Source organism: Opisthocomus hoazin, chromosome 4 (assembly GCF_030867145.1).
Source record: "Opisthocomus hoazin isolate bOpiHoa1 chromosome 4, bOpiHoa1.hap1, whole genome shotgun sequence".
In the NCBI taxonomy this organism is placed as follows: domain Eukaryota; kingdom Metazoa; phylum Chordata; class Aves; order Opisthocomiformes; family Opisthocomidae; genus Opisthocomus; species Opisthocomus hoazin.
In genome coordinates, this window is record NC_134417.1 from 14,287,496 (window position 1) to 14,554,779 (window position 267,284).

Sequence of the window (267,284 nt, forward strand, 5' to 3'; positions counted from 1 at the left end):
TGCATACATTTATTTTGTGTGTAATAGAGAACTTTATTTCATAATCTGCTAAAGACTGAAAAACAGATTTTTGGCACAAGGGGATTTCCTGGTACAATTACACAAAATGTAATTAATGGGAGATTGTGAAGCATGGATTGGGCATCTAAGAGTCAAGCTCCCCTCCGATATCACAGGCATGCTTTTGGCAAAACCTTGAGAGGTTGTTGGAGGCGGGGAAAGAAGAGTCACCACAGACACAGCGTATCAGCTATCGCAATGTCCAGTATAACGACAACTCAGCTGTTGATAAACAGAGAAACAGTGATGGGCTACAAACCCACAAATCCTGATCTCTAGTTGCCTCCACTGAAAAATGGTCCACCGATGGAAATTAGGTTTTTGTCCATTTTTACAGCACAAACCAAAGCAAAATCCAGAGACAGTACAACATGCAGCATGCTGCACAAGATAGCTTTCAGCAACCGTCCTCGCCACGTCACAATATAAAAACACACTAATTTTGTAGTCACTAGAGGGAGCCATCTGGCATTTTACTTGTGCTGCTCCTCAAGTGTTTGAAACTCAGATTTAGTGGCTCTGCTAAAGGGAAAGACTCTGTCAGATCTAAACATACTAATCAGTAAGCATTGCAAAGAAGAGTTTGGTTACCTACTTATCTCTCTGGGCCAAGCTTAGAGTAAATTCTATAGGTAGGTGAAAGACTTTTGTGACCTATTTTTCTCTCAAATTCTGTTTTCTAGCATTGATCATGACTGGTTACGTCTAATATGGGACACTATACTGGGCCCTTCAGAAGCCTGAAGCACACAGTCTGATCTTTGTGTGTACGTATCCCTTACAGGCTGTACAAGGCTCTGGAACAGACAAGATCACAACTGATTTGCTTAACCTAAAATTTTATGGCGTCTCCTTGTGCAGAGCTGATGGCTATGTCCGGAGACTGAAGAAAGAAGTAAGGTCACTTGTTTTCCACAGTTCAATCAGTTTAAGGTCTGAAAATGAGCCTCGAAGGAGCTTTATGCTACAGGTCTTTTACCTCAGCATACAAATCATAAACTAATTCTTAAAAATTTAAGAGACGACCCCCAAAAAGAAATTGTCCCTTTCCTTTACTATGGCTTCTCACCCAGTCTGGATAGAGCACAGGTTTTCGACAAAGCACAAAGGCCTGTTTTCAGTTTGCACCATTACTGGAACCTTGGGATACAAATGCAGCCAACCTTGAATAACCTTGCTCTGTCTACATGGGACAGAAAGAGATGAAGCAGTAATGGCAGTAACACCTGCCAGTCACAAGCTGGGACGCAGCACTGGTCTTAGACAGACAAGGGCAGGGAGGCCTCCTCCCTGAAGCCACGAGAAACACGTACACTAACCAGTTTACCCAAAAGGGAGAGCAGAGGAGTTGTGTGCGTTGCTACAGAGCGGCTCTAAGTATATCCAATCCCTTGTACAAAAGCTTATTTAAATAGAACAGGCAGGAGACATATGAAAGCAGGCAATTAATAAATGGGACCGTACCTCCCAAACACGACAGACGTTTTGAAGCCCAGGATGCTTCTTTTTGCAGTCTTCACCAAATTTTTGGTACTTCACCTGTAGTCATATCAGGCCCTACACTTACCTGAAAGTACCAAATATACTCAGCTAGGAGCAGAAACCCCAGAGACTGCAACGAAAGATGCCCACTCTAATTCTTCTTTGTTTGTATGCTGCCGCGTCAGGTACAATTTGTACCTTAGAAACTCAAATGGACAGCAGTTTATTAGCTGTACAGTCCCTGCGGACTGCTTTCTTTTTACTAGTATTGCCTTTGACTGTATAGATTAAAGCCTTTGTGCAAACCACATCGATTTTAGTAGAGTTCTTCATCGATTTTTACGTTCACAAGAAGCCCAATCTGACAAGATATGGAAGACAAGGTGCTGGATATTAGCTTAAACAGTTTAACCATTTTGTCTTTCAGAATTGTCCGTGTAGAAAGAACCCTTACATTAACACCAGCAGTGGTTGCACTGGCACCAATTCAAGCAGGAACGTTGCTGCTGCACAGGGTAGTAAGTAACCTGGCTAATAGAAAGACCACCTTGAAACCAGCCTGCAGGGGTATATTGGTAACAGGGATTATTTTGTCAGTCATTGAAAATGAAGGCCTTTAATGCTCCAATTTATGCTCTACTGATCACACTGTAATACAATGACTCATATGCTGTGAACACAAAACTTACTTGCAGCTCTTGGTGCCAAAGAGAGGCATGTAAATCAACCCACCATGAGCCTGCACAAGAGTCTGAGGGAGAAACTGAAGCTCTCGCTGCCTTAATTTGTAACAGCCTCCCTTCCATCAAGGCATATCCAAGCTTCCACTCATATTCTTAGCGGCTGTATTTCTTTATGGAAACAATTCCATGAAAGTACATAATTAACAGTGAACAAGTATTTAGAAAAGCTAACATAGACCTTAAACTTCCATGAAAGTGTATATAATCATAAAGAACTGGCACGTCAAAAAAATCACAGGAGAACCTACGGTCCCAAGAGAACCTAATCACAACGAACTGGCACGTACGCAAGCCAAAAAAGCCTCACAGTGAAGTTTTAAAGACTTAATTCAGTTACTTGTGTTAAGCACCAGCTTCAGCAGAGCCATGTCCGACTTCAATTAGGGAAGGCAAATATCAAACCATGCTCAAGCAATTTCCTCTATGTGCGCTCTTGAGATACTACGACTTCTCATGATATATGCTTTTAAGTCCCATTTTGATTGAAATCTCTCTCAAAATAGAAAAAACTCACTTTAAACCAAAAACTTTCCATACACATTGCACACATGCAGCGAACGACAGTGATGTGTGTGGCCGGTTTCGAGGGAAATACTTACTATCGCCTCCATTTCATCTGAGAATAACTGTCTTGCAGCACTTACAATAAAAAATAATTTTAAATCTCATTTCTATAAGGAAGCGCACCTTGAAAACTACTTGTTACACACACACTTTGATTTCCACTTCGAGATCAGTAAATACTTGAATTTCTGTAATCCAGAAAGTACCACAATGAAAAGCATTAACCAAACATCCTTCAGCATCCAGCTAAGAACTGAACAAGACTGAAAATCCAGTCAAAGGGAAGGAATATTCACTCTCTCCATCTTAAAAGACACTAGAATAAAGGATGTGGACCACAGTCTAAATACAACTGCTTTCTCTCACTGATTCAGTTAAAAAAAAAAAAAAAACCAACCCATTTTAAAGTTGTAGCTTTATTTGAAAGTGATTTAAGAGTTATGGTAACACAAATTTTTATACAAAACTGATACAACGAAAAACAAACTTCAGAGGTTTCCTAGAGCAGATTACAGGCTGTAAACTCATAATCAAATATACTATATAGAAAAAGGTAACTTTGTTCAAAGTCCTGTCTGCAGACCAGCACCAAGTGATCCTGAAAATTTAGTTTTACTCTATGTGCAAAAAAACCCCCAAAGCCCACCCAAAACCTCGTTTCCTAAGTAAGCGAAGTTCCATTGCAGTTGTCCTACCTCACTGTATTTCCAATTTACAGCAACAGCTGTGACAAACTGTACACAAGAAACACATCAAGATTTCCAGCAGTATCTTCAGTGAGTAAAGATCAACTTTAACATACCTGATATTTTAAAGGTTTTTTAAGGAGTCGTGGACAACAAGGTACTTAAACAAAACTTTACAAACTGCCATTTCCAAAGAACTCAGAAGTCTATTAAAAAAAACCACCAACAACACCAAAGCCCTGTAATAACTCCTTTTAAACTATTTCATTTCAGCATGTCAGTTTCACAGATCTTGGGATCACTTATTATTTTTATTCCAATGTCTGCAGTACATCAATATCCCATCATACAAACTAGCAGTATTAGTAAGATCGGGGGGGGGGGGGGGGGGGGGGAGTTCATAGAGTCTTGCAATTCTTTTACCATTCTTACCACATGGTCAGTAGAAAGTAAGGCTCCTCCCAAAACTAATCTTCTTTTATTTTTGTCTGAGATCAGTTTTCTCAAATAGAAAAATGTATTTTGAGAACAATTTCTCTATATACACACAGGTCTTCAAACATCCCATTTTGGGGGGCAAGCGTACAACTTGGCCTCACACCACCCTTCTAGGCATGGGAAAGATACTGTTCCTGAAATATTATGGCTGTAGAGAGCTACCAGACAGGAGCAAAATACTACTCCAACTGTGAAAATAACTGCTGCTGTAATTCCTACACTTGATGTTCTCCGTATCGCACAAAGCAAAATGGTTGTGAATCATGCAATGTCACGCAATCGTATTACACTTTGTAGAGAACTGCAAGGGTCTGTTTTCTGCTCTCTGCCAGGCTTGCTTCTCACTTCACAATTCCTGGGCTCATCAATCTCACTTGTTTTATTGTGGCTGTTCACCTATGCGTGCCAGGAACAGCATCAGTGCAAAAGGACGTTAATCCAGTAACTCCAGAAAATCTGCAACTTTAAGTCTTCCCTAAAATTGGAAAATGTCTCTAGAAATTCCACTTCTTTTTTTCAGGCTCTCTGCCTTTTTCTTTTATCTCTGAAGCACACACCAACCCTCCTCTATCGCCGCTCTCCACCTTGAGATACCACTGTAAACAAATCCCAGTGATAGAATAATCAAGTTTTTGCCAGTGAAAAAAAGCACCATACCATTAAACTTTTGTTCCTTTTAATAGAGTTACAGCAGCATGTAGAGACCAAAGCCTCACGCATGCTGCTGCTTCAAACCTTGCTCCCAGGTCCGCTGCATTAATGTACTCTCCAATGCCTTGGATCTTGGTATTAAAACCAAAGAGATATTGAACATCCTATGTGATCACAGGAACACGGAGAGTAGTTTCTGTGAATTTCTAGCTATATAAATTTGTGTGCAACAGACCTACTTTGTGCCTCCTGATAGTTACAGTGCAGATTTACTTCTCCTGCAAGGCTGATGAGTCATTCACTGTTCACTGGCATTGCACGGATTTGCCATAGCCCCCTCTTCCAGCATCATAGTCTTGCCGATATTCATCTCGGACCTTATGAAGGAGGAAAAAAGGGAACTCCAGTAAAGCCAACTTCTCAAAAACTATTACACCATTAGAATACAGTCAAACTGAGTTCACAAGTTGTAAGTGGCCACAAGGAGCTGACTGACAAAACAGAAGACAAAGTGCATCATGCAGGAGCCCAGAATACAGCATAAATTAACTTCCTTTTTAACAGTGTCCAGGGGGGCTCTTTAATCAAGACAGCCAAAGCAAAGATGGCTACCCTCATGCTTCAGCGTCTGCTACCTGCTCAACTTTAGGTAAGCTAACTGCTGTCCTTTGTGCTCTTAAGAGCCTTACATTTTCTGGGCTTATTTATAAGCACCATCTCCCTAAGTAGCCAAGAAGTTTCTGAAAGTACTTTCAGTGCAATATATGAAAAAGTTATTTATTCTTAATGAATAACATCACCTTTGACAAGACGTCTTACGGACTAACATATAGCACTATCTTAAACAACAATCTATAAGCTGCTATTTCTGAAGTTGTTCTGAGTGTGTTCATTTAAAGAGCAATAATTTGGTAAAGTCACCAGTCACTTAAAAACTAGACTGTACAACAACCTACCTGAACCCCTGATCTTCCACAACCATACTGTCTACCCTCCTTAACTCCTGTATCCCAGTCTGTCCTTATGATTCTATCATCAAGTCTGGTTCCACTGATGTATCACATTGCATTTTCAGCATCTCCTCTTGCATAATGCCTTAGGAATAGGTTAATGAAAAAACCTAGGCTTCTATTTTCAGTATGTGGAAAGTGCAACACCAAATGGGCTACAAACCCAAGTATTTGCTTGAATCAGGTTCCTGCCTGGTTACTTCTAAAAGCAACCACTTATATGGCGCTATGTGGGCTGAGAAAACTGCTAGCGAAATAGTGTGCAGAACTCAAGCACGTTAATGCTCACCCTTAAAAGCACAAAGCTCTATCGCTGAAGAAAGAATGGGAAGCCCCATGCATGCTGCAAACTTTCACCATTTTGGTGAGTTCGCTGCAACCAGTAACAGAATGATCTTCAGAGACCTGCACATAATGAAGTCAACATATGATAGGAACGGAAAACACCAACAGAAACTCTACATGTACGCTTGTATGAAAAGAAACCCCTCAGCGTGCGCACTGAGAATACGCTTTCACTGCAGAAGCCAACAAAAAGTATCTGGCTTAAAGTATCAGAGCAAAAGCAACCTAACAGCCCCCACTCGACGCCCAGTGCACGTCTGTCCTCTCCCGCCCCGCACTCCCCCAGACACTGCAGCAACCCAATAACCTTGTCCCCGGACAACCTCCCCGCGACCCGGAGCCTGTACTTCAGCTCCTCCTCGCCCCGCCCGCCCCGCCCGGCGCCGCGGCGGCCTGCGGGGCAGCGGGGCCCGGCCCGCAGAAGGATACTCCACAAAGCAGAAGCCGCAGGCGGTTCTCTTCACTTTGTCCAGCCCCACGATGACCTTCTTGATGTCGCCGCTCTTGCCGAAGAGCTCGTGGATCTGCTCCTCCGTGGTGCAGAAGGAGAGGTTCCCCACGTACAGCGTGCAGCTCTTCCTCAGCAGCCGCTCCTGGTCGGACCGCGTCCCTTGAGCCGCAACGACAGCGTTACCCCGCGGCGGGCCCGCAACCAGACCGGGCGCAGGCGGACCGCGCGGCCACGGCCCCCGGCAGCGGCGACGCCCCACTCCCCCGGAGCGTTGGTCCCAGTACTGGCTGAGGGCAGCGTAGGAGTCGCTGCGCAGGACGCCCAGCGTCCCGCCGGAGCTCATGGCGGCACGCCCACCCCTCGGCCGCCCCTCAGCCACCGGCCGCGCCTCCCGCCTCAGCCACCGCCCGCCTCAGCGGCGCCCGCCCCTCGGCGCACGCGCCCTACGGCCGCCGGGCGGGCAGCCAATGGTGAGGCGCGCCGCGGCCCTCGCGAGAGCGGGCGGGGCGGGGTGCGGCCGCGGCGCAGGATGGTGCTGCGGCGGGTGCTGCTGGCGCTGCTGAGCGACCCGCGCCTGACCCAGCGGCTCTCCGAGTCGCGGCCAATCCGCGCCGCTGCTCGCCTCACCGCCGCCGCCATCACCCGCGGGCAGCTCGGGGCCCGCCGGGCGGCGCGGGGACTGGGCCCCCGCCTGCTCCGCCTGCGCGACGCCTTCCTCGGGGAGCTCAAGGACGGCGCCCGGGAGCGGGGCTGGCCATGGCCCCCCGGGCGCGGGCCGGGCCGGGGCGGCCGCCCCGGAGCAGCGCCCTGACCGCCGGGCCGAATGGGGAGCAGCTGCCGAGCCGCAGCCGGCGACGGACCCCGCCGAGGACGAGGAGGAGGAGGAAACCGGGACCGCTGCCCGGCGCCGAGCCAGGATGAGAGCGCTGGAGCCGGCGGGTGAGCGGGCCCCGGTGAGGGCCGGAGCCCCTCGGCCTCTCCCGAGGCGGGCGCGGTGCGCTGGCGGGCAGCGCCGGCCACCGAGGGCCCCAGCGCTCCCCCGGGCCGCGAGCGGCGGGCTCGGCGCCGCTTTCCCGCGGCGTGCGGCCGGGAGCGGGCCCGGGGGCCGAGCACGGACACGCGAAGCGGTGCCGCTGTGGGCGGCGTGACGGGCCGCCGCGTCGGCAGCGGGCCGGGTCGCGTTACCCACCGCCCAGAACAGACTGTCGGGATCGTCGCTTCACGTGCTGGGGGAGAAGCTTGGAATAAAAACAAACTTGTCACTGGAGTTCCTGTGGCAATTTTTGTCTACACAGCAGTAATACTCCACATTTATATTGCAACTGCGGTACAAAGAGAGCTCTAAATGTCGATGGTGATGGGTAGGATAACCGCCGATTTTACAGGTAGGCAAAAGAGATTCGGTAGCTATCCTGAAAGCACACCTGAAGTCTATGGTAGCAAGAAGGGTTTAGGGTAAAACAAAGATCAATAGAGCCATCCTAACTATAAATGTGGGAAAAGATGTCTCTACCATACGTAACGCACAGGGCTGGTTTACTCGAGTTGCTGTGTCTGACAACATTTGGGACTGAAGTACTTAACCTTCCTTCACGGCACGTTGCACTGCTCAGCTGACTAGATGCTTAGTTAACCAGGGAGGATGATTTCCACTTTTTGCATCACCCCAGGTGAAAAGAACCTCGCAAACTGTCTGAGATAGAGTTTCCAACATTGCTGGTAAAATTAAACCTCCCGCCAACAAAGACTTCGGTGTGCATGGGTGGAAAAAATGGATCTGTGGTGTAAATGATAAAGGTCTAGCTGGTGGCACAAAAGCAGTGTATTTTCAGTTTCAGTTAGTATTTGTAGTCCAGGTTCTCTTCCTGACTCTACCACAGGTTACCTGTGCAGCGGTAGAGAAGCCATCGTGCTATGGGAGTGGTGCTCCATCGCATCCCTGAAGAGTTTCAAGATCTCCCCCGCTGAGATTGCCAGAGATCACAAGTTTTATGAAAATAACTTTCAAAATTTAAAAGAAGCTGTTTAAGAAAGCTGAAAACAGCAAGCAGGACATGGAACACCAGCTGTGGCACGCAGTTGTCCCAGTGTAAGAGAGCAAAAAGGAAATTTAACTTGGAAAATACATTTGATGTCATGATGCTTTCATAACTACTTCCACTACTTGGTGAGTCATCAGTACAAACATGCACCCCCTCTTCCCCAACCTCCCCCCAAAACACGCACCTTTAATTCACAGGCCTGTTAATAATGAGGGATGAAGGATGTGGGATGAACATGGAGGGGAGACAACACAAAATGCTTTACAAGTGAGCAAGAGCTATGTTCCTTAAAAGTCTAGATTGTATGTTTAGTGTGGGAGATAGAGGCAAATCCTTCACACAGGGATTTTTCCTACCTTCCCTTTAGAGCCTGGGATCAACCTATACTGCCTTGAAAAACTGGCTCATAAGACCTTATGTAAAGCTGTGTGGATGAAGAAGTGCGAAAAGCATTACTGCCTTTGCGAGCAGAAAGAATTCAAGTGTTGGATTCATTTCAGAGAGGCTTGATGTACAACGCATGTGCTAAGTATTTCCCTCTGTGTGGGGATGGTTTGGATCCAAAAGTTCACACAGGCAAACCCCAAAACTGTTAGCGGTGCTATACTATTCAGCATACACATCATTCTCAGCTGAAGCTTGGGGTTATCTGTATCCCCATTTAAAATGAGACTGCTCTCCAGTAGAGAGCCAGGATGTGATCTGTCATTCTCACCAAGCTGGTTTAATGGGGAGCGGTTACTGGAAGAGGAGGGGGGTGCAGGGGATGCGGCTGCCCCCTCGGATCCTCACATGCTCCCCTGCAGCAGAACTGGTCGATCTCTAACCCAGTGGTAAGCCAGTTCAGAGATCCATGGATCAAATCCCACCGAGCTCCCTGTTTTCTGCCTGCGCAGCTCCTCGAATCAGCTCACTGCAGGGCCTGCCGGTGCTAGAGCTGTGACGGAGCGATGAAAGCTGTGAGACGTGCAGCAGCAGTGCGCGCGGGAAGCACTGCCCCGTTTGCAGTAGCTAAACAACAGACAGGCTGAACGACATTAAAAGGCAGCGTTCCTAAACTGCTGGATGTAACCCATGGGTAGCGCGTCCACAGGAATGAATCTGTGGCAAGAAATGCTGGACAGGCAAAGCTTGGATTTTTAGGATTTAGCACAAGTCCTTACGCTGAGGCATCTTCCATGTTCTGAATCTGATTCTGTAAGATCAGTGCTGGGGATTTTTCAAGACGGAACCACCCAAGACACCATTACAGTGCTGGTGCCTGTATTGCGACTGCAGTTGGGTCCAGTGACTGAGAGGAGGCTCCGAATTTTTTAAGAGCATAAAAATAAAACCTTACTGAGTCAGACCAGCTTTTGCCGAGCCCTGTAATCTCTCTCCAGCAGCTGAGTTAATGCCCATTATCTGTACCACACAATCCACAAATGCTCTGTCAGAGATTATAAGAACTTTCAAAACTAAATCTCACATGGAAAGAGCTAAGCTTGAATCACAGTTTTGGTGGGCTCTGACTTCATCCCCTCTCATCAGGAAGATCACACAAGTGCATACAAAACACTGTAGGGGCTGAATAACACAAATTTTAAGTGGGTTCTAGCCAGAACTGGCTATACTGGTGAGTGTAAGAGCGTGAAGAAAGGGAATAAAGAGACTTGGGGGAGCTCCCCGTGCCACTGCTTGTGCTGAAGGTGGGTCTGTGAAGAGGAAGGTCTTGCAGTACGTTTGGGCAGCGCCCGAGTGCAGTGAAAAACTAAAACATGGTTCTCCTAAAACCTAGAGGCTCTGCTGATCTCTGTCTAGCTGAAGGATGTAGAGTCCTAACTGACTTCTCCAACTTCCACTGAATAGGAAGGGTATTTGTGGTGGGTCTTCCATTGACAAGTGTGGAAATATCAAAGTCTCGTTCTTGAACGAGACAGCACATTTTGTAATTGTGGCTCTGACCGTACCAGGGATTATAATGAAAACGTGACGGTCGTTGCAGGTAGAATTGTTTGCTCGCTGCTCTACTGTTTGGCAGAGGGTTTCTTCTTCCGACCCAGCCATGTCAATGACTTCTATATGTGTGTCTCTCTTCTGGATATTAAGCAGAGACCTCGGAGGCATGTAGGTGTGAGCAAAGAGCAGAGTATAGTGCCTTGGGTGGCTGGAGGGCTCCGGAGAACGCATGAGTTGCTCCAAGCGAAGCAAACATGGTATCAGTCCTCCCTGGTGTAAGCACCCAAACAGCAGAGCCCCAAGAACATTGAAAAGAATAATGATGGGTTTCCACTTCACAGCTCTGCTCTGTGATGTGCTGAACAGGACTAACGGCACAATGAGAGGAATGAGAAAGCGAGGTTCTTGGTGAGTGAACAGGGAGAGGAATGACAAGGGAACAAAATAAAACAGCAGTAATGTCGGACTGCCCTCAGAACGCACCGATAGCCCAGATGACCCATGGCAATATGATTTGACCCAAAATAATTGATAGATATATTTCTTCAACATTTTAAAACCAGCACCGATGGCCAGAATATGTAAGATCCCAAAGAGCATTATTCCGTTGACTGTAAAATGTGTAACTCGTGGGTGACTTCCATGCAGTGCAAGATTATGAGGATTCAGATTATAGCTGAGAAAGTTGAAAGGGGTTACTATCATCTTCTCATTCAAGTGAGCTATGACATCAAGTACGCTGCTCTTTTTAATGCTGTAGAGGTGGTCTAAGCCCGTGGAGGTAAAATAGAAGGTGTCGGCTGTTATGAAAACAACGGCAGTAAAACACGCGCATAGGACAAGCTTCAAAAAGTGGTTTATAACAGTTTTAATGCCCTTTTGAGAGTCAACAATTAAGCCTGCCCAGTAAAGCAGGGGCATCAGAGCAAATGCCAAAAACGTTGGCCTGTTAAAAAACCCGGCAGTCGTTACAATACCTATGAGAGGGCCGCTTGTAGGCTCTGCTAAGCTGCCACCAGACTTTCTTGAGGAAACCAAGACCATCAGGAGAGCAAAGAGGAGTCCTTCGAGTGTGTTGGTAAACGTTCGTGTATAAAATACCAGAGTGACGTACGATCCGGCAAGAAGTACCAGCGCTTTCCAGGGATCCGCTTCCCAGCAAGGAGCTAATCGATAAACGCTATAGTCAAGTATGAAAGAAAGCATCGTAAAGAGAAGGCGGGGCGACACAAGAAGGGTGTAGCTGTTGATGCAACTTGAACACACGTCCAGCTGCCGCAAAGACTTCATCACCCAGTAGGTAACACCAGATGTCATTAACGGGAAAACAACTGATCTGCAAGGAGAGCTGGGAAGGAACTCCCAAGGGTAATAGACCTGCAGGTTTAAAATATCGCCTATAAAGGAAGAAAAAAAGAAAAAATACATGCACACATAATATATTTTATTGGGCAATTCAGCACTGGGGGTACAGCGTAGTGTCAGAGGCGTCACGGTGCAGAGCAGTCCCTAAACTTCCGAGCCTGCTGCCGACGTTGCCGTTTCTCGCAGCGCACCGCTAGCCTTCACCGCGCCTGAGGAAACAGCGCGGGAGCGCGGCCTGTCGCGGCGGTGCGGCCGCGGGCACCGCTCGCTGCGGGCACCGCTGGCTGCGGGCAGCAGAGCCGGGATCTGCTCTGGGGCAAGGCGGGAGCGCGCAGCAGCTCCGCTCCGACTCCCGTGCCCGCGCCTCCCAGGGACGGCGCACCGCAGGGGCGTGCGGGACCCGCTGCGCGGCGACGCGCACCCCCGCGCTCCCGCCGCCGCCCGCTGAGGGGTCGCGGCCCCGGGCCCGGCGCCCCGCCCGGCAGCGCCCGCCGCCTTACCTGCCATCACCTCGGGCGACTGGAAGAACTCGTCGGGGTGCAGGTAGCCGGCCTGCGGCAGCAGGCACCAGCCGGCCCGCAGCACGGCCAGCAGCGCCCACAGCCCCCGGGCCCGCGGCCCCCCGGCTCGCAGCCCCCCGGCCCGCATGGCGGCCCCGGCGCCGAGCCGCCTCCCGGCCCCGCCCCGCCAGGGGGCGCGCGCCCGCCGGCCGAGGCGCCGCAGCGGGATCCCGGCGCGCATGCGCCGCGCCCCGCGGCACTGCGGGCCCCGGGCAGCGGCCGGCGGCGGGAGCGAGGGCACCCGTCCATCCAAAACTGCTCACGGCAAGAGCCGCACCAGGCACTTCACAGCAAGTCTGCAGCTGAGACAGAGCAGGGAAGGTGTCATTGCTGCCTGTCCTTTTTGTACTGAGCAAGTTCAAGCATTTTTCTTTTAAAACTGCTTTTCTGCAGTGTGGTATTCGCAAGGACAGTTCACTGTAGGAAGAAAGTGTGAACATTACCGCGCCCTTGCTGCCTACAAACAGAACCACTCCACAGAAGGAGAGAGGTGATGAACCCAAATATTCGTACGAGCGATGCAAGCGAACAGGGAGGACGTAGGCTCTTTCGGGGACCCTCTAAGGGACGGAGCCACACCTGGTACCGCCGGGGTAACACCAACAGCCTCACAAACCCAAAGGACGTGGAGACCTAGCTGTACGCTTATTTAAAGAAACCACTTCTGCTGCAAACGCGGCAGAAACGCACACACCAAACACACGTGGCATGTATCTAACACAGCAGCTACGTACTTCACAGGTGCTAAAATCCAGCACCGTGTGTTCAGAGGTGCACAGGCAGGTAGCCACAGCCAAGAGGCTTCAGCTGACCAGCCAGAGGTATCACGGATCCCCGGCCGACAGGAGCAGAGCTCAGACCCGAGGACTTCAGTCCTGCATAGCTGGGGGTGTGGGTGCTGCTGCATTGTGGCACTGCTTGCTACTGCTCTCGAATCTAAAATGACATAGCAGGAGGCTGTATTTTATCTCTTTCCCTCCTAAGCCCAGGTAACCTTGGAGCAAATTACATAGGTGAGAAAAGCTGGGAAGCGGGATAAGAGAAGTGAGGAATGAGTGTTAATTTCCCAGGAGAGTGACAAACTGTGTAGTTTAGCTATCAGGCCAAAGTCTGGATAAATTATAATTACTTCTCATGTTTATTTGTTAGTTTTCATTTATTTACATTGCTATTATCTAGCCTTACCCTTTTTTTTAATTATGTTGAATGTCTTTTCATCCCAGGATCATGAGGTGGTGGGTGTAGTCAGGACGCTGCCTGCCAGCAGCACAGCAACATTTGTTGTTATTGCAGCTATAGACAAAAATAAAAACCGAATGCTACAAGCCAGCAGATACAGAAGTGAACAACTTGTTTCACTAACAGCAAATACAAGTTTCATGCACAGGCACTCAGATAACCCCATGTAGAAGGTGGACGTCCACAAGTCTCTTGATGGAGATTGCATCAAATGAAAGATCACAGGGCAGATGACATCTCTGTCAAGCAGTGAGAGCACTGGTTGTGGAAAGTCAACAAGCTCAGCAGACGCACACCTTTGGCTTGGCTGTTTCCCCTGCCAACAAGCAGTCCCTCCACATCTCTCTGGCCACCTTTTTCATCCAGTGACTTTGCAGATTACCCCTACTTTCTTCTACCGGAAGGTGGAGGACCTTGCCTGTGGCAGAAGCTGTATTCTGGACTGCAGGTCGTCTCTCTGTCCACAGCCCGTCCCTCCTCTGTGCACTTACCTCTTCTGACAGCAGAGCTTAGGAGAAACTGTTGCCCCCAGCAAGGGTAGGGTGGGATAAGCAGGGATGTAGGAGTCTGAACGTTACCAGCCAGGAGGCCAGAGAGAATTCACTAGACAAGATTTTTGATACTGCCTTCCGAGATGGAGAAATTCTTCAACAGGTCAGAAAGCCAGTATCCATCTAAGAGCACCTGGGAATCCTCCAGCCCAGGGTGGTTCCACCTCAACAGCAATGGCAAAGATGCTCCAGTTTTGGACTGGACTTGTAAACCACGCTGACACTGTATTGCTGGCTTCTGCCCTGAATTCCACGCCCTCCACATGGACAGGGGCAGCTCCCAGCTCCAGCCCGCTCCCCCGAGGAGCAGGTGCTCTTAGCACTGGCCCTGTGAAGAGGCAGGAAGAGGCATCCCAATGTTAGCACAACATGTTATCACAACAGCAGCTCATCTGGAGAAAAGGTGGTAGGGCAGAGGTGGCCTGGACATTGCCACTTGGACCATGCTAGTCCAAGCCTTGTATCTGACATAAAATAAGAAGGGGAATGACAGCAGTCGTGAGCAGGTACTGTCTTATCGTACTGCCTGCCCCAGAGCACTGTGGTGTTTGCATCCCTTCAAGGGACTCAATGTAGTCACTGCCCAGCCATTCTGTGTATGTCCTCCTCTCTTCTACTGGCACGATCCCAACAGCAGAATCCTTAAAGATCAAGTTTTGTCCTTGAAAAGCTGAAGAATCAAACATTTTGAATCCATTTCCATTGCTGCTATTTCCAAAATAGACCTGAAAACAATTCAAAATTTTCAGTATTCTGCAAGATTAAATGCCACATTCCTCTTGTACAACATGAAAGACAACAGGAAGAGTTTTGTAGATTAGAAGTTCATACCCAATTGCAGAATCTCTCTTACATTTTTGCTTTTACACGCTCCAGTAGATTCGATACAGAATTCTGCCACTGGCAATTGTAAGAACAGCATTTGTGATTTTGGTTTTTTAGTTACTATCTGGAAAGAACTGTATTTTTAAAAAAAATCTTCTCTCTAAACATTGCTTGTGTAATACAGGGTTTGGCTGCACAGGAGTTACAGCAATGACTACAGCCCAGCATGGAGTATTGCTTTTAAACTAGTTAACCTCAGTATTGACAGGAACCTAGCTGTGGCAGCCACACATCATCTGCCTAAATGGTTTACCACATACGTGGCTGCAGTATAAATACACCCAGCAACGTTCTGTTGCATTCCTAGGAAAATTCCAGGATGGAAAGCGTTAGCATGTACTCTATTTCTTGTACACGTCAAAGTCGTGCAGTTTGGGAAAACACCTTAAGCTCCAGGAAAATTGTTACTGAAACCAGTGGCTAGGCAAAAAGTTGCAATCCCTCGTGCACCCGGGTGGTGTTACGAGGAGAATTACACGGGCTGTGTTTTACCTTCTCCATCCCACTCCCACCACAGGGCTCTGCACAGTGCACATGCCGCCAGTCCCAGGATGCAGGGGACATAATGTGGCAGTATGGTCCTGTTGTCTTTATCCTTGGTCTGTGTCAGACCAGACGTAACTCCCCCATAGCATAAATGGATCATTAATACCTGGGCCGTATCCAGTAGTCCATACAGAGCAAAAACGCTGGTGTCTGGTTGAACCATAATGGCCTGAGCTGGCACCCGAGCCAGGTGACACTCAGCAAACTGGGTGACTTCAGCACGGGCACCATTTGGACACAGTAACTGGAAATCACTGGACTTCAAGTTTTGGGCCCAGCTCTCAGTATTCTTACCTGAAAAAAGAAACTGTGTGTTGTCACTCATTGAATGCTTTAGAGAAAAAAAGTTCTATAAAAATTACTGAATCATAATAAAAAACCGTAAAACTAAGTACCGTCCGTGTTCTCAAACACTGTCGAGTGCTTCACAAAGGCCACATCCCCAGCGTCCTGTGCCAGGCACCTTTAGGAAACGAGAAATGAAAAACCAATTCAAAGCATCTTTATGTGAACCACATCATCTCCTCATAGCTGATCGGTTTAGAATTCCATTTTTCTTACATACATTCCTGCAAACGAACGCACTGGACCCGAAAGTAATCAGCAAAAACAGAGAAATGAAGCATCTTGAAAGGAGAGAAAACCAACACCTTTGCAAAGTATTAAAACATATTCTGAAGTAAGAATTTTAAGAGAGGAATACAGCAGAAAATTCTTATAAAAACAGTGTGAGAAACAACAGAAAAGGCCAATATTAGATGAGCAGAGAAGCAGAAGCTATGTGATACTCATGGCAGTATTCCCCATCTGCTAACAGCTCCTTTCACTCCTTTTTAAATCATGTACAAAATAAAGGTCATTAAGACTTTTTTGAATAAAATAATTTGAGTGGATAACCCAAGAGTTTATCAGATTGTGCATACGCACATGTGTGCACACTCACGCATATACTTTTTTTTCTCTTTTCTTTCCGAGTTAGAGTGACCTCGGTGCTCGCCCAGACACTGCTTTTACAGCCCTGGACACTGGAGATACCTGGTTAATCTGACTGCGGTTTTCAGTGGTGCTGTTCCAAAACTAAGTTCAGTTTCCGCCGATCTTCTAAAGCAGAAGCAGCCCAACATGACAAGGACACCCTAACATCTCTCCTGCGAGTGCGGTATCACTCACAGAGCGTGTCAGGGCGAAGGTGAGGACCCACACACCTTTGCCAGCATTTGCTGTTTCCCATGCTACGCTGTGGTGTTGTCTACCACATGACACAACAGGCACCACAGGCTGGCAGGGGGTTTCTGCTAGGCCTGAAATACGAAGTCAGCGGATAGAAGAAATGCACAGCACTCGCTTCAGACAGCAAGTAACACATCAGCAAAATCAACCTCAAATCAGTGAGCTGGCTGAGCCAGGAAAGAGATCTAATTCCCAGGTATTTTGGGGAGTGTGTGCTGGCAGAGGATCTGTGGGAAACAGAGTTCACTGGTGGCACCTTGCAGTTTATTCTACAAGTGTTTCCAGGAAGCATTTCCTAAACCAAGATCATTAAATCCACAAATCAAGAAGATGTAAAGCTGTAACTGAGCACAGTTTATGCAGTACAAAATGCAAGGGAAAATTATTATTGCTAACAGTTACCAAAAATACATCTATTTCACATGTACCTGGTTTAACACGCGCAGTTATAATCAAAGTTCTTATCACCACGTGGTGACACTGTCGTGCAGAGAACAGAGGACTTGTCAGGTGCTGTTCTGTGCATTCCCCATCAGAAAAGGCTGTTCCCAACAGATTTTGCAGTGCTCTGCACAGTTTAATTTGCCCCAGGCAGTGGGATACACACAAACTGAATGACCTCTCATACCTCTAGCCAGGCTAGTCTGAAGATATCCAGAGCTGAAGGAATGTGGAAATCTGAGGCTGAATTTTAAGCTCATGTCAGTCACCTTCCATAACTCGTTCTTCCTTCAGAGAGGATCACCCAAGCATCACAGCCAGACCCATCCCTACCTTGCAGAAGACTGCGACCCTCCATTTTTCACCCAAATTCTAACATTTTAAATACCTAAAACTTTCCACATCACTTGATGAACTAAACATCTTTATTAGTTTAAAAAAAAAAAAAAAAAGCAGCGATCTCCAGATAAAGTTTGGGCTGCATGGGCATTGTTATTAAACACACCACCTTAGAATAAGAGCAAGGCTCATACAGCCTGTAACAGCATTTGTTGCTCATTGATTTGGTGACTGGCAGCTAGCTCTGTTCATCTGTGAAGTACAGCAGAGGATCTGGAGTTAGCCTGCAAGGCATGCACCACAGCAGAGCAGCTGGACACAACTAAATAGATTTGCAAAAAGTAGTTATCTAAGCCTAGCACTTCCATATTTACCAGGCAGCTGCTGTTGAAGTCTCCTCCCCTGAAGGAAAAAAGACAGCTCACTGCCAGCTCTCTCTGTTACACACACCATTACCTTCAGAGGTGAAGGTCAGGAAAAGGAAGGGCTACTTCCATACCTAAGAGTTTCACAGTCTCTGGGTATGGCCTCATACGCAGATGTTCGCTGTTACATGAAATATTTATTCTATTTTATATTATTTTCCCCCTGTACCTTTAACACATTTTGTTTTAAAGAGGATTTGATATTTGAACATCGGCCATGGCTGTTTGTGCTGTTCAGAAACCCACCTTGGTGCACAGCCACCAATGAGCAAGGACAGTGAAGACCCACTCCCGGCTCCCCGTCACTAGCCTGCTGCTCTCAGCACGGCCTTACCGCAGCCAGACTCTGGCTACTATTTGCCTGCTTCCCTGCTAAAGCTCTTTATGGATGACCCGACCATTCAGCACGGCAGACTGCCCGTCACACTAGATGAACGCAGGACTGCAGACCGATGACAATCCACTTGGTCCTCACTAGGCGGGTGCCTATCGCTCTGTGTGCAGACTTCAGATTTGGCTCTTGGTCGTGCAGCTGGCTGCGGGCCAGGAAACTGGCAAAACACTGTGACATGATCTAACGTAACGCCTTACGGCACACCTGCGTTGCTGACGACATCTGGGGACACACGTCCCGCTTCCTTCACGGCACATGCCATCTCACTGTGGCAACAATAACCACGTTTTGCTGATTGGGATGGAAAGCGGTTCCTCCTTGCATTTTGACAAGCTGACAAACTAAACAACAACCAGATGTATTAATTACCTGAAGGCTCCACTGTAGCTGTAGTAACGTTCTTGGCTACTTGCACTGCATTTATTGTTTCCACTCTCATCTCCAATACACAGCTGACAGAGGTTTGATGGGTAATTGTCCTGCTTAGCTGCAGGCACGCAGCTGGCAGAGAAGAACTCACTCACAGCTGGGGAAAGAAAAACAAACCGATATGAGCGAAAAGTGTGAGCTCTTCACAAGAAAGGTAGTTCCACTGTCAAGGTGTTATAACCAGTGCATGTCTTAGCAGAACACAGGAATCATGAGTTACAGCTGCCTTACTGGAATTCACAAACTACAACTTTTAAAATATTTTCAAAGCACTACTTAGCTGATTATGTAATGAAACCAAATTGCTGCCTGGGAGATAGGAAACAGGCATGCAGATTTCAAATCTGTGGAGTCCTGTGGTCACAGATCCTTTGCTTGTCATGCTACATTGCTCCATTACTAAATACAGTTTGAAAAGAAATGCAATCAGATTCAGGACAGAGATACATAATTTACTGCAATGATATCCCAGGGCTGGAAGTACCTCCTAGGGGGGAGATGTCTGTACAGACAAGGGGAGTTTCTGTGACTATTATTCATATCTGACCCGGGTCAATATCCTCAAGCAAAACCTGAGACAGCCAGGTATGAAAGCAGGATTTTCAAGACCATATAATAATCTTAAAGTTGATTAAATACAAAAAGCAACAGACTCTTCAAATGCATTTCTGAAAACTGGAATAAACTTTGGCAGTTCCATACACTGGAGGCCACGGCTGCCACTAAGATGGATCTGGACAGGCCGGAGAAACAGGCTGACAGGAACCTCAAGGTTGAACAAAGGCGAATGCAGAATCCTGCTTTCAGGATGGAGTAAGATCACGAAAGCTAGGGACTGACAAGCTGAGAACTAGCTCTGTAAAAAAAAGGACCTGAGGATGCTGGTGGACAACAAGTTGATCAGGAGTCAGTAGTGTGCTTTTGTGCCAGCGAAGGCTAATGGCATCCTGGGCTGTGTTAGTGGAGCAGTCAGGGGCAGTGATGATCCTCCTCTGACATCTGTGCCAGGTTTTGAGCTCCCAGTGTTAGAAAGACATTGACATTCTAGAGCAGATACGGTGGAAGGAGAGTAGGATGCTCAGGGGGCTGCAGCACAGGACTCAGCACTTACCAGGCTGAGAGCTGTGTTTGGTCAGCCTGGAAATAAGACAACTAACAGTGCACTGCTGTCTTCATTTACACAGTGGGTTTTTCAAGAAGACACAGCCAGATCCTTCTCAGAGATGCAGAGCAAAAGGATGAGAAGCAACAGACCAAAGTTACAGGAACGAAACTTCTGATTAAATACAGGAAAAAAATTCTTTATACCAAGGATGGTCAAACACTGGGACAGGGGTCCAGAGAGGTTGTGTGTCATCTCCATCCTAGGAGTTACTCAGCCTGCCTGGACATGGCCCTGGGCAATCGGATCTAACTGGACCTGTGCTGAGCAGTTGGTTGGACTAGATGACCTCCAAAGATCCCTTCCAACCTACATTAGCCAATCATTTTGTGATAAAGGAAAGGAATACTTTTGTGTTAGATGTAACATTCTCAGCATGACACTCCCATTAATCTATTCTGCTGGCAAACTTAAAATTTCAAATTGTTACCTTAAAAACGCAACACCCCTTCACAAACAGGTAAGCTTAATATAGAGCTATGAAATATCAAAACTACGTCCCTAACGAAAGTTTATAATTAGACTGTTACTGGATTTTTGATATGTAGTACTGTTGTCTTACCTTGAGGAATATTACAGTCTCTGGTCTTAATAATGCCCCTCTTAATCAGCACACCAATGGGGATATTCCACCCAGCGTTCCTCCCCAGTCCTGTGTGGCAGGACTTCTTCCCTTTCAGGTCACTGATGGTGAATGCATTGGAGACATTTCGTTTCACTAATGCCACAGCATAGTATGCATTGCTGTTGTCGTCAGCTTGCAGAAACAAACAAAACACATCACAGCTTCCCTTAAGCATTCCCATTGCTTAATGATCATCTACAGATTGACTACACTTAGCTGGTGCCAGCTTCAGTTGCACCAACAAACAGCTAGTCAGGAACTACGAACGTACATGTAACTGCTCTTCACTTTACTACTTCCTAATGTTACGTTCGCTTCCAGGCTGCACACTGGTGCTGCTGTGCACCTGAGCTGACTAATCTGGAGACAAACATGAAAGTGCTCTTGTAAACACCAGCTCTTATAAAGACAGCCCCCTGAAAAATAACATTTATGTCAATAGTGACTTAGCAAACTGCCTAAGAAGTTATTTTTATGTGAAAACCTCAATCCTGTATTAAGATTTCCATGAGTTTTGCAGCATATTGAAATTCTGCCTTAGTGACACAGCGTCCACAAGCTCTCTTTTCATCGGGGACTCTGAAGCAGCCACACTGACAGGAAGAATTTATTTCTACTAGAATACACTGTGTAATTTCTGTATTTTCACTTCTGTTAAAAATATTTTGATTTTGTGAATACCAATTTTTTCCATTGTAAATATTTTTTTTTCAGAATTGAAGCAATAAAGAGGTACAAGACTCAGAACTGCCAAAGACTCAACCTACTCCTGCAGCAGGACAGATAGAAGTTGCCACAAACTCACTGTAGGAACCCATCCCGTACTTGTTTCCTCCTCTATCCATGGTGCGAGGATAGTAATTCTCATTTCCTTTGAAAACAGCTTTCCCAGCAGGGCTAGGCAATAGAGGCTGTGCTTTTAGAGCTGTTTTCAAACAACCTGGAAAAATTAGGTCTATATTTACGTTTCCTGACCTTCTTACCAGAGTAACTTTCTCCAGCAGCTGGTACAAGGCCATATGTCTTCCCAGCTGTGTAAATATCAGCTCCACCCAGAACTACAGCATCGCTTTCCTTTTTCTGAAAAATAACATAAATTTCAGTATTTCCGTGAAAAAACAGCAGATACCTTCCTTTCCACAATGATGGCACCTCTAGCATCACACCTCTTGCATCTCAAAGGGCAAGTCCAACAGCAAAAGAGCAACAAGCTGCTAAAGTAAACCCCCTAAACCCACATAAAGCATCATCAGTGAAATGGGGACAGGAGATGTCACACATACAGGCTTCAGCTAGATGGGCAACAATGTCCTCATCACAACCGAAGATCATCAGGGTTCAGGCCCGTTCAGGCCCATCCATACCATGTGAGCTACAGATCACCTCCTTGAAATCCAGTATTCCTACTGGTCGCCTAAGTGTGCCTCTCTGATCCTACCTACCCAGCAGAGAGCAGCTTGTGTTAATTTAGTTTATTGCAGGAGGATTGTAGCAGCCTACCTGGATCAGCTCCATGCACTGTTCCTTCGTCTTGGCTGAAATACACTGAATTGCTGGTTTCAGATTCCTTTTCTTAAAGGCAACAGCCATTTCACCACACTTCCAAACCTCCTCAGTGGAAACAACACACCAGTTCAGGCTTTCTGGCAACGCTGCACCAAATTGGAAAGCAAATAGCACCATTCACTTTCTTTGTAACAGACAAGGAGGGGTATGCACTGCCCACTGTCACATATGTACCATACATGTTCTTAAAAATGTTTACTTCTGTGTCTCTCTCCATCTCAGACTTATACCTGATGAGGAACCACAGAGCTCTCCAGATTAGTGGCGTGTCCACAGTGCAAACCTCTCCATAGCAAAGGAACAAGAGCTCCTACGATCGCTGACCATAAAGTGCAGCCATAACGCCTCAGGTGAGCGCAGGAAAAACCCACCCTGAGCACAGGCTTCCTCACACCTGACAGCCACCGAGAAACACCCGCAAGACTGGGAGGCGGGGGGCTTTGCCACAGCGCAGAGCACGCCTGGGAGGCTCGGTTGTCATGATTATTAAGGTTCTTAAGGAAGGGATTCTTACAACCTGTGTTTCTGACTTTGCCAGAATACACATCAAGTAACTTCTACATTCTTCCGTTAGTGTAAAAGACTGTAACACTTCAGTAAAGAGCAGCTGAGGGTTTCTTCAGCTTCTGGAAGAAATTCTCTGCTAGGAACCCATTCATCCACTCTGTCGAGACTACCTGAGGATTTACACAGCAACACATCACTCGTTAGCAGGTAAAAAATGGAGTACCAGGTAGCACTAGCAGCTTAACCAGATTAATGTCCCTCATACACCAGAAACGGTAGAAAATGCCTGCATCTTATAACACAATGCGGTCCAGTTTGCACAGGAAAGTATTCTGCAATGTGATGCTGTTTCCAGGTCAAAAAGTGACCTTTCTCCATGCTCAAAGATTAAACTGGCATCTTGCCATAGCCCTCCAAGAGTCAGAAGAAAATAACGCAGAATAAAGAGGGCCTCTGTTACCGGCTATCTTTGTTCTTGGTCATGAACAGGAATCTAAAGACAACTTACTGTTGGGGTCGCAGCTGAGAGCTTGCATGGCATGAAGGTACTCATCACCCAGCCATGCCTGGTAACTCTGAGCTGTGATTGCAACGAGCTCTGTGGTGGAGTCTCTGAACAGAAGATTCTGGGCACCATAGGCCGTGGAGTCAAACATCTGAAACTTGGTGTCTGCCCCATTAAATCTTTGCTGTAAAGTACCAGAAAGTAAAAAAAGCAGCTGTCACACATCCGTCTGCCTGGGATCTGTGACATCCCACATCCCTGCAAACCCCTGAGAGCTGAAGGTGCCCAGATAGCCCGTCTTCAATTCAGCTCGACGGGTGGGGGAACCCCTCTAAAATGCAATGCACTGATAAAAAAATGGTGTCCTACTTGTCCCTGGTTCAGGAGCCGGAAGACAACCGTCCCATCTGTGTCAGGCCGCACAACCACGGCACGAGCTGGGACTCGGGCCAGGTGGCAGGTTCTCCACTCTGTCACATCAGCTGTGTTGCCGTTGCGGCACAGAAGCTGGAAGTCTTGGGAGCGAAGCCGCTGGGCCCATGAAGAAAGACTTCTTCCTGAAATCAGACAGAACGTGCTTGTGGAACAGACATAGAATCATAGAATGGCCTGGGTTGGAAGGGACTTTTAAAGGCCATCAGACCTCAGGTGGGGCTGATGCTTCTCGCTCCATGTCTGCTCCAAGCATCACGTGCATGTGTGGAGCAGAACACGCATCTCCTGAGCGTCTTGGAACTATTCCTGATGGCACAGTGTATTCGTGCATCTACGTGGTCCTTTAGTCGTGTATCTCTGATAAGGCAATGAACAGCTTAACACCTGTGAGACTGCACTGGACTGTACTGGGGTCTGCAGCAGTACCAAGAGCACCCCTACGTCTAGGATCACATGCAACATTTTTTGGTTTTTGCCCTATAAATGACGGTCAGACAGGCTCATGACATTAAAGTAATGTTATGCTCAAGGCAGACTCCACAAAGTGCCAGACAGGGCAGGCCACGGCTGGTTAACTTACTGTTAGTTTCTGCTGAAATCCCTGGGTTGGCAGGAGCAATGTGACAGCCCAGGTCTGTATAAAACTAAGAGTTTAGAGCTATTTAAGCTCTCTCTCCAGAAGAAGCTTAAGATTCCACCTCTAACCCTTACTGAAACTATCAAGCATTTAAAAAAAAAAAAAAAAAAAGGATCACATGGTGATCTCTCCTCTGTCTCCTGGTGCACACAGCTCTGGGTACATCTGTTTTTACTAGTAGAGCATTTTTTTCCGATTCCTCAATTCAAAATAAATCAAACATTTGACATTATACTGTCATTACAGACACCGTACTTTAGGCCTTGCAGCCACTACTCCACAAGCTTCTGGATTACTCACCATCTGTATTTTCAGGCACCGTACTGTGCTTCACAAAAGCGACTTCTCCAGCACCTTCAGCCAAACACCTAATAAACACAAACCCAACCACAAAGACGCATCAACAAAGCGCAGCTCCCATGCTCCGGACACCACCGGCTGACAGCCAGAGGGCTGCAGGCTACGTGTCGTCAGCTGCCGACATGGACCTATTTCCTTGTGCCGGGAGTTTGCTCAAGGCAGAGACTAGTGGCTGTTAAAGCATGAAGTAAACGATCACCGTCATTTGGGGAACATGGACAACATGTTCAGTGCTGCCTGGGACAAACACCATGAGCTTCCTTGTCCAGGGGAGTTCTCTGTCTAAGGCAGTCACAATCCTTTGGGGAATACGCAGAGAGGAGCAAGTGTTTCACACGAGCAAATTCCGCCCTTGCTCGGTCAATGCTGTTACTCAGGGACTGGGAGCTGCAACACAGCAGCAGTCAGGAAGAAGGAAAATAAGGGAAAGATCGGTGTGCAAAAATGGAGGGCAGAGCAACCTGGTAATTCAGTGCAGCTGAGATGGGATGACTGAAATAGCCGAGTAGGGTGGCAGTTCGGCTCTCAGACTCCAAGGGTCACCAGGTTTTACTGGGAAAGATACAGCCTGCTGAAACAAACACTCAGACTTGTGTCAATGGCAAATGGGACTTCCCTGACCAGTATGAGTGCTAAATATCCATTTGGTTTTAATACTCAGGTATTAATACCTGAAATAGTGGGTTTTGAATTACTTTTGTTCAGTCTCTAGCTTTAAAGCATGGTTGTACTACCACCACAGCAGATTTTCTAACAACATCAACTGGAATGTTCTCTGGCTTCAATCTCCTGTCAGTGAGGCCTAGACACGATGGCTATGGACGGAGCACAATGATAGAAAAAATTGACAGAGCCATGATTTTTACCTGAAAGCCCCACTGTAGTCATAGTATTGCTCTTGAGAATTTCGTTCGCATTTGTTCTGCCCAGCGGAATCTCCTTTGCAGAGCTGACAGAGGGATTTGGGATAGTTTACGCCATTTGCTCCAGGAACACAGCTTGCATTGAAATAGTCACTTACAGCTAAATGTGAAATTAGAACGAGAAATTTTGAGCAATGAATAAACAAGACCCTACAGTCTCATTTTAACACATCTACACAGTGCATCTCTAAAAGCATTTAGAAGGGGTAAGTCCTTTTGTTCTTAAAAGATGGTTTCCAGGTTATAAAAAAATAAACCTGCAGTCTTCATCAGACCTAGGTCTATTCCACTTTAGAAGCAGCATCATAGCCAAGGAACAGACCAGCAGCTAGAACCACATATTTTCGTCCAGGCAGAGGGTCCCAAGACCATACGGAAAGGCACTGCTGGAGAACAGATCTTTGCCCTGTTGCTCTCACCTTTCGGAAGGTCGCACCCCATCGCTGCCAGGCGCCCGCTGTCCATCAGATAACCCACGGGCACATCCCAGCCTGCCGTTCTGTTGATGCCTGTGTGACATGAACTGACACCCTTCAAACTGTTGATGGTGATGTTGGAGCTCTTCCTTACCACGGCCACGGCATAATAGGAAGTTCCAATCTCTGCAGTGCAGGAAGAGAGAGAAGCATGCAAAGCAGCCTCGTAGCAGCAACATTACAGTGAGATACACTGATTTGTGGCCTCTTGTGGCTCCCCTACCCATAGGCAAGTCATGCTGTCCACACCGCTGATGGGAGCCTGCTGACCATGAGTGAATGTCCTCCATCATCTTTCCAGTGTGAAATGTCTTAGCTAAAGGCCACAGTCAATCTGCGCTAACTTTGAAAGTCGCTCTGCTTTGAAGGGGAGGTGGGATGAACGACATCCAGAGGTTCCTTCCAAGAAGAAGTTTTCTATGATTCTAAATAAATTTGGATTGAATTGAAACTAATATAATTAATAGTAAAAAAAAATTATTCCACAGTTGTCTACTAATTTGATCTTGATTTTGACACAGTGTAGCAAGTTGATGTCACTGGAGCATCACAGCTGATTTCATTCTCTTTGTTATACAGTTTGATATAACTCAGCATTAAGCATTTAGGGTCTGAAGTGACCATAAGGTCATTCAATCTGACTTTATTTAGATCAAACATCATTACATTTCATTCACTTTTCTCCAATTTGAGCTCACAGCCTGACTAATGGAGATTGCCAGGCTCTGGATCATGAGGCCCATTTGGCTTTGAGCACTGAAGCAGAGTTTCCTCACCCGGGTGATGATGTGGTTAACAGCCAGGGCCGGGGGCTGCTGCAGGTGATCCAAGTCCCTGTGGACTGAGCCCAGCCAGCACTCCGCGGATCACACTAAGACGCAGCTGCAAACGAAATCCATCTCCGCCTCGCAACAGAGTGGTGGGACACCACTGCCTGCAGACTGCTTCCAGAGCTGTTCCTGCCCTTGGGTCTCGGGAGGTCATGGGGGGCATCCTCCAGCTCTGAACTATACAAGCACGTTGATACTGAGCCCTTAGTCAGGATGACAAGTCACCACTGAACTATTGTCTCTGTCTTGAAAGGAACTCAGAGCTTAAGGACACCCAGATAAGAGGCAGAATCTATCACTTCCTCTATTCCAGCTGGTAATCATATACACTATTAAAAATAAAATGTAATGATTCTAGTTTATGGGATTCAGAGGTAAACCTAATAACAACTTATGCTTTGCAATGCATTAATTTATCTACAAAGCATGCAACAGAGAACACAGTAAGCAGCAAGATAGTAAAAAAAAACAAAACCCAACCCCCAACCCTATTACGGGAACGGCTATTTTGACCTCACTGTTTCAGGACAGTCTCTGCCACAGCCCTGCGTCTCCTGTTTCCCCGACACATTCTGTTGCGGGCAGGAGCATCGAAGAGGGAACCTGACCACTACCTACTGTTTAGAGTCTTCAAGATGAGGACCCAGAAATAAAATGGAAACAGTAAAAATGCATAAGAAAAAGCTCATATTAAGTAATCTGAAAGTTATTTAGTCAGAACATACCTTGATCATATACTTCCCCAACCACAGGTTTCAGACCATGCTCCTTTCCAGCCTGGTAAATCAAGCGGCCACTCAGTGTCACTGCATCTGCCAAGCCATCCTGTGCAGACACCAGGGCAGAATACGTGCTGAAGCTTCATTATCAGTATTTCTCAAGAGCCAGAGGCAGAGTACCCATGAATGTAAGAGAAGAGGCCCCTTAATCTGCATTTGTGCATTCTCTTTTCTCCAAAAAGTTCTTTTAAGGGCAATCAAATTTCTGAAGAACAATCAGCATGACAGATTTTAGACCTTCAAAACCACTCTCCTTCAGAAATAATGCAGAAACCAGCCCTGGACCATGATGGCTTCCCTAGTCTTCACAGTCCAAAGGAATCTTAGAAATCGATCCTGCAGCTTTGTGATGAACCTTAAGCCCAACAATTTGGAGTTAGTGCCCCAAAGCCTGAAGATTTAAATGAAGTAAATATACTTTTGAGGTCAAAAAGCAACCTTGAAGCATGCTGGCTTGTGCCTCAGTAGACAAACAGCCACATGTTTGGGGAGAGGGGGAGGATGGCACTGCATTACAGAGGAGGAGGAAAGCATCTACAAAGACTGTCCAACGTGGGGGAATACGAATCCGGGGCATCCACTGCTGGGAAGGTGTCCAACACCACTGTATCTTTTCAGCTGACTGTAACGCCAAGCTGGCTGGAATCCTGCTGCAGGCGCAGGGCTGCTCTGGGCAGCACGGGACGGGGCCTCCCACAGCAGCGAGGGCTAGAGAGCCGCGGCATGCACCTCTGCGCAGCCGAGCCTGGCATGCTCTGTGCCCTGGACCTAGGGGAAGCCAGGAGAGGGCATCTCGCACAGAGACAAGATACTGCCCAGAAAATAATCAGCAGCTTGACGTTTTGTGTTTATAAGCTGATTCCAAGCTCCTTACCAGTTTGGTTAACCTCTAGTTCGGCACTGCAGGGGGTAATTTAGTTTACCCATCCCTCGGCAGTTTGCTGAGCACTGGTTAGGGTAGAGCTAGGACTTTGCTGCCTAGTATACCACAGCAACTTCCCAAAGGCTAAGCCACATAAAAAGCTTGAAAATTTTTTAAGGGATAATGTGAGAGCACAGATAATACATGGATGTGGACACTTAAATCAGATTTGAAGTTGCCATGTAATTTGAAATATTTTACTTATTTGGATCAAAGGAGAAAGAAGATTATACTCATTAATTAGCCAAAACAATAGATGTCCTGAGAGTTGCTTCTCATGAATGAGAGCTGAACAAAGCTCCAAGGGTTCCTGGAGAGGAGTTGAGGTTGGGAGATATCTGCACCTTACAGAACAGACACAATCTTTCTGGAATAACCAGATCCAATATCGAACCGGCGAGAGTCAGAGCACAGCACAACAGTTTAGGAATCAAATATGGCTGGTTGCTTAGAAGGGACACCCGGCAGTGAGAGGAAGAAGAGGAGGTGGGAGTTAGAAGGACCATACCCTCATGGAGAATAAAATGAGGCTCTGGAATTGGTGGTGGGCAGGAAATGGAGCAGATGAAATGTGAAGGGCTGGCCACAGAAGACAAGGACTGTATTACATGGACACATTTCCATGTGAGAGAGCACTTTTCTGATTGGAAAGCTGAGCCTTTGAGCTCTGTTTAGCAGAAGAGCCTCCTATCAATAGCTTGTGCATAAATAACAGTGTATAAATAACAGAACAAGACAGGAAAGAAATGCCTATTGTTGTATTTAACTTGGTTTACAGGCTACAGACCTCTCCTGTAAATGCCTACAATCACTGCTGAGGTGGCGTATCATCAGTACCGTGGGCATTTTATTTTTTTTGTAGTAAGCATTTCCCAATACATTTATCAAAAGCACGGGATTATTCCAGATATCAGTTTTTGATAAGTATATGTGCAATGGTAATACCCTGTTAATTATTTTCAGAGAGACTTCATTTCTGTCTGTCACAACATTTGAGAATTACCTACAGAACTGTTTAAAGACCTGCTGAAGAATAGCTCTGGTCACATTAAATATTGTCAGGTTCCCTAGTTTAATATTTAGACATTTCTCAATTTTTAAGCACCTTCAAAGAAAAGGGGTTTTTACTTTATCCATGTGCTAACACATTCACAGGACAAAGTCCAAATTATTTAGAGTTATAAATCAGCATATCTCTGCCTCTTCAGCCATTACGTCCTGCTCCCTTCTGGGCCTCAAAGAGCAGAGTTCAGTGTGGATGCAGATGGAGGGGTTCCACGCAGTCCTTCACAGAGTAGGCCAGCTTAACCATTTAGCAGATTACTAGCACAAGAAAACAGAGGTCTCAAGGACAAAGCCTTGTCTGAAGCCTTAGAGTGAAGACTGATTTTGTCAGAAAACTACTTACTCCTGCTACTCACCTGCAGGTCTCTGAGCTCAGCTCACCAAGTTTTAGAGGAATCCAAGGTTTTAGATGGCTGCCTGCTGCTGCAATGGCTTACAAATGCAGTTCTGCGTGCACTGTATTTCAGAAGCAGACACTCCTCAGCCCTTTTAATAACCTGCTTCACAGAGTCTAACAGGTCCCTCTGTGGAGTGCAGCAATCAGCCAAGTGGTTGTAGAAAGATCTGACATTAGAAAGTATTTTTGGTCTAATCCCGAGGTAGGATCCACATAGGTACTGATATCTGCTCTTAACATTCTTCAATACAGTCTTAATTCCCTCACTCAAGAACAGTATTTATCAAGAGGCAATGTGGTAGTTTTAGTTGTCAGACAACCCTTCTGCTTCTGTTGACAAAAAATTAAAAGATACCAGTCTCTGAAATTTGTTCCTTTCTTTTCTGGCCGCCACACAAACACCTGCCTCATCTCCCTTCAAACTACTCTGCTGGGCCTCGTTTCCTGGCTCCAAACCTCTCATCCTTGACAGGCTGCATCTCCTCCACAAAACCTGGACTTTTGGGCATGTCTACACAGGATACATAAATAATATTATTTATTAACACAGCCAGCCAGCCTCCCTCCCCCCACCCTCTGCCAGTGAAGCTGACCATGGTTACCTGCCTCCAGATTTCCTCCAGTATCCACTTGTTGCCTCCCACTCCCTCCTAAGGAGGGAATTATTTTCCATGCACCACTTTGCAAAGCCGCATGTTTACAGTCTTTAAAACCTTCCCCAGAGCCATGTTCCTTCTGGAAACTGAGCACTCTCTGGGCAGCTGAATTAATGCAGCTGGGTTTGCATGCCCTTTGCTCACCCTGCTTGCTGCTTGGTCTCTCTCGTACTCTGGTATTGGGAGATCTGATTTGGCTTTACACTCATCTCATCTGTGTATACAGCAATTTCCATGACAGGACCCTGAAATGGGAGTTTGATCCAGTTTATCAAAACACAATCTACTTACAGGCTCAGCAGCACAGCTTTAACTGCTGTCTGCATCTTACAGCTCCATCCTTTCTTAAATATCTGCCAAATAAATCTGACACAATTCCCAAATCAAAGATTAGCGCTTGGGAGGAAACATTTAAGGCCTTTGCTGTGTTCCTAATGACTGGCCATATGTGGCTAGCCAAATGCATGACACAGGGTCATTCTGACATTCAGGTTCATGTGTATACCTTTGCATCTTTTCTAAAGAATATCTGCTTTGATTTTTCAGACATGAATGCCAGGAAGCATATGGTCGGTTGCCTGCATCATCAGACACCACAGAGCTGTGTACATCACCACTGTACAATTATTAGGCCCCTGGGGAAATTAAATCAATGACACTGCTGTCACTCACCTTGATCATCTGAGTACAGTTCGCAGCTGACCCCCCCTCTGCACACTCCAGAGAGGGAAGGATGCCAGCTCCACCAAAGGCCTGACTCATGTCATTGCACTTGGAATGCTCTTGCTCAGAGACTGTGCACCACCGGATACGTTCCAGACCGAGAGCTGCAAACACAACACCAACAGCAAACATTATAAAACACACCAGTGCCTTTGTAACAGAGCTTACCATTTAACGCCCCTGAAGAGCCAACCTTTCACACCGCTCCTCCTCCCAAAACCGAAAGAAATCAGGGCTCTTTCAACAGCGAGTCTTCAGAGACGGTTCCCAGTTTCACGCAGATTAACACGAATATGGAAGTTCTTTTGCACTGGAAAGAGCATAGGCTCAGACTCAGGTACTGCAACCCCACGGCATTTGTTTCTGACATAAGAAATACAGGTACCATGGAATAGGCCAGGGCGTCCAGACTGTTATTAAAACCTTCCAGAATACATCATCTTTTCTTAAGTCAAAAGTGTTTAAAATGATTATTTTAAATGATATGCTACAAAATCAGAGAGACTGTCCAAAGACAACTCTGTCTCGAGCACTGCTAGTCAGTACCTGGAGTCCTGCCCCAGCCCTTTTTGGTCTGAATAAAAAAGCACTCTTAGATGCTCAACAGCCTTGCCACTAAGCTTATTACGAAAACCAGAAAAGTAAACTTGTCCCTTCAAAACGCTCTTTCATAAGAGGCCATTTCCACAGTCACAAAAATGGAGGGCGGTTCCATGAACGAAAAGACTCAAGTTTAGTGGTGGAGATTCCATGAGTCAGTGAAGAAAGGTGTCTTTCAGCAGGCTCCAACGTCACCCTTTAAGCCTCACCGCTACAAACACTTTGTTGCTTTGTAAGGATATGTCATCATGTGCAAACAGGGCAGCTGTACATAAAATGCACATGCGAGTATGATGTATGCTGATAAACAGGCACAGACCATTTTTGTAAGCAGGGGGCACCACATTCCATTGCTTTACTGCAATTTTGATCTTTAAGTTGGAGTCTACTGTAAGTTATTTGTCATGTGGTTTTCTGAAAACTCTAACTGGCCCTCTGCTTCCCCACCACTGTCATGCAGTTGAGATACGTCTAACTTTGCAATTTAAAATCACTCCGCCAGTGCTCAACAGCAGCCATACACACACTGCACAGACCACTGATGCCATAAAGCTTGTTTTGCACCCAGTAATGAAACAGAGGGTTTGGCTGGCTGTTCCACAGCAGCTCAGAGCCAACTCTGCTGCTGTCAACAACCACCAAGTCAGGCTTGGAAAGCTCAGAGGAAGTTTTCACAGCAGCATGTGCCAGGAGAGGCAGAAACAACCGCCCACCTCCGAGCTGCAGGAATCCTGAGAACCAAGATGAGTAGGAGAAAGGCACAACAGGGTCGCGGTAAAAGGGCACCTCATGGAAACATCTACCTCATCTACCTGGGTGAAATTTTCACCAGTCATTTCTTGGAGCAGGAGGAAGCACCTAGGTTTTCACTCATAAAGCTGTTTGGGTTTTTATTCTCCTGAACACAAGCAAATGGAGATTAAATTGGGGTCTCAGCACCCCAGTATCTATGGCTAAGTGCCATTCTTTAGCCTCAGCATTCTGGGTTTAGATATGAACACACAGGGGATAATGCATGAATTGTTGAAGAGATCATTAGCCATATACACCTGAAACACCAAAGAAAGCTCATTTGGCTCTGTATCTCAGCCAAAACAGTGCAACTGCATGAATCTCTTGCTTTTTTCCTCACTCCTCTAAAAGAAGTAATTTGTCCCCTTCAAAACCACTGAACTTTGTAGTTACAGGAAAGCCAGATCCTGGGCTATTTCCTGCTACTTTCTTCACAAGTTGACCCACGTGAAGTGGGCTTGAGAACAGACAAGGTTTGCAGTTAGCCTTTCTTCCCACTGCCAAACAGGAACATCTTCAAACAGTACGTCAGTCTCTGAACCCAAGTTTATTCACAATTTTGGCCCTTCTGTATATCTGTAGATAGACATAAAGCATGAAATGGCAGGAGGCTCAAGGTCCTAAACACACATATAACTTTTGGCAAACACCCAATTAACTCCTTTGCTGAAAGTAACAGTACTACATTGTGTAACATCTCACCAAATGGCTATTAATACACTATCAAGTGGTTTCAACAGAAATAATGTAAACCACCCCCCCCCCCCCAAAAAAAAAAAAACCAAACCCAAATCAACCCAAAACTACCATCATTTCTTTTTTAAGCACTGCAGAGTGCTTCAGAAACAGCACCTACACCTCTGGAGAAATTAAAAGCATTCACCATTAGAACCTGGAAGTGACAGGAGAAAGCCAACAGGTTGCACAGAAAACAGTAAGTGGAATAAGGCAATTATTTCTATTTTTACAAAATAGGTATCATAGAACTGTTCACACTTGTGAGGACAGACACCACGGAACCAAAAGTAGATTCAGTGCTGAGGAAATACATTTGACACCAGTAAGTGAAGACACATACATGGTAATCAATACAGCTTTTTCTACTCCTTTTCTATTTTTTCTAATCTTTCTTTCTATTCCTTTTCCTGCCCACATGAGACTGGTTCTGAAATGGTTCTAGTTCCCCTCTGCTCTCTCACAACCCCAAAGACACCGTGCCACAGAAAAAGTTTCTGGAAAGCACTTACCAGCACGAAAGAAGAGAAGACAGAAGACACTTCTGGAGCTCTTCATGGTGAAAAGTTTGGGATTTGTGTTTTTTCCAGCCTTCAGAACCCCCAGGGATCAAGGCTTCTGTGAGCGTGCTCCCCAGCCTGCTCCTTGGTGAAAATCAGCAGCATTCAGTTGCATGTGCACTTTGTTCAACAATTTCTCTTGCTTACCTTGGCACAGGTCACCTCACAATGACTACAGGGGAAAGAGCCTCCCTCTCTTCGCACCGCCTCTACACTTGCAAAAGAACTCGGGCTAGGAAATTGCAAAATATCTGTGGCACCACGGAGGCCGTCCCGGCTTTAGCACCACCCACGGACCCAGACAAACGGCTCCGCACCCACTCACAGCCGCACGGCAGGGCCAGGTGAAGAAATGCTCATCTGAAGCGCGAGTTCTGCGTGCTCCCGTGTGCTGGGGCTCAGGAAGCAACAGCAGCTTCAGGCTGAGCACTTGATTTGACAGAGCTGATGGTCGTTTCTGCCACATCCTCAGCATTGTCATGAATCCTGTAAAGCCCTGACCAGAAACCCAGGCTTTTGCAACGGTGAAGCCTGTACACTCTGCAGGTGGCACAGTGTGTGCTAAGTGCACATCTGGAATTTAACAGCAAGTGCTATGACATAGCTGTCGTAGTTTGATTTTTTTAAGGTTTTAGAGCAGGCCCAGGAAGGCTTCTCTCTCCCAGAAACAGTAAAAACCCTGCTGACAATAGCTCTGTTACAAGCTGTTGGGACGTTTAGAGTAGTTTCCACAGAGCACCTTATTTGTATCCTGCCCTTCTCTTCATTTCGCATTAGTCAATGAACTGCAGCTGTCTGTAACACTTCCTTCAGATCAAAGCCATTTAATGCTGCTTTGCTCTGCTGTCTGCCTTCTCAGCTCAGCATCCAGCTACTAGAACAGGAACAGCTGTGTACCTAGCACTATAGAATGGTTTGGGTTGGACGGGACCTTACCGATCATCTCATTCCAACGCCCCCCGCGCCATGGGCAGGGACACCTTCCACCAGCCCAGGTTGCTCAAAGCCCCAACCAACCTGGCCTTAAACACCACGAATCCCCAGACCTCCTTCTTAAACCAAACCTTATGGCTGAACTCACTCTTGGCTGCCCAGACCATCTGGAATTAGTTGCCCTTTTGTTGGCTAAATGCTAAAGAATAACCTGTCACCACTGGAGTCCTTCCACATTTCTGGAAGGATCCACTATTCGGACCCCTCCTGTGCCCTTCCCCCTGGACAGATCAACCTCTCAAGCCTTCTGATGCTTGCAGCAAGGCTTACACACACGTACAGACGACAAGACTGAGGCACAGTCCTAGCACCAGTTGCTTAAGACTGAAAGGGCAAGACAAGTAAGAAATGAACTGGTACCAGGCCTCTCCCGTGGTTCTTCAGATCCTCTGTGGGAAAGGTTCAGAAGGCAGACGAGCAGTCTTTTCATACAGGAGGCCTGTTCTGAATGCAACCCCCTCTAAACCATCACACAAGCACAGTCTGTGGTAATTTACCTCATTTTCCTATTTTATTCATAACACTATGAATATCTATGCTCTAAGGAGATGTTAAAGTTCTTAAACTAATTTTCAGCACAATTTAGCAAAAATGCCTGCAAAGAAAATAATCAATATAACTTAAAACAATAATAGAGAGCAGCAAATACTTCATCGAGCATGCTTCTGTACAGCAGTTACAAACAGCTGGGTTAGCAGGCAGGGAACACAACCCGTGGTACCTTCACTGGGCCAGCAAAAGTAGGGTGACAATGCACCAGCATGACACCATTTGGATTTCCTAATTACTCTGGTTGTCAAACTGGAAGCCTTAAGAGAAGTGCATTTACTATAAAATGTATCTGTAAAATACAGAAAGTAAAGTGTACCCAAGAATCAAAGACACATCAGCACCTGATACTGGAAAAAAACACTAATTAATGCAAAACCCAAAAAATTACAAGATAAAACAAGGCATCTAAGAGGGCCGTCCAAATCAGCTTTTCTGCCAGGGCTCAAGGGTAACATCTGAAACCAACAAAACCAAAAATGCGAAGAAGATACCCCAGAGTCCTTTGGGTTTTCTTGATCCAAGATTTGTCTTCACTCTAGCATGACAACCGTGCAAGGTAAGCGCTGTGGCCTTCAGTCTAAATGTGGTATTTGGTGACACCTGGCTAGTACATGACAAATGCCTGGGAGAAAAGTTCTGTGAAAGCTATTCAGACACTCCAATATATGAGAGAGTAATTCCTCATGTATTCACTCAGCTGAACAGGATTCTTTGTGATGAGTTAAAAAAAGAGGTCGGGGAAAAAAGTGTACACAATATAGAGATCTCAGATGTTATTATGGTTAGCAGATTTGATAGCTGAGATTTACATCCTTCTACTTTTTTTAAGGTTGGTCTGTTTCACGATGTCTCACTATACACCTTGGATAATCGGGCACTTTCAAAGAGGGACACTACAGTAGACTTTCAGCTCCTTTAAAAATTTATGACATTATTTATCAAAAGTTGCATCAATCTTCTACACCTTGCACTTCCACAGACAGGGGTCCCAGAAAGCACACCTACTTCACAAATCTAGACAAACAAAAATTATTTTGGGCCATACACCAGCAGCTTACACTTACTGTCAGTCTTATAAGCATTCCATGTAACACCAGCACTATTTGTGTCCCGAGTTTAAACCTGCTTTTAATGTAACAACTTCACTAGCCCCAGTCTGGTCACCGGTGTTCCTCTAACACATTATTTTCATTTACAGTCCAAGTCAATTATTTCAAAATGCTAAAACACTTGTATTTCTTTTGATTAAAAACACACTTGACAAATATATCGTACAATAAAGTTTATTAGCTGTTCTCCTCTTTCTAACAAATGGAATGGATAGTGTTGATAATTCTTTACAAACCAAAGCTAATTTGGTTGTGTGACTGCCCCGTGACTGCTGTAAACACATCCCTCTTAGAAACACCCAGTTTCAAACCAGCAATAGCAGGTACCAAATCATACGGGAATTAAGAGAAATTAATTACTAAAGTAGTTCCATGTTTTGGTACAATGTATTTATAACATTCAGCACAGAAGTTTGTGCATTGCAAATGGAAGATCTTGTGCCTATGCAATGCGAGATGAAGACGTACAGAAAAATAAAACGTATTATTGACTCTGTATTCTCCCTTTGGTTAAGACATATGTATTACAAGGCGGGGACACACACACCCACAAACACCTGAAATTCCGTAGAAAAGAGGAGAACTTGCATGGTTGTTTTTTTTGGTAACTAATATGCCCTGGGCTTTATGCCCAGCCACCATAGCCCATTCGATTTCTCATGATTAAGGAAGGTAAATTCTAATATGTACTTTATTCAAAACAAAAAGCTAGGAGTAGGTGGTAAAAGAAAAATATATATTTTTTATATATATATTTATACGTGTGCGCAACTATGTAAAGAAAATAATTCCCATAGTTACAGAGTTTAGTTAAAGAAAGTTTAATATATATATATTTATTATAACAAAATAGGCAGTTATTGTGGGTAAAATATTCATTAAAATCTGACCCCTAAGAACACACACATTTTTAGGTAATGAATCATTCTCTCATTGCCCTAACGACCATCTCTGCAGCTGTCTTCTGTATTACTGCCAATGGAAATTTGGCATTCCTCTGAAAAATACAAGGTTTCCTAGCACCTAAACATATTTTAGGCTCAAAAAGCATGATGACCATTATCTATGAACAATTTCTGTAAGACACTATAAATAGTGTTTCACGAGGAAGATTAAAAACATTACACGTCTTTGTCCCTAGCAATTTTATTGGCAAAAAAATGAAAAAATAGATTATAAGAATATCCATATGAAATTATGAAAATGAATATCCCTTGAGGAGTAGTAATAGGAGTTAATGAAAATGTTAACTCAAAATTTGAAAGTTTCTCTCTAACTGCCTCGAAAGAAAAAATAAAAGTGAGAATAGAATTTAACTCAGAAAATAAAACCTGAAATTGATTGCCCTGACCAAACCATGCTAACGAAGTTAAGCGTGCAAAGTTACTTATGATTTACAACTTCCTTGAACACAACTTTTCTTTCAATTGTTATGAAATTTTAAAAGAATGTCTATAAAGCTTTTTTTGAAAAGTCTTTGAAAGTTACTTTCCCTTAAACATTAAGGAATTTTACCAAGCAATTCCCTCCCACCCCCACCCCAAACTAATAGCTGGCCAGGCCATTCCACTGTCATGTTTGAAAAATGGCAAACCAACAACACACAGTAATACAAATTATTTAAACTAAGAGAGACACCAAATGTAAAGCATCATGGGAACTGCAGAATGTGATGGTTAGGGTATGAACCACACTGGAAAGAACCAGAGGCAGGCTCCACTGGAAGGGCTTAAGAGCCGTCCGTCAGATGTAGTAGGTGATGTCAGTTACAAAATGCAAAATAAAAATCTGTTTTCATAATTTTTCCTTTGCTGGAACCCAGATGTAAGGCCCAGACTGTTCCTCTATGATCTGTTTCACTTGGTTGTAGATTTCTTCCAGTGTGTCTCCTTGGACAATAGCTGCAAAACATAATGTGGCAATCAGCAACCATCCTTCCCAGCTCCACACAGAAACCAAGATGTTCCAAGCCAAGCTGCGCTCTTCTCTCAGAGTGGCAAGAGGATTTTAGATTGCTGAAGGAACAGATACCCGCTGAGATTTCTGGTTTCTGTGCTGGAGCAAAGCACCCTGGTGATGGTACTCCAGGACACACAAAGCACCATCTCTTCCCTTCAGAGGCCTGGGGTTAGGAAGTGGTTTTCACTTCATCACAAGTATACACATACGACTAAGGAGGCTTTTTTGCTTTTCCTAACCACATGTTATGAGTTTGCCTGACTCAGTTTTCATCCTCCAGTATTGCTTCTGGTCCAGCTGTCGTGTGTGTTTCCAACACAACAAGGCAAGACAGCGCACAGGGCTCTGTCCTCATGCAGTCAGTCTGAGCCAAGCTTGGTGTAATGCCGCCTGGTGAACTCCTCGGCTGGATCCTGACACTTCACGACAAGGCTGGTGACCTTGGGATTTCTACCCACTAGCACAAGCTTTGCTTGTGGCCAAAAAGAGGAGGAACTTATGGAGTTTGTTGCCTAGCCAATAGATTCAAGTTTTCTAGACAACAGCCTTCCTTATATAGTTAAAAGTGCAATTTATATTCAGATGGTGTAAGTTAGATATAGAATCATAGAATCATAGACAGTTTTGGGTCGGAAGGGACCCCTAGAAGTCATCTAGTCCAACCCTCCCGCAGCGAGCAGGGACACCACTAACTAGATCAGGTTGCTCAGAGCCCTGTCCAACCTGGTCTTGAATGTTTCCAGGGATGGGGCCTCCACTACCTCTCTGGGCAACCCGTTCCAGTGTTTCACCGCCCTCATTGTAAAGAATTTCTTCCTTATATCCAGCCTAAACCTACCCTGTTTTAGTTTAAAACCATTACCCCTCATCCTGTCACTGCTGTCTCTGCTAAAAAGATTGTCCCATCTTTCCTATAGGCTCCCTTTAAGTACTGAAAGGCTGCAATCAGGTCTCCCCGCAGCCTTCTCTTCTCCAGGCTGAACAAGCCCAACTCTCTCAGCCTGTCCTCATAGGAGAGGTGCTCCAGCCCTCGGATCATTTTTGTAGCCCTCCTTTGGACCCGCTCCAACAGTTCCACGTCCTTCTTGTGCTGAGGGCTCCAGAGCTGAACGCAGTACTCCAGGTGAGGTCTCACCAGAGCAGAGCAGAGGGGCAGAATCACCTCTCTCGACCTGCTGGCCACGCTTCTCTTGATGCAGCCCAGGACACGGCTGGCCCTCTGGGCTGCCAGCGCACATTGCTGGCTCATGTCCAGCCTTTCGTCTATCAGTACCCCCAAGTCCCTCTCAGCAGGGCTGCTCTCAATTCTTTCATCCCCCAGCCTGTATTGATCACAGAATCACAGAATCACAGAATGGTAGGGGTTGGAAGGGACATCTGTGGGTCATCTAGTCCAACCTCCCTGCCGAAGCAGGGTCACCTACAGCAGGCTGCACAGGACCTTGTCCAGGCGGGTCTTGAATATCTCCAGAGAAGGAGACTCCACAACCTCCCTGGGCAGCCTGTTCCAGTGCTCCATCACCCTCAGAGGGAATTACCCCGACCCAGGTGCAGGACCTTGCACTTGGCCTTGTTGAACCTCATGGGGTTCACACAGGCCCACCTCTCCAGCTTGTCCAGGTCCCTCTGGATGGCATCCCGTCCTTCTGGTGTCTCAACCGTACCACTCAGCTTGGTGTCATCTGCAAACTTGCTGAGGGTACACTCGATGTTGCTGTCCATGTCATTGACAAATATATTGAACCGCACCGGTCCCAGTACGGACCCCTGAGGGACTCCACTCGTCACTGGTCTCCATCCGGACATTGAGCCGTTGACCACTATCCTTTGGCTGTGACCATCCAACCAATTCCTTATCCACCGAACAGTCCACCCATCAAATCCATGGCTCTCCAATATGTATATATAGATATATATAGATATATGTAGTTTCTCCAAGGCTAGAAAATAATTAGGAATGAGCCAATATGGACGTGTTCTGACATATCAATGTAAAGTGTGGTCTGCTGAAAATGAGGATGAAGTTTGAGCTGTTCTTACCACACTTCAGTCTAAAAAAGCAATCACTGTGAGATAGCAACTTCTTTTTAATTAGGATCTCCATCTCAGTGTTGATAATCCAAGAAACAAAATTTAGCATGAAAGATAATTTTGGAGGCAGCCCAGACTCACCCTTTCATGCATTAATATAGTACTGCTGCTTCCAAGCTTTGTTTTCATGCAAATTACGTTCTTTCTATTCCTCCTCATCATTCCCATCTCTTAAAAACTCTCTCCCTATCTGCCGCCCATTGTCATCGTGCCTGTGGGAGGAGGCTGTTCAATTCTTGTACGTCAAGTATGTTCACAGCACAACAGCGCATTAGAAAGATTTAGAAGTGTCCGTGCAATGCAAATAGCCATAAGCTTCAGCATCTTACTTCTCTCCAGCAATGTTTAACCACACCTCAATACCCTCAGAACAGAAGATGGATGTGCTCTTCATGTGCTTCAGTGCAAAGTTTAAGTCTGTTCAAACTTGACCTGCTGATGAAGTTGATTTCCATTAGCCCACACGATGTGGTATTTTTCAACAGATTAGGGAATGCTCACACATTCTGCTTTACCACCTGACTCACATGGGCAGTAGCCTCCAAACTGGAAGTAGTAAGTGGGATTTGTAATGTCTTTTAAGTATCTCAAACAGAAAAGGATTTCTGGCCTGAACGGCATTATCAAGGACAGAAGTCTGACCATTGCTATCTTCCTTTGTCCATAAGCCTTATACTTCTGAGAAGAGACATGGCCCTGAGCAATACAGCTCTAAAAAGGGCCCATAGGTTTTTGAAACATCTTGAACAACGTCCCTTCATTTCCTGAAAAAGTGTCCTATATAATGCCCTGAGACAGCCTGGGAGAATACCAGCTACTAACTAAATATTTAATTAGTATCTATTAAAATAAACTCATTCATTTCCTGAGCAACAAACCTGACACATCTGCAAGCCATCTGGTAAGGGACTCTATAATAGGAAGAACTTGCAGCACATGTTGGGAATCCCATCACTTTCTGGGTGCAGACAGATAGAGACCTACGGGAAGAGTGGGAGAGCTAGATGCAGCTTTGGGATAAACTGAGAGCTGCGAGGCAGCAGAGAGGAAGGGAGGCAGGCAAAAAGGGATGGACTCGAGTTGTTCGTTGCGCAGGTAGCGGGATGACTGGGCCAGGGAGTCTACTGGACCCTCTGTCTTCCTCCCATATAAAGCCACCACCTCTTCCTGTGTCTCTGCCTGGGTGGAGCAGACTGTCGCATTCACAGCTCTGCCCACCTAAGACGTGGAAGAAGGAACTGGGCAAAGAAGTCATGTCACAGAAAGGAGGTGAATGGGGCAGCAAACACTGAAACACTGCAAAAGAGAACATAACAGGAAGGAAAGGAGGCAGTGCCCATCTAGGACAGGAACAGGGCAGGCTCGTTTCTGTACTCCTGAAAAGCCTGACTTGATCAATTTCCTCCTACTGCAAGCCACAATACAAACAATTAGCACAGTTTGAGTGCTTGCTGCCCATCCCTTACTGTTACAGTTAGGTCCATGGCATACACAAATTTGATTTGCCAAGTAACATAATGCTGGAGTGCCCAATTTCCAGAGCTTTAATTAATTACCATCAGATTTTATTTCCTGATATTTAAAAAATGGAAATTAGTCATTTTTTACAGGGAGCTTTGCTGGGCAATCTCAGCTCTGCAAATAAAAAGCTTTAAGCGTACAATATATCAACAAAGCAACCCCTGCATTACAACACCTAGGAAAATGGCAGAAAGTCTCACACTTTTTAAAACCTAAATCAAGCTCCCAGTAAATTTCTGTATATATTGAATTACTGATCCAATTGAAATCAGTGTAGAGGTACTAAGATGGCTCTATGCCTCAAAACAATCACAGATCAGCCGGAAAACAAAGTTCAGCCTTATCTCCTCAGTGAGGCAACTACTATTTTACAGCAAGCAATAAAATTTCAACTCCAGCAAGGGAACAGTCCTAAGCAAAAACACACCTGTGAAGTGTTCGGTAAATTCTTGCTCCAGTTTCATGGCTCTCTCAAATGTCTTCCTGGCTTGCTCTTCCGTTAAGCGTTTATTCATTTCCCTGAAATTGAAAACATTATACATTAAAAAACTACTATCAAATATCTTGGAAGTCTTCTGAAATAAGGTTTTAAACTGTTGCCTGAGTATTAACCCTCAGGAGAGACAGTCTCCTAAACAACACACCTAAGCAAAGACTGCAGCAGGAACGAGCTGTTCTGACACCATGTCGTGTGGAATTTAGCACAATGAAATTTGTTCTCAAACACTTCAATTTGGACTAGAAACCCCATCCAAAAGTTCCCAGAAACTAAACTCAGGAAATTAAAACACAAATATTACAATTGTCTTCACATAACTTGCAGGTGGCTTTTCAAATACAATGACAGTCTCAATTTAGCCTGAGGTACTTTACTTTTACTCACATGATATTTTCCACTGTTTTGGGTTTAATAAAAATGGAGATTGGGTAAAGCTGGGCAATCTGCAACCTTTTGATCGCATTACCAGAAACATCAAGAATGCAATGTTTACCCTAAAAAGTGAGAGAGAAGGGAAAATGGCACTAAGCAAAGTTTAAGTCACAAGTATGCACAGCTAACAATTTAGAAGAGAAAACATGTCTCCAGCGAAGCCAACAAAACTACAGCATTTGCATCAACAATGTTATGATTTCACCACTTTGGCAGAAGGTCCCACAACATTCCTCTGTTGGGATCACACATCATTTGAGATGTTCCTGACTGTTCCTTCTTCCTTTCTCCACCAAAGTCTGCAGCCCAATCAACAATGCAGAATCCTCCAGTGGAACAGCTGTACTTCAACCACACCACCAAAATTATTTATTTATTACTATTTTTTAAAATAATAATAACCATGCCACAGAGCAGTTTAGAGAAGAGCCAGATGACTTAACTGGCATACTGAGGGAGTAACCACCCCTGATGGCAGTGAAACATGCCACCATCAGAATCATTAGATGGACCTGAATGCAAGCACTCTCCTCCCCCAGGTACCACACAGTAGAATACCAAGTTCGAGATAGTGAATGCAATTTATTTGGGCTGATTATTTCTTATCTCTTGAGAAAGAAATATAACTTAACCTTTCCTCGGGCAGTTGGAAGACAAATGTGGTAGGGCTGCTTTTCTCCCCATCTCTATTCGCCTACTACAAGCAATTTTCCAGCTCTTTGGGATACCTCCTCTTAAAGGCTCTTCCTCAGCTTCTCTCATCTCCGACACGCTCATTTCCACCTCACACATTTTTATTTCTTTCCTTTCTAGGTAGCATATGAGTAATTTGGCATACTACCATTTTAGAAAGGGATCTCAGAAGAGGAACAGAAAACCACTGTCAGGTGACTAAAATAAGAAAAGCTTTTTCTTTAGCAGGAGACCAATATGAGTGGCAGAATTCTGTGAGCCAGGATACAAACCCACAAGCACCATAAAATCGAAGGTTACTCTTATCATACAACACACTTCCTGAACTCCTCGGACATCAGTCCTGGAGGGCACGCTGAAGAGCAAGGAAGGGAGTGCAGTCTGAAATGATTGACACGTTTCTGCTTCCTGGCAGGAGAGATCACTAGGATTATTTACATTTGATCTCTTGCATACCAGAACCACAGAATTTTATTTCAGGAATTCTTAAGGAAGATAGAAGTGTGCTTCCCACATGAACAATACATATCTGCTTGCTTTCAACAGATGATAGCTGTCTCCCAGATCCAGTTCATAGATCTGGACACTGACTGGTATCATTTAAGAAAGGTGTTTGTACGTTCTAGCAGAGTATTGTACCACATATGCTGACCTGTCCATATCTTTCAAACAGTTTCTCTTTAAATGCAGCACATGCTCTGGGAATTGAGAATTAAGAGCATCACCTGGTCGATTTTCCTTTTTGGGATAAGACACATAGTATCTGCTGTGTCTGGCGCAGCAGCCTATGTCAGGCGACGAAGGATTTTGGGCAGAGGGTGGAGGACTAGACTGCCAGCACAGCAGCTGTACTGGACCTTAAGGAATGTAACTGTGACAGTTATTCCAAATCAATAATGAACGTGCATTAACAGTGGCCTCAGACGCAGAGATCTGCAAGCTGCTAGCGATTCCAAAGAGGATATGAAAATTCCTTTCAAGTGAAGATTTGGAAGACAAGGGAAAGCAACACAAGTACTTCGTAATATAATTAACATGTTTCATCCAGGGAAGCTATTTTGCTCTTTGCACAGTGCATTTAAACAATACTTTATGTATTTTTTAGTTCCTTACTTGCACTGCATCTGACTGACAAACACAGCACAGCACTCATTGCCTTTTACAGTAACTGATCAATGACATCAAAAAGCATCTTTAGCTGCATCCATTATAGGTAACAAAATGAGAGAGACGGGGATCAGCTGGAAGCATGGGCAAATGAACACAAGTTAAAGCTGTTGCAAGAACACTGCTTCTGGTAATTTTGGGACAGCAGCAATTCACACTTCTGTTGTGTCTGCCCCATAATTCATCACAGAAAACCTGAAAATCATCCTTTGTATCCCAGTAATAAGAGACTCCACTGTTTAGTGAGTCAGAGAGGACTACAAGGAAGGAGTAGCCCCAGATTGACCAGTCTGCAGCCCTGTCACAATTTTGAAGTCAAGTTCTGAAGGACAGACCATTGTTTTTCACAGAAATAATGCTGACTGGAACTGAGAAATTGCTGCACCTATCCAAAGTTCCGCAGTGCCTGTGCAAGAGATTTAATATCATGGAGACATCTGGTAGTACTTTGTTCTTCATGTCTGTTTATAGAAGATTCACAATTGTTTTGTACCACACTAATCCCACTAGATGGGCAAAAGAACACAGCCAATTTCAGGTCCAGGATGGAACTGAAGAATTATACCTGTGCTACCAGGTGAAGCAACTGCTAACAGGTTTATAATGTTTACATAAATAGTTTCATCATTTAACCACATATGATAGTTCCACAACTTTGTTCAGCCTCGCCTACAAAGTATTGTTCATTTACTTTAATAACTTTGTAATTTATTTTCTTTTCTTTACTTTTCTCACTATATACCATGGGGCCAGGTTCTATTCCATAGGGCGAGAGAGACAGCACAAGAAAACTTCATGACATGAACCACAGAATCTCACCCTGTTCACCCTGTTTTTGATTCCAGTAAATTACACTTGCCAGAAATAACAATACTCAGCCATTTTGCCAGAATGGTCTACACTGTTCTCAAAAGGACTAACTACACTCCCATGTCACACGGGGTAACCACACTTACCCTCTGCATGTCCAGACTGAAAGTGCTCACGCTTGTGAGTTCCCACCTAGAAAATAGCTGTTTCTTCTCTCATACAGGTTAGATAACATTGTCTACTGTAAATGCACTGTATTTGTAAGCAGTAGAACAACATCATCAACCTAATGTGGAACATTTGCAAAGAATTTTCACCAAAAAAATTTACTTTAAAACAAGCAACTCTAAGAAATATGCTTCCTTCTTCCCACTCATTTTCCAGAAAGCTCAAGTAAACTTCACTTTGAATTTAAAAATATTTAGATTTTACAAGAAATAGTTAATTAAAATCTGTTCAAGACAAAAACAGCAAAGTCAGTCTTCAAAATGTAATGGTAGTTATGTAAAATGTCTTTTGAAAACTGAGTATTACATCCACTCTTTTTCTTTTGTCAGCTAAATCCATGAAGGGCACAAAGAATTAACAATTTTACAAATTTTCTTCTGCACAGGTCTACATTAAATGGATCATCGTATTAATTGACTCCACCACCACTATTCTTTATATTCATTAGTTAATGATCTATGTATGTGAGCTAGGCTAATTAGCCTGGAATTCCCATTATTTCTTCTTTATTTTCTAAGATGGCACAAATTATGGTTGCTTTTTTCCCGTAATTTAATCACGATGCTTTCATTACTCCAAACCTTCATTATATCCCTAAATGCATTTGTGACATTGCACTTTGTTTCTAGTTTAGTACAAATCCTTTTAGTGGCTTCTTGCCATTCTTCTCTTTTCCCCTGTCAACACAGTCAGATAATAACCTCAGTAAATGAAATAACTGGGACTGATTTACCTTTTCTGCTACTTCTCGCACTGATTGGACACTTGTTCCATAAAGATGATTATTGTACTGGCCAGCTTCAATGAATTTGTGATCCTGAATATCCTTCTCCATTTGCTCTCGAGAAGTGACAAAATGGTAATCACGTCCATCCACCTCATAATCTCGTTTTGGTCTAGTAGTATCTTTAAATACAAACCAGCAATTTTTAAAGCAAAACAAAAAACAGTGACTTTTTCCCTACAATATGTAAAAATTGTCACAAGCAAAGAGATGACTGACAACTAAAATAGCTCTATAGAGTTTAGACAATATATTAACTTTTTTTAACTCAACATACAGAAGATGTCTATTAAGAAAATTAACAGAAAAAATAATTCAGAATTGCTTTAGTGTTTGCTGAGACTTACGCGGAACACACGAGCCAAATTTGTCTGGAAATTCTGAGATCAGATCATCATTTATTCTGTCTTTCATGGGTCCCAAAACAATCACAGGTCGAGTATAATTGACTATTAACATAAAGGAATAACATCAGTTACATTTCAGTATGATTGCTTTATTTTACAGTTCAGCAAAATAAGCTTTATCACATGGTAAAGGTTTTAATACCTTAAAGAATACGTACTCCTAAAGAGAAAAAAAACATGTTGAAAAATGTGTATCAATATCGCAGTCACAGTAAGATGTTACATCTCCACTCTCAAAACACTATCCTGGAGGATCAAAGATGTCTCAAAACTATAAAGTCTTTGGAAAAAAAAAAAACTTTTCACAAAGTAACATCCTTAATTCTAATGAAAACTGCAAAAAGAGCAAGTTTGAAAATCTTTTCACTTCAGAGAGGTACCTAAGCAGTAGCAGAGTGCGTGAAGTCCTAGTTCTCTGTTGGAAGCTGCTGCTGCTTTTCCTTGAAGACCACAATTTAGAGACTCAACTATATAGCTTCTGTAAATGTTAACACCCTTATAAAATGAGGGGCAGCATCTTTTAAAAGCAGCCTAACTTTTTATAAAGTTATAAAGGGCTTTTTTTTTTAAATTAAGCTCAAGCAGAAAATATCTGATTATACTGCAAGAACCATGAAGACAGTAACATCCAAGTATCTTGGTATTAGCATATTATTTCAGCTGTATGAATTTTAGTTTTAGGTTCAATCTCTCATTACTGCACAAATAAGTCCAAATTAAATAAAGTCTGACCTATAAAATATATTTTAATTTGACTCTCAGAACTATTTCCTTTCAGGTGTATCAATATATTTGTAAAATGAATGTCTGGGATCCAGTAACTGTCAATCTATTAATTTAACAATAAACACCTTTGCTTAAAGATTAAGGGTAGCCCACTAGTGTCTTAAATCCAAGCATCTTTAAATCTGTTTTGGTCATTACAGTTCTTTATTCCTTTGAGCTTCTTAAAAAAAATACTGCATGAATTAGTGGACAAATGCAGATAACATGTTGGGAACGGATCATCTCATCTCAGCAAAGGAACGAGGTGCTGGTTCTTTTATGGCCTTCCCTGTACACTATGTTAGACTCACAAAGGGAATTACAGTCATGTATTTAAATGCCAGAGCACTTGGCTCTCTAAAATCTTTAGTTCTACAACATAGTAGTTATCAAACCACTGGCTTGTGCAAAGTGTTATTCACATCTCTTCTCTTCAGTCTTGACACTAATTCACTCGGTATTGCTATCGTTCTCACTAAACCATTAAGCTATCAGAATCTGGGAATCTAATGCCAGCGAAAAAGATGTTTCTTATTTTGTGCGACCCTCTGGTGTGCGTACGTACACAGACCCAGCAGCTGCTCACTCGAGGGTAACAAACCTCCACTTCCCTAGCTTAAGCGTAGCTTAGCACATCGCCTCGGGCCTACCGCTTCCTCATTTCTCGTGTGGTCTCAGCTCATGCATTTCTCAGCCATGATTTTATTTGAAGCTTACCAAAATTACAAATGATATAAATAATGTAGTTTGTGCTAGCCTTGTATAATAATTTTTACTACTTTTGGAAGCTTACTGATGAAACAGACACCATATGTGACGATTAACGAGTTGGAGTGGAAAATCTATACAGGTACGCGTGCTGCACAATGCAGTGAAAGCAACTGGGCCATGCCACTCGCTGCATGGAACCAAAAACAGAATCTTGACACTCAAAATTCATGTAAATACATGATGTATACTTACTTCGACTGCCACCTTATTTGATAGGCAACAGATATCAAGGATTCCCAAAGGTCATCCCTTTTACAGGTTAATTTAGAAATGTATGAGTTATGTATCAGATAATGTAAATCAACCGTTAGCACCTGTGGTGGTGAAGGGAACACTGAAACTCCGTATCGATTATACACAATGAAGCAAGGTCAAGACCAAGGTGAAAAGGAAATGATAGCATCTCACTGGAAATCAGTGAAAACTATTTTAAGTGCAAGTGTGAGAAAATATTTTGTCCTTTCAATTTCCATTTCATTCAAATTTTCTTTTTCTGGAAAAAAAAAATCATTTGCAAATTGCTAACCAAATTAGCTATATAAGAATCCCATACAGAAATGGGAGACTGATATGTTTTAGAGATGTTTCTATTAAAGCTTACTAAAACAGACAAGTGATCTATCGACACACTTTTTGCTGTGACAGAAAAAAGGAACCGCAGCAGTGAGAATACTAAAGCAATACAAAACAGAAGAAAACTATAATTTCTAAGGTTCACATTGACAAAACTGTTAAACATACATTCCTTATGCAATGTAAACCGCACATACTAAGTTATTTTAAGTAGCACATCTTTGGATTGTGCACTAAATAATTTAGCGACTGCATTTAATAATTCATGCCTTTATACTTTATTCATTTGAATAATAGTAAAAAGTTCAAAACAGTGAAGAAGTTTAGCACGGTGGTCACTATCTGAGTGCACATGAAGCATTCTGATAATTCAGATTATATTTATTTTATACTGAGTGAGATCTACAAACCTTCTTGTTGATTGACTGGTTCATATGACAAGACATATTCTTCCTGGCCACCTGAAATGTAAATGCAAAGACATATCTATGTATTTATTCCTAAACCAACATATTTAAATCGAGTCATTCAATGAACTGTAACAATACAGACATTCCTCAGTAATATGCATTACAATGATACTGATGAAGGACATTTTTCAAGAGCGATGAATTATAAAAATCACAAAGATAAGCCAAACATAAAATTTTAAAGCATAAGACACACACAGTATAAATAAATTCCTGGTTTATGTTAGTATGTCAAACTGACATCAAGCACAGAAAGAATTTTAAAGCATTACTGAGATGCTCTTACCCGTTTCCCCGAATGAAATGCATGCATGCTATCATTCACTGCTAGAGGCAATGCCACCTTCATCATGAACATTCTCTGTACTTTGAAGCCAGCATTTACAATAACATTTTTCTATATTTATCCAGGGCTGACAATCACATATGACGAAATGTACATATCTTCCATTAACTTTATCATGAAGTGGCATTTATATAAACACCTTCAACCACTCTAATTCTACAAAAAGTTACTATGATTGTGTATATTAAATAACTATTATTGTATTAATGAATTTTTAAAGACAAACTTGAAAACAAAGAATGGTTTGTATTGTTCTTAGCTCCAGAAAGCACATCAGCAGTGAATGAAACTAAAACAACTGATTTTTGACTTTTGACAGCTGCAGGCTTTCTAGAAGTTAGTGAAAGCATCTGAAATATACCTCAGTTGCCATCTCTCTAAAAGATTTTTTCTGGTGTAACAAGATATCTCCGAGTAAGATTTCTTGCAACGGAATCTCTAAAAATTAACTCCATGACTGCCAAGAATTCATAATTCTGAAGATGCAAGCTCAAATTATATGACATTACTATGAACTTTGAATAAAATATAGTCCTTCAATAACTCACTTGTGTAATTTTGGAACAGTCTTTGTAGTTCATAAGCCATACTTATAGCAGGCAAAGGAACATACCAATGCTATACCACAGTCGTACAGAAACAGATGGCAGATAAAGACTTTTATAAATTCATATATTACTTCTATATATCTATTATTTCATAGCAAATACCATTGATCTTTTAAATATAAAATTTACAATTTCCTTAAGAGAAGTATTTCTCCTATTTGCAATAAATTTGCATTCGAACTGTCCTACAGCAATACATGAATGAACATTTTAATTTTTTAAGTTATTGCAAGTGAGGAATACATTAAGACAGATATGAAAACATGCAATCTGTATACTTTAATATCTCAAAAAGTTGCTCATGCAAATGGAATTCAGGACAGTATATACTTTCAGAATCCCTTTTAGGCTAGGGAGAGGAATAGTGAATCACCAGCTATTGACTCATCTGTGAAAGATCCAGCTCACATCTAATTAGAAACTTCTTTGGAAAAGTCACATTGCTATAAGGTCAAAAATTAGTTAAGCAAACTACTAAGGAGATAACAACAAGCAAAAAGCATCCCGACTAAGGGCAAAAAGTATATATTGTCACTGCTTTTCAATACTTTGTAAAAATGAATATTAATATAATGAACCTTTTGAACAACCGTACTCATCTGTAATCAAGATAACTTTCATATTAGACAGCAATAAGAAGAAATTAAAAAAATCATTTTAATAAAAAGTGCTTGGAATTACACATTCAGATAAGCAAATCCATGACATTCATAATAAAATCAGGGCTTCTCAAGTAACAACAGAGTAAAATACTAACTAGTAGTACCAATAATGAGCTTTAAACACACATAAAGCAAGCTCTTGGAAAAAACGGGAAGGGGCAGGAGGGAGGACAGCAGCAAATTTATGGCAAAAATAGTCATGATTGGATAGTTTTAGTGGCGTGTCATTAAAAATGTTACAAGTTGTAAATTTGTCATATAGGCAAAGGCAACTTCCATACATGCTCAATTTTGCGATATTCTCAGGGAACACAAAAGCCCCCCCGATTAGTTTCTTTTCAATTACAGTCCATGACACTGTTAGATTGTAAGTGCTGCAGATTTTATATATGCATATAAATTCTCTCCTTGAGTGTAATCATCTGAAAGAAAAAATCTGGATCATCATCTCCCAGATCTACACCTGCCAAAGAAATATATCTGTTAATGAACCACCTTCCTTATTACCCTAAGATAAGTAATACCTGTTTCTGCAGTGCCCGTTACACAGCTAGCAGGCAACCAGGAGCTGATCAGTGAATCACTCAGTGTCACACTGGGTGACTTCTACTGTTCCTTCTTTTCGTATTCCTCTTCAAACCCTCAACTTTTTCATCTTCCTGCTCTGCTCTATCCTGGCTTCCAGGTCTGGACTGTACAACCTTACTGTGGAGCTGCTCACTGGAAATCACCAGTGGGACTGAGGATCTGCCTCTGCCTTAAGACATTTTAAAGCATTGTAGAGCAGCATCATGCAGCATTACCCACTGTGAACATATAGGACTGCTGTAGCTTGGGTAATAGTAAACACTACTGTAGCTTGGGCAAGTAAAAAAGATAACTCAGTCTAGTATTAAAAAGATACTATGTCTTCAGAGAGAGAGAGAACATGTATGTGTGCCTAGCATGCTACTTTATCATAACTGTCTCCAGCACTTAACGTGTGTCGTATGCTTTGAACATATTTCATACTAAGCACCCACACTTGACAAAAATAGATAAATGAAAGCTGAAAGCAAGGGTAAATACATGCTTCCTTATCTTTTCTTTCATTAGAGTTGTATACATATTAAATCTGCGTATCAGTTGTAAAAAATTGTAGATAGTTATCGTGCTATTTAACAGATGACACAGTTTAGTTAACAGATGACACAGTTTAGTTATGCTTCAAGTATTAAGCTCAACTACATATAATTGTATTTGTCAGCATCAAATTTACATTTAGGTTTTAATAGATCTACCTAGTTTGCATAATTTATAAAAAAAAATAGGATTCAAATTCAGCTGAACTCAGAAAACCACAGATCACAACAAAAATATCAACAAAGGAGGTCTGCAATGATTCTCTCTAGTCACTTTTTTAAAAACGAACACAGACACAGCAGAACTTGCAGCACCCCACCAAACATATGAATATGGATTTCACCCGAAGGTGATGGGGAAATTCTATTTAACATGTAAATACCCAGAAAAGACAGACAAACAAAACCAAAGAAAGAGCTACTAAACAAAGGTTCTAAATAATGAAAGAACTTAAACACACTTACGGTAACTACTTTCGCTATCGCTGGCATTAGAGGTTACATGCTCTGAAATTGCAACACAATGGAAAAAAAAATAAGGAACACACACTAATGGCATGAGTCCAAACGAAAGCAAACTGACACAAAATAATCCAGATGAAAGACAATATTGATATCAAAATGCTGAAATCAATACATACTGCATATAAAAGTTTTAAGGTACTTCTCATAGCTCTCAGGATCAAGCTTAATTTCATACGAAAGGAATGGATGTTAATAAAAAGAAAAACAGTAAATAGCACATCAAAATAAGATTACGAAAAGTACACTAATTCATAGTTCACATGTAACCCTGCAATTTTAGGTTTTCACTTCAAGATGAGTTTTGTGCAAAAACTATGGGATTATGCATTTCAACTTTTATGCAGGCAATTTATTGATTACATGAAGAGTCTTGCAGCAGAAAATACTGGACCGTATTGCAGGAAATATAGTGTAGCATGTCCAATAATAGACACTTTCCTATGGTATACTAAATAGTCTACTTGAAGAGCAATGTAGAATTAAGATTCCCCCCACCCCCCCAGTAATGCTTTAGTTTCCCTAAGCTCCCGACTTTTATTCTGGACTATGTATACTATAAATTTCGTGCCTTTTGCATAGTAAGCAAACTACTTCAGTAGCTACAAGGTGCTTATGTTTACTTTTTTAAGCTATGTAACTGTGTTAAATGTGTTTATGAGTGGTGCAATCGACATGCCTGAGGGACGGGATGTCATCCGGAGGGACCTGGACAAGCTTGAGAAGTGGACCTGCGTGAACCTCATGAGGTTCAACTAGGCCAAGTGCAGGGTCCTGCACCCAGGTCGGGACAACCTCCACTATCAAAACAGGGGATGAGGGGATTGAGAGCAGCACTGCCGAGAAGGACTTGTGGGTACTGGTGGGTGAAAAGCTGGACATGGGCCACCAAAGTGTGCTCGCAGCCCAGAAGGCCAACCGTATCGTGGGCTGCATTCCCCAGCAGTGTGGCCAGCAGGTCGAGGGAGGTGATTCTGCCCCTCTGCTCTGGGGACACCCCACCCAGAGTCTTGTGTCCAGCTCTGGAGCTCTCAGCACAGGACAGACATGGACCTGTTGGAGCGGGGCCAGAGGAGGCCACAGAAATGATCAGAGGGCTGGAACACCTCTCCCATCCCATGGGGACAGGCTGAGAGAGTTGGGCTTGTTCAGCCTGGAGAAGAGAAGGCTGAGGGGAGACGTTATAGCAGCCTTCCAGTACTTAAAGGTGGCTTGTAGGAAAGATGGGGAAAACCTTTTTAGCAAGGCCTGTTGTGACAGCACAAGGAGTCATGGTTTTAAATTAAGGGAAGGCAGGTTTAGACCGGACATAAGAAAGAAATTTTTTACAATGAGGGTGGTAAAACACTGGAACGGGTTGCCCAGAGAGGCAGTGAAGGCCGCATCCCTGGAAACATTCAAGGCCAGGTTGGATCTAGTTGAAGATGTCCCTGCTCACTGCAGGGGGTTTGGGCTAGAGCACCTCTAAGGGTCCCTTCCAACCCAAAGCATCTATGATTCTATGACAAAAATTAATGTAATTGAAGAACTTCAGGTATCAATCTATTCTGTTTCCTGAAAATTCTATAAATCTGGTGAACAAATATGAACTTTGATATTGTTGAACTCTATTGTAAAGAATCAATTTTTATACCACCCAATGAGCGTGTCTATTTGTAATGAAAAACACTAACATTCAGAGGTTAAGATTGCACAAAAAAGCTTCTGTTTGACCTACATAAATTAAGTACAATTAAATTTGAAATTATGTAACTAACTGTGTACATATGATAATACATATTGTTGTCACTAGGAGCCTTTATAATACATTAAATTCCGTGTGGTTCCTCCCCTACAAGATTGACGGGAAGGAAGCAAGGGGACTCTAGAGGTACGAATACAGTTATGAAGCAAGCATGCTTCTAGTGATTAATAAACATTAAAAGAAGTTACAGTCATCATACATAAACTAATTAATCTTTTAAAATGTTTTTGGATAAAGTGAACCAACGACTTTAAACCACAAAGCTCTGGCTGACTGAACTCCCTCACTTCACTTCTGTGCAGGAAACACAAACACGTATTTCCAAATGCTTGCAAGTACCAGCAATTTGTATCTACTTCCATTTCATTTTCTTGTCTTGGAAAACGAATATCCACATTGGCAGGGAAAAGGCAAATAGTGATGTTTAAAAGCCTCCTGGCAGAACATGAAAGGGAGACACTGTCAACTGGGAATACAAGTGTCGTGATAGTCTGATAATGGGCACAACTGGTGAAGATGGAAGGCCAGAAGTGCCAGCAAGAACAGCAGTCTTGCAGAGCCCACGTAACAGAGCTTGCACTAAGTGTGGTAAGGCAGTTTCAAACAGTCTGACTGTGCTGAAATACAGGCTAGAAGTCATTTGTTTTCACAACAATCACCTAGTGAGATTTCTGGACCTTATTAGACGGTTTAAAGTAGGTAAAATCATAAGGCCGTAAAGGCTGCTTATGATCTTCTGCTCTAAACCATGAGACCATAAATGTTGCAGAGGTCTTCTGTTCTAGACCAGGAATTTCCTTGAGACTAGCCATTTCAGAAATGGAAAATTAATGTTATAGCTACTAGTATTTTTATTTCACAACTGAGGCCAAGTATAGAAGTACACTGCTTCTTACATGTTCAGGAACACTGCATAACGGTCATGCACTGGGAAGAAATGTTATCTTCAATGACCTTTAGTCACTTCTCTAGTGACCAATTTTACTATTCCATAAACGCATAACCATGTATGTGTTTAATATCTGTGATGAAAGCGAGGTCTTGACCTTTTTTTTATTTGTCATTTTAGTACAGTGGTGTTGTCTGTGTACACAAACAGATCTGTTAGAGTACTCAGCAACTTTTGAATCTTATGGTGTTCAAGTAGTCAAATGTTTCAGCAGGAAATAGAACTGAAGTGTATTTGACACATTATATGTGTTATTATATGTGCTGTTATATGCGCTTATGTGTCTCCTCTATTACCTACCCCTCTACCTAGTCTAAAAGCATCATAAAAGTTCAGACAAGCCAGACAGAAAAACTCTCATGGCATTTGTTAAGAAAAGGGTTTTTTTGTTTATGTTAAGTAGCTGTGAACATCAGTCACCTAGAGAGAGGACTTCAAGCTGTAACTAGTTAAAGTGTTGCGGCAGTGGTTGTACTATTACTGGAAAAAGCTATAGGTTATTTTTAAATAAATAAAACCACAAAGACAAGTTAAAATTGACATGAAAAAAATAATCACCAAATTTAAAAACACAGTACCATTAAGGACAAACAAGTAAGCGCTGGTAAGCTTTTGAACAACAAAAAACTCTAATGTGACAGTCACATGAAATTAAAGTAACACATTCCTGAAAGCAAAAACCCCCAGAATATTACAAACTAGAAAAAGCTTATGAAACATCTTTAGAGTCAACCTCCTTATGGCAGTAGAGCACCAGTCTCAAAGAGATCTGTTAAAAAAAACACCTAGTAATTTTTCAGATGGAGGTTAAAGTAACTTGGGAGTATTTTGATCACTTACTCAGGCCTTTTGATCCCATGTCGTCAGGGACCTCCTGCAGAGTAGTCCCCAGAGGGCAAGCAATAAAAAGACAATCACAAAGAAAATAATTGTCAGTAATATATAAAATTGGCGCTACGACAGGAGACAGTTCCCAGAACATCACAGGGGATGGTAAATCTGTAGGATTTGACCTGACAGGCACATAAAGTGTAATCAGTGATGCAAACAGCAGAGAACGCAGTTTGGAGCGGACCTGGTTTGAATTACCAAACTTATGCACCTGCTTTTTGAGAAGACTTTTTTTTTTTAGCACTGGCAACAACAATGAAAATCAAAGTAACCTCTTTTCATCACAAAAACGAAATTAGAATGGAATTACTTTGAAGTAATCAGTCTAAGGGGACTGATTCGAGAAGCTGGTAAGCTCCGCTACACTTTCTCTGTTTCTGTGCGCTCTCCTCCAAGTCAGAAATGAGGAACCATCACTGACAGCGCTGGAAGGCTGCTATCTCCTCCAGCTACATACACAGCTTCTCAAGAGTATTACCCAGTTTATTCCAAACTGGGATACTCTTGGGTTAAACATTACTTTACTAACAAACAAACAGTCTTATTGATTTTGCAGATTGGTTTGTCATTGGCACCTCAAGCTCATTAGCCATTAGCCTGTTGCAGCTCATGAAACTGTCTCCATGGTAACACCCTACTGCAGTCTAGCAGGCCCTTCTACGTGTGCTTCGCTCTCCATCGAATGCCACATACTTACGGTCAATATCACTGGTTTCCTGCTCACTCTGGTCCTTGTTCTTGTAGAAGGGAAATTTTCGGGAAAAGAGGTTCTTTTTACGCTTGTCATTGAATGACTGCTGAAGAAGAGAAGGAGGGGCAAAACAAAGGATGTCTAATGTCTGTGTGAACAAAGGCCCAGACCAGCAGCTTTGTGGAAGCTGACTCCTACAACCACATTATGCAGTGCATATTTCAGTTTAACATTATCGTCTCAGCTCATTAAATATAGAGATCGGGATCACGGCTTTGCTCACATCCTCCATATTTCACATGCTTACTACTCAGAGAACTGGCAGGCTGGCTCATCTGCTATGGCCTGACCTCTGTTTCACAAATTTAGGCCTGCTGGGAGTATAAGAAGATGGGAAAAACTGGGCTGTTATAAGAAAGGCAAACCACAATGAACTCAAAAGTCCATTAAATCACTGAGACTATCTAATATAGGGGTTACAGTATTTTAAAAAACCACTGAGGCTTTACATGTGCTTTTCCAAACAGCTGACATCACAGCAGCACACCAGAAGTATCTGCCAGTGCTACCCATTTGCAAAGGCAAAGTGGTAAATACTTCAGTGACAGCTGCTAAATAACATATCATAGGGCAAAGAAAAATGGAAGTTAAAAGCTGGCATTGTACTCATGCTCTTACGATAAAAGTAACCATGAAATAGGAAAAAAGGAAAAAAGAAATGTCTCTAGCTAAAATATTCAAATAATAAAACAAAAACCCAAACAAACTGTATTTGTTTCCGTCTTTCATAATTGCAATTGACTGCAAGTTCCTTGAACTAAATTACTTTGCTCTAAGAAGTGTGCATCCCAATACCAAGATTAATTTTCAAAAGACACAAACTCATTTCATGTGTTTACTGTGGCAAATGTGATGGAGAGCATCAATGTATTTTCATTCATATATAGGTATGTCTACAGGTGTAATTAACACAGAATTTAGTAGTATCTGCCACATCTTCTGCTGAAGACATTATGCAACTACAGCACCTTTAATTTACTGTTCTAAATCAATAAAGAAACTCAATGTATAAATAGATCAGTAACATTTTTATTGCAATTATGCCCAGAACTAGAACTACTACAGCTAATTTGAAGCTAGCTGAAATTTATTTTCATCTTTAGGCATAAGTGAACCATTTGCCCAGTTTTCTCAAGCCATGAAATCTGCCATGCTTTTGTCATTCGGTTTGCAGAAACTCTGTTACAGGAAGGATGGCAAAAGTAAGAAAACGCCCAACTTGGTTTTGATACCCTGTGCTGCAGGGGGACTGTTTATTTCTACACCAAGCAGTGCCCAGGTGCAGCCACAGAACTATTTTTTAAAAGCTACTTTAAAAAAAAAAAATCAATTCATACTTTAAAGATTCTATTAACAGCTATTTCTAAAATTTGGAGCATGTTAACTTTCAAGTATGTCTGTCTTCAGCCAGTGTGAGCTCATCTTCCTTTACTACATGCAATACAGTTGCAAAAAGACATATTACCTTTCCCAGCAGCATTAAGTATGGAATGAAATATAGTAACAACTGGGGACCAAATAGGACAAAGTTTTTTCAACCAGAGCGCCACCTTCTTTGATACAATTACAAAACCAGCATTTGGCCTTCCTAAAGAGCATGCTTACAGTGCAACACACAAGCTGCATCCTGCTACAGTATTAATGACCCTTCTGGCCATCTGTTTTAATACAGACTTGCTTGGCATTAACAGACACTGAAACTTCCAGTGCCATTTTCATTACCATTGTCTAGAAAAACAAGTTTACTTAAAATTACCAGGTGTTAAAGAGGCACATGGTACCACAGGAGCACAATCAGTGACACTGAGGTCTGCAAATAGCAATACTGTGTTAAGTCGGAAATCCATAAGACCTTTAATTGGCTGGCATCTGTGTTCGACTAAATCTGTCATTCCACTGTAAGAATTGGTAAATTATCAACCTGACACATGGACACAAGAACTGGTTTCGAGCCAATCATATGTTTGCAGGAACCACAGTCAGCGTGGGCAAGGCTTTAGGTTATGGTCCTCCTGACCTTCTTTATCTAAAGTCATTGCAATTGATTTTTCATATCCAGAAAGATTAATGTAATCTACAGAACAAGGGCAACAAAGAAATATGCCTGGAGGAATAGATCTTTGCTGAGTATAATGAAAAATACTGTAACATGAATTTCAAAAGCGGAAGTCTCACATCTATATAATTGTTCCATTTGGACAAGTCCCTCAGTCTGGGCAAAAGAATAGGGGAAATAAAGGTAACAAAGCTAAAATAGTGCAGTTTAACTGAGGTGGTGAGACTCTGCAATTTGTATAGTTAAAATAAAAGGAGTGGCTGATTTAAAACATAGTTGGGTTCTTCGTTTTAGTTTTGAAAATATTTCATAACAATAATAATTTTAACTTTCTGTACAGTAAATTTACTGAACCAATATTAAATTTTATATACTGCATGTATAATGGTCAGAGTCAGTTCCATTGCCAAAAAAGAGAAAATAAAATATTATACTGATTTTGCATAAAAGATTAGCCAAAAGATTATTTTTAAAAGATACCATGATTATAAAAAAGCTAGAGAGAATTGCTTATTAGTTGAAAATGCATAGTAATTGCATTAAATTTTTCATAAGCCCACTGCAAATCATAAACAGGCACCAGCAAGAATATATTAAAACAGAAGCAGCACAGAAAGTGAGATAAATGTGTATATGAAAGGAACAAAAAAGAAAAAAAATTAACCATTTCTGCTCCAGATTTCTTAGCTTTCCTTAAAATGAAAGGAAAATGGATTTTATTGTTTGCCATCACTAGGGTTATTCTTTTAAGATTTTTATGTAGAAATTTTGAAGAATTGTTCAGAGTTGGTATTGCATCCTGTCCATGGAGTATTATCACATACAGACAGAGGAAGGCGCACAGTCTGTGAGGACACATATGATGTAGCCAACTTACTGGGAAAAATATCCCCATGACAAATACAGTAAGAATACTTTAAGGAGAAACCATAATGTTAAAACATTTACAGCTGAAGCAAAAGATTGTGAACAATGCAAGTGTGTTTGCAAAATGAAATGTTACTAAAGAAAAAGAACTGCAGTTCTCTATCAATGGCAAGCGTAGCTGCTTTTCCACTCAGTATTCCGTGCGTAGCTTTGGTACTATGCTAGCGCACAGTGACTGTACGCTAGCTCTGCTATTGTCAAAATGCTACTTCAAATACATTGTTAATTAAGTTAACTGTTTGCAGTTTATTGGTAGACAAACTATAAAACCATGTGATTATCTTTCAAAGAACATGGTAACAACTGAAAAATTACTTAAGGTAATTAAAATAATCTAAAATATTTGAGCCATTTTCTCCATGTGACTTCTAAAAAGTGAACTCAAATTATAAAAATGATCCGGTTAAAAATTACCACATCAGTTGATAATATTTTATTCCAATACCAAAATATGAATGTACCAAGACAGAAAAAAAATGCAAATAATTCAGTGAATCCTCAAGGCAGTATCGTAACTGTTCATCAGAAAATAACTAGACATCTTGATTTCCTCTTAAACAAATACTTATAGAAACAATCATGACATTTTCTTCATTAATAAACTAAACTGAAATCTTTGCTATGTAGAAGAGGGATGTACATATGGATTTGACAGTCTTTGAAGTCCTACACTATCAGGATAAAGCACTGAAGCTTTAATACTTTATATACGTGATTTTGGAAGTTGGGAAAACACTGTAATCGAATAAAAGACCAAAAGGAATCTGGGATCTACAATAATGACTGACTCTAATGTTACAGCACTACTGCTATTTTTAAAAAAATCACTATTGAAGAAATAGCTTCCTCAGGATCTTAAAGCATGTTTCAAATTTTAAAAAATCATAATATATTATTACTTTAGAGGGCTTTTACATCTACAGAGCATTTACCTAAGTCTTGAAATTATTAGTTACATATTCTTGGTAGAAATTGTAAGGTTGCAAAATTGTTTCTCAAATTTCAAACCAACCAAAACATTGCAAAAAAGCCTTACCCTCAAAAAAAAAAATTGTCTGCTTTACCATTATGAAATTGCTATAATCTCGGCTACAAACACACCCATTACTACTTAAGTAGCTACCCTGCTTTCTCACCACTCATTCTCATCACATGTACCAGGACCGGGATTGCATAACATGCAGTGAACAGCACCAAGCGATTGACTAAAATTAAAACCAGGATTTCTCTTGGATTGGGTTATTTTTCATCTGCACTGGTTATTTTACATTCTTTGAGCACAGCCACATCAGCATTTGCACCAACAGAGCGTGGCAGTGAGAAAAAACAGCTGTGAGATAGAGATTGATTCTGGTCAGCAATGGCATTAGCCTTGAGTTTTTGTTGGCCTGTGCTCTTGCATGAAATTCTTTAAAGCTTCTGCATCCATAACTGTAACAAAGAAGTTACTTTATGCTATCTGCGTACCTATGTACATCATAAAACCTCCTTTTATCATACAGATCCTGTTGAGCTCTACTTCCTTGTTTTGTATATGCATTATAAAACTTTAAGGAAAGCAACATATTACCATTTTTTAAAAATTGATAGTAAGCCCCTACCAAAAAAAAGGGAGTCCGGGAGTACAATCCATACTAAAGGACGAAACTGCTTTATAAACAACACTCACAGAGCTGTTAAAAATGGCACTATTCAATACTTGATTAGTACCTACAATTCCTATTATATTACAGTATTAATGTTAATATATATTTCTAAGCTAATTGTTCAAACCATTTGAGGTGTTTTGGCAACAGTTTACTACTAAAGTTAGCTTTGGTGCTCAGAATTATTTCTATTTGATAAAATTTAACATTTTCACTAAAAACTGAAATTGAGTCTGCACAGATAAACCACTGAAAAATGTTACCACTCACAATGCCAGGTGTAATTAGTACTTCATTAACTCACCCCTTTATCTCCTCTTGTTTTGGAATTGAATTTCACTGTCTTTAAACGGGCTCGTTCTTTTTTCTCCACTCTACCACAAAAACATACACAAAATAGTTAAATCAGCAAAGTTCCAGAACTTCCAGTTCCTACTTGTTACAATGTAAGCATATAGGTATACCTTTTGTAGTACAGATTTTTGCTGGCAATGACAACTTCAGGAAACGGCAGCCTGCTAGTGGCAGACTGTATTGGGAAAGTAAGGTATTACTTCTCATGTGATGAGGTGTGAGGGTATCTGCGTATTTTGTCATTATATAGGTTCAATAAATCGGGGAGGTGGGGGGGGGAAGCATGTCACAGCAAGTCAGCAGCCTCAATTACCAGTCAACAGCAGATATCAAGACTCAGAGCACTCTTATCTTTTATTTGGGTCTCTGAAAGGCCAGCAAATACCTTGTCTCTGTTCAATCTGGCCACCAAAGACAGACTTTCCAGTTAGGTACAAAGAATTCATGATAGTGTCCTGATTCAAACAAAACTTACTTTGCACCTTCTCATATGCAAATAGTATAATATTATTAAACCGATAACTTGCTTACAGTGAGAACAGAGAAACAGATTTGGACCACCTTTATCAACTTCAGCATGCAACCCCTAAGGCTGAATAGGATTTTAACAACTCCTCATTGAGTTAAGAAAAATCCCACTACAGATTATTTAAAAAAAAAAAAAAAACCACCAAAAAAAGTGCGTGGCTGATGTGGTACAGAATTAACAACAAAGAGCAAAACATATGCAATATATGTATTAATCATATCAGATGTTCAATAGCAGCCACCTCGAAGTCAATAAAATATCATGACATACCTGCGCTTGCTTGGGATAACTCCAATTTCATCACTTTCTCCATCTGGAGTTACCTGCCGTGCTTGCCACCATTCATCATCAGAAGCATTAATGACATGGAGAATGTCGCCAAATTTGAAGTTCAGTCCTTGACTTGGAAGGCCGCTATCTTTAGTCTTGTCATAATCAAAAAGAGCTCTGTATTGAAAAGAAAAAAATTCAACATAGAAAAAGCAAGACAAACACCATGGGAGTATGAACAGCACAAAGTATGAAGATCTCTCTGTTGTTCACAAATGACTGGATCATTCTGACGTTGCTTAAAACAAGAACAGTGAATGCGTTCTCTCTCTCATGTATATACACACACACTGAGAATATACAGCAATAGTATTCACACACACACACTTAGAAGTCCTAATGAATGAGAACAAACTTTGTCCAGAGCAGAACTCTAGTAATTCGCAACAGATCCACAAAAGATGCCTCCTGCAATGCAGCAAGTACTTTGCACAAAGCAAGTTACATGTCAGCCTAGGGATAAAATGGCAAGTATTTGCAGGTTTATATCAAGTTACAAATTGGAATTATTTTATTAAATAAAAATTACTGCCTTTAAAGTAAAAGTCGCGTCCCTGCCCATGGCAGGGGGTTTGGAACCATCTTTAAGATCCCTTCCAACCCAAACCATTCTGTGATTCTATGATACCCTGCTCACAGGGTGGCAGGAAAAAAAAAGGAGCTTGGAAATATGATCTGAACACAACTTTGCTACTGCAGCACCCGAAGGCAAAGAAGTCTACATGCATTATTTTGGAAAATGCCCAATCATTTCCAGAGAATCTCATCGTTTTTTGTGAGGTAAGCCTGTTTTCAAGTAACAGGCACTAGCAATACCTAACACCAGCCGTGTGGCCACAGCGTTATTACCATTCCCTTTGCCAGCAAGGCTGGTTTATGCAAGTCCACTGCTGTCCGTACCCACATTCATGCCTGCTTTGTACTGATTCCTTTCCCCTTCTTACTTACGAAAGCACAGCTGTCTGGAAAGGTTCATGGTGCACCACACTATGGAACTGATCTGGGTTAAAACTAATTTCTTTTCTCCCTGTTGGGTCATTTTATTTCTGGATTGATTCCCTGAGGGACTGAAAAGACTTGCAGTATGTTTCTCCCAGCACAATCGAGGGTTTAGTGAAGATGTGAAAAGGAACGATGACAGGAGCCTCTTATCAAACTGTAAGAGATACTCCTAAGATTACGCCTTATTTCACGTTTGAAAAGGGTGTATGAACCTCACCTCTGTAAAGTGACAAGTGCCTGAGTGACACGGGCCAAAAAATCCTCAGCTTTACTCCATCTGCAAGATCGTAAGTTTGTCAGTGATGCACTTTCTAAACGATACCCTGTCTCGATTCAGAGACTCGATACCAAATCCATCTCAGCCTTAGGAAAGTAGCAATGACAGATTACAATATGACGATTTAAAATAGTGTCCTTCTCCTTCTCCAAATTCAGTTAGCTTCTGCTTCCCAAACACTAGTCTGGTGTACCTTTTTCTGCTTGATTTTTGACATCTCAGAGTTTTTTAAGCCGTCTAAGACCTGTAAGTCATAACTGTTTGCTCCAAAATGTATTTTAGCTTTGTGAATTTTGCCTTTCAAAGCGCAGAGTGTATTTCTTTGGGTTTGAACTGTATTTGCTCATAACCAATGTCAAATTACTTACAGGGAAAAAAGTCAACATTTTCTCTCACATCAATTCACCTTTAACACGAGGTCTACTGCAAAATCAGAGTTGCTAGAGACACCATGCCTTTTTGGGGCCATAAAAAGTATCAAAAACTATTCATAACAAGATAAAGGTTTTAATAAATATTTTCTAAAAAGTCTAGAACAAGACAGACATTTTTAAATGGCTTCAAAATATTTACTCTCATGATACACAAAGCCCTATATTTAAATGTGCAATATTTTTAATTTGTAAGATCTATAATAAACTTCAGGCTTTCAATTTGGAAAGGAGGAATACTTTGGAGGTATTTCATGTATTCACTTGGAGGTTGAAATACCACCTTCCTTCAATAGCGCAACCTCCACTACAATATCTTTCAGTTTACTTCCATAACATCGCTTTGAGTGTAAAACTTCTAGTTTTATCTCTATTCAGAGCAAATACAATGTTTGTTCAATTTTGCTTCTGCAAACAAGATAATCAATATTTATGATAGCTGAAATATCCAGATTATTTAAAAAAAAAAAACAGAATTCTTATTTTCTTTGAAATTGTCCAAATACTGCAAGTAGGAAAATTATACACCTAGCAGTTGTTCTTCCAGATTTATCCTGCACATGTTGGTTCAAGAAGCACTGTGGACAAATATTCTGTATCTCAAAATATATTGCACAAAATCCATTATGTACTTGTAAAGCAGACTCAAGTAGCTTACGTTTTCACTGAATTAATTAAATGCATCACGAAATTTATTTCCTGAGAATTATTGTTAGCATTCAAGTAACGATTTCCACTAGCGCTACTTTTTTAAAACTTCATCTACAGTTTTAGTTTGAATATAAACTTATATGAGCAGTGAGCTGGGCCTAACAGCATTAATACGTATTGACTGCATGAGAAAAAAAACAACAGTGAAATGTAAGCACAAACAGATAAAACCAGATATTATCAACATGTACTCTTCAAGCTAGATAAATGGTTACACTGAATAGTTTTTGCACAATGAAAGGCAGTTTCATCAAATAGTTTTCCTTTGGTGAAGTCACTTCCAGAAAAATAATTTCATTAGGGAAAAAAATAAAAGCTGGTGAAAACAGTTTTACAATAAGATGAATTCGGGTGTCACATAGTAGGGACAAAACTACGCAGCTGAAATTTATAAGAACACCAGGAACTCGTAATGATTGAATAAATGAGCCAAAAAGCAAACAGAATTAACAAAAATCTCTTTTGATTCCAACAGATTAACATGGCTTTTCCTGTATGCCTGGCAAGTCATCAAATGAGAATTCATTTCACAGCCAAGATGACATATTTATCTACAGATTGGTATACAAAAAAACCCTCTTTTATTAACTGCCTGTATGGAGACTTTTAATACACAGATTAACAATGCCATGTATTCATTTATTTAGTGTAAGTTATAAACACTAACTTACTTTAAAAGAAACTCGATATTCCTGATTAACTACTGCTTTGAATGTAGTCCCATGATATTTAAAGTTCCATTTAAATTTAAATGACATAAAAATTATTTTACAGAGAAAGTATCAAGTCCTCCCTTTTATTTCACCTTGTAGCATTCAGCAACTGAACAGCACTAAAAAAGTTCACTTGGTTCCTTCACTCACTGGTCTACAGAAACTGAAGTTAACATGCACGTTTCATCAGTGTTTATGCTTCAAAGCCAAAAATGTAATGGCTGTGTGAGCAGCGCCAAATTTTCCAGAATGTGTTTTTATCTGGCCACACTCATGACTTTCAATATCGCAGGCTGTTGATCAAGTTTTACTGAAGCATTTCTTCCGTTGGGGTATTCTTGCTGAACAAAGTCATCAGGAATTCCTGCAGCAAAAGCAACTCCATGCCTTATTTCATGAATCACGAACTAATCTTGCCCCTTCAGAATGAATGAAGGCCAGCTTGCAAAGGAGGTTCTCTTTTTCTCCTTGAGTTTTTGGGAAAGCTGTTTGAAACCAGTTGTTCAAATTATCAGAATTACACAGGGATGCCCAGGTAAGCTCCTCCTGCAGGCCAGTAAACTTTTCAGGCTTGGTGCTAATGCCAGATTCTATTTTTCAATGCATTTAGTTAAAATTTCCCAATGATTTCAAAACTGTAAAGTTTCTTCCACTTGAAGATGTAACCATTTTCTGCTCTAATCCAAACAGAAATCAGCACCATTGCTTGAATTTGTAATGTATCATGCTGGTCAGAAAAATGCAGAGAGGTAACTGTAATTTTTGGTTTTGAATTCTACACACATTGCACAGACTGAGATTTGGCATACACGATGAGATAAAATATGGAACAAATTTACTCCCTGTCAACATATTATCATAGAAACTTCATACCATAGAATCTCACTTTTTCAGATGTGTTTTTGAATCTGCAGATGAAGGAGGAGAGCATATAGATGCAGTTCAGATGCAATACCAGAAACATTGTATGAGAGAATCTCTCTCCTCTGAGAATAAAGATCGAAGGGAATATAAAGCAAAAATAAGAGAAGGCCACTGAATCAGTACATCTTCATTAGTTGGGGGGGGACACACACACGACACAGAGAGAGAACTAGATGTGCGAACGAAGAGTTAGCTGCTGCTGAATTGCTGTATTTCGATTGCCCTCCAAGGACTGTTTGTTATATTGCTATTCATCATATATTGATACATACACAATTAAGAAGAAAAAGCTGCCATTTTACTTCAAATTGTATTTTCAGGCAAACAGAACTGTCTTTTCCTTAATATTACGTAACACCCCCAAAATGCTGTTTACAGGCAGACTATTCACAAAGATACCAAGTTTCAGTTACGTGGACACAATGATGTATCTGATTTTATTTGCTATTATGTTACCATAATTTTGAGAAATCACCAGAGATTATTTTTAGCGTATTTTTATTTTATAGGTTTTCTACAATTGTGGCTGAATGCTTATAAACATTTTACTGTTGGATTTATCATTTGATTCAGCATTAGGTTATATAACCGGAATCCTGTAAGGCATATCCAAAACCAAGTATTACAGAAAAAAGATAGCTTCAGTTACTAAAATTGGCTTTGAATTGGCAGAATTAAAAGTACAGAAAGATCATACCAGAGTCACTTATAATAAGGAATAAGCTGGATAACTAAGATGGTCTGTCAGTACCTAGCAATATGTGAAAAGATTCATAAAACTTACTTCAGTGAGGTCAAAATTACATCAGAAAAGAGACAGAACAGATGTGAACCCATCCTGCGTATACCAAGTTGCCTACCAGTCTTTGGCATCTTTTGGTGTGATGACAAGAGCAGATCTCAAAAGCCCTAGCAGCACCCTCTGTGAAGAGATGTGGGTGGAAAAGTGCTTCTTCGGAGGAATTTTTGCATTTTAAATTTTTGTTACAAAGCTGATTCCAAGACAGGTTTTTGAGACTTGCAAAGGCAATCACCAGTCTCCACGAGGCTTCTGCCAACAATGTGGAGAAGGCTGCATTTTCTGCAGCAGCTGGCAAAGTCAAAAGCTCAACCTCCACCATTTACAGATAATGTCCATTGGTGGAATAAAAGCTACATAAACACAAAATGCTTGTCAGTGGCTTAAAATACCAGACTAATGTGTGAACATGAGCATAAGCAGTTTAGAACCTAATCATGCTATAGCTAACCGAGCAAAATAAAAGCATTTAGAATTGTTTAGACTTGGTTATATCACAGAATCGCAGAATGGTAGGGGTTGGAAGGGACCTCTGTGGATCATCTAGTCCAACCCTCCTGCTGAAGCAGGGTCACCTACAGCAGGCTGCACAGGACCTTGTCCAGGCAGGTCTTGAATATCTCCAGAGAAGGAGACTCCACAACCTCCCTGGTCAGCCTGTTCCAGGGCTCCGTCACCCTCAGAGGGAAGAAGTTCTTCCTCATGTTCAGACGGAACTTCCTGTGCTTCAGTTTGTGCCCATTGCCCCTTGTCCTGTCGCTGGGCACCACTGAAATGAGCTTGGCCCCATCCTCCTGACACCCACCCTTGAGATATTTGTAAGTATGTATAAGGTCCCCTCTCAGCCTTCTCTTCTTCAGGCTGAACAAGCTCTCATATGATGAGGGCTAAAGCGATAGATCTTGGGATTGCAGAAAGGGAGAGGATTCTTACCACAATATTGATAGCTACACCTGTGGAAATTCTAAGACATGGATAACTGATATCAAGCACTTATTCTTAGTATTTACCGTATTAATCCTTAGAGATTTTAATTTTGACCCCCAATTAAGACAGACAATGTACAAAAAAAAAAAATAAGATCAGCTCTGCAAAACCAGAATCCAGATAAAGCAACTAAAATAACAGGTCAAAACTTAAGGTCTACATGTTATAGCCAATCTAAACAGAAGCCTTGTATGAGTACTTTATTACTGCATTTGTTTCAAAGCCTTCAGAAATAGGTTGCAAAGGACTGAAACTTTTCCGAGCATAGATGCAATTACTCAGATAAGTGCCTTGTGTAAGACTTGCTTCTTTTCCCACAGCTCAACAGATACAGCACCGTGAATGAAACACGATCGGCAGGTAAGCCAGTGAGGTCCTACAACATTTTAGACCAAGTTTAAACCAAGCACCAGCACTACTGAAGTCTTACCTGCTCTACTAAAATGTTCTGGCCCCTGCCAAGAGGCTACTGCTGGCCCTTATTCAATCCAGAGATTAGCTGATTTGGGGAACTCAAAAATCAATTGATTTTTAAAAATGCCATCCTTTTACCCACATCCTATACTTGAAATGTTATGCTTTATCAGTATATGATAACTGATATATGAGTTAGCAGGCATATTAATGAGCTGCACCTTGCCACAATTTCCCGGTGAAACCACCAATTTTCGAAGCTGCTTCACGCACTTCTACATTTCTACTTCCTTTTAGCCTCCTTTATGTTTAATCCTATATGAATAAACTAATGAAGAGTATTCCGTTCATTTGATTTGATGCATTTGCTCTCTTGGTTACCATGGAAAATATTCAATAACAAAATGCTATTGGATATAGAAATAAGATTTCTTAATTGAAGCTGAGAATACAACTAAAGTAAGTTGAAGGAAATAAGATGGAGATCTGTCAAAGCTTAAGTAAAGGGAGACTATAAATTTGAACTCAAGACCTGAACAAGGGAGAATATGAAGACTACTGTCACAAAACCCACAAAACCGAATTAAGCAAGTTGTTAAGATTTCACATACACTGACTTAAAGAATAAATATATGTTTTTGCTGAAGGACTGTCATTTCCCTGAGAGGCAGGACAAAAAGCAAGTAATAGCACTACTCTTCAAAGTTCATACAGGGTTCTCAGGGTTAGTATGTCTTTTTCAGCTGTATTACATTAATTGACCTAAATTAAGCTTTATTTTTAATATATTTGGCATATAAATATCAATTTCTAAGATCAATTAGTAAATAATTGCATAAAAATGCAAATACAGAAATACAAAGTCTACAGAAAAGCAGAAAAACACACTAGCAATACCGTGAAAAAGAAGGTTACCTGACATATAGGGATCTCTTCTGGCTGGTTCGCAAAGATCCTGATCCTGAACTAATGCTACTGTTCATCATCTGTTCCCGCAAATCATGTATTTTAGCTTCAAAACGACTGTATTCTGAAACAAAGGGAGGCACTGCAATTAATTTCATCTGAACTTCACCAATTAGATCACTCACAAGAATGCTGAAAATCTCAGAATAAGCATTTGTTACAGTTTTTTTAGTGCAAGGAAAAAATCTCTTAAACCCCAACATTTTTTTAAGCACTATCTTTTGTACTTAAAAGCTATGCGAAGTTTTACACTTATCAATATTAACCAATATAATATTTGAAATAATTGTGATTAGGCAAAGCAAATAAACAGAAGCAAATATCCATTACACTTTAAAATTTCATTATTTTAATCTATAATTTTTAATCTATAATATGGTTCACAGTAACTATTTTTCTTAATTAAAACAAGCATTTTTACTGTTTATGGTAATAAAAAGACTGATACAAGTAAGTTTCAATCCATGACAAAAAGAAAACTTCTGAACATACATCTGAAATACATATGTTTATAATCAAGAACTATATATTTCACATTTTAAATGTTAAGAAATAGGAATGAAAAGTGTCTGAAAAAGCAATATTGAAGAGATACTTTAAAATTACTGGACTTGAATTAGATAAAGAATCTAGCTCTGCACAGTGAGATATATGCAAAACATTTTCTGAATAAGACAATGTTCCCATGGGAGGTCAGGAAAGCAAAAAAAAAAATCCAGAATTCTGGCATGAATCTCAATCCACTTGTGAACCGCATTAGAGATTTAAACTCCCTCTACAGAATTATGTACAATGTTAATCCTGGAAAAACGGATTGTGTTCTTAAGCAGCACTGTGTACTAATAAAACTAAGCTAAAAGCATTTGATTTTAGCTACAAAGGCAGACAGTAAAATAGTAATAGCTTCTTCAGGACAAACATTTCCTGAAGCGAGGTACTTACATGCTGTCAACACAAAATATGAACTCAAATGAAGTAAGTTTTTCCTCCAGTTGAATAGTTTGGACTTCAGGATCAACAGATCCACTTGTAAAACCTTTCTAGTTAAAGGAAATGTTCTGCAGCCACCACTGCCAGAGACCACGTGATGCCAGATTACAACAAGTCAACCCTGGGAGAGCCAGGGTGTGCGCAGCAAGCAGCTGCTGAACTGGGTAACGTGCTGCTCTTCCTAGCTGCACCCTCATCCCCTGACAGCAAACTCACGCAGGAAATGCAAGATTGATACAGGGGACTCCAAAATGCAAAAACTTTCAGGAAATCTTTAAACTAAGGTTCCTTCAACAGTCATCAAAATACCACAAATGATCTATCATATCACATTCTGTAGCACTTTCTCCCCATACACTCCACAGACAGCAAGCACCAAGGCTTACAGAGTAACCAGAGCAGAAGAAAAAAATATACAGAAGAATGTTCTGTGAACCAGCTTCTGGTATATCACTTCATTCATCAAGGTAACTATGAATCTGATGCTCTAGCAATAGCAACTATAATTAACCCTATCCAGATTATGACAATACAAACAGTCTCTTAAATAACCCTGACTTTTGTCCTCTAAAACCAAAAGCTAGTAGTTTTTAAGATAGTATCTTGTTTTTTAAAACAGCACCAAGTGCCTTTTTACAAATAAAGTCCAGATCAGATAATTTACCATCACTAAATCAGACTCATGAGGTTGTTTGACAAGATAAAAAACCCATTATTTCCACCACTACCAATGCTATCACTAATAGCAAAAGAATTTAAGATGACAGGATGGTAACCTAAGAGGAACGTGAGCAAATGACAATTTTTAGAAAGCAATAGTCCTTAGGGGAAGGACGCAGAGAGAGAAAAGCCTACTCCTCCTGTGCTACTGCTGCACTGCATGGCCTTGGGTAAGTCACCTCACTTTACTTATTTATACCTGAGAAATGATCTTTTAAGCCTCTCACCTGCTTCTTGGGTGTTTTGGAAGATGAAAGCTCTAAAATTCAAACATGCTACAAGAATGGTAGTTGAGATTTCTGACATAAGAGATTTTTTTATGCCCCTGCGTGAAAGGATAGTAAACATGGAAAAGACCAGATAACCCAAGCATTTTCTGGTGCTACAGTCTGTGCAGTACTGAAAATTATCTGCAGTTCTTTGCAATAGCTACTGGAAAAGACAACAAATTTCTGTTAAGAAAGTATCATGTGTCATCTGTTGGAAGAATTAGATTTCCTCCTATGTAGCATGTAGCATATAAGAGAGTTAACAGCAGAGGTTATTTCTTACTATCACTTAACTCTACTTTATTCTATACATCATCTTCGTGTTGCTGGTCTTGCAGTTTTCTGGAGTAATTTAATTTTTCTCATCAGAACTCCTGGGAAGTAAGTGCTGAATGAGTGACGGGGACATCTGTAAGAGTAAGAAGGAGAATAATTTCTACATAGAGGCTCCTGCCATACCAACAAAAAAAAAAGAAACTAATGGGCTGAGGCTGAGAAGGCTCCATGTTCAAAAAGAACGGGTGCCAAGAGATGTCATATTTAGGAAAAGTTTAAACAGTCTGCGCAGATGGAATCTGGTGAGCTCCTTGCACATAGAGCAAGCTAAAAATTTGAGCTTTACTCCTCTGACAGAAGGTTTTGGGAGGAACAAGGTGGATAGAAATCTCCAAATCATTGGGTTAAGAGCTGAAAAGTAGACAGGATTTTTAAAAAAAGAAAGCTTGGTATTAGATACAGTGGTACTGAAACTAATGCTGGAGACAGAAAATAAGACAACAGCAGGACTCTTGACAGCATCAGCACCCATCCCCTGTTGACTACTTAGGCTTGGTTCAACTTCAGCATTATAAAGAAAAGCGTGAGCTCTGCTAATCTGTCTAGGAGTGGTTATATTTCTGTCTCGATGATTATGTAGAGCTGGGTATCAACTGTCTTTAGCACCTTCAATCTCTTATTAAACTGAAGAGCACTGATGCCGTGTGGTAGTTTATGAGTGTAGAAGACTAGTTGCAGGACAGTGGTCAGAAGACTGTCCACAGTCGCTCCATCTCACGTGCTCTACAAGAGAGGAACACCAATAGCCAACAGCTGGTAGCAAGACTGGAGACTCATATCTGAGATGGGTGTGTATCAAATGCGATCCATATGAAATGCAACTTTATTTCATTACAGAAGCATCAGAAAACTACGTACACACCTCTATGTTTTTTAATCCATCACGGCAGTAATACCTCACTACTTACTCAGCGCAAAAAGAAAAAGGGGGGGGGCAAATAAATTACAGAGAAGTAGCATCAAATTTACACTAATGAAAAACTTCATATAATAGGTGTAGCAGACATAGATGACTTTGTAAGAAACCCCTTCGATAAAATAACATAAATGCAGAAGTACTGGACAAACCAAAAGCACGACCTTAGCTTAGCGCCCATCTCTTACACTGCTAAGCAAGCAAGTATTTAGGGATGAGAACTAGGGCAAGGACTGAGTGACACCTTTCTTTCAAGTATTCTCCCATCCTCCAGTATTTTCAATGTTTACAGAATTTCACTGTATGTTTAAAGTACCTATTTTACTCAGCTTATCATCACTGAATTCTCCCAAATGCTAGAGTACTGTTTTCTTTAAAATTCCATTCTTTCTTATGGGGTATGCATAATCTTACATACATAACGTACGACAAAATTGATCATACTTTTTCCCCTAAATCACAGTGAACAACAAAATGAACTTCCATATAGCTAAGTGTGACAAAGCCATACAATGCACACATAAATATAAAACTTTGTAAGTTTTATTTTGCTGCTTCAACATTTCAGCAATTTGGTGCTGAACAGGCACAATGAACAAGATAACCAAGAAAGCAGAGTGTCCTTTTCCAGAGGAAATTAAGAGCTTGGCTGAGAAGGAATATGACTGATCTCTGGTCAACCGCGATTGGGGTACCTAAACAGAAAGGACGTAAGCTACTTAAATGCAAAAGCAAAATGGACTTTAACCCAAAGGGAGTAGGCTGGTCATAGGAACTCCATCTACAAATATGCTTCCAATTTCCACAGCCATCGAAACACTGAGATTCTGAAATAGCATTTTAATTAGAACATGGTGGCACAAGAAACTCCCTCTCCTCCTCCCCCCAAATTAAATTAAAAAAACAAAACAAAACCCCACAATCCAAACCCCCAATCCTTTCAGGTAAGAATTCGATCAGGGTCTGAAAACTGATGTATATGCAACAGCAGTGAATGGGACTTAACTCAGGATCTCTTCTTATGTCCTAAATTTCAGGAAAGCTGCTGATGCTAGACGTCAAATAAAAGTTAAGATGCAGCAAGACTAACATGAAATGCAACACAATAAGAATATAAGAATAATGGTATTTCTTCTTGGCTAGAATTTTCTCAAAGTTTCCAAGAAGTTTAGCCGCAGGAAGGGAGTAGTACCTGCTATCATAACACAGCTTGAGGAAGCACAAGCATCTGCTGCTTCAACTCATGGCATTTATTCAATAGTACCCCACCATCACCAAAAAAAAAAAAAGAAAAAAAACCCCAAAGCCTACTCTGGCTTACACATAATCAGTTATTAGGAACATTGGATGGATACATCTGGGTTCAAGTTTAAACTTTAAAATTATACTGGATAAGCAGATGGTGCAAAACTAGAACAGATCTGCTCTATTTCATGTCTGCATGTATTGTACAGCAAAGAACAAAAGGCGGGGGGCAGGGGGGAAGATTCGGAAATCCTGTAAGATTCTTCTGCTCCTAGCTCCTAAAGTGATTCTACCTACAAAAATGTTTTCAACATCAATGTTTATTTTAACAGAAATCAAACCTTCAGAGACAGAGTGTGAGCAGTGAAACTCTCCTGGACTGCCTATCTAGTTGGCAACACGAAGACAGTGACACACACAGATACATGGTGAATAGTCTATACAGGCAGGGGAAGAGAAAAAAGAGGCCGCAGTGAGAATTCATTTGGTCTGGAACACATGTTCTAGCAAGCAGGGCAAAAGAAATAAAGACTATGACAAGTGCTGGAAGATTCACCAAACAGCACAGAAGGAAAAGCAACTCATGGAAGCATGGATGTGGGTACAGGGAACAGATGGCAGCACAGCACTGAGAAGCAGAGATTCTTACACATACTGAACCCACGAAGAACTGAAAAAGTTCTTTTTAAATAAAAAAGTATGCCCCTTGCTTCCCTCGCCCCATCTGCCCGTGGAAAGCCCTCCTTTAGCAGGACCCACTGGATCTGTCAGAGCGGTGCTCTTGTGCTGACAATTTTATGTAACCACTTATTTATATTCTTTTCTCCACTCTCAGAATACTCATTTTTCCTTTCCATGGTGCCTCCGAAAAAACTGAGAAATGGAGCCTGGTAGTAAGTTACAACAGCCACCATCACACTGATCTTGTATTGACCCTCCATTTGTTTTCAGTTCTAAGCTTGTGAGACAGGGCTGTCACTGACTGAAGTTGTATTTATGAGTTCTAGTTGTATACTACTGCCATCCCTTGATTAACTACACTGGTGTTTGATAAATTCATAGGTACCGTTCATGTTTTGCACATCTTTTCTTGTTACAGACTGTAGTACAAATATCAGTTGGTGGAGGAGGTTGTGGAGTATAGTATGTTTCAAAAACATAGCAAAGAGGTTACCCATTAAAATGTATGGACCGCCATAAAACCATCATAAATCATCTTGGAGGAGGTATTACTTTGCTTCAATGTTTGTTATTTTATATTAACATGACCTGAGAGAGACCACAATGCATTCCACATGCTACTGGTGGCTTTCATGCACTCTAATGTGTAATGAGCTTGTAACCTCATTAGTCAGTTGAAAGACTAGGCCATGGAATTTCAAAACAGATTAGAAAAATTGCTTTAGTATTTAGTTAAGAACATCTCCCGCAGAGCCTGCAAAACTCAGAAAGGGACTAGGCCCAGTCGCTGCTGAAGTGAATACCCCATTGCAGGTTTACCACACATTCACAAATTGTTTTCAGGCTGAACTGTTTTTGAAGACAGACGAACAATTTTATTTCTTAAAGAGCAGAACTGAGGTTTTAAAGGATTAAAACATGTGTAAGCTGCCTTATAGGGTCTATCAGGACTATATATAGCAGAACCCTTCTTCTAATCTTAATGGGCCTGATTTTAAAGGTACTTTAATTGACTAATCTGGATTACTTGCAAATGAGTAGAACCAGGTACAAAACAAGCAGGAACAAAAGTCTGGAAGGCTAGAGACCACGTACCCCAAAACAGGATGAACTTTCTTCTAAAAACATATTTTTTAAAGAATTTTTCATTTTATGAAATTGGGATGTAATTTTAAACCACCTTTGGTTAAGAAAATCCACATTCTTGGCTAGGAAGCAAGGGAAGCTCATCCTCAATACAAAACAAATACTGAGAACTAAGTTTTGCAAAAGCATTATTTGCTTTGTGCTATTCCAGCTGGACTTTTACAAACAGAAGATTTACAATATATTTAAAGACAAATGCTCTGAAAATAATCTTACTTTACACACATGAAAGTGCTACCATCTCCCAGAGCGTAGTTATTCGGTTTTAAATCCCACCAGAAAACAGTGCACAGATGACCCAAACAGAAAACTTGGCCAAACACTAGCCATTCAAAGGTAAGCTCAAACAAAGCTTTTTTTGGTTTTCCTTTTCACTCATTTGTTCTAAAGACAAGACAGAATGAGAAATACAAAGTTGTCATACTTGGACCTCATTTTCAGTAGATGAATACATTCCTTCAAAACGAAAAAGTATGTGAAAATCCACCGAAAAATCTGGCTAACAAAATATGAGGTGTTTCGATTGAACTATGAATCTTAAATACATTTTGCAACGAAGAATCACTTATTTCCTTCAATAAAGCTGACAGAAAAATGTGTGTTGACTGCCTCTATGAACTATGTAAGTTCAGAAGCAGAGATTTTACAAAAAATACCTTAAAGACTTCTCTTGCAGTTTTGGCTCCACCTTCTCTTAATCTTACACTGACCCACCCAATCACCTAAGAACATGGACCTAATCTATCAATTAACCATCTTCCTACTCTTTCAGAAAAGTGGATTTATAGACTTGATCAGCTGAATTACAAAGAGAGACCAATGTAGATTCTGAATTCTAAATAACAGGCAGCTGATAACTCACATAAGACTGCTGTACTAGTTAAAATTACAAAATTATTTTTTGTATGTCAGGTGGATCCTTGGGAAACAGAAAGTGCTGCTACCCTTTCCAGTCATGACAGGCTTATCTGAATTTTGCCTCTGTTTTGGGGGAAGCACCCGGTGACCAGTGTGAATGTTGATGCCAATACACTTTGTCTGCTTTCTTTTTCAAGGCCCTCCAAGAGCAGGCTTCACAGTTAATGTGCATGTAATTGCAGTTAACATTGTACATACAATTAATTGCCTAGTTCTGATCTAGTAGAATATAACTATGAAAAAGAAATGTTTAATCTACAAAATTTTTTCCATTTAATTTCAACCAAATATATTTTCATATTTTTAATGGCTTTCTTTGGCTATTTTTCTTAAACACTTAAATGCACTTAAACTACAATACATTTATGGTAGCCTTCTGGAACCTCATACCTTTTCAGAATGGCAAAATCTAACCTTCCAGAAATTTAGAATTTTGAGGTAACACTATTATTATGTCATCCTCAAAACACATTAAGAACGTTTCAGATGACCTTTTAATGTGAATGGACATAACAGTGGAAGTGTCAATGAGAAATGAGAGGAGAGCCCTCTAAAGGCTGTACACCTCTGGACAGTCCTATACTTCCCCGTTGCTGCTCCTCTCCTCACTACACTCTCTTCAAGAACTGAGACTCCCATGTTCCTATATTCCTGCTACATAGCACGATCATAATTTTGACCATCTCTGAATCCCCATTCCCAGGAGATAAGACATATATCCAAACTGCCTAGAGCTTCCTCTCATTCTTCCGCACTAATATCACAATTTTTCCTTGCCATCCTACATCTGTAAAAAACCCAAACAAGGGAGATGGCAATGTGGCACTGAGGGGTCTCTGCAGAGCCAGGAAGCAACAGGAAAACGAGACGGCTCAGAAACCTCTACAAATGAAAAATGGCTCATCAAAACACTTCTGTGTACTGGAGCAACATCACTTTCTTTGAAAGTGCTGCAGGTCACGGTACTTTCTTTCCAGTGGAACTTACACTAAAGCAAAATCCCTTTTTATTCATGAATGATGTCTTGAAAGGAGATACAAATTTGTAGTACAAGCAGAGAAATAAGGAAAAGCTTTCAAATGAACAGGAAAACAAGAACAACATCCTGACTACCCCACCACACTTCTACAGGATAATTCCCATTTCCCAGACTTCTGCTCTTCTCCTGCCCTGGACCCCTCCTCTGCAGCATCCAGCCCCAGCAGGTTCAAATCCAGTGACCTCTGCAACTAGGGAGATTTTGTGTACACACACTTGGCTGTGTACGTGCCACAAAACTATGTACAACCACAACCCAATAGGTGACTCAACAGTTTACAACAATAGCTCCTGCATAAGTTGTAAGATAAAGCAAGGAGTAAGCAGAAGTCAACTGACTACAACTGACTCCTCTATCAGGAGAAAGCAGAAGTCAACTGACAACAGCTGTGGTATTACTAAAGTGGTGGCTAATGCACGAGTCACCTTTGTAAATTTGTAAACAGGAGAATACCTTCATATTCCCTATTTGCCTTTTAGCTGTCCCAAGGAGTGCGGGTAAGTTGCTGAAATGTGATTCAGTAAGGCATCTCTCAAATTTACTGAACACTGCTGGAAGCTAAATGAATGTCCAGAATGATATTTTTAGGAATCAAATTACATCTGTTTTCACCCGATTTTATAACCAAGGAACATTTTGCAGATTTAAGAAGAAAAAAGTCAGCAGTTATGTAATTTGAGCCTGGATATAATAAAAGTTGTATCATTCAGCCATATTAGCCTACCCCGAGTTCAGTAACTAGTGTTTCATAAACCATGTTGTCTAACTGTATTTGAAGTGACAGATACAGAAAATTCATCCCTTTCCATTACAGAAGTTTTCCAAATATTAATTTTTTCTACAGCCTACTCAGGCTTTTCTGTTTCTGCCTGCAAAAATCCTCTTTTCCCAGAAATCTGAGGAGAAAGACAAATGAATTTCTGACAGAGCTAATGTGGCAGGATGTAAAATCATAAATTAGCATTCCCCATCACATCTATGAACATACAAACTGTCATATACAATTACAGGGAGTGAAGTGAGCTGGTCCCAAGTGTCTTCCAAATGCTCCCATCATACTGAATCTATTTACCCAGTTATAATGAGCCCTGATGGATGTCTAGAATCTCCTTGATCTGTCCTAGCTGTCAGCATCTTTTACAAAATCCTGCTGGATTTATAGACATAAATAAAATACATATGCAATACAAGCAGTTATAACTGATGCTCTTCATCTTTACAAAGACATTCAAGAAACACCAATGATGAACAATAATTTTATGAACTCTTCATTTTAATAATTTTTAACCTTTTTCTGAATGGCATAAACAAAAAGTAGATATAACTACATACAGACATATCTATATGTATTTATAATTTCCCAACTTAAATGAATCAAGTGAGCAGAAAAGAAGACTATCCGCAGTTATAATTCAGGAAGTCTGAAGATGATCAAAGAACATGTGCACTTCTATCAAGTAAACTCAAGCACATGGATGACATTTTCTATTTGGAGAGTCAAATCTCAGACTGCTTTCCTATGATAATAAACAAACAGTAATCTTTAAGGAAATATTCGCTTCACTAATCTCTAAGATACAAACAGTGAGTATGTGATCTAACTTACGTCCCACACCAGATCTGAAAGAAGCTGACAGCTGGAGTCCCACTCAACCTCTTTTTAAGTGGAGTGAGAAAAGGGCAAGCAGAGATGTCAAACAAAGTCAGACACTAGTAATCTAGCTCTCTGAGGCAGGTTAGCCATGTGCCAATTCATACTTAGCCTCCAAACTAGGCTGGATCTCAATTTCCATGGCATACTTCAACAGGGTAGAGTAAGCCCCAACATGCTTCCAACATCTTCATTCCAAATGGAGATTTTAAGCACTATTTCAGAAAGAAAGCTGGCCATGCAGATGAAACATCTAAAAAAAAAACCCCAAACCCAAAAACTTTCTTTGAATAACACATTGGATGTCTGCCAAACTCTAAGATAATTCAAGTGATGTCTCCCAAGTGCATCCTCTAAAATGGGTCCTACAGTTCTTTGAGAACCGCACTCTCAAAACAGCTCAACTGCATGCAGTCTTGTTCTGAATGCTTCAGTAATCATGAAGGAATCAGTGCAGCTCTAGGTTTGAAGTCTACAAGTGACAGTCATTGAGAAATTTGTAAGAGGCATATCTGGGCAAATCTCTGTGCAAAGACCCAAAATCCCAGCAGTCAGTCAAGCACCTCCATACACGTTTCAAGAAAATAAGTTATCTACTTGGACAAGCGCTAATGAAGAAAGCTGCTATTTCCAATGCAGAAAGAGCAGCAATCATCCAGAATGCGTAGTTCTCTTATTCTAGAAGGAAATGAGAGTTCCAGCTTTCAGTGTATGAAGGGATTCTTCTCTTTTTAAAGCCTGAATCCCAGAAAGAGAGGACTGAAAAACTGCTGCTTTTGCATGAAGTCTGGACACGTTTTTTGGCAAGGAAAAAAAAAAAAAAGCAGCACTGTGTCCCGGGATATATTCTACCACAGAAACATTTGTTCTGCTACTCTGAGCCACATCTCAACATATCTTCCTGGCAGAAGTAGCAGTGACCAAGAATGCCTCTTTGAACAAAAAGGTGGCCAGATGCTCAAAAGCATAACTCAAGGGCAAATAAAAGCACAAGCTTTATTTCTCACCAAAGTGAGGGATCCCTATGCAAGGAGCAAGAAGATACAACCATTTGGCATACCTGTTACAACACTGAAGACCTAAGCAGAGGATACGCCAAATGTGTATCAACAGAAATACTTGACAATTATGACACAAAGCCAAAGCAAGTATTGCAGAACCAATGTTGACCTTGCTGCTCTTTCTGAATTAAAATCTCAGAGTGCTCCTAGGAAACGAATCCTGGAATGGAGCAATCTACAGATTCAACATCTGACCAGAATGCTCCCTCTCAGGACAACACAGGCATTGACAACATGGGCTGGCTGCAGGGATTTGACCATGAATCAGACACAAATCAGTTGACCTTATTACTGACGGAGTTCTTGGGTCAGTGGAGATATGAGATTGATGTAAGTGGAGGGGGAGGGGAGGGGAATGTGAAAGCTAATGTTTCAAAGACTTGGGGAGGGTAGAATAAGAGAAAGATGGCAGAAGAGAAGAAATAAAGAATGAAGACAAGTGTGCTGCAACCAGCTAACTAACAATTTCAGATGAAGGCAGCAGGCCTGCTCAATGTCCAGTCCTGACAAACATCTACACTTACCCCTTGTCAGTACTGTTAAAGCAAAGGTTTAAGCAGACAAGCCACTGCAAGGAAGATTTAGTGACGGGCCATTCAATTTAGCAAAATTGGAGAAAGCTGTTGATCATCACAGTTCATAACAAGACATCAAAAATGTCTTATAAATAAACAGTAGTATATGGGTTTAAAGACTCAAGGTAAGCATAAAACTTTATACTACTGAATTTTTAAAGTCTCAAATAGACAAAGGCATTTGAAATGCGCTGTAGAAATACAAGAGGACAAATATGTGTATTGTGATAAGGCAGTATTATTTGGCCTCTGCAGAACACATGAGGATGTTTAATCAGCATCAGCTGCAGTCTAATCCGGACCAGAAAAAATTGCTCGATACACAGAAACACCACCTCAGTGTGAAAGAGAGGAATGAAAACCTGATGGTCTCCTTAGGTCATCTGAATCAACACAACAGAGAAGAAATTAGTCTTTTATCCTCCTACCACTAAGGAAGATAAATCCACCATATTAAAGGTGAAGACCATTGTGAAATACAAAAGTAATAATGTGGCATTTCTACTAAGTTCTGGATTTACAAGCTTAATTTTCATCTTATGACAGTTTTAACATTTACTGAAGAAATCAAAATATTGAACATGATTAGAGCAAGAAACATTTCAAGCCGTGGCACCAACACTTGCACATGTTCCTATATGGTCACATGCAATTATGCTAACAGGTATGTGTCAACATCTATTGCATTATTTCTTTCTCCTCTCCTCAAAAGAGGGGTTAGGTGGGGTGGAAGAACGTTGTAGGTTATCTTTCTCTGAGTTTCAGATTGTAGAAGTGAACCTGAATGTACAAGGCAATCCTTACCTTCTGGACGATACTGAGCTACGATAGTTACTGCTTGTCCTGCATTCTTCAGGGCTGCTGCTGCCTGCTCATGGGTTGCTGCTTTTAGATCTACTCCATTTACCTACAAGTAATACAAAAAAGCTCTTTATCAAAATAAATGTTTGTGTTTATTATCACAGAACACAGACTAGTGAAAAAAAATTAAGTGGATGCAAACTAGTTTCCATGCCATGTGAGTTTCCCTGTTTCCGCTTCCAACACTACAAGCTAGTTAATACAAACAAAGATTACTGGTCCTTACTGAAATCCAGAGTCAATAAATCCTCTCTCACATATACCGCCCCGTTAAGAAATACTGTAGTTATCATAGTATATCACTTGATGAATTTGTATTCACTAGGTCGGTTTTCTTCTTCTTTAACACTTTTTTCTTCCTTTTTAAGAAGACACAGAGAATGTTACTTCCTCTGATGGTTCACCTCCCCTTTCCACAACAGGGCTTCAGGACCTCCTCAGCCAATGAGTGCCTACAGATCATTGCATCTAACAACCAGTGCCAGACTATGCCCCCCATGAAATTGTCTAGCCTTGTTTTCAATGCAGATTTTAAAACAGTGTCAGAAAAAAACTGAAGCAGAAATGTGTGGGTCACATTTTAGACCAAAAGCATTTTTCGTAGTTCAAACTAAAATAAAGACCTGTTCTAATATCAGCATTTTAATAACAGCAGAGCCAAAATTATTTTTTCCTCTTGAATAACTACCAAATGACAATATAATTGTCCAAGGAAACGATTCTCCATAAATGAAGTGATTTCACAAAGAAACACAAAAAAAGTCTTTATGACCTTCAGTACAGAAAATCTTTGTGACCTACAGTACTAATACAGTCATAACACCTCAGACAGGTATGAGCTGGATCTATTTAAGACTAATGGGAAGTTCAGCTGCTACTCCAGGAAGCAAACTACCTAATTGTAGACACTACTGCCAAGCGTCTCCAACTCATTAGAAGGCTTATTTCTGAAGCCCGCATTCTTTCAGTTTAGACACCCCCACCCCACCCCCCAAGCCCCCTCAGCTACCAGACTAAGGTAAGTTAGTATCTTCACTGAAAAATATATCTCTGGGATAGCAAAGTGCTATTTGAATCAGGTGACAGATGAGAAACTGGGGCAGACTAAAGTCCTCAAGGACACTTTGGAAGTATATTGGCATCTGTTCCATTGTCTCAAATTTAGCTCAGTTAATGATATCCTTTGCATATAAGCCATATTAACTGGCATTAATATCCAAGGAGAAAAAGCATTTGTTGTTGTTAAAATAAAAGCAGCAAGGAATCCTACAGAAATTATACGATCTCCTTTCCTAAGCTCTCCACTCAGGTCAGCTGGCCCGCCTGCCAAGATGAAAGAGATGAAAATTCCTTCTCCATCTTCTCCTCCAACGATGTTGAAACCAAGACCTGTTGATCCTCGATGCAGGACAACCTTTCTAGGCTCCCTGAATGAAAGAAAGGAATATGAAATCTTCAACAATTAGAAAAGCTAAAATTTCTGAGAGAAGTAGTGTTGAAAATTTAGGTATCAGAAGTTACAAATTTCTTAAGGCAACAGCATCATGTGTCCCCCGGTCTTCTCCCCAAAGCTTAGACTTTCAAATAATAGCTCCTATCATCTGTATGCTTTCAATCCTGCTTCTAGATGCAACACAAAATATCCTCCCTGTTATCAGGTGTACTGAACAATTCGTAAGTATGTATGTATTCCAAATTCCTATTATGCTACAATCCTATTCAGCTTTAAATTTCATTACTTAACACTTTCCATATTGTTCAAAAGCCTCAGTATAGCTCACAGTCTTATTCTATCCAATGGCAACAGCAGGCAACAAAATACTATCTTCCCTTTCTGAAATGTAAAGAACAAATTCCAATGGAAACAACACCAACAAAAAATATGTCCTTATTGCTTTATTTTCACTCCAGTTGGTCAAGCAATAACTACAGCAAAGAACAATTCAAAACGTATGCATAAGCCCTTTCAAAAAACAAAAGCATTTATGGCATTCTTAAATAAATTTGTAATTTATTTGCAGCAACTGCAACTTAAAAAGTTAATTCTAAACCTAGTTGTCACATTCTTTTTATAAGATTCCTTCCTTGTTTGGATGGGGAGAGGAAAAAAGAAATACTGATCAGCTTAAGATAAGGCCAGTCATCTTCTAATGCAGAAACAATCCCTCCAGAAATCTACTCATCTGCTACTTGACCCAGTACAAGAAAAGAATAAATGATTTTATAGTAAAGCAACTGTGCACTGCATTTGAAAAATCACTAGAGAGCACTAAAGAACAATTAATGGACATTCTTAAGTATTTTGAGACATTAATTATTAATTTCTACGATAAACTAAGAAGCTGCATTTTTCCAAAACAAACAAACAATATCACCTAGTCTGATCTTTAAAAATTGCTCCATTTTTGCACTAGCTCTTAAATCAACTTAGTTTCAAATTCTTAAATTTCACCTCCTATCAACTACTATATTCATCTTTTCAGAGTACTATTTTATCGCAAATAAATGACATTGTGAAAACCTATGTATATTGCTTTGGATCACATAAATACATTAACAAAAATGTTGCAGTTAGAGAACATAAATGCAGAATATCTTTAAAATTACTCAAAATCTCTAAACCTCTTCTTGCGATGGAGGGAGCAGAAGATGGGAAGGTAATTCAAAGAAAATCACCTAAAACCTTCTCTGAATAGCTTCTGCAATTCAGAAGAAATCCTGGGTGGACCCTGCCTGAGAAACTGAGTGACATTATCCGCATCAGATTATGGCGCAACAGAACTCAGCAACAACAGACTGAAAATTTTAACATCCCTATACTTGCTGAGCAGAAGGGTAACAAATTAGAATAGCCTCCCTTTGTCAGCTATGATGAACAAAAGATTAATGCAACCTACTGAATCAGTGAAGGAATGAATAGTCTGTTAATGAGAAAGGATTAAGAGCTCTCTAGCCTTTCTGGATTTACTAATCCATCAAAACAAACCTTTGCCCATTAAAAAAAAAAAAAAAAAAAAAAAGATTGCAGTCTTTGAAATAAGTCTATTGTCTGCTCATACTACCCTAAAAAACTCAGTCAACTCATGGACCACTTTGGCAAGGCATTCTGATTTTAACACTATTCCTAGACTCATAAACCATGTGCATGTGTGTGTGTGTGTATATATATATCAAAAAATATGTCTAGTTTTCTCCTTACATCCATGTTTACAAGTGTTCAGAAACTAACGATGTGCATTTATTTCTTGAAATAAAACACAGTATTTACTAGTATTTTGCCCACAAACACATTTTACGAGCTTCCTTGGTTAACCAATTTGCCATGTAGCTTTGGTTATTCATTACCTGGTAATCTCATCATCTCCAAGCATTCCCTTGGGAATGGGTGAATATCGCCCTGGTGATGCTGGGGGCAGGGACTGTCCCAGGTAGGCAGATGGAGTGATATGGTTATCCACTGGCTGAGAATAAGCTTCAAAGAGGAGGGGGGGGGGGGGGAGGGAAACGCACATTAAGTCAATAAGGAAAAAAGCTGGAGGAACTGAAACAAGGTATTATAAGGAGTGACCTCTTCTAAAAACAAAATCTAACACTTGAAATGATACATTATAGATTTCGTAGTTCCAAAATACTGTGTCACATCTACGCATTCCCCAGTTTCCTCACACTTTAAGTCAGTACGCAAATTTTTCAGCTTGATCTTGTCTCATGAAAAACCCCATTTTTTAGAAACAGACACTGTGGATAGCTGAAGTCCATGAGGACAGGCTGGAGATTTTTACAGTTGTCTTTAACTTGACTGAAGTCAATTAAGAATTTCAGTTTCTTACAATCACTATGTCGGAGCAACAGTGAAAAATATAACATTTTAATGTTACACTTCTTCTAAACTATCAAACTGCCTATCTCTTTCTTTCAGTGCTTTGAAGTGGAGCATCCTAGCACCTCCAGAATACTTCACGCCGTTCTGATTACCAGGTCTGAACAAGGAGGGATGTTACACTTCTTAGACACTGAACAAAACCATTTTTAATAGCACCAGTGCTGGTAGAGATGCTAGAGGTGCTCAGCCAACAGCACACATCAGGGAATGAAGGTAGGACTATTCCACCTCCTGCTCTTCAAGGTAAGAGGCATGAATTTACTGAGAGGACTCCCGTGCTAATGCAAAAAATTTCAACTGCACCACAAAGGTCAGTTGCCTTATTCACGGGTTCATCAATTTAAACTAGGAATGAGTATTAAAAGGATTTAGTTTAAGCTTTTGCATAACAGGTCATGAATCCTGTGCGTGAAGTGCCTATGTTCTACCTGAACCACAACACGCATACTAGAAAAATCTAGCATCTTGATTTCAGTTGATCGAAAATATTGTAGAATTCCAGGGGAGTTGTTCCAATAAATAACTAAAAGTGTGCATTATATTTCCAGGTTAGGTACAAGAGTTTTGAGTGTCCATTCACAAGGCGTAGTCATACTCACTGTCACCTATTACAAAGCATTTTCTACAACTGAAAAATCTTTTTTCTGGTATTGGTGTTTCAAGCTTTGAGGGTTAAACATGGAGGATGGGGACACTTCACAGAGTCCACATTATTAAAGTTGCCAGACTCTCTTTGCTCTTATTTGCATGCTGTATCGATGTGGTGCCTGACCTTTGAAGATTTACACTAAACCCAAAGCTTTTTAATTGAATAGACATGACGCAGATTGCAGAAGTGACCTGTACCATCTTCTTTTTTGTTTTTCTTTTTAAACCTCTGGCAGAACATTTCGATCATATACCAACTTCATCATGAGTATTTTTATGAGAAATTTGCTGAACAGCCAATTTTCAAACCTCCCAATCTGTGCTGGATTGATTCTATATTATTCTAGATTCCTAGTAAACCTGCGTGCAGCAAATTCCACACGTGGAGCACGTATCCCATAAACACTGTCTTACCCCGAGCAACAGTATAACAAAACAGGTACTGAGCCACATCAGGAACCATCTACAGTACCCTAATGCTTGGCACATACCATCTGGTATCTTATCTGACTAGTCACATTGCTTCTTATTCTTTAGTGTTTTGTCACAATATTAGAGTTCTTTCAGTTTTCTAGAATGTGTATCAGCAAGCATTAAAATCCACTATTAAGAGCCTAGGTAGTTTAAAAGCACTATCTGATGAAGTAATTAAGTGTGTTCTCCAAAAACACCAGCCATGAGTTGCGTGCTCTAGTCTGGGACTGTGCAGAACTTCTTGGAGATTGCAAATCTGGAGTCACTAGTGGTTTCAGCAGAATTCAGAATCTGAGTTTTGGCAACAGATTTTCACAATGATTACTCAACCATACAGCAATATTTATTTTTCCATTGAAAACACTGTATGTATTTTATTACAAAAGTGTATTTCCTTGTCACTGTACACATTTTTTGTTTAAAGCAAGTGATACTTCAAAAAACTACTACTATATATAAATATAGTTATTTTGGTTTTCCTCAGAAAATTTTACAGCTAAAGCACAGAAAAAAGGAATGCAGACTTCATGAGCTCTTTTCCAATTATCGGAAAATGGGTTTTGATTAAAAAATCCTAAACAACTGTAGCAGAGTATAGCAGCTCTGTACATTCTGTTCATGCACTAAATCTTCTCGTTTCATCAAACAAATTTACAATTGCTTTTAACAAGCCAGTGGTAGCTATAACAATGCATATTTTACACGAAGTAATTACATTTTTCATAATAAATTCTATGTTCATTGATTTACACTGCTTTTCATTTGACTGTTTTTAAGGTTCCTAAAGCTTTTAGCTGCTTCATGTTCAGAACATACATACCATCTAATACTGTCACATATTCTTATTTTTTTAATTTTGTATCCCTTCACCATGCAACTAAAACTCAGCTAGCAAGCAATATAACAGTTTACTTTTTCAGACCTGTGGTCTGTTCCACATCAGCACTGGCTACATCATTTATAAAGTGCTACATACAGTACTTGCTTAGAAAGTCAGTTACTTTTTCAAGGCTGGTATTCTCAGCGCTAGCGAAGCAAACCTACAGGGCATAAAAAGGCTCTCTATGGAGTTCCTGAAAAAAAAACATGCCTGCGCCTTTCCCAAAACGGTTTTAGCTGGAGATTATACCTGAAGAACATTCATGAGGAACATGAGAGAAATAAAAGGCAAACCATCAGATTCTGAATCCTAAACCAGGTCTAAAGTTCTATTTCCAAGTAATTATTATTATTAAATTAACTGATAAAGGATCTGTGTTTTGGATGAACAGAAAATTACATGCATAATTACAAAAAAAAAATTACAAGCATAAATGCTGCTTTGACAGGAAAACTCGAAGACTCTAAAGTAGAAATTCCACTTCTAAATCCACCCCCCCGACATAACACAGTTCTACACAAAAAGAAAACAGATTTCCTTAGTATCTGCAAATTGAGGACACCAATCACAAGTACAATCTCTAAAATGGGAAATAAAATTAAAACTTTATTGTAATTTACTGTTATGACCTATTCTTCTCTTCCCGTATTTATTCCATTTAAGGAACAATAAGGCATTTATGTCTCCAGCGAGGAAACTGATTATTCCCCACCTTGCAGTATTTTATTTCTCAATGCAGGGTGGAAATACTGTAGCAGTGCACCCACACACAAAGGACAAATACTTTAAAACTGACTAGAAGTCAAAGATGCATCATTAATAATCTCTTTAAAGGAGCCCTGTATAGGAAGCAAACCCTCTGTCTCTCAAAACCTGCGTAGACACTTTTACGACTCTGATACTCTACAATCTGCACTGTACAGGTAATGCTGGTGGTTTTGAATAGCAAGTTCTAGACCTTCTTAGTAATACTTTAACTGAGTAACTTTAAAAGCATTTATACCAACAAGCTACTGGACATTTGTTCCAGGAACCATTTAATGACCAATATTTATATATACATTACTGAGGCGATTTATATGCCCTACTGGCATACAACCTACAACAGAAGATGGACAGCTGTGATTATTAGTCACGCAAATCAGTTTAGCGGCCAATGGTGCCAGCCAGCTGGGTGGCATCAGCCACACGACCACCCCACATACAGTGCTGTCATTCCCCTACACACAATGAACATAAGGGGTTATTTTTTTTTATTTTCCATGTTACCCATACTGGAAATTCTGATCTTTCAGTGTCTCAGAGATTTGATGCCACACACGGGAACAGTACTTAAATGGCAGTGTGCTCAGAAAGAACAATCTTTCATAACTGCATTCTCCTTGAGTCAGAAAATGGAGATCACTGTAAAGTAACTGTTTAGCAATCCACATCTCAAGAAAAATCTCACAGAAGCAATAGAAACAGGCATAGCAATCAACTATTCCAGACAGTCAAGGGCTGTGGTCAAGCTTTCATCACTTGCAGTACCAGTTTCTAGAGCTACAGCACATAACCATGAGCTATTTTTTCCACATTCATTCCCTGCTAAATGCTCTCGTCTCAGACAGCCCCAACTCTTCTTTAACAAGATTTTCAACATTAATTTCCCCCACAGGGAGCCGGAAGGCATTCACTCACTCTGATAAATATCAGACGATGGAGGTCAACATTCAGCCCCCAGCGCACAAGGAATCATGTTGGCAGGATCTGTGCTCCTCTCAGTAAATACTGCCATAAATCAGAATCTCAGAAACCTCTTGATCAAATGTCCCTTGATTCAACGACAGTAACCCCAAAGAAATATCAAATGATTTCATTATCTATATGGATGCTAACTTTGTCCCATCTTTCGTGCGATCGAACCACCTGACAAGACCATACTATTGTGTAGCTGATACTCTTACTACAGGAGTCCTAAAAGAAAAGAGTTTTGCAGAAAACTTACTGAAATTTGTGAACCTGCTTCTCAAACAGTTTTTCAGTATCCTTAGCTATGCATTTTAAATTCCCACCACCAGGGAAAGTGAGGCAGACTCATAACTAAACTAGACCAATTCCAGAGAGAAAGTCTTAAAGACAACCAAATTCTGAATTTGGTGTTTTCTGGACTTTTGAATTAACTACCATGTTCACAAAAGCTGGCATAATAAGCAATCTAGTGCATGTTCTGCAGACAGGACAGATACCAAGCTGGTAAGTACTGTGCACTGTGCTTTTAGATGTTTCTGATAATGTGTTTAAACCCCCACACACAAACAAACAAACAAACAAACAACAAAGGGGAGTTCTGAGCAGTGAGCAGTCTACGTATATACTCTGGTAGTAAACAGGGTTTCTACCTTAACATCATTTGTAATGGGCACGTCCATAGGCAGCCTCTGTGTGAATTTAAGAGATTCAGTAGTGAAAGGAATAGTATGCATTGCTTCTCCTTTATGATGAGCCTGAACTCCTGAGAACCTGGATAAGAGGATTCTGATAGACAGAAACACAAGGAAGCATTGCAAATACATGTCTCAAAATAGCTTCAGGTGAGTAAGTAAAAAGGAAGATTGTTTCGACACTCGCTCACTCACAATGCAGGCGATCCTAGAAAATGCCTCTTTAGTATCTGTCATCTGGGAAAAGCTCTTCAGAGCCCCTAACCTGAGGCTCCTGAGCCAGGTACTGCTCTGCCACATGCAGCATCACTTTTGGAGGTCTCATGTAAGCTGAGAACAAAGGTACAAACAAACCCTGAAATGGTGGCCCTGAAAACATCAGCTTCTAAAATACTATGTACAGAAGCCACCATTTCTCAGTACGATTTCTATTTAATTGAGCAGCTCCTTACAGAAAGTGGAGGCTTTCTAGTTGAAAAGTTACAGTACTCCTCTATAAAGAAACAATAGCCTTCAAGGAGATTCGTATCTCCCTTTGAAAATTCCATTGTAAATGTGAAAATATTGGGGAGTCCTGAAAAAGCTTTTGTTCTGTTCTGTATCAGAAAAATAGCATCTAGCATCTTAGCCATGTGCAGTTGTTTCTGGTAAGTGAAAGATTTAGGAAAAGGCTAAACTGATTTCCTTGAATTAAGTCATTAAAGACCTCAGGCAAGACCTTTGGATGTATTTTGTGCACAAAATTCAGGCAGCAGATCCAGAGTCTCCTGTCAGCTGCAGCAACGGCCAGCTGCACTTTGATCAACAAAGAGAGACAAGAGTATAAAGCCTTGGGTAGGAAAAGCTTTCCTGCTGTAAGGAAAAGAAACAGACTGAAGTTTCATCAAAAGACCCAGCACTTTGCAAAGCATGTTCTTTGGTTAACAGTTGACAAAAGTCTACCAGAAGCAGCGTAAAAAAAACAGAGTAACTTCAGACAGAGAACTGAGCACTAAAACTGCAGCTAAATGAAATGAAACCCAGAAAATATTCTCGAAAGTACAGACAGCACTTTAGCCCACAAACCTTGTCAAGGATCACCAATGGACAGAAGACTGGCAAACACCTGGAATCTGAGAAATCTTCTGTGATTTTTTTCTATATGCTTCAGCAGGAGAAGAAAGGTTCCCAGAAGAAGCTGCTGGAGTTTGAGGGGTGTGACAGCTCAGGAGACTGGCTTCTCACTTCTCAGTGGACATAAGTGCCACTTCACACAAATGACAGGGCACCAGGCTGCACAGAATGCCACTGTCTCTCTCAAGTCCCAATTACAGCAGGAGCAGCCAAATGGAGAGAAACTTGTGAGGGAGGACAGCAATGGGACAAAAGAGGGCCTACATGTGTGACCAGGTCATCTATCTCCCAAAAATGCATGTGAGAGCGTGTCATGTATACTGGGAAATCAAGGACTCCAAGTAAGATGGCAGTGCACATCATCATGGACATTGTGTGGGGTCACACTTGACAGAACTTTGCTGAAGAGCCAAGGGTCTTGGTAAGAAGGTATTCTTGAAGAGAATGTCACTGTCTCTTTTATGGTTCTATGTTACAATGCAATCAACTTCAATGAACTGAGTCTCCAGCTCAGTCACCATTTGAGAGAAATTAATTTGCTGCATGAGAACAGGGCCAACAGCATGCCCTTAGATACTGCTAGAGCAAATATTCCTTTAAAAGTATGTATTGATACAGATAATGTGAATATAAAAGCAAAATAATCACCCAAAGGAGAATACCAATCTGTAGCCAAAGAAGAAATATGACTGCTGCTTCAAGTAAGACTCTCAGTAGATTGACCTCACCTACCTTAAACTGAACTACTGAACTACAGTACTAAGAATCAGCCACGCTGAGTTTGATATCTCTTTCTTGAGACTGCAGACAGTCTTTTGAAGATCAAAGTATCATATAATGACCAAAGCACATAAAAACTTAAAATGAGAATCTACATTTATATCCAACCATTCCTTTATGGTTGCCTAGGAAAGAAGTAAGTTTGTCAAATCCAGCTATAGGTTCTTTCCTCCACTCACACAAACTGAACAATTTCAGTTCAGTTTTCCTCCCAAAAGAGATAACCAGTCCTCTAAATTGCTATTGTGCTTTGGTCTTCTCCATTTAAGTCTTATACCAAGTTGTTTTTTAATAATCAGGGGCACTGAGCAAGAGTTAGTAAGCACAACTTGCCAGTATCAGGTTATCATTGAGCTATTAGGATCAGGCACACAATCAGGAAGCAGCTCCTTCTTTGCCTTCCTCTCCCCCAATTTTCTTGAGGCTTTGCTTTTGCCCTCACAAAGCATTCATAAAGTAAATATCCCAATGATCGAGTCTAGATACAGTAGTAACAGGTAAGATACTTCTGTCTTTGTCACATCACCATCCACAGCAGTGTCACTGCGTTACTGCAACACTACCAGGAACCCTATGTACCACCCAGGTTACCTCTGTTCCAGAAAATCTGAATTCAAGGTGAAATATATGAAGTAGTATCTGAACAGATCAGTGCCACATATCAATTACTTGTATCTAACAGCAGGAAACAAAACAAAATCCCCTAAAATATCTCTTCCCCCAGAACCATTTTATGCGACATTTTACGACTAAAACTGGTCATCCAGAAAAGTCCACCTATTCATTCTTGGAATGATACAGTTATATCACTCTCACCCCTTTTTCCAAACACTAAATGGTAGTATCCCTCTTGAAGAAACAGTACATTAAGATAAATTTTTTCTTTACATTGTAGTTCAACACTGAACTTTCTGGATTTGGACGTCTGCCTCAAGACTTCTGCAAGTAGTACCCTCCTGTCAACAAGAAATTCTTGTAACTATTTTCAATACAGCATTCACTGGTTTTTGACTTGAATTATCAACAATTATGTCAAAATTGAAGTAAGATTTCAACTAAGTTGATATGGGATTTCGTAATGCATTTGCAGGCAGGCATGAGAGGCCAAGACCTCCCACTCCTCCCAGTCCAGTTTATTCAAATACGTGCAGCTCCTGAAAAACCAGGAAAACACTAAGAAGTCAGAACATCACTAACCTCTACTGAAACAGTATTGTCTTTTGCTCAGTTCACAGGACACTGACCACCTACATAGTGCATTATTTGTTACTCTTCAGGGCCACCAGGAGAATGAGGCACACGTTCTCCTCACACTCATCAGCAAGCGATCAGAAACGCTGAGTCACTAAGACAAGGGCACATCAGTCACAGAAACACACTATGAGCCCCACTGTTGCTGCCGTTTCAGTACTCAAGCTGCTATAGGATGTTATTCTGTTCAGCATATAATTTTCCTGATTAATCAACTTTCTTATATCAGATTTTCACACTGTGTAATTTTATAAAGCTTGAAACTGTTAAAATGCTAAAAATGGGGTATGTTCAAGCCTTAAAGGAAAAAATAATTAAATCACAAAGATAAGTTGAACTTACAGTTTGTGATGTCAGGAGGGGCATAGCTGTCATTCATGAACATGCTGGTGGGTTTTGCAACTTTCAGATAAACAAAGTCAGATGTGTTTTTTAAGGCAGTCACTGCTTCTTCATGAGTAACTTCTTCTAAGCAAACACTGTTCACCTAAAGATAAAAAAATAAATTCTCAAAACAGAAAAATGTACATTTTCATAGGAGACCCACTGAAAGCTGTTGGAACACTCTGGCACTGAGAATCTTTATGAGGATTCATGTGCACAGACATAATTGGTTATATAAAAGTGATATAAAAGATGCTTTGTAGTGCTATGAGATATAAGAAAGTCTTTCCTCAAAAGATTATAATAAGCTGTATTGATTGTGACATTGTAAGGAAGGCACACGTGACTGGAAAACTAACAGGACACATACGACACTCAAAATTCCACAAGCATACACAATCACAGCACTGACACTGTGTTACTGCAAGCACTGAACAGAATAAAGTTTCTTCTAGTAAGAATAAATTCTACATAATCTTGTCATGACATAATTAAGTTCTAGACATTACAATGGGACAACATTTTCTTGGAGAAGATCCCAAAGTGACTGACTGATTTACATGACAAGTAACAAGAACTAGTTTAACTTCACAGGCCACAGATTTTTTAAACTATTGCTATTAAGGTGAAACACTAGCACGTCCGTTGAAAAAAAATTTTAAAATCCTTTAGCAATTAGTATCTCATATAAAGCCTCAGTAAACTGAGTTGCCAATCCTCTTCCATATTTTGAAGAAGGAAGTAACTTCTGCAGATAATTCCAGGCAACACTGGAAATAAGGCTTGTACTGCGCTGAACCTGAGGGACCAAATCCTCTGTTTGATTATTTAACTTTATATACTAGGTAAAAACAATTGGGCCTCATCAATTCTGTTATGGCGGGGGGGGGTGTGGAACTCTACTGCTTAAGCATGTTCTTTCCATCTGTTTTTTCTGAAAGTTTCCTCAAAGTTTCTAAAAGCCTCTTAATTTGTTGTTGGGTTTTTTTTTTTTTAAACCAGATTTAAATTCGCACCACTCCTGAAGCCTGAAAAGTCATTTTGCAGCGCATTGGTAATTGCAGTACAACCTAAACACACAGGCAGAAAGTTACATTCTGCAAAATATGGGAGCGTATCTTTACATTAGTGACTAAAGCTTTGACTAAATGAAATTCAGCTAATCAGAAGATACTATAGAAGACATTTTACTCACTTCTTTCCTAACTTAATGAACGGAGAGAATTATTACAGCTACAATAAATTACAACATTATATTTACTACATCCAATAGCACAGTGCATATGCTCCTTGCATCCCCGAAACAGCATCTGATATTAATCCAAAGCTACTTTATTTAATTTTGTCAGGCACATTTTTTGAATGGATAAAGTAATACCGGACAAAGTAATCTGTTGCAGAAGTTCAACACTTCTAAAAAAAATCAATAGAATCATAAAATAGATTCCTTAAAAGCTTCCCTATATTTTATGATATAAGCAAGTTAGCATGAAATTTTCTTGTACAGATGCAAATTCTAACACTGAAAAGCAGTTTGCCATTAAAAGGAAGCTTTCCAGCGCCCTTGCATTGTGGGGACGTCCTATAATCAAAACACTTCCTATGATGCAGATTTTAAAACTTAAAAACATCATATATTAACAGTATTATCATCAAGCAGCTGGATCTTTGGGTTTGTGAAGTTGCATGGTATATGAAGGAGTATATTTGTTGCACAGCTCATAGTAAATACAATATATTCTCTCTCCCTTTTCTCCTCTCAATTCTCACGTGAGGATTTGCTGATGTCTTGAGCCGATTTCACAGAACTATCCACTGTAACACCAAGATCTCATTCCTAATACTTTAAAACAAGTGGGATTCTTCAGATAAAAGGATAATCCCAGGATTCTTTAAGTAGCTTCAGTTTTCCCAGCTCTGCATTTGTAAGTGACAAACTTCCCAAAAAAATCTTATCGCAGATGGGAAACTGCAGTAAATGTTCAGTTAGTTTCTTACTGTTCAAAGAGCAATAGAGGACACATTCTGCTGTCATGTACTTGGAGTACAGATGTACTCAGAGCTCTTCCAGAAGCAGGTACTGTCTGGTAGAGGTAGGAGGGTGGAGCAATTACACCTTACAAGAGCTGAGCTTACAGCTCAGAAATTCCTGGCTCTCATTTTTTCTAGCTGGACAACTAGATTTGTGGATGGAATTTAAGAAATTTGAAAGTTTTTTTTTTACGTTATGCATAGAAAATTCAACTTCGAAGTATTTTAAGTTTAAAAAAAAAACCCCGCCATTCCAAAGCATTACAAACACTGAAATCCAACATAAGCAGCAGTGTCACTACAGGCTGGCCAGCCACCAGTACATGGAGTTCCTTTCCATTGTTTTTTTTGCTGAGGAAAACAATCCCATTGTATGCTGGTTTACTTTCCCATCACTCAGATCCCAGAAAAATAGCAGGCATCAGAAATATACAGCCCGATTAATGCAGGTTTTGCACAAAACATAGTGCTGAGGAACAGGTTTCAGATTTCCTGATGAGATTGTGTTGAACACTACAGATTTTATTTTTATCATTGGTTTCCTGGCAATATCAATTTTTTTACCCATCTCTATGAAACAACACTCCACCAGCAGGCAGCAAAACCACAAGGTGAGTCATGCCCTTCCTGGGCCTAAAAGTGAATGACCATAAAAAAATCCACAGCTCTTACTTACAGCTAAAAGTTTGTCTCCAATCTGAAGTTTGCCATCTTTATGTGCTGCCCCACCTTCAATGATTTTGGTTACATAAATGCTGTTGTCTCCAGGTATATGCTGATTTCCTACACCACCAGCAATACTGAAACCAAGACCTGATGAAGGATAAAGACATTACTCAAGAAACCTTCATTACATTCAAAGTATTATACAAACAATGCTATCTGTAGCACATGTACACATACATACGTATAAAAATATTAGGCTCTGATGGAAGCAATATTGGATCGCTTTCCAAGTGAATTCTGTAATATTCCAGAAAGTGCTGGAAAAGACGTAACTTTTACAGAAGTTCTGAAGATCAAAAGCCAAATATTTATTTCATGCCTTGTGAAAGATGCACCCAGCACAGCTATTGCATCGCCACTGGTATATGAAGAACCATTGCCCAACAACTACCCATACAGAAACAAATTAATACTTTCTCTAAATGCTTTTTAATCTCTTAAAGCTCTTCCTAGGTAATTCAATGAAATATTTTACTCCCATTTATAAGTACTTAAAATTACTAAATACTATCAGAAACACATCTTTATAATTTGAAAGAAAAATACGCATTCTACAATAACACTTTCAAGACACACGGATGAAAATTCAGAAACATTTGAGACGCCATTATCTTATTTTCTATTATTCTGCATTTCCTAGAACTTCATATGCAAAGTACTGTTTTATTTCAAAAAATATATGCAGAAATCTACTGTCAACTCTATCCTACTTGTGAAACAGAAGCTTTATACTTCCTACGTACCTTTAGGACCTTTTACAAGTTTGATTTCCACTATTTTTTCTGTGACTGGTTTTCTTCTTTTGACATACAATCGTACAATTGATCCCGCTTCTTTCAATGCTTCAACTGCTTTGCTATGTGTCACGTCGCGCACATCCACCTCATTTACTCGTAGAATACAATCGTTTACCCTAGAGACAGCAACATTCATGTTCAGCTGTTGTGTTATAGCAGAGCGGACACATTAAGAGCCTAATATTTTATCTACAATAAAATAACATACATGTTGGCACATTCAGATACATAGATTTTGCCATAAAATTATACTGATTCAAGACAATGCTCTAAAATTAATTATTAGTGTTTAAAAATAAAACAAGGATCACTAGAAAACATTTAAAAGGAGTATTTTATTCACAGTTGAAGAGGACACCATCTTATACACATTTCATTTAAACAATATTTTGAACAGAGCTTCGTACAAACTACCTTTTGTTAAGGGCTATAAGAAAGAATTAAAAAATTCAGAAGCTAGGAGGCACACAATGAGAACACACTAGTTTTAAGCCATGATATGAACAAGTCAGCCTCCATTCCTGCTTTTCACAAGCTGTTTAAGTGCTGGCCTTCCATTCCACTTAACATGTTGCTGTAGTAACACTGAGCTCTCATTACACAAGTACAATGCCTGACCCACCTGTCACCATGTTCTGCCAGATGTATTTCTGACAAGGGCCAACAACCTAAATGAAGCCTTGAAATAACCTTATTAGGACCAAAAACCACAACGCATCGGGCATTTGCACCAAAAATGACAGGGCAAGTTCTTGACAACACAAGTGAAAAAAAGCAGGTCCCACAAGCAGATGTGTTTTTTTCCCCGTATAGTTATACAGGAGCATACTTAAAGACTGTTCTGCATTAGAAAAATAATTCATTAAGGCAACTGTTATTAATTCTAACAGTACTCTTCACAGGAAGTTGCAAATCTCACTTGCTACCATCTAATAATATGCCAACATTTCCTCACTAGGAGTTAATTAGTAGTGTCAGTCCACAACTAAATAAGAAAATGGGGTATACTGGAGAAGAAGTACTCTATTAATTTAAATAAAAAATATGGCTTCTGAATATGCAGTATCTCTGAAAAATTAAGACACAGAATTATACCAAGTATGAAAGACGGTTGTTATTAAGTTCTATCTTACAGATCAGAAAATCTGCACATGGATAACCACGAGCTACCTATCTTGTCTAAGCTTTTCCTTTATATATTGAATTAAGGACTATAGAATATATAGCATAATAAATTTATACCACTGAACAGAAAAGGTAAGGTACATTTAATTTCACTTAACTCCAGATTGTATTCGTTGGGAAAAAAAATAAAATAGGTCCACTCAAACATTTTTAATTATTTACAAAATACTTCTAGTATTTTAAAAATAGCATGATAAAACTATTAAAAATAACAGAAATTGTTCTATCCACTGTTTGAAAATATAATAATAAACATTTAGCAATCCAACACAGAGTCATCGTACCGTAATCTTCCATCCTGTGCAGCTGCACCCCCGGCTATAATTTTTGTAATGAAAATACTTGAATCATCCCCAATATGTGGGTTGTCTGTACCACCTGCAATGCTAAAGCCAAGTCCTGAATTTCCCTAAAGGTAGAGAGGAAAAAAAATTTACACATTTCTTTTTTGGGGGGAAAGATGTTCTAGTATATCTGTTTGATTCAATATCAAACCAAATCTAATTTTCACTAATAACAAATATATTAAAAAACACTTTAAGCAGTATACTACATGCAACTGTACGTAAGATGTAATTATACTTCTCTTCATAGACATAAGGAGAATATAAGTCATTGTGTAACTGTAAGAGATACAGTTGCAACCCCACAGCTTTCCCATTGATGTGAACTTGATAAACTAGACAAACAATTTCCTCTCTAGTGAGCTAGACCTTCGAGATTATTCACAGAAATATTTGCTCCTCGTCAAAGTATTAGTGACAAATTATTTTTCCCAGAGAAGCCTCCAGTAATTTGTGTCACATATGTAATGTACCCTCACAGCTGCAAAGACTCAGACTGACTTTTGCTCTTCAAAGGCTGCCTGCCCTTACTACCCACTGCAAGACCGCTTCACCCTCTCAGTCACCACCAGAACTGCACAGGTATCAAACACAACCATTTCTCTCTCTCTTTTTGTTAACAGTGCAGCTGAAGGAAAGAGAACAGCATCGTAAACCTGACAAAGCAATGCATATGACAAAGTGCCACTTGTAATCTCAACTGGAAGCCTGAATCTCAATATAAAACTTCATGGTATACATAAAAGCCTATCATTCATGGCAATATAGGAAATCAAATAATAATTTGTGTTATTACTCTCTACAAGCATAGATAATAACATTAAATGCAGTATGTCTCAGGGAGCGCCTTCCCCCATTTTACTCTTAATGATCAAGGATATTAATAAAAACGTCTATTGCTGCTCCAGCAACTGGGTGTATTTTTTTTCTTTAGGTTATATAATCTACCTAAATAAAATAAAAACCCAATAAGGATTGTTTTGGATTGCCATTTAGCAGTATCAAGAGGTTAATTTTTCATATTAAAGTATCATAAATCCCATCTAAAACAGAGTACAGAAAGACATTTATCATGTTACCCTTTCAAGAGTAATTTCTTCATACTCATAATCTGCATCCGTGCCATTGACCTGTAAAGAAAGAAAAGTGAGGCTTGCAGAGCATTTTACACTCTACCCAACACCGTTTGCTTGGCTGAGGCAGTTCACTGCCACCAAATCCCAGCTGGTTCGCACTGACCACTGTGCTCAGAGGGGACATGTGATTTTCACACTGCTCCGTACACGAATCAGATGCTCTTTTTGCAGGAGTTTAAAAGCTAAGATTTCAGAAAGCAGCAGATTGTTCTACACAGATACCATAGGGCAGAGGTTGTCTGCCTCTGATTGCCAGAGAAAAAAACGCTCTTGAGATCTTCAGGCGTTTCTCAGGCCATATAGCAAGCTGAAACCGAGAAAAAAGGATAGGGTCATGGGGTAGAGCAGGAATTGTAGAGAAGAACAGAGCAGTATTTTCATACTGTTATTCCTCACAGAGCAGAGAAAAATCAGACTGATGCTTTATACCATTTCTCACTAGACATAGGTAAGAACCTTCTAAAGCAACATGTAACAACTGTTTATATTACTATTTATCAGATTACATATATACTGAAGATTGACAAATTATAGCAGGACCAAAACCAGAAGCAGAGTTCAGAAAAATATTGTATGAAGCTAGATGAAAAACCAAATACTAGAAGCAAGCCTCGTCATCCTCAAGTTAGAAAGGATACCCACATTTTTGCCATCTACAGAACTATGACAGGATCAAATAATGAAAGTAACAAATATCTAAATTAAGCAAAAACAATTAAAAATCAAATTCTTAACCATATTTAATATAGAAGTAACACTAAGACTTTTTTTCATTTACTAAGAAGTCACAGAACTCAAATTCTTTCTTCCACAGTTACCTAGAGTAGCTTATACAACCTGCAGCTACAGGCAATTCCCTATTTCAAGCCTTTTAGGATGAAATATTTAACAAGATAAAAGTAACATTTATACTATTATTTTACAAAGCATCTTGTCTATTCTTAAGATATTCTATATCTGATGGTCTTCTGCACTCCTCATATACTATTCAAGATTTTATAAAGACATAAAAAAATGTGTACAGGACAAAATATTTTAAAATCTGTACCATTTTCTAGCAGAGAGATAAAAATGAGAATTTAATTCACCCCAAACAGAACTAAGATCACATCTGCATCATTCCTCATACGTTCATTTAACGTATTTAAAAGCTGCAAGAGCTGGACTTTCACAGGCTGTCTAATATCAAGCTCATTTACCCCTCGTGACAGTTTTTCCTCCATCTCTAATTACGTCTCCCCTTACAATAGAAGCCAGATCCATTCCAGACATAATAGATTACTATCTTTCTCTTTGCACAGTACCTCAAAAATGGTAAGTCCTTAGAAGATGTTCAGTGAAAAAGACACTGTGGTCTTCACACATAATATTTCTCCATTAAAAAGGGAAGCGTTCTTGACCTTCTGAATACAGGAAACTGTATTCTATTTCTACACCAGCACCAAACAAGCCACTGTGACCAAGAAGTTTTAATGTTAGCTTAGTCCCTGAGGTATTATCTAGAAGAATGACAACATGTGCTAACTGAACCAGTCATCATCTAGTGCTGCAGTACCTGGGAAATGGGTCCTGATGACTGATCAGTATGGGGCTTTTTTTCTTCCCCCAACAAATCACAAGGACAATTAGTCATTTCCCTATTCCGTATCATTAGGCAAAAAAAAAGCACCAATCCTAATATATTTAAGTAGTCTCATTTATTTCCATGTACAAAACTCTGTAATCCAATTTTAAAATATAATCTAGATAAACAGGAGCAAAAAAGAAATCTCCAAGTTTTATCTTTTTCTTTAGCTCAGTTCTATAACTCGTTATATTTTTTTAAATTTGCCTTCTAACTGATTTTATCTAACAAACCAAACATTATCAGAGATGGAAGCAAGGGTACGTTAAATGATAAAAATCACAGCCCTATCCTACTATTTTCAAGTTTTGAAGTGACCTCAGATCCGCTGGGTCAAGCTGCATTTGCAGGAATCTCTCCTGGACGAAAGAAGTTCCATACAAATGCTGCAACTATGCCACAACAGAAATCCAGCAGTCTTTGAATGTGAGTATCTATTAGGATTCTGCAGAACTGGGTTAGAGCCTTTTGGCTGTATTACAGTGACTTTCTCTGGTATGGTTAACCTTTTCACATGCCACCACCGTGAGTTTTCTTTGTACTCCCTTGGGCTTTTACAAAGTATAAAAAAATATGGTTCTTGCTGCTTTTTTCCAACACAGTTTGAGTTCTAAGAGGGAGTACTTCCTCAGCAGCTTTTTGATTCAGATGAGAAGAGCTGTGTTCTTTCCATTTGTTCCTTGGTGACTTTCCAGATTTCTATTCTGTTTTTTTCCTTCTTTCAATAGAAAAAGCTTTAATAGTTATGTAGATTCATGATGCAGTGACCTCACAGATACAATCTTACATTACTTATCATTTAACAATTCCTTTAGCTACTTGGGAACCTAGCAGGATATTCCTTTGCTCAACTTCCAATGTTTACACAGTAGGTTAGATTACAGACAGTTATGGGTTGGTTTGTTTGACATTCACTGCAAACTGACAATTTAAATAGCTTATAATTATGAGTGTCAGTTTGTTCTGTTAATGCTATTTTCTCTTCCTACTTCTACTACCTACTGTCCTCCACATGCCTCTCCCAGATGGCACCTTCTGAAACGTCAATACATATTTACTGATCACTCTTCTCCTCGGTTCGGTTTTCGTGTGCAGAAAGACACCTCACCTTCAGTACGCTTTTCTAAACTGCATCTGCGTCACATCAATACAGTGGCCACACGCTGCAGGCTACTGCTGGGATCTTTTAGTCAGAAGCATTATTACTACACTTGGGACTCATTTATGAGCCAATTATGTCACTGTACTAATTTTTTCTCTTCTGTTTAAACTGTTAATTCATGCTTTTGTCCGTCTTTCCGCTCCTTTCTAGCAATGTTGCTAAGTTATGAATTCTTTTGACAAGATTTTTTCTTTTCTTGCTAATACCAATACCTAGAACAAACACAACATAAAGCAACTAGTACAAGCATTAACACTGGTCAGGAGAACAACAAGCAAGTGGGATGTAAGTAACTGTAGGAGGAAGGTACAGGAGGAAAACTCAAGACCCGAAACCTATGCCAAACTTCCACACATTCCAAAGCCCCTCAAGTCTCTAGCTGCCAGTGGCATTCCTATCACAAAATACACACTTGCCAAACACAAATTTTAGCCTCCACATAACTACACTTACTACCTTAATGTTTCAAACAGAACCAACCCATTGTTATGAACAGTTAGAGCACTAAAATCTGAAGTACAGCCACTGCATTAAGTGTTTTTATGAGAAGTGCAACGGAAATGGCTCATTAAATATTAAAGCATCTGCTGGCACAGTTGAAGAAACAAATTGTTCTCTGAGGTTCCAGAGGTTCAGCGTTCAAACCACTGTGTTTTCCACTGTCACACAGTATCTTCCACCTGCAATCTACAAGATTTTATTTCATGAAACAGCTATTTAAGAACTGCAAACAACCATCAGGACAGTTGACAAAATTAAGCACCATCAGAGAAGAAAAATAGGCTTTACTAGACAGGAACAACAGACCTAAACAACTACATACATAAAACATCATCCAAATTTATAATCAAAAGCAAATGTAGGCTTACGTATGTTGGAGTTTCCAAAGAATCTGTATTCACCAGCACTGGAGGGGGATTTGCCTTTAACAAAAGAATAAAAACAAATTATACAGCGCAAGAAAAAGCAATATTAAATTTGCTGTGTTTCTCAAAAGTTCTGTTAAAAGGGAGCCTCAGCTTGAGAATCTCCAAAATTCACCTTCTAGAACACTTGTTTCTACCCTGAACAAATTGCTTTCATGCCACAAAACCACACTCTTCCAAAACTCTGAGTTCATATTTTATATACAAGTTATGCCATTTATTATCTTTTTAAATAATAAAAAGATTAAAAAGATTAAAGATTTAAAAGAAAAAGTGAGTCATGCTATCATTTGACATTATGTCAGTTACCCTAGTACTTGTGATACGGCATTCAAAAGCTGCTTTACCAGCCAATATCTTAAAATCAAATTTCAGTGGATTTGATTCCTCTTTAGTCCTACCAGGAAGATTTACCTTTTTTTTTTTTTGGACACTTCAACCTGCAAAATGGAAACTTACAGAAATGCAAACTTGTGCAAGAAAGGATCTACAAAACTGACTTGTGAAAGCAAATCCACAGCAGACATTCATCTACTGCACAGCAGCATGTGCTTCCATCCAAAAATTGCTATGGATTCACACAAACCATAAGCAGTCAGAGATTATGGCTACAGAAATATGAAATAGCATAGCATTCTAGCTAGCCTGGCAGAATAAGCTAACGCTTTTGTTCTCTGATGTTACTGAGAACTTTTCTGCAAAAAATGTAGTTTCAACTGAAAGAAAATCCATACAGACTGGTGGCATTTATCTGAAATACTTCCAAATAAATATATTTCCTATTTTTGCATCAATTATCTGCCTTTAAATAGGTAGCATCTAGCCTGCTCTAAGAACAAAAAAAACCCCAAAAGAAAACAAAACAAACAAACAGAAAACGTGTGCAGATGTATTCCAGACCCCAAGTACTATTGATGTATTAAGTTCAACGGGAAGTACAAACTCAGTGGCACAAAACAAAGTTCATCTCCTTACAGCTTTAATGAAGCTGAGATTTTTTTATATGTTTAAAAATTCATTATCTTTAAAATTAAGACATTCTTTACCTTTTGGGTTTTTTTAATCTCTTACGTGTGCATGCGAGCGTGGAAATAACTATGGGGACAGATTAACAGGCTGCAATAGAAGCTAGTATTAAACTCATTCAAAGACAAACTCAAGACCTACAAAACCATGACAATTACAGTAACCTATTAATACTCTGTATTTTAGTTTCATTACCATGACAACAACATACTTCTGAAGAAGTCATGATTTTTAAAAGCCCAAAAGCTAGGAAGTAAGTGATGACTCAGAAGCACCTTACAAAAGACTGAGATGCATAACCTACCATCACTAGTCAGGAGTCATCAACCTGTTAGCAGGTTGCTGTGTCAGAAATGAGGCCTGTATCATTCAGTAAGTACTAAAATCAGGTGGTATCTACGCAAATTAACAGAGTAGACTATTCAAAAAAAAAGAAGGAAAGAAAAAAGATGACACTTGGAAATTTGTCAAGATGCCATTAAAAACCTTTCTCACCCAGCAGTTCTCTCAGCAGAAGCACGGGCACGCTTTACGCAGTACAGAAACCAAGTACTAGTTGCAAGTATCACGAGAAAAATCTCTGTCAAAACAATGCTATCCCTTCACAACCATTTTCTGCCATTAAGTTACATTCTAATTTCTGCTTCTTACTCACATATAAATTCTATTAAAATAAGATTAAATTAAAAATAAGATCCTGCAGTAAAAATACCAATCAATTAAATTATGTACCACCATCCCTGTACAAGCTTTACAACAAACATCATTTTAAGAAAAACAAAACAACACATTGTATTAAAAAAAACCCTGACTAAATATGACGCATTAGGAGTTTAATCTCCACTGGATCTACAAGAGAACAGCATACATACATATCTTTTATATTTGTGTATAAACTATGAAAAGATTATTAATTTATAAATAGAAAACAAAACAAGCATTAATTTTGAAAGTTCAGTCACGTTCTTTACACTTCACTCAGTTTTGGAATTTATTTTTGTTTAGTATTAGGATTCTGTAATACCCAAGTATATTTAACAAAAGCAGTGTCAGTGAAATCTAGTTTGCCATGAATCTTTTTCTTGAGGCTGACAAGTGTTCTTCTTCTAATGTCTTAAAACAAGAAGAGCAAGGCTAGCTAAAAGCAAATTGCTATTAGCAGGTGAGGTTTCCATGTGAACAGTATGTTTGAGACATGAACTAGCCAACAGATGCAAGACTCCTTCCGTAATAAGTGATTGCTTCTAACACTCCTTCTGCACTTTCTCTCAATTCTCCATCCAGCAGCAATAACGTACCACGGCTTCCAAGCAGGAAGGAGCAGAGCTCTGTGCCAGGCATTCCAAAGGTATGCCCGGACACTGCAAAGACATGGGGCAACATCCAACTCAACGCATGAAATGTTTTTTGGAAGGAAGACCTGGTATTTCAGTCTGTTATGCAGGAGTTCTCCAAATTAACTACCACTTGCAAGGTGCTGTGCCAGGGCTTGTTCAAATACTTAAGCGTCACTTAACATGGTTGTTTACAATCAGACTAAGGGCTTGTCTAAAGGGGTCCAGTGACTAACAAAACAGAGAGGTGTATCTATTGCACAAAAATGCATCTGCCATATCCAAAGTTGATTGTAACTTTCTGTGGTATGTTCTAATTGCTTAGAATCACAAACGACGCAGAATTCTACAGCTACCTCCTGCAGACATCTACATGCACTGAGAGGCAGAGGCACAGACCGCTCCACTCTTCTGCATGTAATCCAGCATTGTCAACAGACAGTTAACACTGTCACAGTAACAGCAGTCAAAGAAAATATAAACACATATAGCACTAATTATTGTATTTAAAATTAAGTTTAGCCTACTGGCAATTCTTTGAAAGTAAATGCTACTGGAGACTCCGTTATCTTTCTCCATCGAGGCTGACAGCTGAGCCTACTGGTTGCAGCAGCCTGTCTGCCTCAAACCCTGATGTGGGCAGAATCCCTCGGTAAGAAGGAAATAGTTCTGAAACTAATCCGGTCTGCCTGTTGGGAAACGCAGGGGTGACAGATTCAGGTAAACACACATCCACTAGAAACTGCACTATAAAACAGCCAACTGTAAAAGCTTTTGAAAATTATTGGAATGTGTAAAATTTAATAATGTAGCAGAGATAAAAGACTATTACCACCTGTTGCAAGGTTAGCCATGTAGCTTTAAAGAAGACCTTAAGAAAACAAAAACCTTATGTGTACACTACAAAAATATCCCAGTAATATTTTGGATAGCTTAATTCCGTTTTAAAATTAAGAAATATCTGTCACCGAACAATCCTAAAAAGTGAACCATCTTTTCAGAAGGCAAGCACCCATCATTTGAGATTTTTGCATTGAATGTTAAAGTTACAAAAAATAAAACGTAATTCAATATGCAAAACGTAACTGCTATCTGTCCTAAATTATTCCATAGCTTGCCATGCTGTGGTCACATATTCCAAGTTATATGCGAGATATTAATGTGAACTCATGTTCACTGCTTTCACTTGTCTTGACAGGGTTTATTCTTTTTTGCTTGTTGACATTATGTGACCTGAAGGATGAAGGTCCAGAAGGGAAGCACATTCTATAAGTCAAACATGTTAGGAATATAGGGTTAAAAAAACCAAAAAACCCTTTTGCAGTCTAAGTGCCCTCAAGCACACTAATACCAATAAATGGCTGGAAAAGAGAAGAAATGTCATGCACATGTAATCAATGACAGATATATATTAAATATTTGTACATGAGATGAGATGGCAATTTTCTATAAATAAATAAAGCAATAACACTTTAGTAAGGGTGCAATGGCTCTAAAATTATTATGTGAGAACACAAAATATCCTATTGCTTCTTTCCATTCTTTTGAGGTTTTTTCTCTAGCTATTTCACAACTTACTACATACTTTCATATGAAAATAGAGACATTTTAAATGGACTAAAAGCTGCTATAAACCAAACAAAAAATTAGGATGAAACTTCAATGTATGACTAATTCAGCTATTTCAAAGTTCATCTCAGACCTGTGTGTAAGAGTACCAAAACGTGAATTTAAACAAAGCAATGAAATAAACTGAACAAATAAAAGTTGAACAAATTTAACAAATAAAGAATAAAAACCTGTGGTATGGTGGATGGGATGACAGTGGTCTCAGCAGGGACTGGTGGGACAGGGATCACAGGGACAATGGGAGAAGAGGAAGGAACAGCTTCTGTGGGCTAAAAATCACCAACAAAACGTCAAAAATACTGCAAACTAGAAAAACATTTTAAAAGAAACAAGATTCAAATTTAACAGCTTAAAATAAAATAATTCTGAAATAGCATATGAATTTGGAGACTATAACCACAACTGAAGACAACCAACTGCCTCTACCCATGCTGCATATGGCAGTGCATCCCCAGCAACGCCCTGATGCCAGAAAACCCAAAGTAGTAAGACACAACTACATTGCTTATTAACACCGAGTTACTCACCTTGTGGTACAGAGTAATAAGAATTCGGGGTCCAACAGAAAACCTGTTCATGTCAAGGGACAGATGCAGGCTTTTTGTGGGCTGGTTTCGCAACAGAAACCCTTCACTGTCATACAACAGTGTGCAAAAGCAGGGAAACGGTGGCTAAAGCTGATAGCACTGAACAAAGTTAATACTCCTTTTTGATAAAGGGGAAGAATCAGAAGTACATTAAGTTTTCTAAACTGGGCAAAAAATCAAAGAAAATCTTTTTGTCAAATGGGCAGAAGATCCTAAAACAGATTCAATCTAGCTCAAAGATCTTCACGCAGGTTTACCGTGCACCTTCAGATTAAGAGAATTTTAGTCTCAGGTATTTTTATTAAAATATTAACCAGGAAAACTACTGACACTCAAGCTGCAAGGGAACAAGATGACAAATAGCATTTTGAGCAAAACATTGACTCAAATCATCCTGAGATTTTAACGTACTGGTTTTAACAACAAGTTGCCAGCAACATAAACTACTGGCAACTATCGTCAAAACTACAAGCTGAACAGCAGATCAAAGAGTTGTTCCAAGACATTCTCGTCATCTTTACGTATAATGAAGCATAATGACAAAAGAAGATATCAAATCCTGAAAATGAACCAAAAACCCAGAACACAAGAGTGTTAAACATATTTTTAAAGTCTGAGGTATTTTAAAACACAACACAACACACACCAATAGCATACACCAAATTAAATGGTAAAAGCAAATATTAAAGAAATTTGAAACACCCCAAGAGTAGCAACCCTTATTAAATGTACATACGGTGTTTCTACAGGTTTTTTTCAGCTCAATCTACCCAAAATGAACAGCTGGTGAAAAATGATGCAGTTATTGAAAGATGTAAGAACAAGACATATTTGGTATCTTCAAAGACTATTACTATTGTAATGTCAACATCCTTACATCTGTAGACAACAGCACAATCTTACACATGTTTAAAAAAAAGGGAGGCCGGGGAGAATCTAAACTGGTCTCGAAAAATGATACTACACATTTTGCAAAGGACGCAGGAAATGCTCAGTGCAACAAACCTCCAGTGACCGGAAGAACGATGTAACCTTTAGAAGCCAGATCAAATTAAACAGCTTGAGCAAGCACCCAGCCCTACATGAGCAAAAAAAAAAGCCACCCCTTCAAGTCTGCCTTGCATGCAGCTTCCCATGTATGCACACAGTAAAAAATCCCGTTAATCAAAATTTCAGATATATACATACTACATATCAAAATATAACACAACATTGCAGCTGACAAGCTAACCATTAGCAGGTCAGAAAAATTCCAGCTTTACAGTTACTACTCCTGCAATAAGAGAAGGTTAAAAACCAATCGAAGTTATTCTTAGATGCTGACCACAATCCCCTGCCCTCTGACTTAGCAAAATAACTGACATAGTCATAGTGACTTCCTTACAGACTAAACAATCTGCACACCTCTCTCTGCACCAAACCGCAGCTTTATTTTCCTGCTTTCTTCCTTTCCTCAGCTCTTAACTACCTTCTCTCGCTGGGCTTCTCTTTCCCAAATGCTTCAAGAACCCTCCCAACCAGTTCCAATTACTGCCCTTATTGTTTTAAACCTGACATTGCTCAAAGTCGTTCAATTCTTTCAGGTTCCAGTCTCATCAGCTATTAGTACCGTTGCTGTATTTTCCCTCTGTACTGTTGGTTTAGTATCCACTGACTCTTAAGAGCTGCTCCCTGCTCCTCCAAGCATCCTGGCAATGCTCCGATTGAGTCTTCTCCACTACCGTGTGCGTGAGCTGACAACACCAGCAACCACTTTCAAAGGATGGGCAAATCCAAATGAAAGGAGGACTGTCTTCACTTAAACGTTTCATGGAGTACAGTGAAATGATGTAGATACTACGGCTACCACAAAGCAGGCTACTGCAAGAAATTAAAAGGTTTCTAACCATTAGAGCAAGAAGACCTAGAACATCATTATAACAGAAGAATGCTAATTTTATTTTAGTATGGCTCATAATCAGACTGAAAATTATTATATGGTGTAGGTATCTGTGAGAGCAGCTGAAGAGGCTCCAACAGCTCAGGGTATTGCTTTCAATGCTCTGCTTCCCAAAAATTTTCAAGAAATATTTGTCATTTTTAGAAACTCTCCAAATTAATATGCTAAAGTATTGTGAAAAACAAAAGCTTATTGTCAAAATAACACTAACTAAAAATGTGTCTCACTACAACATGTAATAATTCTGGTTTGAATGGACACAAAGTTCTTTAAACTACAAAGAAACCAATGGGCCAATTAAAAACCTTACTTGCAATATATATGAACTATAGCACGCAAGTATATATATAGCAGTGTATGACTTGAACAATAACTCACTTTAACAGTCTTTCAGCCTAAATAAATGCACTAACACCTACAATCAAAAGCCATTCAGTTACAACAATAAATGTCAAGTAATTCTTTTTTAAAATGTTAGGATGGGCTTTCTAATATTTATAAACAAAAACAATAATTTAAAGTGGTATGTTTAAAAAGCTAAGCTAATAATACCTTTAAGCGATCAGTTCAAAGTAGTGCCTCCAAACCTAAGGCCAAGCCCAGATGCTGGATGCACCCATTGCCTCACGTTTAACCAACACACGCGGTAATTCGTTCTGTGAGGAAATACCAACTGACCTGAAATTATCAAAGCACCATACACATCCTGAAGCAGATCAACTAAGCCAGCAAATTCCATAATGCTATTTATCAAGAACTACAAGACATATTTTGGAGAAGGAGAATCAAGCAAACCAGACTTTCCTCACTTTCAATAAATTACTATAAAAACCCTTAACTGTATACAGTGCAACAACGTTAATGGGAAAACACTGGTCAGAAGTATTTCTTTGACAGCCCAATTACAATTATTACTACTTTGATTTCTAGCGACAAAATACAAAAGAAAATTAAGTAACATTAAGTCTCTCGAAATAGCAGGGACAAAACTACAGAAAGAAAAAGTGCGACATGCTTTCTATCATTTGCACCACAAATGCTCATCTATAAATAGCTAGTGCAATACCTACCTTTTCTAGAGAACAATTAGAACACGAGCCATCAGACACCCAGCCACTAGCAGCTTTTACTTTTGCTGTGCTTTTTGTAGGACTCTTTTTTACACTGTCGCGTAGGTTTATAAATTTGCCTCGGTGTTTGGAAGACACTGGCAACGTGGATGAACTAAAGGATGTATGAATACTTAGCGCCCGCTGCTGATGCTGGAGAGGCTGCTTTGGCTGCATATGAAGATTCTGACGTATTTCCATTCTCGGGCTCCTTGTTAAATCGGTGAGTTTGAGCGTTCCCATTTCACCGTCATCTGCAGCACCACAGTATTCGTAGTTGTGACAGTGAGTAGTCATGAAACTAGCAACACAAAAAGTCCTTTGTCCAAAAAAATGGAGGGAAAATAAACCAAAATGTTGCTTCCTGAGAAAGTTCAAAATATGAATGTTTTCTAGATTATGGTCATAGGAAGAAACACTAAATGCTGTTTTAGCTAGTACTACATGTTGTGTACTCTCACCCGATTTGAAGAGCATCATTGACCCACCACACGACAGTCAATTTGCTGGGCGTAAGTAATCAATGCAATGCACAAAGTATTGAATAGATGGCAAAAGTCATCTGACTCAAGTTATCAAAAGGAAGCTATGAAAGGTTATAGTTATTTTCTTCCATAAGCTCCTACTATCCCTAAACTTTGTTGTATTTCACCATTTCAAAACTTTTCTGAGGTTTAAGTCTAGAAAATTTTAAAATATACCAATTCCTCTACTTTTCTGAACACTTTTGAGGGCTGAAAACTAACGAATTTAAAGAAGCTTATCATGAGAAGTATATGACTTGTGACTAGGCAGATACATTGTACAAGACTTCAACATTAAACTTCCATCGAAGAACACAAATTTGTTCAGACCATAACAAGAATTACTTTGTTCTAATAATTTTAAGAGTTGCATTTCCATGAAATACAGCAGCACTGTGAAACCACAATTTTAAGGTGTACATTGTTTAAATTAAAAGCTACAGGGGAAAAAAAAAATAGACCTTTAAATAAACGCGAGTTATTTATTATTTTATTCATTTAGTTTTTAATGCCACAGATGCACGATCTCTATATTACCTTTTTACCACAATTTCCAAAACAAAAAAGCTCCAAACCAACTCATACACCCCACCACCCCCGATGCACACAATGAGGAGCTAGTCTGATTTATTCATGTTGTTAAATATTTAACTTTACCAGCCAATCATTCTAAAAAGAGGTAAAGATCTAAAGTGAATTTCCAAGAGTCTGCATGAAAATTGAGAGTTAAATAGAGACACCTTTGTTCCCAGCCTCGCAGGAGGAGGAAGGTGGCTCAAGTGTGTGGTCGACACACGACCAGCATTTGCACAGCTCCGGACCAGCCACAGCACACACCATCTGCCTCTTGCCCCATGGGTCTTTTGGAGGAAAATGCTGTGAATCAGAATATCTGGCACAGGGTATGCTAAGAATGAAGGACACCAGCCCACAGGAGACAAAGCTGGATTAGGTCAGCTGTACTGTATTTGGATAAACTTGAGAGATTTCATCAGTTCATAGCATTAAAACATGAATATTCTCCCTCTCACTGTACACTTCCCTACAGCAAATCTGAATATTTAAATATGAGTCAGCATAATTTTTACACACAGAATTAAAAACTAGAAATACAGACCTAAGTACAAATAATTCCATTTATTTATAGCATAGATATTAAGAGATAAATAGGAACTGACAGATGCTTCTCTAATCACCAAGAGCTGCCATATCTCATCTTCTACCCAGAATGGATGTAATCAAGAGCTGCATAACATACCATTAATGCAATATTCATAAATGCAGAGACAGAAAGGCTTCTGGCCAGTGGCAGGAAGCTGGAAATGCATTGGCCATACAACCACTCGCAGACCTGCGTGTGTGTACGGTAGGTATGGCTTCTGCCTTTGAAGCATCAGGGAGCTGGAGGACTGTGTCCCACTGATGCACAGAGGCAGATCCACCTGGGTTGTTCTGCTCTAGACAACCCAAGAATCTCTAGATTTTGTTATTGAAGGGCAAAGGCAGAGAGGAAGATGAGCATGTTGCAAAGGTGCATACAGGTAAACAGTTCAAAAGCAGCACATCACAATGAACTTCTCCTCCCTTGGGCAATTTCCGCAGATGTACTAATACTGAGCAACTCCGGGGCACATTTCCCAGCCTGCGTAGATTACGCGGACAGAGGCTGTGTCTTGTGTGCAAGCCTCTACCAGCCCTCTTTGGCATCACCGTGCCAAATGGCTGCTTCTGTAGACCACAAACAAACATTTTTTTCCAGAGTTGTTACCAAGATTGCTTTAGGTTTAGCAGGCTGCATTCATACCACCCAGCATGACACCGACTAATTACTAAAATGCAAAAAGGAAGAAGAAAGGGGTTTGGGTTATAAGGCTTCTCTCTTGTGTACATAATAAATCCCAAAATATGTGATGATGTTCCATATTCAAAATGAACGTGTTATTCCTGCAGGCATCCACTTTGTTGAAAACACATAGACCAAGTAGCCTCTTGATTAAAAACAAACTCAGTTTGAAGTGCGCTAAGTGAGAAAGTGAGGGCAAGGGGAGGAGATGCTGGATGCCATGCTATCAGAAACCCAGTTGTCTGGCTTCCTATATTGTCCTCTAAACAAGAACGAGGAAGACGCGAGGCAAAAGACAAGACAAAGGAATTCACATCTCTCCAGTGTGCTTTTAGACACACTGACTTCAGTGGCAAAAGAATGAAGATGATGTAGCAGATAACTGGTAACAGCACAAGGTTCTTTCTGGAAGTCCTCATGCCTTTGGTGCCTGAGATGATATCAATAAGATATCAATAATTAAAAGAGAGCAAAAACTTCGAGACACTTCTAGTTCCAAGAGCAACAGTCCAAGCACCAAAACACAGCCAAGGAACAGGAGGTACAGGCAGAATACCTAACTCATCCAGGGCTGCATGGTGTGCCAGGGCAATCTCCAGCAAAAAAGCTTAGGCTGCGCTGAAATTTAGTGTTATGCAAGTATGGGAAGTGAATATAGCACCTCGGTAAAACAAAACATGGGAAGAAGAGGAAAGGAATATATAGTCAAAGTGTAGCAAGGCTTGTCTAGAACAACTGTGGTGTAAAAAAAATGAAATCAGACAGCAGCAAAAAAGAACAAGGGAAAAAAGGAGAGAAGGCAAGAAGAATGATATTCAAAGATATTAATCAGATATTTGAGTCACGGGGATCATTCTGCCCAATTACATTCACGCGTGTGAGGTAAGGCAGAGCCCACCTTGAAGTCGCACTGATAGTAAAAACCCAACCCAACCTCTGGCGAGGAGGTGGGATAAATGCATCATTCGAAGCAAGAAAAAGGCAGTTCTGTAACTAAAGCTGCACAGGTTTGGCAGACCAACTTTTGACTGCAGAATGCCTGAACCTGCAAGTGTTCTCTGCAGGCTGTATTAATTAGTAGTATGAACTGCTCCACTCGAATATTAAGTGCTAAGTGATTTTTCATAACCAGAGTGGGTTCAGGATCAGGTTGTGCTTTCATATTACATCAAACTCTGAACAATTTGTTGCTAACACAAAGCTGAATCATCAATATTTCATTATTTTAAATTACTATCTGAATGTACAGTGCACATTTCTCTGCAGCAATCTGTTAAAGTGCCAGTAGTCTTTTACAAGTAGTATTTCTTCAAGAATCATTTTCCTTGCACATTCTGTAACACTCACTCAATAACTGGATAACAACAATACCCGCGGAAAGGGAAAATAGTACTAATATTTGACCTGCAATGTCTACAGCAAAGGTCTTTTTTAAAGCTTCAATGACCAACTTTCATTACTTTCAAAAGCAATTCTAATAGCTGGGAGAATTCTTCAAAAATAATTTTATACTTCACCCCTTCCATTGCTGTCAAGCAGATACCACAAAATCAGCAACTTCTGTTAATGTGACTTGACTGATAACAACAAGCCCTTATTCATTACCTCTTCTTGCAAGTAGGAAATAAAATCTCTTCCAAAGTGAACACAACTTCAAAAGTGGTAGGAAGAAACAATTTTGATTCAATACGCAGTGACAAAGCTGAAGATAAATGGCATGTTTTCTTTCCAGAGATAAATAATTGAAGATCTAGCAGTGTAGTTTTGTATCTTTTCTCTGAACTACATCCTAGAATGCCACAGGGTATTTCAATTGTGAACATGCTATTTTAAGAACTTCGCATCCATCTTCCTCAAAATCATAAAAGTTAATACCCATCTAAACATACCTTCAGGCATTTTCAGGCTGTTTGGTGGGGTCTAATGGTGGTAAGAATAAAGCACAGCTGCCACCCATCCTCATTCACAACCCACGTTAGCTGCCCGCTGCCCAGAGCAGCTAAGCCCGAGCACCCAGCTAGGGCTAACACTGCTGCACCGTCTCTTCCATACCCCTCCCTCAGTCAGGGCCATCCCGTGCCTGGGCATGGTCTTAATACCACTGCGTCAGCAACTTCAGCTGTTGAGCAAAAAATCTATGACATGCCTGTTTTTACTGACTGTATTTCTCCCGGACTTTAAACAAAATGTAGCATCAAGAGGATTTGGAAATAAAACATACAATCATTTCCCTACTGCCAAAACAAAGCTGCACAGAAAGCCTATAAAAAATTACCAAGTTTCACAAGAGCTAAAAAAGCGTAGAGCAGTCATTTAAGTAGTCATCTCAAATTCCAAACAATGTTTATATATCAAAAGAGCATATAACACAATCAGGCGTGCTAATACCCTGCATGTGTCTGAATTTTGAGAACTGCAAAGACAAAAGACCCAATTTCTACCCAGGCATGAGTACCTCTACCATTGCTGTTAAGCTAGTCTAGAGGGTAGAATATGCCAAATACAGAGCCTGGGAAGCAGAACCACCAAATAAAGAGAATACCATTAACGCAAGCACGACTTAAGATTCTCCCTCTCTACAGGTTTGTGATTTCTTGCATGTGAGAAAGGTTCTCTCCTACCAACAGATCATTACTTTGCTTTAAAAAGAAAAGGCGACAGGCAGAGTGCAGCCATCTCAAAGGGGAAAAAGGATTCTTGGCCACGAGCTGGCGGGGCTCATTGAGAGGGCTTTAAACTAGGTTTGAAGGGGGAAGGGGTCATACACCACCTCACTAGGGATGAGCCCAGGCTTGGTGTGCCAGGGTCAGGGGTGAGACTGACAGCCCAGCTCAAGTGTGTCTATACCAACGCACGTAGCACGGGCAATAAACAGGAGGAGCTGGAAGCCATTATACAGCAGGACGGCTACAACTTGGTTGCCATCACAGAAATGTGGTGGGACAAATCGCATGACTGGCATGCTGTCATGGATGGCTACAGACTCTTTAGGAAAGACAGGCCAACAAGGAGAGGTGGGGGAGTTGCTCTATATGTGAAGGAGCAACTGGAATGCATTGAGCGTGGCCTGGGGGCAGATGAAGAATGAGTTGAGAGCTTATGGGACAGAATTAAGGGACAGGCTCATGAGGGTGACATTACGGTGGGTGTGTACTACAGGCCACCTGACCAGGAGGAGGAAGTTGATGAGGCCTTCTACAGGCAGCTGCAAGCAGCCTCACAATTCACAGGCCCTGGTTCTCATGGGGGACTTCAACCACCCTGACATCAGCTGGGAAGACCATACAGCTAGGCAGGCGCAATCCAGGAGATTCCTACAGAGCATCGATGATAACTTTCTGATGCAAGTGGTGGAGGAACCAACAAGGAAAGGTGCGCTGCTGGACCTTGTATTAACAAACAAGGAGGGGAGTGGTGGAGGATGTGAAGGCTGGAGGTAGACTCGGCTGCAGTGACCATGAAACAGTGGAGTTCAGGTTCCTGTGTGGAGAAAGCAGGGCGACAAGCAGGATCAAAACCTTGGACCTCAGGAGGGCTAACTTTGGCCTCTTCAAGGAGCTACTGGGAGGAATCCCGTGGGCCAGGGCTCTCGAAGGCAGGGGGGTCCAAGAGTGCTGGTTGCTCTTTAAACGTCACTTCTTCCATGCTCAGGAGCGGTGCATCCCCCTGATAAAGAAATGGAGCAAAGGAGGCAGGAGACCTGCATGGTTAAACAAGGAGCTTCTAGCAGAGATCAGGCGGAAGAGAAAGGTACACGGAATGTGGAAAGAGGGGCAGGCCACTTGGGAAGAGTACAGGAATGTGGTCAGAGCGTGCAGGGATGCGACGAGGAAGGCCAAGGCTCACCTGGAATTGAAGCTGGCAAGGGATGTCAAAAACAACAAGAAGGGCTTCTTCAACTACATCAGCAGCAAAAGGAAGGCTAGGGACAACATGGGGCCGCTGCTGAATGAGGCGGGTGTCCTGGTGACGGAGGATGCAGAGAAGGCAGAGCTACTGAATGCCTTCTTTGCTTCAGTCTTCAGTGCCAAGGCAGCCCCTAAGGAATCCCAGGCCCCGGAGGTAAGAGAAAAAGCCCAAAGAGAGGATGACTTTCCCTTGGTCGAGGAAGACTGTGTGAGGGATCGCTTAAGCGATCTGGACGCCCACAAATCCATGGGCCCCGATGGAATGCACCCACGAGTGCTGAGGGAGCTGGTGGATGTCATTGCTGAGCCACTCTCCATCATCTTTGAGAGGTCCTGGAGGACAGGAGAGGTGCCCGAGGACTGGAGAAAGGCCAATGTCACTCCAATCTTCAAAAAGGGCAAGAAGGAGGACCCAGGGAACTACAGGCTGGTCAGCCTCACCTCCATACCGGGAAAGGTGATGGAGCAGCTTATCCTGGAGGTCATCAACAAGCAAGTGGAGGAAAAGAAGGTTATCAGGAGTAGTCAGCATGGATTCACCAAGGGGAAATCATGCTTGACCAATCTGATAGCTTTCTACGATGGCATGACTGGCTGGGTAGACGAAGGGAGAGCAGTGAATGTTGTCCACCTAGACTTCAGCAAGGCTTTCGACACTGTCTCCCATAACATCCTCCTAGGGAAGCTCAAGAAGTGTGGGCTGGATGAGTGGTCGGTGAGGTGGATTGAGAACTGGCTGAATGACAGAACTCAGAGGGTTGTTGTCAGCAGTGCTGAGTCTAGTTGGAGGCTGGTAACTAGTGGTGTCCCCCAGGGGTCAGTACTGGGCCCAGTCTTGTTTAACTTCTTCATCAACGACCTGGATGAAGAGTTAGAATGTACCCTCAAGCAAGTTTGCTGATGACACCAAACTGGGAGGAGTGGTAGATACACCAGAAGGCTGTGCTGCCATTCAGCGTGACCTGGATAGGCTGGAAAGTTGGGCAGAGAGGATCCTGATGAGGTTCAACAAGGGCAAATGCAGGGTCCTGCACCTGGGGAGGAACAACCCCATGCACCAGTACAGGCTTGGGGCAGACCTGCTGGAGAGCAGCTCTGCGGAGAGGGACCTGGGCGTCCTGGTGGACGACAGGTTAACCATGAGCCAGCAGTGTGCCCTGGCTGCCAAGAAAGCTAATGGAATCCTGGGATGCATTAGGAGGAGAGTGGCCAGCAGGTCGAGGGAGGTTCTCCTTCCCCTCTACACTGCCCTAGTGAGGCCTCATCTGGAGTACTGTGTCCAGTTCTGGGCTCCCCACTTCAAGAAAGATGAGGAGCTACTGGAGAGAGTCCAGCAGAGGGCTACAAAGATGATGAGGGGACTGGAGCATCTGTCCTATGAGGAAAGGCTGAGGGAGTTGGGCTTGTTCAGCCTGGAGAAGGCTGCGAGGGGACCTAATAAATGCCTACAAATATCTGAAGGGTGGGTGTCAGGAGGATGGGGCCAAGCTCTTTTCAGTGGTGCCCAGTGACAGGACAAGGGGCAATGGGCACAAACTGAAGCACAGGAAGTTCCGTCTGAACGTGAGGAAGAACTTCTTCCCTCTGAGGGTGACGGAGCACTGGAACAGGCTGCCCAGGGAGGTTGTGGAGTCTCCTTCTCTGGAGATATTCAAGACCCGCCTGGACAAGGTCCTCTGCAGCCTGCTGTAGGTGACCCTGCTTCGGCAGGGGAGTTGGACTAGATGACCCACAGAGGTTCCTTCCAACCCCTACCATTCTGTATGATTCTGTGAAAAATGTGCTTCCCACTCGATGAACTCAAACTCGAGTGTCCACCTTGCTCAGTAAGTTAGTACAGTAACTCTCCAGTTTTCATATGGACGCCATATCTGATTATTTCATACAAGGTGGCTAAAAAACAAATTATTTAAAATACACACACTTTTTCAGCTTTCTAACCACTCCTGTTTATAAATTTGTGACTGCATTTGTATCACGTGTACTTCATGGGAGTGGGGGTGTTGTACAGATTCTGCTACCCGAGTCAGCATACCCATACTGTTTTTCAACAATAAATTGATTTACCACCAACAAAACTTTAAGAGAGACTGGCTAGGGTAAATGATAAGCTTAATTATGACAGCCTCATCCCATGGGCAATTACAATTAAGACTGTATATCATTCTGCACTGATACAAAGATGAGGAACTTTTGGCTTCAGATTTGGGTTTCTGACCTTCCAACCCCTTCAGGGGCTCTCGCTCTTCCTTGCCATGATGGAGCAAAGGGCGATTCCCATGGTCTCCCGGGGATGAAGGAATAAAACCACCTAGATCTCTAGCTGGATACTGTCCAGGTCTCTCCAAGGGGAGCGTGGACAGAAAGCACAGAAACAAAGAAGCTGAGCCTGACACCTGTGAGCATATGTCTACATGAAGACGGGTAGGTCAGTATATAGCGGTTTTACTAAGAGATTTTGAGGACAGACAAGCCATCTTGAAGCTGTAATATCAGCTCAAGTAAGTACTGTAACAAAGACACGAAAAAATTTCTGGGTCCCAGAAAGTAAAAGGTTTGACCGCCCAGCCCTTGTGGATCAAAAGGAATAGTCTGAATGCCTGTGACTTTACATTAGATCTCATTTTTTTCAGAGTACACCATAGCTCTTGAAAATCATATCTGTGTGAGCACTCTATTTTAAAGACACACAGCTAGCACGGGAGATACCACTAAACTGTAGGGGTTATCTGGTTGGTTGGTTTTGTTGGGGGTTTTGTTTGTTTGTTTTTTTAACTCGGTCAACAAATTGATTCTCTAACCTAGTTTCCTTCTCAAACCCCACAGCACTTTAGAATGAACTCAAATGAACTTAAAACATAAATAAATAGCTTTCCAAGGGAAAAAACAGTGACAGCAGAATAGCAGTAAAATCACAGATGGTGACAATGACCTGAACCGACTTAAAGACAAATAAGCAATTTATTTTCTGTCAATTCTCTTATTGCAATCTTCAGCTACAAAAACAACCCAGTGAGGAACAATTTGCACCATGATTACCCCAGCAGAAGCAAAGCAGCAAAGGTAGTGACAGAAAGACTCTTACTTGCTGAGGCCTGGTAAGCAATTCTTTAGTGCAGAGAATTGAAAAAAAAAATTGTTATAACCATAAGTAATAATATAGGAAAAGACAGACTGTCCAGCAGTTTGTGGGATGAAGTTCTACTCTGTAGCAAAAGTAGAGCTTTGTCTATGAGATAAATAGACACCTACAAAGCAGAAACAGGGAACCTGGGACTACAAAACTATCACCAGTGCTCTCACACAGTATCCAGTGTATCCAGTGGTTGTCTGGGGAGTAAAACTTTCATGTGCTAAGAATCTCATGCAAATACAAACAACAGTCTCAACAGAACAACAGTTTCAGCAACCAACCTCTCCTCTCTGCCAGGATCTAAAAATGGACCCTTACAGACTTAACATCACAGACAACGTTTCGTGCAAAGGAGACTGCCACCGTCCACTTCTCGTGTCTGGTACTCAGCAAGATTTACTTAGCTCAAGCCAATTCATCCAGCCAAATTTCTCGGGGACTGCTGAAACGGTTGAATCTCAGTCATATTCCAAATCCATAATATACAAAATGTAGACAAAGTTGATATTGGTTTTAATAATGCTGATTTGTGACTTTTGTTTTTCAAACAGCAAACAAACATCTAGCACTGAACCCTGTGCAGCAGGTTGGGTTAGTCATCTGTATTCACCAAGCAACCCAGCACTTAAAGCTCAAAACAGAACTGCAAGGCTCCTCATTTAAGTTCCTAAGTGCTATTGAGAATGAATTTAATGCATTTAATTTGCAACTTAAAGCAAGGCCTAGAAAGCTCCATTTAAATTAGCATCAGCCTTAAGAATAGTAGCTTTCATTATAATGCTAAAGAGTCCACAAAGAAGCCCAAGCAGGGTTTCAGCATCAAAAAGAGACCAGGCAAAGAGAAAATATGTTCTAAGACTTTATTATAGAAAAATAATGGCAGCTCTAGGGTGTCAATATTTTACTTACTGAAATTCACAGCAGAAAGGGTATGCTGTGGTAGGAAACTGAGATGTGATAGACTCTGTTGACTCCCCAGAGCACTATTAAATCAAAATACAACAACAATGGTTGGGTAATGTTTACGTGCTTTAATAGATATGACACCTCTTATAAGTTCTCAGAATACAACTTCCAACTATTCCTAAATTATTCAGGGAATAATTAAATCCTCCTAGGCAGCATGATTATTTTGTTCTTTATAATTCATTCAAATAGTAAGGATGACCTACATTTACCTTGCTCTGATACTAGTAAGTGATCTCTCGCAACACTAGAAGCATGTCAGTTAACTCTCAAAACTATCCCACTAATCTTCTCCAAAAGTTTTTCTGTAGGGGAATTTTTTTTAATTGAGTAAATCTATAAGAAATGTCATTCATAAAATACGAAAATGATGCTTGCTAACCTCATCTTATCTAAAGCACAATCTGTTTTTTCATTAAGAAAGAAACATTAGGGTTCACTTACTTATAACAACCCACTGCCCTCAAAGTACTTAAGGGTAAAGTCTCAGAACAAGGAGTAATGGAAGTGATCTGAAGAAAGTCAGTGAATCCAAGCTTTCCATTTGAAGAGAAGTATTTATTATTTTATTGACAATTGTATTATTCTGTGAGCAATAAATTATTATCAGTCCAAAAATCTCTTTATAAAAATAAACAAATTTGCCCTAAAATACTGAGCATGAGCAGAAAGTCATTTGCCTCACATTAATCAGCAACAAACAGAAAACCGCATGAGAAACGTCATCTATAACAACCCATTAATTAAAATCCATTAGCTTTTTCAGGATGTAAATGTCAGAAAATTTTTGAAAATTAATGATTTGATTTACGCATAAAGTGGCTTTATAGTGAAGCCACACCTTACTTCATTCATACAAGGCTTCATCCACATAAGTGGCATTAGTTTTTTAGCTATAAAGATGCTGAATTCTTCCCAAACATACACTATTACTTCCACTACAGTTCTGATAGCTTTATATTGCTATCCAGATGCTTTGCTTTTTCATTGCTCAGAGCTAAGGCTGAAATCTTTACCAGGCAATTACTACCTAGGTACCTCATCTGATTTTATTCATTCTTACACCATGGAAACACTGGAGGCTCCTCAGACTTGCTTCCATGACAACATGCAGTTATAATACAATCTCAAAATAAGTACCAAGGCTCTAGAATGAGTCACAGGAGCCCTGCAACGTTTCAGCAAAACAGGCACCTCTTCTGTAGTGTCAAATACTCATTGTCTTCAGTAAACCAAAATACTATAAAAGTTTTAACAGGTTTAATGCCTAGCATTACTTGAGCAAACTTTCACTTCACAAGTAAATAAAGACTGATTTTTTTTTCTTACAATGCTGTTTCCTAAAATTTTGTAAAGATTCTAGCACTTATCAGTATAATTCAGGAAAAAATATCGCCTTATGCAACCTCGCAACAGAAAAACAGACTTTTATGTATAGCTTGAAGTTTACAGTGTTGACTAAAAACAATATGTTTTTAAAAACAGTGTCTTTTGGTCCGTAATTACCCATGGGCATTTTATCTGGAGTTTGGGTTAATCACACCATAGAAACACAGGTCAGATTTGATCAATTTATGATCAGTGCTGGACAAACACAAGTAAGGTACATTCATAGATAGCTAGTGCAGAAGGTGCTTAAGGTCCCAAGCAGTGAGGGAAACCTGAGCCAGTCACTCAGGGTTCAACACAAAGCCAACCTGTCCGTCTCACGAAGTGGAACTAGACCAAGGCAGCTACAACGGGAACTGAAACGGAGCTAACCAAGCCCTCGTGTGTCCAAACAGAGTGCAGGGTCATTTAAACAGTTCACTGCAGTTTCCGTGAGAACTCACCTGTTCACGACAAAGTCACAGGAGCCAGGGGGTGGATGAGGTTCAGCCCCAAGATCTGGTGGAAAAACTCCTCTGGGAAGATGCCACCGCAGGGACACCCACATGGCTCTGCAGAAGTCCGACCTAAAGTGCAAGACTTCCTACTCTGTACCAGCGCGAGGGTAGACCTGGGATCACACAAAACCAGCACTTGCCAAAACTTCTATCAGTCAGGCTTTGGTGGCACATCCTTGCTTCATTTACTCTGAATAAAAGAAATACTAACCATACTGTCCTGAAAAAAGGGGGTATCAATAAATATTGCAAGTAGCAGATTAAGTTTCTCAGAATACTTTAAAATACATGAAACACTGTAAGCTTTTCTTCAGTTATGACTTTAATTCCATTAATTTTTTTGGTCTAAACTTGACAGGACACTAGTTTATACAATTATTTCTGTAAATTTCCATTTAGTTCAGGTAATTAAAATGCATAATCTACAATAAAATGTTTGAAGTCTTTAGGAAACAAATATTTGAAATTCTTAATTACAAAAAAAACCTGTAGAAAGGGCTAAGACAAGGATTCCGACTTCTGAATTTACGATTCAGGAAAAGCAAAAAAGGATTCAGACAACCCTCCAGATTACAAACCTTTTAAAGAAAATTTTGCAAGTTCATTTTATAACTCCAACAACACTCCACAACGATATTCTGCTGAAGATTCAAGCCCTTGAACATTCAGAAGCTAGTAGACATCAATAAAATCTCTGGATACTAAACAGTTTAAAGGAAAAAAAGAAGGCAGGTCATGGCCTGCATTTATTTACCTCCCTATCACAATTACTCAAAAAAGACATTCTTCCTTCTTACGTCCTCAGACCGAGAAGATCCCAAGCTAAATGTACCTTTAGCCACACTTCCGTCGCAGTGGTCAGGCCAGGGCTGACGTTCTGGGTTCCGGCCTGACTTTGACACGTGAGGTTCAGAAGTTTCCACTTCTGAGGCCAGTGCCCCAGCTGCCCCTCACCCAGGCTGCTCCGACCGCCCTGGCCCAGTACCCATCTGCCTTTATGGGGAACTGAAACCAAACAGGGCCAACAACAGAACAGAGAAGATGAATTCGACTCTTCAGTCCAAGAGAAGGGTATATTCTTAACAACAGAGTGAATTCTGTTTCCGACACTGTTTTGCATTAAAAATCTTTGAACAAAATGCACAAGAACGGGTGCTACAACCCCGACTCTCCTCCCCTCATCAGGCTACAAACAAGCAGAAGCTGTTCTTTCACTGTTGAATCCTTGCCATTACAAGAAGGCTGGCCAAGTCCACGAAAACTCAGATTCTGGGTTATTAAACACACAAGTCATTGCCAGCTCTTGGAATCCCTGAACTGGAACAGGCAGCAAGCCCTGAAAGCCCTCGGAGGAAGCATCATACCTATTTCTCCTGATTTTATACTCTTCCTAACCCTCTGCTCTGGTTGCTGCTGGAAGCAGGGCACCAGCTTGACAGACATCCCAGTATTTTTGATTTCCAGCAACCAAAAATGTAAGCAGAAAATGGTATTTTACAGTATGTTCTGCTTCATCTGATTATGGTTGCTGAAGTAGAAGGACAAAAATTGATAAAACTTGAGCAGTGCAACACAGGTAAAAATGAGCAGGTAAAGAAACAGGGGTAAAACAAATGAAAAAGGAATACTGAAGACTGTGAAAGAAGAAAGTGGACTCATGGACATGGAAAACAAATTATTAAGTGGTAATGCTATAAATAACTACTTAATTGCTTTAAATTTCAAGAACCAGAAAACAAAATGTGTCTTTTATGCTGGTTACTGAGGCTTAAACCCACATTGGCAGCTGTCAAATTTTCCAAGTCCTGCATTACAAGAAAGTAGGTGAAAGTAATAATGTACAGTATAAAAACTAACATCAGACAAAAAGCAAACTGCCAGCACTCCTGCCATTTCCCAGTTACATTCGAACACACCAGGATTATATGATTCTATAATATGCACAGCAACATATTTACTGTCCTTTGAAGAAGGCATAGCAAGACACAATGAGAATGTTTCTAATTTCGACATGTCTAAGGACAACAGTAGGGAACCCACTTGTTACTTGTTTCCTTTATCATACTCTCTGAAACTATAAATCTAAGCACTAGTCATTCCCAGACATATTTCAAGATTAACCCCCGCCACTCTGATCATCTCCTGACAGATGCATCACTTGGGGGATGAATCTATCAGACGGCACTTTCTTAGGAGACTTGGAGATTCCTAGGTCAGACAATCATCATCACAGAGCGACACACAAAGGCCAGAAAGTGGGATTTGATTCCTTACATTTAAGTCATATTATTGCCAAGCTTCATAACATCCTCTAGAGTTTCATCTAGGGTTTTTTTCCCTAGTGTAATTTATTCAGAAACATCAAATAACACAACGCACTACAGACACAAATAAATTATTCTGACAGTTCATGTTCCTCTCCATTAAACAGAAGCACTCCACACAAACAGTGAAATCTGCCATACTGGATGAGAGCAAAGGCCCAACTGGTCAAGAATCTCACTAACAGCAAAAACTGATAGATGGGCAAGTAGGAGTTAGACATATGCCCAGTAATTTTCCCAGAAAACCATCTCAGAATCTGGCACTCGAGGTTTCCTGAACCACTGCCTGTAATAGCTACCTGCTACTTGCCCTTTGCAAATCTATTTAACTGCATTTTGAAATCATTCTCTTTTTCAGCCTTCTCTTCTCTACAGCATTTTGTGGCAGTGACCTTCACAATTTTAGCAGAAGTTTTACAGGACAGTTGTGACATATCAAGAGTTAGAGCATTATTAAATAATTTCTAATTGAGAACCTTCTAAATTTCATTTTTTATTTTCTAAGTCTCTATCGCATTCTCCCTCCGGGTTTTTTTTTGTTTAACTGCCCCTATAGACTACTAGCTTATTCCTCTTGACACTTTACTACGCTTTTCCTTTTTGCTCATGCTATATCCTTTCTAAGACAAGGCAAACAGAACCCCACACAAAATTCAAAATACAGATATACAAGAAATATACTGTGTCATGTTCTGTGTTATTGTCTACTTCTTCTTTAGCAATACCTGACCTTTCATTTACCCTTTTCACTACTGCAGAGTACTAAGGTGACGTTTTGAAAGAGAACTATCAGTGACAACTCCAAAATACTTCATTTGAGGCCTATCACTATACACACGCATGCAGGATTATCCTTCTAACTCTGTTCCTCATTCATTACTGTACAATGAATGTCTCCAGCTATTCTTGCGCCCATTCACTTATGTCTGCTATTCTCTGCAGCTAGTTTAGTTAATCTGAAAACAAAAGTAATTTGAAATTAATCACATGCCTCTGCCTCACTGCTTTTTCTCCTCTGCGCCCTAAGATCACTCACAAATATGACCTTCTGGGAATCCAGTCCCAGTTGAAGGGATCCGTTTTAATCAATTGAAAATCTACAAAACATCTTTCCTTTTTATGCCATGGCACCATTAATTTTAACAGCCTTTGATCCAAGAACCATTATTTTCAAAGACTTCTGTAATTAGAATGACCTTCTGATGACCACATGCTCCAGTGCAGATTTTTATCCTCATGTTCCCCGTTTTCAGAGAAGTCTGGAGGATCTGCGAGTCCTTATATTCCTTTTATAAAGACAAGCTGACTTCTCTTCAAAATATCTGTTTATCCATCTACCTGTTAATTCTTTTTTAATAATAAAGAATTTCTCAGTTTGTACAACAAGGAAATCAGACCTGCTCAGCTGCAGTCTCAGAGATTACAGCTTAGCTTCTTTTAAAAAGGGCATCATATTCGCTATTTTTTAAATTGTCATTCTAGGAATACCCACACAGTTTAAACAGAAGGTCACACACAACACAACGGGAAGTTCAGCCATATTAAACACAAGTTCCTTAAGAAATCCTGAATAAATGTCATCTCCTACCAATCACCTGTGCCTCTTACCACATTAATTTAAATTCTCTATTAATTTTAAACTCAAAGGTGGGACAGCCCTAGCTGTTTATTTGCTTAGAGACAGGCACCTATTTTCGCATTCCACATTTATCAGGGAATACAGTCTTAGGTCTGTACAATCACCAACTTGATCAGTAGTATTTCAGAGTTAATTTGCATACCACTTGATTTAGCATCTAACTCTTGAAGTGCTGCCCTGTAATGAGGCTTAATGTGCTCAAATGCTAAAAAGCTGTACACAGAATTTCACCCCATGGTGTTCATCTTTTAAAAAGAGTAACAAAAATGACAGAGTTAAAATAAAAATTAAAAGCACTAGTAAAGAGACGTAATAAGAGTTTTTTAAATGTACAAGCTGCTTTCCAAATAGCAGTTTACAGCTTCCAAATAGCACTTTAAAGTCATTATATTAGATGTTGAATCAGAGATTCTATGATGTATTTTGACATTTTCAAGCACAAACTTTATTTGTCATTATGCTTTTTACATAGGAAATACTAATTTATTACCCTGATTCGGCAATTACATCATATTCCACTAAGCTTTTTCATGTTTATTATATTAACAGCCTTCTTTAAAATTAAGTTTTCTATCTAAATTTGTCTACCTTCAGTTCCCCAGCTTGGAATACAGATGCCTTTTTCTACTAAATAAACAAGCTTTCTAGTTTCCAAAATCTATCCCTATATATTTATAGTCTGTGACCAAATCATCTCCTGACCTTCCTTTGGATGAACCAAGCAGAGGTTCTTAAGTTTCGCATTTTAAACCAGGTCTTCCTGAACACAACCTACAGTTATAATCCCTTTTCTGAACACTCCCAACTTATCAGAATCCCTTTCCAGGCCAGGATATCAGACTGGAGACAGTACATGCTACAGACAAAATCCAGAGTTCTCACTCTCCCTCCGAAGGGAAAGCTGACTGATTTCTCACCTGCTACATCACACTGTGCAGATACAGTTCACTATCTAAGAAAAACAACTACAACTTACTAACTTAAATTTGCTTTGAAGTAGAACTGTACACCAGAAGCACAAGCAATCTTTACTCTGCTCCCTGTTCTGTTATGAAAACCAAACACTGTTACCTGGGAGGCACATAATACAGGTTGCTCAACTAACTTCTACGGGCATCAGTCTTACAGAAACAACTTTAAATGAGCAAATCTACACATTGTGAGGCAGCACTGATAAGGAGAATAAAGGAGGAGAGGCTAGAAGACTCATCCAAAACACTCCCACAGTATGGCAGTTTCCAGTAAATACCACACAAAGCACTGGGAAGAAACTGAAAATTCCATGGTCAAAGAAAAATCCTGTACTATACGTGCATCCCATAAAATATCCAAAGTCATATTAGAAGACTGACACAACTACACAGATACTCTTCTCCAATAACAATACTACTAACTTCCACACAGTTTAAAAACCAATTGTAACTTCAAAAAAAGAATGCTCCTAAGCTGACTACAAGGACATGAAAAAAATTAATAAGCATTTCTATTTTACCAGTGTCAAAAGGAAATTTAAACTATTCTGTCCTGATCCTTTCTTCTTTTCTACGAAAAATACGGGTAAGATGATCTGCTTTTATTTACATCATTGCTTAGATGTATCATTTCACACAAGAGACAGTTGCAAGGGACTAGAATATGCACTGGAAACAGTTTAACGGACCAAAAGGCGGAAAATTCAAAAATGCCAAGATCAGCTTACAAGAGAGGCAAAGTGAGTCATAAATGTCTGTTATCTGTCTGGAGAACACGTCAGCTCAATTACATCCTAATGTGCAGCTAAACATGAAAGCTGGAAGAGCAGCAAATGCACAACAGAGACAAGCTGCAGCGCAAGCCTGATATATTAGAGAAGTGGGTTACAGGCAGCGAGATGAAATTCAATACCGACAACCAAAGTCACATGGAATAGCAATAAACAGCACAGAGACACTCTGAGGAATACCAAACTGGAAAACAAGTCCAGAAATGCTTTGGTTGGTGGCAAAGATTTTTTAAAATTATAAGAGATAGGCAGAGAAAGGAGTCCTTGCTCTACATTGACTGCAGCCCTTCAGAGTGCTCATCTGATACTGAGCCGTGTGTGAGCCCACACAAAAACCTGGTACGTGGCAGGGAGCCTAAGTCTTTCAAAATTCAAGTGACAGAACTGCACAAGTTTTGTGATCCCTTACAGTTTTTTAGGGGATAAACCCACTGTATGGTCATGATACATCAGAGGATCTTAAAAAAAAGGCAAGAAAAGAGGATCACAGCCCACTGAACAAGTGTCCCCTCCTACTGCACCTCCCCAAAGAAAAATGTGTCATAGTTTTTCTTAACTGCACGTTAGCATGGAACAGGTGGCTTCTACCCACCAGATGATAAGAATCAGTCATGTTGGTCAAGTGGAGATTAGAACATCCCTTTAACAACTTTAGCATCTACCGCAGCAGAGGATTCTAATAGGTAACGTTTGTAAAACACGAATGAGGTACAGAGAACACATGTAGCTCAGGAGAGTCTGGAACCATTATCGGGCTTGAAGTCTAAACAGTTCCTGGAAGAAACTCAAGCTAGTAGCAAGAAGTGATGGCTTGAAGTGGCCAGTGCTGATCCCAATTAACCAAAGGTACAGTTTAGAAGACACTGCAGCTTCTGGAGTATATCAGAGAGTAGACTTTTTTTTTTTTTTTTGGTCATGATGGACTACTTTCAGGGAGGATATATTGACCTAATTAATTTTGACTGGTATAGAAATGACTGTTGCTAATGCTACTTTGGGCAAAACCAGAAAAGGCAGGTCCTCAAAAGGTATGTTTAGGATTTAAGGAAGACTTGCTAGGTGGCGGTGTATTAACAAGAATTCAGGTCTCAGTGCTGAATTTGGCCTCTGTATTACAGTTTTCTGAGCTTCCTTAACAGACACCACAAGGTTATCAGTCTTTGATGTGAAACAGGAATGCTCCTATCCTTTTTGTAAGCAATAAAATGGAGGGACTGAGAGTGCTGGCTTAATATGAGCATGGCATCTGACAGGGTGGTTACACCCTTCTCAAAGTCTGCTGACGTATTTGATACTGATGTCCCCAAGACCAGCACGGCAACTACAGTGCCCTTTTAAACCTATAGCTGCTAGAATTTCATTACAGCGCTTGGTTAGCAAAGCATCTGTTGCAGGAACAGTCCCAACTGATCAGCAGGATTTCTCTTGCCTTCTAACTGGAGAAATTTTTAAGTGTTCCTGAAACTATATATAGAACTATGCAATCTTCACCCAAATGAAATCTGGGAAACAGCATTAAAGCAAGTACCCTTCTTCAGGGGAGCAAAGCATCCACTGGGACCTGTCTGTTACAGAGCCATTTCATGATAAGCAAAGCGTGAATGACGTGTTTATACTAATAAACACGGATGAGGCACTTCAGTTGCACAAGATGCATCATATGAAGAGGCGGATGTTTTCCTGACATTTTTGTCTTCTATGGATCTGCCAAAGTAACACAAAAAATAAACTGTATGGAACTGCTTCCCAGTATGCTTGTGCTTGAAGTTCAGCAAGCAGCAGCATGTCAAACTTCGGCCTGAACTCACTCCCAGGGAGAGCAGTGAAAGATACTTTCTTCACTCAGACTGTCGTGCTCCCGTGATGGCAAAAGCTGCATGCGTAGCCCAAACAGATAGGCTTAGTCAAACAGAGTTCATGCCTTGCAAAGACATCTTTTCTAAAGTGATCTACAGATACACACATCTGGCATTTTACAACAGCTCCAGAATGCATTTGCTTCCATGCACTGAAACACTTGGGATGCTGACTCAGTGCCAGTGTGTAAGCAACAACAACACACAGTCATAGCTATGTAAGTCTCAAAACGTATCAGTACAATAAAGAAAACTGGCCTCAAGAGATGCTAGAATAATATATACGAAACAGGAATCACTGGCTATTACGTGACAATAAAAATCACTCTGCGAAACTCAGACGAGAATGTAGAAGGAATAGAGAAATACAAATTACCTATCAGGGACTACTAAGAATTTACTTAACACTGAGTAGCTCACACAGGGTAGAGCCACTTCTGAGAACTAGAAAAGAAATTCTGACAAAGATTAAATGATTCAAACATTCATACAGAATACGCTTTTCAGGAAAAAAAAAAAAAAACAAAACAAAAAAAAGAGAGCTGAAGAGCCCACCTGTTTTACTGAAAATTTTAACAAGTAATTGTTTTTCATAAAAACAAATTCAAGTACCTCCTCTGTTTTGGACTACAGGGGAAAGCACTGGCCCCAACAGTGGTTCTAGAAGAGAAAGAAATTCTTCTGAAAAGAGACTGTATAGCTGGTGTGCATGTAAATTTATCATGTGCATGTTTATTTATGTTCATGTTCAATTTATCTTGTTTAACAAGACAACCATTTCTCTCCCTGAGTTACTATAAATCCCAGAAAGGCTGTGGACACAAAGTTTACCATGACTCTGAGCTGGGTATAAACTAAAAGTCTCTTAAGTTGCACAACACATATATCATGTCAGCTCTCAAATACGGATGCAGATCACCCTAAAAGACAAAGTCACGTTTTCTAAAAACATTTAAGACATTGTTGTTGCATTAGCTTCTTCAGACTAAAAGAAACATCCTGCACATCCTTAATCATAATTGAGAGCGCTCTTGATGTTGTAGACTAAAATAGAAGAACAGAAAGAAGCTGGTGTTCACTTTAGATTCAACGATTCTACCAGACAGTCATTTACTTAATAATTGTATTAACTGAAACATACACAGCAGCTTCAGCAGCAAAACAGAAATGCTATACCACGGGAGCCATGCTAGAGCTGTTTAGCAGCTGACAGCAGGTGAAAGACAGACTGGCTTGTATTTGACTTTCAAAACATTTTGTCAATCAATACAAGCCTCAACTGAGAGGGCAACTATTACAATATAAAATAAATTAGCGAAGTTATGTAACAGACCTAAAGAGTCCTACCTCTTTCACAGGCTTCCATGCACTTGGCTTCCTAAGGCAAGGCCCTGTGAGTCCACCTGAGTTATTAGCTGGAGTTGCAGAGACTGGATTAAGACGGGATCCAGTGCCTGCCTCGCCTGAAGGTTCAGAGCCCTGGGCACAACATAGACAGAAAGCCCCAGCAGTAGCAGTAGTAACCCAAAAGCAAAACATTCTGTGTCCCCTTCTCCTTTGCTTACCAGATTTCTGACTCATTCTGGAAAAAGTAATTTTCTTGAGATACAATGGAACAGAAGCATGAAGAAATTCTGCTATCAACTCTGAGACAGAACAACAGCTGTGAGAGAACAGGTGAGAGAAAGCGGAGCCCCAGCCCCTCTGGCAGGAAGCCGTGCCTGCAGGTAGCTGGAGCACCGGTTCAGTTCTTATCATCATTGCCGTGCTGCGAGCGATGAACTGAGGTCACGCACTGCACATGCCAACGTCGCAGTCACACGCCCGGGTGTGGAAGGAAGCAGCACACCCCCGTTACTCCATGAGCCCACTGGCTGCCTTCATAAGCGGAGAGACAACTGGCTACACCAGGGAACCACCATGATACTAACACACTCTACATGACATTACATGATAGATGAGTTGTATTCTTAAGATTTATTAATTTTAATATACTTTTAAAACTGCTTAACTCTTTTTAAAATGTCAGGCAAGCTCCAAAGTCTTTAGAAGTTTCTGTGTCCACTGTACACAGTTAGAATGTTTACAAAATGAACCAGAGGTTCCAGAGTCCCTTAAGGCTCGAGTTTAAATTGACAAGAATTTCCTACTTTTCAGTCTATTGATTAGAACACATATTAATGCATTCCTCTTACAGAATAAATTCATACCATTTTTATCTCTGCTATAATGCCCTCTTATGGAAAATGTAACCAGTGGCAGAACTAAAATTTGCAAAATAATTTCATACTGTTACAAATGTATGATATTACATAGCTAAAAATCAAGAAGAAGAAGGAAACTTAGTACAGTAGAACTCAAGTTTATATTTCAGAAGGTGCTTTCTTATAGTTAAAATCATCCAGAGCAAATACTATATTTAAAGCTGCTTTCTCATATGTTCATCACAATATTAGCAGCAACAATTTCCAGCCAACATATGCTTGAATTTTAAACTCGGGGAAAAGTCTGCATTAAAAAAATCTAACAATGTCAACAGTTGTTCTATGTACTCACATAAACTTGTGTTTAGGTTTGGCCTGGATAAATGCCAGGTGCCCACCAAAACTGCTCGATGACTCCCCCTCCTCAGCTGGACAGGGGAGAGGAAATATGATGGAAGGCTCAAGGGTCGAGACAAGGAGAGAGATCACTCGGCCATTACCATCACGGACAAAACTGACTGAACTTGGGGAGAAAAAAGAAACTTCATTTATCACCAATCAAATCAGAGTAGGATCCTGAGAAATAAAACCAGACCTTAAAACACCTTCCCCCCCACCCCTCCCCTCTTCCCAGGCTCATCTTCACTCCCTTTTCTCTCCCTCCTCCCCCTGAGCGGTGCAGGGGGATGGGGAATGGGGGTTACGGTCAGTTCATCACACCTTGTCTCTGCTGCTCCTCATCCCTCAGGGGGAGGACTCCTCACACTCTGCCCCTGCTCCAGGGTGGGCTCCCCACGGGGTCACAGCCTCCTTCAGGCATCCACCTGCTCCGGCGTGGGGTCCCTTCCACGGGCTATAGGTGGATACCTGCTCCACCATGGACCTCCATGGGCTGCAGGCGGATAACCTACCTCACCATGATCTTCATCACAAGTTGCAAGGGAAGGCTCACTGCTCCGACATTTCGGGCACCTCCTCCCCCCCCTCCTTCTTCACTGACCTTGGTGTCTGCAGAGCTTTTTCTCTCACATCGTCTCACTCCTCTCTCTACACTGCCGTTTCACCACAGAGGTTTTTTTTCTTCCCTTTCTTCACTGTGTTATCCCAGCGGCACTACCACCGTCGCCAACTGGCTTGGCCTTGGCCAGCGGCGGGTCCGTCTTAGAGCCGGCTGGCACTGGCTTTATCAGACATGGGGGAAGCTTCTCACAGCTTCTCACAGAAGGTACCACTATAGCCCCGCTGCTACCAAAACCTTGCCACGCAAACCCATAACAACTTGCCTACAGTTGCTCCTGTAACTCCTTTCTTCTTTACTGTATCACCTCTTTAAATCAAAAAAATGTATTGAATAAAATCAAACCTGCGAGTAAAGAACTTCACATTATGCAATGGCTGGCATAATAAAGTCCCAGCTTCACTTATAAACTTGAGGGGATGCTAAAAGTCACACACCCACACAAAAGTTTAATATTGTTCATAAAACATATCACCCACTGTGACACATCCTGATACGCCTAAGTTAAACTGCAACCAAATCGTCTGAACGTTCAGCTGCAGTATCTTCCTGCTACAAGTTCCAGGTTTAATTCCACGTCTCCTATTAAGCCCCCACACCTTTTTTGCTTTTCAACTGCTGCTTGTTTAACTAAACCTCTACATACTGTATCAGAACTACTTTTTTCTTGTCTCACATATTTTTAGCATGTGCCTTAGCGCTACAATCTGTATGCCTAAAAATATCTAAATACTTAAATATACCAAAATTCTTGCTGTAAGAAATCAGTTCTTGCAATTTCTGAACTGTAAGAAGCACAACAAAAAGGGGTTAGGGTAGAAACCTGGAGTTTTTAATCATTATCTTTTAAACTTTACAACACCTCTATGTTGTCTGATTACACACAGCATTTCATCCAAGCTAGAACAATGTTCACAATATTTCAATGAATTTGAAAGCAATATGCTAGGAGCAATGACATATAGTAAAACTTTTTTTGAAATATCTTTATCAAGATCTTTAGATCTTTCCTTAAAAAGGAAGAAATACAAAGACAATAAATTACTGGGCTTAAACAACTCACAGAAGCAGTTGATAAACTCTGAAATCTGAAGTTAAGCTTATGAAATGGATATGTGGAGTTAGGAGGGGTTTTCTGCTCCCCTCTCTCTTCCCCCTCCCCCCTTTCCTAAAACATGTCCTAAAAAGTATCAGTATAAATTAGCACAGCATATTCAAACAGCTAAACAATTTTTCAGTATCAAATGCCAGAAGCATATTAAACTATGTTACATGCTAAGAACCCCTAAATGCATCATTCTTAGAACCTGTTTAACGCCATGTGAGTTTCAGGGTTCTTTCTGAATTTGTAACACAACCTGGGCCAGATGCTACTGACAGTTAAAACGCATTCAGAGACTTGATAGCCATACCCTCTGTCAGGAACAGGGGCTTCCCAGAGCTCCGTAAAGACTCTGGGGGAAGGAACTGCCTTGGATACAGCTATCTTTGTTCATGCAATACGCATATCTCTTGTTAGGACAGCACTTCAAATCACTGAGTATTTTTCATTTGCATAACCATATATTTACTAAGGTAGTTACCCTTGTGACAGCACCAATTTGTTGAAGATCCTTATCTTCCATTTTATGTCACAGATTTGGCTTATATTAAAGAAATTCATACATTTGCTGACAAAAATTCAAAGATCAACTTCTAATCAAATTCCCTAATTCTTCTGAGTAACTAACTCCTCATCACAGGGAATGCAGAAAGAAGGAGGAAGAAACAGTAAAGGCCTCAAACGCCTGAGCATGTTAAATCAGCTTCCCCAGAGTCATAAAGGAGACTGGTGTGGTGAGCAGGGCAGGAAGGCATTGCTAACTCCACAGCAGTTCAGCACTTGGAAAAGGATCAGGTATTAACCCAGGGGGATGTACTGCTCTTCTATGGACAGATTGCAATGACTGATCACTGAACTCCTTGTTATTGGAGTAACGCAAAGTCTACAAATCACTACGACCACCTCAAGTTCCATGTGAAGCACCCTGGAGACCTTGGCTAGGGCAGGACACAAGCAGAGAGTCAGAGTGACCACTTACTGTCTCTGTTTGTACCTGTTCACACCATCTGTTTCCACTGCTGCCTTCTTCCTACAATAGATGGGCGATATGAATCTTCTAACAACATTAAAAAGGCCAACACTAGCAGATAAGACACATTTAATGCTTGAAAATGGGTTGCTAGTCTTCAGGGCGCTGTGGCTTTTTACAGTAGCCTTTCACTCCTGACTAGCCCTCCGTGCCACAATGCCTTTGGGCACACATGCATTCTCTTGGGCATAAACCTAGCCATGAGTACAACAAAACGCAGTGCCACCACACCCATCCCCAACTTCCTCCTTGCTTCTTTAGAGCACAAGACCCCCTACTCAAAAAATACCCTGCCCCAAAATACAAAGTCCCTTCTTCAGCAAAAGTCCTTTTACCACCTTGCTGGGAGAAGCTGACCAGTTGTAACCCCCAGAGAAGCAAAGGGGCATGCAGCCCCATCTCCAGCAGCCAGTTCCCTTTCACTGGTGACGCAGGGAACTAAGTATCACCATTCCACATCACCCCATCCCACTGAAGAAAGCCAAGCAAATGAAGGGACAGCTAAAAACGGGTGCTATGTAGCAAATCCACAAGAAAAGGCCAGTGCTTTACGAAACATTGGTTTGACTTTGTATATGTCAAAAATCATGATGTCACAACAGTAAGTATAAAGCCCATCATCACAAGCAGAATTTCAACAGACAAGGTTAGAGAGATACATCACATTAATTATTTATTTTGACTCTGCAAAGGTGATTACATTCAAGTGATGTGGATGCATCTTAAATGAACAAATAAAAGTCGTCAAGAATTTTCAGGATACTACATCACAGAACAAAAACTGAAGAGAACTGAAAAACAAAATTGCACCACAATGAGCAATCTTTCAATGTCTTTTTCCCTCCCTGAGGCTAGAACGGCTGCGCTGGGCGGATAAGGTAGGAGGATAGTACAGCACCTTTCCAAAGAGGCTTCAACAAGCTCTTACGTCTTCAGTGCATTACTTCTGAATATGCTCATTAAGTTTTTTAAAACCACTTCAAAATATTTTATGTTTTTTTCCCTCCTTCTGGCCATTAACATGTATAAGCAGTTCTTTTTAATGGAAGAACTGTCAGACTTCTGAAAAAATTTGGCAGGCTTTCACAGAGGTAAGCTATCTTTTTCACAGCAGAAAAAACGGAACAAACATTGGGATATTCACAAAATCACAGCTTTGGTTTGAAGGAATCTCAGGACCTTTATCTGCTCCAAACCACGCTCAAAGCAGAGGCTATTTGGTATTTTATTTATCAGCAAATTTCTGATCCTGACTAGTCAGTCCAACTGCAAGTTTCATGCGTTCCAGTATTACTTGCTCAAGCATTAAACAAGTAAGAGCAACTATAATATTTATTCAAAAGGCTAACACTGTATATTTTGTTTTTTAAAAAATAACAGTACTTAAAAGCTATTATACCTACCAAATGCATCACCTAGAGTTGTACAATGACCCATTACAGAAACTACAGGATCATTCTGCAACGTTCATGTACATTCACAACAAGAAAATGAAAAGATCTCCCCCTCTAAGATCTCCTATTCATTGTTTACTCTAAATTCACAAGCAAAAAACAGGCAACAATAAGCCGAGTTCCAGATGAAGTACCAGTTTATCATCTTTGAAACAATTACCAACAGATACAAAATATCTTAATACTACTACAGTGTCTGGGGGTAACAAATTTTTTCCTTTCTTTACAAGTTTGTGGAGTACTTCAGTTTATACGACATCAAGAAAGCAATTATTCTTGACTAAAGCTGAATTTAGCTTGACAGTAAGCAAAACAGATCTAATGTCACATTTTTAAACAATGCTGACATTTCAGCATTATCCAAAGAAATACTCATCTACTAATGCCAATAAATTTAAACTTCTCTCGATATCAACCATAAGAACTCACCCCCAAATCCACAGACTTGAAATTTGGCTTGCCTCCTTTGACTTGACTTCAGTAAGGATTACTAAAAACATCACTTAGAGCAGATTGATAGTCAAGTTGAAAAATGTCATGTTTTTCTCACAGACTGCACTATTAAATGTATATTCTGTATGTAAGGAAGGCATTCCTTCATCTTATTTATGAATTATTAGCAGCCAAAAAACCCAGAAAAGTCATACAGGCTAGCATTTGTTGTGCTACATACAATTAAGACTTTAAATTATTTAATATCTTAAATACAATTGCTTAACCAGGAGATATGTGGTCTTTATTTGAACTGTCATCTTACTGCTAGCTATGAAATTGGTATTTCTTAACCACATTATTCTCCTCCAGGGCTACGCAGCAGAATGCAAACTACGTTTTTCAGTATTTCAGTAAAATATCTCATATTTAAACTTGTTGGAGGCTCACCACTAGCAAAATAACTTTAAAAAAAATCAGATTTCATTCAAATGCTCACATTTTCATGCTTTAATGCTAAAAATCATTCAGAGCTCTGTCAAACATGAAAATGAAAGCAGACAGAAAACACCATTCATAAATCAGATACCACATGAAAGCATGCATATATAAATAATTACTATTTCTGGCTAGCAAGTAATCAGAAAACATGCAGACACAATAATTTCAGCAACTGGCATATTACCTGGGTGGAGCTGGCAGCAACAGAAATGCAGTCAATGAAACCATGTCTCCGAGTGAAAAATGCAACTATCTGCTGCCAACGGGAAGGCTCGTTCCGTAACTCATCTGTCGAGCCCTTCTTTGCCCACTGCTTCTGCTTTGGGCCTACAGAACTGTGGCTTGAGCTAGTGTTGCCTCGATTGGCGCGAGAATAGAGGAGTGTGTTATTTCCGAAAATGTAATTCATCTCTGCAGCTCTGCAGGTGGTTGCCAGGCAGTCTTACTTCCCTACCAGCTGCTGAGTGGTGAATGAGCAGGAAAAAAAAAATGCAGATAGAATTACAGCAGCATCATTTACAGACCAGGAAAACAAAATTCTTGACAGCTGATGCTATTTTTCTTCCAAGCTTTTCCACTCCCTACATCCCTTCTCTACCTGCGACTACAGTAACAAGCACAACCTTGAGAAATTAAAAAAAAAAAAAAAAAAAAAAAAAAAAAAAAAAAAAAAAAAGGAAGCAAATGCTTTTCTTATTTTCCCTTTTTCAGAACCCACAGGATTGAAAGCTTGTTTTCCCTTCCCAGATGACAACAGATATTTAAGAGAAACTGGGTAGCAGGTACAGTACAATGTTACAAATTCACAGCTATGAGGATGGTGGTGGATGATAACAGCTACTGGGTGGAGAAACCATGGATCAAAAATAACCAAGTTTCAATCACTGCCTGTAGTAAGATCCAATAGCATCTTTTCATTTCCTTGCTTGCATAAATTATAAATCTGAACTGAACAAAACAGGGAGCTTGCAGCATAACTGCACTTGTTCACTGATTCTGTCTTTCTGAAAACGTTTCACAGAGCAAAAGACCTTACCACATTCAGAAAAAACATTCAAGAAAGAAGCATTTGCTCATTTTTTCTTCTTGTTTTTTCCTCTCTCAGTGAACAAAACAGCTACAGAGGGAAGATATTGTCGTGCCACAGAACAGTCATTTTGTGCTGCGTATCGATGGATGTCTAGTGGGGCCGTTTTGTTGTTTGGGTTTTTTTAATCAGCAAGAACATTAGGGATATTAAGGCTAAACACCAGGAGTCAACACTCTGTTTTTCTTATTCTGTGATTAATGTATCATGATCATAACGACTATTTCCAAAATTCTTTGAATACTGTAAGCATAATATGAAAACACTACTTCTCAAAAGTACAATTGGCAAAAAATGAAAAATTCTTATTATGCACTAATGAATTTTCTACAAAATTACTTTGATTTCCAATGCAAATCACAAAAGCATTACTGCTATAGATGAGCATTTTCTCTGCCCTCTTCACAGTAAGAAAAGAGAGGTCACACACAGTAAATATCTGAAAGATTATAAGAAATCAAGTTACCTTACAGAATTCACCATTTGACTTTTCATAGTCAATTATTTTAAGAAAAATCCTCCAGCTCGCATCAAAGAGATTACTTAGGAAATCAGCTAAGTGTCAAGGCTTTCTGTACCAGCTTGCCCCTGGAAATCTAACAAAAAGCTATGAAAACTGCTTATTGCATATTTCTGTACAAAATGCTCTGATGGTCATAATCATATCACCAGTGCAAACATTTTCAAAACAAAGAAAACTCCATAGGATGAACAAAGGCAGAAGAGTTCCTTACAATGCTGCCATAAGTCACAACACCACAATTCTTTAAATCCACTGACTCATGACACGCGTTTTAGTGGGGATTACCAGATTCCTCCATATACTTCGTCTTGTTGCAATATACTCTTCTCCTTAACAAATTCTTACTGACAGCTGTTCTAGTCTGCTTAACAAATTTTTCCTGGCAGCTTATGTTACAAGCAGAAATAATAAGTACATTAATTTAAAAATGTGGTAATAAGATCAATGCACCATTTACTTCTAGTCACTAGTACAGCTCAATAACATATCACATACAAATATTCTGAGTATATCTTTCAGACAGACTTTATTAATATTCATAAAACACAACGGCTTATCAGTGTAATCATCTGAAACTCAGTCTGACTTGTGCAGTGCCCTCAAAGCTATGTTCAGGAGGTAGATAACGGACATAAAGAAACACTTGAGACATACTAGATGCAATGATCTACTTAAGTGGACAAGCTTTTTATAATGTGAATTCTTTCCATGGGAAGACTACAGCCCTACCTGAGCCCTAACTTTTCCACACTTGAAGAAAACACCTAGTCTGAAAAACGTCTGTGAATTTATTACTGGAGAAATTCCTTAATCACTGGCTATTATTAAAGATGTTTGGAATAAAATACAAATTGCATGCTTTGAATTCTGACTCTTCTTACAAAGAGTCCAAGTGAAAATATTTTTCATGGTTTTCTTCATATGGCTTTGAACATTGATACTGCTGTACATTTTAAAACATCTGAGAGCACAAGAATATTAGTACAACTTTGAAAAGAACATGTTTCAGAATTCAGTTATATACATGACAGAGATACATGTATGTGTCTTCACAGGCTTCAAACTGAGAGTCACATGGGAGAGTATTGTTTAAAATTCTGAAAAGCAAACACCTCAATACCTGGACAAGCGAGGCACCAAGTACATATTTGTCTTGCCATTCTATCACTGTCTGAAGATGAGGCAAGTTTGCTGTGTTTTAAGGCAGTTTCTCTGAAGGATGATTTCCACCCAGACAGCAATCAACTGTGGCATCACTGATTAAAGAGACTTTAGAAATCAGCACTTCAGGAAAGGCTCATATGGACAAAAAAAAAATCCTGAAAGTGAAGCTATGATGATTTCATTTCAACGGAGACAGAAATACAGAAAAGCACTTCAGGAAGAGGTTATGCAATCACACTGGTGATACAAGGCAGCAATCTGTGTCACCTACACTCCATATGGATATTAATGGTATCGAGCAAGATTTGCTCATGCCTAAGACGAAAGAGTTGCAGTTATTTATAGGAGCCTGTACTGCAGTAACGAGAAAAATCCTGATTTTTACAAATTACAAAGCAACCTGAAGATGAAGGCATGGCACAACTCTAGAGATGGTTCAACATCAGGACACTGCAAAGGAGTCCAGACTAGAAGAATGGTCGCTTGCACAGTTGAAAAAAAGATGGGTGGGAGTAAAAACAAGGGCTTGTTTTGGTGAAAGAGCCTTTCAGTACAGGGTCAAATACCTGGTTTTGGATAGAAAAAGATGTATCCAGAGAAAGGAGACAATCTAAGAATCATCAACACAGAGGTAGCTGAAATTGCATCTGTGAATCTGGAGTGCAGAGGTAGAACAGGGAGGCTCACCAGGGACACTCAGGAAGTCCTAATAGGAGCTGAGAGATTCCATCATCCATTTTTCATATGCACAGAATCACTGAATCACAGAATTTTAGGGGTTGGAAGGGACCTCTGTGGGTCATCTAGTCCAACCCCCCTGCCAAAGCAGGGTCACCTACAGCAGGCTGCAGAGGACCTTGTCCAGGAGGGTCCTGAATATCTCCAGAGAAGGAGACTCCACAACCTCCCCGGGCAGCCTGTTCCAGGGCTCCGTCACCCTCAGAGGGAAGAAGTTCTTCCTCATGTTCAGCTGGAACTTCCTATGCTTCAGTTTGTGCCCGTTGCCCCTTGTCCTGTCGCTGGGCACCACTGAAAAGAGTCTGGCCCCATCCTCCTGACCCCCACCCTTCAGATATTTATAGGCATTTATAAGGTCCCCTCTCAGCCTTCTCTTCTCCAGGCTAAACAAGCCCAGCTCCCTCAGCCTTTCCTCGTAGGACAGATGCTCAAGGCCCCTCAGCATCCTCATAGCCCTCTGCTGGACTCTCTCCAGTAGCTCCTCATCTTTCTTGAAGTGGGGAGCCCAGAACTGGACACAGTACTCCAGACGGGGCCTCACTAGGGCAGTGTAGAGGGGAAGGAGAACCTCCCTCGACCTGCTGGCCACACTCCTCCGAATACATCCCAGAATCCCGTTAGCTTTCTTGGCAGCCAGGGCACACTGCTGGCTCATGGTCAACCTGTTGTCCACCAGGACACCCAGGTCCCTTCTCCGCAGAGCTGCTCTCCAGCAGGTCCGCCCCAAGCCTGTACTGGTGCATGGGGTTGTTCCTCCCCAGGTGCAGGACCCTGCACTTCCCCTTGTTGAACCTCATCAGGTTCCTCTCTGCCCAACTTTCCAGCCTGTCCAGGTCGCTTCTTGATACTGAGCTGACTGGAATAAAAAACACACAGAAAAAAACCCCAAAATAAACACACACACACTAAGAAAAACCCATAAAAAAACCTCCACCAAAACCAAACATCACAGCAAAACAAAAAAGCCCCTATTTACTGTGAGGCAAGAACTGAGAATGCGTAGATTTAAAAAAAAAAAGAAAAAAAACCAACAACAAACCAACCACCAAACCACAAAACAAAATGGCAGTAATTAAGATTTCTGTATCAGTACACATACCTTTCCATAACTTAATAAATTTACTGAAAGATCCATCTGCAGTTGTAGCGGATGCAGAGTAACACTGTTCTGCAGCCAATTAACAAGATACAGTAATCACAGTGGTTACTGAATTTAAAAATTAACATCAAATACTTGGAATAAAGTTCCTCTGATTTTGTACCTGAGCCAATTTTTATCATCAGCTTGCTGGGACAAGTTAAAACATGACATAATGCCATATTTTAATCTCAAAGTTTTCCTAGACATGCCTTTACAAGCAGCATGCATACTTTGAAATTAAAAAAGCACAGCAACAAAAACTGTCTGTATACACAAACAGCAGTTGTATCTCAATTACCTTTTCAAACAATAACAACAAAACCCCTGAAGCATTTGAAAAGTGTCTTATACTAGTTTTATTGCCATTCTGCTAACAGAATATTGGCTAGAATAAGCACAGACCCTAAAAAGACAGACTGATATACTTAATAGAGAATATTCAAGAACCACCTAAAACAACGGCAGGGGCTTATTTATTTTCAGTATCACTTAGGTTTTTACTGAAAAATTAAAGACAAGAGAAATGTGCAGAATTCAATTTAAATACTCCAGTATCGACTATGCAGCTTTAACTCTCCAGGCAGGGGAACAAAAATCACCACTGCAAATGCAGATACAAATTCATTTTTACTTTTTACGCTTTTCACATTTCTATGTTTAATAAATTTTTACTAGCATAACAAATTTAAGTCTCGTTACCAAGCATATGCAATGCTCTAAGCCAAAGCCCAGGAGTATACCACTCAAATTCGACACTAGAAGAAGAAATTGTTCACTCTTTCTGCTAAGATATGTTAGAGAGCCTGTTTTACCTTTTAGCTGAGAGACAGGACTGAAAGGATATCCCTTGATCGTGTGATTTACATAGTGAATAGAAAGTAGATATTTTACTGCTGAAACTACCTTACAGGTAAACACCCCAGCACAATTATTCAATAATGATACAATTTAGTATAAATATTGAATATAAAAAATTATTGCATTATTACTCATACTACATTTCAGACAACCTACCAATCTGTGCAGATTAAACTGCCCAGTCTTCCACACCCTGTTCATGAACCGCCTGCTCATCTTTCTGGCACGCCACACTGATAAAAACATCTTGTGTTTAATGCAAGTTTCTTTCGGCTTTCTTCAGTCAACAGAGTGAACTCGACTGCACTGAGAGCTCAGGGCAAATCTCAGGCAAAAAGAGTATAACCAGTTATTAAGAAGACCTGATGTTGATTACTGTTATCTTAGGTTGTTCTAATGTTTGGATTAATCCACAGTCCATCTGTTGCAGTTTTTCTTTCTTATCTCTGTTGACAAGAATTTGTTGAGCAGATCCATACTGAGAAAGGGGCAGATTTGGTCAGCTGCCTCTTACTATAAGACACAAACTGACACCTTCACACATACCTGTATATTCTTCAATTATAGGAAGTTTAAAAGCAGCAACGGAGCAAGAACTCGGGCAAGGCATTGTAATTAAAGATTGTAGAGCACCTCCTCTCATGAGTAATGCTTGTCTAAAAATTAGTATTTCTGAGGGTACATTCAAGTTTTTCTTTATAATTTCCACCATTCAAGGAATGTTCCTAACTCTGTAAGTACTGTCTTTCTGCTGAAGACGTTATAAAGCTTTAGAAAAGTCTCCATTTAGCAAAAGGTAACAGATTGCAGCTTTCTCACAATCATAAATATCAATCAATCTTGCAAATTACATGTCAATTGATCTTTAATTTCTAAATAGAAACAGCGTCTTCATCTTCAGTGTAATCTTGCCTACGACTAACCATGAGTGTGACTTCATAGTTCCTCAAATCACAAAGGGCACCAGTTCTTTCTGAGAGTAGAAAGAGCCTCCCACTGAACAGAGGAGTTTATTTTAACAGAAGCTCCACAAGCTCTAAAAGACTTCTGGGCAAGGACTTGAGGGAATGAGGGGGACTGGAGTGAAGACCCACCATGAGATAAAGAGAAGGGAACCTACTAAGCTTATCAGCACAAGATTTGAGTTCACAGGAAAAGGAGGTTGTCCTGCATTAAAGGAATCATGAGTGTATATGCACATTTATACAAGCAGTTACTTCCCGTACAGGTTAATGGGAAGGAGTTCAATAAAGGTACTTGCTTCTTGTTGAAGAAAAAGGGCAGAAGAACAATGTACGCTGTAATATCTTTATTGGTGTAGACCAAAACCAAAATACTATCAGCAGCTGAACGACTATTCTAAAGTCAGAGGCTGACTGTAGATCACTGTGTTTAGCGGCTATAAGACAATTATCACCCGCTGACTTATATTTCCAAATATATAATTCTGAAATAACCATTCCCTAGTCATTTTATAATGTTAGTGACTCAATCTTACTGACTGTAGTTTTATTGATATCTCCTGACTCAGTTCTTTCCCAAACTGAGGAGTCAAACTGATTTATCCTTCATTGTACAGTAGCTGCCCCCTGCCTCTGACCACTCTTACTTCTCTGCTGTGAACCATTTCTAAGTGTGCTGGTTTTGGCTGGGGTAGAGTTGATTTTCTTCCTAGTAGCTAGTATAAGGCTTTGTTTTGGATTTGTGCTCTAAACAGTTGATAATACGCTATCAGTGAGCAGCGCTTACGCAGAGCCAAGGCCTTTTTTCCTCCTCATCCCCCCCACCAGCGAGCAGGCTGGGGGGCGCAAGGAGTTGGGAGGGGACACAGCCGGGACAGCTGACCCCGGCTGACCAAAGGGATATTCCATGTCATATGACATCATGCTCAGCATATGAAGCTGAGGGAAGCAGGACTTGTCTTCCCAAGTAACCGTTATGGGTGATGGAGCCCTGTTTTCCTGGAGACGGATGAGCACCTGCCTGCTGCTGGGAAGGAGTGACAGAATCCCTTGTTTTGCTTTGCTTTGCTTGTGTGTGTGGCTTTTGCTTTACCTATTGAAGTGTCTTTATGTCAACCCATGAGTTCTTACTTTTACCCTTCTGATTCTCTCCCCCATCCCACTAGTGAGGTATGAGCACTGTCCAGTGCTTAGTTGCTGGCTGGGGTTAGACCAGGACAGTCCTTTTTGGCACCCAACGTGGGGCACAAACCCACAACCCCGAGATTAAGAGTCTCATGCTCTACTGACTGAGAGACCTTAATATACAGGCTAAAATGTCCAATCCCTCCAAAATGTCTGCTGAGTTCACTTAGGCCAGGACTTTGGGCTCCGTCTGTCACAGTGGTCACTGAGGACAGGAGGCGTGGTGCGTGGCAAGGAGTTACTGAGCACCAAAAGCAGCTCAGGTCAGGTCACTGCTGCACTGCCACTGCTTCTTGTAAGGCTTGTCCTCGACTGGTTCAAGGTGGTTCCTGCTACAGTAATTCCCATAACACACAACTTAAATCCTGGGTTACAACACTTTAAAGGTATTGCCATTACAATTTCCACTCCTGGTCCTTTACCCCAGACAAAACCAGCACATTCTCCATGCCTATTATCAACATTCTTATACTAAATCCAAAATGCAGCAGCTACCGGGATATGCCCTCTTCATCAAGACAAAGAACAGTGCAGATTCCTAGTGATAAAATAATACAGTTTTATTCCCCATTTGCTTCCCCAGATATGACTTGTATTGCATTTGCCTTTTTGACTGTAACTTGAGTACCGAGATGATTATTCCATTAATCTGTTATAAACCTGAGCTCTCATTCCTCTGAGATGATGCAATGAGAACACAAGTTCTTCTGAGGTCCTTCTGGTAACCTCCATCCATCATGATTATTGATCTTCTTTATTCTCTGTCACTTTCCTTTTGTTGTTGGTTTGTTGTTTGTTGGGGTTTTTTTTAACTATTAAATCCTAACATATTTTTTCTTATTCCATGTGCAGCAGAACTTCTCTTTACAATGCTTTCACTGCTTTCTCAACTGTAATTTCTCCACATGCTCATTGATTCTGCTCTTTAGAATAGTTTCACCATGTTTTGCCAGTACAGAAATGAGAGCAAGCTCTCATTTCTCCTCTCCCTTCTGGATGCTATTTTAAGAACAAGTAGCACCTTGTCATATTTCATTCCTGTGATACCACAGTCACTTTAAGTAGACTGCTCTACAGCATTGCAGCACTAATAGATAAAGCAGTTTCATATCAGAGTTAATTTAAAACCATTAAGCTTAAATACCATTAGGTCCTGGAAATACTTTTCTCAAGATGTCTAAACATGTGAAAAAAAGCAGGCATACACTAAGTGGGCACAAGACATTTATTTCACAGAGTAAAACTACAGTGCATGTAGTCAACTGGACTGCTGTACTAAGATTACAAAGCCTGTCACGTAGAAGGTTTGGGTACCATTGATCACAGAATCAAAGAATGGTAGGGGTTGGAAGGGACCTCTGTGGGTCATCCAGTCCAACCCTCCTGCCGAAGCAGGGTTACCTACAGTGGGCTGTAGAGGACCTTGTCCAGGCGGGTCTTGAATATCTCCAGAGGAGGAGACTCCACAACCTCCTTGGGCAGCCTGTTCCAGTGCTCCGTCACCCTCAGAGGGAAAAAATTCTTCCTCATGTTCAGACGGAACTTCCTGTGCTTCAGTTTGTGCCCATTGCCCCTTGTCCTGTCACTGGGCACTACTGAAAAGAGTCTGGCCCCATCCTCGTGACACCCACCCTTGAAATATTTGTAAGTATATATTAGGTCCCCTCGCAGCCTTCTCTTCCTCAGGCTGAACAAACCCAGCTATATATATGATATATACTATCAGAAAGTTTTTTTTAAATTATGAGTACACTACACTATGTACAGGTTATCTGGCACAAAATGAGGTTCCACTACTTCTAAGCGAGAGGAAAGGTAAGGCTAAACAGCATACGTCTTACCACCCAACAAGCACATAATCACAGCACTAGGTCAAATAAAATTCCCCATTAACCTACTGTCTGTCTCAGTAGGTAGTAGTGTAAGCACAGAGTAATCCTTCCCTCCTAACTAGTCCTTTCCAAGCTCCAACAGTTCAGAGATTCATAGAGCCAAAAGTAGCTAAACTCTGTTTTACTGGTTTTATTCTAATGGAAGGACAACTTTCACTCTAATGCAAACTGAGCCTGAATAACTTTAGTTTCTCCCAAATCTGACGCTGCTAGGTAAACACAAATAAAACTCTGACATGGGGCAAAGTTACTGGTTCAAAGGTATGCAACACTTGATGACATTAGTTCCGGACCCAGCACCAGAAGCTTCACTTGGGCAAAAGGATGCTTGTAGTTAAAATCTGGCAGTAAAGCTGTCATCTTTTTCAATGGGAAACAGTATTTCACCTTAGTCTGAAATACTTCACTGTTCAAAGACAGGCAAACAGTAACTCATTTGCATTTAATGTCATAATATTATGAAGTCACAGTTTTTTGCACTAAGTTCACACAATCACAAAAGACTCCATCACTGTGCTTTAAATGGGCAGGAAGCATTAATCACATCTCTAAAACATTTGTTTAAAAGACCTTTGGTATAGGTAAGTAGGGATTTTTACTGCATTACCTGAAGCTCAAGTACTCTAGCAGAATATAGCAGTGCTCAGCCTGAATGACAGCTCTTTGCATGAGATCAAACAAGTAGCCAGTAATGAAAAAGGCAAATCACTGCACTGCCTGACCTGCTCAGTATTGTCTTTTCCCAGCATCGCTTGTACAGAGATGATCATTTCTGTGAGCACAAGAACAGTAAAGTAGCTGACTGTGTTGGATGAAATGTGTACAAGAGTCCGTAATTACACAATCATAAATTACAGATTAACATACTTCCCTCCCCCGCCAACACTTATTTCTCACAATTCCTGGATTGTTCTGCTACTTCACTGATGACTGCTGAAAGCTACTCTAAAGATGCCAAATATTCAACCAGTAGAATACCTGTAGTTCCTCACAGTTGTGCTCTTCAGTCAGTAATCAACATTTTACTGTACAGCACAAATAAGCAATTTTAGATACCTTACTAGACGAATAAAGCTAGTACAATGTTCCAGCTAAAACTTCTATGTTCAGCTGTCAATGTCTGCTATGCATGTAAGGAAAAAACTGAGTGCAAGCATTCCTCTCACACCATTTGAAGAGTGGCATTATGGTGAAAATCTCAAGATAGATCTGTGAAAAAAAATTGGTGAAAGAAAAAAGAAGACTGAAAACAGAAGAGTCTTTTCTGAATAATTAAGTCTAACTTCCTGTTACTGCAGGCAGCCACCCCATAGTATCATTTATAAATGTATCAAATACTTGGAAAACTCTCCAAGAACAGCCTTGTGCAAATCTGAATGGAAATTTCAGACATAATGGAACTGTGGTGAATATTGTAATATTAACGAGTTTTTTACAGATCAGGATAATAACATTTAATTAATAATTAACATTTATCATACCAGTCATGGTGTATCTTTCTAGTACAAAATATATTTAGCAGTTTACAAATCATGGCATGTTTTCTTCATATCTTCTGGTATCACCAGTGAAATAACAGCCCCAAATATCAACAGATAATACACAAATATAATACACAAATACAATAATACACATAATATACATACAAGCCCCAATCTGGGTCTACACTTTTAATATTGAATTGCCATGCTACCTCATAAATATAGAGCTATAAATAATGTATTTTCCCTTCCACACACAGGTTGCTTTAAATGAAGAATACTGCAATTTAAGATAGATATATTTTTTTGTCCGATTACATCATGAACCATTATTTTAAAACTTCGTAATAATCTATTACTCAAAGCATTTTTTCCTTAATAGAAAACTCCAGCTTCCACTCCACAATTTAAAAACTTGTTTGGTATCATATTATATCTATGACAGGTTTCACCTGGTTGGAGCTATTCAGCTGTTAAATTCAAAACCGGTATGATAGAGACGCTAAACTCGGTTTTACAATCAAAATAAATCCTTTCGTAGCATCACCATCTAGTGGTCAAGCTTGGTAGCTACGTATTGCTTCAATTACAGCAAAGTCAATTCAACTTGAACACATTTTATTTCATAATAACTCAAGGAACCTCGCGTTGTGATCACAAGTCTCTATGAGAGTCTGGAACCCTCATACTGAAGAAATTCTGGTACTAGCTGCCTATCTACCTGAAAATATTCTTCATATGTTTGGGACAGAATATTTGTGAAGGGTTTGAAGTTTGACCATTTTCACTATCTGTTCATGATCCCCTACCATTAAACCTTCAAAAAAAAGCTGTTTTACAGAATTATCAAGAGTTCCACTTCAAACAGGGAACAGAGGACACAATCTCCTGGATGAAGTTTACAACTTTGATGCTCAAGATGTATGAAGCACACATTTCTTCTTATACTGATGAAGTTCCACCATAACAAGACAAAATCTGTAAGCCTGGTCTCACGTTTAAACTCTAGTTAAGTACAGCTAGTATGAGTTATTTCATGCTAATTGCAAACAAAAAAATATCTTACCCCAACCTGAATGTGGGGTAGCCCACCCCTCTGTCAAGAAGGTAAGTCATCTTCAGTTACTACAGTACTTAACGTGGAAGATTTGATAAACAGTCATCACATGCTCACCCTCCAAAAATTTGGGATACACATTTGTCTTTTCGGTCATTGGAAGCTGCTTTTTGAAAAACATCCACCTGCCTGAGCAAGTTGTAAAAGCCGCTTTAAGTCCTAGAGAATTTGAAAGCTTGAGAACAAAATGTAAACTAGTTCAAACCAGGCATCTCCCTTCTTCAAGATCTTCTATTCATGTTCTTTATTATTGCTCTAGACTGCAGAGGGCTTGCTATAAAAGAAATTATTCCTCAAAATCTGATGCTACTGCCCTCTGCAGCATTTCTTAAAAAGCAGCATACGATCGGAAAACCACTGTTTACATTTGTTCTCCAAACTAATAATTCTGTATTCAAAATTTCAAATATATTTAACCTTGATATTAAAAAAACTTATTATTTTATTAGTGTAATAAACACAGCATTCTCTATTACATTTAGCTGCCTTAAGCAAATGTACTACTGAACAAAGTTAATCAAGATTTTGTATGTTAGCCAAGACCTGGTCCCTACACAGTGCATCAAGCCAACCTACCACATAAATTACGCAAAGCAGTCTTAACTAAGAGTTGTTGTTGCTAAATTGATCTTCAGCACAAGCTATGCCGAAACTATGAACATCCTACAGATCATCAGGCCGAAAAAACAAGAGGACCAGCTACGATAATAGTACAACAGCAACCTTGCTTTTTTTCTGATGTACTCAAGTTCAAGATTTAACAGCATTTATTCCAATTACTTAGGGAAACAATCTCCTGACCAAAAAGAAATGTTGTGAGCTTAAAGGCATTTTACTCTAAAAGGTCCCATAAAGACTCCCAGAAAAAGAAACTATGGATGCACTCCTCTACTCCAAATACCTTAAGACCTCAGATTTTGATTATAAATGATTTATGCAAACAAGTTAACTTCTTCAGGAGAGATGCAAGTCAGCAGCCAACTTAGCAGGAGAATTCAGTTCCACAAAACGCTGGCAAACAACCGGCCCCTGGAGCACCCACTTCAGTTTTCAGATAATCAAAGCTCAGAGAAATTTCAGTTCTACCCTACATCGCTTTGAAATTTATAAAGAGAGTAGTCACCTGAAAATAATCAGATGTGTGGTATAAATGGTAATATGAATTGCATGGTGATACTTCTCTTATACACTTTCTTTCCTATCAAGTGGTGATTTCCCAATGCTTACCAATTTGAGAAAGTTAACAGGAATCCTCCTCAGAGACCCAAGATACACAGTATTTTGAAAAGGCCTCATCACATTTTGTAATTACACTTACACGCTGCTTAACTCTACTTCCAGAATAGTTTAAATGAGATGTGGTTTCTTTCTTCCAGAGCAGTGCAGTAGAGCTGTATATTCAACACACTCCAAGAAAACTAAAAAAATTTTCAGCTTAGGTCACATTTGAGTAGAGGAAGGCAGAGTACAATCATTCACATCTATTTCTGTAAATGGTTCTGGATTTTACATCCATGTGTTTACAGAAAGTTACAGTAGTTAGATAAAGCTCCATTAAAACAGATAATTAAGGGTCCCAGGTAACACTCTAAACACAAGTCTTGCTTGTTTGTGGAGACTGCCTGGTAGGATCTCTGTAAGGCAGAGATCACTCACACTATGGAGTGCTAAGTTACGCAGTCATCTTCCATGGAACTTTAATATTGCCAATATCAAATCCTCACTCCTATATTTCTGTAGTTGGCTATTTGTAAAAATAATCCGAAATCAAATCAAACACAGGAACTGGTCTGAGTAGTTTGGTTTCCCTTAGATTCAGGCAGTCAGAAAGAAACCAAGGTAATTCCAGCCCTTTGAAAAGGCTATGCAATGAAATAACACCTAGTCAGCTCCAAGAAATACATCTTCAGTCTCATGTACCCATTCTAGAATTTTATTTTTTATTTTCTACGATATTCTAGATCATGAAATGCATTATATTTGATCACTTATTACAAACAGGTTTAGTTTGCCTCTTTGTCTTTTTGATCCCATTTAAGCTTTCTGAAAAGCCAGACTAACTGCACTATGAATTAGGAAAAGCTTGTGAATAGGAGGAGTCGACTAAGTCCCCAGAGGCAGAGGATTTTTCTTCCATTTCTAATGGTCGCACACAAAACATGATGTATTACTTTCTGAATATCAATAAATTCAGGAAATTAGACATGTGAAAGTGTTACTGTGTGTCTGTCTGCATAAGCAACAGAAGACTGAGGTCCTAGCCATTCTCAAAATGAAAAGTTTGCCGTATTAGCTTTCTTACATGGCTCTTCAGAGGTTAACAAAGCCCACTTCAAAAAGGTTATTCATTAGGGCTTAAAGAATTCAGCTTGTTTAGCTGTTGCAGACTATAGAAACACAGATTTCACTATGGAGTTATCAGTAAAAATAAATAACTGTGTTAAATACTAACATACTCATTTTAAAAATCTTGGAAAAGCTGGAACACAATCACTAAACACACTCACCTGCTACAGTTAGTTCCTCTACAGAATCCTTACAAGTCAATTACAAAGAGCTGGTACTTTCAACAAGGTTTTTCTTCATAATAAAAAATCTGGAAATGTAACTAGGTTCAAACCAACTTTTTTCTTACACTATAGCAGCACTTGCTACAGTACGCTGCCAATTTCACCCACAAGGATACTACCACACACCAACAATTCATGTGAAAAATACCACCCTATAGGACTACCACAATTTAAGCCCACATCATCATTCTAAAGCCCAAATACTCACCAGTATGCAATCATTTCTCTGCTTTTTCCTCAGAACAAGCCATAAAGAATCAGACGTCTTACAGAAAACAGCATTTAGTCTGGCACACTAAAATATTACGCTATTCAGAAAATGACTAAGTTACGTCTCCCTGCTAACCCAGTAAATAAAACTGCCTGCTACAGCCCCCTCCAAAACCTCACACTCAGTTTGTCCTCTTAATTTTTAGATCTGTCTTGAAGTTACTGGAGCTATCTCAAAAATAACAGCGCTGCATGCTGAAAAACTCCAGAGACATGCATTACACTCCGCTTATTACGTTTTCCACATATGTCCTCAATTCAAAGATTTACTAGAAATATTCAGAATTTATTCTGCAGGACCCTAGCAGAAAACCCAAAACGTAACTGACAGTAGTAACTAGAGTGCCCCTGAAAACTACACCTGAGACCTTAAGTTACCTACATTTGTTACCTGGGCATTTTACTATCACACATCTTTAGTCAGAATGTGTGGAACTAAGTCAGTGCCTTAATGTCTAACAGAGTGAATTTTACAAATGAGCAGTTCCATTAAAAAACAGAAGCAGGTGTATCTCATGTGGGTTTTTTCCCCACAAAATTACATCCCTGGGGAGTATACCAAAACAGTTCACTCTTCTAAGCCTCAAAAACACCTACCTTTACTGGTGAAATATGAGAATGGGAAACAAATCCATGGACATTCTCAATCTGTGACAGATTCTTCTCTGATACATGGACCAGCTCTGGACCCGTCACCTCATTGGCAATGTGTGGAGAGCTGTGCTCCTGTGGAGGTGTATCTTCATCCTGATAGCGGTATTTCTGAAGAAGACAATTATAGAAAAAGATGAGTCCACCACGGAAACATGAAAGCGTTATGCAGAAAACCTAGGCCAGACAGAAAGAATTATTTTTCTTACCCTGCTAACTTCAAGGCAATAAAATCTAGAAATAAAAGGTTTTATAGTATTTTCAGTTTAAAGACTGATCTTGTCGACAAAGGTTCCAGCCTTTTCAGTCTCACCTAGAAATACTACAAAGCTACCTAATTATCTTTTGCCTATTTGCATACAAAACCCCAAACCCTTTTCCAACAAACTTCTCCCTTTACTAATTTTTTCTTATAAACACTTTAAGACCACATTATTCACCAACAGCAGAAACTCTCGGTATCAACTGGATTTATCACCTTGTCCTGCCTTTAAAAACTATCACTCTCAAAAGCTTTTTTCCATACCTCCAATTTAGCACATCTGCCAAAAGTGGGTTTTGTCAGCTAAAGAGTTTCAGCTTTTATACTGGGGTATCAGTATAGTAATTCACTTCTGCTAACTTCATTATGAAGCAATAAAATGTGGTTTTGTTACTAGACAGATTAAGCTTTCCCAACAACTCTTCAAACAGAAACAGAAGGCATTATGCAGTCTCAGTCTCATTAATTTGCATTCAATTAAAAAAAAAAAACAAAACAGAACCTAATACATAGACACCAGGGATACGTTCTAGTCAGACTGTATCCACACTTGCAGATCTCTACTAAAAGGTATTAATGAAATTAGGAGCACACATAATATTCACCTGTTCTCTGGACTGCAGAGTTAACTGTTCATCCAGCATCTCCAAACTCCAGAGCTAACATGGGCTCACATTATAAACACTCTTAAATCTAAGCTTCACTCCAGTTTTCCCTTTCCAGTCTCCGCCAATTCTGAGGCCCTTTAGGTAGCCCATGCATTTTACTGCTAGTTAGAACTAAAGCTGAAAGCTGAAATCATGAAACTTTTTTCCAGCAGGGTTTACTGTGTCTGTAAGATGCATCCCAACATTTTACAACCACTTTCACTTTCACACTGGTTTACAGGGAAAGCATGTCATGTCATTAAAGGCATAGAAAAACCTTCTAAACACGTAACTGTTTAAAACTTGAAAAAAGCTATTATTGAAGTATATTTCGGACAGAAGACTTTTCCTTAGGGTTTTTCTTAAACTGTAGTACATAAATCTTAGTAGTCTGTGAAGTCAAACACAGTCATCTTCTCGGCAAGTCATTTCTACATCGTATTACAGTAGATCACTGTAAATAACCCATTTGTTTATAAGCATGTGAACACTACACCAAGGCAGTAGCTGATAAACACTGTACGATAACTAACCCTTTTAACAGTCACATGCAAGTACAATTTCAGGCCACCAAAAAGATCCCTGCCCTTCACAGAAAGTCCTGCAACATCACAAAGTTATACAGTCTACAGCACAAACTATGAATAAACTGCTTGAAATGATCCATCAGTTACCAGCTCCTGCAATGCTTAACCCAGTCATTTCCTACCCAACTCTGTGCACTTGTCTTACAGGGAGACTCAATTTTGTGGCTATCCAGCAAAAACCAGTCTCTAAACACAGTCAAATACAACAGCTGAACTCCCAGCAGGAATCCCTTATTCCTCCCCGTCTCCCAGACCCTGGGGAAGGCACCATATCCCCCTTCCCTTCTTCAGTTCTGGCACTCAGCAATCAGCAGAGAGTTGCCCACTTTTCTCTCTTCCTTTGCAGGGTTCAACTTGTACCGATTACTGACCCCGATTCAGGCAGGGACTCAAAGACCAGAGACAGTGCACCAGAGAGACTCTCTTTTGGAAGTGAGCTGCAGGTCAGTCTACGCTGCCTCCTGCAGACTCACTGTATACCAATATTGCAGAGATTTGCCAGTAAAGAAGTGGTTCAGTGTGGCAGCTGAAGCCACGTAACTGGCTTTGCTGAGAGAAGAAGGATTTGTTTGGTCTGTTCTTCCCTGTGCCACTTGTTCTGCCAACACTAAGATTCCTTAGGGAACACACTACATTCCCACACTAACTTCGATGGAAAAACTTCGAGCTTTATATTTCCATCACCCATTGCACTTCACCCAGTCACTGCTTGCCCTACAGCACACCATCCCCACCCCTGCCTCCAAACCCCAGAACAGCAGCAACACACCCACACCCAACCACACACACACAGGCAGACACTAGAGATGCACGGTTTCTGTTAGCCGGTAACTGATGAGATGTCAGAGATCTTTGAAGTTATAACCCCGATTTACTTTTGTACTTCAAAAAAAATTAAAAAAATCTTTATCCGCCCTACTCCATTCAACCCTTCATTGCTGACACCATATGAGATCAAGCTCTACTACATGAGAGAAATTATGCTTTTGAAGTATTAGAAATTCTAAAGTAGAAGCAATACAAGTATATTTTCTCTACAAATACTAATGATTAGCAGAGAAGCACACGACAGAAATAGTTCCAATGAGGAAAGCAAGAGTATTAAGACTTCTGTTAGTACAACAGCCAACCTCAAAACAGTTCCACCCCTTCTCCTTAGCTGGATGACAAAAGAGAGATGGTGAATGCTGACAGTTGCGAAAAATTGCAATGCCCTAATTTTTCAAATGTTCAGCAGAGAGGTTTCATGAGATGACCAAACCAACTTAAGAGCTCACTGCTGGCAGAAGATAAGATTCTTTTTCTTTCCTTTCCCTGCAGCAGTGAGATGCTAGATTGCTCAGCCTCAGACTCTTGCCATTCATCTACTTTCTGAGATTCACTTGTTTTTAACTTATCAAAACCAAACCCTGACAGGAGTTGACATTAACTCTCTAGAGCAGCAATGTTAAACATCAGAAACAGGGAAGAATAACCATTTTAAAATCAGTGTTGGCCAAAAAATACAAATGAACATTATCAGAGCATAAATAACATCACACTGGAAATTAAAGAAAATAAACATGAAAGCTGCAAGAAGCACAAAAACTGTCTTGCAACATCAGAGAAAGCAGGAATTCTGCTAGCTTAAAGGAGCCTCCTCTGCTGATGAAGGCAGTATTTGGGCTGGACCTGTAATGCAGGATATCCTTGCCAGATCTCAAGCTTCAATTTGACTATGGAATACAGGAAAATTGGACAGGAAAATGGATTAAGTTCCCAGTTTATCTCAGACAAGACCCCATGGAATCAAAAGTGAATCATTCCAGTTTTACTAAAAAAAGAAAAAAAAAAAAGATATTCACAGGTCAATCAAAATTAAACTTCCTTTACACAACAGTCAATACCTTTAGTCAAAAGCACGGAATTAACTTGATTTTCTTCCTGAAGCCAGAAACTTTTATTAGAAACAGGTATTTCGACATGCCTGAGTAACAGGCTCTAGATTTCACTAAGTTTACATTATACAACGTACCACTTCTTACAATAACATAGTACATATTAAGTTTTAGTATGTCAGTATGTCATTTTCATTTAGATTAAAAATGACCCTTTTGGTCATGGCTGTACAACTGCATCCTCCCTGCCCCTTGCCGCTGGTACACAGCTGACTTCAGATGGTGAGCAAGCTCAGCAAGTCAATCCAGCAAAATGTTTGTTCCCTCTTCCAGCAATATTAAATTTTCTTTAATTCCCTAAAGCGCTCACAACAAGATGAGACATGTAGCAGTGCTGGCATAATAGGGAGAAAGGCAGGTAGAGAGTAGGACCAACCCATCTCATAGTGGCTAGCAGACGACCATTTCTCTGCTTATGACTGAGAGAATCCAGTCTTACACCCAAATCCAGGCTCCACGGAGACCCTAGTTAGAAGGGCCAGCCAAGCAACGCACAAGATAAATCAAAAGAAAGAAAAAAAGGCAGGTGTGGCAACACCGCTGTGAACTTGCAGACAGCCTCAGCTGCACACTCCCGCACTCAGTTAGGTAGGAGCCAAGAAACTTCACTATTTTTAACAAGCTTTATGGACTGCTGTATAATTTATAAACACAATTTAAAGTCCAACCAAGTTCTAAACATTTAACACATACTTCTGACACAGATACTGCCCCAAAGGATTCATTTGCAGGTATACATGTATGTCAAAATTAATTAAAAGCATTTCTCTTCTGATGCAACATAGTTGACAAGATTTCTTCAGGCTAGATTATACCTTCAATGAGTTTTGAACTATCACCAGACACTATGGACTATATTATTTATTGGTGTAAACTACTGAAAAATCCATTTACTTTAATAAACCAGTGCTATTTACATGAGATGAGAAGATGGTCCAAACTTACCACAGTGAAATCATTCATTTTGTTAACTGTTCAGGCCCACCGCCTCCCTGCTTCAACTCCCAGGCTCAGCAGAGTTAGACAAAAATAAGAATGAACAAAGTATCTGCAACAATGTGCAGGACAAAGAGTTTGTGGACATTCTGTAGCACCGTTTTTCAGAATACAGAAAGCACAGAAAAGCTTTAACAAACTGACTCTCAGAAAGGTTCACCTTAGTCTGCTTAAGCTCTTATCTAAATTTTAAAATGAAGATATTTCAAAAAGATTCATATATAATCCACCCCCTAGACATAATTGTGGTTTTATATTTTTTTAAAGATCCTCTAATGACAAATCTTACTGAAACAGAAATGAAAGGAAATTATTTAAAGAACACTTAAAACAACCCCACGCCCTAAACTGGCGACCCATATCCACAACAGTATGCAACACTTATCGCAAGGATTCAAGCCATACAGAATGCCATGTTCATGGACAGAAAATTAATTATGCAAGAACATCCTTAACTACCAGATAATTTAATGACAAAATGCAAGGCAGCAGTAACTACAGTTCTCTTCAAAAGGGGATGTGTATCATAATCCAATTCATATTAGATACATGCATTAATCCAATCTTATGAGAAAACAAATTTGAAAGCACAGCAATGTATCTTCTCTATACACAAAGAATCAGTGCTAAACCAGCTTTAATACAAGAGTGAAAGGGTGCTTAAAAAGCAATTAAAAAGTCCGTAAACTGACCTTCTTATACTCACTTCCCTCCTCCAGTTTTTAACCCTCCCCACCCACACAGCGATAGGACTCCTAAAGTACTGCAGACTTCTAACAACACCATACACAAAGCCGACCCACAGAAACATCCAGCCTGACTTGCACACACTGTCCCTGCCTAAGTTTTAATTCTCACTGTACAAGGCCAAGCCACGTTTTGAAAGCGGGTAAGAGTAACTGAAGACTTTAGTAAGTAAATCTAATCATTTGAATTCAACAAATACACAGAAGCTGACAGGGTCAGACCCTCTCTGCTGCAGCATGAACAGGGAGTGTGGTAAAAGAAAGTGACTTTGGACCATTTGCACCTGACTCCCCAAGCTCAAATACTTGTCCTTGTTCAGTCACCGCTCCGACTTAGAAGTTACACTAAATCTAAAAGGATCCTTCAAACGATCATTCCAGCAACTGAAGTTGTTGGGAAACACTGTTTGACATCCAACATCTCCAATCCTGCATAAAAGGAGTAGGATACAAAACGTCAAAAGCAGATGAGTGGAAAAATCTAAATACCCACAGTTCTCCTCACCTCTCCCCCAAAACAAACCTTCAGAACTCTTGACATCCAGATACCATTCAACAGAAAACAAGCTCCAACAACACTAACAACAAAAGCAACAATACAGCTAAATTTCGTATACTCTTGCTAAAACAAAAACTAGTCCAAAACAAACAGCATATTAAGATGCCAACACATTTTGTAGAAGTCTTCCCCGCAGCCTAGAGGAAGCGCTAAACCAGCAGCTAATGCTCAGCAAAGTAATGGTGCTTTCCCCATGGAGGAAACGGACACAAAACAAGAGGTACGCTCCACTACTGCAGAAGTGAAGTTAACTTGAAAACTTTTCGTTTGTAAAAACTAGGAAGATTACGAAAGCCAAATAAAGTCTCCTTGCAAGAAAACAGCAATTCACACTGACAAGCTGAAAGCCTGTGGCTAACAAAAGGAACTTCTGAATGTAAGAAAAGAAGATACACGTTCATGTATTTTCAGAACTTCTTCACTGATCATGGAATAGGACTTTGAGTATTATTTTCAATTTAGGCCTCAACATATGATAAAATAAATGACTTGAAATATCAGGTTTTTTGATCTTAGGGTTTGATTTCTAAACACAAGTTCAGTACTTTGAGTAAGTAACTGCTTCATTCTTAAATAAAAGCACCAGGTTTTCTTTTAATAATTAGAGCCAAGACAAAAAGATGAGGCATTTCACCCCCCCTTAGACCCACCACCCAGGACAGTTTCAGTTTGACATGGTGTCTTGAATAAAACTGCTTGTAACACGTTTATTTAGGTCGCAGTGCTCCATCCTATGTCAAAACATGCAGCTAGTGTCACACGTAAGTATTTCTGTAATGCTTCCTTCCACGGATATCCAGAAAAAATACAACCATTTAAGATGCATATGTACATTTACAAAAACACCAGAAATATTCATAGGGAAGAAATTCACCTGTTCCGGAATGCTGAGGAAAAGAGACCAAAGAAGGAACAGTCAGACTGTGAATGTTATTTTCATATGGGGTCCAAAAAACAGTAAAGGAAAATGGAAAACCACTGTATTTCATATACTTGTGTGGGATGAACTGTTTCTTTAGGTAATCCTGTACTACTGTTTCACACTGTCATTTAAATATTGACTCTTTCAGTGTTCACAGGGTATCTTCTCAGAGGACAAGAATATTTCATTTTACTGCAGTAATAAAAAATTTAAAAATGGACAAATGCCTAATGCAAAATCTCTCTGTACTATCAGCAGGTCACAGCTATTTAAACCTAAATCCTTCAGTTCATTTGGAATGTAGATAGTATAGAGTACCCACTCCGTATTACCAGCAATGCATGTTTATTTGAGGATCATTAAAGCCTGCGCATAAACAATCTAAGATACTTTAAAACATAACCCTGCTAAATTAATTGCACTCAGGGAACTACTGGCACTTTGCACTGGCGCAGGGCCAACCGACATTAACAAAGATAATAATAAAGAATTCTGCCAACAGTGTGTTTGTACGAGGTGCTCAACCCCCCCGCTCCCACGCCTGGCCGCAGGGGCTGCCGGCGGAGCCCCCCCACCCCCTCCCCAGTGCCGGGGTGCGCTCGGTTTGGGCAGGGTAAGCAGTCTTAATGCCTTCAGACAGCCCAAACGAGCCGCTGGCGCGCGAGTGCAGCAGAACATGCCGCCATGGCTCCGACCCGACACGAAATGCCTCAAGTGGGTTCTGGAGGTTCGCTGGGTATTTTTAGGTTGGTCTTAAAAGTGAACGGCATCGCTCCTCTGCAGTTCAACGGGCACAGTTAAAACAGTATTTTCATTCTATGGCCTTCTCCCAAGTTTAATATTTAAACATGAGAATATCTTATAAATTAAAAAAGAGGATGTGCAAATCCACAGAAAGAATGAAAAAAATCCTAAATTTTATAGCAAATAGTTTCCAAAATGCATGAATATATACATCTTTACAACTGGCCACATGAAAGATAAGTAGATTCAAAACAAGTCAAATCCTTCCCTCCTGGAAATAAAGCATTCAACTTAAAGTTTCATAATAAATCATTCACACTATCAAAAGATCCGTAAAAATTTAGACTCCTCCCTCACAACCTAGGTGACATTTATTCAACATCTGGTGATACATATCTCTCTAAAAACGCATCACACATACACATACATGTACATATATGTGTATATACACACAACTGTTCCTAATTTATAAAATAAAAGCTAGTTCAATTATTTTTTGTTAAAAACAACTCGGAAACACCAAATATGCAAAATAAGTTTTGGAGAGACAGATTTCTGAATCTCTATCTCAAAAGTAACTTCCACACATACCCCCTTAATTGTACAGGGGCCTTCCAGTGCTTGGCGTTTTCCTCCTATCCTTCACATTGAGTGTTAATTTTACTGAAAAAAGCATTTTTGGCACAATACTGAATACATTCTGCTTACTATTCTGAGGATTAGCAAATTATATATGTTTTATTACTCTGAAACCTAAATAGTTGATGTAGTCCTAAAACAGCTAAATGCTCGAGGGCACTGTTAAACCCAAACCTGCCACTAACAATTGCTTCCATCAATCTGATGTCAGGAGGCATTTCCAGCCCTGCGTCTTGGTGCAAGTCTCCTGTGTATTTAATTCTCTACAGCTGAAGAAAACGAAAGCCAAGTGCAATAAACTGATTACATGATGATTAATGATGATTAACAGAGAATGACGACATTTTTACATGCAGCATTCAGTAAATTCAAGCTGTTGTTCAAAGGGATCTTTAAACAGTAGGCACGATAATTCATTACTTCTGCCACAATCACCAAGAGCTCCGACAATCAAGCAAGGCATGAAACAAAACACACTATTTAATCAGAAATTTAAGGTACAGTTACATTAAACATAATGGCAATCATCCATCAAATGCAGCTTACATTTCCAGGACAGTCCTTTTACAGACCCACCTTACATCCAAACATTAAAGATATTGTGTTGTTGGTACACGCTACTTTACAGTGGCATAGCATCGGAGAAAAACAATCCAAGTTTTTTATGCTAGGAGACATTTTTTCAGACCCTGTGCACTTGAACCGCTCCGTGACTGAGACTCCAGAAAAACGCCTCTGCAAGCGCTGCTTGCTGCCCGTCTTTGACATTTAATCTAGGTCCATGGTGTTCAAAACCAAGCCTTTATGTAAGGAGCTTGAATCCTCCAGGAAAAAAATTCTGCTTCATGTTAGGAACCAGATCTTAAAAGAAAGGCAAAGGGAGAATCCCGCGTCCATGCTCAGAGGTCTGGAGCCAGCCCCGTAGACACCCGCGCCGGCTGCGGCAGAGCCACCCGGCCGGCAGCCCGCCGCACTGCCGGGATCCCCCCGCCCGCAGCCCGGGGTCAGGCCCTGCGGGGCCGCCCCGCCCGCGGCGCTGCCAGCGCTGCCGCCTCCGCCGTGCGCGTCCCCGCACGCCCGCCCCGCCCCGCCCGGCTCGGCCCGGCCGGCTGCGGGGCGGGGCTCGGCGCGGCAGCGGGGGCTCCGGCCCGGCGCCGCCCGCGCGGGGGTCAGAGCGCCGGCCGGCCCGCACCCCGGGCGAGGGGCAGGCGGGGCAGGTGCTGAGCGGCAGCTTTTTCGAGGCGTCAGCAGCCCGCAGAATGAGCGGCTACGGGATATTTAATCCGCAGACATCGGAAACTCAAGGTTATCCGCCTGGTGTTAAAAACTGGGCTTTGATGCCGAGTAGAACTCCTCGCGGTCTGCCCAAAGCAGCGCAGAACCAGCTGCAGCATACACCAGTGTTCTCCAGCACGCCAGGAAATCACAAGCTGCTGGTTCTTCCCTGGCTGTCGCCAGGAAATCATGAATAATCGGGACGATACGCATCGATTTGGTTATGAGGACCTCTCGTAAAGTATTTCATTTCAAGCAACTGCACATGTGAACACTTACACAAAACAATTTGAAGAAAAATAGCTTTTTTTCCTTAGAACTGAAGTAAATATGGTCACAGCCTCCTCAAGATTTGTTCTTCTGTGTTGCGTGCTAACAAGTCTAAGACACACAATTCTTAAAATGGTTTGTTGTTTGGGGTTTATTTTTTAATCAAACCCTATAAGGACTCAACCTTTACTTCCTTTTTTAAAAGTACAGGGGTCCCTTCAGCATTTTAATGTATTTATGTATTTTAACAAATTGCATTACAGAATTTGATCAAAACCACATCCTCTGATTTCTCTGCTCTTGTATCATAAGCTAACAAGCCTTTGCAAAAACCTTCAATGAAGTAATGTTAACCACCACTTCTATTTTTAATTGTACTGAAAGCTGTGTAAAAAAGCATTTAAGACTTTCAGAGAAGACTTGTTAGATCCCCCATCTTTAGGGTGTGACTGTTCACCTACATTTACACCTGTAGCAGCCTTCTATCACCTCCCTTTTACTTCATTTGGTTTCCCTGATGAGAACCCCTTGAGGTGGAAAGTTAAGTGTAGCGTAAAATTGGCATCCACACTTACAGCTCAGAAACGAGTAACTTCATGAATTACACTGAGACAGTCATCTTTATATAAACGTGCAGATTGATGAAACCAAAACTAAGGCAAGATGTCTGGAGAGAAATGTGTAACTCAGCCCACAGTAAACCTCAAAATAAACTTCATTTTGCATGAGGACCTCTTTCTTGGTAGGCTATCCAAGGACGATGGATGACAGCACTTCCATACTAATAATCATAGTTTTCTTTCCACCATGTGCCATGACCTACTATTTTTCCCATACAGCCTTAGACATCACTTCCCACAGCAGGTCATCTTCTGAATGCAAGTACAGCAATAGGGGCAGGACCAAAGAAAAATCTCTAACACTCTGCTTAACCATCATGGAAAAAGAAACAAAGGCTACAAATAACAAAACAAAAGAAAAAGAGAGAGAATACACCTTTGCTTAGGTAAGTTAGGTTAAGTTTTTCTTGCAGGAACATTCAAATCCAGGGGCCACCCAAAGTATAACAGAATTATGGCAGAACCTAAAAACCCGTTTATTTTCCTCCTGCTGGCTGGGGTCACAGTACAGAGTCTCCTGCCTGAAGAAACAGGGCAGAGCACAACCGACCACACACTCAACCACCCCACCTGAGAAAGGACAAAATGCACCAGGGGAAGGAAAACAGTCAGAGTACTGTCTCTTGCCAAAAGAACACAATGATGTTTCTCACTAAAATAATACCTAGTCAAATGCATGGCAATTTCATGACAACTAAAGTCAAACAGCCAAAAAGCAGTTCTTGAATGTTGCAGAAATGTATTTTTCTGCATCACAAAAAGCTAAGCTCTAATGTGCCATGGGCATAGAAGAATCAATAAGAGGAAGATGTAGCCTACACATGTACAAAGGATTGCATCAGTAAGATACAATAAAGAAGAGAAAGCTTAAGTAACTTCAGGCAGTTGCATCTACATTGTTAAGACTACATAAAACATCTGAATCTTTCAGCCGTGTATTTGCAGCTGTAAACAAACAAATTTGTTACACTGCAAAACTGTCTTACCTTTACACAAAGACGGAACTTTTTACACATCTTCCTGCGCACAAACTTAAAAATACAATATTTAAGCTTGTAAAATTCAAATATATTTCTATATATTTTGCTGACTAAATCCAGAGATTTAACTGTAATGAAGGCTTCCCTTGTTCAAAACAATTATTATTACTCAAAGGCTTTTTAAATACAGTTGTGAACATAAAGCCTTCTGAAATATCAGTGTACAGGAAGTTGCCATATAGAGAAACACATGGAACAGAATATTTGGAAATGTACTTTTGAGCTCTAAAGAGAACATATCCCCACTTATTTAACTATTGCTCTAATTCAAATTGAAGGTTGGATTAACATTTAAAAACACAAAAAACAATTTATTAACACAATAACTAAGCCGTTCATAAGAAGAATATGGCCTTAACTCCTTAACTATCTCCCAACACTCCCTTCCAATTTACCAGTCTGTATTTTGTGTTATCACATACAAGCTTGAAGTCCTACAGTCAGAGCCCACCATTTCCATGCTGATTATACAAAGCAATTGCAAGATAGTCACAGTTGCCAGGACTTCATCCAATGCTGCCATACTGACAGTCAAGGACACATCAGCATTCACTGAATATAGAAAAACAAAACCCTAAATTTTCTTCTTCCACAGGATGCTTCCACCTGACATTACACAAATGTTAAAATCACAGTTTTAAATTGAACAATCTAAAGAAACCAAAACTTTTAAAAACTTGTGTTTACTCAGGTGTTAGCAGTGAAAGTGTCTGGTTTGATCCTTATGAAAATACTACATAAAGTGAATTTTTATTTGAATGTTTACTTGGCAATAACCCATCTTTATGCATGGCTCCCACGTGCACAGGAAAAACATCAACATCATTAAGATCTTTAATTAGAGAGCAAGACTAGTTTTGTTACCCTAAAATAAGAAAGCTCCTATTTCCAAGTCTCCCCAAGCAGTAAAGACTATCGGACAGAGAGAAATGAGTTATGTAGTATCAAAAAAAACACACTACAACGCTTTCAGAAACTTCATGCTACTGTTCAGCACTTGGCAACTATTCTTGATTGAACACACACACTAGTACCCATTTCATCCATCTGTGTGTTCCACCCATATCCTCATACAACACAGGTTAGGAAACAGCAGTCTCACAAACAGTAAGACGTGGAGGTTTTAATGAAATTAGTAAGTGAAGGTCTAACTTGACAAATGTACCAACTGTTTAGATTGCCAAACTGAAGGTGAAAAACTATACTAACCTTTGTATTTCTTCAAACAGAACGTGTCCCTTAAGTATCACTGCAAGCACCTGTCAAGCTGGTGGGACTGTAGTTTAGGTCCCTCTTCCTCAGAAGCCTGAACTGGTATACTTCCAGGATACTTAATACAAGCCAATTAAAAAGAAAAAAAAAAAAGATGCTTTTCAGCATCAGAATTATTTAAATCTAATAAACTTATTTTAACCTCTGCTCTGCATCATCTTAGTCTGTATGGTTTTGAAAGAATACAAAGAATTTCAAAATCAGTCTCTATAAGGAAGCTTGGATACTGGTTTAAGATTACCTCATATTAACAGAGAGCACTGACGTAAGGGCTGTAACGATTCCTTACCGAAGGAGTAGTAATTTTATAAGCATGTCCTATAAGGTAAATGAAATTTGAACACTAGTTTCATAACAACCAATGTCTAGTAGAAACTGCACCCATCAGCACCCATGAAGCTCTCTTTGGCTTTGCAGTTCTTGCTCCCTGAAGTATCAGATGACCATCCAAGCCAATTTTGAAAAAGCAGCCGAAAAATTGATTGCCTCTTCCTGCATGCTCCTAAATTGCCAGCAAAATCATTTGCACAGTACTTTCAGGCAAACAGGTTTATTTACTGAAAACACTATGAGCTGAAAATTGCCCTTCTGAAGGGTATCTTTAGCAGGTATCCATGCCTTAGAAGCACCTATTTTGGAGCCTGGGAGGTAAACACATCTGCAGGAGTTAAACTGGCAGCCACTGTTGCACCTCCAGTTCAGAACACCAATCTGTATCTGCCCTTCTTAAGAAGCTCGATATTCTCATATACAAAATTTGCAGTGTCCACTAAATCTGACCCATATGTGCTGAAAACATTCACCAAACTCTCAAAAATTGAGATAATCTTTTTATTGTTTTGACACTAATAACACTAAAATATTTTCTGGGACAACTAGCAGATTGTAAATATATCTGTCTGCTTCTTAGGCTTCCGAAATCTTGATGAATACCACAGCTCCATTAACTTCATAAGGAAGGTGAAATGTTACTTTGGAAAGAAGAATTTGATTAATAGTCGCATTTTTTAAAACTTGCCCCACAATGGCATTTAAGCCCAGATCAGGTCCTATGAATAGAAAATTTTCAGTGGGTGTTTGTGATTTTTCTCCCAGTTTATTCCAAGTCTTAAATCGTTAAGTATAAGACAGATCTGGGACATCACTCCAGTGAGGTCCTTCATAAGCCTTGATAAGTCAAGCCAAGAAACAGAAAAGAATACTTTCCTTCCGAACTGAGTGACCATCATTATAGGCATTTTTATAAACTTGCTTTTGGAGTTCTCTTCAGTCCGAAACAGAGGAGGAAAATATAATGCCATATCAGAGAAGAACCCAGAGGTGTCTGTGTTATGATGTCCTGTACATGCAAAAATAATCAGGCTTCAAAATACGAGCTGCAAAACAGTGACAGACTGAAGAGCGTTCAGAAGCAAAACATCACAAAAAACAGCCCTTCCTCACAATTACCACTGGACAGAGGTCCTATGTATTCGAAGTGTGATTTCAAAGATACTTCATCATATCATTCATCTGTCAGCACCTGCCTCTCGGTAATTCTAACACTATAGGTTAATTTCAGCCAAACTGTGGGGATAGAGGTCTCTGAGGGTATCAATCATTTGCAAGTTTCTTGGAAGTTAAGTAGAGCAGGCAAGGGAATAAATATCAAAAAATCTCCACGAAAGGAAGGGGGAGCAGGGAGGGGATAAAGCTGCCTAAGCAACAACAGGCAGAATTTCTATAACAAGAAAAATATTGAGACTATCAAAGGGAGGGAAAGTATAGCAAAATGCTGTATAGTAGTTTATATTAGAATGGTAGCACACCTTGACAAAAAGTCATAGGAAGTCATGCTTTGTAAGGTAGGGATGAGGCCATTTCATGCTTTGGAATTAAAAAGGCCCACAGTGGAATCTCTTCCCCTTCTGCTGCTGCTTCGTAGCTATTTTAGCACTACTGGAGCGTACCTTTACATCTTTAGTTTCCACACAAGAAGTTCCTGAGAATTACAGAGGTTACAGAATTGGCTAGTATGACTACTACGAAATCCAAAATCCAACGTTCCTTTTTCCTAACTGGAAAACACCAAAACTGGGAGAACATCTTCAAAACAGACTAGGAAAGGACTGAAAATAAATGGTTCCTTTTGCAAGACTTCAAGTTTGACCCAATAAAGAGGATGTAAATGCAGCAGATAGAGGAGGTCAGGGTAGGCTCCAGTCTGTTAACTTCACTGCAGAAAGCGAATTTCATTATATCAGTAACATCTCTGTGAGAGAAAAAAAAACAGAAAGGTGACTGTATTCTGAATAGACTATACTGTTATTAGAACACAACTCAACTAGGTAATCCCTAAAATCAAGAAGTACTACATTACTTCAAACATATTTAACATGTCTAGAAACAGTCTGTGGTAGGTTGACGGTGGATGGCAGGTAAGCGCCCACCTAGGCGCTCACTCACTCCTCCCCAGAGGGATGAGGGAGAGAACCAGGAAGGCAAATACCAGGAGAAAAACCTCATAGGTCAAGATAGATGAATGAAGGGAAAAAAACCAACCACACATACAAGTGATGCAGGGCAAATCACTAACCACCTCCACCAGCAGACCAATAGCCAACCTGAGCAACAGCTACTTTGGAAAGTCTTCCCCCAGTTTTATTGCTGAGCATGACACTAAAAAATAAGGAGTATCTTTTCAGTCAGTTTGAGTCAGATGCTCCAGCTGTGTCCCGTCACAACTTCTTGCCCACCCCCAGCCTACTTGCTAGGGCAGTAGAGTGAGAAACAGAGCAGGCCTTGACATTGTGTAATCACTATTCAGCAATAGCTAAAACATCGGTGTGTTAATCAACAGTTTGTCACAATCTAAAACACAGCATCATATGGCCTGCTGTGAAGAAAATTAACTCCGTGCCAGCCAAACCCAGTACCAGTCTGACCTGAAAAGTCCTTTAAAATTAAGAACTGCGAGACCTTTGCATTCAAACAACATTGCTGAAATCACTCTTAGAATAAAAGTATGTGATTATGCTAAAGTTGCCTTTGATGCGTTACTCCCATCTGTCCACAGAGAAGAAAAAAGTATATTTATTTAGCGCTAGATAGTTCCATGCTACCCTCAAAAAGAGTTCTAGTGAACAACAGACACTGAATCCCAAACATAAAACTGATAAACTATAAAAGCCCAACAAGTAACAGAGCTTCTGAAAGACCCAAAAAGCTGTACACCCTTGTCCCATCCCTTCTCCACACCCTCAAAGAAGCTTCCATCCAGTTTGTATTTGAGGCGGATACACTCTAAACTCAAGTGATAAAGATTATTAGCCAAGCAAGTTTATAGTTTCAAGGCTATACACAGTGGGAAAGACTGAATCCAGCAGCATGTGATTAGCTGGGTCTTGTCTCCCCAGTGTAAAGACCAGACTGCAGCGAGGATCTAATTTATCACTCCATATTGTTCCCCATAGGAGCCAGCCTGACTAGGCTAAGCATATCCTCCAATACATCGTTCGCCTTAAGCATCTGTTGGACTGAGACAGAAGGCCAGTTTTATTCAGACTGTCATGCAGGAACCGCCGGGGAGGGTGATGGGAGTAAAGAGAGACAACGTCTTTGAGGTTTATTCCAGAATGGATAACGTATGAAGATCCTTCAGGTATTAAAGGATTGCTCAGAATCTGAGTCATCCCATCCTGTCTTTTTGAAAGAGCTCATTTTGGAGTCAGTAGCATAATACCTTTCAAATGGTCCATGCAATGTAGCCAAGAAAAGTAGCTGTGCTGCCCAGTAACCTTCAAAGTATTAATCAAGCATATGTGCCTCCACTGGAAAAGTAAGGGAACACAATAAAAAAAGTGAAAATGAGGGAGAGGAAATACACTAATAATACATGCCTTTTATCTGCCTATGCCTTGTACTACTCCAGATTTGTTTCCATAGCCATTCATGCTTGCTTAACACAACATCAAAAAAGGCTGCAATTTGACATGTTTCTGCTCTACTGCTTTGATGTAGTACCAACAGAGCAGAGGCTAAGAGCCTCTCATAGCCAGTGGAGATGAAGTGCTTGCACAATACTAATAATTGTGTTTCTTTTTTCCACCACTGCAGACAGCGAGAAGGTTGTTCCCAGAGACCAACACAATCAGGCCTGCTGCCTTAAAAACAGTGAAAACAGATCACGTCTCCATTATAAAATAGTTTACTAAGAGCAGCACAAAATCTAGGCAGCATCCTGGTGTGCATTAAGAAGAGTGTGGCCAGCAGGTCGAGGGAGGTTCTCCTTCCCCTCTACACTGCCCTAGTGAGGCCCCATCTGGAGTACTCTGTCCAGTTCTGGACTCCCCACTTCAAGAAAGATGAAGAGCTACTGGACAGAGTCCAGCAGAGGTCTACAAAGATGATGAGGGGCCTGGAGCATCTGTCCTATGAGGAAAGGCTGAGGGAGCTGGGCTTGTTCAGCCTGGAGAAGAGAAGGCTGAGAGGGGACCTAATAAATGCCTACAAATATATGAAGGGTGGGTGTCAGGAGGATGGGGCCAGACTCTTTTCAGTGGTGCCCAGCGACAGGACAAGGGGCAACGGGCACAAACTGAAGCATAGGAAGTTCCAGCTGAACATGAGGAAGAACTTCTTCACTCTGAGGGTGATGGAGCTCTGGAACGGGTTGCTCAGGGAGGTTGTGGAGTCTCCTTCTCTGGAGATATTCAAGACCCGCCTGGACAAGATCCTGTGCAGCCTGCTCTAGGTGACCCTGCTTCAGCAGGGGGGTTGGACTAGATGATCCACAGAGGTCCCTTCCAACCCTGACCATTCTGTGATTCTGTGACTATGTAATGGGAGCCTTACTGCCTTTAAGAACTCAAAATTGGGAGGTGCCAGAATATTCAGATAGGTGAAATGAATGGGCTAAGGAATTGAACTGTAATAAAACTAGCAGTGGTTGGTGGATAACAAGAGACAATTAGGTCTTGGTTACATTCCTTCTAACAAGGACCATCCTACAAAGGGTACATAATGAGACACATATGGGTGCAGATGCTATGGTATCAAGTGCTGAAAGATATGCTGTAGGGCCTAAAATGCAACAAACTGCTAATGCGATTGTAAAGCGATGTCAATATTGTGCCAGTAACTCAAAAATACAAAGAAAACCCTCAAGCAGGGAAGTGAAGTCAGGAGCCACTCGAGGGGAGTACTGCCAAATAAACTTTTCTGAGTTACCAAGATGTTATCAATTTAAGTACCTTCTGGTTTTGGTAGATATGTTTTCCGGATGGCCTGAAGCATTTCCATGTCGCACTAATAAGGCTTAAGAGGTAGTTAAAGTACTGCTAAAAGAAATAATTCCTAGGTTTGGGATTCCAGAAGGAATCTCATCAGATAATGGGACTCATTTTGTGGCTGAAATAGTGCAGGGAATAGCAAAGTTTTTAGGAGTAACATGGGATTTGCACACCCCATGGAGGCCCCAGTCTAGTGGAAGAATAGAAAGAGTGAACCAGGCTCTGAACAGGCAAATTTCCAAGTTACATCAAGAAACTCAAAGAAAATGGGTAGAGGTGCTGCCTACACCTCTAATGCGAGTATGGGTTACGCCTAGAGCCAAGGAACATGTAAGCCCATTTGAGATACTGTATGGGAAACCTTATCCTATGAGTCCTGTGACTGGAAAGGAGGATCAAATGCATATGAAGGGTGATAGAATTATGTCAGATTATTTGATCTCTTTGTCTAGAATCCTGTTATCCTTACAGAGGTATGTTAACCAAAGGAGTACGCTGCTTCTAGATACACCCGTACATGAATTTCAACCAGGGAATGAGGTCTACATCCAAACTTCGAAAGATGAACCACTAAACGAGAAGTGGAAAGAACCACATCTGGTATTGCCAATTACTTACACTGCAGTGAAATTAAGAGGAATAGACTCTTGGAGTCATTATATGTGAGTGAGAAAGGCACCCTCAAAGGAGTAGACCTCAAATGAGGCGACACCATTGAAGTTAAAATTAATCAGGACTCAGTTAATTACACTTGGCCTGATTCTAATGCAGTGTTTGATTTAAATTGTACTCAAGAGGAATTTCTTTTATACTGTTGGATAGTTGTGGGATTGATTATATTGATAGTGTTCCCATGTAAGTACACAGATTTAGATAAGGTTAGAAATGAAGTATCAAAAGCGGGTGGCACTCCTCTTTTGCATATGGACAGTTGTATTGGGAAGCCGGAAGAGTCATGGATATCTCCAAAACCCATGGAAGAATCATGTCCATTTTCAATTACTTCAGAGAACGATGAGGATTGTAAATAGGACAAATTGCTGGGCTTGTATTCACTTTCCTGAACATACAGATAGAGGAATACCTCTAGTAGGGATTCCAATTCCAGCTAATGTATCCTGGACAAATCTATGGATAAATACCACATTCATAGAATCACAGAATGCTTTGGGTTGGAAGGACCCTTAGAAGTCATCTAGCCCAACCCTCTTGCAATGAGCAGGGACATCTTCAACTAGATCAGGTTGCTCAGAGCCCCATCCAACCTGACCTTGAATGTTTCCAGGTATGGGTTCTCCAGTACCTCTCTGGACAACCCGTTCCTGTGTTTCACCACCCCCATTGTAAAAAATTTCTTCCTTACATCCAATCTAAATCTACCCTCCCTTAGTTTACTCCTTGTCCTGTCACAACAGGCCTTGCTAACAAGACTGTCCCCACCTTTCTTACAAGCCCCCTTTAAGTACTGAAAAGCCGCAATAAAGTCTCCCCACAGCCTTCTATTCTTCAGGCTGAACAACCCCAACTCTCTCAACCTGTCCTCGTAGGAGAGAACTGTTCCATAGAAATGTTAGTGGTTGTCTGGAATGGCAAGCTGAGATACCCCGACCACTGGAAAAATATATTAGATGTGTAAAAAGATCAGTAAGATCAGACGCTTTTGGATCAGATTTAAGGAGTTACACCTCAATAGGAAAATACTGCTTTTGTAATTGGACTACAAGTTTTTGGAATGTTTTGCAGTGTCACAATCAATCCTCGGGCATTATACACCCATGGTCAGTTCCAGAAGGATGGGGGTGGTATTGGATCTGTGGGGATAAAGTAAGGAAAATACTCCTTCCTAATTGGTCTGGCACATGTATATTGGGGGCTGTGATTCCTCATATCACAATAAGTAATAGGCTTGATACCAGAAGTTGGATATGAACCTATATGTGTAGGTATAGAAGAAAACATAATAATCCATTAATTGAAAGACCTACAGTCTTCCACTTTTTTGCTAGATGGTTCCTTCCATGGCTTGGAGTTAGTGAACTGGAAGAAGGATTATTAAACATTTCTGCAATTGTAGAAAAGACAGGAAATAAAACTATGGACACAATATCGGCTCTGCAAGAGGAGGTAACACAATTAGCACAAACAACATTACAAATGGCTCTAGATATGTTATTAGCATCAAAGGAGGGGTTTGTACTATACTAAACAGAAGTACTTGTGTTTATGTGGATCAAAGTGGACAAATCTCAATTGACCTGAATGGGATCTGGAAACAAACTAAAATTCTCCATGAGGTACAGAAGGATGACACTTCTTTTAGGTTTGAAGAGGCATTGAAATGGTTCGCTTTCTGGTTCCTGGATGTAAGCTTATGGGTTAGGAAGTTATTGAGTATAATAATAATTGCATTGTTATCCTTTGTATGTATTTACGTTGTAATACAATATGTTTGGAAGAGTTGTTCCCTCCTTGAAAGACAGGCGTATGAGAAGATGGGGTGAGTCTGATGAAAGAGAACTCAGATAGATTCCTCTTCGGTAAGTCTCAAAGGGGGGAACTGATGACTAACTGTTCGAGGCTACTGAGATAAGGCAGATCAGAGGAACAGACATCAAGGTGAGAGGGCAGACATCCTTGTGAACCCAGTACCACGGAACAGTCATCCAGTCCTCAAGATAAGGGGGCAGACATCCTTGGGCATCAGCGAAATTCCTCAGATTGCATCCTTTAAATGAACTTAGCTCATTATAATGTGAAAATCACATCTCCAGCGCTTACAAAACCCACCTCTGAGCTAAGACCTTACTCACTGAGCATGTTCAGAACATTTAAATTCTACTGTATCTTTAAATCAAGACAAGACATGTAAGGACCGGTGAGGAAAGAGGGTGATTAAAAGTACTGATAACTGTTGTTCGAAACGTTTACTGCATGTCAGCAAAGGTGTGCTAGCTTTGTGGAATTACCCAGAGCACCCATCTCTGCACAGGCATGAAATAAACAAGTATCTCAGCTCTGCTTGTGAGCTTGGCTTACTGCACACTGGGTGAACAAACTCTTTTGTGGGACAACAATACTGTTCTGTTGATGCTCCAGTATCTGCCTTGCATTTCTGGGTACAGAGGACTATCACTAGGTTCTATAAGAAACAACTGTTTTAAAAGACTTTTTCATACAACAAAGTATGTTCCCAAAGATGGGAAGGATACTGGCAATTTACATTGTCTTATTAACTGAGAACAGATAAGGCAGACTTATGGCCTGCAGGCCACTGACCCTCCTGCCATTTGCTGGGAAACTAGAAAGTAAAGGGGAGAGTTGCAAGAAAGCACAGAACAGACAGGCAGAGACCAAGGCTTTGAAAGGCTTCTGACAGAGCCTCATGAAGCTTGCTCATCTAGAGTTTAAGGACTCACAGGCAGGACAGACTGTTACACAGGTTGAAAATTTGCTGGACCACCAGATTCAAGCAGTGACCAATAGTGTGATACCTGGCTAGCAGCTATAACAAGCAGAGCACCCCAAGGACAGACACTGGGGCCCACAATGCTCAACATTGTCACTAGCTGCTGGCATGATGACACACAGCCCACCCCAGGCAAACGGCCAGGTGACACTCCGTGTAACTACCTGGCTAATCCAAGAAATTGCAGGACCTTAACACAGACCTCTGACCTGGAGGACTGGGTCAGAAGGCAGTTCATGAAGCTCAACAAGAAGATGTGCCAAGTTCTGCAGCAAGGATAGCACAAACTCATGCCCTGAATAACAGCTGTACCAAGAAGCATCTAATAGTTATGGCGGACAGCAGCCTGAGTAAGAGACAGTGCAAGCTATAAGCAGGTTATGGTTGAGCCAGTACTGCTGAAGGGGGAGTATCAGTTCTCTCCAGAACTTTTAAAAATTATTTTTCCATGTATTTCTGCTGCCGTTAGGAGATTCATTCTCTTATGCAGTGCTCATTAATATGGTAGCCAGTGCAGTACACACTCAGAGCTTGCAAATAAGGAGGAAATAAGTAATCAACAAGCTAAAAAAAAAAAAAAGATTCGGGGGGCAGGAGTGGCATTATGCCTTTTAAAAACTTGAAAACGTATGTTATAAGCTATTCTGTCATGGTGATTAAGTTAAGTGAGAAGTGTGGGGACTGTTACTTGAACTGAACTTGAGCTCCAGAGGAATCTCAAATTACATTTTCTTGTAGCAGGTCGAGATAGCTTAATGCTAGTTAACACAAATTAAAACACTTCTACTCACAGTAAAAATTGCTGTCAAATTAAAGCCAAACCTTGCCATGAATTCAAACAGTGATGCTTTATATACTTTATCATTACCAAGAGCCATTACCCTGACCTCAAGCTTACTCCAGTTTGCCTCGGTTTTATTTCACTCGCTAATGCTTTCAAATCCTGCTTCTGCCCTCCTCCAAAACTTCATTATGTGAGAGAAGGCACAAAGAACACCCCTTACTATAGCAAAAACATAACAGTAGGTACCTTGACCATCAATGAGGTCTGAACCTACTGAAAGCAATCTTCAGAAACAGGTAACAAATACTGGTTTACTATTAAGTCATAGAATCATGGGTTAGAAAAGACCTCTAAGATCATAAAGTCCAACTGACAACCCAACACCACCATGCCTTCTAAACCATGTCCCGAAGTGCCACATCTACACGTTTTCTGAACGCCTCCAGGGATGGTGATTCCACCACTGCCCTGGGCAGCCTGCTCCAATGTCTGACCACTCTCTCGGTAAATAAATTTTTCCTAATATCCAATCTAAACCTCCCCTGATGCAACTTGAGGAGATTTCCTCTCGTCCTATCACTAGTTACTTGGGAGAAGAGACCATACAACCACCTTTCAGGAAGTTCTAGAAAGCAGTAAGGTCCCCCCCTCAGCCTCCTCCAGACTAAACAGCCCCAGTTCCCTCAGCAGCTCCTCATAAGACTTGTCCTCTAGACCCTTCACCAGCCTCGTTGCCCTTGTCTGGACACACTCCAGCAACTCAATGTTATTCTTGTACTGAGGGGCCCAAAATATCCCAGTTTATGAAGCAAACTTTCAAAATATTGATCCTAGACTCAATCCTACTTATCGACCCTACAGCCTCCGCATATTAGAACATGTTTCTAAACCACAGTATCTCAGCAGTAATCTAGGGCAACACACACGCCAATCCTTAAGAAACACCAGCAGCTGATGGCAAACTAGTTGCACAACTCTTCAAAAACTACTTATTTCTTCTTAGTAAGTCTTAGAAAGATACAATACCTTACTATAGAAAATAGTGCCCTACTTCAGCTTTAAAATTACTTCAGAGTGAATGCGACAGCATGTTATAGCAAATGTAGGTCATTCTCCCCTCCGTTGCCTTTAAAACACCTAGAAAATAGTACCTTAACTAAAAAGATAGAGGAGTTTTTAAACCACCAAGTGAGGGAAAACTATTAGCTCAGAAGAAGAGAGTTCCAATTTTCAAAAAAGAAACTTAGAGAAAACCAGAAAGTGTTACTTCTCTGTATAATTTTGAGGTGTTCACAAATCTTCCCTATTGAAAACATTTCTGATCATCTCATCCGAGAAAAGTAACAACAAAGATCAAAAACGTACAGAGAATAACAGCAAGGATAAAGATACTCAGTGGCTTCCACTTGAGAGGATTAAAGTGACAAAGCTCTTCACCTTGTAAAGCAAGCAGCTGAACATGGGAACATGATACGAGATCTTCAAAAAGATAAATGGCATAGAAAAGGCATATAAAAAGCAATTACTAACTATTTAAGACAACACAGGCATTAGCAGACAATTAAATTATCCAGCAGATGTTTTAAAGCAAAAAAAAAGAAACTACTGCAGAACTCATCGCCAAGGACATCTAGTGTTCAAAAAGGAACTATAAATTAATAAATCAAATGTAGACCAAGGTCTAATAAAAATGTACAAGTGTAATCACTATGTCAGGGCATGTTTAAGATGCTGCCTGCTGGAGTGGGACAGCAACTGAAGTGGGCACTTGTCCTTTACTTACAATGTTTTTTTTTTTTAAGATGAATTACCAGTCACACTCAGAAACAGAATCCTAGGCTACATGAAATTTTTGGTCTCGTTGTATGCATGTTTTTCCATACATTATACTCTCCTCAGTTTCTGTAAACCAACAGTTTAGAAGAAATGAAGAATTTTGCATTATTGTTATATTGTCAGAATTCCTTTTTAGTCATTAACCAGATGTTTTATATATCTGAAGGTGACTTCAGGTAGTACGTAATAGTCGTATCTCACACTAACCTAACAGAGAACGTGTTTGTGATAGGAGTATGGGCACTTTAAAATACTTAGCAAGCAGAAGAGCACTTATCTTGCTCTCTCCCCACAGCTTCATAACCTGATCCATCAATAAAGCAGTCAGCTCACAACAAAGCAAACTTCAGTTCCTTTCACATCAGTTCTTATGCCACTTCCATCACTGAAAAGAGGCTGAGTGAGGAAATCAAGGAATTCAGATGTACTATCCTTATTTCAGGTAAGAGGATCAAAAAAAGCAATAAAAAAGCTACACAGAAAAATCTTTCAAGAGCAACTTTGAAGCTGGAAAATTCATGTCCAGCAGAGTCCTATAATTTTCTTCAAAGTATATTTCTAACTCTAGTCAAAGTGGTCTCATTAATGCTTGGCACTTGAGCAAAACCATGAAAGCCAAGATGTGAAAACAACTCCTGTCAACTAAACCAATGCTAAGAGAGCAGTAACTCTTAGAAAAAAAAATAGTTTGTTTTAAACCTGCACAAGCCATCTGTTGTGAATCAGCTAAGACTTCATTTCTACCAATTCTGTTACACATTGTCCAATACTAATACAAGGTACAGCTGAACTAAACTAACAGGAAGCAGTAAAGAGGAGAAAAAGTGTCACTGCACATCAGCAAGATGGGATATATCAGTGGTTTCTGGAGAACAGTCCATCACAAAGCAGAAAAGGTTAACCAGGGCATAATTATTGCTACACACACCATAAGCAACAGCACACTCAGCCCCTTTAGCAACACCAAATCAGCTGGAGTGTAGGAAGTCCAAGATGGGAGAGACCCTTGCCAATTGAACCCTCACTTAACTCTTGGTTCATGGTATTTGACAGTGCTTCATTTTTAAAGAGTATTTGTACTCTGAAGGATCCAATTTGCATCACCTACTACTGGCAGAACATCAGAGACTCAGATCAGCTCCAGGCTTCCACTGAACCTCTGGAGTATTGGTTAAAGAGAAGCTAATACAATGACAAACGGGAACAATAAAAAGGGAAAAGGGAAAGAAAGTTACAGAAGGTTTAACGCACCTGTGCACTGTAGTGTCCACATAAGCCATACAGCACAAAAGGCAGGTCAAAGTTTTTACATTTCTAGTGTCTTTATTTGACATTACAAGGAAAGTCAGCATACAGAGCTGAGGACACCTTCACAGTACTTGGGTTGCTGAGGACACACAAGTTTAAATTAAGAAAAGGATACAAACAGTACATGCCAAAGTTTGCAAAAGCCCTTTAAAACTTTTCATAGCAAAAAAACAGAGATCACCAAAACAAAAATGGTTTAGTGTTGCCAGTTCTAATATTACAGGAAAGCATTACCTAGGCTAATGAGGGCTGGGATAATCCAATTTTAACAAAAATTACTACATGCTTTATTTTTTGTAGTGGATGTGGAAGCATATTAACTACAAAAAGGAATTTCCAAAATAATATAGGAGTATAAAAAACCTCACAATAACATCAACCAAGGTTTTACAGCTTCATGATCAGCAAACCAACACCTTAATTCTAGCTCTGCAATCCAAAAGCTAATAATACATTCTGTCATCTTCCCTACCTTTCAAAAGGACCCCCTCACCCCTTTCCGATCCGCGGGCTGAGAAAGCCTCGCCAGGCTCTCGGCAGCGCGGATCACCCGCACCGTCCTGCGTTCGCTGCTCTGCGAGAAGCAGGCGGCGACCAGCAGGGGGCAGCGTTTCCCCGCGGCCGCGGGAGGCCGCCCCAGCGGCGGGCCGAGCTCGGGGGGAGCGCGGGAGCCCGCAGCCAGCCGCGCTCCTCCTGCCACCCAAACGCCCTTCCCAGCCTGCAGAGCCCTGCTTCAGAGCACGGCCCGCTGGACGTCCGAGCGCCGGAACTGGAGCAGAGGCAGGACCAGGGCAAACACAGCTGATTCCGCCGGGAAGTTCTTCCTCCCCCTCATTCCAGTCGCAGCCCGCTGCCAAAGCCGTTCACGCGTGCTCGCTATAAATCACAGTGCGCCAGTGAACTGATGCACAGAAACGCGTTTTGATTTTACTCTCTGAATGAATACACGAAGAAACATTTTAATTAGAGAAAAAGTAAAGGCTTTTATGCTGCCAGTGAGTACTTCAGGAGTTTAAACAATCCTGTTTCGAAATGAAGTTTCCTGTTTATCAGATACGTAATTTTACCCTCCTTTTGACAGGAGAGTGACGTCAGAATAAGCTACAAACAGCACTTACATGATTTGAGATGACAAACAATCCTCATTTTTTGATCCAACCAAAGCTGATGCTTTTCCTTCAAAAGGACACCGTGAGACAGATTTTTCTGCTAGGTCTCTCAAACAACTTAAACCCTTAATAAACAATTTAATATGATCTTTGAAATCATCCAGCTACATCATAATGAGCTTGTGTTATCTACATTATTGTTATAAAAGGCTTTTACTGAACCAATTACTTTAGCAGCAAGGAACCTTTTTATTTCCAGCTTTAATTTATTTTGGCTTAACTCTCACTGTTCCCGTTTCAACATCTTCTCATTTGAAAAATCATTGCCATCTTTCAATTTCGGTAACATTTTCCCTACATCATCAAGACAAGTTCTTACAGCTTTTTCCCTTCCCCTCCTCCCCGGACAGCACTTCCCTCACGGCTCCACCAGCGCTTCCAGCTGGGTATGTACAATGTGGAGTGGCACTTAGGTGAGGCTGTATAAAACAGTACTTTTCCAGCTCCTCAAAACACCCCGATGGTCTCCAAAGAGCCTTTCGGAATCAATCAAAACAAGATTAGGAACAGAGTTATAAAGACCATGCTGCTTTCCAGCCCAACCTCAAACTTCTCTCGAGTCACCTGAATTCCAGTTACTTGCATAAAACCAGCTGTGTACATCAGATCCTGTAAGCAGCCCATCAGCAAGTGAGGAAATAGAAAAACTGATGCCTTTCTCACCTCACGAGATGATGCTAATTTCCAGGAAATTTTCTAAAAGCAGCTTTTAACATGCATTTATTAATAATGGGTCACCAAGTTAACCACTCTTCCTCATCTTAACTTTTTTTTATAGCATATAAAGAGTGAAATTTCAATAAAAAACCCCAGTGGCTAAAGTATTCCCTAGCCATTTACTTAAACTGAAAGAAGATTAAAGCAGCAAGTAAAAAATGTTTCATGTAATAAAATAGTCCTACTTTTGCCTTCTTGAGTAGAGTTATTATCGATCTTAATTACAAATAGCAGCAGAAAAGTGGTTTGGTTTTGTGGGGTTTTTTTGTTTCTTTTTTTTGTTTTTTTGTCATCACTGTAGACTGCAGGATTTATCTTATTTTTAGGTTTGTGGGGTTTTTTTGAGGAAAACTATATCTGATTTAACTACTAACTCATGTCTCTCAACCAAAGCTAAAGCAATCAAAGCAGATTTTCAGATTCAGTCATGTAATATAGTTGCATTTTACCACACGTGAATGAAATCTTTTTTTCCAAATTTCTAAATAGCAAATTGAAGAATAAGAAGTCTCCTTCTGGGTAAAACATTTACAAAAAGATACAGGAATATATTGAGTCAAACCTGCACAATTTTGAATTACTACACACTTTCAAAGAAATGAGTGTACAAAATGAAAGGCCATCTTTTCATTACAAAAGAAAAATGGACCAACTTCATCATTATAAGACTCCAAGGACTTCAACAGAGTTATCACAAAGATAAATAAAAACCAACTGCAAGAACGCAAGCAGTGCGACCGTTCAGTTCCATACTCACTGCTACCACATTTGGCCAACCCACCATCCCAGCAGCTGCGAGAGCCCAAGTCAGAAGAGCCTTTGTAGTCTGATGAAGAGAAAAGCTCTGGAGCTTGAGCTACACCACTTGCACATCATCTGTCACATACACAGCATGCAAGCAAAGCATTCCTCAGCAGCGGTGTCTCTACCAGGTAGTAAAGGCACCCCAAATGCGGTGGCTAAATGCAACTATCACACTCACTATTTTTCCAATGGGAAAGAAAGAATAGGCCACAGAGGGACAAAAATTCACTGCAATGGAGTGCTCCATCTCAATGGCACATTTGAGAGAAACTTGAATGGTGGCTGGCACGCTTGGCCTTGCCAACATAAGGAAGGAGCAGAAATGTCCATATATTACACGTGGGCACAAGTAAACCCATTGTCAGAGTACACAAAGACTGAAAGAAGGAAGTTATCATTGTTCGCATGTTTTCACAGAACAGAGCGGAGGGAATCATTCACTAAAACACCCTAAGGACTGCTCATTCTCTGTTGGGCACTTAGACCCATTCAGAAAGTGCTGACGATTCCTGCCCACATTGACCTTTAAGACAGCAGCCCTTAGTTACACTTTCAGCATGTGTTAGAATTTCACTAAAGTGTGTCCTTCCCTCCTCCAAACCCAAGATGTGGCATCATATGGTCTTCAAAGAACCATTTCTTTTAAAAAAAAAAAAAAAAAAAAAAAATCCAAAACCTAACAAGGCTGAATATCACTTAAACAGTGATAGTCCTCACCTGAAGATGTCATCGATATTTTACTTTTTTTGGTCTGGTAAATACCAGTCCTAGAAATAGGATTCAAGTAATGTTATTACCACTTACAAAAGTATGAGCAATATCCACTGACAATAAATCAGGCTATGACTAAGCCTTGAATAAAGTGTAAAAACACACCTCATGTTAACAAAGTCCTGGTGCAAGTTACTGCATTCACAGAAGTGATCAAGCCCAGTGCCAGCTAGTAAAACAAAATTGACTAGTGGCATACCAGCTCACCAGCCAGTGAGCTCAGCCATCCTCAAATCTCACTTCAAGTAAGAGAGGAAGGCTTTTGATTTTTTGCCATCAAGAAATCTAAATACCTCTGCCTACTGAAGGAATCGTGTTGGAGACCATATGTCCAACTACGAACAACCCTACGTTTATTCACCCACTGTTTTCATTACCACAGGAAACTATGCCAGAGCTGTTCAATCTGAGGGTCCAGTTTCACGAGCAGCAGCCAAACAGAGCAAACATTGTGATTCTGCTGCAGAGAATCACTGCTCTCCTCCCGTTCGCCTTCCAAAAGCCTTGTGCTGTCAAGTCTTATCATTCTACCTGCCTTTTCACAGGCAGCTGAGTCAATTTAACTGCTCAATACTTTCCAACTCTCCATCCCAGCAGCTACGTTTTAATAGCTCTGGTGTTCATTAGACTTCTCCATGAGCTGCATTCACTCTCCAGCCAGCAGAAAAGCATACCAAGTTCTACTAGGTTCTGAGTCAGGTGAGCAGTGAAGAGAAGGAGGTGGAAGGCCGCTCAGTAGCAGCAGCCTGACAGCTCAGTTCAGTGTCACTCATGAGGCCACAGACTGAATTCTTCTCCCATAGCAAACAAGGACAGCAAAGCAAAACTGGTCAGGAACGAATGCTTCCCTGCGCTGCTCCCGCTACTCCTACCTGCAAAATTACTCAGGTTATGATCATCAGCTCCTCCGAAATAAACCCACACAGTTCCAGGCAGGCAAACGCAGTTGTGAAAATGCTTTGAAAGGCTCTTATTTATAGTATTGATGTCAGAGATTTATTCTCCCTTTTTACTGCTGTATTCAGCATCTCCAACCTAAACATACTCCACACCATGTTCTCACAGTTAGGCCCCAAGCTGTATAACTCAGCTGCTGGAAATACCAATGTTTTACAGGCATTTGTTTTATCTGCTCTTCAATCAATTCCTATCCAAACATGCCCAGAACTAGTGCAATACCCAAACATTTGTCACTTATTTGTAGTATTAATTAGCAGCTTTTACTTTTAAAACAGGAGGAAATAAGTACAAACTTAAACACAAAGACTCAAGAGCTTCATGTAAGATTCATCAGCCTCATAGAAACCCCTCAGGTATGTGGCACCCTGGTTCTTCCAGCACACAAACTCGAACGAATACAAACTTCACTTATGTCCCTGCCTGAAAAACTACACAATTGCAATAACGTCTGGTTTATCAATGAAATGACCCTGCATACTGGCAGTCATTTAGAAAGAGCAACTAAACACATGGAAACAAAGATTATCTCTGGAGATGCTCTGTGCATGAAGCACATGCCACGGATTTATACCTTTGTTTTGTATTTTACGTGCATTTTGGTGAGACTAGACAATCCACGTAAGAAAGAGCCAAAGATTACTACAGAGCAATTGTCTCTGGCTCAGGAAGTCCTTGAGTCCTAAACTGCTGGTGGTTGGGAGAATACCAAATAACATGTTAGGAGAGAGATAACTCTGAATTTAAGAGACTCTCCTCAAAAAGAAGCTTATTATATCCTTGTAATCGATACACAGTAAGAATATAAACTTCTACTAATGACTTGCCTTAAGTTAGTCTATTTTCTCTTGCTTTCTTAGTACAGCTTTTCAGATTTTGCCTGTCAGGTCCCTTTATCATTTCTGTCACTGTCACTTTCCACCACCTTCAACTTCATCACTCTTGGTGTCCTCACTCATCAATTTAAACGTATTCATCTGCAAAACTCGGACAAGCCACCTTCGGTTCCATCCATGGAATCCAAAATGCAGTATTTTTTAAGCCCTGTAGCTACAACCTCTGGATTTAATCAACCTCACACTATCTTGTGTTGCACTGGGCTTCTTTATTTGCCATGTAGGGTTTACAAGCATGACTCCCTGCCAAAGTCCATTCTGTGTATTAAAACTTCAAGCTTTTTAAAGGCTTGTTCATGACCACAAATACACGCCATTGGGACATCAGTTCTCCTGGCATGAGCACAAGATCAGTATTCTCTGCTTATATTCCTCATTGGTTTTGTCAATTACCTTTTTAAACCCAGCTGTGGCATACATTACTCACATTTGGTCTCCTATTCCCAATGAAAGTTAGCCAATCCTTTAGTCTGCAGACAACCATCCTTGATTTTGACACTTGCCAGCTATCCTAGTAGGCAGCTGTTTCTTTGGCATTGCGTTATACTTCAAGATTATATGCAAGAGCAATTTCATACCACCTGCTGATACTACCAACATTAGTGGTGCACATTTTTTTTCACTTCCCAAACTTTTTACGATGACTGATTCCGCACACATTTCTTCAACATTATAACCAGATGGCGTATCAAAGCCAAGTGGTGTATTATTAGCACTACTCAATTGGCTCACCAGATGACTATGATTTATACGCAATCCAATCAAATATGTTTTTTAGTGAGAAAATGGAATGTTGGCAAAATGAAGTTCCTTGCCAAAACCCATCATGACACATCATTCACATGTGCCAACCTGGAAGGGCTGTTGTAGACTATTTAGCACTCATGGTATTTCTTAACCTTTTAGTGTACTAATTTCCCATATAACTGTTTCCATCTCTTCCACAATTTCAAATTCACAAAATTCTATGTTTTGTTCCTCCACTTTAAAGAAAGCATCCTCCTTTGGGCCCACCAACTAATTTTGCATCAAGTTTATACATAAAAACTTAGATTTTGTTTCCATTTTTGCACAATTGCCTCTATCACAGTTTATTTCCTACCAATATTTTTTTTAGTTTTTATGCATATGGTACCTCCAGAAGGTTAAAAATTGCACTCTAACCTTTCCACAGGCTTTTTCAAACACTTGTTAGATCGTATCTGGAATATAGGAACAAGGACAGTGGAAAGCCACCACCACAGTCAAGCAGCTGCAGCACAATGAAGAAAGGTTCAGGGAACTGGGCTTGTTCAAGAGTGGAGAAAAGAAGTCTTTGCAGGAGCTAGTACAAGCCTTCTAATGTCTAAGAGGAGGTTACCAAGAAGACAAAGCTTGGCCCTTGATGTGCAGAGAAGAGACAAAACCTTAAACTAAGACAGGGCAAGGGGGTTGACAAAATCTCAAAGCCTTAAGTAACCCTAAGGTCTCAAGCTGATGCTGACCCTACTTTAGGCAGGTAGTTGGACTACATCCCTTCCAATGCAAGACATTCTGTCATTCCCTTTTACACTTGCAACTGGTACACGAGGAGACACAATTCACTTGAGGGAAATTCCGAAAACTGACAACAACAACAAGGGGACTCTCTGAACTACAGCACTGTGCACAGCCAAGTGAGGACATCGGCAGCAATCACCCAACCCTTCCAACTTCAGCCACGCGGGCCGTAGTTGTGCTCCTGTGTACAGGCACCATGCAGCCTCCCACCTTGCGCAGCCACAGGACTGTGCTCACCCAGAACAGAGGTTGACCCAGAATTTATGAGGACTCATGACTTGTAAGCTTAACAACTTGGAACAAACCCTTCATCCTTCTCCCTTGGTAGTAACAGGCAGATGCATCACACACGCTTCCCCTCTCCCAAGATACCGGCTTTTGGCTACTGTCACAAACTAGACTAGACTAATACTTCTCTGGTACAGTCAAAGCAGCATGTATTTTGAAATAAAAAAATGGTATAAAATGATCGTTCTTTTGCACTACTCTTACTAGAAATATTATTTGAATAAATTTTACAACACTTTAAAGTCAACTGTTTTACTGAAAGTATACTACTGAACAAGCAAGCTAAGAATGACTGCTAAAAAATTGCTTTTCTAGAAAAATTAATGATTTTTCATATTATGTATTTTTAAGTGCCATGAACTCATTTCAAACTGTTACTTAAATAAAAATCATTAATGTAAGCTCAGCCCACGTGCCTGCTCTTAATAGTATCCATGGTTGCAGTGATGCAAATTTGCCTACCTACATCAAACCAAATGTGCCCACGCAAGGAGAAAAAAAAATACTGTATTAATCAGTACTCTTTGCACTAGATTAGGGCAAAGTAAACCAGCTAGACCTTAGAAAGCAGGGCAGAAAATAGTTTAAGGACCTGTTCGTCCATTGTGACTACATCTGAATTCTAAATTAAGTAAAACAGAATTATTAAAGATCAAATTAAGGAAGCTTTCTCAAATCCATTAGAAAATTGATCTCATTGACCAAATTCTCTTCTTCCCTATTCAGAAATAGAGTAACAATGACTTGTTTCAAATACCCCACACCACTCAAGGTGGAGAAAGGAGAAGCATTTAACCCTATTATTAATCCTATCATACATTTCTTTAATACTGATTTCAAAATTGCCTTACTTACGTGCATTTTCGTTTACGTCTGAGAAATAGTGTTATGTACAATACCAAGGAATGTATTTTTCATTAGACTACAACTTTCAAGTCATCAGATACACTCATGTTCACAGGGAAGCAAAGAATCCTTTTATAAGCCCCACTTTAAATAAACAGCTTTAGTTGAAGCTACAGGGTACTACAGCAGCATTTAGTTAAATGAGGCCAAAACTTCACATGAAACAGGCAGGAAGGATTTAGTGCTGATAACTGCAGGTGGAAACGCATGATCAGTTTAAGCCCGTCTAAGACTACGCTGTGCAGAGAAGATGATCTCTTCCTCTCCCGTACAGCGTTTCTGTGAGCAGTCTTACTTGCTTCGCACTTGGACCTAGGCTAATCAAACTAAAAAACCATACCTTTTTCCCCCAGAATACATTTTCTGTTGCCTTAACTTCTCATATAAATTATCTTTCTGCTCTTAGACAAGTAGATATGAGAAGGTAAACAAGTGCACAAAATAAAACTAAAATTGAGCAGTTCAATTGTAAAAACTACAGCACTGCCCCCCCCCCTTTTTTTAAATGAGTACAACAAAATTAAGGCACACATCAATACAACCAAAGTCAAGGAATTAATATTCGATCCTAATCTCACTGTACAAAAGAGAATATTTTAAAAGAAATAAAGCAGAAATACCACAAATAAATGATTTTAAAGGGTATGTTTCACTTCCAAAAAAAAAAAACCCAGAACCAACAGCTCAGACATCAGAAAGACTCCTTTGTTGGTGAGAGACAAGGTAACTTCACCCATTCCAATCACCCTATGCTTGCCTGTGTCAAACAGGATGACAAGCATCTTGACCTTTTCTTTTATAAAAGCTATCACTAAAGCCAAGTAATATTCTCAAAGATGTTAAATTTTATTCTACTTCATGAGAAGCACGTTTGTAGGAACAAATTTTATGGTTTCAAATTATCCAGAAAAATGCTAGAAGTAGCTTGCTAAAAAAAAAAAAAAAAAAAAAAAAAACAAAAAAACCCACAAACCTGCAACTGTTTGAACACCCAGGAAAAGGGAACAATACCGAACAACAGTTTACCACTTGAAGGTAAACAAAAAGCTTCCAGAAAACCAAGGTCACCATGTCGATATTTTACAAGCAAACTACTAATAAATTCTGTTTATGCATCAAATTTTATATTCTGCAGTTGCAAGTGGACTGTATTAAAAACAACCATACATAAAACTTTATCCTAGCACAGAAGTAATGACACTAAGCTATTTGGGTGTCTTCATCTTACAGCAGCAAGATATCAAAATTACAAAGCATCTTGAAATATATCCGTCCCTAACAGGACTTCCCAGATTCTTCATCTTCTCTTTGATAATTGTTTTAAACATGTCTTGATAAAGGTTATGTAAAACATCATTTGGAATTCTTTGTTCTGGAATAAAAGCAAGCTACTATTTTAGCACATTTAAAGACAGTGAATTTTTATAGAAAAGAGTCTTAACTGCAGAATGACAAAATTCACCATTCTACTACACTTCAGTTTTTCAGTATGTGCATAATTAGCTCTCAGAAGAATTAACATCTATGATTGTTCTTAGCAACGACTACAGAATTTATTTTGGCAGTCGGTACAGTTAAAGTTAAAAAAAAAAATCAGCACTAGAAAATCATCAAGACATTTTCATTACAGGTAGACAAAAATTGGAGAAAAGATTCAACAAGAACTTCCAAGATTGCAGGCATTAATCAAAAGCTTTATCATCTTACCTTTGTTGTTACAATGCATAAGCAATCCATCGTTTCAGCATAGCAGGTATCTTTCCAAACATTTAAAAGCTTTCTTTTCAATCACAGCTAAACACCATCTCAACAGAATGAGAAAGAGCACGCTTATTTAATAGTCAAAACAGTAGAATGTGTGCCAGGTTTCCCTTTGGATTCATTCAGAGGTAGAAACACCGTGGAGAAAACGAAGCAGGCTAAAATACAGATGCTTTCAGTTTCATAAAAGATTCTTAACCTATTTTGATTATCTACATCTGAAAATCTTAAATTTATCCTTGAAAATACCCTACAAAAGATGTCAAATCCTATTCCATACCAGTTAAGTACCTCCTCGTATTCTATTTCATATACTCCTCTTTCAGGATTACCTAACACATGAGCATCATAGGGAATCATTTGATGAAATGCAATACAAAATTATTTCACAGCAAAAAACCTCAATTCAGCTTTTCTTAGCTGGTTAAAATTTCTAAAATGAAGCGTTTGTTCAAAAATAGTTTTGGTTGCAAGCAAGTATTTCTCCTCTAACGTCATTTCAGCATTTGCAGACTGCAAAATAACTGATTTCTTAGGCAGTAATGAATGGAATATTCCATGTAGAAAAGGGAGAGAAAAAAGGGGCAAGGAAAGAGTAATGCATATTGCAAGAGAAATGCTATTTTGAGCCTCAAATTAACCTAGAATTTCAATTCCTTTTGTAAGGGTGTAATGCAGTGACAAGGCAAAGTTTGTATGCACAGGCATTGTCTTCTCAGCCTAATCAGCACAGCTGGGAAAAGTCAAACACTGTGGCACAAAAACCCTCTATATACTACAAAACACTAAATTGACAGTTTCATACATTGCTAAGAACCTTACTACATTAGTTGCCCACAAAAGGCATTAAAAGCAACTAGTGAACTCAGTTTCTGCTATCTTGTCCATTAGGTCTCCCACCAACACCTTTGCTACAAACACAATGAAGTATATTGAAAACATCCAATAAATAATTGCAAACTATTAAATCTCATCTGCATCACTTTACTTTTAGCCCAAGATGTACAACTAGCCAAGTTGATTATATTTCACAGCAGCAAAAAACTCTAGAACATACTAAGTACCTACCTACAGCGTTCTCACTATTCCCCTTAAGTTTTCTGGAACTTTACTCCATTTGATTCCCTGGCTCTGCCATTGTTTCGGTTTGGCCTGGATAAATGCCAGGTGCCCACCAAAACTGCTCGATGACTCCCCCCCTCCTCGGCTGGACAGGGGAGAGGAAATATGATGAAAGGCTCAAGGGTCGAGATAAGGACAGGGAGAGATCACTCACCGATTACTGTCACGGACAAAACTGACTGAACTTGGGGAGAAAAAAGAAACTTCATTTATCACCAATCAAATCAGAGTAGGATCCTGAGAAATAAAACCAGACCTTAAAACACCTTCCCCCCCACCCCTCCCTTCTTCCCAGGCTCATCTTCACTCCCTTTTCTCTCCCTCCTCCCCCTGAGCGGTGCAGGGGGATGGGGAATGGGGGTTACGGTCAGTTCATCACACCTTGTCTCTGCTGCTCCTCATCCCTCAGGGGGAGGACTCCTCACACTCTGCCCCTGCTCCAGGGTGGGCTCCCCACGGGGTCACAGCCTCCTTCAGGCATCCACCTGCTCCGGCGTGGGGTCCCTTCTACGGGCTATAGGTGGATATCTGCTCCACCATGGACCTCCATGGGCTGCAGGGGGACAGCCTGCCTCACCATGGTCTTTCATCACGAGTGGCAAGGGAAGGCGGCTCACTGCTCCGACATTTCGGGCACCTCCTCCCCCCCCTCCTTCACTGACCTTGGTGTCTGCAGAGCTGTTTCTCTCACATCGTCTCACTCCTCTCTCTACACTGCCGTTTCACCACAGAGGTTTTTTTCTTCCCTTTCTTCACTGTGTTATCCCAGCGGCACTACCACCGTCGCCAACTGGCTTGGCCTTGGCCAGCGGCGGGTCCGTCTTAGAGCCGGCTGGCACTGGCTTTATCAGACATGGGGGAAGCTTCTCGCAGCTTCTCACAGAAGGTACCGCTATAGCCCCGCTGCTACCAAAACCTTGCCACGCAAACCCATAACAGCCATATATACAGGGAGAGGGGAAGGGAGCCAGGAAAGAAAAAGTTAAGAAATAAGGAAACTATTCTTCCTAAAATTACACATTTTATTTTGTAGGCAGGTGATGCCTGTACAGAACAAAAAGGAAAAGGAGGACATTACAAAATCCTCCTCTGATTTAAAGAACAAAACAAAACAATAAACCAAAAAACAAACCACATCCCCAAAAAACCAAAGCATTAGAGAAGAAAAGCTTGATTGCAGGCTAGTAAAAACAACCCCATTCAGCATGAACAGAACTTCAGGTGTAAATCTTGTACCGTTAGGCCACCAAGAGCAGGATTTTTACCTTGTCTGTCCAAGTGAAGCCAGAGAAACTTTTTTTTTTCACATTGTCTATAAAGTCTGTGAAGAATTTTTACTAGGAACACCTAGGTGAAGTTTCCACTGCTGCAAAGCATCAGTGCGAAAAACGTGCATCTTTCAGATTGCTAAGGCTCAACCCAGACATACGTCGGAAAGTTGTGACTTCAGAAAGCAGAAAAGCAAATCACCAGTTAAGCTGATAGAACTCTTCCCTTGGTGAGAAAAAGGAAAAAAAAAAATTTACTCTCGTAGCTCAATGCAACTGAGGTACCTGCCCCCCCCTCAAATTATCCTTGAATTTCCCAAGTCTTCTGTTGTGAAGACTGTGAAGTTCAGAGAAATCGACAAAAAATTACCAAAAAGGTAAGGGAAACCGAAGAAATGCATTTTTTAGGTGGCTTGGCACATGTCCAGCATCTTGCCCAAAAACATCTCCAATGACATGTCCAAAGTGTGTAGTCAGTCCACACATGTTTCTTGCATAAACTTTGCTTTAGGAGCCCAACAGCACATACAAACTCTGCTTGTCCCTCATGCTCTGTTTGTGAAGGGCAGAGACGAAAGATACTTTCATCACTCAAATTTCTCTCAGCCACCTTGGTTCAAGATTAAACTTCTACAAACTAATCCTGGCTACTTTTTTTTTTATTGTTTTGCCTTCTTTGTGACTCTTCCAGGAGTAAGGAACATCATCACACCATTTTTTTTTTCCCCTCCCACTAACTATCACCCTTTTAGCAAGACCTGAGGCCCATTAGTCTTATCATAGTAAGCACATAACCCTTTCAGGTTGTCAGTGCAGACTATGAGATGTCAAAAAGAGACCATTCTAGAAAGTTGGGGAAGAGGCATTTCTTACTTGAGGATTTGTGGATCAGACTGCTCATCATGAACAGGCACACTAAACACTTCAGAGCAGAGGGCAGAGAGAGAAAGCCTCATAACAAGCATGCTTGAAAAGTAGTAACACCCCCACTGCACAAATCAGAACAGCACATACAACCAAGCTACATTAGAGCCCTTCACCAGTCAGTGCACCACTACAATGGATTAAGAGCCCTTCCCAGTAACTGTCTGCACAGTTCTCTAAAGAGCCATCTTCAGCTAAGCACAAATCACAGATGTCCACGCAGAAAAGAAAAAAAAAAAGACACCAACCACACATACTATACTGGTAGAGCAAAAAATTTTGTAGCAAACCCCAATACACATTTTTACAAATACAGTACACAAATGGATAAGCACTCAAAGAAGAGAACACTCTACTAACAAGTATTTCCTAGCCCAACAGCAGTTTCTGCAGACTTTTCACTGGAAACACTGCACTTAGAAATAAGATTCAAAAAAGATTGACCAAGACTCAAACAACTCATGAGGTTTAGAATTTCATGAGAAACAACAATACAGCTTTTTGAAGACGAGTTTTAGAACTCCTTGAATGAGCTAGCATGTGTTAAATTTTGGCACTCAGAAGAAACAGTTTTTTCAAAATGAGAACTAGGTAAGAAAATCAGAACTAAGACTACTGCAATTAAACAATTTAATAAAATAACCTAGAACCTTCTTTCCTTTTAGTTGTATTGTGAGGTGCAACAGAAAGATATTAAAGGACACACCAAAACTTGAATCAAAATCATGAAACACCCCATTTTTAATGCACGGAAGAGTAAGACATACACATAGTATTGTTAGCCATTACAATCACTATTGTACTGTATTTGTGAGAAGCTTTGCCATCTGTTCATGTCATTCATACTTAAAAATAAATGTTTCTGTCCTATCAGCTCCAGGTGATCCGAGTAATAATCAGCAACAACCATTCTATTCAGTTTGAAAAAGAAGGGAAACATGCATTTTTGTTCATCACTATTTGTGGCATTAACATTAAAAAACAAAGGATGATTCTCATGTGAGAAACACAAAGGAAAGATTTTTTTTTTCTTGCTTTGAATTATCTACCAATTCTTTCAGGTTATGTTTGGCAGTCACTTTTTGTGCCTTCACAGGCTTCTTCTTTCTCCAGTGTGAGAGATGCTATCTACAAAGTCACCAGATAACTAAATAAAGGAACACTCATGAACAGATAACCCATACATTGAAATAAATCATGCAAATGAAAACAATGCTTTGGAAAATACTGATTTTGCAGATAAATAATTTCATCTATCCACAAATTTAAAAGTGCATATGGTTTTTTAAATGCTAATTTGCTCTCAGATTCTATGAGAAAACCTGCATAACACACAGCTGTCACAGGTGTAACCAGAGAAGCAGGTTCAGCTCGGCTTTGCAAGGGTACCTCAATTGCCCAACCTCAGCATATTTGAGTAGACATTTCAAAGACTCAATAAAGATCAAGCACTATCATCACTGCAAGCAGTTTCTCAGCTCCTTCAGTGAAGAAAGCATTCTAATTTTTAGATGCTGTACCCTAATTTATCTAGCTACCTTTGAACCAGGCTGCAAGATGTAATTATTACAAGTAATTAAAAAAAAAGTGAATTTGGTATCTAATTAAGTCCTCTATTTATTTCTGAATTGAAAAGTTTTTAGAAATAGCAGATTTTTACTGCTTGTGTATGCATCCTGAACTGAGCATGCGGTTTGTTTGTTTGCCTTTGCATTCAGTTGGACCAGCAGCCTGCCCTGGAAGACTTTTTTAGCTTTGGTTCATTCTTTTATTTGTACAATTACATTGTACAATTCTTTTATTCGTACAGATGACCTGGATTTCAAGAGAGAATATACAGAGCAAGCCAAATATCTACTTCCTCACTGCAAAGTTAACACAGAGAAAGCAATGAGGTTCCTGAGTGACCCGAGACTGTACACTATTAGGTTCTCAAATAAAACACGCACACCATTTCTTTGGAAAAGGAGTTCATACAAATAATGGGCAATACACACAACAGATACAAGCATAAAGGACCAGTATGATAACAGGGAGTACAACAATCAGACATAGCGTATCACCAAGCTAGCCAGTACTGAATCTTTATAAATATTAAGTCAAAGAAGGTATTTGAAGACAGTGCAATCTGTCTGGGGTTTTCCCAGGAACAGTTTGTTATTACAGCAGGTACAACTGACTGCGTTTGTAAAGGCCAGGTGAGGAAACTGCAGTTAAAATTCAGAAACAGAAAAACAGAATTAGAGTATCCTGCCGCTTTAATAATGCGCTCTACATAGTCCGGTATCTCTTTCTGAGATTTCTTGTAAGATCCTGATTAACTGCTTGATGCGCCATTCCATTTTGAATACAAACTGCTACCGATTAAACACCGATTTTTTCATTCCATTAGAAACCACACATCCAAAGTTCTTTCCTCTAGACTGTCAACTCATCTTATTGAGAAGTTAGACAAAACCATCAAAATCTTACAAAGGTTAAAAAAACATTACCACTTGCTTTGTAAACAAAACCAATTGCCATACTGTAGGTGAAAAGTAGGCTAGATTAACTCTATCCCTTTTCAAAATATTCACACTATTATCTGTCTTTTCACAGAGACTGAGCAAACCCAACACAAGCCTGCAGTAGGCTTTAACAGCACAGGAGCTGTATTAGCAGAAACACAGTCAGTAGCATCAAGCAAAACCATTCCCCCTTGCTTGGCACTTCTAATACGGCATCTGGAACACTGCATTCAGTTTTAGGCCCCCCAGTACAAGTACTTTGACAACCTGGAGCAAGTTCTGCAGAGGGCCACCAAGATGGTGAGGGGGCTTGAAGACTTGTCCCTTAAAGAGAGGATGAGGACATAGGGCTTGTTACAGCTTTGAGAAGAACATTCAGTGGAACATAAAAGCAGCCTTCCAGTACCTACAATGAGGTTACCCAGAAGACAGTCAAGTGCATGTTGCATGATGGAAAGACATGAGAAACCGCAAAGAAATTGAAACAGAGATTTTAATCAGAAATAAGGAGAAGATTTTCACCATGAGGATAGTCAAGCATTGGAACAGATCAGCCAAAAAGGTTTTGCAGTTCCCATCCTTGGAGGTTTTCAAGGCTCAGCTGGCTGAAACCCTTTACAATCTGATCAATGTCACAGGTGAGCCTGAATTATTTCCTGATTCCAAGATGTTCAGGGAGTTCCACTTCCACCATGCCTTGGCATCAAATTTAGCTGATACATCTATAATTTCAGCTATTTTCCTTACTTCCTCTTTTGCTTTCCTTTTATTAAAAGAAATTGGCAAAAGGCCTTAGAAGACAGCGAGCCAGACTCTCTGCATGCCAGACATTAAACACATTGGCATGTGCAGATAAATGGGGAAACCACAGATCAGACAAAAGTGCTTCAGCCACCATTACTCACCACAGAGAGATCTGTTAGCCCCACTGTAAGAGAAAGACCCTCCAGATCAAGTTCCACCTCCTAAGCCAAAACACTTCTTTTGAGACAGTGTTCAGTGTGGGTTTTTTCCAACATCTAAAATGAAATTATTGTTGCTACTTTTAATTCAAGCTAAACAGCAAACGCTTTTTAAATTCTCAGATTTAAAACGATTACAATATTAAACACACCCTACAGATTTTTTTTTTAAAGAATGTCACAAGACAGCTATTTCCTTAGCAACATGCTACTCTATTCAGTCAAAGGAGATTTCTACAAGTGATTCAAGTTTCACCACGTATTTCTCAAGCACAAACCGTCCCACCTACAGATGGCACTACAGATCACAGCAAGCACTGTTCCCTCCTGCACACACACTTCTCGCACGATTACTAGCGTTAAGAGACCTTGCTTTAGATTTGTTGGCTGCTTTGCCAATGCACACCTAAAAATCGGTATTTAATGCACATAATAAAAAGGTATGCACCTTTCTCCTGTCCAAATCGAATCTTTTTTTTGCTAGTCCCTAGTACCGACAGGATTAGCATTCCTTTCCTGCTTATCATTGTCTTGAATCTCTCCTCCGGCTCCTGCCCCGCCCCCCATCATCTTGTTGTACTGGAGACTGAAACAAATAAAACTGTCAAATAAGGCTCCAGGAAATACAAAGCATGGAAAAGAAAACAGAATGCTGTGAACAGCAAAACTGCAATCTGTAGCTCTAACTTGCTCTAATACAATACCTATGGGGATTACCAACACCAGTCTTTTGATCCAGAAGAAGGAAGGCAAAAGCAGAACTAGGCTACGTCCCATCAAAAGTCTTCAGGCAACCTAAGCTTGTACACCACTATTCTATGTATATACACAAGTACACATTGCTAAAAAGTCATTCCCAAAGTCAGCTGTGTAGAAAGTTCTTGTAATACAATCCTGCATCACTTTAAGGGAGCACTATATTCCCACTCTCAAGCAACTCTCACATATACCATCAAAGCGTCAGCTGGAAGAATACTCACTTGGCCCAGAGTAACTACAGAAAAAATGTATTGCTAAGGTAAAAGAAACAGGGCTGAAACGTATTACTTACAAGGCTAACAATGTGCAAGCAAGAAAAAAACGTCCCATTCTTCTCACCTACAGTCCTACCAGCCTGGCAAGCAATAGGACAGAGCTAAAATAACCTCAAAAGCGCATCTGGTATGCCGATCTGATTTTATCTGGTTACTGAACTAATACCGAACTGGGCAGCAGCCTTGCAAGTCTAAAAAGTGACGGCTTCTGTTAAAAAAGCTAGCTATGAACAAAATCAGATATACTAAACTCAAGTTCCTTCCAATCTCTAGTAAATTTCAACAAGCAAAACATTAAGCACATGCTATACCAGAACTGCTATGCCCTTGGGTTGATTAAAACCAAATATATAAAAAAACCCTAAGTACCTAAAAAAGAAGCATATTAAAACCGAAATGCATTGTCTTACAGGATAAAAACATTAATTTTCTTGTACCACACATAGCAAGTACGTGGAATATAAACTCTTGATACGTAAGAGTTTCTCCTCATGATTTTTATTAAATTTCAAAGTATGAGGGAAAGGTATTGCCTTAAAGGTATATGAAGAAAATACATTCATGGAAGAAGAAAGAATTAAGGCTGATAAAACATACAAGATTATATGCTTACTGTAACAACTTCCATACATATTCGAAAGCTAAACTAAGACATTCAGATATACTAGAAACAGCAAATGAAACCAACACTGAACCACGACTCTTCAAAACTGCCCACCTTTACAACTATAATATGGACACAGCATTCTAACTCATGAAACACAAGGTAATCTATACTGTAGGTGACAAACTGTCAGAAAATTGGTTTTAGTTTCACATAAACTAGGATCAACACCAATATATGCAACTATGCTTTTACACACTGGCAGCAAATGTAAAATCTGACCTTCATATACTGAAGGTCAAACAACTGTCACTCACATAATACTGGAGAGAAGAAATCCGAAGGAAGACAGGTGGCTTTGTCCTAAATTTTCAAATCTGGGCCACTTACAAAAATAAAGTAATCCACACTATACCAGGTTCTGTTAGGTAACACTCTACACCAGGACCACCAGACTGTACTGGAGTAGCAGTTGCATTATCTAGCAAACAGCTCAGCTGAGAACATACACTTATGTCTATGGTGAGACCTCCCAAATCAGGCCATTCTTCCTTCTAACACGTTAGTGATCTTGCAGTGATAATGTGCCTGTTGTCATTGCTGCAGTGCCACGGACAAGTCTTTGTATTACTGGCAGTCTATGAATACATGAGAAAGAAAACTAAAGATGCAGCTCCGTACTTTAATTACACCTTCACATGCATCCTTACGTAAAATTTAGAAAGATACAGGGACAACACTACTCTTTAGCTGATAAGTTAGGTCTTTCTCATTGAGGACGTCTTGGTTGCAAAATAAGCAAGTTTTTATACGATAAGCTTTCCAGTTTCTGGAGGGGGACAGCAAGAGGATAATCACAAAGCCTGGATTTAACAGCATGCACCGTTCTCCACTTCAGATTTCAGCAGGTTTCCCTATAGTGGAAGCACAAAACATGCGCTACAGTTGGAACGTCGTAACACAAGTCTCACAGCAGCAGGTATTTGCTTCACAATCCCAGCTGCGGGAATTAGGAGTATCTTTAACAACAACAAAATGGTTTGGTAGGGACATAAATCCTCAAGTCCATTACACTGCTCCAAGACGTATCAGATAAAAAAACACACCCACATTTAAGACAGTTATGCTGCCTTTAAAGACCTTCAATGCAGGAGACTGCCCATGTACAGCTATTCTGGTACTCAGGAAAACATTCTAAACATTTTTGCTAAGCCTATTACTAACATTTAAGTCTAATACATCTTGTATAGGCACAAAATACTATCTTCCTTTTTTACATTTGCCTACAAACACAGGAATATTCCGTTTCCCAATTAAATGTTCAATTCTTTTAAGCAGCACCAAATCTTTCCATAGGTCTTCATTTCTTTTCAAGCTTTAGATCTTCCTTATCAATCTCTTCTAAGCATTTAAATTCTTCTGCATCTTTTTTGCACCAGAGTACGTTAAATTTGACACTATCTCCAGCAAAGCCTTATGCAGACCAAGCAGAACAGAACAGTTTTATACCACACTTATGTCAATAAGGTGTTTCTTTTCATGTATTAACATGACATGGTTGACTCACCTTGAGATTCAAAAATGACTCAATCTGTTCTGAGAAACCACTTCTTAACTATTCAACTCCTATGGGTGCTACTGAAGTACAACCAAAGTTCATGACGCTTTACTTGCTCCTGCTGAACTACTGCCCATTAATTACTTCAACTGCTCAAGGCTTCATTTCAGTCCTAGCTTCTGAAGCAACAACACACCATTCCCTTCCCATGGTTTAATTTATAATTTACTCAGGATATTGTCACTAATAACTCAAACTAGGATGCCTTTTTTTAGAACTGTAACTGATATATTATTTTAAAAGATAGCCTGTTAAACCATGCCAAAAGTTCTACTGAAATCAGAATTTATCACATTTACTGTTTCTTCCTACCACAAGAACCATTACCACATTAGAAAGAAACTAAGTCTGACAAAACTGTTATCAACAACTATGAGGGCTATTGTTTGGCTCCTTTACCACTTTCAAGGAGCTACCAAAAGACTGTAGAATCATTCCCTGTACCTGTTAGATCTGAATCCTTCTTTCCTGCCTTGCTCCTATATGCACCCTTTTTAAAAGATAGTATTTGCCCATCTGCAATTTTCCAGAACTTCATCCATACTCTGTAACTAAGGGCAACTGTAATGATTCTTGAATTGCCTCATTAAGTTCTTTGCACATACAAACATGAAAGGCATTGGAATTAGCTTATTTCAAAACACCTCAGTACACAAAATAAACTTTGCCTGTCATTGCCTACCCTACTGTCTCCAGTCCATTTTGCTCCTGCTTCTAAGGAGACTCCATATCCACCATATCCTCAGAAAGAAAAGTTCCATGGCTCTAAGCCAAAGATTCAGATGATGGCATACAAGTAAGTAGCACAATGGTGTTTTCCATACTATTTCTCATATACCCTAGCATTACTCCATTTTCTCCAAAGATGACAATACCTAGGCAAAATTTTCATTAAGGTGACCAGGATGACAGTGGCCTTCTCTATGCAATTTCAGGTAACTGAGATTTCAAAGAGACATATCATTTAAGTTTTCCAGTGTATAATCAAGATTCCCAAAGTCAAAGGAAAATAATCAATTCCAAACTGCATGTTCAACTAGACTTTCAATCCCTCAGTGTTTCATTACTTAAAAACCTGAAAAATGCGGTACACCTAGGCTGCTCAGTTTATTCATGTAAAGAGATTTTAACGACTGTTCTTGGCAATATATAAGTTTTGTCCCTGGCTAGGCTAAAAAGCTGATCTTTTATCTACTAGTCATTTTCTGCTTTCTGAGAGAACACAACACAACTCTTGGATTTCCTCTACGATTTCCTTTAAGGTATTTCTGACACATTTCATACTAGCTTCAATATGACAAGGTTCAGAAAAGCTACAAGAAGGACATGCACAAAATCACTAGCACATCACATGATTGCTTATGTTCTGCAGCTAAGTGGACTGTCTTACACCGTCCAAACAGCCTCTGACAGAGTTCCCTCGGTAAGGCGTCCTAACCACTTTGTCTTGCTGGGCAGTACAAGGTTCCGAGCTTCCCTGCAGGCTGCAGCACCAGTCCTTTGCTGGTCCGCCCCAGTGTTCTTCCTGAGCTTTATTACCATTTCATGAAAACGGGTCATCACAGCGCACTGTCTTCAGTTATTACTGAGAAGCTCTCACACGCCTTTTCCAATACTGTCAGTATTGAGGGCACACTTGAATCAAAGTTCACCTCTTTGGGGACAAATAGGCTGATGCAAAGAAATTCAAACATTATAACTTTAACTTGGGCAGCGAGATTTTGATTTAGTGAAAACATACATTAATGTGCATTTCGATGCTCAGTTTTCTCACCACTCACTAGTGACAACTAGATTGACTTTTTTCAAAAAAAAGTCCTTCCAAAACACAGCTATATAAGAAGCAGAGAATTTCTTATGAACAGACTGAAAAGTTTACCATTAGAAAGACAGAGCTTCAGATTTCCCAAGTTATTAATGAAGTAACGACTGAAGAGTCATCAGTATGGATGAATATAAGCATACTAAGCCTGACAGCAAGGCTAAATTCTGAGCATAAATCCAACTTAATGGTCACTCAATAGTATATTTGACCAACAAGTTTATAAATTTTTGACTAAGCAAAATGCACACAGCCATTACTAAACATTTCAATAATTAAATCCCCTATGACTATTGATCTTAATAATGTATGTTTTCTATGGAAATAAATATTTTATAAAATGAAGGAAATGTAGAGAACAATGTTGAGCTAACAGTCTCAACAAGAAAAATAAAAGAGATTTCCGTATCATACCTCTACACTTGGGCTAAGGCTGCTCGGCAGTGTTTCTGATGTCACTGTTGTGCTTGGAAGGCTTGAGAAGTCCCATGTATTCACAGGCTGTATTGGTTCAGATGGCTGAGAGTGATCAATGCATTTTGGATTGTCCAATAAGGTCACTTCATAAAATTCTTGAATATCTAAAGATGTGAAAAAATTGAGGTTAGGCTTTACAATTACTGTAACATTCTGATTTTAACAACATCTTCCTCCTGCAAAACAAATTACACACCTACTATTTTATCTACCTATTACAGATGAAGCTGTATTGCCAAGATCACATGAACATCCCCACAGGATACACCACTCCCTCTCTATACCCCACAACTCAGAGCCCATGTGCCCCCATTCACTTTGGGCTTGTGCCACTGACCCCGGCAGCAGGATCTGCAGCAGGAACAGCAGAAGCATATGGAGTAACTGCAGTGGAACAAAGGAACGGATGGGTGCCTATGCTTCAAGTTATGGTATTACATAATTTCAGCTCATGTAGCCTTTGGTTATCTGAAATCTACTGTTCAAGGGCAATATCAGAAGGTCTTTTTTGTGGTATATGTTTTAATTAAATGACCACGGAAACAGAAATATACTGTTGAAATCAGCAAGAGAGTTGCAAGAAGTTAGGGAAAAGGAGATTGATCAGGATGGGTCATCATCTGCTTTCTCAGTCTAACGAACAGAAATGAATGGAACAGGATGAAACATTTACAGTATGAATTACAACTCATGAGCTAATCAACAGCTTTTCCTATAACCCTGAAGACTCAGCTGGAGACTTCTGGGGAACAAGAATCTGGTTGCATCAAGTTTGTTTATTGACATCTTATCAACTACATGAAGTACCAATAAAAATAACACAATCTAAACAAGCATCAAATGTTTCTATGGAAGTATAAGCATATGAAACTTGCTACCGCAACTCTAATCACATCTGTAAACACTCACATTAAAAAAAAAAAATTCTGAAAAGATATAGGCTAAGGAAAGCACACACAAATGAAGACGACATCTTGTGAATCTTGTAGTCTCTTCAAAGTAAAAATCTGCTAAACAGGAATTGTAAACTCATGTTTTTAACTACACCAACATCACAGAAGACAAACATACAGACCATGTTTAGCCCAAGAAGTAAATAGGACCCAGCCATGAATAAGGAGGACTCTAATCTGCAGAATCTTGTAGCTTTTCGGCAGCTGCCCAAAGTCAATAACAGAGGCACAAGAACTAATTTCTTTATAGAACTGCACTACAAGAGAAAGACCACACAAATAAGAGAAGTCTTACTGTTGCTGGTGTTCCAGCCTTAGATTTCTCTATTTAGGCATTACACTCCTGCTCTCTCCCAGTTTGGAAAACTGCAATTCTCAATTTTCTCTGAGCAAGAGTCAAATTCCTATCAACCGCTTACATTAATTTTTAAAGTTCTACTTACTCTTAGCACTGCTGATTGGAAGAAATAGCAGTGAGGGTTGCAGAAGATGTTAAGTGACCTAGATATACAGGAGCAAAGCAGCCTAAGAGACACAAATTGCCTTTAAATCTATCTTTCACATTAGCTCCTTCAGTCGCAAATTTGTGTTGCAGCTGCATTAACATTAATACACCAATCAAGCACACAATCAAGTAAAGATTCCCCCCCTGCCCCGAGAGTACGTTGTATATTAAAACAGGCAGTGCTTTAAGTTGATTCTATAGCTGCAATCCACAGCAACCAAGCCAGGAAGATTACTACATTATTTATGTGAAGGGGTTATTTGTGCAACTGTTTTGCAGCAGAAATCTAGGGCACTGATTCTCAGTTCTGCTACTATTCTTTTAAGTCCCTGCCAGCGGAGGTAGCCATTTATTCGTACTGCAGAATGACTTGTTTCAAAAAAGCACATTTCCCACACATCTCCACTTCTCTGTGAAGGACACCACAATAGGCTTACTATTAAAAGATGTCAGAAATATACACACCACTTAGTATGGGGATAAGTTTCTGTTTATCCTGAACTTGCTCCAAAGCCACAAAAAAGTTTCTAAGAACTTTGTGTCTATATGATAATATCTACCTTTTAAAAAAAAAAGTATTTGCATTTTTACTATTCAGAATGCAAACATTAAGTACTTACAAGTGTAGAGGCAAGTAGTCTATGCACCTTGAATGCATTAGGTACACAAGGAATGAGTGCTGGACATGTACATTTTTTAAAGCCAGAAACTCAGGCCATACTAAATACAACCTAAAAAAAAAAAAATCTTCCTCTGGTCTACTGCTATGTATCAGCTCATAAAAATATTTCATCAAATGAATACACTTAAACATCTACTGAAGTCATACTAATCTGTGGATGCATTATTAGCATATGAAAAGTTCTAACATTTTCCTCATTCTTACAAATAGCAGGTAGTAAAATATGAAATTTTTTTTACTTACATTTATGGTTAGATTCCCTCTTAAGCTAGATAGGCTTTTTTCACATTCCCAGCCCCTTCTTACCATATTAATTCCAGGACAGATTATATCTCAAACTAAGTTACAAAAAACTAACTTACAGAAAAATAATTCAAATCAGATATCACACAACATTAAAAGAAAACACAGATGGGAAACTCTTCTAACTAGAGAGGGAACATTAAAAGAACACCTGACTGACACTTAAAAAATAGGAGCACAAAGTTTCAGGAAAGCCAAAGTGACAAAAAGCATGAATGGTAGGCAACATAGAAAAGCATCCTGGAATTATATCACCTTACAAGTAAAACCACATTAGGTAGCCAAATCAGCAATATGTTTAATTGCAACAAGAATAAAAGTCAATACAAAGCAAGTGACAAACCACCAGTTCTGAAACGGAGGACTCTTAAGACATGAAAAAGAAAATTATTTTTCTTAACTTATTAGTAATGTGAGAAGCTAAGCTGCAGTAACACACACAGTATTTTTTCAGTATTCATTACAGTAGAAGTTGACCACCTACAAGCAGTTTGTTGGTGTATTCCCCCACCCCCCTTTCTCCACTCGGCTTACTTTTGTTCTTTGAACAGGCTCATTCACCTGTAATGTGATATACTAGAAGCTGAAACTGCTCACTCTTAAAGCAACCAAGAGTTATTCAGCAAATATAAATTGAAACCCAAATCGACTTCACAAGGGAGTTCCAGGTTCACTAAAAACCACAACACAGTAATTAAAAGAACAGAAGAACTGCAGAAACAAACCGATTCTTACATCTCCCAAATTACGTATATTTGATGGCACTTCAAGAGCCCACATCAATTCTGTCTAGAGGATCTGCCTCCGAGGACAGGGATTCCAACCAGCAACATGACACCATTCCTTCAGATAGATTTCTTCCCTGCTCCTTAGAAATCAGACATAAGACCTCTGCTTGCCATTTCTACTGGTATGTGAAGTGTCTGTTACTTATTGCTCTGTATTTCAAGAGAGAGTACGCTTGTAATCATAACAACTTCAGATCAGCGCACATTCTAAAAATCTCATTGTCAAGCCAAGCTCTCCACATACACCTTTCCTGCAGAAAGGAATATGTAATTTTAGTATAGTTGACTAGTAAAATAAAGCTGAGCAGAATTATTCTCTGCATTCATTTATGCATGGACCTTTTGATAACTGTAACTCTGCAAGTCAAAGATAGGATACCTATAATTGCATTTTCTTAAGAGAACGGTGTATCCCATCAACAAGGTGTTGACATGGGTTCTAACAGGCCACAGGCCGCACATGAAGCTAATAACCAGGCCTCTGGACTTGTCTCAGCCTGTCTGGAGCTTCGTTTTAGCTTGTCCAACTCTAACAGCAGTTATCTGAAGACCAGGTGACTTACCTAATTTGTATAGCAGAGACCTTGAAAATAAAGGCATAGGACGAGAGAGGCCTCAAGGCTATAAACAGCTTACCAACTGCTAATTACTGGTCAAAGGAAACCAACCTTGAGAACTGGGCAAGAACAGTTTGGGGGATAACGAAAGCAAGAACAAGCATCCAGCATATGCAAAACACACTGTATATACAAGAAATTCAAATGTAACATGGAGCTGCAAGGTAATGAAGGAAGAGCAAGAAGAGCATGTATGTTGCCAAACAAAAATAACCTTAAGAAAACACAACAGTGAGGAGGAAAAAACCATCAACACCTTACATCTCCACGGGAGAGATTCCCTGTACCACTCAGTCTCCCATTCCCTGTTCTTTCCTGCCCATATTTTAGCACGTTTTGGCTTTCTAACAAGTATTAGCAACTCACTGTAATTTTTCACATGATGTCATTCTTTAGGTTTCTGATATTGGACCTTTAATGTTATGGTACAGAGGGAATCACTAAAGTTTCATTGGCGTTTCCTACTTCCTAGAAGTATTTCTAAAAAAATTAAAAGCAGTCCTTTGATGCTCACAGTAACCTACTGTTTTTCGGCTTTGCATTTTTTACACTTTAAGCATCTTGACCTCTTGTAGGTTACAGGTGGGTTTCCTTAAATAAATGCCAGGAAATTCCACACAAGCTTATCATCTCATGGACTAAAACACTGACACATTTACTACAACAGACTGCACTGGACACTGTGCATGTAAAACAGTGAACTGCTGCCCTTACACTATACACCACAAAGTTGTAAACTGCTATCACAAAACACACGAAGTTAACAACCGCATTTGTATATGCTGTATTAAGTGTATCCTCATTTGAGGATTTTCAGTTTTAATGTAATTAGTTGCTTTGTGCACGAGCAAGAGTTCATTTAGGAACTTCATGTTTGTTTTCTGTTTGCTCATTTTTTATAAACTCTAAATTAATATTTTGCATTCTAAAATGCAAAGGGGAAGGATCACCTCCCTCAACCCGCTGGCAATACTCCGTCTAATGCAGCCCAGGACACTCTGTGCTGCCTTTGCCGCAAGGGCACACTGCTTGCCACGTTCAACTTGGTGTCTACCAGAATCCCCAGGTCCTGTTCTGCAAAGCTGCTTTCCAGCTGAGTGGCACACAGCGTATATTGGTACACGGGGATTGTTTCTCCCCAGGTGCTGGACTTTTTGCTTCTCCTTGTTGAACTCCATGAGGCTCCTGTCAGCCCATTTCTCCAGCCTGTCGAGGTCCCTCTGTATGGCAGCATGACCAGAATTTATATGCTCCAGCTGCACAGTTAATTCCGCACTGACATCGACGAAGTGTTTCTTTCTGATAGATGTTCAACAGCAGAACAAACCAATTTTAGTCAATGTCAAAGTCAGCAAGTCAGAAAACCACTGGATACATTTGCATCAACATACAGACTTTACAGCACAGAGTATCTGAATACCAGCTTTGTTCAGGAGAAGCTTTCAGTGCAACCATGCTCCCTCAGGCTTGCAGTCAACCAAGGAGCTTATGAATTCTTTCAGAAATTGATTTATTTCAGTTAAGTACTTTACTTGAAGATCCATCCATGTGAGCAATTCCTTTGTCATCTCTTATTGCTCTGCCTCTTCTCAGACATTTGCTCATCCAAATATTGCACATGTATTTGAAAAAATGAGGCATTTGCAAGTAACTTCATAAACAAACAGATCTGTTAAGAATTTGACTACTGTACGTTGTCCAGGAATACGTGTCATACCATTACAAATTAAGTACTTCTCTAATTCTAGGAGAGGAGTGGAGGGGGAGGGAAAGACATCTTTTCTTAGAGCTTCCAGCCAAAGCACCTGAAGCACTGAAAACTTAAAACTACTGGAAAGGTAAACAAAGGTCAACGTGTTATTTCAGTTTAGGGCAATCCCTACATAATGAATATATAGACAAAAGTCTAAGTAGAGCCCTGATCACTGTCAGAACAGGCAAGAGAGTCTGCCAATGCTACAGAATTTCACTCTTCAGTTGAAAAGTAACTCCTACTAATGCTAAAGAAGTCTCAATCCTGCATGCTTATTTCACCTGCTGTATCAAGCTAAGAATATCCATTTAACACAAGTAAACCAAGACTGGAAAACTATATGATTAGTGATCAACAAGAAAACACAAACACAAAGAAAAGCTTCATATCCATTTAACAAGCCAATGACCACAGTCAACCAAGTATTCCCTTTGTGTATTCATCAGTTGTGTTGTCTCATGGTGTGTGTGCCCGGACAAAAATAAATGTTTGCATTCATACTATGAAAAAGTGAAAACCAGCCTCATCACAGCCCATGTAAAGCTCCTTTCAGGGTTGGTTGTTTTGGCTTTTTTTTTCATCTTTAAAAACCTAAACTGACTACTGCTGTGCACAATCAAGGCTTCTTAAAAAACGAAAGTTGCAAGTTGCAGTGAAACTTTCTCACCATGTGTGTTCTATTCTACGAGATCCTTTACTACAAGCTGCAGCATCCAACTACTCACCCCCAGCCCTTCCAGCAGCTGCATTCTATCCTTCAAGCCTCCCTTCTGCACACACTTCTTTGCTTAACTCATATTCCAGGAGACGCTATTTTCCACTTCCAACACAAATGCTCCTTAATTTGCACTCAACTGAAACCGCCCTGATCTTATCTCAGATCTAGTTGCTTGCCTTTATTCCTCTAACTGCTTTTTACAACAGACATCACAGAATGGTCAGGGTTGGAAGGGACCTCTGTGGGTCATCCAGTCCAACCCCCCTGCTGAAGCAGGGTCACCTAGAGCAGGCTGCACAGGACCTTGTCCAGGAGGGTCTTGAATATCTCCAGAGAAGGAGACTCCACAACCTCCCTGGGCAGCCTGTTCCAGTGCTCCGTCACCCTCAGAGTGAGGAAGTTCTTCCTCATGTTCAGACGGAACTTCCTGTGCTTCATTTTGTGCCCATTGCCCCTTGTCCTGTCGCTGGGCACCACTGAAAAGAGTCTGGCCCCATCCTCCTGACACCCACCCTTGAGATATTTGTGAGCATTTATAAGGTCCCCTCTCAACCTTCTCCAGGCTAAACAAGCCCAGCTCCCTCAGCCTTTCCTCATAGGACAGATGCTCCAGTCCCCTCAGCATCCTCGTAGCCCTCTGCTGGACTCTCTCCAGTAGCTCCTCATCTTTCTTGAAGTGGGGAGCCCAGAACTGGACACAGTACTCCATATAGGGCCTCGCTAGGGCAGTGTAGAGGGGAAGGAGAACCTCCCTCGACCTGCTGGCCACACTCTTCTTAATGCACCCCAGGATCCCATTGGCTTTCTTGGCAGCCAGGGCACACTGCTAGCTCATGGTCAACCTGTCATCCACCAGCACTTCCAGGTCCCTTCTCCACAGAGCTGCTCTCCAGCAGGTCCACCCCAAGCCTGTACTGGTACATGGGGTTGTTCCTCCCCAGGTGCAGGACCCTACACTTGCCCTTGTTGAATTTCATCAGGTTCCTCTCTGCCCAGCTCTCCAGCCTGTCCAGGTCTCGCTGAATGGCAGCACAGCCTTCTGGTGTATCCACCACTCCTCCCAGTTGTGTGTCATCAGCTAACTTGCTGAGGGTACACTCTATCTCTTCATCCAGATCATTGATGAAGAAGTTGACCAAGACCAGGCCAAGTACTGACCCCTAGGGAACACCACTAGTTACAGGCTTCCACCTAGACTCAGCACTGCTGATGAGAACCCTCTGAGTTCTGCCATTCAGCCAGTTCTCAATCCACCTCACTGTCCACTCATCCAGCCCACACTTCCTGAGCTTCCCAGTGAGGATGTTATGGGATGTTAGTGTCAGACATGTTCTACTCCTTGCCAGCTTGTCCATGTAAGCTTTCCAAACTGTTCATTCATATTTTCCTTTTTGCTTATTAATCACTCCTTCACCATATCTTCATGTTGTCTCTTTCCAATTTTCCCTCAGAAACCCACAGGGTCTTCTCCTCTACATTCAGAACTAAGGTAGTTAAAACTTTAAAAAATTAAAGTTGTCATCACACAGACAACAACTGGCATAACAATCTTTTGCCATCCAAACTATTTTCCACTCAATGCCACCTCATGCACACTTAGTCACCAACCTAAGCCCAAAAAAACCCCACCAAATAAAAACCCCAAACTAAAAATGAACTCCCAGTTATCCATGCTCTCTTAATCTCAATCCCAGTTGTAAATCAGCCGCTGGTATAAAAATGTACTTTTTTTTCCTTAAAAAGATGTATTTGCTACTGTCTTTAGTGATAACAAAAACCTGCCAGGGACAAAGGAAGTGTTACTATAAACCGTATTTGTAGGATATCCCCTAAATAGTGTCAGTATGGGACTGCGGAGTTTTCTCTCCAGACAAATGCGTTCAAAAAATCAAACTATTTCTGGGATGAGCTCACTCAACACTCCAAGCTGAACTTTCATACAGGGGCATAGCTCTGCTTAGAGGAGACAGCACAAGCACTGGTTTCTTTACCAACACTGAGCTCATAGACTCCAAGGCAATTACCTGACATCGCTGGCAACACAAAGATGGGTGGTACCACATGCTGGCGTAACACTTGTACATTTCCTGCAGACAAATTCTAACACAAGTTTCTGAAAACAGAAAATTAAATTTGCAGTGCTTTTACAATTTGTCCACAAGTTTTCCTTATTGCCCCTCTATCTTAGGCTGACCTTCTAATTTCAAGTCAAAATAACTCAGCTTTTTTGAGGACATGGCTGGGAAGATATTCGCACATGACGAGATTCCTACAAAAGCTTTACCAAAGAGTTCTAGAGCCTCCCCTAATATCGGGAAGGAACAGGAAGCTGAGGAGGTTATTCTAGTGTCAGCCCTACACCTTCTGTGGTCTCTTAATCTGGCAAATTTGGCCTAGTTATAACTCAGGGAGCCATCTGTGTAAGGAGGACTGCTAGTCAACTGCTAGAATTCAGTTTCTTTGAAGATTCATTCCACCCACACCAAAACAAGCACCATCCCTCAAAATACAGGCAACCAGATGCACAGGAGGCATGTGGCATTCCAGCTGCAGAGCTGAACAACATGTTCTGTCCTTGCTGCTGGGATCACCATTGAAGCAGGCCTCAGATTTAGACCAATATCCTCTCTCGTGCTTTCCCCCTTCCTCTACATATTGCACCCAAGCACCAAAGCAAATATTGAGGGAGATTAGGAGCAAAGCCAGGTACACAGCAGCATGGGAGGAGACAGGCATCAGAACTAGGGAACAAGGTGAAAGAACACAGGGAAGAAAGTGAAGCAAGAACAGGACAGAGATAAACTTTCCCAAAACCTGCAAACTATACCAATTACTCCCAACTTCAACTTTCTTTTTAGCCCCTGGATGAACAGCAGATTTATTGACAAAGTTTTCTTGTCAATAGCCCCTTTTAATGGTAACCCTATGAAGAGAATAATACTGTAATTGATAAATTCTACAGTGCTGCTATTCAACACTGATTACACAGTACAATAACCACAAGGATTACCTTTTGCCACAATACTCTGTATCTGCATATCATTATCCACTCAACTTACACTAGTCTCACTTGCTATTCTAGGCTACCAAAAGTAGCACCTAATTCCAAAAATTCAATACATTGCACTGTCATGGAAAACACTTTAACAAGCAAGCATGCAACCACTCCAAAACTTTCTATGCTAGGAACTGCATTCCATACATATAAAACAATATATAGTTCTTTGAAAAGGAGGAGCAATGAGATTGTTTCACTCTTTTTTAGGTTCCTTGAAGAGGAAGATACAAAATTCTTCCAAAAACTGGACATTCTTAAGCAATGACAAACTACATGCCAGCAGCATACTAACAGTGACTGAGGTAACACTCCAATCGTCTGGACACCAACTGAAATGTTTTATCCTCCATCTGGATAAAGAAAAATATATTGAAATAATCAAGTACTTAACTACCTTTGCAGACACAACCCTAGGTCAAATCTCTCTGGAACTGACCAACTATTGCAGGAGACCGTGGTAAGCCTAACCATAGTGTCTCCTTAGGTAACTTATCTGAAAAGCAGACAAACACTTCAAAGTTGCAAGAATTATATCCATGGATGTTTCAGCCTCAAATATGAGCAAAGATGTCATATTACAGAAGTTGCAGTCTGGGGAAAAAAAAGACACAAAAATGCAGCAAGGGAAAGATTTCAATGTGAAAATTCAGCATCTACAACAACTTCAGTAGTATCCAACGTAACAGAAGATAGAATTCACTCTGAACTTCCCTCTAATAAAAGAAAACAACAAAACAATATTCACTATCTGACCAGATCCTCAACTTACTGTCATGAATTTCTGGATTCTTAATGTAAATATTTTTCAACTGCGTCTGAAAGAACTTGTACTAGGGCCTCAGTAACATTTAGAAAATGGGAAGCAGTTCACTAAGTAGCCTTCCTCAAGTTAACTGAAGAGCAGTCTTACACAATGACACATACTCACAACTAAAATTCTCTCTAGGCCTGAGCGGATTTGGAAGTTAACTGTGTCATCACGCCATATGCTCTATTAACTAACTATATCACTGAACTAAAAGCTGACCCTGAAGTTTCCTCAAGAGCAAGTACTTTTCGTTTCAGTTCTGAAGAAGAGCTTCTGCTTCAGCTGTGTTTAATTTAGCCAGCAAGTACAGAAAATATTTCCATGGTGGATAATTGACAAGGAGCTAAAAGAGCAAGAATGTCTACAGAGATGCCACACACAGCTCAGAGAGCTGGGGCCACCTGCCATCTAGCAGGAGTGTGGTCAGTCCACTCCAAGGGGGGCTAACGTTGAGGAGTGCTGACCCAATCCAGTCCACTTCAGTCTAAAACCTAGGGTTGTTTCCCTAATTCAGTTCATAAAGCCTGTGTAGACAGAGCTGAGAAAGATGCAGAGTATGTTTCATATTCTTAGAAGATTCATCCCCAGTCAGACTGCCGATAAATCTGAACAAAGAGTTTACCTTCAGGCAGCCATCAATTTTATAAAATTTCAGAGACAGGACATCTTTCTCCGGTGTATGAAAACATATTAACAGCATTTTTAATTTATCCTGTCAAATTCATAAAGCTTATGAATCCAAACTATGGTTAAAAAACCTTAATGGTTACCAGGAGGCAGCTGTTCTTTGGTTCAGTAAGGATTACTGAAACCACTACCTTTTTTTTTTTCCTTCAAAATTTCCCACACTGGATATTCAGTGTTAGGAATAGCCAGCACAGAAGCACAATTCTCGAGGCAGATTCTCATGCAAGAGGACTCCAAGTGCAATAAATTACACTGCTTACACATATGAAATTCAACACATTCAACCTCCCCTAGTCAAATTTGCCATTTTATACCAAAAAGTCTTTATATGCATAGCTATGAAATAATATATTAAAAAAAAAAAATACTTAACATGGACAAGACAAGAAAGGCAGCACAGCCAACTCCATTGCCAGAGTATGTAGCAGCTCTTTTAGAATTCCCCTTTCTGACACCTGTGCAAATGGGGCTAGTTACTGTCAGGAAAAGGAATATTTTTAAAGTATTAAACTACTTCATGTTTCTAGCTATAACTAGTAATATTTTTAGTTTTAGAAGACTATTTTAATATGGTCAACTGCAGCACACAATGAAAAACAGACTTTAATTACACAAAAAGATTCTGTATATGAACAGAAGTCTGCTTCAAGTTTTTCCTCAGAAGTGTTAGACTTACACATGAAAGTGTTCCTCCTCTTGCATTTTCAGAAAAGATAAATATATCATAGATCTTTACCTTTACGAGAACCTGTACCTTCTCAAGAAGGTAAAAAAGTGCCTGAATTTGAAGTAGAACTTATCTGCAGAGTTCTTACCTCACTATTCGAAGATAAATACCAAGTTCTTTACCAAAGTGAAATGAAGTCTATCCCACGCCTCTGTATGTGGATACCTTACTTTGGTCTCTTAATAAACTGGCTCACCTTACCAATTATCAGAAGATCAGTAACAAGCTATTCTAACTACAACCAAGACATTACAAGCTAGAAAAGATACCACACAATTCTGAGACCGTACAGTAGTAAATTTACTTATAACTGACACTATTCTCAAGCTGATTTTAATTACAGACCATTCGTATCCATTTAATTAAAGTACTAGACATCATTACACTTGGCTGATTGAAGCAACAGCAATGGGAAATACCATGTTACTGAAGACAGAAGATAACAAACCGGGCTTTTTCACAGACTCTTTTAAGGAGGTCACATTTGGTTACCAATTTTGTCACTAAATTGAAGTTTTTACAGTTATTTCACTTACAATATAACACTGTTGTGATAATGTCAATTTCATAACACTGGCTGTTCACACGGACTAGTTACTGCTCTAATTCAAATCATTTAAAGCCATAATTATACATTTCAGAACCAGGTCAAGTTTGTAGATTGCTGAACTAAAGTTTTATTGACAGAATTAAAAGGAGAGGACAACAAAAAAAGGCTCAAAAGAGAAAACAATATCATTTGTTCTTCAGCATCCAAATGGAAATTCACCAGAAAAAAAAAAACCTTTAATTCCTTCACATGTATCTAAATATATGATATTTCGACAAAAATGTGTCATTTTCAGGAATATTTAATTTCTCCCATTATAAAGCTAAATATACATTTCTGTGCACAAAATAATGTCTATTTTTTGCTTGAAAGAACAGCATTTGATTGCCAAGTTAAAAATTGTACTAAAAAAGACACTTGAAGTTGACAGCAGATCCTGACTGCAGCCTTCACAAACTTTCTCACCTATCATGGACAGGCAGGTCTTGGATATAACACAGTAACTTGGCAGAAAAGCAGAAAATAAATGGATGAAGGGGATTTTTTTCTTTTTGGTATTATTAAAAAAAAACAAAAACAACTGAAAGTAGCACACTTTCTGTAAGAAACATCTACATGGGAAGTAAGTTCGTACTTGAGCTTGAAACTTTCCGTCAGAATAGCATTGGTATTTAAGTTGGGAACACACCACAACTTCCCCAAAAGGCACACTTTAAAATCAGCCATGAAGTAATGTGAAATGGAGTACTCCAGATAAGCCTAACCTGCAGCACAACTAAATACTTCAGCCAGCCTGCTCCCAGACCTTCATGGAAAGAGGACAGGCAGGAGCAGGCTCAAGGTCTTCCCAGTAACTGCAGCCAACCTCCAGATAGCATCTTTTCCAGGGAGTCCCCCCACTCTTTACCCCCATCATGCAGTAGTCACATCATTAAAACTTCAGCAAGGCTTTCGACACTGTCTCCCATAACATCCTCCTAGGGAAGCTCAGGAAGTGTGGGCTGGATGAGTGGACAGTGAGGTGGATTGAGAACTGGCTGAATGGCAGAACTCAGAGGGTTCTCATCAGCGGTGCTGAGTCTAGTTGGAGGCCTGTAACTAGTGATGTCCCCCACGGGTCAGTACTAGTCCCAGTCTTGTTCAACTTCTTCATCAATGATCTGGATGAAGAGTTAGAGTGCACCCTCAGCAAGTTTGCTGATGACACACAACTGGGAGGAGTGGTGGATACACCAGAAGGCTGTGCTGCCATTCAGCGTGACCTGGATAGGCTGGAGAGTTGGGCAGAGAGGAACCTGATGAAATTCAACAAGGGCAAGTGTAGGGTCCTGCACCTGGGGAGGAACAACCCCATGCACCAGTACAGGCTTGGGGCGGACCTGCTGGCGAGCAGCTCTGTGGAGAAGGGACCTGGGAGTGCTGGTGGATGACAGGTTGACCATGAGCTAGCAGTGTGCCCTGGCTGCCAAGAAAGCCAATGGGATCCTGGGGTGCTTCAAGAGGAGTGTGGCCAGCAGGTCGAGGGAGGTTCTCCTTCCCCTCTACACTGCCCTAGCGAGGCCCTATATGGAGTACTGTGTCCAGTTCTGGGCTCCCCACTTCAAGAAAGATGAGGAGCTACTGGAGAGAGTCCAGCAGAGGGCTACGAGGATGCTGAGGGGACTGGAGCATCTGTCCTATGAGGAAAGGCTGAGGGAGCTGGGCTTGTTTAGCCTGGAGAAGAGAAGGCTGAGAGGGGACCTTATAAATGCTCACAAATATCTCAAGGGTGGGTGTCAGGAGGATGGGGCCAGATGCTTTTCAGTGGTGCCCAGCGACAGGACAAGGGGCAATGGGCACAAAACGAAGCACAGGAAGTTCCAGCTGAACATGAGGAAGAACTTCTTCCCTCTGAGGGTGACGGAGCACTGGAACAGGCTGCCCAGGGAGGTTGTGGAGTCTCCTTCTCTGGAGATATTCAAGACCCTCCTGGACAAGGTCCTGTGCAGCCTGCTCTAGGTGACCCTGCTTCAGCAGGGGGGTTGGACTGGATGACCCACAGAGGTCCCTTCCAACCCCGAACATTCTGTGATTCTGTGAAAAAGATGTTTCCAGGAAGACAACAGCCAGGAGCAGCCTGCCACAAACAAGAACTCTCCCGATGTATTTCCATGGGAAGGAGCAGGTTAAAGGAGAAAGGCTCAAGCTGACAGCATAAATTGCTTGGAAAACACTACCCTTCTGTGCTACCACCTTTCAGACAAACAGCCTGGGAACATAGGCATACACTCTGTAATAAACAATCATACCGTGAATCAGTAAATGCAAAGTTAACACAACACACCCAATAAGCATGACACCTATTATGCACGCACAGATGAATTGAACCTGACAAAAACTAAGGTCATGTGGCTGCAACGTACAACTTCTTACATGACCAGAAAACAGGTCATGTAGCCCACCCAGGCAACAACACATTCCTGTTTTCTGCTCTTGCAGAATGAAGCCAGCAGACATGAAGTAGCTTGTTGTTTCAAGTTTACTACTAGTAGGTGTAGAGTTTTTAAAACACTGAAGATCTGTATGTGACTATGAGAAGGAACCAGGTCTTGCAGGTTAGAATATCAAAGGCTAATAGATCCGTATCTTATTCAATGAAGTGGAGAAAACGGAATACTGCACAGATCTTCAAGATAGTTTAAAAAACCCACACAGATACACACCCCCAGAACAAGACAAATGGTAGTCAACATTGAAATTTGCTAGGTGAAAACAAAAAGCACAACTGCAGTACATTAAGCTTCTGATGAAAGACTTCAAAATTCCAATCCACCACCAAGTGAACCCTGCTCATACACGCCTAGCTTTTCATCATGGAGTTGGTTAACACCAACCAAGTACTGAAGAGAAAGCACAGAGTTCCTGTAAGTAAAAGACTTCTGTAGCAGATCTATTTTCACAACTACCTTTCATGAACCTACGTGACAAAAAAAACACAGCAGGATTATTATCTTCTGAAAACCTACATAAGAAGATGAAATAAATGCTCTGGAAGAAAACACTCCACATGCAGCAATGCATGTTTATGTTTTGCCTGTCCTTGTGTTTCCACCACAACACAACTTCAATGAAGCTGTGGTACTACAAGATGTACACCTGTACGACACTAAGCCAAGTAACAAATTTAGCTACAGTGTTTGTTGCTAGCACAACTCAGACGCAGGTTACTTTGTTAAAAGACGAGGATGTAGAACTTTACCAATTTTACTCTTGAAGGTAAACTAACAAAATCCTTTCATCCATTAGCTGTCGGAAAAATAGTGAGGATCACTCAAGGAGAAACCACATCTCACTGCTCTCCTGCAGAAGTTTCCAAGCAAAGCAGGATTCTGCAAGCTGCATTTATGCTCAATTTTTTTTCTAAACAAACATGCAGGAAACTCGAAATTACATGTAAGTAGTTCAACAATGCTTATGGGAACTGTTTAAGTGAAGTGCTACAAATACTTTAAGAATTAGTAGTGTTTTTGCTACACTTTAATACACAACAAACAAAGGAGAAAAGATCAATGTAGCATTCCCTGAGGCATTAAAGGTTTCTTATCATTTACTTTAAGTTAACTTTGTGCTTCAGACATACACTTTATGACGTTTTTAGAGATTCTTCAGCAGGAATATTTGCCTGAATCCTACCTTAGATTAAAACCATTTCAACTTATTCAATAACCTGTTACATACGGACTCACCAAAAAAACCCCCAAAAATTCTCAGAAATTGTTCAGGTGAATAAAGACACGTGGAAAAACAACCTACATAAAGTAATCGACAATAGCGTGTCACAGAAGAAAAAACTGCATCCCAGTTTTCAGCAGTTTGGGCCAGTCAAAAGCCTCAGATAAAGTAAGTGTATGACGCAGGCAAACTGTTGATCTGCAACACCACGTGTGTTACTATACAAAACAGAAACACGGCAAAAAGCACGCTGCTTCCGATGCAAAGGCAAAACCCCTTTTCCCCTTTACGCTGGAAGCGACAGCACAGGCAAGAACCGCCCGGCTCGAGCAGCAACCGAGAGAAGCCGGGCTTTACCTATCAGCGCCTGGAAGAGGTTGCTCTGGAAGATGCCGATGACGCGCTCGATGGAGCTCCGCAGCGGCCGGTCCTCCGCCTGGCCCAGCTTGGCGCGGTATTCCTCCAGGAGGCGCAGGGCTCGCTGGGTGTCTGCAAGCGGAGACCACACGCGGCTGACCCGGGCGCACCGGCCGGGAGCGCCGGGGATGCGCACGCCGGGGACGCAACAAGCCCCCGCGCTCGGGACCGCCCCAGCCCGGCCCGGCCCGGCGGCTCCTTTGTTCGCGGCCCGGGGAGCGCGGGCGGGACCGTGCCCCTCGGCGGGCTCGCCCCGCGACGCGGACCGGCGGCTCCCGGCAGCCGCCCCGCCTCGCCCGTCCCGCCGCCGCCCGCAGCTGTCAGGCGGCGGCTCCGGCAGCTGCCGGATCCCCGCGGCGCTCACCTTGCTTCCTGACGGGCATGGCGCTCCGGGGCCGCGGCGCTCCGCCTCACAAACTTTTGAGCCCGACTCGGGGCGGCGCGGCGGGGAGGGGAGGGGGAGGCGGCGCGGCTCCCCCTGCCGGCCGGGAGCGGGGGGGCGGCCGCCCCGCCTCACCGACCGCCCCACCGACCCGCACAGCGCCGGCCGGCCGGCGAGCAAGCGGCTCCGCCAAGGACTCCCGCCTCCGCGCGGGACGGGACGGCGCGAGGCGGGACGGGACGGCGCGAGGCGGGCCGGGCGGCGCGGCAGGGCGGGCCGGGACGGGGCCGGGGCGGGCCGAGCTGGGGCGCTCGCGCCGCCCGCCGCCTCCCGCTTGCACTGCTCGGAAATTCCAAACTTTCCAGCCAAAATGGCGGCCTGGAGGCTGTGGGGAGCGCGCCCCCCCCGCCACGTGACCGGGCCCGGCGGCCACCCAATCAGGGCTCGGCTCGGCTCGGCTCGGGGCCGGTACCTAGTCGGCGGGGCGGGGCGGGAGGAGGCAAGGTGAGCGCTCCCCGCCCGCCTTAAAGGGGCCGGCGCGCCAAGCTCCTGCCCTCCTTCCCGCCGGCTGGGGCGGCGCTGTCGGGACCGGGACCGGGACCGGGACCGGGACCGGGACCGTGGCCGTTCCCCCGGCGAAGCCCGCCCTCGAGAATCCCCGGCGCCGGTGGGCGTGACGCTCCTCGGTGCGGCGGGGCCCCTCTGCTAGGCGCGGCGCTGGTGGCGGCCGGGCCGTGGGGAGGAGGGGAAGGGCCGGTCTGAGGCGGATCAAGAAGTAGCTTTGCTGCCGTTAACAGAGAGCACGAGGTTAACGGGAGGAGACCACGGGAGAAAGTATTGAAAACTGACGGAATGGGCTGTGCAGGCTGGCGTCACGGACCGAGCGGAGCCGTGAGAGCGGCTCTCTCCAGACTGGCGTGGGAATGGTGAGGAGGTGCCTTCGAAGGCCGCGCCGACAGCTGGCCTTCTGGCGTGGCAGCGGAGACCGAGCACAGGAATGGGGGACTTGGGTAGGAACGTGCGCGAGGCAAATGATCTTTGCAGCATACTCTACGTGTATGAGTATTAAAGGGAAAATGCCCGCTAAATCTGGTGAATTTAGGGGTAGCTCAAATGCTTGTGCCGAGGGGGAATGTTACTTCTTTCTCAGTCAAATGGACACTTCAAACCCTGTATGTGTGCGCATGTGAGAGGCAGAAGGAGACTTGAAAGTTCAATGCAAATCCTGCTGGTGTGATTTTTTTGATCCAAGTTTGCATCTCCACTTACACTTTTTTAATTTGAACACCACTGATAATGTACAAGAGCTTACCCCAGGTACCTAAAAAGAATCTCCTGGGCAACTCTTGCAAAGTTGAAGTCTAAAAATCAAGACTAGATTTTGCTGTGGGCAAAGTCCTAATCTTAAAGAAAGCATGCACTGCAACAAATCTAACCCAGATCTAGCAAGGGCCTCCCTCCTCTCCCCCTCTCCCCCCGTCCCGATACTCCCATGTTTTGTACTTAGATTTGCACCAGGAGTTTCTCCTCCTCCCACAGCTATGTACTGTGAAATTGTTCACATACCTCACTGAAGAAAACCGAATATGCATTTAGTGCTGACGCACATTTCCCATTTTTTCCTTTCTAGTTGTATTTTCAAACTTTCAGAGTTTTGGCACTAACTGGTACCAGTTTGTATATTTTGCAATCAAAGCATGCTAAGAAGGGACATTGGCAGAAGCCTCCATCATCTGGCCTCATCAGTTTTCACTGTTTACAACAGCAATAAATGTACTCTAAAGGGGCTATAGTCCTCTTGATGTCAGAGGAATATATGTACAGAAGGAGAGGAAGAACAGCCTAAATTTAGCTAGCAGAAAGGGGACATCTGCAGCAGTTAGGTTGGTTTTGCTGACTGATAAAAATGTATTATTACAAAGCAAAAAAAGAAAGTTTTTTGCAATTAAAGAAACCATCATAAAGAAACTACTTTTTCATAAACAGGATTTGATGTTTCCAAGGCTTTTTTATTTTAGAGATAATCCCATTACATATGGTCATTGTGCTGGGAATAGAGAAATAATCCCCCATATAACATCCTGAGACAGCATTTCTCACTTGTTACTAATGCTCCAGGAAAAACAAAGAAAACATCAAAGAGAGGGTCAGGATGATGGATCAGCAAGCCAGGAAGCAATTAGGTGAGCCTTATTGTGCCTCCGAGAGCGGCATTGGTTCCCGGCACTTCTGTTTCAGTTCTACAAGTGTATTTGTGGATTGAAAGTGGTTGCACCAGAAAGCACAGTATTAAACTTCGGTGTGTAAAGTGGTTTTGAAATTCCAGTGCATATAGAAAATATCCCATGAATGGAAAACAGCATTTTTACTAGCACATTGCAGTAAGAGTCAGTGTTGCAAAACTGCCCTGTATTACACATCACCTTTTTCAGGCTCCAGTTTTCAGGAAATTGTGTGGTTCCCGTGGAGGAGGGGAAAACTGGGTATGAAGCAGAGCATCGCTTGTGCCACGGCTTAAGCCATATCATTTAAATCAAACCGTTACAGGCAGCACACAGAAAGGCTTGTGCTTCAGTTGTGACTGGTGTGGTCAGCACACAAGTCAGCATTATGCTGCACTCAACATGTCCTGGCTGCGCTCCAGGATGACCCTTGGCATAGGAACTCCAGAACAATTACACAAAGAAGCAGCCGGTCGCTGTCGTGGCCCTCTTGGCCCCAGAAGCAGCTGAGGGTCTGACCGATGGCTGCCTCTCCCTGCCTTCAGATCTCACCGTTGAAATCCCTTCTTCTGCGACCACGGCCAGCAGCCTGCATGGGACACTGCCTAGGAGCGCACCTCTGGCCGGGGCAAGCAGCTTGCTGCAACGCATGTCTTGGGAGCAGGCAGCTTTTGGCAGCAAGGAGGGCTGCATAGTGCAAGCATGTTGCCCAGATGTGGAAAAACTTCCATAACAGCCACCTGGTCCTAGCCCACGTCATTTGTGCACAAAGGGAAAAGCAGGCCCTGTGCGAGAGGCTAAGAAACCCAGTTTACAAACCCACCATTAAACAGAGACAATGTTTTCCCGTTTTGAGAAACTACGCCAAATCTTGCTGGCAGCTGCCTGCTCTGAAAATGATCACAGCAGTGACCCCTTGCCAGGGCTTTGTACCTGATCGCACACCAGCTCCTACCTCCTCACGGCAGGCCAGCTGCCAGATGCCACTTTGAAAACGGCTCCTTCTGCTCTAGAAACATCACCTGCACAGCTGGCACTCCGCCACGGGGAACAGGAATGCTGTCAGGCTTCTTATGTCTTGCAGCAGTCACACTTTGGCCGCAGGCAAAGCAGCATGGCGTGGAGGGGTCTGACTTCATGCCAGCTACCTGGTGGACCCCTCAAATCCCACTGGAACAAGTTGACAACCATGTGGACTGCTCAAAATGGCAATGTAAGTAAATATGTTGTCGCAGCTGGCACCCCACCCAGTAACTGGAGATGTATGATGAACTCAGAACAGGGGACTTCAGGAAACGTTCACTACCTTGTAACTAGAACGTAACAGATCACTAGACTCATAACTCATCACTGGAACATAACACACCAATGAACACAGCAACAACCTTTTGAAAATGGAGACAAAAAGGACAGCAGACATTGCCACATCTCAAGGGTTTAGAGTTATCAGTATGGGCAAGAAAACACAATAGTAACAAGCTCAGACAAACTCCATTGCAGGGGAAGGTGGGGTAGACTAACTCAATAAATACTGGTATATGTATTAATATTCATTTCAAGTTGGAAACTGGTGTATAAGGTGGCATATTGCTAGAGTTGATAATATTAACTTTAGCAAAAAGAATTGCTGCGTGTTGAAAATTAATGAGTAAAACTTGACAGCTTTTTTGTATTTGGCTTAGTAATGAAAGAAAACACAGGAACAAGAAAAGTGATCCTTTCTATCTTATGTTTGTCATCTGTTTAATACCTAAAGACACCATATAGTATACAGAGCAAATGACTTCCATTTTTCATACAGAACGGGGAATTGTTACTCATAAAAGGATCTCTGACAGCTACAGAAAAGCTTTCACTTCACTTCCCCTGCACGCTCGGTGCGATGCTTCAAGCTAACTCGGGAAGAAATGAAACTAATGAAGCCTAATTTCCCCTGGCTAATAAGGAATGAAGCCTGAGCAAAGTTAGCTTGTTCATTACGCCTCCGCTCATCTGGATTCTCTGATGTCTGATAAGATTGGATCATATGCCACAGCCTTACCTTCCAGGAGCTGTCTTTTCAGGAGAGTGCCTTTTCTTTATCTTCTGTAATTTTGTGGGTTACAAGAGATGCAAACAATTTCTTATAGAAGCATTCTGCTTGAATGAAAGCATGGCATGGTAGCATACGTCTTTTTTTCTGCAAAAGCTACTACATATAGCTAATTTTCATGAGGCTACTAAAGGCTAAAGCTACTCTTTTCATTATATTGTGCAGTTACTGTGTCACACAACCCACTGAGCAGCGTGCCTGTTACATATACTGTTAACAGTCAAAACACCAGCTCACTCTTTTCTATAATCTTCATTTTTCTGGATAAAATAAGTTGCTGCCCATCACACACAGAAGGATCCAATCTCATTCCAGTTGTAAAAATAAAAGTTTTGTTAAAAAAAATCACCGTTTAGTTTATTTAATTAAGCCTACGCAATAGAGTTCTCAAGGGATCATCTTATGCATCTCTGATTGCTTGATTTTAATCTTTCTTACACAGAGAAGACAGTTTCCCCAGTAATACAAGCTTTGTGTTTTTAATTTGTGAACCTATATCCAGTGTTTGTCCTCATAACTGAAACTTGTCTTAGCTTAATTTGATCTCGATCAGAATACGAGGATGCCTGTATTCTTAGGGTGTACATAAACATGTTCCTATTTATGGGGAGAGTAAGAGAGAACCGGTCTTTTTTTAAATCTAAAAAAAAAAAATAGTGGGTTTTTTTCCAATGATTGTGCAGTTTGCATGCTCTGCACTTGTTGGAGTTCTTGTTCAAAATGTCACATGTGTAAAGTCATCTCATCTTTCTTTTGCTGTTGTAATAAGGTATATCTATTCAGTTTGGGCCAGTTCACAATCCTGCAAAAGAGTGAGTTTTGTTATTCCAGAAAACTCAGAACTACACCATTATAGAAAACAATACGTGTTTCATTATTTAGTATGTTTTACTTAAATGTATTTACCTAGTGTATAGAATAGTGTAATTGGAATTTCTATAAACAATTAATGTTCAGTACTTGGCTGCTAATGCTCCAACGCCTTCTGGGAGGCTGCAAAGCATCAAAAACAAAAGCATACAAAACAATATTAATTATAACTGTTAACAATTGCTGCCAATATGACATACATCAACCGGGATCATCTTCCTCCACACTTTCTATAATTGGGGCTGTGTTATATAATATGAGCTTAACAGCTTCTTAGTTGACTTCCTGATGTAAAGATAAACTTAATTATATAACCTGCCTATTTTAACTTTCCCAGTCAAATTAAGCAGAGAGGTTGGTGTATGGTATGGAAGGAGTTTGTCTGTGTGAAAGCCCAGCCCAAGGAGTAAACCCTCAAAGATGTTAGATGTGAGGGTTAGAGGCTCCTCAGCAGTGCCTTCCTGTGAGGAGTGCAGCAGATTGCTGCGGGTGTTGCCTGATCAAATGCTAACTGGTTTGTTTAAACAGTTATTTGGGGAATATTTCTATGATCAAGTGTTACCCAATTAAAATATATTAAAAATAAACACTTCACGTCATATGAACAGGTAACAAATCCTCTCAAAATAACAAGGTTATCCAATACAGACAAAACACAAAGACGTGCAGCTAAACCACCTGTGGGATTCAGACACAGGCTACATAAAGTAGCACCTTCTCCCAGAAAGTGCAGAAGTGACTTTTACTCCAGTGCTTTTTCCTTATTTCTCTGGCACAGCACACAGCATGCCTTGAAGTGGAGCCACTAGCCATGGCTCTGTTTACTCTGTGCTAACTTTCAGGCAGCTGCTCTCTGGAGGAGCTACCTCCACCAGAGTCCTTGCACTGTCCTCGTGTCAGCTCAGACAGCTGTACGAGCCTGACCACCCCTGGAGTGCAGAAAGTGATGTCCCTGACCCACGCGATCCAGCAGCACACAGCAAAATGACATCACAGCATATCACATCAGGATACCTTTGTTTTCCCAACCCAGACAATGTGGCATTTGTAGCAGAGAGCATGGGATTGTGCCCAGCCTTATGCCTCGCACACAAGGGTGAGATCTACGTACGTCTGCTGTTGTCCATCACATGTACCTGAAGAAACAAATAGTCTTTGTATTTTAGGATTAGACACACGTAGCTAGATTAGGAGAGTGGAAGAACTAGAAGGCGAGTTTGGCAGGGATTTTTATAGGAATCAAAATCATACTTGCCCGAAAGTATCTTCTTTGAACAGTTAAGAACCACTCTATAAATAAACAGTTTTCTTGAAAGGTATTAAGACACCCTAATTTGCACCAAACAGTGAGGATTTCCAAACACTGCAGGAACACACTGAGCACGTAGAGCCCTGATAGTAACCCTTCTCTCTCCTGGGATGACAGCTTGTTTAAAGTTCCCTCTTCCTTTGCTAACGCCTACCTCTTAAGCTCTCCAGATAATTGGAGAAATACGTATTTGAGAGCTATTAACAAGGAGCACAGACAGCAGACTTTGCCCTTCACAAACCGTCGCTCCATCTGTAGCATCCTGCCTGTTACTAGCTACGGGCTACGCTATGGGTACCCGCGTTCCAGGCTTCCCCTCTCCTGCCCCTCCTCACTCCCTGCTGCTCAAGACTGCAGAAGTTTTCTGCCAAGAGATCAGCTGAGAGGAGGAGCTACTGGAGCCAGCGCTCAGCTGGCCCTCAGGGCTACCGCTGGTGGTGAGCAGGTAACTGAATTATCAGGCACACCTTCCCTTTAATGGGTTTTCTTCCTCCTTGTTTGTGTAGAGGCTTTGGGAGGATAAAGGTGAGTATGTTCCACAGTTGTGTGAAGGAAAAGAGCAGAGCTAAAAAGGAATGCAGCTAGAGAATTCAAGAAAAGTTTCGTCTTGTTTGGAATTTTATGAATAATTTACATTCTAGAAGGGAGAGACTGCCAGTGACTGAAGCTGAGGAGTGAGTCCTCAGTGTCCCACCAAATAACTGCAGAGCTGGAGTGACACTGGATAAGCAGTGGGGAAACCTGGAAAACTGTGTCCAGCTATGCATGAATCTACTGATGAAGAGGACCTAGGGGCTGCAGAAATTGCCTGCAGTTGATGCACCCTACCCTTCACTCCAGGCGAAGCGAGCATTCAGTGGTGCTGAGCTCCCATTAACAGTGAGCATCCTGCAGTGCCCACGCAGCACTTCTGTTATATTTTGATATATGTTCAGGTGTAGAAAGCCCTTGTAAACCTGCGATGTTTTCAAGAAAGGACTTAGCAGAGTCCTATGTGTTTTGCAAAAACCACCCTTTAAATGCTAGTGGTATTGTGTCTACTCTTACTGAATATAAAAGAGGTTGTCAGAGTCCAAAGGAGCCTGTTACTGATTCACATGCAGGTTCCAGTTTGTCCTTTCAGTAAATCCTCTGTGATAGATAGCTCATTTAAAGCTTTGTACCTTGCATATCACTTACCTTGCCCCAATTTCCGGATCAAATGCTACTGCAAGTTGAGGTCAATGGAAATTTTAGCGGTTTCTGATGGTAAGTTCCTGAGCAGTTTAGACTTTCAGAACTACACTGGCAATCAGAACACACTGACCTAAGTGTTTTGCTGCTGTTGGCAAAAGCTTGCATGGACGGCTAACTTCTCCAGCCGGGTCCAAGGATCTAGCTATACGCTCCAGAAAGCTACAGGGAAACTGGCTGCGATAATCAAACATGCACACTGAGCAACAAGTACTGTAAGGCTATTTACTACCGATATTCCCGTGCTTCTATTCCTTCCATTTGCTTTTTGCCAGTTTGTAGCGGTCTTCTACACCTTAAAATACAGCATTTCTGGAAATAATCTATCAACTTTTCTTATTTTCAGATTTTCACTGGGGGGGGGGGTGGGAAATCTTCCACTAACCATGACTGTGGTTTTTGGAAGGTAAGAAGTGATATCACCAGAGGCCGTACCACATTCCTTCTCAGATCTACACACTTGCAACAGCAAAGCGCATTGAGTAACTAGTTTGTCCGATACGAAGACTGACTCACAAGGACAAGAAAAGTTGGCAGGTATGTGTATGCTTGCGGTTCTTGTCCCATTTCCCTGATAATTTAGAAATGTGGCAGAAGAAAACACTAGCTTGGTGATGTGCAGGCCTCTCTTCTGGAATGGTTTACATTTATGTATTTGGTTAATGAAAGCAGCAAAGTTCCTTTATTTATTTTTGGTTGCGGAGACCATGTGGACAAGGACTTAAAGGTAAAATGTTTTCCCTTTTCTTTCGTCAGTAAACATTTTACACTATGCTGAGACAGACTTACAGAAGAAGCATGGCGTGACATGAAGAGCTACAGCAAAATAAATGCTGTGGAGTTGAACAGTGTAGAGATCAGTCATACCAGCCAGGAGGAAGAGGCAAGAAATGCGGGTATTTGACACAGGATGACTGTGGGCCCTTCCTGAGATGTGACCATGAAAGGGGAAGATGACTGATGAAGGCTTCAGGAGAAAGATTTTCAGCAGGTAAGGTTATCCTAAAGGCCCTGTACAAAACACTAGTGAGACCTCACCTAGAGTAAGATATAACCATGACCATCTGTGTTCAGTGAAGGTGAATTTGCATTAGAAGAAAGCAGAGGAGGGTTTCTGGGATGATGACTGGAGTGGAGAGCCTCAGAGGTTACCCTCAGGTCAGCAAGGCTATCGAGAAAAAACAACAAGGTCTCCCCAGAAAGCAGAAAGCTTCCTGGGACAAGAGCAATGAGGTTTGGAGCTGCTTCCTAACTAGAAGAGTGCAGACAAGTCACTGAGCTGATTTCGAGGTGGGACTTGACAAAGCCACACATCATGGTAGAAGGAACAGAGTAAAATGTTGCCCTCTAAGTGCACACAATGTCCTTTCAATTCCATGTCCTAGAGACCTGGTGTCTTTCACCTCAGATACTCACAGACTGCGCCGTGTATTTAAATAGAAAAGTGAGTTTCACAGACAGATTTGGGCTGCATCTGCATTGAAATTGCTGTGTATTGAGGGGAAACAGTCTACGAAAATAGAGATTTTGCTTTGGCTTCATTCCAATAAATCCTGTCTCATAGTTTCTCTTGTGCCTACATTCTTGATGTTTCTGGGGCCCTCTGGTAGGTGTTCTGGACAGTGCTGTAGGTACAGCAGCTTCAAGATAACAAGCTTCTGAAAGCCAGGAGTCCTGAGGACTATTCTGATAGCTGAGGACATCGCTAGCATAGTAAAACACCAGCTATGCTCCGCTCCTGTAAGGTGAATGGGAGGGGACAGACTAAAACCTCTGCTAGTTTGGGGTTTGTTTCTTTTTTTTTTTTTACTTCTTTATATTTAATCGTATCAAGGAAAGGACAAAAATCAGCCAGTGAGGAAGAGTGCTTTCCTCTCATCAAAGCTGCACTGAATTTACGTTTCTGCTCTAGCGTTGCTGTGAACTTCCAGCCCTGTGCACTAAGGGTAGACCCCAGAGAAGAGTGCGGTCCACCATCGCTGGACTGGATTCAAGGACTCCTACTTGCTTTCCTGATCTGAAACAGCTCGGTATTCTCACAGATCTAGCATCACACAGATGCAGAGCATGCCTCACATTTCAGAAACTCGCTAAGGATTTACTCAACTATTAATTAAAATCTCATTAGATTATGATTCTATTACATGCTGGAGGAAGCATCCAGTTTCATTGCAAACAGTTAATTTAGACTCTCTGAAGATGTTCCGTCAGTTAAAACAAAACCAGCAGTCCAAAGAAAGAAAACTGTATCATTATTCATGGCATTACATTACAGTTCAGATGGGATTAACCAAGTCTGTTTCTACTCTCTTTAACAATATAATCTGATGAAACATGCCGGTTGTGTTAATTATTGTTTGTTACGGCTGTTTATGCAGGATACATCTTTGGTGTAGTTCCAGCGAATTTGTGATGCATCTTTCCCTCTGCAGATTTCTTTTTTCTCTGCTTAGGCTTAATGTAACTATAAATGATAATTTTGTGGGTAGTCTCTGCGCAGTGAGCCACATGCTCATATTTATATCAGAAATAACTCATACCTTCAAGGAATTAGCAACTGAAGTGTGCTCATTTCTATCTGTGGCTGAAATTAGCTGCTAGATACCCATTGTGTCTGTTTTTTATATAGGCCCACACAACTGCAAGCATCAAAGGGACATTGCATGAGAATAAAGCAACTCCCTCAGATCTCACTTGCTTGATTCCTGATGTGGACTTCATTTGAGTTTCTGCAGTTAGTTAGGAAGCGTTCAATTCTGCTGCTACCCTGCCCCAGCGTACACGGCGCTGTGCTCCCCATGCCAGGCCACGGCATCTTGCTGGCCGCAGTCATACCAGCAAGGAGACCAAAGGAAACTCGGCTGACTTTCAGCCCTTATTGATGCACAGTGCTTCAGAAATTTCGCTACTGTGAAGCAAGTGCTAGTAAGTAAATGATGTGGTCTAGCCCCAGTAAGTTTAAATTAACATTTCCACACAATGCAAACACTTGCTACTTTTTATATTTTTGCGGCAAGTTATTTCTGTAAACTCTTTGGATGGGTGGAAAGTACTTTCGAAAATGTGGAAAACATATAAAACTCCTCCAAATACCCTGCAGATTTTAACAGCCCACACAGGGACCAACTCCATCTCATTGCTGATGCCCGCAATGGAAAGCAGGCTGCCAGCTCAGGCAACCAGAGTCCGATCCCTCACAAAGGTGTCACTGTTAACGCCGGGGAAATCACCCCACAACCATCACAGTCAGAATGAAGTCATTGGCCTCATACCACAACAGTTTCGGCGATGATATGTATTGAAAGCAGAACACAGGTTTTCATTTTACAGACTCCTTAAAGCTCTTCAATGTCTGTGCAGACCTGGGGCATCACTTCTAGACTCATTAAACAATAGGCTTAATTTCTTTATTCACTTTTGCACTGCTCTTAGAAGTAGTCCATCCTACAGAGATCCACAGGCCATTTGAGGAAAACCACTCAGCTGGAAGGAAAGACGAGGTGGCGTGTGGGAAGTGAGTCCCTGCGAAGTTGGTGTTGACGGAGCTGGCAGGGATCTGGGACACCCAGCCTTGCCACGCGTGTGCTGGGCTTGCTGCTCCCAGTGGGCTCTCCATCCCAGAAGGCTGCAGGGGCACACAGCCTTTCCCTAGGAGTTACTGGGAGGCTCAGCTGGGGACCAAGTTCCCCTGACCAGCTCTCAGCTGGAGCCAGAGACAGCTTCAGAAATGCCCCTCGGGAAGGGAAGCAGCCACCGTGCTGGGTGAGGGCTGCCGGGTGAGAGCTGCTGGGTGAGTGCCATGCACGCTCTTGGAGAGCTGCCCCGGGGTGCCAGGGCACAAAGACCCCTCTGGGACAGCCAGAAGGCTTCCTGGGACACAGGCATGCTGCCATGGCATTTATTGTGCTGTAAGTTGTCATGGTTTCTGCTGGAAACTACCTGTAAACTTTCTTCTTCTTACTACGGACCTATATTACATGGACTCGTATCTGTTACACTGATTCCTCCAGCAGCACCGGTGGGACAACTCTTCCTAAAAGCAACCACTCAGCTAATTTCTGTTACTTGTGTGACAGCGTACATTCGGATAAGATATTTAATCTCTACTTACACTGCAACTTCTTAGTCGCCTTCTACACTGGCTAGAGTGTTACGGCCAGCATTCCGCGAAGCTGTCTGTTGGAGGGCGAGGTACCACACGCAGGCAGAATTGTTCCCCTGGCTCTGCACCCAAGCAGCTTTCAGTGAAGCTTTCTCTTGAAGCTCTCTTGTCACCTCATGCACTCATGGTCCTTACAACTATTTGTATGTGGTATACCTTGCAGCTGACCAAAATAATATTAAAACTAAATTTTACTATCAATAAAAACACCTTTAAAGTTTTTGAAGGACTCTGTACTGCTGTTCCTGAACTCGGTAATCTCCCAGGCCAGATGCTGTGCAGGCAGCCAAAATAAAGCTCTCTTCAAGCTCTTTTGCAAAGCACCTGAACATTGCCATGCAAGGATGCAAACATTTCCTCCTCGGTGTCTCAGATAAGATTGCTGATAAGAAATACCAAAACTGCCTACGCTCATTACACCTGTCCTCTGGGAAATGGGCTGGAACAAAATTATTCCAGAGCAGCCATCAGACTGTTAAGTCCTTCCGGTCACTACCAATTATCAACATTATTTGATAAAATACGATGTAGCAAGTTATCCAGGTTTACTGCAGTCTTTAAAAATATCTGTGGGGTTTTTTTGAATTCCACAGGGTGAGTTTTTTGAAACAGCACCAACCTGAAATACGGGTGGGAGGGGGTCTGAGTTATCAATGGTTTTGTGTGTCCATCTGTGGTTTTCCAGGTCAGACACACTTCACAACAGTACAGTAACACCAGCAAAATCCCTGCCTCTACTGAGCAATGTTTTGGGCAGGTAAGTCAAGTAACACATTCTCTCACAGCGGGGGAGGCGGCTAGATTGTTTGTCCTAATGAATATTTCTAGCAATTTTACAATGATAAATTACAGCAAGAAGTTCTCTACAATCTCACATTGCTCCCTCCAGCACTTCAAAACGCTCATGCGTGGCCTCTGCCATTTCCTGGCTGTATCAGATCACAGAATTATCCCTAGGTTGGGGTACGTTTACGAGGGGACGTAAATGTTTTTAGTGTAAACAGCCAACTCGCCTGCCCCACAGCAGAGCAGCGCATCTACACATTCCTTCCCCTTAGACTGGTTGTGAGATTTTTCCGCTGAACACCTGCTAGCATTTGGGGTACAGCTCCAAATCTAGCTCCGTTTCTGGCAGGTGGGTTGGATCATTCAGAGCTGCTGCTGCAGCAGACCTCAGGGCTGCTGGTCTTAGTCTGGGCTATAACACATCTCCAGGGCTGGCCCTTTGCAGAGGAAGGTGGAACAGCTATCTTTTCTCTACTTTCATCAGCAAAAAGCAACAGGCAAAGTTACAGGTTGCCTACGTTGTGCTGAGGAGGCAAAATTACCATGTAACGAGACCAAAAAAGGGCAGATAGACTTGTCTGAGGCTGGAGTCCACACAGCCAAGGAGCTGAGGGCACAAAGCTAATCATCTGCCTGTCTGCCCTGAGCCCTGCCAGCCTGGTTCCGGCCCTGGGACGTGATCCGAGCGTGCCCCGTCTGTACCAGGCCTTGGGAGAGCAAAGCAGCAGCAAAGGCTCCGAGGTGTCCACGTCCCACTGAAGGCAGCGCAGCAGCTGCCTTCGGACACAGAAACCCACCAAGCAACGGTCCTTCTACATCACCGAGAAAGGGCTGAAGCAACTACAGCTGAATCTGACCCTATTCATGATTTTTTTTGTGTTGCACTTTCTGTTCCTAAAGCCTCCCCCCTGTCAAAAGCCTCTTGCTTTACTGGTTTCATCCCATCGCCCAAGACAGCTGCAGTCAGTGCTCTACAGTCATTTACATTTGATTTTGTTCAAAATAAGAAGTGCCATTGCATTTCCACCCATGAAACTAAAAGCAGAACAGGGAAAAACATACGTATGCAAATGGTTATACATAACTGTCTAAAGTTCTTAAGAGATTGCATGGAAAATAGACCAGGAAATTTCACAGATTTGCAGCATGACTCAGGGGGCATCCAAACAGTCAGTGTGACTCATGGGCTGCGTAGGCACGTACAGGTGTGTGGGTAGGCTTCTGGAAGCCATATGGTTTCCTGCAGGAGCTGAATATCAGCACAAGCCATGGTGGTGGGGAGAAGAAAAGTGACGTTTTATCACATAACAAGCTACTTAAGCACTGCTTGTCCAAGAATTGCTAATGGAGTGGAGCCTAGTGAAGGCTGGCTTCCATCAGCACTGCAGAATAACACGGCTCTTCTAAAGAATGGGATCTATTTACAGGAAACTCTTTGGAGCACAATGACATTTAAGGGGGTGAGAGGCAATTATATTCCAAAATAATTAGGTTTTGTTGAAACTGGTCTTTGCAGAACTCGCTATAGGAGGCCACAGTCTGGCAGAAAGGGGACATCATGTGGGACCCTGGCAATATTTAGGCTTTGTGAAAGCAGCTGGAAGCAATTTCATCTAAGCCCTAATAATGTTTAAAAATGAACAACCAAGCTTGGATCCAGAGCAAGACACTTACCCCACAAAGCCAAGAGTTGTACCTGCTTAGCCCCATCTAAAAATGTTGTGAAATACTGTAATAAAATACTCAGGTGAGCTTCTCCAGGCAAAGGACGGGCATGCTGCCGTTGTCAGTTCCTGGCACAGGACAGTGCACAGACCCACCATCGGCTGAGGGAAGTCTGAAAAGCTGCTACAGCACCAGGGAATTCAACATCTTCTCTCCCCTCCCCAGCCACAAAAATTTACATGGTCGCTTCCCCTCAGGGGGACTAAACAAGGAGGTAAAACCAGGACAAGGATTTTGTGACTTTGTATGAGTGGCACAAGCAAGGCCAGACACTATCCATCAAAGGGGAACTACACACAGTAAATATACACTGCCCCTTCTTATCTGACAACTGCAACCTGTCACGTATTTCCTGCAAGACGAAAGCAAATGGAAGGAAAAGAGTGGATGTTTTTCCCCCATTATTCTTCCGACAGCAAGTTCTTCCCCAACTCCAAAGCCCATAAAGAAAATGAAGAGGAGGTGGTAAATCGTAGTTACAGGTTATGGGAATGCAAATGGAGATTTTTTTTTTCATTAAAAGTCAAAGTATCAATGCAATGTAACCTCCTCTCATGGACGTGGTGCGTTTCCTCCTGCAGCTTCAATCTGAAGTCTGACAGAAGCAAGAGACAGGTGAGGAAATCAGAAGGGATTCATGTATCTTCTGTCAGCCAAAGGCACCTAAGGACAGGAGGCTTGCATCCTGCTTTGGGTTTGGATCTCATGGGTGCTGGGTATCTGGAGATGGGACTGCGCCGATCTTGCCCATGCTGAGAGCAGACCTGATGTGCTGCAGACCTGGGGTAACGCTTCCTCCACGCAGTGCGGGTGTTACTTGAAGTCCCTCTCCAAAGAAAATTTTCACCAAAAATGGGGACTGCTTTTCCTGAAAGCATCAAAATCCTGGAGAAAGCCTGTGTAGCAAGATGCAAATCTCTTTTTGAGATCTGTACTTCAAGACAGAATTACTGTGAGGGATTTGACCCAGGGCATGTCCTGTGGTCTGTGGCTTTCACAGGGATGGAAAACCCTATTCTCACCACAGTGGAGACATCCATGGATAACAGAGAGAGTTATTCTGCTTTTGGGCTAGGTGAGATTTTTGCTGATAAGTACTTGTAGATGAGGTAATACCCTTCTGTCAGTGCTGCTTTTACATTATAGCAGATTCAGCGAAGGAAAAGAGGTGGAGACAACCATTTGATCTAACAATATATTAGAAAAAGTGGAATGACAGAAATAAAACACTAGTCTCTGAGCTGTCAGAACATCTATGCTGATATGGGAACAAGCAGGAAGACAGCAGAGACAGAGCAGGTTACAAAAGCAGTGATTAACCATGAAAGTTCACTTCCAGAAGCCATCTGGAAACTATGGGCACTGAATAGCGAGCCCCATGTTCAGAAGCCGATTAGGGTGCTCATCCACTATCTCCTGTTGGCCTCTACAGGAGTAGAGTTATCTACTTTCAAACGTACTGCTGGTACAATTTTAGCTAGAGCCTTTGGGTGCTGTTCTGCTCTATCTTTTAGTGAATGTACAGAATATGGATTAGAGAGTCTCTTTCAGATCCCTAGACAACTATGACACCTCAACACCTTGAACTCTTGGGTAAAAATGGAAATATTTTCTCACCTTCCAGAAATCTGCCAGATCCACTTGGACAGAACCTGTCTCCCCTGGTGGACAGGGAGGGATGGGGCAGTACTCATCTGCAGGAGTACTGCTGATATGGGAGAGAGAAGCTGGAGCTAGCCCCGCTCCATGTGTGCAAGCATCCCTTGCCAAGGGCACTGAAAGGAATGCCCTGCCCCCAAAAATAAGGCCTCCTGGCTGCCCTGCTCAGGTAAGTCGCAGGTGTCCTCAGTCATCTACCTGCTGCACCAGTTTATATCCAGGACACTTCAGGCACACCAGCAAAAATGAAGCAGGCAATTACCAGCAATGTGTGAAGTGAGTACAAACCACTGTGCAGGCCCTACACCCAGTTCGCTTGTGGGTGATGCACTTCATGTTTTGTTCTTGACTTAGGAAGACCAAGTCTTCACAAATAAGTGAAGCTCTACTATACAGACAAGCCCTGTAAGTCTTACGTATCTTAGATGTTAATCTTTCCTCAAAATCAGTGATTTAATTAATTAATTTTAATTTAACATAATAAAGATGGCTCTGTAAGAGCTTGAACATAACCAATCATGAAATAAACATAACTTAATAATATCTCACTGATGTTGCAATTATCTGCACAAGCAGCTGGCTGGTCAGCTGGATCCCTGCTGTTGTCAGAGGCGCAGAGCACCGAGCCCTGCTCTGGGGATGGCACATCCCCGAAGCAACAAGCCCAACAAGCTCCTCTAACCCAGGGGCCACAGACCTCCTTGATCCAACATGGAGCTAACGGAAGGGTTTCGCTGCAGCAGTACAGCCCAGGAATGGCCAGACTGGAGGGGCAGAAAGGATGTCAAACTTTTTTAGAAGGAAACTCAGAGGTTTAATAGGTCCACAGAGAGAGGCTCAGGTCCAGTGTGTATTTCTAGGTGCGCTTTCCATCACGAGAAGTGAGAGAAATGCCAGGTTAGGGTGGAATAGCAGTGGACACACTGGGATCCTTCCTGTGGGGTCTGCAAGTTCAGGCTTGCCTGCACCTCACTGCTACTGAGAGCAGCCCCAGCAGTCACTCGTCCTCCAACCGGCGAGGGGAGGTCAGCCTGGCATGGGGGTGGTGGGAGCCAAGTCCACACGGGCACAGAGTGGGTTTTTGCGGGACTCCATAAATGCCGGGCTGCTCCCTCCTGCACTCGCAAGTGGCAACTTTGGCTCGGGGGACAGAGCCCTGCAGACACCTCGAGCCCTGCTTCTGTATGGAAAAAAGTTGTGAGAGCGTGTGAGTGTCTGTGCAAGGCATCAGCATTCTGCGCTGTGAAAAGGAGCAGGAGAGCCTGTGATGTGGGCTGAAGATCTCTCTTCTCAGCCTCTGTGGCAAGTTAATTGTTGTTGATTACAAACGCAGCGCAATCTTGTTAATTTGCAGCACAGAACAACAGCCATTTAAGAGAACAGACCTGCATCCAGCTCCTCCAGCACAAAATTCTCACATTATTTAACAGTATGGTGTGAAGCTGTTTAGGAAACAAATAGCACGCAGATCTGGTAAGGGCCAAATGGATTGAAAAGCAGATGATAGGTATCTGATTAACAACATGAGGTGTTACACTTCATTACCTCTGCCACGGTGGCAGCCTGAAGTGTGAAGATCAGGTCTCTGCTGCACTGGACAACGCAGGCAGAAGAGTCGCTGTACAATGCCTCAGTCTTGTCCTCTCTTTCTGCTCTTGTGGGTAGCTGCCAGGGAGCCCACAGGGCCAGCTGCACCTCTGGGCTGTCTCATATCTGCCCTGCGGGAGCAGTCCTGTCCCTGTACACAGGCAGGGCAAGGAGCAGGAAAGAGGCGACCTGAGAGGCAAAATGACTCGACCAAGGTCGCCCAGCAGACCAGCAGCAGAGCCGCACGGGAGGCTCCGTTGAAACAAGTGACAGCAGTCTGGGCAGTGCCCCAAGCTCGCCACAGGGCAGGGAGAGTGCATCTGTAGTGGGACACAAGTCGCTAGCCTTGCTGCAAAACAGCCCTCTAGGTGACACCCTGCAAAGTTCTGGCAGAACAAGAGAAAGCTGTGATTCCTCACTTAGAGCCTCTGTCAGCCCTGCTGGAAGGAGACAGAAGGGAAATGGGATGAGACCAAGCTCCGCTGAAGAAAGAGGCAGGAGACATATGTTGTCTGTGGCCAGTACCCTGGACATATGCTCAGGCAAGCTCTATGGGACACTTTTTCCCATCATCTTATGAATAAAGTGATTTCCTATTGTTAAGAGACCCACCACATCTGTACATGATGCTTGACTTGATTTTTATTCTAACACAGCAGCAAGTAATTGCTTGCTATAACACATATTCCAAAGTTGGATTTGTAACAGATCTGAGTTTTATGTAATTTTCTTTCATTCAAATATCATGGTGTTGCATACACAGCTCTGCAGTGTGCCTGCCTTCTCACTAAGCTTCTATTGCCCCTTCCCAGAGGAATCGGAGCAAGAGCAGCTCTACTGAGCAGCAGATTTCTTTGTGGCTGTCCCTGATGGATGATGGTGACATAAGCTAGCTGTCTTGGGGATTTCACGTAAGCTGAAGCTTGGGAGGCTGAGCTACATAGAACAAGCGTCAAAGCACACCCAGGAGCCCAAAATAGGAAGGAGAAGGCGGCACATGGACTGAAGTGGCTCAGAAGCACTAGATCTGGACAGCAGATTAAATATACATTGCAGTGAATGTGGGGTTAGTCTAAACCAGCTCCAGCAAGTCAAGGATGAGACGTCCTACGGTGAACTGCAGGCACAGAGTGCTCCTAAGTGAAAATTCTCCCTGCAACCAAAGCAAGAAATCCCAAATCAAAACCTAGTTTTGTTAAAAGCTATCAGTACCAAAAATATTTTGGGGGCAAGTGGAAGAGGTAAGTTTTGAAGCAGCAAAACGCAGGCAACAGGGATCAGAAAGGAAAGAGAAGTGAATACGCAGGGTCCTGATGCAGTCTAAAAGCTCTGGTTCTTACCTTCTGCTCCATCAAAGGGACATCCAGATCCAACCAAGGCTCGCACAGACCATTTGGGAATTAAAGTACAGTTTAAGGCTTGCCTACAGTCATGCCATCATGACTGCAGCCCGGAGTGACGGCGTGTGGCTGCAGAGCCCCCTTTAGGGAGGGATCGCCAGCCTGTGCAGGGAGAGGCAAACAGGCAATTTGCAAATCTTTTTTTCTTGTAACACTCCTCAAAACGCCTTTGGCCGCTTTCCCTCTTTCCTGTGGCCGGGTGACAACGCAAACTACTGACTACACCTTCTAGGTGACATTCAGTAAAATCACAGAAAAGTAAGAAAGCCTGTATATGAAAATTCAAGATTTTACTTGCAAATATATCCTCAGGCAGCGTGAACCTAGTACAACAGCACACAGGAGTGTTTTACGGATGGGTGGGAGGGGGGCAGAGATGCAATCACTGCACAGCAATTGTCATGTTTGGGGATGACTGGCAGGTTTCAGGAAGAGGTTGTGTTCATCTTTCCCTGACGAGCTGTGTGCGAACAGCAACGAGAAATGCTGTCACTTCATTGCTAAATCCAAAACAACACATTCGCCTTTAATCTACTGCATTTTAAAAAGCTTTAGTCAGGCTAGGCACATGACGCCGGTTACCCCAGAAGGAGCGGTAAGTAAAGCTTAGAGCCTCCTAAGCAGTTTATAGGCTATACGTTCTGCTCGAGTGCCTCCTCTAAGTAAAAACCTGCAAAATCCTTCATCTGCAGCACCTTCGGGAGCGACAGAACTGACAACCAGCCGTGCAAGCGGCTGACGAGAGTCGCAAGGTCAGGCCCCCACACAGAGGTACCAGCTCGGCCCCGCGCAGCAAAGCAAATGGTCTGCAGGACGGTCCCACCGCCAGCACAGGTACCGAGGCACTGAAACATCTTCCTTGCTGCCTCTGTTTCTACATCACCATGTGACACCTCCCAGGCCTCCAGGACTGTCCATCTGTCCCTATTCTACATACCACAGCCACTCGGGACTCTGTGGTTCAATGTCCCCGAGATCAAGGGAATTTGTATCTGGATGAGATCCTACGTAACTAGGCAGAAAGACAAGGACACGAGAGCGTGGTAGAGAAAATAATCCTGGTAGGAACTGGGGGAGCACTCCCAGCAAGGAACGCGTTCCTGCCTGGTGCCTCTGTTGGGGATGGCTGGACACAATTCCCTTTGCAGATCAACGTTATTCATATGTAAATCAAATGCTGGTTCAAAGGCTTCTGTTGAATCCTTGATTCCCCCTGACTCTGCCTTTCAGTTTTCCCCCTTTATGCCAACAGCTTAGTCAGAGGTCTTTTAAATCATTGGAAACATCTCAATTATATAATTAACCAGAAAGTGAATATCTGCAAACTGCAACAAGGGAAGGCTTCGGCTGCCCGAGTTTGAGGGTATGGAGGAAGCTTGTATGCTATTAATTTTTAGCTAAAGCTGACAGAAAGGAATCTAAACCCAGCTGTGATCCTCTCTGCCAGTTCCTCCAAGAGCACGGCAGCCATGAATGTTGCACTGTGCCTCCATAACCACGTGGACCCCGTGGCTGTGTGGGGAGGCTTGAATCCCCTCTGTTAAGGGAAGGAATTGCACAGGAGGTGGTTTTTGCATCCTTAGAGGCAACTTGGCAAGCCCCAAAAATGCTTTGTTCCCCGGGCCAGGCTTTGCAGGAGTGCCCCATCACCTGATACGCGTGAATAAGTCTTTTCCTATTTAAGCTTCACTCTCAGCTGATGGACCATGAACTGCTGAGCCCGAAATGAAAGGGCAGGGCCAAGGAAAGCACAAGAGTGAAGGAGTTAAACAGTCACCAGTCAAGGGCAGCGAACAAGAGAGCAGGGATTTATCTGCCGGGAAGCAGAGACAAAGATGAGGACAGTTATAAGGACAGCATGAAGGGAATGCAAAGAAGCACAGAGACAGGAGACTGCAGTGCCACAAGATACACATAACCCTTGGGAGGGACATGTGGTGACAGTTGCTCCAGCCTATAGAGCCAGTGACAGAGCTTCTGAAAGCGGAATGGATAAAAAAATAACTATTATCTATTAAGCACATATTAATTTAGACCAAACCTCTAAGAAACTTAGATCTGATTTCAAATTCCTAATATCAAAAGGCAAATTGATCAGGTCAAGGAAATGAGAAATCAGCTAGGCTGAGGAATTCAATGACCAAAAAGTGGAAGTAAAGCTCTTAAACTGCTCTGGGACTTGTATCTCGTGCAAAAGGAGTAAGGTCTGGAACAGCACTGAAAGCCCAAGCCCCCACTCCACCGCCCGAGAAGAGCGGTTGGAGCAAGCAGAGACTCCAGGTGGGATGGAATGGGAATAAAAGCCAAGGTACCAACACATGGCAGGTCAAAAACTTTTGGTTATCACCGCTGGCAATCCCCAGACCAAATGACACCTCACAGTAGGTATTAAACAGAAAAGTTCAGTCATCGATATGAGAAAAAGCAGATCAAAGAAAGGAGAAGGGAGGGTCTTTTTACAGAGAAAATGGGTAAATACTAGTCTCAGGGTGGCCCCAGGCTACATTAACTCTTTGTCTTACTTTTCAATAGGAAAACAAAAAATGTTGAATGTGAGGTAAAAGGCAAGATGGGCAATAGGATAAATATGACAAATGCTGTAACTGGCTGTTTTTTCAACCCGGAAAAGGGGGGAGAAAAAGCACAATTTCACATACTCAGCTGCAGTGGACTGACACAGGAAGCTGCAGAAATAGTAGTATTTGAGCGAGTCTGGGACATTACGATACAACTAGGAAAAAAGCAAAATAATACTGATATTTAGGAAGGGAGAAGTGGTGAGGAAAGATTGAGGCCCCATAGTCTAAGTGCAGTAGAAAGGTAGGTCTTTAAACAAATTTTGAAAGAGTACAAGATAATCAAATGCCAATAACAGTAAAAAAAAAGAGAGAAATTTTGTCAGACTTTGTTCTTTCTTCCTTTGAAAGCCAAAGGAAGCCCCTTAGAGCTCATCCCTTTGGACTTCAGAGAAGCAGCTGACCTGGCATCAAAGGAAGATTAGCAAACTGAAGATGCTTCTGCTAAAAGACCAGACACAAAGTAGGAAGGAACTGGCTACAAGGGAGGCAATGAAAACCAGCATTGGAAGAGGCAGGACGAGCCTGAAGAGGAATTACTACCATAGGTCCTGAAGGGTCTGCCACTGAGTTTGACATTTCGCTGTCTCTAGCACAAAGTGAAGTTTGCTCTTCCTGCCTACGTTCAAGAGACAGGAAAGAGGGTACCACCAGGAAACCAGCCTGCTTCAGCAAGGACTAATGGTTGGGTAGTTCAAGCTGCAAAAGAACGACAGAGGAGATCTCATTCCTCTCTCAGACCAGAGAACAAGCACAAGAGTGGGAACAGCTATCTCGGCCACCGACAGCAGCAGAGTAGGCTGGCCGAGGTGCACCCAGGGTGCATCAGCAGCAGTCTCCGCTCCAGGGCAGCAGGGGCAGGAAGCCAAGCTCATTTCCAGATCAAAAGGGATTCATTTGTAAAGAGCAGCAGACAGGGCAGGGTGGCAGGTGCAGTTCTGCAGAGGCACCCAAGCTAGCAAAGACATCCCATTCCCTAGAAACACGCCACTCCTCCCTCTCTCATTGCCTGTTTCCTTCCACCCGCGTCTGGGCAGGGTTTCACTTCAAACTGTGCCAAGGCACTGTGCAAATTGGCCAGGGAGCGCTTGCATGGCCACAGTACCTGCAGCACTGCCAGGGAGAAGCTAGGACCTGGCAGAGGTGCTCTGCTGCCCAGTGCTGCTGGGACAGACCCCTCGGTGACAGCGAGTGCCCCAGGAATGGCTGCTCCCAAGTAATTCGGGACTATTTCTAGCAGCATTAGTCAACGCCCTTATCCTGACACATTCTGAGCCGTCTAGCCAAGTTAATGACACAGACGTTGCTTCACGGTGGTCAAATCTCTTGGCTCATAAAAGAGTAGCTGGAGTTTCCTGCCTTTCATAAAAGTCAGGAGCCCTTCAGTATCCAGCTCATTTATGCAAGATAAAAATCTCTTGGCAGAGGCTCTTTCCTCACTTGCAGGTTAATTTCATTGTTCAGGCTCTGCAGAGCACTTAATACGTCCCTCCCCTGTTAAAGTCTAGCAAAGTTTTTGACTGATGTGGCTGGGTATCAGCCAGGTACCGCCAGTTAAGGTGCAGGGGGGTTCCTTACCACTATCTTCATTTTCTCTCCCATCTCCATGACCAGGATTGCACGAACCCCACCTGTCAGGCAGCCCCTTGCATCTCTGGTCCACCTCATCCACTACTGAATGCGGGTGCCCAGTGTCCTGCAGCACTTGTTCACTGGGGTGGGAAGTGGCAAAGAGACCCAAAGGTGGAATGGCAGGGTGCAGGAGATGGCCACAGCCATGGATCAGGGAAACGTTCCCAGAAAGAGCATGTGCCTGCGAGCACCGAAAGCGCCTGGGCCTTCTGGTTTTCCTTAGGGACTGCGTACAGTGATGGCTTGAGCCAGCTGGCATCAGGTGGGTCCTTCTGTTCTGTGAGATAATGGCACCCCTCCAGAGAAGCCAGTACAGTTCAAAGAAACTAAGCAGCACAATTCTAATTAAACTTATGAACTAATGAACCAGGTTCCCAAGTGACATGGTAAAATATCCATCACTGAGCTTTCACAGCAAGGCTAACTGCATAGCCAGAAAATTAGCAATCCTTGGTCTGGAACAAGTGTGGGAACTGTGCAGAGATCTCTCCATCTCCTTCAGGGACCAAACTTTCTACATCTTTGCCCACCTAGTCCATCCCTCATGGCTTACCATGGCTATTTACCAGTTGCTTCCCAACACTATTTAACTGATGTGGTCATACAGACTGTCCAGTCCTCATCCTAAATCTGTATCCTCTTCGTAGCCAGCTTAACTCCACGAATCTGCAGAGCCCATTTAATCCTGCTGCTGCCTGCTAGTGGTGTAGTGTTGTGTGTCAGGCTAGTAACTGAACAACCTTTTACTGTCATAATTTAGCCTTATGTAGAAGTGTAGTTGGTCATAGATGTGCCTTTGCAATTCAGAATTACAGAACTGAGCCTGAAAAGCACAGTCCTACGAAGGACATTAATATGCAGAAAGGGGGTTGACACAAATGGGGCCATTTTGCATGCCCCCACAGGGTACTGCATCTGTCCCCGCAGTGCCACAGCAGTGGGGAGAGCAGGAGCATTCCCTTTGTTTTTTGCTTCACCAGCACTAGTATTTTAGAGGCTGAACATTATAATGCAGTGTTAAATAATAACAATAATTAAAACATCAGCACCTCTGTTCTATTAAGCAGCTACAAGGACACCTGGCACTGCTCAACCAGTTTGGTTTTTGTTGAAACAGCATAGGGCTCTTGCACCGCTCCCGCAGCTGTGAGCTGGCAGTGCCCGCAGCTCGGCAACCTCTCTGCAAAGCCTGGCTAAGAATACTGGCACCACTGCCACGCTCAGGAAGGAGACCTGAGCTTTCCTCAGCCTTTTCTGGTGCTGCCCATGCCAGGTCTCTTCAGGTTGCCATTGCACAGGGCAGAAGTGGAAATGCTGCTTTTGGTTTATGAAGCTGATGAGGGACCATCTGCAGGGCCCCAGCAGCAGGTCCTTCTGCTGTTGCAGGGGGGCAGCTCTAGTCACAAGGCTGAATATGCCTGTAGGACCTGACCGTCAGTTACTGCCTGCCTTCAAGCTCTTCAGTCCAAGGATTAGTCGCAAGCTGTGTCCCCCAAAGTCCCCCACATCTGCCAGAGCTGGCATGCAGCATTTGGGGCAGAGCAAGGGTTTCTCTGGGGTAATTGTGCTCCCCTGCAAGTACTGAAGCATTTTTCTATTCTGCTGCCCATTAATTCCTCGCATCCTTTATCTCACTCAGCAGTAATGACCTGAGGCAGAGGGCCTCTGGAAACATCTGGGTAACAAATTGATACGTGTTTGTCCCTCTGGGTTAAAGAACAGTCTTGTAAAATAGGAAAACCCACTTTATAGAGAAATTTAATTTTATATTTAGGTCTCCTCTAGTAATTGTTTTCACAGAATTGCATATTTCATCACAGCATCTTTGTTCTTTTATTTCCCTTCTTGTGCACTTAGTCCAACAATGGTCATAACTCACTGCAGGGCCAGCTGGATTAATATCAAAATATTTGCACAATATCAAACTACAAAGTCTCCTGGAGAACCAGAAAAATATTCAAATAGGTGATTTCATAAATTGACCTATTTCTCTAGTGAGAAGTTTTTGTGATGTTGAAAGTTATTAAAAACAAGTTTTCATATGTAAATTTACATTCATAACTTCAAGTCCTAACCCCAATTCTCATTTTGATTTTCGTGTGAAGAAGCAATTCCTTGGCAAAATCAGTGCGACTCAACTCTGGTCTGTAGCACACATGAGAAAGTAAGAGGTAGAGAAACAGCTTTGATTTGCATCACCAAAAGCTTCCTGATTTACTTCCTGCTAGAAACAAATGAAAAATGAGGACTTTATGAATGCATGCAATAGCTTTTCTACCAGTTTTTAAAAAACAGAACAGAATCATAGTGGTTCACAGTGAGATAAATGTTAAAAATGGTATCTTGAAAGTTCACTTCCTTAAGCACCTGGTAATAACACCTGAAACATGAGGGCCAGTGTCCCAGCCATAAAAAAACCAAGCCCCCAAACCCCATAGAGCTATTCAAGCTAACAGGAGCCATGGGGTTCATCAGCTCTGGAGACGGATGCTTTTCGAGACCACCAAGTGGGTGCACAAACCAGCTTGAGACCCAGATAAGGAGGCTGTACAACTGGCACAGTCTCCAAACTGAAAAAAGCAAGCCAAGACCTGACTTCATACCATAGTCCAGGCTAATCTAGTGCAGGTTTTTGTTTGTTTTTTGTGTTTTTTTAACCACTGAAGCATCATCCCCATGTTCAAACACAGCTTTGGGGCCAACAGCAGCAATGCATATTGTACATCTGGGTTCCTATAGCAAAATTATTTGTTGCCCGTCTGCTTCCCACCTCAGTCCCCTTTCTATCTGAGTCTTTCAGGTTAGAAGAGTTTCTCCTAAAGTTAGAGTATCTGTGAACAAGGATGTCCTTTAGTGTAAACCGAGAAACATCAGACCTCTTCTCTGGAAGCAGAGGCGCAGACGCAGCTGTTCCAACAAAGTGCCCTGGCACAGGACCATCAACTTCTTGCTCTTGGAATCTGGTCTGACCATCCTCTGTCTTGAGACTGTTTTGCAGGTGACATACATTTTCCTCATTGCTGTAGGTAGTAGATAAGACACACTTACTTCACTGTTCCGAGCACAGAAAGTAGCTGCAGAATGTTCTGTTAGAAATTTTCTTCTCTGACATGGCCTTTTCATGGAACATGCCTTTATGTAGTCCCCAGTAAGGGCTTTTTTCTAATTTATCTGGTTTGTCCAAGCCATGGCCTGTAGTATAGCTCTGTGGTTGAAAAATGAGGTCAGCAAAAACAGTTACAGATCCAAAAAGTATATGAATTTTGTTCATATTGAAATTTGTTTGCTGCTGTACCTGTGCATATTTGTGTAGAGTTACCAACATACTCCTCTACACAGACAAGCAATGCAGTGGGGTGTTTTAAAAAAGTTTCACAAAAATAAGTCTTTACTGGAAGTCAGGAGGATTCTCCAGGATTAGGCTGGAACAGAATCCACAACATGAGGCTTTCTCCTGGGCTGCTAGTCAATTAAATTTACTTTTGGCAGTTTTGCCTGTCTAAGGCAGCACAGCCGTGCTGCCTGCAGAACATCCTCCGCGGCGCCCTGGGCACAGCAGCGATCACTGCGCTGGTGGATGGACAGATCTCACAGGCTGTCGGAGCCCGTGGTCACAGAGCGGGTCAGGACAGCCGCAGGGCAATGGGCAGCTCTCCCCAGTGCCCAGCACCACAGGGCTGCTCCTGTCTGCTGCGGCAGGAGGCTGATGTCAGAGAGTATTTTGAGCCCAGCACACTGAATGGAGGTAATAACCAGTATCATCATGCAGGAGCTAGAAGTAGGTAGAAAGAAGCTTTGTGTGGGTGGCGAGAGAAAAAAGGCAGATTAAGGAGACAAGGATCAGAATCTGCAAATCACGCAAAACCAGTTCTGTGTCAGGAGGGAATAATTAGCTTGCTCTTTTTCTAGACAAGCTGCACTGGTGTTGATTTAGAAACTCCCTTTCTGACACCAGGTGAAACTGGACACCCTTGAGGATGTTCTGCTTTGGGTTTTCAGTGGGTTTAGTGCATAGTTTTGCCATTTGATGCATATTAATGTGGCAGTACAGGTGGGTGGTAGATGCTACCTCCATTGCATGTCCATACCTGCTGGCAGAAACACAGAACTCTGGTGAGGGTCAGCACCTGGGGTAGCAGTTCAAGGTGGTTCTGGTGATAAACATCAGCCCCAGAGATAGCCAGGGGCCTTGTCCTACGAGTTCAAGCAGGAGGGGGATTCACTCCCTAGAAAATTTTCTGTATCCAAATGTAGTAGAATTCCTGTTACTTTATTAATTCCTTGGAGTTTGCTTCCACGAGGCTTTTGCACTATTACACCTGTGCAACCTAGGAACTTGGCATGCTGGAGAGAAGGTCAGGAGCAAATAGCTGCCATAGCAAAGAACAAGCAAAGCCAGCCTGCTGGCAGGTTAGCTTCCCGTTGCTGGATCAGTACAGACCTGCTATTTCTGCACTGATTCCTAGGTTTTTTGCCTTGTTGGAATGAGACATGTTCTGAAGATCTAGTTATGTCCCACATATTAAGAAAATTGCTAGTGGAGGCTGTAGAGTTATGCAAGTCCTACCTGCTCTTGGCCATCATCTGGCCATGATCAGGCTGCATTCATCTATTTTCTGCTGGCTACAGCACTGAGTATAGCTAGTTCTGTTCATCAAGTGGTAAAATAAAAGCTCAGTGTTAAGAACCTAAAGTCCCTGACCTACACCTTGCAAGCGTGACACACATGGCCAGCATCGGATCTGAACGCACCCCGCTTGGCTGCCACCCGCAGACCCATCCTGCCCAGGCGCTGCACCTCTTCCCAGACCAGCACAGCCGGAAAGCAGCAGCCCTTTGCTCTTCATTCCTTCAACACAAGAATCCCAGTTTCTGCATTGCTTCTTTTCAGGCCACGTGGGAAATGGGTTAGTGGCATAAAGAAAGGCACAAAAAGGATTGGAGGACTTGACTACCTGGCCTCTGCAGAAGTCAGCTGAAAATAAAATCCAGGAGCCTTTACACTTTGCCATGTATGCTAAGAGCAGAGGTGGAAAGCCTCATTGCACAATTTCACACCAAGGACAGAATCATCCTGCGTTTAGGAAAACCAAAGACATTCAAAGCCTGCTGTTTTGAGAAGGGAATTGTTCCAACTCAGGAAAAAAAAAAAAAAAAAGACATAGGCAGCTATTATTCTGTCTGTACAAGTCTTATTAAATAACCCAGTGTCTGCAAACCATAATTTTAAAATTTTCCCTGTCATACAACATGCCAGACCGCAGCTGCATAAAATAGAGAAAACCCATTTATAAGTGACCAGAGCCACTGGAAAACTGTGGAAATATTGCCTCAGGCTGCAAGGCCCTTTCCTGTGGAAAGAGTATTTTGCAATTGTGTATTAATACTGTTCCTTGCTGACAACTAGCACTCATGTTCTGGGTTCCATCAAAAAGGCTTACGTATAGGCTGTTCAAAACTCCGAATGCAAGTAGAGTGAGTTTTCTTCCTCATTATTCTGACCTATTCATTTCTCCCCCTTCCCTCCTACCTCACCATCAGACATTGAAGAGAATGAGAAAAGCATGGAAACAACAAATCTGCAGAAACAGGATGCCACGTGGCACAGAAGCACCATCACTGGATTCTCCATGGAAGAAGAGATCTTTCTGGACAAGCATAGGTAAGAAGATGCTGGAGGAATGCTCCAAAACAATTCTGTCACTGCTACATCAGTACTTAGTATTATTCTTTAAGCAAAGCAGCACTTCACCAGAATCATTTTTCTGCATAACCTTCTAAGACATCAAGTGCAGAAGTAGAAGTCTGTGACTGAATATCAGAGCTGCAGAAGTCTACAAAAACCTGCAAGGTTGGAGTCTGCATGCAGTGCTCCGCTCCCCCCTCCCTCCCAGGCTCGAACTCCCCATCCCCTCCAGTGCCACTGCCCCCCTCCTGCCTCACAGCCCCGTCTGTAACAAATTGTCACTCCCCAGGTCTCTGCTCCATTTGTGCGCTCGTGTTCATCAGCACACATAGCTTTTAAAGGAGAATGAGCCAAGGCCTTCGAGCTGAGGAATTCACATGCTGATTTTTGCAATGAATTTTTCTGAGCAATGTACAACTGCAAGCTAACAGATCTGCAAAAGCGTGGAAGCAATTAAATCCGAGGCTGAGGCTAAACTGAAAGCAAAGGGGCAAGTTAAAGATCCAGCACGGACAAAGGTTCTTCCAAAGTTCAAGGATGCTGGTTCCGGCCCCTCCATAGCATCTGGGAGAACACAAGCTCAGCTTGCCTGTCACTCCAACATCAGTCTTGTCAGGTAGTCCTCACTTTTCCACTCACTGGAGAGCTAATAACCTTCTCCAGGTTCAAGCACCCACAGACCCTGTCAGGAAATTCTTTACTGAGCTGAAGTTATATTGTAACTTTTCCTGCCAAAAGCAGGTTAGCCAGCAGTCCTCTTGCTAGGGGCCATCAGAAGGAGCAACACTCACTCAGGGGGCTGTGAGCCAGAAGGGTCACAAAAAAACTCAGTCCCAGGGTGTGAGCCCACAAGTGGAAGCAAGTAAAGACAACTCGATGTGCACAACTGGCAAAGCCACTTGCAGTCCTTTGGCAGCCCACGTCCACGGGGCAGCCACCATGCTGCATTCTGGTTGCACGCCTGCCAGCAAATGTGCCGAGGAGCTCACAGGCATACAGGGAACGCAATTGCCTTAGGGTACATTATTCCCTGCGTCTTGACTGCAGTCAGAAATAGATGTAGTCTTCTCACTGTATTCCTAAATTGTACAGCACAGAGAATATGAGCACCAATGGTCTGAATGAGAAGGTTTCTGGCAGCAGATTGCAGTAGCCAATATAGGGAAGACTGCAGTCTCACAACCTGACTAAGGTAAGCAGAAGTTTTGGGGCATGACCGAAGAGAATTACTGAAGGTTTAAAAGAGAAGCATTATTTCCCGAGCATATCCTAGTTTCAAAGTGCTTTGCTGGTCAATTTGGAGCAGAATTAAAGCAGCAGGGTGGGAAAAAGCAGCAGGGGACAGGAGCCGACGAGTATCTGATTCACTGAGCTGGGAGGTGGTGGGTAACCTGGAAATAACAGGGCATTTTGAAGGGTGAGGGCTGTAGCAAAGCCAAAACAGCATCAGGAGACAGAGGGGTCTTCACCAGGGCAGCGAAAAGAGCAAAACCAAAAGCTGTGCAGAGGGCCCCATCCATGCCATCTCACAGTGGTCACACAAGCCACCCACTACAATATACACCCCCAGACAGCTCCCATGCTGCTTTCAGGGGCAGGTTCTCCTGCCTGCAGGGTAGTATCTACAGCAAGGCAAAGACACAAAAAAAGACATTTGACAGCAATGGATGTCAGCAAAATCTGAATAAAAGTTTCTGTTTTCACAAGTCTATTGCAGAAATACAGTAGATTTGCGGAAATACAGTAGATTTGCAGATTTCTTCAATTTGTCATTATTTTGAACCCCAATCCTGTCCTCTGGCACACTTGCTGTCAGCCTAGCGTGCTCCACAGCATGTCCAGTGAGCCAGACTTCTGATGGAGCCGTGGCGGAGAACCAAACCCAGGACAGTCCTCCCCATTTGCCAGTGCAGAAGGAGCATTTGCAACATCTCAGAGCTTTCAAACCATTCAGCAATAAATACCAGCTTTATACCAGTCATCAGAAACTGACACACAAGTCTGTATAGTGTGGAGAAATCAAAGAGAAGACCTAGGCATCTTGGTGAAGAGGGTTAAAAAAGGGAACACTAACCAGTGTGGGCTACCAGAGTAGCATGCTCCCCCCCAGGCTGGGAACTGCCAAGAGGATCCTGGCTGCTACCCAGCAATAAGCCACATCACAGCCCATACCCCTTCAGCAGCTCCTCACCTACCTCCTCCCAGCAAACATCCACCTGGAGACCTTCCCCTGTTCAGCCAGTTCACAGGTCCCAGGCAACCTGTGCCCCCAGCCAGCCCCAGCACAGAGCAGGGTCACCAATGGCCTGCCACGTCCTGCTGCCCGCGGCGGGAGGGGAAGCTCTTGCTTTCTCAGGCAAGGCAGGCTCTTGGCAAAGCAACCAGAGCAGGGAAAGTCAGAGTAACAGGGATGCGAGGAAACCTCTTACACAGCAGAATCACAGGCAGCTCCAGACCACAGGGCAGCCTGCAGCTCCAACAGCAGCCAAGCAGCTCTGTGCTGCACAGCCCGGGGAAAACTGGACCCAAAATAAAGAGGAAAACAGACTTGCTGGTAGACCAAGAAAAATCCACACAGCCACTTCCAGCTAGTGGGGGAGGGAGCCCTGTGAAGTCGCTCAGCCCAGGGCCAGATGGAGAGGTGGAGCGGTGGGCAGTGCCAGGCTTGCAGCAAGAGTTAATCAGTAAATAACACCAGGATTTCTGGCCAAGCAAATAAGAGCAAGGAAAGGAGTGAGGTTGTGCCACATGGGTGCTGGGTCAGAACTAGAGAAGGACCACAAGAAGGAAGCAGTTTTAATTACTTTTCTCTAGACAACAGTGGGTGTGGGAAAATGCACAGGCTGCTGGGAATGAACATTTAAGCAAGGAAAAACCTCACCAGAGACAAGAAGAAAATTCTGAAGTGCAGCTCACTAGACCAGGGGAGGCCAGGCACCAACCACCCTGGAGAGCTGGAAGCCAGCATATTTAGTCACGAGCCTGACAGCAAGGCTTACCAGCAGAGTCATGAACTCAGATTGTACCAAATGACTAGCAGAACAGTTTTCTAGGCTAAACACAGGTAGATTTACTTTGAAAGCCAAGGCTGCGGTGGATGAATGGCTTCCAACAAAATGTTTTTGTTATCCTGAAGTCTTCAAGATCTGGGACTATGTGGCTGGGGATGAGGGTTTTGTTTTCTGCCTGCTTGACAGCCCTGTTCCTCAGCAGGAGCAGAGCAGAGCTGTCGCACAGGCAGCCCCCGGCGCAGGGGCCGGAGGAGCAGGGCAGGGTGAGACCCAGCTCGTTCAGGGAGGTGCAGAGGAGACTCAGGCAAGGGGGATACCCTGGCACCACAACACACCTCTGCCCACAAAGTCCAGCTTCACATGGTGCTAAGACCCGCGTACACAACACGGTGCTGCCCACTGGCTGTGCCAGAGCTGCCATATCCTGCGCTTCCCTCTCTGGGAGCCAGAGGGGCTCTGCCAGCCCTGCTATGCTCCCTTTCCTGGCAAAGAGCTGAACCCATCTGGTGCAAAGTTTTTGGGGTGCAACACAGGACAGGTAGAGAGTCGGAGATGCAGTGAGCATCTCCAGGCTTGTGGCACACTTGGAAGACCCTGAGGAAGCAAAAAACACCCACAGCACAGAACAGACCCTGTCCCAGCCTCAGGGATGGGACAGGGAGAGACTTCTTGGAAACCCAGAGGACTTGTTTCAGACTTTATTGCAACTCGAGATACTGAAACCTGCTAAAGTAGAAAGAGAGACTGGAGCTAAATGCCTTCTATCATCCCCCCAGAACACAGCAAGAGAAGACAAATTAAATAACAAGGTCTAAAACCAATTCACTCACACAGAAAACCTGTATTTGCACTGTTCAAGGGGCAACCTTGCTCTAGTCACAGCAAAGCACTGTTTTAGGGGTCAGAAACATTTTCCTGGCTCCCAGTTCGACAAAGATAGGGCAGTTTACCTCTGACTGTCACAGAACCCTCTCCCACTTCTCATGGTACTTATAGCACTGCATGATACTGCTGCCAGCCCATCAGGTACTCACCCAGACAGCAAACTGGTGACCCAGACAAACCTCCACCAGTCTCACAACTTCACTTACAGAAATAAAGCTGAGAGCAGAGGTGGTTATATACTAAAGGGTACCTGAGCAGCTGGGAGTGAGAGGGGCTGGCTAGGCTGGTGTTGCCACAGGAACAAACTGATGTCACCTGGCCACCATTAAAACTCAGACTGTGATTTTCTTTTTTCTAACACAAGGATTCTATCCATGAGAGCAGTGGGTGTCTGCAGCAGTTCCCATACAGGAACAGTGTAAGCCAGGCACCACTGTTTATGAAAGGGACTACATCGTATGGTTGCTTGAGGTAATAAGTGACCAGATTCGAGGATCCACGAATTTCCTCCTGGCCTATTTTTTGTGATCCAAGGAGAAGGTGTTTTTACCTTCATGTTCAGAGCTGGCTAATTCAGAGAGCACCTGCAAAGAGACCAGAGCCATGACCCCATCCGCAAAGGCGCTCATGCTGCCTCCTAGGCTGTAGCAAGGGTGTCATGCAAAAAAGGTGCGGAAAGTCCTGAGCAGCACCTGGCAGGTGTCAGGTGTGTAGGAAGGGAGCGCTCTGTCCTTCCTGTGGTTTCTGCACATGGAAAGCAATAAAACCCCATGCTCAGCGTGAGTCATTTATTACTGGTACTACAAAGCTCTAGACAAAACAGATGAAATCAGCTGGCAGTGCGCAAGCCAGCAAAACATCTGCTTGTACCCGTGTGGTGTGTGAAGACAGGCCTGCCGTCTTCTGACATCTTAATGGTGTGAAATTAGAGCAAAGCCACATGGCGAACAGTTAAATGGTGTTTTTATATTATGGAGAAATTAAAATGTATCTATGGCTGTTGTGTACAGGAGAAATGTTTTTGTAGGTCGCTAGCAGTTAAGGAAAACACACTTGAAGAGGCATGATCGTTTTAATTTTGAGATTTTATTATTAAATTGCAGGTTTAATTGAGAGATAAGTGCTGGCCTCCTGTGCCCTCTGCGTGTCCCTGTGCCTGTTGGATCTGAGGATGAGCCCAATGCTGTATTTCACACTTAGGCAAAGCCATGGCCAAGGCGAACCCAGCTTGGGCTTTGCGGTGCTGCTGTCACGGAGCTGACCCAGGCAGGCAAGAGAGGAGAAGAAAGTTCCCTCCTGGGATCTAGGCACTGCCCAAACCAGCTCACCTCCCCTCTCTGCCCAGGCAGACACAGGGACTGCCTCCATCGCGGTGGTTTGGATATGATCAGGCAACAAATTATTTTTATTCTATCAAAATTAAGCCTGTTCCTCGAAGCTATTACAAGGGCTGCTGCGATCAAAGGCGACTGGGAACGCCGCTGGTGGAAACCGCTGTCAGCAGTTTGCATGACCCGGGGATGGTGTAGACTACAGAGAAGATGAAGAAGGTCCCGCAGCACCTCCTGTGGTCTATTGTTCAGGACTTCAAAGGGCCCAGGGATCTGTAGCCACTGCTAATAGCTGTTATCTTCAGGCAACAGTAATTGTGAGTTGAAGGAGACTCGGAGACAGTGACTGTAAAGGGCCAATAAAGCTACACCTTTTCTGCTTCGTTTACTTGATTGCCTCTGTTTTCATTCTATCCGCCCCTCTAGGATGTGTCTTTTAATCCTCCGAGTTGACCTATCCCTATGAATATTCACCGTCACTGATAGACTTATTACTGCTGCCTGAATATCCTGAAGCTGCTATCAATCATGCATTAATCTTACACACAGCTCCTAGGACTTCATCTAAAATGCAAATGCAAAGTATGTAAAGCATAAAGAACCAGGAGAAGAAAACATTAAAGTCAGTAAATGCTGATTTAAGCTTTCCCAGTTCAGCTTTGTATTAATTTTGCCATTCTGGATTTCAGAGCAGTAACTGATCAAGCAGCGTTTGTTTAGAGTCCACATATTACTTATGCAGAAACCTGTAAACTTCACTCATATGTTGAGCAAAGGGATGTGTAAGCAGTCGCATTGAGTCAGACTAGGGGTGCATCCCCCCAGTGTGTGCCAAGAGAAGAAGTGTCCAGGGGAGCTTGCAAAAGTGACTCCTGAATGTCCTCCCCACGTCTGCTGGCACTTGGTTCAGGCACTTCATAGTGGGATTGTATTGGAAGTAGTGACCACAGGGTATTTTCTTCCATGAATCCAGTGAAAGATTTTTTGAATCCTTGTAAAGTTTTAGTAGCCTCCATGCCATGCAGCAAAGAGTTTCACAGCTTAGCTACAAATTTTGTAAATGCGTATCTCCTCATTTGTTGCTGTCAACAGGCTTCTGCTGGTTTCACCTGACGTCCTTAAACCTCATATGAGAAGAGCCAGAGGATAGCTATTCCCTCTTTGTCACAGCACTCAGGATTTAGTAGACTTCTATAACACTCTCCTTGTGTCATTTATTTTTGCAGCCTGTGGAACTGTCCTAACCTACTGAACCATCCCTCGCAGGGAAGCCCTTCAAGCCTCAGATCCTCTTCGCAGTGCATGACTGGGCCGTGTCCCCAATAAACCACTTCGTTGAGGTGATGCTGGGTGACACACAGATGCAGGAATTTGCTGATGCGGTCCGCAGGAGCAGCTGGTGTGGCACTCCCAGACTGCCACAGCTGAGCGCTCCTGTCCGCACGCGCCGAGCTGGCTTCCATCCCTGCTGTGTGCGGGGCTGGCTCCGTCCCTTGCGCACAGAGCTAAGCCCCATCCCTCGTGTGCACCGAGCTGCTCCCGGGACTGGCAGTGCAGCAACAGCATCCCTGGGCAAGAGAGGGGCTGGCTGCTTGCACAGTAAGCTGCCCTGCGTGCAGGCTAGGCTGAGAACCAGAGGGTGTTCCCTGCAGCAGGGACATCACTCATGACTATTTTACACATCGCTTTGTTTGTATTTCTTCCTCTACAATGAAATGTCATAAGAGCGGCAAGAACACTTTTGTCATCAGCAGAAACAATAGCTCTGCTCCCTCTGTCACCACCCGCAGAGGCTGAATCACAGTCACAAGGCGAATTATCCTCTTGCCTGTTGCTCAGCTCCACCATCCCGGTGACTCACCCTGGAACAAGGACAGAAGTGAAAGGCGGGTGCTGCATCCTCCTCCCTCTATTCCAAACCAAGAACCGAGCAGCGGTCTGTGGTGGGACCATCTCAGGGCAGGGGACGGTGCGCAGGGCTGGTGAGGAGTACCCGGGAGGCAGCACTGGTCTCGGAGGCCGGGGACGCTGCACGGCTGGTGCAGGGTGCGGGGACCACGGGCAGCCTCTGGCCGGCACCTCCGGGCGAGCGGCGGTTCTGCTGGCTCTGCAGCCTCTCTCGGCCGGTGGCTTTCTCGTTAGCTAACTCCACCAGCCTGACGCAATGTATGAAAGCTTGTCTTCCCTTGCTCAGCAAAGGTTCCCCATAAGCAATGACATTTCTTCTGTCTGTGTTTGGTGAAGAAATAAGGATTCTTTGGTTTTCTGTACACAGGGCCACCAGAGTGCAGGCTGCTTTGCAGGTAGCTTGGAGAGATGCACCTCTCTGCAGGCTGTTTTGAATAGATTTAAATGGGCTGTAGGTGCCCACGAAGGAGAAAAGAACCCTGTCCTGGTCTAACACAGCTCTTGTAGCTCATTCTGGGGGGCAGACGTGCCAGTCTGACCATGGGCTGAAGGCTTTCCTGAAGGGGTGCAAGCCCCATGTGTACCCCTGGTCTGTGGGCAGCCAGGCTGGACTCCGAGCTCAGCCTCCACATGTCATCCCCGAGACACATCCCCCCGGCTGCAGAGCCTGGGAGGCGGCATCTCGCCTGGTGCGTGATGTGAAAAGTGCTGGTGGTTTCAGGTTAAGGAAGCTCTAAGCAGCCTGATGGGGGAATATCTGTCTCCAGAAAAGGGTACCTTACGTGCCTGCCAAGCAGGACAGCTCTTGCCACAGCAGCAGGGCTTCTCTCGTTACTCAATGGCAGTGAAATGCACTGCGAGGCTGGTAGTGAAGAGTCACTACGTTACCAAGATTAGACACAAAATGTGTTTTACAGGAGGGCTAAAACTAGCCTGGGGGTGATGGATTTTACAGCACACTGCCTTTTGGAGCATGCTGGAGGGCAATTCCTCCTTCCCGTGGCTTTGCTGTTACCAAGGGACCCCCGAGATCAAGTTGCTGCAGGGACCGTGTCAGCACCCCGTCACCCCGGGGGTTCGGGTGAGCAAAACATCGCTTGCAGCAGAGCGAGGGGGGTGCACAGACAGCCCTCAGCCGACCCGCGTCGAGGGGCAGCAGCACCCCTGCTCTTTGCCTGCCCCAGTGGCACTCTGCCAGGGAAACCCTAAAAACCAGCCCATGGGCACTGGTCTCTTCGCTGGGTGGATCTCTCCGGCAGAAGGATTCGTGCTGGCTGAACTCTCCATATTTATGTCTCTCCTCTATGTCGCCGCTTGCCTTCCTGGTCCCTACAGCCACTCCTCCCCCGGGTTTGCTCCCTTCCATCGCCACCCACGCCGCAGCTCCGCCGTAGCGCGTGTCTCGGGGAGGCTCGCAGGAGTGCGGTGCAGCCGGAAAATGGCCTTTCCTGAGCACTCAGAGCTGGAGGAGGAGGCAGCAGGCGCCACAAGCTGCTATGGGATAAATTAATTGTTGAGGCAAGACGAAGGTCATTGCATTATCTCATTGCTAAGAGAAAAGTTCAGGCAATTAAGCTTTAAGATGGATTGGAGGTACTTGCAGTGATTACAACTGTCAGACAAATATTTTGTGGCGATAAATAAGAAATGAGCACAGATTTTTACCAGGCTTTTCAAGCTTGGGGAAAGAGAAGGTCTTTTATTTTTTTTCTTATAATCCTCCCCTCCACAAAGGCAGTCAGTAAATCCAACATACAAGCCTTTGCTGGGAAGGAGAATCTTTTCAGTTGCAGTGGTGTAAGCTCCTCTGTGTATCATCATACCTTTAATTGTGCCTGTTATGCTTAGAAATCACCTATGATTTCCTACAAACCGTATAATAAAAGGCATGGGAGTTTCAGAGTGTTGCTGAGGAGCAGCAGGAGCTCTGCAGGCAGCACTTCCATTGCAAACCAACCACTCCATGGCCCATGCCAGTTTGTGTTGGACCAGCTGGCACAGAACAGCCCCACGCAGGACCCGGCTGCCGTAGCCGGCAGGCCCCATGGCCACAAAGGCAGAGGAGCATCCCCAGCGCTGCCCCAGCAGAGCCCACCAGCCAGCACAGGGGCTGGGGCACAGCCAGCGCTGCCAGCAGGGGAGGGCTCCAGATGCTTTCTCCATGAGGCCTGGCTGTGAGCTCTCCTGTGGGGAGCCACGGAGGATCTAGCAGCTTCCTGGACACCTAAAAGGCGAGTGAATGTGCTGAGCTTCTCTCCTGGCTCTGCATGGGATGGCTGTCTCTGCAACAACAGTCTTTGCTCAATGGCAAAGACACCATGACGTGAGCAAGGATTCCCGTTGCAGCGATCACTGGAAAAGCCCAAAGCGTGGTCCAGCTCGAGTGCCCGGTCCCTGCGAGCTGCAGAGTGTTTTCTGAGATACCCACAGAAGGGGAGAACCTCTCTACAGCGTCGCCGCAATGCACGAGCGGGGAACAGCGTGTTCGTGAGGCCACCTGCCCCTCTCCCGCGGGGATTAATGGCACTCACGTCTGCTGGTGAATCATTCAGCCCGGGAGAAATGGCTCTCCCGCAGTAATTGTCTTCCCATCGCACAGTAATGTCTGCTAATAGTACTGACAGCATTTGCTTTTGGCAGGCTTACAGTGTCAGATTTAGAAAACGAGTATTTGTGTTCCCCTGTGCAGACTTCAGCCTCTCTGGATAGCCAATTTTATCCCAATAAATAGTAGGCTTGCTTGGAGATATTATAAATAGACTGATAAGTAAGCATAAGTGACAGGGCTGCTGTTATACCAGAGGGTGATGTTGTCATTACAAATCGATGCTGGAGCTGGAGAAGTGCTGCTGGGGTCACTGGGCTCCCAGGCAGGACGTCGGTGGTGCCTGTTGCAGAGGTTCACCCAGAGATATTTCATATTGCTTTGGGGTGTGTTTCTGTGGCTATTAATTGACAGCATTTCCAAGCTATTTTTAGTACAAACAAAACAAAATGATAGTGTTTTACACAAAAGACAGCTCCCACAGTTTACAGCTGCTGCAAGCCTCTCTAAGCCTTGGAGCAATAAGGGGCATTACCAGCATTCTGCAGGCTGGGAACAGTCTTGGAGGATGCAGAAGCCTTGGTGACGGTGGCACGAGCCTGAGCTGGGCACTCGGGAGAGCCAGCTGAGCCCGAGGCCCCAGCCCCTGCTGGGCTCTGGCCGGGGAGGAGGCTCGTAGCTGGGTGGTGGGCAGAGGAAAGGTGGGGGGGTTACAAAGCAGAGCACGGGGGGACATCTGAACTGCTGCACGGTTGTTGCCCGCCACGGAGCTGGAAGATGGGCCCAGACACAGTCGTACCCGAGCAAACCCCGCCTTGGCGCAGCACCGTGCTCTCCCCAAGCACAGCACACCAAACGAAAGGCAGGGGCATGTATCGCACAGGTGAGACATTTCCTCCCTGAAGTGCTTTATGCCCGTGGCCCGGTCAGGCTTCCCCTCACCTCCAGATGTTACGTGACCTCTGGGGCAACCCTCTGTGTACCAGAGCTGCTGCTTCTGTCCCCAGCAGCGGAGAGCCGAGGTCCTGCGCTGGGCTGACAGCCACTAGGCAGGGTTCGCCTGCCCAAGTACTTGTCTGCGTCCTCCAGCTCTAACAATCTGTTTAGTTAAAAACCTGCCTCTCCCTGAAAACCCAGCATGGCAGAACTCCTGCCGGTGGAGGGGAGCGAGTTTGGCAGGTCTCTGCACTCCCCGGGAGAGGTGAGTGGCTCTGCTTGCCTTGGGGCTGGGAAAGGGAGCACTGCAGGCACCAAGCCCATGCCCCTGGGAGCAGATCCCCCCCCATACTGGGGGTCCTCAGGATGCCCAGCATCCCCACCACCCACCTCAGGGCTCTCTTCCCCCTAAAAAGAGGGAAGGTCTTCAAAAGAACACTGGGGCTTCTTACTGCTCGCCCCTGAGCCTGCTCAGGACACATCCAAGCTTCTTTCCATGAGCACAAGGGCTGCAGACCTGCTTCCCCGGGGCGAGGAGGCTGGCGCTGCCAGCTAACCGCTTTGCCCAGAGAGCCTGGAGCTGCAAGGAGAGAAAAGCCACCAAACCTTCTGTGACTCACACCGAAACCATGAGTCGTCTGCATTTCCAGCCAGGCCCGTAATCAGGCTGGAAAAGCACTGATCCCGAAAGGGTGCAGAGGGTGACGAGGATTCGGCCGTCAGAGGGGTCACAGCCTGAGCTCAGTGACCCACAGCTGGTCCCAAGGGTGCAGACCCCCTGGCTGGGGGGAGCGGCTCCAAGCAGCCATGCCTGCCTTTCCCCCGGCCGCTCCTGCTGCAGGAGCCTCAGTGGGTTTTGCCACTGACAGCACTCCTACCACCTCCAAAACCAGGTATTTTAAGGAACGTGATGTCTTAAAAATTCTGCCGTGGGGGTGCGATGTGCACCGGTGCGGTTACAGCTGAAGACACATCCACCGCCTGGTTACCAGCTGGCTGAAACTCCAGCCCTGCCCGTCTGCTGCCTTCATGTGCAGAAACCTTCCAGAACAGTTGGGAATGCTTTGGGAAAGCTGTTATTAGCTCAAAATCTCCTGTCTGCCTGCTGCTCACTGCCGCTGTGCTACAGGAGCTCCTGCGAGCTCTCCCACCACACTCGGGATCAAAGCCGGCAGCTCAGCCCAAAGCACTGCCGAGAGCCGATCTTCAAGAGCGTTTCAGCCGAGTCCTAAAAAAAGCTCATCTGCTTTCATCCTCGCTGCCGTCCAACAGACACCTCCAGGCCCCTGGGTAATTCCTTGAGGATTCCCTTTCTCTCTGCTGTGTCAAACCAGGATGAATCCTGTCAAAAAGCACATTTCAAAGTTGTCAGCAGCCCCGACTCCACTGGCTGGGAGCTGGGAGGGAGGCAGCGCCAGAGCCGTGTTCCCCAGGAGCTCAGCCTGGCAGGCATCCCCCGGAGACGCCAAGCGCAAGGGCTGTATGATGTGTCCTGCCTCCTCAGAGACCTGGCTGCCGGCTGGGCTGGGAGTTTGGGTGCTTTTTTTCCATCTCTGGGATGGAGGTAGCGTGCCTGGATTTTTTTTCTAAAGAATTATAGAAGTTGGGAAACAGCAGCCAGAAGATGCAGTCCGCCAGGGCACCAACGTTTCCCTGGAATGGGAAAAAAAACAATGCCCGGTGTTATTCTCAGATACCAGGACATCTGCCCCGTGTCTGCTCCCCTGGTGCGATCCCCTGCACACGGCACCCCTGGGCCCAGCCTAGGACCAGCTAAGGCCCTTTTTACTCACCAGTAACAGCGTTAACAGCAAACCCTCCATCCCATGCAAGGCCAAGCAGAGCAGCAAACAAAGCCCCAGTGCTGCTGGGCAGACCTGCGTGCAAGCGGGCACCCATGCCCAGGTTAGCTCCTGGACACAAACCTCAGGGCAGCGTGGGTGACACCAGCACAGGTCTTTCCTAGGGAGTGGAGCTTCTGACCCTCAGTGCCACGTGGGACGTGTGGCATTGGGGTGGGATGCGCATCCCAGGAGAGCATCACACACCCGACACCAGCGCTCGAGGCCTTCTGCCCAGCACAGCTCGAGAGCGGCCACATCTCGAGCAAACCCAAAAAAGCGCATGGTGCTGGCGCTCCCCTCTTCACTCCCAGTGATTTCTGGAGCATTTCGCACGGGTTTCAGTCACGGTGCAAACCAGAGCACGACTGCAGTGGGTCCGAAAGCCGCAAAAGCATCCGTGCGCAGGATCCTGCCGCGAGCAGCGGACCGGGAGCAGGGATGGCCGACGCAGGGTCCGGCCACGGCAGCCATGGCCACAAAGAGCCTTTCATGGCGGTGGGGCTGGGGCTCAGCCGGGGGGTGCGGTGCCAGCCTGTGCGTGGCCGGCAGCACCGGCGCAGGGCCTGGCTCTGTCTGCGCTTTGTGCCAGCGGCTGGATCGTCTCTGCAGATGTGTTGCCCCTTGTTCTCCTCTGCCAGGGCTGAAAGGGACCTTTTCAGGGCCCAGGGACAGTTGCCCACCTCCGCCCAGTGCTCAGGACACCCAATGCTTGTGGCCACAGCACCCACACCCATCACATCTGTGGGGGGTAACTGCAAGGCACCACGTACGGGGGCTCCAGGGGGTGCCTGGGCTGGCAGGCGGCTAAAACACCCCGTGGGCTCGCAGGGGAGGGGGCGAGCAGCTCTGACCCTCAGCGCCGAGGAGCCCGGGTATGCGCCTACCTCATGCCCACAGCCTCCTCCACACAGGAGGGGCTGAGCTGATGCACAAGAGGGGCTTTGCTGCCCGCTGGTCCCAGGAGGAGGGGTGGGAGGCTCCGGTGTCAGCCAGCGTGGGCCCAGAGCTTCCCAGGGCTACCCCAGCCGGGGGGAAGCGCTGCGCATGGGAAAGCCGTTCTCGGGGTGAGCCTTCTCCCCGCCACCGCTGCCGGGCTTGCGGGCAGGGCTGCTGCAGGTTTCCAACCCCCTAAGTGGTGGGCTGGACCCACTGTTTGGCCGTGCACACATACACCCAGCCTGCAGCCAGCCGCCCGGTGCCCCTGGAGTCCCCCGAGATGCCACACTGTCCCCCATGGCACCCTGCCTGCTCCCTGTGTGCCGCCTCGCCCCTCAGCATCCTGGAGCCGTGCTGCCCCGGGGCAAACCCACGCACGCCTCCTGTCAGCACCGCATCCCAGCCCAGATGAGCCTGCAAGGGAAACTTACTTTGAGGAGCCACAGAGGGGGAAGAGGTCTACCAACCTCCCAAGGTGCTCTTGATGTCCCTGCTGGCAGCTTGCCTTCCCCAGTGCCAGGGCCACCAGCCCCGGCTGTGCCCATGGGCTTTGGTGCAGAGCGCTCAGAGCTCAGCCAGGGGTGGTCACTGTCCCCCAGGCACAGAAATGGTTTTGGATGGAGACCCACAGCTGAGCAAAAACTTTCAAAAGGCCCTGTACACCCAACTCTGCATTCCTGTCTCCTCTTCAGCAACGCAACGCAGACCGGGCAATGCTGGAGCCACGGGGCGCTGCAAGATACAGGGGTGTCACTGCGGCTGCTGTCACCCCCATCCCGGGACACCTCACCCAGCACAGAGGGGCTGACCTGTGCCTGCTGGGGCCCCCTGCGTGCCTGCGACCCCCTGCGCTGCCAAGGAAGCAGCCTGGCCTGACCCAAAGCCACGCGTACCATGACGAAGACACGAGGGGACATCCGCCCCTCCGAGCCCTCGCCGATTAGTGCCAGAGCGTAGCTGGAAGCCCATCGATCTAGCAATTAACCTGCAGGATCTCCCAGTAGCTGAGAAACAAAGGAAGGGTTTGGAAGGAAGCAAGGGATGACGAGGAGGAGAAGGAGGAGGAGGAAGGGTTGCGTCCCTGGGGGATGCTGCGGAGGCGGCAGCAGGACTCGCAGGGCCAGGCTGTGCCGTGCCATGCTGGGGGTTTGACCCCTCTCTCCCAAGCAGGGCCCCGCTCCCCAGCCATCCCGGTGGTGCTGCCGGCGAGAAGCACTGCTACGCCGCGGCTGAGCTGGGGGAATGGCACGTCGCTCTGTGCTGGGGGATTCTGCGCTGCAGAAAGCTCCTCAGTGACACAGAGGGGCAGAGCTGGCTGGAGAGTCAGTGAAGGGCACACAAATCCCTGTCTCCGTGGGGTGGAGGGCAGGTCCCTCCTCTGCACAGGTCTCTGCCAAGTGTGATTAGTGCCCACGGAGCAGAGCAGGCTCCCAGGGGCAGGGAGCAGGGGCATCCAGGGGAGCTTCAGAATAGTGTTGGCAAGCTGGAGGAAAGCAGCACCCTCCACTCCTGCTGATCCAGAACCCTCTGCTGAGCACCAGCACACTGACCAGCTGCAGGGGACAGCAGGGACCTCTCAGCAGTGAGAAGCAGCAGCAGGATAAGGAGGGAGGGACCTGTCAGTCCCACCAGGACTATCGCCAGGTGCAGCAGGTTGAGCGAGAGCCGTATCAGGGTTGCAGGGAGCATCACCACTAGGGCAGATCCATCTCTCACCTCCGGACGCTGGTACTCCGCTGAGCCAGAGCATGGGCAGGGGTCCATCCAGCCCAGCAGGGCTGAAGACCAAGGTACTACAAGACCTCTGGAGCAGGGGTACACAGCCCCAGGTGGGGCTGAAATGGGATCCTGAATCATGGGCAGGGTGGGGGATCCCAGCTAGGGCTGCTCAGGTCCTGATGATCCATCAGGGAGGAAGATCCTTCTCAGTGTTTATGAACTCCTTGTAGATCCACAGGTGACACATCAGTGATGATAACCCAAAGCTTCTGTTGAACCAATCTTTGTAATTTTTGCTGGTCTATCCTTTAGACCAGTTCTACTTCCAGTCTTGCAACAACAAACACCCCAATTTCACCGTGTCGTGGACTGGATCCTGGTAAGGTTTCCCACACCACCTCCAAGATCTCATGATAGGGGAAGCAGCGAATGCTCACCCTCTGTTCATGGGTACAACAGAAACCTGCTGCTTTCTGCGCTAGCAATCCCCAGCCCTGGATGGGCTGGTTCAGACGTGCCGGCAGCATTCAGACTCCTACGGCCTGAAAAACTGGCTGGAAGTCTCTGTGGCAACATGTTACCTCGCAAGATTTATGGTCCTTCCCACTGCAGGTGAGGTCAGAAGCACCGCTGCAGTGATTGCTCTGGGTATTACCGCATTTTTCACACTACTGCTCCGACATTCACAGCCGAGGGAGAAAGGAGGACGGGAACATTTACACTTTCACCCCCAGCTCTGGCAAGCAGCTTTCTGGGGGTTTGGTATGCGGGTATTTGGGGAGGGGGAGAGCAGGCTCCTGGTACTTTCCAGTTTGCTGGCTGGAAAATAACGTAAGGTTGTGCTCAAGGATGAATACCTGCGCAAGCCCAGGAGGGTGACTTGAGTCTTCTGTGTCCTTTTCCCTTGGGAGAGGCATGACCCATTATCAGTGGCCAGCCCCACACACTGATGGAGAGGTGAGCAGCAAGGGAGCAAACACCCCCGGGACCAGCACGCTGCAGCTCATCAGCAATGCGAAGGGAGGACGGGCCGAAGTCCCCGCCGAGGGCTGCACGCTCTGGGGTGGCTGCAGCGAGGCCGCGGTGCCCAGGGCACAGCTGCTCGGCACCACAGCCGGATCCCAGCTGGTTTGTGGGTCAGACAACCCGCTTGCTGTGTGGCTCTGAGACCGGAGTGTCCACGCCTCGGGAAAGCTCTCCTTCCCCGGGACTCGTGTGGTGGGAGAGGACAGGTCTCCCAAGCTCTTCTGCTAAAGATGTTCCGTGTCACACAAAGAATTGCACAGCCTTGTGCTAGGGAAGGGAGGGGAGGACAGGACTGGAGGAGCCTGCAGCCAGGTCCAGTCCCTCTTCCCGTTCGTTGGGGTGGTGGAGTCCCAGGAGGACACACAGACTCCTTTGCGATCAGGGCCAGATGCTGACAACAAAGCATCTTCAAATAGCTCTACTCAGTAGCAGACAAAACCCCGTGTTAGTGCAAATTATTTTAAGATAGCAACCTACATCTTAGCCAGACTCCTCGCCCCTCCGCTTCCCGCAGACCGCAGTGAGCTGCCTGCTGGCTACGGGAGCAGGGCAGCCTGATTTGCCGTTTTCCAGGCAGTCCCGAGTCCCGGGGCCCTTTGGAAGGCAGATGGTTGTAGACAACCACCTCCACTTCCCCTCACCAGTTGGAGGGAAGCTGCAGAACGGCGCCTGTGCCCCTGCCTGTCCCTCTCTGCGTGGTCGTGGGGGGCAGTCCCCGGTCACATAGGCCAAGCCAGGACCCCCGTGTTTGCCACCGCGCTGCTGGCAGGGGGTGATGGTGAGGCTGCTCCAGGCAGTCCGTCTGTCCGTCTGACGGAGCCTGCGCTACCCCAGCTAACTGGGGCACGTTCACAGCACCCCCTTTACCCACTGCCCCGCGAGCGCTGGGATGTCCAGGTGATGGGTGGTGACAGGCAAGGGGTGGCACGGCCAGCGTGCGACAGGCACACGGGCCGCTCCTGGCCCTGCCATCCCCCTGCTCCCGCGGTGTGGGTGATCCCCTCCCTCGCGAGGTGCCCCTGCCGCCTGCCCCTCGCTGCTGGGGGTACAGGGCTGGTGCTGCGCCTCGCACGGGGAAGCACCGGGGTAAGTCTGCAGCACCCGGCGGCTGCACGGCAAGCCCCGCAGCACGGCTGGGAGAGAGGGAAGAGAAACCAGTGCTGTGTTCCTGAGCAGCATCTCCCCGGGGAGGTGGCATCAGGCCTTCTCAGAGTTCTGCGTACAACTCCCGTTTGCTGGAGAGGTATTTCCTTGTCGAAGCCATAGCTCCCCAAACGCCAGCAGCTGCGCTCACACCTGGGAGCAAGGGCCCTTGGCTTCAGCCCAGTCTCCATATGGACAGGGATGTGACTTTGTGGCTCAGCAACTCAGCCACTCCTGTATTTAATTTGGTATCTATGTAATTATTGTATTTAATTCAGTTGGGGCAGGTACCCTGCGCTCAGCAATTTGTCGCTGTCTGAACTGAAGCGGTCCCCTTCTCTTCCCTGCATCCAGAGCTGTCCTGCTCCTGAAGGGCCCAGCCTGGGCCAGGCCTCTGCTGGGACGCGGGGGCTTGGGACCAGCTCTCCCAAAGCCGCGCGACTTCCTGGCTGCGAGAGGATTTGCTGTTTAGCTGGGAAATCCCTGCGCTTCACCCGGGTAAGGTGGCAATAAGGGGTCACTAAACGCTGCTCTCAAACACAGCAGTCGCCACCCTCATGGCTAGGAGCAAGCAGTTCTGACGTGGGCAGGAGTTCATGATTTCCTCATTAAGGCTCAGAACAAGTTGTTAACAGCTGCAGTTAAAATTGCCCCATCTCTCCTGCCTCCCACCACTCCAGGGGAAGTTATTTTTAACTCCAGGTTGCCCAAGGGATGCTGCATGGAGATCCGTTGTGTCATCACCAACGGTCTCTGCCTGGCAAGAAATTTGGGAAGGGAGAGCCCTCCCTCCAGCCAGCCGGGATCAGCCCTGAGCCCAGGGGTGGGCACCCCCGCAAACAGACCCCTCCAGGCTCCCCAGCTCCTCCCGAGGGGACTGAAGCTCCCGCTGAGGCAGCTCTGGGAGCGCAGAGGGCAAGGTGCCCGGCCAAGCCCTCCTTTGCTACGCTTTTGTTCTTTTTAGTTTTCAAACAAACTCAGTGGGCTGAAGCTATTCCAGGAGTCGCGGTAGCACCACGCAGGCAGGACCTAGAGCGCACCAAGTCGCAAGCACAGCCACGCAAAAACCGAGGGGATTAGCTTTTAGTCTGCTTCCTGGGGCAAACTCTGAAGCTGTGGGATTGTCAAAATCCCAGCAGGAACACAAACCATCTCGCTGCCCCCCTGACCATGAATCAGCTACCAAACCCTCCCAGTGTCAGGAAACCTCACGCAGAAACCTAGGAACGGCCGCGACGCAGAGGAGCGTCCCCATTGCCTGTGGCCCCACGTCCCCCGTGGGTCACGCTGCAGGACGGCGGTACCGTCACACCTCCTCCGGCCCTGCGCACCGGCAGCACGGTGTCAGGGCTCGCTGCGGGCGCCTCACACGAGAGGCTTCCAAGGCCTCCAGGAGAGATGCGGTCTAGACATGAGTGCAGTTGTCACTGTTTGGCTCTGTCT

At 42.2% G+C, this 267,284-nt stretch overlaps 4 protein-coding genes across 22 annotated transcripts; all 4 read right to left on the reverse strand.

The window, feature by feature from the left end:
* Positions 1 to 3,930: 3,930 nt before the first annotated feature.
* LOC104338769 (nuclear cap-binding protein subunit 2) lies at positions 3,931 to 6,848 on the reverse strand. The gene is given in 3 exon segments (XM_075418027.1): positions 3,931 to 5,061; positions 5,641 to 5,779; positions 6,469 to 6,848. Coding segments are annotated over 3 exon segments (576 nt in total). The 5' UTR covers positions 6,834 to 6,848; the 3' UTR covers positions 3,931 to 4,989.
* Positions 6,849 to 7,765: 917 nt separating this feature from the next.
* PIGZ (phosphatidylinositol glycan anchor biosynthesis class Z) lies at positions 7,766 to 12,483 on the reverse strand. Its single transcript, XM_075417858.1, has 2 exons — positions 12,336 to 12,483; positions 7,766 to 11,867 (listed from the first exon to the last, which is right to left on the reverse strand). The coding sequence occupies exons 1-2, from the start codon at positions 12,481 to 12,483 to the stop codon at positions 10,306 to 10,308; spliced, it is 1,710 nt and encodes a 569-aa protein (XP_075273973.1). The 3' UTR covers positions 7,766 to 10,305.
* Positions 12,484 to 13,527: 1,044 nt separating this feature from the next.
* Positions 13,528 to 34,444, reverse strand: MELTF (melanotransferrin). 2 transcript variants are annotated; one of them, XM_075418028.1, is made up of 16 exons: positions 34,082 to 34,444; positions 31,392 to 31,546; positions 27,626 to 27,725; positions 26,014 to 26,196; positions 25,538 to 25,694; positions 24,612 to 24,679; positions 23,609 to 23,796; positions 23,243 to 23,423; positions 22,162 to 22,313; positions 21,645 to 21,741; positions 20,599 to 20,793; positions 18,815 to 18,971; positions 16,012 to 16,079; positions 15,723 to 15,910; positions 14,712 to 14,910; positions 13,528 to 13,688 (listed from the first exon to the last, which is right to left on the reverse strand). In XM_075418028.1, the coding sequence occupies exons 1-16, from the start codon at positions 34,125 to 34,127 to the stop codon at positions 13,621 to 13,623; spliced, it is 2,202 nt and encodes a 733-aa protein (XP_075274143.1). In that variant the 5' UTR covers positions 34,128 to 34,444; the 3' UTR covers positions 13,528 to 13,620. The 2 variants fall into 2 exon arrangements, with proteins under 2 accessions (XP_075274143.1, XP_009943125.1); XM_009944823.2 differs by lacking the exon at positions 13,528 to 13,688 and having other exon boundaries at positions 13,701 to 14,910; positions 34,082 to 34,436.
* Positions 34,445 to 36,941: 2,497 nt separating this feature from the next.
* Positions 36,942 to 219,762, reverse strand: DLG1 (discs large MAGUK scaffold protein 1). Of its 18 annotated transcripts, XM_075418042.1 has the most exons (26): positions 219,601 to 219,762; positions 219,177 to 219,308; positions 202,897 to 203,063; positions 155,580 to 155,744; positions 108,948 to 109,046; positions 104,732 to 104,785; positions 101,020 to 101,070; positions 99,881 to 100,005; positions 98,358 to 98,527; positions 97,565 to 97,701; positions 94,816 to 94,960; positions 86,367 to 86,493; positions 84,292 to 84,448; positions 82,965 to 83,067; positions 70,563 to 70,677; positions 63,330 to 63,506; positions 62,481 to 62,550; positions 57,494 to 57,593; positions 53,156 to 53,197; positions 51,486 to 51,521; positions 49,894 to 49,944; positions 47,315 to 47,416; positions 46,917 to 47,089; positions 43,238 to 43,347; positions 42,782 to 42,873; positions 36,942 to 38,684 (listed from the first exon to the last, which is right to left on the reverse strand). In XM_075418042.1, exons 1-26 carry the CDS (start codon positions 219,617 to 219,619, stop codon positions 38,578 to 38,580), a joined length of 2,826 nt encoding a protein of 941 aa, XP_075274157.1. In that variant the 5' UTR covers positions 219,620 to 219,762; the 3' UTR covers positions 36,942 to 38,577. The 18 variants fall into 18 exon arrangements, with proteins under 18 accessions (XP_075274157.1, XP_075274146.1, XP_075274145.1 ...); XM_075418031.1 differs by lacking the exons at positions 51,486 to 51,521; positions 57,494 to 57,593 and adding an exon at positions 56,746 to 56,779; XM_075418030.1 differs by lacking the exon at positions 51,486 to 51,521 and having other exon boundaries at positions 57,494 to 57,590.
* Positions 219,763 to 267,284: the final 47,522 nt, after the last annotated feature.

Bases quoted from the DNA above. Each gene is read 5' to 3' on its own strand.
- MELTF (XM_009944823.2), bottom strand. From the start codon at position 34,127: ATGAAGAGCTCCAGAAGTGTCTTCTGTCTTCTCTTCTTTCGTGCTG. The intron at 22,314-23,242 runs GTAAGTTGTCTT...AATTTGGTGCAG, and splicing joins TCTCAGCTGCGACCCCAACA to CGTTGCCAGAAAGCCTGAAC. The intron at 14,911-15,722 runs GTATTAATGATC...AATTGTTTTCAG, and splicing joins GACTACTGGATACGGCCCAG to GTCTATTTTGGAAATAGCAG.
- DLG1 (XM_075418042.1), bottom strand. The intron at 86,494-94,815 runs GTAAGTTCAACT...TCCTCTTTGAAG, and splicing joins CCCTCCTGACATCACAAACT to CTTATTCTCAGCCAGTGGAT. The intron at 84,449-86,366 runs GTAATGAATAAC...TCTTTCATTCAG, and splicing joins GGAGATGATGAGATTACCAG to GGAGCCTAGAAAGGTTGTCC.
- PIGZ (XM_075417858.1), bottom strand. From the start codon at position 12,483: ATGCGGGCCGGGGGGCTGCGAGCCGGGGGGCCGCGGGCCCGGGGGCTG. The intron at 11,868-12,335 runs GTAAGGCGGCGG...CTTCCTTTATAG, and splicing joins GTCGCCCGAGGTGATGGCAG to GCGATATTTTAAACCTGCAG.